The 268,875-nt window shown below is 48.4% G+C and overlaps 35 protein-coding genes, 2 long non-coding RNA genes and 2 pseudogenes across 45 annotated transcripts; 11 read left to right on the top strand and 28 right to left on the bottom strand.

Annotated features, from left to right (window-relative positions):
* Positions 1 to 13,415: 13,415 nt before the first annotated feature.
* On the bottom strand, positions 13,416 to 17,608 carry LOC117845510 (BTB/POZ domain-containing protein At3g22104). 3 transcript variants are annotated; one of them, XM_034726568.2, is made up of 4 exons: positions 16,893 to 17,608; positions 15,659 to 16,344; positions 14,433 to 15,566; positions 13,416 to 14,113 (listed from the first exon to the last, which is right to left on the bottom strand). In XM_034726568.2, exons 3-4 carry the CDS (start codon positions 15,351 to 15,353, stop codon positions 13,631 to 13,633), a joined length of 1,404 nt encoding a protein of 467 aa, XP_034582459.1. In that variant the 5' UTR covers positions 15,354 to 15,566; positions 15,659 to 16,344; positions 16,893 to 17,608; the 3' UTR covers positions 13,416 to 13,630. The 3 variants fall into 3 exon arrangements, with proteins under 3 accessions (XP_034582459.1, XP_034582457.1, XP_034582458.1); XM_034726566.2 differs by lacking the exon at positions 15,659 to 16,344 and having other exon boundaries at positions 16,893 to 17,607; XM_034726567.2 differs by lacking the exon at positions 16,893 to 17,608 and having other exon boundaries at positions 15,659 to 16,886.
* An 18,264-nt stretch (positions 17,609 to 35,872) lies between these two features.
* Positions 35,873 to 37,935, top strand: LOC117844770 (uncharacterized). Its single transcript, XM_034725553.2, has 2 exons — positions 35,873 to 36,291; positions 37,637 to 37,935. Exons 1-2 carry the CDS (start codon positions 35,975 to 35,977, stop codon positions 37,692 to 37,694), a joined length of 375 nt encoding a protein of 124 aa, XP_034581444.1. The 5' UTR covers positions 35,873 to 35,974; the 3' UTR covers positions 37,695 to 37,935.
* A 296-nt stretch (positions 37,936 to 38,231) lies between these two features.
* Positions 38,232 to 42,452, bottom strand: LOC117844769 (uncharacterized). The gene is made up of 6 exons (XM_034725551.2): positions 42,186 to 42,452; positions 41,397 to 42,081; positions 40,895 to 41,094; positions 40,023 to 40,059; positions 39,851 to 39,915; positions 38,232 to 39,269 (listed from the first exon to the last, which is right to left on the bottom strand). Exons 1-6 carry the CDS (start codon positions 42,278 to 42,280, stop codon positions 38,771 to 38,773), a joined length of 1,581 nt encoding a protein of 526 aa, XP_034581442.1. The 5' UTR covers positions 42,281 to 42,452; the 3' UTR covers positions 38,232 to 38,770.
* Positions 42,453 to 48,736: 6,284 nt separating this feature from the next.
* LOC117846466 (isopentenyl-diphosphate Delta-isomerase I) lies at positions 48,737 to 51,870 on the bottom strand. The gene is made up of 6 exons (XM_034727635.2): positions 51,678 to 51,870; positions 50,367 to 50,422; positions 50,162 to 50,253; positions 49,570 to 49,672; positions 49,342 to 49,479; positions 48,737 to 49,184 (listed from the first exon to the last, which is right to left on the bottom strand). Exons 1-6 carry the CDS (start codon positions 51,743 to 51,745, stop codon positions 48,928 to 48,930), a joined length of 714 nt encoding a protein of 237 aa, XP_034583526.1. The 5' UTR covers positions 51,746 to 51,870; the 3' UTR covers positions 48,737 to 48,927.
* Positions 51,871 to 66,838: 14,968 nt separating this feature from the next.
* LOC117843610 (pentatricopeptide repeat-containing protein At4g18975, chloroplastic) lies at positions 66,839 to 70,020 on the bottom strand. The gene is made up of 5 exons (XM_034724260.2): positions 68,903 to 70,020; positions 68,580 to 68,670; positions 68,239 to 68,382; positions 67,888 to 68,100; positions 66,839 to 67,429 (listed from the first exon to the last, which is right to left on the bottom strand). Exons 1-5 carry the CDS (start codon positions 69,007 to 69,009, stop codon positions 67,238 to 67,240), a joined length of 747 nt encoding a protein of 248 aa, XP_034580151.1. The 5' UTR covers positions 69,010 to 70,020; the 3' UTR covers positions 66,839 to 67,237.
* Positions 70,021 to 70,167: 147 nt separating this feature from the next.
* Positions 70,168 to 74,295, bottom strand: LOC117843608 (chitin-inducible gibberellin-responsive protein 1). Of its 2 annotated transcripts, none has more exons than XM_072291570.1 (2): positions 74,116 to 74,295; positions 70,168 to 72,013 (listed from the first exon to the last, which is right to left on the bottom strand). In XM_072291570.1, exon 2 carries the CDS (start codon positions 71,745 to 71,747, stop codon positions 70,368 to 70,370), a length of 1,380 nt encoding a protein of 459 aa, XP_072147671.1. In that variant the 5' UTR covers positions 71,748 to 72,013; positions 74,116 to 74,295; the 3' UTR covers positions 70,168 to 70,367. The 2 variants fall into 2 exon arrangements, with proteins under 2 accessions (XP_072147671.1, XP_034580149.1); XM_034724258.2 differs by having other exon boundaries at positions 70,168 to 72,111; positions 74,116 to 74,294.
* An 8,306-nt stretch (positions 74,296 to 82,601) lies between these two features.
* LOC117844418 (F-box/LRR-repeat protein At3g26922) lies at positions 82,602 to 84,838 on the bottom strand. Its single transcript, XM_072291984.1, has 2 exons — positions 83,531 to 84,838; positions 82,602 to 83,427 (listed from the first exon to the last, which is right to left on the bottom strand). Exons 1-2 carry the CDS (start codon positions 84,605 to 84,607, stop codon positions 83,101 to 83,103), a joined length of 1,404 nt encoding a protein of 467 aa, XP_072148085.1. The 5' UTR covers positions 84,608 to 84,838; the 3' UTR covers positions 82,602 to 83,100.
* Positions 84,839 to 84,890: 52 nt separating this feature from the next.
* LOC117845704 (uncharacterized) lies at positions 84,891 to 87,299 on the top strand. Its single transcript, XM_034726767.2, has 2 exons — positions 84,891 to 85,577; positions 86,378 to 87,299. The coding sequence occupies exons 1-2, from the start codon at positions 84,942 to 84,944 to the stop codon at positions 86,657 to 86,659; spliced, it is 918 nt and encodes a 305-aa protein (XP_034582658.1). The 5' UTR covers positions 84,891 to 84,941; the 3' UTR covers positions 86,660 to 87,299.
* A 1,188-nt stretch (positions 87,300 to 88,487) lies between these two features.
* On the bottom strand, positions 88,488 to 89,205 carry LOC140221951 (uncharacterized). Its single transcript, XM_072291909.1, has 2 exons — positions 89,065 to 89,205; positions 88,488 to 88,646 (listed from the first exon to the last, which is right to left on the bottom strand). The coding sequence occupies exons 1-2, from the start codon at positions 89,203 to 89,205 to the stop codon at positions 88,488 to 88,490; spliced, it is 300 nt and encodes a 99-aa protein (XP_072148010.1).
* Positions 89,206 to 89,428: 223 nt separating this feature from the next.
* LOC117845335 (formin-like protein 11) lies at positions 89,429 to 94,896 on the top strand. 2 transcript variants are annotated; one of them, XM_034726342.2, is made up of 6 exons: positions 89,429 to 90,354; positions 91,032 to 91,665; positions 91,747 to 92,392; positions 92,510 to 92,709; positions 93,169 to 93,386; positions 93,571 to 94,896. In XM_034726342.2, exons 1-6 carry the CDS (start codon positions 90,202 to 90,204, stop codon positions 94,408 to 94,410), a joined length of 2,691 nt encoding a protein of 896 aa, XP_034582233.1. In that variant the 5' UTR covers positions 89,429 to 90,201; the 3' UTR covers positions 94,411 to 94,896. The 2 variants fall into 2 exon arrangements, with proteins under 2 accessions (XP_034582233.1, XP_034582232.1); XM_034726341.2 differs by having other exon boundaries at positions 89,431 to 90,354; positions 93,151 to 93,386.
* A 702-nt stretch (positions 94,897 to 95,598) lies between these two features.
* LOC117845336 (probable histone H2A.2) lies at positions 95,599 to 96,650 on the bottom strand. The gene is made up of 2 exons (XM_034726343.2): positions 96,344 to 96,650; positions 95,599 to 96,068 (listed from the first exon to the last, which is right to left on the bottom strand). The coding sequence occupies exons 1-2, from the start codon at positions 96,530 to 96,532 to the stop codon at positions 95,850 to 95,852; spliced, it is 408 nt and encodes a 135-aa protein (XP_034582234.1). The 5' UTR covers positions 96,533 to 96,650; the 3' UTR covers positions 95,599 to 95,849.
* A 1,838-nt stretch (positions 96,651 to 98,488) lies between these two features.
* Positions 98,489 to 99,579, bottom strand: LOC117841986 (probable histone H2A.1). Its single transcript, XM_034722316.2, has 2 exons — positions 99,286 to 99,579; positions 98,489 to 98,982 (listed from the first exon to the last, which is right to left on the bottom strand). Exons 1-2 carry the CDS (start codon positions 99,472 to 99,474, stop codon positions 98,764 to 98,766), a joined length of 408 nt encoding a protein of 135 aa, XP_034578207.1. The 5' UTR covers positions 99,475 to 99,579; the 3' UTR covers positions 98,489 to 98,763.
* Positions 99,580 to 103,969: 4,390 nt separating this feature from the next.
* Positions 103,970 to 105,082, bottom strand: LOC117843146 (protein VASCULATURE COMPLEXITY AND CONNECTIVITY). Its single transcript, XM_034723707.2, has 3 exons — positions 104,847 to 105,082; positions 104,562 to 104,767; positions 103,970 to 104,452 (listed from the first exon to the last, which is right to left on the bottom strand). Exons 1-3 carry the CDS (start codon positions 104,943 to 104,945, stop codon positions 104,242 to 104,244), a joined length of 516 nt encoding a protein of 171 aa, XP_034579598.1. The 5' UTR covers positions 104,946 to 105,082; the 3' UTR covers positions 103,970 to 104,241.
* Positions 105,083 to 106,266: 1,184 nt separating this feature from the next.
* Positions 106,267 to 109,152, top strand: LOC117841975 (uncharacterized). Of its 2 annotated transcripts, none has more exons than XM_034722306.2 (3): positions 106,267 to 106,587; positions 107,949 to 108,400; positions 108,559 to 108,773. In XM_034722306.2, the coding sequence occupies exons 1-2, from the start codon at positions 106,388 to 106,390 to the stop codon at positions 108,370 to 108,372; spliced, it is 624 nt and encodes a 207-aa protein (XP_034578197.1). In that variant the 5' UTR covers positions 106,267 to 106,387; the 3' UTR covers positions 108,373 to 108,400; positions 108,559 to 108,773. The 2 variants fall into 2 exon arrangements, with proteins under 2 accessions (XP_034578197.1, XP_034578195.1); XM_034722304.2 differs by lacking the exon at positions 108,559 to 108,773 and adding an exon at positions 108,825 to 109,152 and having other exon boundaries at positions 106,268 to 106,587.
* A 282-nt stretch (positions 109,153 to 109,434) lies between these two features.
* LOC140221727 (oxygen-evolving enhancer protein 3-1, chloroplastic) lies at positions 109,435 to 110,739 on the bottom strand. The gene is made up of 3 exons (XM_072291569.1): positions 110,413 to 110,739; positions 109,760 to 110,055; positions 109,435 to 109,650 (listed from the first exon to the last, which is right to left on the bottom strand). Exons 1-3 carry the CDS (start codon positions 110,651 to 110,653, stop codon positions 109,552 to 109,554), a joined length of 636 nt encoding a protein of 211 aa, XP_072147670.1. The 5' UTR covers positions 110,654 to 110,739; the 3' UTR covers positions 109,435 to 109,551.
* Positions 110,740 to 111,385: 646 nt separating this feature from the next.
* Positions 111,386 to 113,715, top strand: LOC117841978 (uncharacterized). Its single transcript, XR_004637435.2, has 2 exons — positions 111,386 to 111,964; positions 113,034 to 113,715. It is a non-coding gene; the product is annotated as an uncharacterized lncRNA (long non-coding RNA).
* On the bottom strand, positions 112,488 to 115,434 carry LOC117841976 (beta-amylase). The gene is made up of 7 exons (XM_034722307.2): positions 115,290 to 115,434; positions 114,729 to 115,127; positions 114,446 to 114,610; positions 113,721 to 113,984; positions 113,333 to 113,542; positions 112,974 to 113,213; positions 112,488 to 112,882 (listed from the first exon to the last, which is right to left on the bottom strand). Exons 1-7 carry the CDS (start codon positions 115,338 to 115,340, stop codon positions 112,745 to 112,747), a joined length of 1,467 nt encoding a protein of 488 aa, XP_034578198.2. The 5' UTR covers positions 115,341 to 115,434; the 3' UTR covers positions 112,488 to 112,744.
* A 7,491-nt stretch (positions 115,435 to 122,925) lies between these two features.
* Positions 122,926 to 125,542, bottom strand: LOC117842592 (beta-amylase). Its single transcript, XM_034723075.2, has 5 exons — positions 125,181 to 125,542; positions 125,026 to 125,097; positions 124,536 to 124,934; positions 123,498 to 124,397; positions 122,926 to 123,424 (listed from the first exon to the last, which is right to left on the bottom strand). Exons 1-5 carry the CDS (start codon positions 125,364 to 125,366, stop codon positions 123,218 to 123,220), a joined length of 1,764 nt encoding a protein of 587 aa, XP_034578966.1. The 5' UTR covers positions 125,367 to 125,542; the 3' UTR covers positions 122,926 to 123,217.
* Positions 125,543 to 126,733: 1,191 nt separating this feature from the next.
* LOC117845338 (transcription factor ILR3) lies at positions 126,734 to 129,793 on the top strand. Of its 2 annotated transcripts, none has more exons than XM_034726347.2 (5): positions 126,734 to 127,074; positions 128,274 to 128,336; positions 128,435 to 128,512; positions 128,629 to 128,791; positions 129,303 to 129,793. In XM_034726347.2, the coding sequence occupies exons 1-5, from the start codon at positions 126,890 to 126,892 to the stop codon at positions 129,579 to 129,581; spliced, it is 768 nt and encodes a 255-aa protein (XP_034582238.1). In that variant the 5' UTR covers positions 126,734 to 126,889; the 3' UTR covers positions 129,582 to 129,793. The 2 variants fall into 2 exon arrangements, with proteins under 2 accessions (XP_034582238.1, XP_034582239.1); XM_034726348.2 differs by having other exon boundaries at positions 126,735 to 127,074; positions 128,277 to 128,336.
* Positions 129,794 to 130,385: 592 nt separating this feature from the next.
* Positions 130,386 to 131,434, bottom strand: LOC117845898 (blue copper protein 1a). The gene is made up of 2 exons (XM_034726974.2): positions 131,103 to 131,434; positions 130,386 to 130,946 (listed from the first exon to the last, which is right to left on the bottom strand). The coding sequence occupies exons 1-2, from the start codon at positions 131,413 to 131,415 to the stop codon at positions 130,573 to 130,575; spliced, it is 687 nt and encodes a 228-aa protein (XP_034582865.1). The 5' UTR covers positions 131,416 to 131,434; the 3' UTR covers positions 130,386 to 130,572.
* Positions 131,435 to 137,124: 5,690 nt separating this feature from the next.
* LOC117845218 (cysteine-rich receptor-like protein kinase 10) lies at positions 137,125 to 141,153 on the top strand. The gene is made up of 7 exons (XM_034726179.2): positions 137,125 to 138,220; positions 139,075 to 139,212; positions 139,328 to 139,455; positions 139,768 to 139,975; positions 140,055 to 140,292; positions 140,393 to 140,543; positions 140,652 to 141,153. The coding sequence occupies exons 1-7, from the start codon at positions 137,386 to 137,388 to the stop codon at positions 140,937 to 140,939; spliced, it is 1,986 nt and encodes a 661-aa protein (XP_034582070.1). The 5' UTR covers positions 137,125 to 137,385; the 3' UTR covers positions 140,940 to 141,153.
* Positions 141,154 to 141,951: 798 nt separating this feature from the next.
* On the top strand, positions 141,952 to 145,435 carry LOC117845217 (cysteine-rich receptor-like protein kinase 10). Of its 2 annotated transcripts, none has more exons than XM_034726178.2 (7): positions 141,952 to 143,051; positions 143,454 to 143,591; positions 143,716 to 143,834; positions 144,102 to 144,309; positions 144,389 to 144,626; positions 144,727 to 144,877; positions 144,986 to 145,435. In XM_034726178.2, the coding sequence occupies exons 1-7, from the start codon at positions 142,196 to 142,198 to the stop codon at positions 145,271 to 145,273; spliced, it is 1,998 nt and encodes a 665-aa protein (XP_034582069.1). In that variant the 5' UTR covers positions 141,952 to 142,195; the 3' UTR covers positions 145,274 to 145,435. The 2 variants fall into 2 exon arrangements, with proteins under 2 accessions (XP_034582069.1, XP_034582068.1); XM_034726177.2 differs by having other exon boundaries at positions 141,954 to 143,051; positions 143,707 to 143,834.
* Positions 145,436 to 152,594: 7,159 nt separating this feature from the next.
* LOC140221726 (cysteine-rich receptor-like protein kinase 6) lies at positions 152,595 to 155,565 on the bottom strand. The gene is made up of 7 exons (XM_072291568.1): positions 154,520 to 155,565; positions 154,307 to 154,441; positions 154,070 to 154,209; positions 153,769 to 153,979; positions 153,446 to 153,683; positions 153,173 to 153,335; positions 152,595 to 153,098 (listed from the first exon to the last, which is right to left on the bottom strand). The coding sequence occupies exons 1-7, from the start codon at positions 155,358 to 155,360 to the stop codon at positions 152,823 to 152,825; spliced, it is 2,004 nt and encodes a 667-aa protein (XP_072147669.1). The 5' UTR covers positions 155,361 to 155,565; the 3' UTR covers positions 152,595 to 152,822.
* A 692-nt stretch (positions 155,566 to 156,257) lies between these two features.
* Positions 156,258 to 159,961, top strand: LOC117844759 (cysteine-rich receptor-like protein kinase 10). The gene is made up of 7 exons (XM_034725540.2): positions 156,258 to 157,212; positions 157,308 to 157,433; positions 157,522 to 157,655; positions 157,752 to 157,965; positions 158,289 to 158,526; positions 158,635 to 158,785; positions 158,877 to 159,961. Exons 1-7 carry the CDS (start codon positions 156,291 to 156,293, stop codon positions 159,198 to 159,200), a joined length of 2,109 nt encoding a protein of 702 aa, XP_034581431.1. The 5' UTR covers positions 156,258 to 156,290; the 3' UTR covers positions 159,201 to 159,961.
* A 920-nt stretch (positions 159,962 to 160,881) lies between these two features.
* On the bottom strand, positions 160,882 to 169,952 carry LOC117844417 (uncharacterized). The gene is made up of 15 exons (XM_034725126.2): positions 169,082 to 169,952; positions 168,804 to 168,932; positions 168,568 to 168,707; positions 168,278 to 168,488; positions 167,959 to 168,196; positions 167,707 to 167,857; positions 167,367 to 167,621; positions 165,297 to 165,793; positions 164,762 to 165,183; positions 164,465 to 164,590; positions 164,267 to 164,388; positions 163,975 to 164,185; positions 161,630 to 161,861; positions 161,392 to 161,539; positions 160,882 to 161,312 (listed from the first exon to the last, which is right to left on the bottom strand). Exons 1-15 carry the CDS (start codon positions 169,929 to 169,931, stop codon positions 160,974 to 160,976), a joined length of 4,071 nt encoding a protein of 1,356 aa, XP_034581017.2. The 5' UTR covers positions 169,932 to 169,952; the 3' UTR covers positions 160,882 to 160,973.
* Positions 169,953 to 170,575: 623 nt separating this feature from the next.
* Positions 170,576 to 173,488, top strand: LOC117844761 (cysteine-rich receptor-like protein kinase 6). Its single transcript, XM_034725544.2, has 7 exons — positions 170,576 to 171,616; positions 171,741 to 171,869; positions 171,955 to 172,094; positions 172,174 to 172,384; positions 172,517 to 172,754; positions 172,846 to 172,996; positions 173,085 to 173,488. Exons 1-7 carry the CDS (start codon positions 170,743 to 170,745, stop codon positions 173,346 to 173,348), a joined length of 2,007 nt encoding a protein of 668 aa, XP_034581435.1. The 5' UTR covers positions 170,576 to 170,742; the 3' UTR covers positions 173,349 to 173,488.
* Positions 173,489 to 174,770: 1,282 nt separating this feature from the next.
* On the bottom strand, positions 174,771 to 177,818 carry LOC117844763 (glucan endo-1,3-beta-glucosidase GII). Its single transcript, XM_034725546.2, has 3 exons — positions 177,275 to 177,818; positions 175,853 to 177,187; positions 174,771 to 175,717 (listed from the first exon to the last, which is right to left on the bottom strand). Exons 1-3 carry the CDS (start codon positions 177,381 to 177,383, stop codon positions 175,638 to 175,640), a joined length of 1,524 nt encoding a protein of 507 aa, XP_034581437.1. The 5' UTR covers positions 177,384 to 177,818; the 3' UTR covers positions 174,771 to 175,637.
* A 3,680-nt stretch (positions 177,819 to 181,498) lies between these two features.
* On the bottom strand, positions 181,499 to 182,507 carry LOC117844416 (glucan endo-1,3-beta-glucosidase 13-like; annotated as a pseudogene).
* Positions 182,508 to 186,517: 4,010 nt separating this feature from the next.
* Positions 186,518 to 190,795, bottom strand: LOC117844760 (cysteine-rich receptor-like protein kinase 6). The gene is made up of 7 exons (XM_034725543.2): positions 189,857 to 190,795; positions 188,355 to 188,489; positions 188,023 to 188,153; positions 187,742 to 187,952; positions 187,415 to 187,652; positions 187,124 to 187,274; positions 186,518 to 187,043 (listed from the first exon to the last, which is right to left on the bottom strand). Exons 1-7 carry the CDS (start codon positions 190,692 to 190,694, stop codon positions 186,702 to 186,704), a joined length of 2,046 nt encoding a protein of 681 aa, XP_034581434.1. The 5' UTR covers positions 190,695 to 190,795; the 3' UTR covers positions 186,518 to 186,701.
* A 6,581-nt stretch (positions 190,796 to 197,376) lies between these two features.
* On the top strand, positions 197,377 to 200,332 carry LOC117843118 (ethylene receptor 4). Its single transcript, XM_072291908.1, has 2 exons — positions 197,377 to 199,311; positions 199,402 to 200,332. The coding sequence occupies exons 1-2, from the start codon at positions 197,437 to 197,439 to the stop codon at positions 200,098 to 200,100; spliced, it is 2,574 nt and encodes an 857-aa protein (XP_072148009.1). The 5' UTR covers positions 197,377 to 197,436; the 3' UTR covers positions 200,101 to 200,332.
* A 535-nt stretch (positions 200,333 to 200,867) lies between these two features.
* On the bottom strand, positions 200,868 to 205,210 carry LOC117843119 (cysteine-rich receptor-like protein kinase 6). The gene is made up of 7 exons (XM_034723682.2): positions 204,254 to 205,210; positions 203,112 to 203,237; positions 202,675 to 202,805; positions 202,385 to 202,595; positions 202,050 to 202,287; positions 201,797 to 201,947; positions 200,868 to 201,704 (listed from the first exon to the last, which is right to left on the bottom strand). Exons 1-7 carry the CDS (start codon positions 205,128 to 205,130, stop codon positions 201,369 to 201,371), a joined length of 2,070 nt encoding a protein of 689 aa, XP_034579573.1. The 5' UTR covers positions 205,131 to 205,210; the 3' UTR covers positions 200,868 to 201,368.
* Positions 205,211 to 210,498: 5,288 nt separating this feature from the next.
* On the bottom strand, positions 210,499 to 212,367 carry LOC117843122 (cysteine-rich repeat secretory protein 1). Of its 2 annotated transcripts, XM_034723685.2 has the most exons (3): positions 211,755 to 212,267; positions 210,973 to 211,081; positions 210,499 to 210,714 (listed from the first exon to the last, which is right to left on the bottom strand). In XM_034723685.2, exons 1-3 carry the CDS (start codon positions 212,149 to 212,151, stop codon positions 210,684 to 210,686), a joined length of 537 nt encoding a protein of 178 aa, XP_034579576.1. In that variant the 5' UTR covers positions 212,152 to 212,267; the 3' UTR covers positions 210,499 to 210,683. The 2 variants fall into 2 exon arrangements, with proteins under 2 accessions (XP_034579576.1, XP_034579577.1); XM_034723686.2 differs by lacking the exon at positions 210,973 to 211,081 and having other exon boundaries at positions 211,755 to 212,367.
* Positions 212,368 to 213,832: 1,465 nt separating this feature from the next.
* LOC117843120 (uncharacterized) lies at positions 213,833 to 217,096 on the bottom strand. The gene is given in 4 exon segments (XM_072291907.1): positions 213,833 to 213,842; positions 214,019 to 214,108; positions 214,371 to 214,488; positions 215,589 to 217,096. Coding segments are annotated over 4 exon segments (741 nt in total). The 5' UTR covers positions 216,112 to 217,096.
* Positions 217,097 to 217,393: 297 nt separating this feature from the next.
* LOC117843121 (uncharacterized) lies at positions 217,394 to 220,459 on the bottom strand. Its single transcript, XM_034723684.2, is given in 6 exon segments — positions 217,394 to 217,713; positions 217,810 to 217,955; positions 218,299 to 218,612; positions 218,615 to 218,839; positions 219,350 to 219,522; positions 219,834 to 220,459. Coding segments are annotated over 6 exon segments (1,371 nt in total). The 5' UTR covers positions 220,306 to 220,459; the 3' UTR covers positions 217,394 to 217,672.
* Positions 220,460 to 221,246: 787 nt separating this feature from the next.
* LOC117843123 (uncharacterized) lies at positions 221,247 to 223,466 on the bottom strand. Its single transcript, XR_004637610.2, has 2 exons — positions 222,914 to 223,466; positions 221,247 to 221,521 (listed from the first exon to the last, which is right to left on the bottom strand). It is a non-coding gene; the product is annotated as an uncharacterized lncRNA (long non-coding RNA).
* Positions 223,467 to 229,031: 5,565 nt separating this feature from the next.
* Positions 229,032 to 237,218, bottom strand: LOC117844414 (cysteine-rich receptor-like protein kinase 10; annotated as a pseudogene).
* Positions 237,219 to 248,390: 11,172 nt separating this feature from the next.
* LOC117845491 (putative cysteine-rich receptor-like protein kinase 20) lies at positions 248,391 to 251,865 on the bottom strand. The gene is made up of 6 exons (XM_034726548.2): positions 250,906 to 251,865; positions 250,604 to 250,714; positions 250,255 to 250,445; positions 249,690 to 250,138; positions 249,434 to 249,587; positions 248,391 to 249,206 (listed from the first exon to the last, which is right to left on the bottom strand). Exons 1-6 carry the CDS (start codon positions 251,732 to 251,734, stop codon positions 248,835 to 248,837), a joined length of 2,106 nt encoding a protein of 701 aa, XP_034582439.1. The 5' UTR covers positions 251,735 to 251,865; the 3' UTR covers positions 248,391 to 248,834.
* Positions 251,866 to 253,566: 1,701 nt separating this feature from the next.
* LOC117845490 (cysteine-rich receptor-like protein kinase 19) lies at positions 253,567 to 256,882 on the bottom strand. Its single transcript, XM_034726547.2, has 7 exons — positions 255,909 to 256,882; positions 255,516 to 255,626; positions 255,232 to 255,422; positions 254,952 to 255,162; positions 254,632 to 254,869; positions 254,351 to 254,501; positions 253,567 to 254,230 (listed from the first exon to the last, which is right to left on the bottom strand). Exons 1-7 carry the CDS (start codon positions 256,771 to 256,773, stop codon positions 253,880 to 253,882), a joined length of 2,118 nt encoding a protein of 705 aa, XP_034582438.1. The 5' UTR covers positions 256,774 to 256,882; the 3' UTR covers positions 253,567 to 253,879.
* Positions 256,883 to 259,602: 2,720 nt separating this feature from the next.
* Positions 259,603 to 266,203, bottom strand: LOC117845492 (cysteine-rich receptor-like protein kinase 25). Its single transcript, XM_034726549.2, has 7 exons — positions 265,296 to 266,203; positions 261,657 to 261,761; positions 261,355 to 261,545; positions 260,997 to 261,207; positions 260,670 to 260,907; positions 260,405 to 260,555; positions 259,603 to 260,293 (listed from the first exon to the last, which is right to left on the bottom strand). The coding sequence occupies exons 1-7, from the start codon at positions 266,119 to 266,121 to the stop codon at positions 259,979 to 259,981; spliced, it is 2,037 nt and encodes a 678-aa protein (XP_034582440.1). The 5' UTR covers positions 266,122 to 266,203; the 3' UTR covers positions 259,603 to 259,978.
* Positions 266,204 to 268,875: the final 2,672 nt, after the last annotated feature.

The raw sequence follows: 268,875 nt of genomic DNA, 5'->3' as shown, positions 1-268,875 counted from the left end.
ATAACCCGTTCCGCCATTCGTTTATTACTGGCTATGGAAAAGAATCACTGGGGCATTGCTTGCCCATAACACAAGCAACAGGTAAATCGATGCGATCCTAATCTTGTTTACTAGCAAGCGCATGCTGCTGTACAGTTTTGACCTGACGAGCAACAGGTACAGACAAAGGTGTTTGCTTCAGTTCAGACACATGGACACCACAGCCAGAGCGACTAGTCGTAGCTGAAAGACATAAGCTAATGCTCCAACACTGCATTGATAGATCTGCCCGCTTTTAAAGGGGTGTTTGGATGCGAGGTACTAAACTTTAGAAGGGGTCATATCGGATGTTCGGATGCTAATTAGGAGGACTAAACATGAGCTAATTATAAAACTAACTGCAGAACCCCTATACTAATTCGCGAGACGAATCTATTAAGCCTAATTAATCCATCATTAGCAAATGGTTACTGTAGCACCACATTGTCAAATCATGGACTAATTAGGTTTAATAGATTTGTCTCGCGAATTAGACTCCATCTGTTTAATTAGTTTTATAATTAGACTATATTTAGTACTCCTAATTAGTATCAAACATTCGATGTGACAGGTACTAAACTTTATGAGCCTGTACCCAAGCAGGTCCTAAATTAGTTTTACGGTCAAGAATCCACTGACGGCGCTTTGGGGGCGCGAATTCCGAGGCCTTCATACATGGGCACGTCACCGATGGGCCACCGTACGTTTCCATCACCTGCAAGTAGCAGATGAACTAGTGGCTTGGCTTAGATGGTCACAAGCCTAGGTGGACCAACGTTGTCGCTGCTGCTGCTACATGCATGGTACTAGTCCACCTGCGCGCGCATGCTTGTTCCTTTCTGCTCCTACTTCAGAGTTCAGAGCCCTGGGCAAGTAATGTTTTGCTAGGCAAATTAAGACCAATCTCACTCTACAATTTTATTGTACAGTTCTCGAGATCGAGAATTAGGTGACTGTACCAGCGGAGTATTACGAGGATGAAACTCCACTCACATTTGATGAAACTTTCCTCATAAATAATCTTACTAAATCAGCAAATTACTAATGTGGCATAAAATTTAACGTACATGAAACTAACTATCTTTGATCCCGTCCCAAGCAACATTAATTGGTCTCTTTTTGGGTCGTTCGGCCACGGAGCCTGCTCTTATCCCCAGGATGCTTTCCTTCACTAGTGACTGCCCTTCATGTGAGCATGACCTTTTTGGGGGCTTTGGGCATTGGGTACCAAGCCAAGCATGGTCGCTTCTTCTTGTTTTATTAGGACTTGCTACTGCTGAACTACCACTAGTGCTTGTGTAATTTTGCAGGGAAATGGTCTCTTGACAGTTCAGTACTACGCCACTGAAGTCGTGCAAGTTTATGTCGGTCAGGTTCATCCATTCGGTATTTGACTATTAAGACGGCATTTGCGTGATATACGTATCCCCATACCGGACAACACGAGTGTGATCTAAGGAATCACACTTATTAATTGGATCATTATAGTTTATACTTCCTTCGTCCAAAATGTAGATTATTTTAACTTTTCTAAATACATAGATTTTACTATGTATCTAGAAATAATATATATTTAGATGCATAGTAAAAATTATGTATCTACAAAACTTAGAACGGCCTATAATTTGAAACGGAATGAGTAACTGATAGAAGTTCTAGTACCTCCATAACTAATTTTCTCTAATCATCTTTATTTGATTTGGTCAAGGCTCGCTACACGTCAGCTGAATAAACTTAGCTTAGGGTTGCAACATACTAAGCGCTAATATGTAGTAGTGCTAAACAAGTAGACCATGGTGGTAATGACGCTACTTCTTGAGTGATCAGTTCAGGAATTGTATATCGCTCGTGCTGGAAATTTCATTAGGATCGAATTGACGATCTGGACCATGCATGGAATCACGGATTAAAGGTGTGGTGGTTCCTAAAAGAAAAGCACGCATGGTATCGTCATTGTCCCTCGGCAATCATGGAGTTTTGATAGGGGTTTTGCGTGCGTTTCCCCAAGCGGAGACCAGGCGAAAGGCAGCGGCAGAGAGCAACATTTCGCCCCACCAGTACTCAACTCGTCGTCTTTCTCTAATTCGTCCCCCTAACACGGTAAGCAGACGTACTCGATGTATATTTTTTCTATACACCTAACTAGATATAATATAGGTTTAGATGCATACTGCTGCCTCCATTTTAAATATAGATCGTTTTGACTATTAGGTATATAGATTTTGATATGTATCTAGACATAACTCTATATTTAGGTGCATAACAAAAACTATAGAAAACTCAAAACGAACTATATTTTGGACTAATTAAAAAAAAAGTAAAACGACCTAAAATTTAAAATTTAAAGTAGATAGAGTACCAACCATTGGAGTGCTGAGTGCAGGACTGGAAGGTGGAAGCACACCGGCAATGCCAAGCGTGGTGCAGACGTGCAGTGCACTGCCCCATGCTGTAGGCACGCCTGGCTGCTATTCCTGTTCTCCTGACCTACAGAGTAGTTTCTACCGGCAGACTCTGCACTTGAGCTAGTGGCCTAGGCTCGAGCCCTACTTGCAGCCTCGGCTGCATCACGCACATCACTACGTCACCTAGACTGCGTGCATGAGGATGTCGCAGGTGCACAGGCCACGCGCGGCAGGCAGCACGTACGATCCGAATCCCGTCTTCAGCGCTGAGCCCCCTACTGCCCTGATCGATCGATCGGGCTCAGGCCGGCCGGGCCTCGTGCCGTCGTGCGCATGTCCCCTGCCCGGCTGCGGACTGCCCCTGCGGACGGCAGGTGAGAATGTGATGGGATCGACCAGGAATCAATGCTCTGCCGTGCCGACGGACATACGGCCGGATATGACTGGGCGCCCCTGTGATTGTGAACGATTGAACGAATGACTGCGAACGCTACGCTTGCCCAGAACACAAGTGACGCAACGAGATTAGGAGCTGCAGTACCATTTGAGGTTTGGCATTGTTGTTACTGTAAACGACGACGACGACAGACAAAGGGTGATTGCTCACTCACTCCTCCAGTTCTCCTTCAGGAAGACAGGAACACGGACACACCACACACATGGTCACGCACGGATGGACAGAAATTGTGAGTGTGAACGACGAGGAATACTGACAAAGACAAGTGTGTTTGGATCACTCAGTTCAGGGTTCAGGCACACTCAGGCAGGCAGTTGGTCACTGCCTCACTGGTGACCAGTTGGCAGCTGCAACCCAAAGACATTGCTACTAGTACATCGGTATAGTAGATTTCTCCCGTTTAGATTGGTTTAGCCGTTAACAATCTCACTGACAGCCCTTTGCGGCGCGGATTCCGGGGCCTAAATACATGGTCATGAAAGGAAGGTCCGCCGTTTACGTCACCTGCTGTCCAAGCTTCTGAGAAACTCAAAGCCACTAGCATTACCGGACCGCTACTGCTGGCCTGCTGCTCCGTTAGTTACTCAGGTGGACCAATGGTGCTGCCGCTACCTGTGTATGTATTGCCGTGCCCATGCTGCTCCTGCCTTTCTGCTCCGGCTTGGGAAACGGGGAAAAGCATTGTTTTCGTTCTGCTCCATTCCCAAGCAAGCAATTTTGGTCTCTTTTGGGGTCCTTCAAAACCTGCCCCTACCCCACCCCTAATATAATAAGATGCTCCTTGACAACAGTAGCACTGTCTTCTGAATCTGGATGAGTAGAGTAGCCAATCACGCAGGCCAGGTCATGCGTGCAATTCATCACTGTTTTCTGTCTTCATTGGGATTCTTGCAGTTCACCATCTAGTTTAAAGCTAGCTGAATCAATATTTTATTTGTTGAACAGTGGGAAAAGAAAGAAACTAGCATAGAGGTAAGAGATAGTTTCAAACGTTTCCCAATGCACTTATCTCTCACAGCACAATAACCAATGCTACATTCTCTCCTGAATATTTAACTTCTTAGAGCTGCTGCTAGCTCGTACCATTGGAGACGCCCTTCAAAGTAGCAACTCTGAATAGCATTTCAAAATGGGAACTTTCCACACCCACTGTCTCCACATGCACTAATTTAACTTGTGGTGTAATGCTTGATTAATGAGGTGGTACAATATAAGATACAGTTGCTTGCTTCCATACACAAGTTGATGATGCTAATTCTTCAGAAAAATTTACAAGTGCTATCTGCTTCAAGTATTGTTTATCTGCACATCCTGATGACGATGATCTAATCTAAGTTTGACTTCCGGCTCCTCACATAAAGTACAGACATGGCGTTGGAAACTGCCGGTACTGAATTATTATCCAGACACGCAGACGCAGGTGCGCCTTCGCAACTTTGTCTGCATTATATTACAGGCAGCAAGGCAATGGAACAGGCATACAGGCATACAGCAGCACAGGTAGCAGGGCAGCTGAATCAGTTGTCGGTCGTGGGGAATCCAACGCGTACGGCACCCTCAACTGGGGCGAGTTTAGGTTAATCGATCACTGCAGTTCCTTGCGATAACTTCTCTGGTCCTTATCTAATTGCGGCCACGGGCTTCTTCCTCGATGCATGGACGGTGGCGAAATCTTTTTTTTCCTTGGATTCGCGACGTAATACGTAGCGATGAGTGCAGTCTAAGTGATCATTTCCGTAGGATCCTAGTCTTTCTGGTGCCTTTGCACGTGTTCCGGTGCTTACCAAGCGTTAACAAATACTCCAGTAATGCAGTCAAACTGACAATAAGCGACTCGCAACGGAAGGGCTTCGAGATGCATGCATGCGTATGCCTGAAACCTTGGATTAGAACAGCTAGCAGCTCCATCCGGTTAAGGTTTCTGATGTGATCGACCCCGTACTGACGACAGTCGTGAAGACGAAGGAAAGCAAGAAGCAAAAACCTACGACTTCGCTTGGGAAGTGCCCACTAGCTAGTGAAGCAACGACGACTGCATTCAGAAATGCACCACGCATGGCTTAAAGGTTTTTAACCCGTTCGTTCGTTTTCTGACGGTTGCCTCTGCAGCACCGATTTGCCTGCATGTAATTAGTATATTGATAGATCTCTCTCCTGTTTAGATTAGTCTAACCGCTAACACTCTCGATCACTGACAGCGCTTTGCGGCGCGGATTCCGGGGCCTACATACAGGGTGATGGTCCACCGTTTACGTCACCTGCAAGCTTTTGACAAGCTCAAAGCCACTACTGCCGTACTGGCACTGCGTCTCCGGTGGACCGATGCTGCCGCCGCTAGCTGTGCCCATGCTTGCCTTTCTTCCCCGGTTTGGGAACACCAACGACAGTGCAGGCAAGCTATGCGAAAAGCAATGTTTTTATTTTGCTCCCTTCCCAAGCAACCAAATTCTGGTCCCTTCTTGGGTCCTTCAAAACCTGCCATTACAAATACACCACCCTAGATGCTCCTTGACGGCTAGCTTGACCGCAAGAGATGAGCTCATGAGCGTGCATGCATGGTCGTAGGAGTAGAGTAGCATTGTCTTTGGAGTATGTGATCAGTAGCCACACACAATGACACAGGTCATGTGTGCGCGATTTCATTGTTTTCTTGGTCCTTTTCGTTGGGATTCTTGCACGGTTACTTTGGCATTTCAAAATGGGAAACTTCCATACTCATTGGCCCACATGTACTAGTACTCGTCGCGCTACTATCCGGACACGCAGCTGCAGTACCAATACAGAATGCAGCCAGTAGTGTTTTTTTTTTACTACGAAATGTCTGGAGAATCCAAGACGACACGGAAGCCGTTGGAGTTTAGCTAGGATAATCACTACGATTACTTAACTAAGATGCCCTTGCTTGCGTGGTGTACTGTGCACATATCCCCGCACTTGACAGCATGAGTATGTCCTAAGCAATAGAAAAATTTTGTATGGCACTCCATCACTAGTGGCGTACGTAATAAATTCTCTGATCATTATCTAACTTTGCCAAATCCAACTAGTATAATCCAACTCCAATCAAATTAATTTAGCTGCAGCCGCTACATCGGCCATCGACGCACGCATGACGCCTGCGTGTTCTTGATGCCTTTTTTTGGAAATAATTGCTGATGCCTTTTGCACTTGCATTGCTCCGATCGATCCAGTGCTTAGATTGAGGGGGTGTTTGGATGCGGAGTACTAAACTTTAGGAGGGGTCATATCAGATGTTCGGACGCTAATTAGGAGGATTAAACATGAGCTAATTATAAAATTAACTGCAGAACCCCATACTAATTCGCGAGACGAATCTATTAAGCCTAATTAGTCCATGATTTGACCATGTGGTGCTACAGTAACCATTTGCTAATGATGGATTAATTAGGCTTAATAGATTCGTCTCGCGAATTAGACTCCATCTGTGTAATTAGTTTTGTAATTAGACTATATTTAATACTTCTAATTAGTATCAAACATCCAAATAGGCCCTAACTACCCGGAGTTAGCAGATGCTGTCAGCTCACGAGTCAATCTGAACTTGACGTTGAGATGAATGCACATGAAGCAGGTAGCATGGAACCTGAACTTTCATTGGGGAGTAGTAGCAGTGTAGCCCACAGAATTGGACCATTCATCGGGTGTCATTCAGACTTGAGAAGTTGTTTTTTTTTTCGATAAAGACTTGAGAAGTTGTTGAGATCGAGCAGGACAGGCGCGCGGCTGTCCTGGAGTGTGGTACTGGTAGGTTTCAGTGCAGTGCCCCATGCTGCCTAGCGCAGTTTGTACGGGCAGATCATCAAGCACGGATACACGCCTGCCGTTGCAGGACACGCGCGGTGCGGAGCAGAGCAATCAATGCCAATTCCGGCTTGTGATTCGTGTGACAGCGCCCGATCCATCCGCGGATCCGCCGGCCTCGCGCGCACGTCCATGCATCCGGATCGATCAGGTTCTGAGGGTCGTTGTGATAATGTGGATAGAGCATTAAATGCTGCCCTGCCCGGATGGAATCTGGTGGTGAGCAGTGAATCCGCGGCCGGATTGTAGCAGACAGACTCATCGGAAGCACGACGCTCTCGCCGCCGGAGAGCATCTCTAACATACGAATCCTGGTCAGGAATCGGGCCAAAATCGAGCGCTCGTTGTGCCATGAACCCTACGCGTTCACATGCAGACCCCCCGGCCCCCGCATCCATCCCCTGCTCACGAACTCTACGCGTTGCCACGCGCCTCTCGCAGGCTCGCTGCCACCCAGGCCATGGCCACGGCCATGGACGCGAGATCTGCCGTCGCTTTCACCACCTTGCTGGCCGCGGCACTGGCGTAGCTCTTCGCCGAGCGGTCGGCGAGGCAGGGGGCGGCAGGAGGCAACCGCCGTGGAGACGCCGAAGTCACAGCAGCTGCACACACTGTTGGGGGGAATGCCAGTGCTGCTGTACTTACTATTACTAATTGGAGGCTCTTTTGAAACCTCCAGGTGAAACCACCTAGGATTCCTAGGTGGTTACTCTAGAAAGAGAGAGAAATCCTAAAACTTCTCACAAAAAAGCAAAACATCCGACCATCAATCAATAGATTCAAATCATCATAGCCATTGAATCTATTATATTTTCTAAAAAATTACCCACCTATGTCATTATGAAAATAGCCTAAAGTAATCTTCTAAATCTATATATAAATTACCCACCTCAGCCATTATATAAAATAAACTAAAGTAACCCCCAATCTTCATCAAAATTACCCACTTAAGCCATTATAAACAATATTTAAAATAATCCCTAATTTGCAACTGAATTGCCTACCACTATTACTTAAAAAACTTAAAAGTAACCCTAAAATTTGCATCTATATTACCCACACATGCCATTATTAAAAATAACATGAGGTAACCCTACATTTGAATCAAATATTCTTAATTAAAAATATACAACAATACATGATTCTAAATCACTATATCTTGCACTATTGGTATATGATATAATAATTAAGGTCTATACGTATGATGTGTCTCACCATTTATAAAGATATAGAGTGATGAGAATATATATTTCTATATTAAAATTGTATCTTAAATTTAGGGTTCATTAAACAAATTCAAGTGCATACATGTGATGCAACGTGAAAAGTTAAAAATTATAAATGTGGATGGAAATATTATAAAGTAATTACTAACTAAAATCCATCACGATTGGATGAAGATATTAAGTATATATATATAAGTATTGTGTTCGAATATTTAACAAACGAGAGGTAGCTTAGGGTAATAGTTTTGTAGCAATGTAGTCTCATTTTTTTCCATTGGAGACTCCGCATTAGTTCCCACGAGACAAGCTAGAAAAAAGAGATAAATTCTCATAAAAATTAAAAATATCAAACACCAATCCTGTAAACTCTAATAATCATAGGCATTGATCTATTATATTTTATAAAAAGTTACCCACCACTATCATTGTGAAAATATTCAAAAATTAGCTCTAAACCTATATCTAAATTACCGAGCTCAAATAATCTAAAGTAACCCCATAATCTTCATCCAGTTTACTAATACATATCATTATAAAGCATAACTTAAAATGTCATTCTAAAATTTTATCTATGTTACCCACGTCGTTATTAAAAATAACCTAAAGTAAACACCTAAATCTTAATCTAATTATCTTCATGTGCATCATACAGAAATATCAAAAGTAAACTAATATATGATTCTAAATTACCTATTTATGTTATTGTTAATATAAAAAATACTAAGTTAAAGTATATACACATGATGAGTGCCACCATTTAGACCATTTATACATGTATGTGAGGAATCGATGAAAAATATTGATTTGTATGCTAAACATAATGTATGGAGGATTGGAGGTGTGATACAAAATGGAAAAAGTATGAATATGGATGAAAAAGTGCATAGAGTAATTATTAATTAAAAATCAATCACAACTGGACAAAGATAGGTACATATCTATATAAGTATTATGTTGAAGTATTGAAAAAAATAAGGGAGTAGTAGGTAAAGAATTTTGATTATTAGCAAGGAGTTTAATTTCTAAATAATTTTGAAATACAATAGCTTCTAAAAACATTAGCATGTGTGGGAGCACGAATTATGGACTAGTATTGATTAACCATGAAGTGAGCATAGATAGTTAAACTGGAAAACGATAGTACTTCCTCCGTTCTTGCCGTTGATTTTTTTTCATTTGACTATTCGTCTTTTCTACAAATATTTTTGCAAATAGATAAACCTACAAGTTAAATCTAAAGTATATTTGATAATAAACATGATGATACATATTTTACTTTAGTTAACTAACTTGTTCAACAGATATTGGTGGTCAAAGTTGAAGTAAAAAGTCAATAATATTATATATTTAAGAATGGAGGGAGTATATGCCAAAAATGGTAATCGGTGATTGAATTCTTTCATATCCAATATTTCTCACTATTCAACCATGAGATCTTTCTCAACATAATGTTTTCTTCTATCCTTGAAAGTGATCACTCAAGCAACTTCACTGGCACGATCAAGTGAGCCGCGGCAACGCCGCGCCAGAATTTCTAGTGGAAACGGCCTGTGCTCCGACGTGGCGTTTCGCGATTCGCACGTGTGGCGGTATGGCGGACGGAGAAATCGCTGCGTCAGTAGGCCGTCGACTCTGGCTGCCGCAGCCCGGTCGCACAGGCGCTCGCTGGTCTGGTCTGGTCGGCGTCGTGGCCCCTGGCGGCCCTTAGGAAGGGGTCTTTTGGCTTTGTCGTGGCTAGGTGACGAGCATCTCTCCCATCCTGAGTTCCTGACCATCATCCCCGAGCACTAATCATGCTTCTTAAAAAGCAAGTTGCAGCCATGCAGGTAGCAGAATAATGCTTTTGATCGATCGATCTTGCCATATCCCCGATTGCAAAAGGAAAAAAGGAGAAGCCAAATAGTCTTGTACCATAATCATCGTAGATAATCATTGCCAAAAAAAATCATCGTACATAGTAAAGCAGTGCAGACGTACTTGACAAATTACTATATTTCTGAAGCAAACAAAGTTCAGTACGAGCAATTACATAATAATCTGCTCTGCCCACAAGCTATACCATTGTCAAGACTCAAGATTCTCCTGGTGGCACTCCAAAGAATTAACCCATCCGCTGACCGATGCCTCCACCGCACTTTAATTTGCTTGCCCATAACACAAGCAACAGCAAGCAGCAGCAGTGGTAACAAAAACGAGGTGATTCCTAAATATTATTTCACATTTTTTAAACGAATCAGCTGCTAATTATATTAAAAAGAAGAATAAACTCAAACTAGGTACAACAACAATGTAACAAAGGTAACCTTCCATGGATCACGTTGAACTCAACTCAACTCAAAACAAAACAAACTCCGTGGCCAGTCAGATTGAGATATCGACACAAGCCGCGCATTGCTAACGCCTTAGCACTGAACCACCACGCGCACCATTGCAACTCGGGAGAAAAGCCGACAAGTAGCCATCATCGCAAGCGCTATCGTCCCTGACAATGTCCCATGCCAAACCAGTTAGGACTGGCTGCCACAGTCTGCTGCAAGCCGGCTACCACGACACCTCCACCATGCTGTCGCTGTTCTCAGGTCACGCACACACGATCCTCGATCTCCCAACACGACCTTGCATCGGTAGAAGTTAAAAGAGGAGCATATTGCACCACACCGAAAGGCCACCGCTATGTAGGACCCAACGCTGAAGCATCGCTGCAGCACCGTACACACCAAACAACCAAAACACCGTACCGGATCCTAGCCCTCCAAGGCAACTCGAACGCGTGGGGACTCGCCACTTCCACTGTTGGACTCCACGCTAAGGATCCGGACTTGCTTTGCAGCTGAGGGTGACACGGTGCCACCAAACTGATCTTCTTTGATGCACCAGGCAAATTCTCATCATGTTTAACCTTCTAAAAATTTAGCTGCCTTTGAAGTGTGCCCCCACTCAAGAGCGCACACTTGTATTAGATGCCCAAACTTGAAGCTGAACATGTCGGACTTGACAGGGTAATGCCCAACCTGTACTAAGAGGACACGTATCCACTACGACAACAACAGTGAATTAGTGTACGCTCATATATCTCAAAGTTAGTGTACGCAAATTAAATGGCTAAAATCATATTGAAATTTCGTGAATTTCGATATTTTTCCGCTACCACCGAAAAAACCAGAAACCGAAATTGTAAACCCTGGTCATGACGCATACCTGACGGCGAAATATTTGTGTTTTTTTTTCTCCCCATAGAAACTCTGGTCATGACTCATGACGCACGCGGCATGCGTGGTGTTGTTGCCAACTGATTAATTTACGCGCCCTCCACGACGGAACAATGTGGGACGGTGAAATATATGTGTGTGTTTTTCTCCCCATGGAAACGTTGTTCTTCGCACGCAATTAAGCGATGATCAATGTGTGTGGTCTAAGTGATCATTTACGTAGGATCTTAGTATACTCCTGCGGTTTCTGAATCTCTCCGCTCGATTGCTTGGTTAGGTTAGGTCGCCCGCAGCAGCAGAGGCTCTGGCTTGATCGCCTATTCAGTAATCAGTATTCACGTCGCCGGCATCATGCATTGCATCGCACACGGCCGTCCCTTGTGGCTTGCCCACGTCGGATCATGTCGCCGCTGCCTGCGCGTGCACGTGAGGAGATGGGCGAACCGGCCGGCCGCGCTGCGAGACTGCGAGCAATTAATGCTTCTACTAGCTCACTGTCACTGCCCGATCGATCAGCCGGCCTGCCCGGTCCCGTCCGTCCGGATCAGGATGACCCACCGATCGAGCAGCCCCGCCCACGCCGACGACAGGTGAGGCCAGGCCAGAAGAATGTGCCGTCGACGAGCAACTAATAAATGCTCGCCTGACGGCGCCGCTGGCGAGCTGCGGAGCTGGAACGGCCGCCGGGCAGAGCAGCAGGGGTGGGAGAGCCAGAGCCTAATGGCATGGAGTTATCAGTTATGGGCTTCGCCATTCAGGTTTCGCGTCCAACCCGGCCGGGCGCGTGCCACCCATCGCGAGTTCGCGACGCCTTAACGGAGAACAGAGCGAATATATTCGTCGCTGGGCCGCCGCCGTGTTCCGCCGCATGCGGTGCACGGAGAGGCCGTTGCCCGTTGCGTCGGCCGGCACGGTCCCCGGCCGCCGGTGCCGCCTGCTGTGCTCTGGCGCTGGCGTGGGTGCGTGGCCTCTGGCCTGTGGCCGCGGAAAAGGGTGAGGGTTCGTCGATGCTCTCAGCTTGTGGACGGACACGAGACCAGCAGCCTTTTTGACCATGAGTGTGTGTGCTTGATGGCCTGCGTAAGGTTGATTGCAGGAGGAAAAGGGAGTTGTTTGTCCTGGCTAGGTGACGAGCATCTCTGCTGCTGCCTGCTGATCTGCCTCCTGACACACTGCTTATCCAACACTCTGTGTGTCACCAGTAGGACTAGTATTTCTTTTTTTCTTCTCAGTAAAAATATCACCAGTATGTAAATAAACAGTTTTTCTCTCCATGTGTCTCCCATTCCAATCCAGGTTTACGACCTGTTTCGAATATCCAGAAAAGTTTCAGCAAGAGCTGGATGTACTCTGAAGTTAAACACAAGTCACCTTGAATTGCTCAGGCCAAAGTTCTTGGAACACCTTCCCTCTCCACATGTTTGGCATAGGGCCATCTGGGTTACTTCTGGGGGCACTAATCACGCGTCCTGGGCTTAAAACCAAGCTCACTAGCATAATGGCTCTAGTTCTTATACTACTGGATACTAACAAAAAGGAAATAAAAAGTTCTGTCAGACACCCACCCAAAGAACAAGACTCTGCTTGGAATCTAACAAAGGTGGACTTGCCTGTGGTAAGATCAGCACCATCATCGCATCATGAACTCACGAAGCAATTGGAAGTGCCACCAGATCACCACGTGGGAAGTAATATTTGTTTAAGGTTGGACACTGCACACTCCTCCTTTTAACCCTTGTTTTACCCTCTCGAAGAGCATCCAAAAAGTTCCCCTGCCTAGAAAGGGACTCGAATGCCCATGATCTTTCTTTGGCCACTAAGCCATGCACATCAGGCTGTTAGAGCTGTCCTTTGCTTTCTAAGCACTGTAACAGTGTAATTATCAGGTTTGGGGGGTTAATTTAGAGTCTACAAGTCAACTGTTCCCCTGAGACCTTACCTGCCATGATGTCATGTTCCTTGCCTGCCTTTATCGTGCCCTTAACACTGCAAGCCTGTGGGGTTAACCAGTAGATTAGCGAGGACGTGCAGCTCATAACCCTTTTTAAATCCTTTTCATCCTTCCTAGTCTTCGACATGAGACTGGCCTAAAGAAAGTGAGAGAATCATGCAGCACAAGGTCATAGAGCACTGCATAATCAGCAGACAATGTACTTATCTATGCTTGGTAAATTATTATATTATCTGTTTCTGAAGCAAAGTTGAAGCAATTATCCTATACACACAAGCTACAGATTCTTCAGGCATGTCACATATATTTTCAGATAAGATTCGCTACTTTAGGACCACTCAAACTGGCTCTCCTTTCCAATCACCACGAACTGATACCACATCATACATGCACAGAGGAAACTTGGCAAAAATGAAGCCAAAAAAGAAGAAATACAGCATGCAGATCTGCTAAGACCTGCATTTGATCAATTCTAGCACTATGTACATCGCTATGGCACAGTGAGGTTATGATAACCACGGATGGCAGCAGAGTGGGGTGGATCAAGAACACATCCTGGGGAGCGACCTGGCGGTGCGGCCGCCGCCCCTCCTGGCCTTCATCTTGATCATCTGCGTCTTCATCCGGCTGCACACCTTCTCCAGCTCCATCACCCGCCAGTGCATCCCGTCCAGGAGCGACCGCAGGTTCTGGTTCTCCAGCGTCAGGTCCATCCGCCCCGCGTACAGGATCACCTGCCCGTCGTTCTCGCCACCACCGCTGCCGACGTCGTCGTCGTGGCAGCATGTCTCGCGGCGCTTTCCCGTGGACGGGGGAGGGGACGGCGACACCGGCTTCAGCTGGGCCGGGTCGCGGAGGACGAGGCTCTTGAGCACCGTGTGCTGTGACGCCAGCGCCTGCACCGCCGCCCTCGTCGGGAACCCGCCGTTCCGGGCCAGGTGCTTGCAGCACTCCGGTGACAGCTTCTCGTAGCTCAGCCCCCTGCAGATCTTCATCTTCTCCTCGTCCGTCAGGCGAGCGTGAACCTGCCACCATCAACAGCGATCAGCATTTAATTGAGCTCCGAATTAACAAGTCGATTGGCGAACAGAGTAACATAATAACATCCAACTACTAACAGGTCAAGTTTTTCTTTTTCCTGACCAATCAGACAATTCAGGGAACATTCAGAAGTTTGAGGCCTGAATTGCATACTCCAAAGGACTTCAGAGGGGGTACTGACACGCTAGCAATTAATGCGAAGTAATTGTTCTCTAGAAGAAAGTTAATGCGCAGTGATGCGAAATGCTGTCCAAATTAGGACGTTGTCGGAAGGGAATCTACTCCACTAGTAGTAGTATGTACCTGGAAATAAACGTCGATGGCGCGATACAGCGCGTCGTGGCAGTCCCTCGCCGGAGCCGGCAGCGCCGTGACGAGCTCGAGGAACTTGGCCGGGCGCAGGGACGGGTCCGGGGCGACCTCGGCCAGGTAGAGGTCGACGAGCCTGCCCAACTTCTTCAGCCTCGCCGGCTCGTCGCGGGCGTCGCCGCGGAGGAAGGCTTCCAAGAACCTCAGCACCAGGCTGACGTCGTACAGGCTGCCCGTCCCGGCCGGCGCCGGGACGAGGAGGTTGTCTAGCGTCGCGTGGTCGAGCTTGCGGCCGATCATGGCGACGAGCCGCTCCTGGCACGCGTCGGTCAGCTTCAGCGGCGCGGCGATCCTGAGGATGCCGAAGAGGCCCTTGCAGGAGACGGCGCTCCGGTCGAGTCCGGACATGACGGCGACCGACGCCTCCAGCATCGCCCTCTTGTCCTCCGCGCTCGCGCCGGCGATGCGGCACTTGAGGTAGTAGAAGAGGAAGCGGGCGACGACGCCGTGGCCAGTGCCCCTGGCCACGAGCGCCGCGGCGACGCGCTCCACCGTGCCGGGGCGGAGCGGCACGAGGTCCTCGAACCACCAGGTGCGGCTGATGCAGGAACCCCGGAGGCTGAGGCTGCTGCTCTTCGTGTCGCACGAGAACCGGAACGCCGAGCTCTCCGGCGAGGAGGTCGTCGGCGTGGCGTCCCCGGCCGGCGGGGGCACTGCCATGTGGGACACCAGCGCGTTCACGGCCGCGTCGAACGCGCCGGTGGTGTCGGCGAGCGGGAGCAGCCGCTGGCACTGCTTCACGGTGTCCACGACGGCGTGCCACGGCCAGTGCGGCATCTCCTCGAGCGCCTTCTCCGTCATCCTCATCAGGCTCGGTGCGGCCGTGGACGCGGCGTCGGGCCCGTCCGCCGCCATATCCAAGAACTCCGCCGCGCAGCGGAGCACACAAGCGTTGGCCGCGGTCACCACTCCGCCGCCGCCGTCGGCGTAACAGAACCTCGCGACGAGCTCGAACGCCTCGGCGCCGCCGGGGAAGCCGTGCAGCACTACCCTCGGAGGCCGCCTCGCGGACGCTGCGCCGGCGACCACCAACCTCCTGATCCTACCACAGAACCGCGCAAGAATGTCCTGCAATTTATAAACGCAAACAGCAATTCAGAACGAGAAACGTCAGCACATTAAAGAATCGCACATCCTCAAGAATGCGAGGCTCCACCCACTTGCAAGAATCCAAATTAACACCGACGCCAGGCGGAAAGGAAGACCAGGTCTTTCTCTTTGCGGAGAAGAATGTATAAAAGCTTTTTCAAAGGGGGGAAGAAGCTAGCAGTCGCCACCAAACGGGCATTAAACCTCGCATAGAAAAAGGGCGAAGAAGATGAGCTGTAGCTGTTACGCCATTAACGCGAGCAGTGGAGGAATGAGGCGGGAGGACGACGAAGCACATTAGCAGGTGCGGGATATGCTCGGTACAGTTACGCCATTAATAAGAGGGGGCAAGGACCAGGCATGGGGAGAGCTCATTGATGATGGTGATGGGGAAACGAACACAGCGTCACTGTGCTCTGCAGTTGAGCACTCTGGAACTGCGCTTAAATGGAAGCGTTGCGACGTGCTCGGCTCCTCTGAACCAGTAACAACCGACAGTAAAATTTCAGACCGCACAGAGGGGGCAAAAGTGCAGGATTAATCCGAGTGATACATGGACAGAAATGATGTGGGAGCAGAGCTGCAGGTGAGGATAATGAGTGGAATCAAGGCGACTCCATTGTCGTGTGGCAAACAAGCCATCTACTACATCCACGGAAGACAGGCTAGAGCTCGGCAGCAAAATTACTGCAGGAAGAAGCGACGAAGCGACAGACAAGCCAAGGATTTTCAGGCCGTGAGGCAGGTGAATCAACCTCTGCAGGGGAAAGGATCAGGAACTATCAGTCGAAGACAGGGAATGGAACCACCTGGATGGTTCACGTCGGCATACGGCCCGAAAACCTGCGGCGGGGTACAAATCAAGGGGAAAACACTGCGGGGGCCTTGGAAGGAAAGAGGATGGAAGAGACCGAATTGGGGAAGAGGATGGCGAGGTGGCGCCAAAAATCCGCGGACTATCTGCTGGAGCTATTTTCAGACAGAGGAAACTCCAAGAGGTAGAACCGAAAACAGGCTCGATTCTTTCCAGCAGGATGCGGCAAGCTTCGCTCATCCCCAAGAACTGGGTGCCCGCTAGAAACAAGCGGCTACACAACAGTGTGTAGCACACTTCGCTGTAGACAGCAAGCTGCCAATCTAGGAAAGAATACAACAACAAAAACTTCGACATCACCATTCATCACCGACGTCTATGGAGGAACACTCACTACAGTCTACAGCAAAGCAGAGCAGAGCAAGAAGAGACCTTGATCCATGGAGGAGAGGAAGCAAGCGAGAAGACGGAGTAGAGGAAAGGGGCAGTACCTTGTCAACAACGAAGAGCTCCTCGCCGTTCACATCCACCTCAAGAAGGACGACACGGCTCATCTTTCCGGCAAAAGACGGGTTCGTCCCCAATCCCACGAGCTTTGAGCTTTAAAGCAACATGGCGGCGATGGAGGGATAAAAAAGGCTGCGATGATGGGGATGGAAGCAGGGGATGGATGGATGGATTGCAAAGGTGTGGGAACGGGACGATGCGGCACCCACGCAGAAAGCCCAAGCCGCCAAACGGCTAGACGCCCAAGCCGCGCATCTGCTCAGAGCAGTCAATGGCTTTGGCTGGCTCCGAGGGGCCAGGCGAAGTTGGTGGATCCTGAGCTGCGCCTGGCGCCCTCCTCTGCCGTTCCCTGCGACTGCGGCGAGTGGAGCTTTTGCAGGGGAGCTTTGGGGAATATGTAAGGCTGGTTCCTGATTTTTCTCTCCTCCCTCTCGTGTTCTTTGCCTCCCCCTTTGCACGTACTATCATATATGGAGTGCTCCGTGCTCGGCCACTTGGGTGCTACGCTGCTGCGGGAGTCCTTTCCTGGACCAAGATATGGGCAGCAAAAAGATGGTGGGAGAGAGAAGGATTTGCTATACGTGGGTGGGTTGGCTGCTGGTGAAGGAGACGGGGGAGAGGGGGTAGCTAGGTAGAGACAGAGGTGCATTGTTTTTGTGTCGACTGAGATTGCAAGCGAACAGCATCTGAGTTGGTCATTTCCATGTGACACTCAGATGTCTGATTCGCCGATGTGAGATTATCTTTGGCCGTTTGCCTATATAGGGGTGAATGATGCGCCCCTTTTATTTTAGCTTCACTTGTTTCTCATGGAACACGATGGTTTGCTTCATAGTAATCCAATCCTATTGGTCCAAGGGAAAAACTTTTAAAATTAATACACATAATGATATGGATAAAACAAACGCTCATTTGGCTTTGAGGCGTGTACTATGGTAATCCCATGTAATGGACTTGTGCGTTAAGGGTGTGTAGGGTGTGTTTGATTCGCAAACTCAATGTGCCAAGCCAGATTTTAGCTATGCATAGGAATTTTGAGCTCGAAATGGTTTGGTCCCAAATCTGGCACCTTTTTCTCACCTATAATAACCAATTTTCCACAAAACAGAAGGATGTGTGCCCAAACCCCTATTCGAACGACACGACACTATGATTTTTCACAACTACTATTCTTCCACATTAGTTTAGGAATATATATAGTTGCAACGGCACATCACATGCGAGATGGTCCTCCCAAAGTACTCCGTAGTATGGATGATGTAAGCAGCGTGAGATTGTCTTTCACGTTTATGGGTATTTTGCCTCTCGCCTCTTTTTAATATAATCAACCGTTCTCCTACCTGGTTCGTTTTAAAAAAAAAATACCGTTACCCGTCGTTATCCCTTCCTCCGCGGGTTGGTGCGCGTCTTCAGTGCCCGCCGGGCTAATTTTTACCTGCTTCAGGCAAAGGCTGAAGAGCTTGGTTGGTAGAACTGTCAAAGGATCATTTAACTGTCCAAGGTTGCAAGGCACCATTGATTATGCATTTTTGCGAGCCTCCTTGGGATCGCTACGGAAATTTGAGCCTGCTGAAACTAATGCCCATTTTGCCCCTGATGAGGAGCAGAACCTGTGAGCTGTGGCTCTGCACTGCTCCTCGCCGCATTCCGTGGAATGGAAACGGGATGGTACAGGGAGGCAAGGAGCATTTCCGCGGTGGCCGCTGTTCGTAGTCCTTTGGATTCGATTCGCCCCTAGCGTACGTAGGAGAAAGATATGGTGCCCGCGGTTGATGATCTCAGGGATCCATTACACACTTAGGACGTGTTTAGCGGCCTGCATCATTTTTGGTCAGACCTAGATGGTGCAGGTAGCTATAATTGGTAGTCTGAACGGGGTCACGGGCCAGTTGCGTGTAAAAGAGCCCTCCCAGCTTGCATCGCGTGGAACGCAAAAAATCAAGCGTTCCACGCGGTGCAGGCTCGAAGCGCTCGTTCGCGTCACCGCCGCTTCGTTTTCCTCACGCCACGCACGTAGAACGGGCAGAGGCCATGACGGCACGCGGTGGCCGCGGAGGGGCGGTGGCACGCGGTCGTGGAGACGCGTTGGGGCCATGGAGGAGCACAGGGTGGGGGGCGAGCTTGCGGCAGCCACGGCGGCACCCGGAAGAGGTGGTTGGCGAGGGTGGCGGTGGCGGCCGCGAAGGCACGCGGGGCTGCAGCGGCCGTGGAGGAGACGGCATGCGGGGGCTGCTACGGCACTGCCCCAACAGCTCTCGAGGGGGCCTTGGTACGGTCCCAACAGCTCTCGAGAGCAGCCTCTGCAGCCCCGTCCTCCTCGTCGACACCCACTGCGAGCGTGGACTGCAGAGGCTATAGCGGTGCGCGGCGATTCGGGAGGCACACGGCCGGCAGGGGTCGTGGCGGGTGGCGTGTGGCAGGTGAGGACCCCGAGGGTGACAGAGGTCGTGGCGATGCGCGGCCCCGGCACACCCTCCACGACGGTGGGAAGAAGGGGAATGGGGAGGCTGGGGCGCGAGGGACGGCAGTGCACCCTCCACGGTCGAAGGAGAGCAAGCAGAGCACAGCCGGAGCCTCAATCAGCAATGAGGAACACAAATTGGGTGGGAGGAATTCAGTTCAAGACTTATAACTCAAATCAGGTGAGAAACAACTTCAATTCCGGGATTTAGAATGGTGGCCATGCGCAAAGAGGACGAAGCCACCGCCGGCAAAGAGGACGATGCCACCATCGCATTGCCTTCTGCCGCGTCCAAGCCTGGCACTATGCTGCTCCTTGCGGCGCACCACCGCACCTATTGTCGCCCGCCTCCCCGGGATGCCGTCCCCGCCGCCGCGACGCCCAACCACATGAGCTGTAGGACGCCACACTAGGTTTGCTGCTCTCGACGCTCATGCAGCACCCCACCACAGCGCCGCTTCCTGCTTGAAAAGGGCATGGCCACCGCCGTGGTGGCTCGAGGCTAGCACGCCCAGGGAGCTGCGCGCGTGGTGCAGGGGTCGAGGAGCGGATGCGGGTGGCACGACGGAGGCTCGGTCGTGTCGGTATATCTACCGCAGACATGATGCAAGGTAAGCTCACCAATTCTAATAAACAAAATCTTAATTGAGACCGGCCCATCAGATGCAAATTTGCCAAATTTGCCAAATATCATCAGTGCCTCCCGTTCCACCATATACAAATTTACCAAAAATCATCTGTGCATCCCGTGAGCCTGGCTGGGCTGGCCAGAGCCTGGCTCATGGGCGTGGCTGAGTGAGAGCACGCTGCCAGACGACCCCGTAGTACAACTGTACAAGCAGCACGAGATATTGCTGCCGTTTCACTGTTTCTGGGCCGTAAAGGAATTTGATTGTTTTGTGGGCTCGGCGGCGGCGGCTACCTCGCTCGTGGGCCGCACGATCCACACAAGAATGGAAAAGATAAAAAGGAATAGCATGACATGGCAGTGCCAGGTAAGGTCTCGGGGCAACAGTTGACTTGTAGAGTGTAAATTAACTCTATGTTAGCAGTAAGCTGTTACAGTGCTTAGAAAGCAAAGACAGCTCCGACGGCCTGATACGCATGGTTTAGTGACCAAAGAAAATGACATGGGCATTCGAGTCCCTTTCTATCTAGGCAGGGGAACCTTTTTACCTCGGTGCTTTTCGGATGCTCTTTGAGAAGGGTAAAACGAAGGGTTAAATTAAGGAGCAAGGGTGCGCAGCACCCAACGCTAAACAATGTTTACCTCCCACCACCTGTGGTGATCTAGTCACGCTCCCAATTGCTTCATGATGGTGTTGATCTTACAGCAGGCAACCAGGAGTAGCTCTCTGTGTGGTGTGTGCTGACGGAACTTTTTATTTCCTTTTTCTGTTGCACATTCGTCCTAATACCCAAAATGAAAGTCGTGATACTAGTGACGGATGTTCACGCCAGAAAATTCCTAAGCAAAAATAAATGCGCAACCCCACATCTAGTTTTGTTTACAAGTTTTTTTTTACTGTTGGTCTTCTCTGTCTTCGCCAGTGAGTGAACAAGCGAAGTTGGATTGCAGCGAGTGGCAGGAGGATCGTTTCAGAGGAGATGCTCGCGACCTAGCCGTGACAAACCCGCTTTAATTTGGTCCTCCCAATCTATCTGTTCGTCCGCACAGGTCACCACCAAGCGCACACCCATCATCATGGTCAAAAAGGCTGCTTGCCCGCTGGCCTCTCCTCCTCCTCCAGAGCCCAGTAGTACCCACACACACATCTCTGCAATCTGCATCAGCCATCAGGGACAGGGACCCGGCCCCCCCGGCTCCACTCCACCACGGGCGACGCGACGCCAACCGGCCTCCGTGCTAGTCCCTGATGGGCGATGGGGGAGGAGGAGGAGGCCGTGGTCCGGGAACGCCGGTTTGGTGGCGGCGGTTGGCGATCGGTGGACGGCACGCAGCGCAGCACCACAGGGCTGCAGGACCAGGCTGTTCCGTGCCCCTGCGGCTGCGGCTGCGGCTCCGGCTCCGGCTGTGCTGTGCTCGTCTCGGCACCTGGCAGGCAGGGTGTGGTAGCATTTATTAATTTTTCCTCGCGCATTCTCGATCTTCTGACCTGATCCAGACGGACGGGACGCCGGCCGGCCAACGATGATCGCTGATCGATCGTGCTGCTGCTGCTGCTGCTGGCATTAATTGCTCGCGGCACGGCAGGCGGGATCGCAGGCCCCAGGCACGCCGCGCGTGGCCTGTTCCGTTCAGTGTTCGGCGCCGGCCTGTCGTCATGGCCTTACCCTCACGTGAGGTGTGGCATCCGACCATCCGTGCGTGCACGCAGGCAGCGCCGATATGATCCGATCCCATCAGAGACGTGGGCATGGCAGCGGCGCTATGGCCGTGTGTGTGCACGATACGGCGGACAGCGCGGAGGGCGGAGGCGATCAAATCAACTGCCATCAGCTGATGAAACAAAACAAATGCAGTAGGCCAGTGTAGTTGAGCTACCTATACTAGCTGCCTACGATCGGGCCTGATGATCGGGCGTGGAGTAGTGCAGTAGCTCTGCTAGATAATACGAGCCGGCAGTCGGACTCGATCGGAGTTTGGGACCGGCCGGCCTCCTATGATCGTATCCCCCGCGCAGTGTAGGGACGTACGGTCACCTGCCTATCAGAATATCTACTACATACCTACACCATTTGAATGCTCCTCCAGCTAACTCTACCTGGAATAGTGTCGTGCTAGTGACGCTCGGGTAGGGTGTCGATTATTGTTCGATTTTATTGGACCACATGTTATTAGGATCGAAGATCGATCGGGCCAAAACAAAAGCTGGATCATCGAGTCGAGAGAAAAAGAAAGGGCGACCGAGATGTTTCGCCTGGTCCTCGGCTCAGCTCAGCTCAGCTGGGAGAAGCAAAACACATCAAGACTCTATGATTGCGGTGCCCAAGGAATCAATAGATTATGACAACGCCAAGCCCTTTTCGATCTGATGAGGATACGTCTTGCCGACGAAACGCATCGCGTGTTGGAGTGCTACTGTGCATGCATTTCCAAGGCTTACCTAGCTTGTGTTTGCCGAGGAAAAATGATCACTTGCACTGCACTCACCGCCAGTTTAGTTATTAACTAATCCAATAAGAAAATGGATTAACTAACCTTCGCCGATCGTGGAGGCCCGGGCGCAAACTCGAAGGACCGAGACGGTGACTGGGGTGAATGGGATGTCTTTAAAATTCTCTCTGAGAACAGGGTCTATATCCCAATTGCTACCCCAAACACACCCCGTTTCTAATTGTTAAGATGACACAAGTCAACTTATGACAAGCTCATCATAGGAACAATTAGAGACGCTCAAAACGCAGCGGAAGCAACACAAAAGAGAGACATCGAAAAGCTCCGCAAAGAGATTAAATCCACACCGACGATATGCTATTGCACTGAACTGAATAGATCAAGATACTAACTAGCTACAGGCCAACGCAAGTCTTTCGCTCCCGCTCTCGGGCTGCCTACTCGACTTGTCTCCATCCTACTTGACTCGACCGACGCCATCTCCATCCCGTTCGTGTACTCTTGCTCTCCCATGCACCATGTGGGTCGTCCATGACTCCGCCCAGACTCCTCAGGTCCCTCGGTCCAAGCCAACTCGTGTCCACCCTTCACAGCCCTAGTTTATCGGCATGAATTTTTCGCTTGACCTTCACCTCGTGCCGTCAACCGCCATGTCGCATCCTACACCTGCACATCACAAGCCCAGAGACACAACACACAAGATATGTATTACACACTACAGCACAACACAACACACCACCTTCGGTTAGCCGTTAACATAATCAAGTACATATGACATATGGACTCAACCAGTAAAACCCTCAAATCATCCAGTCAATCACTCATCATAAATAGACCAAGGCACATGTCTCTCAAAACTATAACAATAAGTTGGCGACAGCCTCACGCATGCGTCATGCTCATGGCGTTGTAGCGGCTGCAGCATTCTTAATTGGGGACTTGGGGTTGGATTATACTAGTATCTCATTTGGCCCAGATAGATGAGGTTATTGTGACACTACCACTAGAGATACAATTGCTCAATTCCTTAGATCACACTCATGTTACGTTCTCAAAGTGTGTGTGGACACATGACCACACCACTCAAACGCCATGTTATATATCTTATACACTGTAGTTAACTAATCGCAGCGATTAACCTAATCTCGCACAACTTCAGTGTCGTACTGGAATCTCCATTGCCATTATATTCTGACCATGCATCGCACTACAGGTTAATTAATCTAGTAGTGAGCCAACGAGTACATGGAAGCTTCCCATTGTGAAATGCCAAAGTTAACTGCAGTATGGAACAGACCAAGAAAAAAAACAATGAATTACACACATAACCAAACCTGTTACTTGTGAGTGACACCACTCCAGGTTAGATTCCAGAGCCAACGCTACCGTCCAAAGGCCACTAGTCATCAGTCAAGGAGCCTCATCACAGGAGTAGTGGGGGTAGGGGCAGGTTTTGAAGGACCCAAAAACAGACCAAAATTGCTTGCTTGGGAAGGGAGCAAACTCAAAACACTGCTCCCCTGCCTGGGGTCCCGAAGCCGGAGCTGCAGAAACAAGAAGCATGGGCCATGCGACAGCAGCGGCGGCGTTGTTTCACCGGAGAATCCTGCCAGTGGCTTTGAGATTCTCACAACAAGCCTAGGTCTAGCTTGCAGGTGACGTAAATGGTGGCCCCGCCCATCCGTGCGTGCCCATGCATGCCGGCCTCGGAATTCCCGCCCCCAAACCGCTGTCAGTGGGATTTTACTGCCGGTTAAACCATTCTTTGCCTTCCAGTTGCGGTTACTGCTGGCTGACTGTCCTGCTGCTCTGTGTGGCGGATGTCCATGCTGTGTCGTCTGAACAAGAGAATCAAACGCATTTGTTTGTACTGTACCGGCTGCTCGTCAGGTCAAACGACACAGCAGCATGCGGCGTGCACTGTGCATGGTTCCCAGTAAACAAATGGTTTGGTATGGAATCGCCACCTCGATTTGTTACCGCGATACTCTTTGTTGTTGCTTGTGTTATGGGCAAGCGTATGACCGGGCAGTAGAAGAGAATGGGTTAGTATGCTTTACCTCTGGAATGTTATGGTTGACCAATCGCAACTGCAACGCGCCAACACAGCTTCTTCTGGGCCCAAACTTCAATTATACATAAAAAAAGCTTTTGGCCCGCATAAGTGATTAGTGTGATCGATGCCCCTTTCGCTTTGGATGGTGGGTCGCCGTTAACCAATAAGCTTTCTCTTCTAATCTTTCCATTCAGGAGATGGCCACTCGCCTTTTACTTTACGATCACTGTTCACGTAACGTAACTGCACTACGTGGGAGCAAGCGGAGCCTGAGTGGAGAGTTGGCCCGCCCATGCTGGATCTGGACCGAGCGTGCCGGAGAGGTAGGAATATCATGCATGACGAAGGCGTACGACAAGTCGGCAATGTCCAACCGCAACCGGCCGGCCGGCCGGCCGGCCAGCGCATCAAAGTGGTCGGGTGATTGGTACCGGCAGCCGGTCGGCGGGACCGAGTTCGAGCCATGGAGAAGTTATCCGGCGACCTCAACGGGGAAGACGGACGAACTTATCAGTTGCGAGCAGCAAGCGAACGAAATGGAACATATGGGATTGACGTCGGGCCTCAGGCCCATATCGTCCGACGAATTGTCATGGGTCAGCCCAGCATCCCCTACCTAACCACAAAAAGTGTCAGCCCAGCCCAGCTACACCGTTCGTCCCCCGAGGCCCCGACCGACCACAGCAACCGTCCCCAAATCCGGCGAACCAAAACCCTCGCACCGCGCGCCCACCGTCGTCGCCGGCGCCACGAAATTCCAACGCGGCCATACGGAACAAGTGCGAGCGACCGAGAAGAGACGCGCGATGGCCGCACGCCTCGACCTCCTATGCCGTTGGCGGCGGCGGCGGCGGCCGGTTCAGCGCCCTCCCCGAAGGAATAATCGACCACATCCTCTCCTTCCTGCCCGCCGAGGACGCCGTGCGCTCGTCCGTTCTCTCCAGGCTGTGGCGGGGCGACTGGGCCCACGCCCCCGCCCTCAACCTCTCCGACGAGCGGCACCAGGGCCGGTTCCTCGCCTTCGCCCGCGCGGTGCTCGCGCGGTACGGCGCGCCCGACATCCCCGCGCTCAACGTGGCGATCGGCTGCGAGTCCAACCTCAGCCCCGGCACCGCCGCGTGGCTCCGCGATGCCATGGAGCGTGCCATCGGATCGATCTCCGTCTCGGTGACGGCGCCGGGTCCCATGGACCGGCTGACTCTCCCCCGCCGCCTGAGAGCCAAGTCAATAAGCCTGACACTCAGCAGCATGTACGAAAACGCCGATCTTGTGCTCCCCGACGAACCCTGCGAGACGGTGGCGTTCGGCAGCTTAGTTGAGCTGAACCTCTCGAGGGCGCGCCTACAGGGTGGCGGTGGCGTCTCGCTCGGTGAATTCCTGTCATCATGCTGCCCCTGCCTGCTGCGCCTTAGCAAGGTGAGCGATGGGAGGCACAGGTATTCCCCCTGGCCATGGTGCTCCGCATGGTATCCAATCCTTTAGCAAGCTGCAGGTTGTGGCCGCTAATCTCCAGGTGCTGGTTGTGCGCTACTGCTGCTTTTATTCTCTGTCACAGTGGGACACAGACAACGTTGTTCAGATCTCGGCTCCGCGGCTGCACAATATCAGCTGGTTGGGCGGCCTCCCGGGGCACCTCAGCTTCCTCACCGACTGTAGATGTGTGCAGCGACTGGCTCTGGGTTTCAAATGGTACGAACTGAAGGATAGAGGGTTCCAGCAGGCCAATGCAATGCAATTGCTGGAAATGTGTCCCGGTGCCAGCCATCTCAATGTTTGCATTGGCACTTCACAAGGAAGTGACGACAGACCTACTCGGTCCGTGCTAGAGGAATTGGTACTGTCACATTTGTTTTAGTTTCAGTTTCAGAATTTCAGTAGCACATCACTTTAGACACGTAGTGCGTGCACATGTTTCTTCTAATGTTAATTTTGTGTGTGCAGGACTTGGAGCAAATATCACGCGCGCCTTGCTAATATCAGGGCACTCTCTTTGCGGATAGCCGGTGCTGGGCGGGTTGTCAATTGTAATATTACCCCAAGCATCTTCTTCTTCCTAAGGCAATGTCTCAACCTAACACGGCTTCACATCGACCTGCCAATGCTGCACCAAGGTTCACGGTCAAATCACGACTACCTTGTGCTTCCAGTAAGTATGCACACCTTCGTACCCATTAATCATGCACAAGTTACTTAAGCAGTCGTCAACTAGTCATTGAAAAATTTCAATCCTAATGATTTTTTCCAGAAATTCCACCGGATAATATCGTTTCTGTTCACCAATCAGCGGTTGTTTTTTCAACATTGCACGCATGATGTGTAGATACACGACTTTTAATTTGTAGCCTAAGCCTATATTAGAAAATATCCTTTCAACGTCTAGTAGTAGTGCAAATCGTTTGATCGATGCAATGTATCAACCCTTTGCTACCAGGATGAATATGAAACTGTGAAGAAGCCACGGCTAAGCGCTTACTGCGATGCGTGGAAAGGATGGAGAAATCAAGTGCAACGACTAGGCTCGCTTCAAGAAATAAGAATCAGCGGGTTCATGGGATCAGACCGTGAGATGGAGCTCGCGGATCTTCTGTTTGGGGTTAGGGCTGCATGGCCTGCACTCGAGAGGATATCTGTATCATTCCCTCCTATCGAGCGACTTCCTGATGGCAGTCTTCTGTGCGGAGTTGACGGCACGCGGCCTGTATCCGTTGGTGAACTGATGCAGCACATGGATGGTTCAATTTATTTGCGGAGATATAGGGGGTGTTTGGAAGAGGGGTGCTAAATTTTAGCATCCCCATTTTAGTCACTTTTAGCCACTAGTGCTCCCAAACACCTAAGCTAAAATGGAGAGGCTAAATTTAGCCCCCCGTAATCCATTAGTCCCTCAAGGGGTGCTAAAATGGACTAAAAGTGCTAAAAGTGGTCCCCTCGTCCATTTTTCCACCCGGTACCCCTTCTCTCTCCTCCCACTCCCGCACGCGTGCCGCACCCCTCCCCTCTCTCTCCTTCCCGCATGCGTCGCCTGGCCCCGTCTCGCCTCGCCGGCCCCGCCACCGCCGCCGGGTATCGCCGCCTCCGCCGGCCTCCCCTCCGCCGCCGCCGGGTCTCGCCGCCTCCGCCGGCCTCCTCTCCGCTGGATCCGGCCAGCCGCCTCCGCCCGCCTTCTCCGGCCCGCCCCGTCGCCCTCCGCCCGGTCACGCCGCCGCTGTTCGGCCTGGTGCCACCTCTCCCCGTGGGCCAGCTCGGCCCGGCCAGCCGCCTCCGCCCGCCTCCTCCGCCTCGCCCACCAGTCCCGCCGCCTCCTGCCGGTCCCGTCGCCTCCACCTCTGGCCGACCCCGCCACCGCCGCTGCGGCCGGATCCGAGCCCAACCGGCCCCGCCACCACCGCCGCCGCCGGATCCTAGCCCGACCGGCCACAGTTCCTTCGCTATCGAGCTCTCGCGGCGGTGCGGCGTAGGCGAGCAGCGGATGAGGGTGAGCAATCGCGCGGCAGTGGCAGGCAGGCATCTCCCTCCACATCTGCTTGATTTCAGCAGCGGTGCAGCACCGTTCCCCAATATCCCGATGCCACCTCGCCGCCACCTTCGCCGCAGCGCTCTTCCTCCTCTGCGCCGCCGACCCCGACGATGAGCGGTGCCTGTCCCACCTCCACCAGTCCCTCTCCGACCCCGCCGGCGGCCTCCGCAACTGGACCAAGGCGTCCTTCTCGGCGCCGTGCGACGGCTTCTTCTCGCACCTCCAGGGCGTCACCTGCAACAACGGCCGCGTCTACAAGCTAGCGCTCCTAGGGCTCTCCCTCGGCGGCACCATCCTGCCGGAGCTCTCCAACTGCACCCTTCTACCCCAGTTCCTTTGCTGGGATCTGAGAGGAAAACGGTGTGAGGGGCAGCACAACAGGAGTAAAAGGGACATTTTACAGAAGAGGTGCTAAACTTTAGCCCTCTTTCCAAACACCCAAGGTGCTAAACTTTAGCCCTTTTATTTGAGGGGGCTAAATTTTAGCCTAAGGCTAAATTTTAGCCCCTCCTCCCAAACAAGGCCATAGTACATGCACGCTAAAAGAGGCTGTTCCAGCGTTACAAGCAAAGGAGAAAGCAAATCAACGGAATGAGGGAGCTAAGCCCGACCGTTCGGAAGCATCCGCATCCTGGCGCATACATGGGCCCTCGATTGTATCATTATTATTATCTCCTCTGCGAGGGAAACAAGCAAACATTTTACTTCAAAAAATATGTTGCATATATTGATGGAGGTAAACACTTAGGGTATCCTCACCGTTACGGATACCAGCCGGCCCGAAGGATAGATGGCCCAGCTCATACTCCAGGCGTGCGGGGCACGGTATATGTAAGACGGTGTGGACTGCAAGGCAGGCATCTTAACATGATGGATTTTAGCCATATATGACGGGATAGAGTTTGTAATCGTATCAGACTTCTTGTTTCCGTGTAAAAATGACTATAATCCGAGATTGCAGGCCAAATATATAAGGTGACTAGGGACTAACCTTTGGACCCTCCAATTGATATCTCGCTATTGCTGCACTAGCTTTGTCAAGCACTTCAATAAAATCCACAAAACACACAACGTAGGGTATTATATCTTGTTGTGGACAGAATCTATCTAATCCTTGGGTTCCCGCATTACCGGATTCTTGGTCTCACCATTTTCTCTCCGAACAAATCAACCACTCAAGCATACCCTAGTGTATATATATACTGGACGCTAAATCTGACATATAAAGCTCGAGTTAATCCTTACCATGGTTTATTAATAATATCAAATATATATTTATCTTGAAGGTTTATTTTTAACCGTATGTTTTATATTATTATGCCATTACTTTTCTAACAACCTATCCATAGTTACATAATAAGTACATGACTCTAAAACTATATAGAATTAGTATTTTATGGAAGCAATGCATATGCATTGTGCTAGCTGTCATATAAATGTATAACGTTGCACCCACGACGTCTAGCTCATGCTTCACGCGGACACAGCTTGGCTTTTATGATTTGGCAAGTTATTCTTAATTCTTGGGGATTAGTGGTAATGGTACTTGTTAGTACTTTTGTCTGTGATTTCTATCCACCATTTGATATGAAAAAATATTTTTTAAAAAAATTAAATTTAAGGATTATTTTTGTGCTTGATCTTTACTTCCTTTGTTTCCACCATTAAATTTGTCGTGATAGACGGCTCTCATTTTCTACGACCATTCCAAAATTTTTCTCAGCTTAATTATAGATGTATTATTAGCACAACGTTGCGCATACGAAGTCCGATAGCATGGTTTTGTATAAAATACATGTGTACCTTAAGTTAGTTTTTATATTAACAATTATTGAAGTGTGTAATTTAAAAGCATATCTAGAAGTACGTTGGGGAATTTTTTTTATAATATTAGAAGTAGGAAATAGATGGAAACACACTGGGCTGTATTGCAAACTCGATGTAGCCGTTTATTAGGCCCTGCACGCATTGAAAACACACTGGCTGGGCTGTATTAGTCATTTCAGCCACATCATGGCCCGTCGTGTTGGTGGGTTCTATACGCTAATACGGGCTCGCCCAAACTTTGCCAGAGCCGGTTTTTGTCTGGTCGTGTCTGTTTTGCCGGAAGCTTAAAGCTTTGCGTGCGTGCGTTTGGCCACGACAAGACTGGCCAGCTGTGCGCCTGTGTGCCCGTGCCCCAACTAGGCAACTAGGACCTGGAGTCATGGAAATCCTGCCGTGACCATGAGGCTGCAGCTAGCTCTCGTCACCGTCCTCTGAATAAGCTCTCTGTACGTGCGGTGATCACTATCACCAGATCCAGGTTCAGGTCCTCCACCGCCTCCTTCCTGTATAGCGTCGTCGCTGTACCCGCCGGCGTAGGGCGGGCGGCTGGATACAGACGAGCCGGCCTCTGCCTCTGCGCCGCGGAGCTAGCAAGCTAGCACGGTCCCCCGGAGATCTCCGAGCCCAATGGCAAACCAGCGATCGAGGCTGCTGGGTCGTGTCTCTTCCTGGGAGCCCATGCCCTCCATAGCTTCCCTCGTTCTCCTGGCACTCGTCTCAACACCAAGTCATCATCATCACACGCTACGCCCCAGTCGTCCCCGATCGTCTCGTCCCAGGCCGGCGTGCTACACATGCTTCTAGGATCGCTCAGTGTCAGTGGCATAGGGCTCGAGGACGATCCATCGAGCTGGTCCTCTCTCCCCCTAGCACCAGGGGCTAATGCTCCCTGTCTCCCTGATCGATCGGTCAATTGCATGGCGCCGTCACGTCCTTCTTCTTCGCCACGCGTGACGCCGGCACCCGCTACGCGTCGGTTTCGATCTCCTTCTCATCAGCAAGCACTGAACTGTCGAACACGTTGCAGAAACAACCTAGCTAGGCCTCCCTATATACCACTTCTATCTGAACGCACACGGCGCTAATGATGGACAGCGGCGTCCACCACTTGAGCTCCTGAGACCGACGGCGCATGGGTCTCCTGCTGGGCGCGCATCGACCTTACTTCCTGGGAAGAAAGAAAGGAAAAGAGGTTCCGAGCCTATCTGAAAAGGGCCCCTGAAAAGGATCCGGCTGCGGAAAGAGGACGCACGCCTTCGTTTTCGCACGGATCTCGCCTCGCCGATCCGATTCTAGGCCTCGTTTTTTGCCATTGGAGCTGGATCGGCCGAGAAAGATCATCGGTTGCTAACGAGCGATTCGCGGTGGTTTAATCCTGGGTTTGCGGTCTTTCACCATCCTTCGAGGGCCATGATAGATGGCACGAAAAGGAGGATAATGACAGTTTGGTCTCGAGCACTCGCTCGTCATGGTCAGTGCCTTCGCTTGAAAGATCGAGCGCACTGAGATGGACTAACAGTCGTCGTTCGTGCTTATCTTGCAAATTAAACGCTTTGCTTGCAGGCAGACAGCTCGATTTGAAACGTGTTCGAATTGTTCCTTTTCTTCTTTGGCATCATTTGGGATTGGGAAGCCAAGTAGAGGACTCGTTTCAGGTTTCTCTAGCTGATTTTGGTTTATCAGCATACCTCCTTTTCGTCAAATGCATAATATATGTATGTATGCTATCTGAGTCCTGCAGCTGTACAAGTTGAGCTCTTAAATTTCACAAGAGGTACACATGTATAGTACTTATATAAAGACCGAAATGAAGAGTTGACAATCTGAAAAAAATAATGAGAAGTACAGGCAATCATGTGCAGTTCTTCAGAACAAAATGCTACTGGCCTTGTTCAGTCCCCCCAAGGGCCAAGGTAACGCATACAAATACAGCAAGGTCAGCCTAGCACATGGAGCTAGTCAGGAACAAAGGCAGCTTCCAATTTGCGGATTTTACTATCCTCACCAGCTCAGAAGGGTATCTGCCATGTTGGTGTCCTCTCACCCTCATTTCAATTTGATTGAACCTGAACTTCCCACTTGTCTGGTGGGCAGAGCCCCCTTTATTCTTTGAATAAAACCAGCAGGTATTTTCCACCCTCCCTGTCATATGATGGCTCAAAGGCCCTTTAGTTGACACCACCAATTCAGGCAGAGCCACATGGAACGGTTTGGAGGTGTACTATGGGATAAAAAGGTTCTCGTCACTTTAAAGTTTTTATTCATTCACTCGATGCCTTGGGGCCTATTTTCTTGATGGTTTCCTCTTAGGTTTCTTTTTTGATCTTCGAGAGTTTTGTGTGAAAAACTGTCATATATCTTTCCTCTCCAGTTCCTTTAGTTAACCAAAAAGTTATACCCAGATGGAGTCTGACTCCCTTTATTGCAGTAAGATTACAATGATACCTTCGTATAGAAACTTTCCATGCAATGGGTGAGTGATATGTAAAGATGACAAAAAAAAAGATTAACCAAGGTGGCCGGAGAAGATCAATCATAGGACATGTGTCCTTGTCATTTAAATTAAGGGGGTGTTTGGGAGGCATGTGCTAAATTTTAGCACATGTCACATCGGATGTTTGGACACTAATTAGGAGTATTAAACATAGTCTAATTACAAAACTAATTGCACAACCCCTAGGCTAAATCGCGAGACGAATCTATTAAGCCTAATTAGTCCATGATTTGACAATGTGGTGCTACAGTAATCATTCGCTAATGATGGATTAATTAGGCTTAATAGATTCGTCTCGCGATTTAGCCTAGGGGTTGTGCAATTAGTTTTATAATTAGACTATGTTTAATACTCCTAATTAGTATCCAAACATCCGATGTGACAGGTGCTAAAATTTAGCACCTGCTATCCAAACACCCCCTAACAATCATTTGCCTCTTTTTGTTCTCTTTTGTTGCTTTCCAATCTTTGCCGCTTTTCTTTATCTTTTCCTCTTCTGGGTTTCCAATCATTAAGGTCGGCTTGCGCAGCCTCTGCCTGAAGTGCCAAGTGACATCGCTCAGATTCAGTGTCGTGTTTCGTTACTATTCCTTCATGCTGCATTGCTGGGGTATCCACATTTTATACAACAGCGAAGTTGGATTCCAGCCAGGCCGGCAATACACATCTTCAACTCCATCAGAAAAAAACTGAATGTGCCCTTCTTCATAGAAATCATCATGCTGATGTCCTGGGCTATCTGGACTGTCAGAAACGACTGACCTTCAACAATACTCCGCCCACAGTGCAAGGTTGCCAAAGAAAATTCAAAGAAGAGCTAACCATCGTCTGCCTCCATAGGGCTAAAGCTGCTTGGGCCCCGGCATTGATGGCCTGGATCGAAGCTCTGTAATTTTTTCCTTTTCATTCAAGCTTTTAATTTTCCCTGTAACTTCAACCGGAACCGCTATTTCATTTTAATGCATTTCAGTAGGAGCCTGCCCCTCCTGTTTCTTCAAAAAAAAACAGCAAAGTTGGATTAATAATTATGTAAAAGGTTCTTTCCATGCTTCACCCTTTGACGAGAGTTACAGAAAGCACACAAGCACTCCAAAGGGTAACAGTGGAGAATCTCCACACAAGTTTCTTCACTGAGTTTGAATAGTTAATTTATAAAGGGCCACCATGTTCTTTTTTTTTAAGTAGAATGTTTACCTCTCTCTTTTTTAAAAAAGGAATCAGCAGGGGAGTCCCATACCTATTTTTTTTTGTTTGCCTCTCTTTATGTGACTAGAATGTGAATTAATAAGCTTGATGTGTTACTTTGAATCATGAAAAGAAGAAAAACCATCACAAATTTAACTTTCAAAACCTAATGTTAGCATGATTGAGATTGACGGTGAATCACTTCTGTGATCTGTCCCAACGTCTCAAGCTATAATTTTAGTACCTCTTGATACAAAAGCGCCGTAAAAAATCTCTAGCACCATAAGGACCTTTGCTGCTATTTTACCCCACCTAACTCTTTAGTTCTTCGAGACCGAATCGATACTGAACTTTGTTGATTAGGTCAAGTTAAGTTTCAGTGCAAGCCATGTCATGGTATCCTCAGTTAACTTTATTAAGTTGATCTGTTAAAGAAAAGCTAGTGATGGGCAGTGCTGACTGTAGTAGTCTTTCTTTTACTTCTCGTATGCATATCCTGCCAGATACTGCTGTGTTGGATTTGTGATCCGAAAGAGATAGAAACATAAACAAATATGCATGCGTCTGTCAAGGTTTTGACTTCATGTTTATTAATAAAAAAAAGATAAGATGGCCAACATTTTAAAACTGTTGGGCATGGATCGTGTCTGATCTTGTAACAGCTCGATAGATAGAAGCATATTTATAAACATACTATATAAATCATTTCATCCAATGGGCAGCTTTGATTTATATTGAAAAGGCCCCTACACATTTCCTGAATGTGACCCTGCCGCATGATTACACGTTTGCGTCGAGATGTCGAGTCGAGGTAGGTTACACCATAAGGAACTTTATCAGCTGCAGTTCGCCTATTATGCTGAAAAGTTGTGTTAAACTTTCTTTGGTAGCTGATTTTCTTCTCTTAGCTCCCTCTCAACTGTTTGGTGCACATGTTAAAAAAAGTGTACTGTGATGAAAATTGTTATAAAATAAGTCCTTAATATACCAGAACATTGGAGTAAGTTTTAGCCGCCCATGTGTACAAATCCAAAGGTCATTGTGCATCACATCATGTCATGGGGTAACACCAAAAATCGATAAACAATGAAATTACCATGTCTGCACAAGTCAAGATACAGCTGACGTGCAGGTGTGATCTCCGGCTGCGACCTTTATCTCAACAACCTGGACTAATGGAAGACTAACACAGCTGCCGGATCAAAGTCACAAAATCACCGAAAAAAGCAGGACCTGTTTCATTTTTATGTGTCCAACTTGCGATAAATTAAAATTGTACCACCCTTGCAAAAAAATTTATCACATATTCCAAATAATTTCTTGTATGTACGCGTTTATCTCGAGAAAAAAAATGCCAAGAAGCGGCATGGCCATCTGATCGCGATTGAACGAATAGTTGCGGCCCTAGTCACAAGCCTTGATGAACAAGTGGTGTCGTGCTGTGGTGGTTGACGTCTCACCGTCAAACCATGCCACGGCACATGGACAACATAGTATCAGAAAATTGACTAAAACTTGCAGCTTATTGCAAGTTGAAACTACGGCTTTGTGCGGCACTTGAAAGTTGAAATAAGAAAAAACTACGTACATCCTGCTAGTGCTACCAAATAAAAAGGGGGCAAATGCAAAAGTCCCTCTTGAAAGTCATTTAATTAATTTTATTTTCTCTACTCTCTCTCCGTCTCAAATTACTATTTATTTTGGATTTTCTAGATACATAGTTTTTGCTTACGTATCTATACATACATACATCTAGATACATATCAAAAGTTTTGTATCTAGAAAACCCAAAATGAATAGTAATTTATAACGGAGGGAGTATTTTACTTGCTTTGCCAATGACCACAACTATTAACGAAAAGCGTGGTCCATTTTCTTTAGTGATTATGCTCCCACTATTGTGGGTTCCTGATGAGCACCATCATTGCCTCATCCTGTAGAAACAGATCCAGCTTTAGCTCCAACAATGTTGTTGTTCTAAGTGGAAAATATCGTTGTTGCGCAAAGGCAAAACCCTTGTGCAGACACGTACTACGTTCATCTTTAACTCATGTAGTATGTCACTACATCCTCTCTGACTCCCCACTCCGAGGGTTTTAACCATATCCTTCCATGATGGTTGGGACGGCATAGAGAAAACCAAACAAAGATACTTTAAAAAACCAAACAAAGATTTAAAGGGTATTTGTAATTTTCCTACAAACTTAGGAGGTGTTTGCAATTTCTAAGCAAAAAAATTCACATACTTATAAGGAGCAAGGGCAGTTTTGTCATTTGGCCCCGCAACTAACAAGTTGTCCAACCCCCCGCTTGTGTGCATATAATAAGCGCCAATCCGCAGCCGCCCACTACAAAACTCCCCCCCGTGATGCAGATTAGCTGAGCTTTCCGTTCAACGGTAAAGGAAAAACCAGGGGAGCTAGAGCTAGCTAGCGACACGTACGCACATGAAGCTGTTCGCGTTCGTGAGGCGCGCGCGCCGGCAGGCGCCGACGTCGCCTGCGCCGGCCGCGGCGGCGCCCGAGGACGCCGCCGCCACCGCCACCACCACCGCCGAGCCCACAGAGAAGCGGCGGCGGAGGCCATCGCGGTCGTCGTCGTCGGGGTCCGCGGCGTGGAAGCCGACGCTGGGCGCCATCTCCGAGGACGCCGCCGTGACCGCCGCGGCGCTGGCGAAAGCGCAGGCGAAGCCGGCCGCCAAGGCCAAGGCGGCGAGGTCGCCCCGTCGCGCCACCCGGGCGGCGGCGAGCTACGACGACTTCCGGTGAGTCCCTCGGGCGCGCGTGCGTGCGTCCTGCGTCGCGTGCGACTGTGCGAGTCGCCGTTGGGTTTGCCGGTTCGGGGAGGGGCGGGGGCTTTAGATCACGACACGCAGGCGTTGACCGGGCGTCACGTGTCACCGCCAAGTTGGGCCCACGATGTGCTTCGCCAGGCTAGTTCTTTGCGGTCACGTTTCTACGTGAACGTGACCTTGGGTTTGGATCGGAAGATGGTGGATAAGCCCTCGAGACAAATGGGTAGCTTTAGCTAGTTGACCAACTCGCGCCACCTAATTTTAGTTGGGCGATCCAAAAGTCCACTCGAGGCCGCCTCACACGAGCAACCCTCTCGATCGGGTCAAAGCTACTCTTCATATTTTTTTTTGGTAGCTTGTGCAGTCAAGTGTAGCTTGCGAATTGTGCGTGCCATCCTCTTCACCTTCAGCGTTTGGAAACACTACGTTCAACCGTAACTGCTCCAGCACGGGCCACACGGAGTAGAGCGCAGTGTTCTTCCGATGGGGTTCATCTCCATGGCGGACAACCTCGTTATCCTTATCAGAGTTCAGGAGCACCCCAAATGCCATTGTTTCCACCTTTTCTTGTCGGTAGTGCATGCGTCAGAACGAGACCTTTTTACCCCGCCCGGGGTGTTTGAATACTAGATGCTAAATTTTAGCAGTGTCACATCGGATGTTCAGATCCTAATTAGAAAGACTAAACATGAGCTAATTACAAAACTAATTGCAGAACTCCTGTGCTACTTCGCGAGATGAATCTATTAAGTCTAATTAATCCATCATTAGCAAATGGTTACTGTAGCACCACATTATCAAATCATAGACTAATTAGGTTTAATAGATTCGTCTCGCGAATTAGACTACATCTGTGTAATTAGTTTTATAATTAATCTATATTTAATACTTCTAATTAGTATCAAACATTCGATGTGACATGTGATAAACTTACGGGTATCCAAACAACCGATGCGTTCGTTGCACTGCCCTGCCGGGTGACCAGGCCACCCCCCACAAGGCTGTACTCCTGTGCATGAGCAGCACATGGCCGAACTGAACCTGCGAGCCTGTGACCATGATGCCTACCACGACCGCCTGTCCCTCGGGATCACCGGTCACCTGAAAAAGATCTTCATATGCAATGACATGCACCGCAGATTGCAAAGACATCCACCAAACCCAACGGTATTTTCAGCTTGCTGTACATGACGTAGATCCACCAAATCAAACAGTTTTTTCACTCGCCTATCTTGTGTTAATCAATCAAATCAGTATTCAGTTATTCACTGTGTGACGCTGACCAAGGTGCATGTACCTTCTCCTCTTCCTGCAGGCACTACGGGCCGCCTACGGTGCTGCCGGCGTTCTCGCCGACGGCGTTCCTGTTCTGAGCTCCGGCGACCTGCGGACCGCGACGGCGGCGGCGCGGAACCGGCGGTGGGGGTAGCTCGTGTTCGTGTGGTTGCGTGTGTGGGTGTCGGTGTGGCTCGACGGACGACGACGGCTCTGCTTTGTGCTCCCAACCTGACGCTCACAAAGCTTGTCCCCCTGTTCCTAGGATGTTTGGATGTGCATACAACTCTGCTGTTTCAGATTCTCCCCCACTTGGATTGTGCTTGTGCCTTTCAGTTACCCCATCGCCTTTTGGGATTCGTCTCGGTGTGCTCTAGGAATCGAGCAGCAACAATCTACGCACTCCTGGAATCTAGACACCAGACTGAGTGCCCCAACGATGCGAGCACTTTCAGCGATTCAACCCGAGTTGCCAGATTCAGACCAATTTAAGGTCATCCGGAAAATACAAAAGTTGGACAGAAACGAAACACAACCAAGTCCCTGTTAAAGGAATGTTAAAGGAACCTTAATGATTCCATCTGGAATCCTAAAAGATAAGGCAATCCAGATGGAGAGGAAGCAGACAAAAAAGATTGAAGAACTATTTATCCTTGGACCATAACATAATTGCACTAGTCCCTTGTGCCAATGATATGTTCCCAAAACCAACACAATGAAACCACAATTTTGCGCCATCAAAAGGGCACATTTCAATACATATGCTGTGTATGCGTAGCACCACAAATCTGGCAACATCGTAGAACCAGGCACGCCAGAAATACATTCGGCACATCAAACTAGCAGAGCAGCATAGCAATTATTCCCCAGCACTTAATCACGGGTAGCATGGCTGAAGAACACAAGCAGAAATAGTTTCATGAATTCACATCTCTTCACCTATCAAGAGGGGACGACCCTGAGTAGTAAATCAACAACCAGAAACTTATGAGAGGAGCCTTTTATGTGCTAATTGAGATTAGCGCTCCTCGTGTGCCACTGTTTGACAGAGCAACAATTGGACATCTCCACGCAGGAACAGTTGAACATCAAGATACAGCAGGGCGCTTCATTGAGGCCATGATACCTTCTTGAGCTGTGTCATCACGGCACATGTAATATGTGTGCCAAGGGATCAGTAGCCGTTTATCTTCCGCTGGGAAGGGCTGGAGTGTAACGCTCTGTTGTCAGTGAGCCTGGAAAACCCAGACTGATCCCTACCACCTGGGCTCGGAGGAACCCTTGGACTAGGAACACTTGTCAATCGGCTCTGTGGCAAGGTATCAGACATGGATGTTGAGAAGGCTTGGGCGAGCTCCAATGCAGTTGCTGCCTTCCCGAAACGAGGTGTTGTAACTTCAGGCTTCGGTGGCTCCACTGGCTTACGCCAGGTTTCAGGTTCTGGGCGTGGTTGCTCCGGCGGCTTCTCCACATCTCTGGCGACCCTCCTGTTGTCCTCTCGACGAGTAGGTCTATATGCATCAGCCCTGTCTGTATCCCGCTTGTATTCTTTCCTATCACCATTCATTGGGTCTCTATGACCAGCTGGAAAACCCTCACCCCTTTGAACAGAAGAAGGGTTAATGGACATAGCTTCAACCTTCTGCTCAACTTTTGCAGATTCACCTTTAGACCTATAAATGACAAAGAGACTATCAGTAAATACTTTCAATTGTATGCTTTCCTCTAGTACTCTCTGCAAGGAAAAAACACATTCAAGGCATTTTTTTTACAAACTGCCATGAAACAAGAAAATCTGGTTCACAGCAAGCATTACAGTTTTTCTCAGTGTCACATTCCATGATTCATCAAATGCAACCTAGTGAGTCTCTGTGACATGAACACAATATCATCTTTTTTTAATAAAAAGTTGAACTCTGTACTTATGTAGTAAAAAAAATCCTGGATTCTTCCACTTCGAATCTGCTAACCCCAACAGATTCTTAAAACAAACTACTCAACTACTACATTAGTCACTTCATTATCAAAAGACCAATTCATTGTTTCTGGTTTCATTCATGTAAGAATGTAACTACCAAATTTAAATACAAACATCCCCTCTGATATCAAATTCCAAGCAATAAATGAACTCATAGCTGCAAAAGTAGTGATAGTTGGAAACAAGATCTCAAACGGCAAAAAGTGCAAAATTTTACCATCACAACTTAACTAAAATACATCTATTAATGTAGCTTAAAGCATCACAGCAACATACCTGCCAACAGGTGAAGTCTTTTCAAGATCACTGGCCAATACATCTACTCCACGTTCTTTGAGAACCTGAGTAAAAGAACAATATCAGATTTTGGTTCATCCAGAAACAGAAGAGATCATAAGATATGATATCACTAAAAAGCACATGAAGAGAGGGTAAGTAGATTACATACTTGTTCCCGGGGGCGAGCACCACCAAAGAGGGATTGCCTAAGGCATTTAGAATGCAACAGAAATAAGTCAATATGGTGAAATTATTTCTTTCTGGGTAGCTTATTGGATATCGAATTGCTTAAAAAATAAGCATCAATAAATAAATTGTTAAAATAAACTACAAAGATTCCAAGTTCTCACATACTAAAAAAATAATGAGGTGCATGTACCAAAATAAAAGAATCTAAACGTCATTCTGCTACAACCAGTCATTCCAACCACCAACATTCTCCATATCCACTATTATTGCAGATCTTATTTACAGAACTATATTTTGGGCGAAATACAAAAATGTTTGCTCCATATACATCACTAAAAAAAATTCACATGTCACGGAGAATGAATCAACACTCTAACTATTTGACGAACTTGAAGGTAAACTTTATTTAATTGTATAAACTTGCTTATGTAGACAACAAAACCTATTTTATGGTATTCAGTTAAGCATTAGTTGTGTATTTATCAGAAAGCAAAAAATATGCAGAAACATTAAACCTAGAGGACATAGTTGGTGTCATTTTAATCTTCAAACCGGATACAATTCAGAGCAATGCAGCAAACTATGCTTAACTGTGGAAAAGCATTAACTGTATATAGGGACAACACTGAGACAGCAGAGTAGTTTGACACTTTTTTCACAGTAACGATGGATTGCTTGCTTAAGCTTAACAGAAACAATTTATGCAAGTTGGAAAAGAATGGAAGCCAAAATATGAGCTTGGACATGTTTGTATTTACTGTACATACGACATGCAACAGATTACAACAACAAATGATCACAACTAAATTAAAAAAATCAGAAAGGAAATTTGAAACCTTAAACATCACATACCTTTCCTTTACAGTAATTTCATCAGACTGTCCTGTCAGATTCGAACGAGGTTTCAGATTCAGCCGTGGTCGTTCTGCTACCCTGCTCTCAGTCTCAGCATCTGCTCCTAACACTCCTGTTTTAGCTGCCATCACATTCTGATTCACATCATGAACAGCCTCAACCTTCATGACATTCACAGTAACCTGGACCTGGTGCACCTATATAATCATGATCCACATTACCAATGAAAAAGTATTAGATTTCAGAGATGTCATTGTGAAAGTCTGCATACCAATTATCCAGTTATCAAAATAACAAAACCATTACAAATACAATAGTATGTAACACAATCCAGTAACATTTGCACGGGACATATCTATTGTTATATTTGCAGCTTTGCAAAAAAGCAACTTAGTTTTCTGGTAGGCTAACACTGCTACAGTACTGTTGCTGTTGGTCAAAAGAGATGACAAATAAATTTGCAACTGGATCAACTAAAACAAGGAACAAAAGTAACAACCTGCTTATCTTCAACATAGGTAGGAGATGGTTCAGGAGCCTCGACTGGCTTGGATCGAGGAAGCAGCTTCAACTTTGGTCTCTCCGGCACCTCCGCGACTCTCCCATCCCCAACCCTTCCTTCATGCGACGCGGGTCTCACTGGTGCTGCGCCCCTCTCGACCCCACCATCCACCTCTCTCACGCCAACAGACCTTGGCCTCTCCATCTGCGGCGGGGCCACGGGCGTCTCCACCACTGGAGCCGACACTGGCGCCGGCGGAGACGAGGGCTTCGACGGGTGCCATCTCCCGGAGATCACCTTCTCCACCGCGCTCGCCTGGGCGATGCGTGTCGCTGACCAGATCTGGCCGCCGGTGGAGGCGGGGGCGGGACCAACCGGGGACGCGACCGGAGCGGCCTCCCTCCTCGGGCCCCAGGCGTTCCCGGGCCCGGATCTGGCAGGGACCACAACGGGGGCGGGGGCGAACGACGTGGGCGACGGCGCCGGGCGGCGCGGCGCGGCGGGCTCGAAGGGTGTGCGCTCGTCCTCGTCGAAGTGGCGCCCGATGCGGGACGGGGTGGTGAGGAAGGAAGGCATCGCGGCCGCCGCGGCGGTAGGGGAAGCGACCGGGACGCGGGGCCGTGCGACCGCGGCCGCGACGGGGGACGCGGAGGCGACGGGGCGGTCCGCCGGGCGCGGGGTGCTGCGATGAGAGAGGTTGAACCCTGTTAGTCCACATCCGAACGAGGGGCCGGAGGAGCGGCCGAAGGCGGGTGAGGAGGGGCTAGGGTTTGGTGGGAAACTTACACTCCTGGGGCGGAGGGGAGCGGGAGCTCGGAGGGGATGGAGCCGCCGTGGAAGTCCTTGAGGGTCATCGTCGTGACCGCCTTCTTCTTCGACATGGCGGCGGCGGGCGCGGTGGCCGTCGAGCTCCGCCGGCGCCGGAAGATGAGCGGCTGCTGCTGCTGCTTCTTCGGCGCGCCTGATCGGTGTGTCGCGCGCCCGCGTGCTTCCGAAGGACTCGAGCGAGGAAGGGGAAGAGTGTGCGTCTTGCGTTGGATGAAAGGCTCGGGAATTTCACAGCGTGGACCTTGCACTATTGGATGGGCTGCGATCGTGCCTCAGGGATGCGGTTTATATTTCACGAGATGCTAGGGATCATTTCATACAGATATCATTTGGATATGGCCTGAATCTAGATCAGGCCCAGTCTAGCCCAAGTCCATAGTCAAGGGCCCAGGCCAATTCGTTACGGGAAAAAAAGGGGCAAGGGCGCAAGGCCAATTTAGGCTGTGTGAAATAAAGAAGACAACAGTTCTTTTGAGCCCATTTGCGCAGGAGGTGCCCCCCGTTTGGTGGCGTACCGGCATGTTGCAGACGATGCTTCGCGTTTCGCGGCGGCGGCGCCTACTAGGAGCCTTGCTGAGCTGTGATGACGTGAATTTGTTGAGCCTTCGGACAAAGATATCGGTTGCAGACTTATAGCACGGAATTGTTTGCGAGCGAGGCTGCATTAAGTCAGGCAAAAGCTTCTCAAGATTCCAATCAAAATGCTGGTTACCTATCCTGTTCACTAGTTGCCTTTGCTCTTGCTCGATGCAATGTTTTCCCTGTAGTTCAGAAACTTCTTGTCTTGTCCTCCTGGCGCGATCAAACTTAATTTTGGCAAACCGACTATTTAGCACTGGTTTGCTGCCAAAATTTGCCAACGTCTCCCATTTACTTTACCAAAATATTGGTAAGTTTTGTGCCCAACTTTTTTGGCATGCCAAAACTTTGGCAACAAACCAATCAGGTTCTGAAATCCTCTGGAACTGAACATCGTTCTAATAGCACGTGCCTAGTACGTATTGTTATGATAAATGATCTCTTCATATGCATAGATTGGTCTCATAAAACGGCCAGCTGATCCTGAACTTGAAGACCCGTTACAAGGACTGTAGAGCTGGAGGCAGTGCGGCGACTCGGCGAGGAGTGAAAAGAGAAAGTTGACCCCTTCCCGCCTTGTGCGCGTTGTGCGTTTGGCTGGGTTGCGCGACACCATTATGGGCCCATCCGACCAGAAATAAAGCGTCGGTTGGTTTAGGGAGTGGGCTGGGCTGCTTCTCGTTTCCCTTCATCCAAGGGCTTTCAATAATCATCGTCGTCATCATCATTAGACTAGACAGCTTCTCCTTTTTTCTCCTTTCACGTCTCTTTTTTTTTAATTGCACAGTGCAAGTAAAGTGCTCGATGTAAGTTGTCTCATACGTCATCTATGCATTACCACGTATGATTTTAGTGACAAGTGGATAAATTATAAGCATATAAAAAATTACTTGGGTGTAATATTTTTTTAATGACATATGTAGGTAATATATGCAAAATTGGAGAGGAAGAAGGATGTCCTACATCCATGCTGCCATGCGTGGGTAAAGGGGAAGCAGTTCCTCCGCAGTACTTTGCAAAGTGTAGTTGGGCTACTGACACTTGGGATGGGGTCCATCTGTCAGTGACCCAAGTTGCAGCTCGTTACTGCATAGGAACCCCGTCTGGTAAAGGAAAAGGGCAGACAACGGCACTGCAGGTGAGTGGCGGGTATAGGCATAGTACACATACGTTTCCAGTAAGACTGTAAGCATAATTATTTATTCTTAAATTAGTTTAGTACCAGACATATCACGGAACTATTGGATATGTTTGTTCAGCTTCCATGCAGTAGTGCCTGTTATCAGGAAATCGATTGTGTGGTGCTATATTACCATGACCCCTCTTTCCCTGCAACAACATTTGTCTAATTAAGGCATGCATAGCTGAATCGTTTCTTGGAATTAAAATTTTGCTACGACCTATCTCTGCTGCATGTAAACTACACTCCCACAATATGTGGTCTAAACCTTTAGCTTTTGTTAGTGTCACCCATGTTCCTACCATTTTGGAAGTGACGGCAGTGTCATTCTTTTTACAATTTGCAACTTTTGTTCATTTTCATTCTAAGTGGATTATATATGTGCACAGGTTCAACCAAGACAAAGGACATACAGGTAAGTTCAATTTGCGTATAAATTTCCTTATTGTTTTACGCATGAATTTGTACAGCATATACACATTCTATAAGGATTTGTAAACAAGCAGTGTAGCAGGAAATAAATTTGCATCTCTATATTTCCCCCTTTTTCCTAACAAATAATCTGCAAACACTCTGTAAGGCTTTTTAGCTTCCAAAAGGCCTCATATGAACGAAATCAGGTGGGGATTCTCTCCCTTCTGTTGACCTCAAAAAAATGTATTGCCAGCCATTATCAATGTTGTGCACTGAAGATAACTATTTGATTCCCCACTCTAAAAATGCAACCCGTGTGTTGATGGACCATGAAGGATTTTTTTTTCAGTTTAATTTGTTACCTTTCTGGTACACTTAGGTTCTCCATGTTGGACAACTCATCTCGGAGTCAGTTTGCAGCAACCCCACAATGGCGGCCATTCTGACTATCAGATGTCCATCTGGAATCTTGCCATTCGTCCCATATAGCATATACAAGGAGCATTTGGTGCCTGTCCGCAGTCCAAACGATTGCATGCTTTTCTACAGTTACATGAGCTATGCTAAATGGCATATAGAGCTCAGTTTTCTTACTCTATACATGTAATGCGCTGTCTCTGAATTGTAACAAATAATCACTTGACCGATTTCTTGGTCAGTACTAATCATGTAGTAGAGTTTATCTATTACCGTACCGTGTTAATACTATAATGATATTGGGACTTTCTTTTGTGAAAACCTGAATTTGCTAGCCATTAGTAGATTTATCTATTATCGACAAGATCATACAAACTATAGTTAGACAATTACAAACATAATCTTTACGGGAGCAGCGATGCGTGTGTATCATATAAGTGCATAACGTGCATCAACGACGTCTGGCTCATGTTCCACACGGGCAGCTTGGCACAAAAACCAACAAGAGCGTACCAAGTTTACACGATTGATGATCATCCGGATGCTCGCCACCTTAACACTGATATTCTCAAACACCAGAAGAGGTTTCCTCCTCCATCTCCAATTCCCCAAACACTGTTCTTGCAGTTTGAACAAGTTAAGGTCTGCCAAACAAAAGCAGCCACTGCTACTGTTCAGGCAAGTCACCGGACAATCTTCAGGGCTCCCACTAGCATTTGCACTCTTAGCATTGTCAGGGAGCCTCACGACCGCCATGGTATGAAACTTATCAGTCTCCAGTTTCACGGTTTCACCAAGCTCAAATTATATTGCCCTGGTAATGCAAAGGTGCATCTCCTGTTGACACAAAAACTGGACTTCGGGTTTCTGCGTTGAACAATAAGGAGGATTTGAGAGATCTGTTTAACTTCAGTGCAGGCTCCAAATCAGCTCGCGAAGATGTGCCAGTCGATTTAACCTGAAAATTGACAAGGTAAACATTAAATTCCTAAGCCAATCGGCGGCGAAGCCTCTCGAACTCATGGATAGGCGTTCTTGGAATAAACACCATGACATATAAATTTTCAATGTAATCATGCAGTGTAAATAAATAAAACATTTAATGGCATATGCTATCGGCTATATGAATCGACGGGCTGAGATTTATTTAATGGCATGTGCTATTGGCTATATGAATCGACGGGCTGAGATAAAGGGGTCGTTTGGTTCCAGGGCTAAACTTTAGCCTCTGTCACATCGAAGTTTAAATACTAATTAGGAGTATTAAACATAGATTATTTACAAAACTCATTGCACAGACAGAGGCTAAACGACGAGACGAATCTATTAAGCCTAATTAGTCCATGATTTGACAATGTGCTGCTATAGTAACCATTTGCTAATGATGGATTAATTAGGCTTAATAGATTTGTCTTGCTGTTTAGCCTCCATCTGTGTAATTAGTTTTATAATTAACTCATATTTAGTCCTCCTAATTAGCCTCCAAATATTTGATGTGACACGGACTAAACTTTAGTTCTAGGATCCAAACACCCCAAAGTAATGTAAAATAACAACCATGGAAGGGAGCCCTTGCTCACCATGCGCACATTAGATAAACTAACAGATCTAGTCAATATCTTGATAAGTGTATTGAACTTAGATAAGGTAACACGAATGAGAGGGCATTGACATCAACCTATTAATCTAAAAGATTAGAGCACAACAACAAAGATCTCTTGCCTACCGCTTACAAGCTGATTAAGCTAACGGATCTAATTAATGTCATGATAAGTGTATTGAACTTAGACAAGGTAATACAAATGAGAGGACATTAACTTCATCCCACTAACTTAATAGACAAGCTTGCGATAACAAGACCTCGTACGCGTGCCTATCGTCTCAATGAAGCCATCACGCTTCTATGAGATATGGATGATACCTAGCCGATACATCTGCTCTCAACAGTAGCGTTCCGACGTTAAGGATCCAACGACTAGCAATACGAGGAGCAATGGTAGAGATCTATCGGATCTAGCATATATAAAGCAAGTAAAGCATGCAAGATCTAACCAGTCGATATGATCAGATAACTGGTGAACGCTTAAATAGGGTTAAAGAGCCGATGGGGTAGAGATCTTCAGATCTAGCATATATAAAGCAAGTAAAGCATGCAAGATCTAACCAGATCTAAGCCGTTCGATAACTGTGAGCGCTTGATAGAACTAAAAGATCAATACCATGCAACTTAATAAAACCAAACAACTCGATAACTGTGAGCAACGTCGAGAACAAGCAAAATATTGAACAAAATCTAGAAAGTTCTGCTTGCAATTCAAGATAACTCGATAACTAGCCACACGACCGAATATCAGAATATAAGACTTAACTTAGAAAGTTCTGATAGAGATCGTAATAATCGGGTGATGGTACTTACAAGCTTGCTTAAGATCGAAGCCGATGCAGCCCTGCACGCAAGAAGGAACTTGTCGAATCTACTTTGCTCCTATTCCGAAGGTTTTGGCAGCGTGACGTCAAAAGATTGTATTGATTGATTGATGATTATTCATTACAAGGCTCATGGGTTTATATTTATACCTGGAGCAAGCTAGAAATCCTCGTCTATTACGACATGATTATTTCAACTATTTAAAAAAAACTACCAAGAATAAATCTTCACGATTTTTCTTATTTGGTGGAGTCGATTTCTAGAATAAAACACTGGCTTCTAGAATCATGGTGAGCCACGGCTAGTCTTGGTCAACACAGCGTCGTCAACAAGCTATTTCTCTCTCCATCATCGGCTATCAGAACCTTATCCACGGAGTGGTTGACTCTTGTCAAAAACCGGTATCAACAAGGACCAAATTAGCTAGTTTTTTTTTTCATGCAAGGTAACACATATGACTATTGGTTGATCAACTGTCTACATGAAAAAGGAGATGCAAACTCCTTCAGAAAGAACAGGAGACTCAGATTTCTCAAGCGGGGTGCAGACGGCAACACAGCATGTTCACAGGTTACTGGTTTCCAGACCATGTGATTGAACTTTGAAGCGCACAAGGGAGAGGACACATCATATTCTTGCATGGTATTCCGGTAGACGAATGGTCACTAAGTATGGCTACCAAATAATCAGCTGCAACTTCAAGAAGGCACTTACCAGACATGTCGAACAAGAGGCCGCACTAGAGGAGGCATTAAAAGAAAAGGAATACTTTGCGAGATCACAGATGTCGCTCAGGTGAGATCAGACAAGGACCAGGCGTCATTCAGAGTGTTTCTCTGTCAGTCGGCTGCGTCTTTTCGGAGGAGTACCTGAAGTCGTAGCTTGTAATAACATGAAGGTCTCCTGTCCTGTTGAAAAGGGTTTACCATGCCCTGGCGTCAATGTGCTGTCTGTTTCTAGTATTTGGGAATTCATGGGATATTGGGATGCAAGTCTTACTTAGGAGGTCATCACACATGTGCCATGGCTACCCGTTTTTCACTAATTGTTCTGTTCCCGGAACAACGTTCCCGGAGACGAGGAACGTAGTCACGTTCCACGTTCCCAGCTGCTAAGTGGCTGCCGTGTGCTACCATGGTTCATGACATCCTCTGCCCCCCGTACGGCTGCTATCTCAAATTTGGACTCATCTGAGTGGAGGCTTGACCTGATAAGAGTCGTCGTGTGGAGGCTTGACCTGGCAAGAGTTCCAGTGCTGCACAGACATCCTCTATCAGAAGCTCATGGTTCAGAAATAATCTTCTACCAGAAGCCAAGAAAGCAACAGGGCTGGCTGCAGTCCACAGGCTAATCGCGCAGGCTGGCGGCGGCCGCCGCCGGCGTGGATCCTCGCAGCTACAGACCACCTGCTACAACAAGCAGCAGCCTATTCAAAATTACAGGAAATCCTATCGAAGCTACAAGTGCGGAATTGGTACCAATGACACCATATGACGGGACGAACAGGTCAAACTTATTGCTGTTTATTCGGCCGAGGTATAAACACTGGTTAAACAAACGATCTGGTTCTCAATAGGGCCAATAGGCACACAGGAGCAAACCCTCTTAGGTACGAGCGACAAGCATGCGGCAGAGCAACGTCGGGCGACGAGGTCACCGGAGCCACGTCTGGCAGTGGCCCCTCAATCCTTCAGCTTGTGGATGGTCTCCATGTCCACGACCTCGCTGAGGGTGCCCTTCTCCACATGATCCCACCAGCGCATCAGGAAGTTGTCGACGATCAGCCGGAACCAGGGGGAGAGCTTCATGCCGTCCTCGCCGGCGTCCGCCTTCTGGATCAGCTCCTTCAGCTGCTCGCGGTTCACATACTTCACGTCCGCGACCTCATCTGGGTTCGGCTGCAGCTTCACGTCCCGGACCATGATCAGGATGGAGTCAACTGCGGGTGAGGAGAAAGGAAACCGGCGTTAGCAACTGAGTGGTTCTGGTGAAACACCTTCCAGCAACAATGATTTGCTTGTACGGAGCATTCTAATGATTTAACTGGCTTTTAATGAACATGAATATGACGAACCAAGGCTGTGAAACCAACTTACGCTCATGCTCGCCCCATTTTCCATCAGATGGAGCCTTGTAGAGCATCCGACCAACAGGGGTGAATTGGTCAACCGGGGCATCTTGAGCTGGGATGCCCAGCTCATCCAGGAGCTTCCTCTGTGCTGCATTTCTCGTACCTGAAGAACAAAAGGTTAAGTCATTATTACAGAGAGAAAATGAGAAACGGAAGCAAACAATTTCAGTTTGCAAGATTTTCTGTAACGTACCAAGGTAGTTCTCCTGGATAAGTTCAGACTCACGGTACAGAGGATGGCTGCAGCAGGTGTTGGTCCAAACTAAAGGAAATGTAACCTTTGTTGCAGACCTTTGCTGCAAAAAGAGTGGAAAGATACTTATAATCAACGTTTTGAAGATTAATAGGATAGTGACAATTTATTATCCCAAACATTGAATCCAGACAATTTTCTGTAGCTACTCGACATGTTTGTCCCAGGGAGAAAGTTGCTTATGTAATATGTAACGATAAGATCTACAGGGAGTCACAGCATCTAATGCAACTTAAGAGCTAACTGCCATATATATGATCAGAGAAATAACATCTACAAGTATTTAATGCATCATCCTAAGCAATGGTTGTTTGTCTTTATTTGTGATTCAAGGCATGAACCCAACTTCCAGCAGATCTAGTGTTATAAGCTACCAGAGTAACTTGGGACTTCATGAGTTTCCATTTCAAACATAACATTAAACCAAAAACTGGAAATTTAAAACCTTTGCCAGGTGTAGATAAAAATTGAGTAGCGCGACAAAATTGAAAAATATATCATACTAAGTCGCAATAAAATGGAAATTCCAAACCTGAAGTAGCAGCTCATATTTTGAGTTGAAAAGGAACACACTGAAAGCCCTGTGGAGCAGATTCTCAGATTCAATCTTTTCCATCAGATGGCCTAGCATACCGTACAAATGAGTAGTCAGGTACAGTTCCAGCAACCAATTGGGATGACATCACATCAACAGGGCATAGAATTTAACCAGAAACGCAGAGCAGAATAGAACTTACAGTTGTACTTTGATTCATGGCCAACAACATTGTCCTGCTCATCCACCAAAATGCACCTGCGAGATAACCAAGCAGCGTGGTCACAAAATAAATTTTGACTTGAATATCACCAAAACAAGTAACTAATAAATAACTACTCCTTCGGTTCCAAATTGTAGGTCGTTTTGGTCTTTTTAGATGCATAGTTTTTACTATGCATCTAGATATACGCCCTGTTTGGGAAGGGGTGTTAAAGTTTAACACCCACTTTTAACACTTTTTAACACTTTCCTATCCAAACACTTATGTTAAAAGTGTGGTGTTAAAGTTTAACACCCCATTTTTCATAAACATATGGAGGGGGTGTTAAAACTTGCTAAAGTTGTTAAAAGTGGTCCCCCTCTCCACTTTTTCCCAGGTTACCCCTTCTCTCTCCTCCCTCTCTCTCCGCCGGCCATAAATGAGGCGGCAATGGAGTCATTTCCCACCAAAGGTGTTAAAGTGTAACACATCATCCAAACACCCCAATGTGTTAAACTTTAGCACTCTATTTGAGGCCCATAGTATCCAAACAGGCCCATAGTATATACCTATATCTAGATGCATAATAATATCTATGAACCTAGAAAAGCCAAAACGACCTGCAATTTGGAACGGATGGAGTATATCAGAAAGACCCCACACGGGAATATAATTGTGTACTAACTTTCATAAAGAACAGACAATAGGTAACTAGGCATAGCATCTCCCTGACAATGAAAAGCACTCAGCCATCCAGGACCCTTCTTCTAGTACCACATTGTAGATCAAATTTTACACTCTAAAATTTTTGAAACTCATCAATTTTTCAGATATTCAGTAGCAAATCATCGTTAAAATACTTGGTGAACCCTGAATTCCACATGCCAAAAAAACAGCACAGTTATCCTTCCTTATCCATTGAAATTCTGTTCCCCCCTCACCTACTGAGCTTAGACTACAGTGCGCACGCACGGCATGCCGGAATTTTGCAGTCCTAGCCGGCTAGCCGACTACACCCACAGCAAGTACAGAACGAGATTGCACATCAAGCACGTGAGACCAAAACACGGTGTTCCAAACTTCTCGAGCACATCCCTACCACGGGCACAAAACCAAACCGCCCCCGCGAGATCCGGCGGGACACACAACTGGGCAACCGAGAAAACGGAACCCCGGCGGCGATAGCAATCGTGCAGACCCAGATGCGCGTCTCGGGACAAGCAGATCGCGGATACGCGAACGCAGACGGGAAGGCACACGACGGGGGAAGGAGGCAGGGGAGGAAAACGGGGGGGAAGAATAGGCGCTCACTCGTCCTCGAACATGAGCCGCCTCTGGACGGCGTCCATCCCGGCGTCGTCGCCCGCCGCACCGGCCATGCCTGCCTCCCTCTCTCGGGTCGCGGCGGAGGAGAGAGATGGAGGAGCGTTTGCGGCTGCCGAGAGCGTGGGCCGTGGGGAGCGTGAGCGCTGCGGGGAGCGGAGCCGGAGTGCCAGGGAACGGGTCCAGCGGGGGACATAAATAACGGCGAGGGATCGGGGTGGCGGCTGGCGGACGGCGTGGCGGGCCCCACATGCCGGTGGGCGTGCGCGCGGGCGGAGATTCCCGGCCGGGTCCAGCCAGGTTTTTCCCCTTCCATGTACTTCCCTCGCCCCCGTCCGGGCAAAGCATTGTGCCGGACCAAATTTGGTACCCAATGTAGCCAGCGATGGAATTGCCAAGTCCTAATGTTAGTCATACACACACTTGAATTTTTCTTTACCTTCTTTAGTTCCAATGAAAATTTCCGTATTTAGAGGAGGGCCAAGGGTGCAGAGGCGGAGCTTGAGGAAGATATCAGGGGCCCATCCAAGAAATTAACCCAAATGTACAGTGAAATTGATGCTTTTGAGTTAATCTCCGATGAAAACTACTCTTTTGTGAAGGAAAGTTTCTAAACAGGGGGGCCACGGCCCCCCTTTGGCCACAATGAAGCTCCGCCGGTGCAAGGATGTTAGAAGAGGTTTACTAAGCGGGCCGATAAGACAGGAAAGGTGAGTCACCATCCGGGATGGTAGAGAATGGTTGATGAAAGGACCACGAGGTTGGAACTCATTCCGACTGGTTAGCGTAGTGGTGAGGAAACCATCGTTGGAGACGATAGGAGGGGTGAGTAGAGGACGCGCTATTCAAGCAGCAATGGCGTTATTGGTGCATTGAAGAAGAAGGTGAGAGGAAGAAGAAAGAACGAGAACAGTTGGATGAAATATTAATGGAGATCTAATGATCTAAAATTTGGCTGTAGAGGGGTGTTAAAATACATAAGTTTTTAATTGGGACGCACACAATCCGACCATAAAGCGACAAAATCCCCCATCCTCCCTTGGCTTTACCTTTTTACTAACTTCTATCTAACCGTTTTACCAAAATTTTCAATACAACTTTCCAACGAAACTTTAAAGTACAAATATGGTTGGAAAGAAACGTCAATTCACAAAGGGACAGTTGGCCATTTACAAGCCTTGCATCCAAGTGCCGAAATGGAACAAGATTTATAGTGGTTTAGACCTAAGCAAATTTAGCCCCCCTCAAGTCTGTCGGACTAAGCCCGTCGATGACTACATTAGGTCAAGGCATGGCATTGGTTTTACTGATCTGAATTTTTATTTTTATGCATGAAAATAACGACCATCTTGAAAACGGCCCAATAGCTCTTCTTGGGTTGTCTTGGACTCTTGGCACGTACTTTGGGTCCGAAACATTTTGAGCTTTTTGTGGGTCCAGCCTAAGCCCAGACCGAGCTTAAATTTGTTTAGGTCTACCTGATAGTGTCATTGTCAAGGCCTCTAGAAGCATAGTTGTTAGGAGCCATGTGTTTAAAGGCACATGAGATATCTCCATATACAAATTTTCAGTAGAACTCTTCAAGAAAACGTTTTAGGATAAGTAATTTCCAAGGGAAGTTCTTCCAAATTTCTTTAAATATCTTTTCATTAAAACTTAATCAAATAAGTTTTCTAGAAACTTCTTCAAACAAGTTATTTGTGAAATTCTTCTAATTTTTTTGAAAAAACTTTGAAGATCCCTTATTTTTAGAAAAAGAATAGGGGAATAAAGTGTTTGTAGATCACTATTGTTTAGCAAGGAGGAAGGAGAAAAAAGGATAAGACGCTCAGCTTGTAAGGTTTCTTGTGGTGAAACATGGCCACCAGGGTTCGAATACTCTACTCGGTGCTGGTGGTCGTATTTTTTATTTAACTGGCTATTCTTTTGGTGGTAGGTGATGTACCCGTTGATAACCAGGCACCAATGGTGATTTCGTTAATCTCGAGAATCCGTCGGCTCAGTCTATCGAAGGTAATCATAGGGGTAGGGTTGTGTGTGTATTCATAGAGCTGAGTGTGTGTATGTTTATATGAGCGTCTGTGTGTAATGTGTTTCGGAAGGAGGGGGAGAGAGATAATAAGGGAGAAGTGGGAAACGGAAAAGGAGAAAGTAATAAAAAGAAATTGAAGTTGCGCATATGCAACATAGAAGTGGGGGGAAGGAAAAGGAGAAAGTAGAAAAGGAAGGAATTGAAGTGGAAGGTGTCACGCATATGTAACCTGATTTTCCCGGTAAAAAAGAAATTATGGTATAAGTTTAGCTATCCATGAGTTGGCAACACTTTGGCTGGAAAAACTTAATTAGCGTTGTTAAGTTTGCGGACAACATATGCTACCCACCGATTTGGAAATCCATGAGCTGGGTACAATTGAACTGGCACTCCGAGATCCTAACAAACTTGGTCACCACACCCAAATTCTGTCATAAGGATCGTCAGAGATTGTCCGCAAACCAAATGACGACCAAACCTGGTCAATGCTGCCAAAAAATTGTTGTAGTAAACACTAGCAAATATTGGTTTGAACTTGTTTATTTTTTTTATGAAAATGGTTCCAAACCAAACTGCCCCTGGTAGGCTGGTACTAAACAACGGGAATGTTTTTTTTTTCTCGTGGAGCATGATCGAGCCGAGTCAGTGTGTGCCCACTGGTCCGGCTCGTGTTCGTTGGTCGGGCAGATCGGTCAGAGTCAGACCCACATGGTCCGCGCGGTCTCATGGTGTGGATCTGGATCATCGTCAGACTCAGGACTAGGCAATTCGGTGGGTATGTGCCCCGTCGGGCATCTTTCTCCTGTGGACACGTATATGGGAGAGAACATGTGGGATGATTTACCAAAGTAATTAGGGGGTGCTTGGTTTTTAAACCTTCTAAAATTTCTGTCGCATCAAATTTTAGATACTAATTTAGAGTATTAAACATAGATTAATTACAAAACTAATTGCACAGATGGAGTCTAATTTGCAAGATGAATCTATTAAGCCTAATTACTCCATGATTTGACAATGTGATGCTACAGTAAACATGTGCTAATGATGGATTAATTAGGCTTAATAGATTCGTCTTGCGAATTAGCCTCCGTAAGTGTAATTAGTTTTATAATTAGCTCATATTTAGTCTTCCTAATTAGCCTCCGAATATTTGATGTGACATGAATTTTAGTTCGAATTAAAGATCAAACGCTCCCTAATAAAATAGTTCAGACACCATCAAACACTGTGCTATATTGAAGAAAGGGACCAAGGCACTTGCTTTGTTTTATATCAAAGTATTTGGTGTTTTCTTTCTCATAAACAACTCAGAGTTAACAATTTTTTTTGCATTTGTCAATTGCAAAAGTTATTTTCATCCTCATCATATTTTCAAGGGAAATATTTTTCTTCTTAGAAATTGTAAGTTCATATTTATATAGAAAAAAATTGATGCGCACGTGAAGTACTCCAAAGAAATATCATGCATCATCAGGCATGTTCATTCACACATTGAAAAATTGCAAGTCACTGCAACAAATCACCAAAAAGTTCATGCACACAAAAAAAATTGCAAATCACTGAAAACATCACCAAAAAGTTCTTGATGATGTTCAAGAAAAGCAACAAAATTTCGTTAACACCCTTGACCTTCCTCCTCCACCGCCGCCGGCGGCGGGAAGCATCACACATCTTGGTGCCGCCATGGAAATTTTCACGAATATGTGGTCCTCCACTCACCGTCACCATTGCTTATTGGTTCCCTGCGCAGCGAGCCAAGTTTGGGAAGGGTGGCTCCACAGATGCTCTGGCTCCGGTGATGAGCTCATGCATCTCCACTCCCGTGCCTCCCCGTGAATGGAACTGGCGAATCTGAGAGAGAATATTAGGTTGCAGTCACCAGCAATCCGGCCAAAAGACGGCCATGGCAAGGCAGGGGAGGGGGATAAGAGATTGGAGAAACCATGTGCTCACCAAGGACGGAAGCACACCGACAAGGTTGGGGTCTTGGGGAACCCGAGCTCCTCTTCCATGGGCAGGTCCGGCGGCGCACCATGGGAAGAGAGACATAAATGGAGATGGTCCAGCCCCTCACGCGTAGCACGGAGCACGCCGACTGGCACACCTGGTTTTAAAGGCAAAACCAAATGAATAAATTACATGTGCGCCAGGATCAAATTTCACACATGCAATGACTTCAGTAAATACCATAGACAATGCCATAACGTAAAGAGAGTATTATATTTATTACATGACCATGATCAAAAGTATTTAATTCAAATAGCAAAACGAGTCTTTATTCTAGCAGTGGAACTCCAACGGATGACGACTCCACAGGCAATTGACTGGGGGCACACATACGCGTAGAACTCCTTGAAGTCTTCAAGAACCTCCTCAACGTTGACTTGGCTTGAGCAGCGGTTTTATCAAGGGTGAGTACACTTATGGTTGGTACTCAGCAACGTGAGGAATGTGTAGGATAAGGCTATGCAAGGATAGGCCATGGTTTAATAGCATTTCAACATTTTAATTAGTTGGTCAAGTTTTATTAGCAATTACTAAGTATAAGTTTATACCACCCACATTAAGCATGAACATAAATAAAGATAACAACAATTTAATTCAACTTCTGATAAATTAATCATGTGAGGGTTCAGGCCGCTCTTGACCGTGAGCACGGCTGTTATAATAGTTTTACACTCTACAGAGGTTGTACATCTTTACCCACAAGTCGCGTAAAAGTTCAAAAGAACTTTAGACCCAATCATATTGTGCGGGCCAAACATAATACCAGACTTTTGAGGTGTGATTGCATAGGGACGCTACGAGACCTTTACAAAGATTCCCTAATAAGAAGTAGCCCACTAAGGTTTCTAGATCAGTAGCAGAGCATAAAACCTCTCTCAAGATTTCGAAGCTACCATAGAGCAGATCAGTCTGAGGGCCGGGTTATACCCCATCTGCCGCCACCCTTCTTGCCCTTTCAGTAAGACCGTTTGAAACTAGAGTCTGTAATTAATTAGCAAAGATCAGAGCCATGTAGTTCTTATGGTTGTACTATTTTCCTAGGTGGTCGCTCCATGTTCCAATTAAGCATGGTGATCTTATATTAATGGAAGGTATTGCATAAATAAAATAAGTTTAAGCATTGGTCCATTAATACCACCATACCCAGTTAGAGTAACTAAGCAAGAACTACCCAACATTAAAGTAAACCTAGGCTGATCAAGGTGTAAGGATAAAACTATACACACCTTAAATAGGACCCATCATGTTTATATACTTAAAGTGCATAGCATATGAGTATTGAACATGAAAGTAAAGGTTGCATAGGATCAAATTGTGATCAAGGGCATGACTTGCCTTCCTGACCTTGGTCTTGTTGCTCAAAGTCTGCAAAGCCTTGCTCTTCAAATCCCTCGAATTGCGATCCTTCTATTCGCATCACACGATCATATACAAGCAAACAAAGGGTTAAAATAAGAAAACATTACATCAAGCAGTAGCAACGGAGCAAAACAAGACCATAAAACTAATCTATGCGTCAACAAGAACTCATAGGCACAATAATCAGTACGAATTTAAAACGCTAAAGATATGAGCTAAACAAGGTTCAGGGGCTTAACTACGAGAAAACCGAACTTCCAGAGGCTAAACTTAAAGAAACCAAGGGCTAAAACCTAATTAAACATATAAACCGAAGGTCTAACGCATAAAATGACCAAACAGGACGGTGGGCGGAATTTTATAAAAGAGTAGGGGCTAAAATAGAAGAAAAAGGAGTTAGATTGAAATACTTTTGAACTAGCTGGATCTCGGGTGCAAATAAGAGAAAGGTAGGGGCCTTTTTGCAAAAGCAGCGCGCACGGCTCGGGTTGACCGGTCTTGACCCAGTCAGATCTGATCTAGGCCGTCGGCGCCCGATCGGATAGCTGCGGTCAGCTGGAAGGAGACGGGCGGCGACGCAGGCAATGGAGGCGGCGGTGGCGAGCAGCTACCTCGCCGGAATCGAGCGTAGCTTGAGCGGCGGTCCACAGTTCTCGATGGGACTGGCTCAGAACGAAGCTGGCGGCGCGGCGAACCGATCTAGGTAGATTCCGCGGCGGCCGAGGTGATGACGGCGCGAGGCGACGTGGCGGAGCGGCTCGGTGCGGCGACGGTAACTCCGGCGAGCTTGTGTGCGCGAAAGAGGGCACGGGAGCGCACGGAATCTACACGGGCGGCTTCCTTACCCCGTTGCGAAGCTCCGGACGATGATCTCGTCGACGAGAAGGTAGCAGCGGTGGTGGAGATCGATGGCGGTGGGTTCGAGCTCGGGCGCGACGGCGCTGGGGCTCAAGGTGGGGGGGCGCTAGGGTTTGGTGGGGACTTTGGGGTGCGGCGGCGGTGTGGTTTTATAGCCCGGGGGCTTGGCCTTGGCGTGCGGGTCCAAGCCGGAGGCGGACGCGGGGTGCGATCGGGACTTGAGCTAGGACTCGAGTTCGAGTCGGGCGTGGGTGCGGTTGCGAGGAGGGGATGACGGGTGGGGTGCACCCGTCAGCGGCCGGGCGAAGGAGCGGCCGGCGCTGCTGGGCTGAGGGGGGGGTCAGCCTGCTAGGTCACTACGCTGCTGCTGCTACGGGCTGAAAGAAGAGGGAGAAAAGGAGAAGGAAAAAGAAAGGATTTTTCTATTGTTTAAAAGGAATTCAATCAATAAATTTAAATACAAATTTGAATTCAAACAACCAAAATTAATGCACCTGCATGAATGCAATAATGAACTCGTATGATTTATTAATTAAATTTTAGAAAAATATTTGAATATCTAGGAAATTAAGTAAAATCTTAGAAAATCCTTAAATCCCTAAACAAGCTCAAATAAATTCTAGAAATTCTAGCAAATTTTATTAATTTGTAAAAGTTTGAAAATTAGGGTGGTACACGTCGCCGAGCGCCACCATCGCCGGCCGCTCACTTCGCACCCTCCGCTTCCTCGTGATGGCGTGAGAGAAAGGAGAGAGAGAAAGTGAGAGGATGAAAGGTGGTGGTGGTGGGGTGGGGGAGGCTCAGCGAGCGCATCAGGGAAGGGGAAGGGTCAGGCTGTGGCAGGTGGCGTTGGGAAAAATTAAATGAGGACAGAATATTCTATTCCCTAATCTGCATCTTTCCACTACTCTCTCCGTTGATTGGAAATCTACGGCAGATGAAATGCCCACCGGAGTACACAACCTCCGGAAGGGATTTTCGCTTTGAAACCTTTGAAAATCTATCTATAAATAACTGAGGCAGCTACCTTTACATGCGAGTACGTGACAGTAGTGTGTAGCGTTTGTCGACGCACAATTTTTTTCCACAACAAATTCAATCCCGTTGTACAAGATATAAAATTTAAGCGAAATGTTGCAACAAGCAATCCTTCCAGATCCGGGGCAAAGTTTCGAAATTCTGGTCCGATGCATATCGATCCGATCTGAGCCTCCCCTGGCACAAAGCTAGCTACCGTCCAAGATCCAGGAGCGTTTTCTAAGGGCAAAGCGAAAAAAGGAGAGTAGTTTGCAGAGGTGCATGATGGGCGAGGAGAGTGACACTCTCTGACGAAAGCAGAAGCAGACGCTGGTGGTTGTCCGAGATCCAAGAGATTTTTAGGGGCCACCTCTCGTCGGAGCCCTTTTCCTTGGCGATGGCGACACGGCTGCCGGCCGCACGAGATGACGCGCGAGAGGGTAGGGGCGTAGGGCTGCATAGATAGCGGCGCGCCACCGCAACTGGGGACATGATGTTTAGTTCACTCCAAAATCCCAACTTTGTCACTATGCAAAAAGAAGATTCTCCATCACATCAAACTTGCGGTACATGCATGGAGTACTGAATGTAGACGAAATCAAAAACTAATTGCACAGTTTTGTTGTACTTTGCGAGACGAATCTTTTAAGCCTAATTAGTTAATATTTGGACAATAATTCACAAATACAAACGAAACGCTACAGTGTTGCTACAGTAATTTTGGCACTCCAAAGTTGGGCAACTAAACCAGGCCTGGAGCCACTTGTGCTCTTCCGGCGATGCAGCGACCGGGCATCACCGCACTTGTCGTCCTCGTCTCCGTCGCGTCGCGATCGTCGCTATCGACGCGGCCATACGTGGGAGTCGCGACGGATGAATGATGGCCGAACACCCACCCACCAACGCTCCCCGATGCCTCATTATTTGCGGACATCCGCAGCCATCCGCGGGCGATCGAAACCGAGAGGCGAGAGGCTCAAGTAGAACTGATGTCTGATGGCACCGGGTCGTCGTTCGCGGGGGGCACGGAAGCGTCTGGAGCGATCGCGGCCCGCTCGGCAGCAGGCCAGCAGCCGCGCCTGTCGCCCTCGCCCGGCGGCAGGCCGGCAGGGTACGGTCCAGATCCCATGACGAAGAACCGGTTGGTGGCCGCTGTCCCGGCACCTGGACTGGCATGCATGGACCAGCTGCTCACACCAGACACATGCGCTTATATCATTATCTGAATCGGAGGAACTTCAGAAGACAGCAGCGTTCTAGCCATACACTGTGGGGGCGTTTGGTTCCCTTTGCTTATTTAAGCCTAATTAATCTATCATTAGCAAATGTTTACTGTAGCAACGCATTATCAAATCATGGACTAATTAGGCTTAATAGATTTGTCTCGCCGTTTAGCCTCCACTTATGTAATCGGTTTTGTAAATAGTCTACGTTTAATACTCCTAATTAGTATCTAAACATTCGATGTGACGGGTGCTTAAAAATAAGCAAACGAACCAAACCCGGCCACAGGCAGCTTCAACTGGCGTTCGGCAATGAAGACATCGTACAGGACAAGAACATCGCACAGATAATGGTTGCTATGTCAGTGGCACATCTGGACGCACCCCTACCTAATTCCTCGTTTCCTCAATGTCAGCATGTTCTTATACCTAAGAACAGAGTACGATTTTCAAGCCCCCCCCCCCGTTTTTGAACAAAAAAGATTTAAGTTTCAACTCTGACCAGCCAGCTAGACCAGCACTACTTGAGAACTGAGTATTAGTCTCGGTTGGTAGGACTCAAAAGTCCTGAAAATCCATCCGGGACTAATTTTTCGAGACAAAATAGGATCCATTAGTCCCGGACTAAAAATTTTGAAAAAAAATTAAAAAAAAGCCACCACGCCCGTCGGCTGGCCGCACGCCGCTCGGCCTCCGCCCCGCGCGCCGCTCCCTCGCGTGCCGCCGCCTGCCCTCGCCCTGCTACTGCTTCTCACTGCTAGTAAGGGGCGAGCAGAGGGGGAAGGGGAGGGGAGCAGAGGGGGATGAGGTGGGAGAGGAAGAGAGGGAGGGTGAGGGCGCCTGCGCGAGAGAGGAGGAGACGGAGGAGATAGGAGGTGCCGGTGGAAGAAAAAGGAGAGAGATAAGGAAAAGGAGAGAGAAAGGAGAAGATATTAATGTGTGGAGAGGGGGGGTGCGCGTGTGGAGGACTTTTTGTCTCGATTGGAGCCACCAACCGAGACTAAAAGTCCCCCATTTGTCCCGGTTGGTAATTCCAACCGGGATAAAAGGGGGACGTCGGTGCCAGATCTTTACGACTGGGATTAAAGCTCCTTCCGTTGATGTTTTTTGGGTGCCTCATTTTTTATCCGGGACTAAAGACACTTTAGCCTCAGGTCTAAAGTTAACCGAGACAAAAAAAAGTTAGAGGTCAGTTTTCTAATAGTGCATTGCAATACAGGCTGCGACTAAAAATACCAGATCAGGAACAGACCAGGAATGCGAAGTCAGTCAACTCACAACCAATCAGGCAGCATAATCGCCCGATTAGCCTGGACCATGGGTGACCAAGATTTTATTTATTTATTTATTTTTAAAAGAGGGCAGGAGAAGCATGCCAAGTCTTACAGAGTTGCGATTACATGAAACAGTTAACTCTCTAACTCTTAAACAATTATGCGTACTCATTTAAGCTAAATTAAACAACAGTGGCCAAGAATACCGGTCAACATTAGTATTTAAGAACACTGAACTGCACGTGATTTGTCTACTTTCCACCCCCTAAAGCATCACTCAACTCATAATTATGGTCTGAATAAATTGACTCATAATTAGTATTGTTACGGAATTATAGTTATTTGGGTCTCCCTCACCTAAATGGAGCTCTTACTTTCATGCATGATGTTCACACTAGTAAAGAATTAGCTTTCGATGCGCCTGCGCCCCCTTTTGTCCCGGTTTAAAGTTGGTCCTGGACAAAAGGTTCACCAACCGGGACTAAAGCTCGGTTACTGGTGGGGGGGCTCACCAACCGGGACCTTTTATCCAGGTTGCAAAGGCTAGTGGAAAAAAAACCCTGAGAGGCCTTTTATCCCGGTTTGAAACACCAACCGGGCCTCCTGGGAGCTTAGGATTTTTTTTTTGCAGCACCTGCCGTTGTGACCTGTTTTTAGTCCCGGTTGAGTGACCTGGGACAAAAGACCCCCCTTTTCTCCCGGTTGGTTTATCCTGGATGGATTTTCGGGAGATTTGCACCCTACCAACCGGGACTAAAGACCAATTCTCTACTAGTGTCATTTGTTCACAACTGCTTCTGAGATTATGATGTGCGCACTCTAACCTGTTCTTCATTAGTTAACAATTTGATTTGCATTTACTATGGTGGTAGGGTGACAAAGAAACCAAACAAGAAGCCCCATTTGTGGATCAGACAGCTGGGTCAGTGAAGAAGGCTCTCCGTCTTCTTGATAGTACAAGGTCATTCTTAGCAGAGAGTTTCGTTACATCGTTTCCAAGAGTGCCACATCATCTTTAAAGATTTAAGTTGATGAATGAAACAATCTCTCACAATGCACAGTTTCATATCACGATTTCATAGGCTACTCATGATATTTAATTATTGTATGTTGTTGAGATCAAATATGCCATATGAATATGTAACCACTTGTAATTGTACATAAATTAAATAGTGACACACTAACCATGGACATATAGGATCGACAGAAGTTACGAAGATGAAACAAATTGCTCTCAATGGGGGTTTCATCAGAGTTTCAAAGTCTAGGTAACCGTGTACACGGGGTTTCATCCCCGTGAAACCCAACTCCTCTCTCTTTTCATAAATTTTATGTCGTATCATCATTTTTACCTATGTGGTATGTTATTTAATGGGTTTGGAATTCTCATGAAACTTGCATTGAGAATGATCTAAGATATGGGAACTCTTTATCACACCTCAATTATCCTCACTTAACATGCAAATATGTTGACCAAATCACTTTTTCTGTTACCATATTTCTCTTTTGCTATGCTCTGGTTAGTTTGAATTAGTTATTCTGACATCGACCTATCATGTCTAAGAAACTGATGTGTTCTCAAATCAGTCTGTTGTTCGAAAGATCTCAAATCATCATGTGGAAACATATCTTTTAGGTTTCAATGTTCCAAATGAAAAGGAAGCTATTTTTTGGGCATTACACAAAGTAGAGTGGTTTCGAGCCTGAATTCCTTATTACAGCAGCACCAACCGTCAGTTTCTTGCTGTTTATTCAGAGATGTATGAGCACAGGAAAGGTCAACATAGCCCTTTCACTCCTTCAGGTTGTGGATGGTCTCCGTGTCCACGGCCTCACTGAGGGTGCCCTTCTCCACATGGTACCACCAGACTTGGTTCACAAGGACAAAATACAAGTCAAAACCATCACAGTACCTAACCCAGCCGCTCTTATTCTGTTCCCAAAGACTAAGACTCTAGAGCAATACAGATCAACCTCTTTGCATTGTCCATCTCATATAGGAGGGATGCACAAAACTGTTTATGGCCATCGTAGCGGCAGTAATGCCATCTTCCTAACCGAAGTGATATTGATGGCTCCAAGCATTTCACTTTCAGATAATGGTTGCTATGTCAGCGGCACATCTGGACGCACTCCTACTTCCTCCATGTCAGCATAGACCTAAGAACAGAGTACGATTTTCAAGCCCCTTTTTCTGAACAAAAAAGCTTTAAGTTTCAACTCTGACCAGCCAACTAGACCAGTGCTATAAAAACAGACAGGCTGCTAGTGCTAGACTAAAAATACCAACCAGATCAGGAACAGAGACCAGGAATGCAAACTCAGTCAACTCACAAGCAGTCAGGCTGCATAATCGCCCGATTAGACTGGGCCAGTACTGGATGGGTGACCAAGATTATATTTTATTTATTTATTTTTATAAGACGGCAGGAGAAGCATGCCAAGTCTTACAAAGTTGCGATTACATGAAGCAATTAATTATGGTCTGAATAAATTGACTCATAATTATTGTTACGGAATTAGTTGGTTGGGTCCCCCTCTCCTAAATTGAGTTGTTACTTTCATGCATGATCTTCATTTATTCAGTATGCAGCGTCTGCTTCTGAGATTATGATCGATGTGTGCACTCTAACCTGTTCTTCATCAATTAGCAAATTGATTTTCATTTACTATGGTCATAAGGGGACAAAGAAACCAAACAACGAGCACCATTTGTGGATCAGACAGCTGGATCAGACAAAGAAGACCCTGCAATGTTGTCGGCGGTGTTGGAGTAGCACTTGTTGAGGCCACGGAGCAGGTTGAGGACGAGGCTGGGCTTGGAGATGGGATGGCCGATATCGCGGAGCGCATCGGCGGCTGTCTTCATCTTGTGGCAGTAGTCATTGATCGACAGGTCTCCCTAAGTCATCGAGTGGAACTCATGGCTCAAGAAGATGGCGCGGGGAGCTTTGTTGGCTTGGAACAGCTCCTCGATGGCGACCCATAGCTGACGAGCGGTTTGGTCGGTGCCATCCATGGCGAGGTTGAGGACGACATCCAAAACTGAGCCGTAGAGCCAGCTGCGGATGCAGCAATCCACCTGCGCGGCCAGGCTAGATCGGTGGCGGGGGCGGGGGCGTGTCGTTGATGTGCGGCATGAGGCCGAACTTGCCGCACATGGCACGGAAGAAGTAGGACCACTTGTTGTAGTTGGAGGCCTGCAGATCGAGCGCCATGTGACGTGGGTCTTGACGGCCACCGTGGCGTAGGGGCTGACGAAGAGGGGCCCGACGAATTCACCGACCAGCAGAAAGGTGGCGGCCGTAGTCGAGGATTAGGTGGAGGTGGTCGACATGGCCGCAGGATCACCGGTGCCGCACATGTCGGGATGGACAAGCGCAGCAGGAGATACCAATGGCCTAGTAGATGCGATCGGGAGGAGGTGTACGCAGCCGAGGGAGATCGGCGGCTCATACGGAATCGTGCGCTTGGAGCAGCGTCGCAAGGGAAGGGGGAGGATCGCGCGCCTGGGAACCAGCGGCGTGAGGTGGTGGGTGGGCACACGGCCGGGGGATGGCGGCGCGAGGGTTTAGATCGCACGTGCCGGGGGGCACGACGAGGAGGCAGCGGAAGGTGGACGAATTGGGGGATTCCGGACTCGTGATACCATGTAGAGAGATAGAATTGGAGGCCTTCCTGATGAGCTCCTTCAGCTGCTCGCGGTTCACGTACTTGACGTCGGCGACCTCGTCCGGGTTCGGATGCAGCTTCACGTCCCGGACGATGAACAGCATGTGGGTAACTGAGGATGGGAGACCAAAGGAACCGGCGTTAACTTGAGTTTGTGCTGAGGATATTCAGTTCAGGTGTGTCTATTTGAAACAAGGCTTGGATATTCAGTCGACCAATAATTCACCCCTCAAAGAATATCTGAATGGATGCAAAGACTCACGCTCATGCTCGCTCCATTTTCCGTCAGACGGGGCCATGTAAAGCATCCGACCGACAGGGGTGAACTGATCGACCGGGGCATCTTCAGCTGGGATGCCCAGCTCATCCAGGACCTTCCTCTGTGCTGCATTTCTGACACCTGGAGAACAAAAGGTAGCTGATTGTTACTGAAGGAGAACGAGAAACGGAAGCAGACAGTTTGAGTTTACAAGCTTCATTATCTGTAACATACCGAGGTCTTTCTCCTGGATGAGCTCAGACTCACGGTACAGAGGATGGCTGCAGCAGGTGTTGCTCCAAACTAAAGGAAATGCAACCTTTGTTGCGGACCTTTGCTGCAGAAAAGGAGTAGAAAGATACTTGAAAGAAACAAACTTGAAGAATAATAGGATAGTGACGTTAGCAAGAATGCAACTTAAGAAGTTACTGCCTTATATATGATCAGAGAAATAGTAACATCTACAAGTATTTAATGCTCATCCACCAAAATGCATCTGCAAAATAACCAAGCAACGTGGTGGGAACATGAATTCAGGGAATGACTGAGGAGTATCACCAGACAGATATCGGTCAGTACGAATAGCAGCATTAGAGAGAAATGCATGATCCATTATGTGTGGCCCGCAGGCCCAAGTTGATGAAGGCCCAACATGAATTTGAAGCCCAAATAGGTAAGTGAAGTAGAGTTGCATAACCTTTTCGAAAGTACTATTATGAATAGAGAACTAAGTTCAAGTTCTAACTTCGCGAAAAAACGGGAGGAGAATGGGAAGGAAGGGGCGCTCACTCGTCCTCGAACATGAGCCGCCTCTGGAAGGCGTCCATCCCGGCGTCGTCGCCCACCGCGCCGGCCATCTCCCTCCCTCTCTCTCTGCGGTCGCGGCGGAGGATCGGAGGAGCGCGACGCGATGGCAAAGGCGTTTGCGGCTGCCGATGGAGTGTGTGCAGCCGTGCGGGGAGATAAATAACGGCAGGGGATCGGCTGGCGGCTGGCAGACGGCATGGCGCGCGGAGATTCCCGGCAGCGCCGGGGCGAAACATGTGCCGGACCAATTTTGGCATGCCAAGTTTCGATACCAATTTTAGCAATGGATCGAATTGCTAAAAGAGAAGTGAAAAGGGAGGGAAGCGTCCGAGCACGCGACAGGCGCGAGCGGCCACCCACCGCTTCGCTTCGTGTGGCTGGCTGGCTGCTCACCCGCCCGCTCTGGAGCACCGGAGCAGAGCGGCCTTGGTTCCCCGGCTGCCAGCCAGAACATACGGGATGCAACTCGCATTATCACTTGCCGAGGAACTATGAGAACGAAAGGTATACACTTTAAGGAGATTTATATGCAAAATATGCGCATGATTGATGATACAGATCATAAGAAGAATACAGCAACTTGACAGCGTATCGTAAAAGAAAACAAAAAAAAATGCTCTGCACGTGCAATATCAAAGACATGAGGCCCAATCGTCAGATATCGTTCTTCAAAAGTAAGCACAGTAAGGGCCACCACAACTTCCAGTTGGTACAGATTTGGTTCACAAAGACAAATTAGACCATAGCATAGCACGGGATTATGACAATGAACTCCCCTACACAAACACTTACAACTTAAAACCATCACAGATAGCGGATGCTACACAATACCAAAATTAGCACAGTATCATGTTAGTAGTTCCACCCAGCGCCTTTCCATTTTTCCCGCAGCCTAGAGCAATACAAATCAACCTCTCGGCATTGTCCGATCTCATATAGGAGCAATGCTCATAACTGTGTATGGCCATCGTAGTGACAGTAATGGGCATCTTCCCAACCGAGGTGATATTGATGGCTCCAAGAATTTCAGATAATGGTTGCTATGCCAGTGGTCCATCCCTCCGCACCCTAACACGCTCACCATTGAAATGGATGTACTTCCACTTTTTCAAGTATCTATCAAGGACGTACTTCTCTTTTTCTTCTTGGCCAAAAGCCACAAATGCTTTTCCAATCCGCCTAGCTGTATCCTCATCTGGACGCACCCCTAATTCCTCCATGTCAGCATATACCTGAAATTGGAAACAAGAACAGAGTAAGATTTCCAAGCATCTTGTTTTGAACCAAATAAAAAACTTTCAAGTTTCAACTCTGACCAGCCAACTAGACCAGTGCAATGGAAACATGTCTGCTAGACCAAAAACCAGACCAGGAATGGGTTCCCATCCTGTTCCCATACAACCAGTCAGCCAGGCTGCATAACTGGCACATTAGGCTGGATAACCAGTACTAGATTGGTGACCAAGAATACTGGTTAACAGTTAACACTATTAAGAACACTGAACTGCACATGATTTGCCTACTTTTCAGCCCTAAAGCATCGATCAACTCATAATTATGGTCTCAATAAAAAAAATTCACTCATAATTGTTGCCAAAGAATCATTCATGAACCGGTCAACAAATACAGTTGGAACTTGGAATAGAAGAAAGCTAGAAACCACATGAAAGTAAAAAAGATTAAGATGTACCTCCAAAACTTTATCTGGATGATGGTGAATGTCATACATCAAGATCATCCGAGAGAACAACCTCTTGGGCACTGAGCGCGTATGAGTCTGTATAACAGTAGTCCAAATAGACTCAGCTTCGTCTACCCTTCCATCCATAAAAAGTGCCAGCAGAAGTGTGTCATACGTTGTCCATGTCAGCACCTGGCCTTTGGTCATCAACCACTTAGTTACCTGTGAAAAGCAGTAAAAATTGATAGGAGTGTGAGAAATCTAGCTTCCTATTGAAAGCAGTGATAACACAATCAAATAAGAAATAGCTATGCCCTTGGCACAATAGTAACTAATAGGTTTTACCAACAGCAACCATACCTGGATGATTCTTAACCATTTTCTTCGCCTTTTCAACATCCCCAGAGCTTTTGCTGCTGCTATAATAGGGAATTCAGGCTCAAAAGCACTCCACTTGTCTAATGCACCATAAATAGCTTCCTTTTCATTTGGTAACTTTGAAACCTAAAAGATATGTTTCCACAGACTGATTTGAGAACACATCAGTTTCTTAAACATGACACATCGATGTCAGAATAACTAATTCTTCCTAATCAGAGCATAGTCAAAGAGAAATGACAACAAAAGCAGTGATTCGGTCAACATATTTCACATGTCAGGTGAGGCTAACTGAAGTGCAATAAAGAGGTCTTATATCTTACAGTATCAATAAGACGGAGAGCCTTCTTCCCTGACCCAGCTGTCTCCTTCCTGATCCACAAATGGTGCTCCTTGTTTGGTTTCTTTGTCACCCTATGACCATAGTAAATGTAAATCAATTTGCTAACTGATGAAGAACAGGTCAGACTGCACATCTGCAACCTGCAAACTGAACAAATGAAGATCATGCATGAAAGTAACAGGTCCCATTAAGAGCAGAAAGCGAGACCTAACCAAATAACCAAGTAACAGGAGCGCGGAGCAAGGCGAGGGCAACCAGCACATACAAGCTATGACCTATGAGAAGGAACCTATCCCCACTTACAGCGCTCTGCTGCCTGCACCGCGGCTGGCTCCTCCACCGCCCTTCCCCCTCCCCGGTGGCACCGCGGCGAGACGCGGCGCGAGGCGGAGAGCGAAGGCTCCCGCCATGGCGCAGCCCTTCCCTCTCGGCCGAGCTCCGGCGAAGCAGGGGACTGGCCGAATCGGATAGCGTTGGACACGGTGGGGTTGGGGGAGGTCGTCGTCAGACGCTGCTGACGGGAGAGTTCAGCACTATGGGCCTGTTGGCTCTGGGGTCCGGGCCGATCGACCCGCGTAGGCCTAGTTGGATTTCGGGCTGTAGCAGGTTCGACTTGGTGTTTGTTTAGCAGATTAGGTTTGGCCCGGTTAAGCGAGAAAGGCGGATGGGCTCGACTGGACCAGACGGCACGAGGATTTTTCATCATGAATTTCGGTAAAGTAAAGTTTCTGTGTTCCAAAGAATACTTGATAGGTTTTAAACTTTGAAGTGCCGTATTACGCCGGGCGCTGACCATGCTAAAGCTCAAATGCCTTGGAGAAGCAACCACGAATCCCATCTTTTTATCATGGAACTACTTTTATCATCTAACCTCTTTCGTTGATTCTTAATACTTATCTGGGAAAAAGAAACATCGTGCCCAACTTTTGTTAATCACCTTTTTCACTTTTCGGAATTCGGATTACGCAAGGGACATGATTGAGTAGTGCTAGAACTTTGGCAGCCATGCAATGTTTGTACCAATGTATCACTATCATACGTGTCTGAGGACAGGGAACATTTCATTCTAGCTCAAACTCTGAAGTTTGGATGAACCGGATGGTTGTCGCTTGTTTTGGATGCTCTGAGCCTCTGACACCGTGCCGCGTGCACCCATGCTGATGCTGTGGAGCATTGCGGCCCTGAATTTCAGACGACAGACTCAGTTTCTTCAGAGATAGTAACATCACCACTTGGTGTCAGCATTGCCGGTTTTGTCGTTTACCCTGTCTCAGCAGTCAGCACCAGTACCCATTGTCTACGCAGAAAGGTAGACCATACATAGTGAATGATGTACCATTCACAAATCAAAACAACATTACATTTGCCTTTACAAAATTCGATCTCGCAGTGACAAACATTCGTATGTGCTAAGACTGAAATTCCATCTTCCTTCCCAGGGGCATGTTACCAAGACACATTGCATACTCAAGACTAAAGAGCATTAAAAGTTAAGCATCTCAGCAGGTTGCCGATCAACAAGAGCAAGCTTCGAGAGGTACATACCATAAGACTGATAGGGGCGGACATAAGAAAATTGTAATTATCATACAGCTACAATCTAATGTCAATGTTTATCCTGGTCTACAATTTAGGGAAAAACTAAGGATACAGCATCCTGTACAAGTACAACAAAGAAAACCTTTTCTGGGAAAACAGACCAGGGAATTCACTATATATATTTATATGTAAGAGAAGGTGCTTACTTATGTTTTTCTGAAACTTATTGTCAGTGCCACGCAGAAGCAGATATCAACTTCCTGCTCTTCCAGCCGAGCAGCATAGCGCCATCCTTCTCCTCCAGGGTGTACTTGTCGGAGTAGCAGGCGAGGAGCTTCCTGATCACCGAGTTCACGTACGAGCTTAGCGGGTACGGCTTGAACCCAGCCATGGTCAGCCTCGACTTCCACTTGCCCAGGAGCTCGTGCCGCTCTACCCGGTCCTTCCCCTCACAGGCGATGATGTTCACGATGTCCTTGGCAAGGCAGTGCTGCTCCACGTTGATCCGCTCCTTGCTGTCCCGTGGCAAGTTCGCGTCAATCGACTCGAACATGGCCGAGTAGTAGTCCATGGTCTCGCTGAACCTCATCAGGAACGGTGTCGTGTTGGTGTGCGACTCCTGCTCCACCAGCGTGGTCACCTTTGGGGACAGCCCTTTCACCATCCGGAGTAGCCCGTCCCGTGGGTTGTTGACGTCCACGCTCTCATCTGGGGTGTGGTGTAGCTGCAGAGTGAAGTTGACAGCAAGTGCTTCGCCTGGCCTGATGTCTAGCATTTCTTTTGTGACTTGGGTGGCATAGACACCGGGTAGAGGGGTAAACTCCAGAGGTATCCTGAATTCTTCGGACATGCTTTTCAACATCTTCCCTACAAGGTCCAGACCTTCACCACGGGCGTACTCTGACACTGGATCATCAATTCCAGTGATCCGCACATGTGGTGGACCCCCAGGCCTTGCAGCTAGTGCTTGGATCAGTGTTATCCATTGTGTCCCTTGAGCAATCTGGAAATCAACTATATGGATTTTGTCCTCATTTCTCAATGCCTCTGCAATTGCCCCATTAGCAGCCATATAGCCAAACTTGAAGTACGGACAGATATTGTATAAAATCTTCATGTAGGACAAAAGTTCATTACTCTCCGGCTCACGGCACTTCAAAGCACGATATATGTTTGTACCCGAGTTTCCATGTCTAGCAACCAAACCCTCAAGAAGGTAAGCACCTAACCGCTGTATTGGTTCCCCAGTAATTGATACAACTCCACGAGCTTGCTGAACAAGCTTAAGGAACTCCTCTATCCTCTCCTCACTTAATGCTTCAGCGCACTTTGTTAACAACTGCTTCACCATGCTCTGCGGATCTTCCCTTAACTCCCTTTGTCGCTTTTCTGGGCGGAATTCATAGCTTGCTGTGGGGTATCCAGATGCAAATTGTGTCCGGACAACTCCTGGTGATGGCTGCCTTAATTCATGACTCCATGTCCTTGACCGCTGCCTCATCAGCGGAGCAGGTTTGTGTTCCTCAAACTCATGCTTGGTGCTAGTGGCAGCATCATCAGCATCAGGTGCCATCAGAACAGTCTCTATTTTCCGTAAAGCGTGTTGCATATTATGCCTTGATGTAGTGTACAAGTGATCAGGTCTCACTTGGGTGTTTTCCCAAAGTATACCTGCCTGTCTGTTGGAGCTGTCAACTTCTAGCGGTGATATTGGTTGTGCTGAAATGGTTTCTGTGGAACTCTGGTTATCTGGAGTGTTGCTAATAGCAGACAAATTGTCACACTCAAGCTGGGCTGAAAGGGGAGTGTACGGGGAGTTGCTGAATTCCGACTTCAGTGGAGTACCTGGCCAGGGATTGTTTGCTAAGTTGTTCTCTGTGGGAAATTCGTAGAAGACGTTAGCACCAGTTAATCTGTACTTTAACAACTGGTGCAAATCCATAATAAATGAATGGGCATTAGCTGTTCATGACCTGTACATAGCAGAAGATAGGAAACTATGAACAACTTATTTGAAGTAAGATGCAGCAAACAACCAGAAGAGAACATGTTGATTTAGATCTAAAGCTCTGAACTAATGAAACAAGCATTATTTAGATCTAAATCTCTGAACTAATGAAAGGAATTTAGCTAAAAAAAGTGGACCTTAATAACTAAAAAAATCCTTCAAGAGGATCACCAGAATATATGAGATGAGCACAATGACACGTTTGCCATTGAATTATCACCAAGGCGTTACGAGAAGTTGAATCAATCAAACTAATAAAAAAAAAGAATGCTAAAAGAGTAAACAGATGCATTCGTACTGGTAGTTCCAGACAGTTACCTACATATCATTTTGCAGTTGTTACTGTGTTACCAAGAAATATAACAGTGGAGATATAGTAGATGTGCTATAAGAGGATGGAAAAACATTAACTGAACATAATTGCAATTTGCATACAGTTATGTACAATTTTAGGAATCTTTATGTTGCAAAAATAGCCAACCTATTTCATTATATCATCAATTTTTTACTGCCACTCCAAGGGTCAGTTAGCCAGGACTATGTTTACAAAGTATCTCGATCATTTTTCCAATAATCCCAGTAGCTACACTGTTCTACCCTCAAAACCAAAGAGTCCTTAGACATTAAGTTTGTGTATTCAGAATGTCAAAATCAAGAAACAGAACATGAAACTAGACTTTACTAGAGGCACACAAGAAACAAAGGATGGTATTCAATTATCAATTTGTCATACTCTCAGAAAAAAGTATCAGCCTATCAAGAAAATACAGCCTCATACACCACCTTCATGCTTCAGCACACCTATGGACAGCTCTAATAATTAAGTAAATCAACCTCCGACATTCTCTAGTTGGTGGAAGTGGATTGGCTACACTATTTGATTGCTGATCGTCCTCTAGACCAACTATCAAGACCAACCTTAAGCAGCCTCTAAGATTCTCTATTTGTTGAAGGACATTGACTGACTCTGTTGTTTGACAAAGAGTCTATTGCTCCCCTCTGAATTCCCAAGAAAAAACTCCCAACAAGAAGTTTGACCAATCAACCGAGTTGAATCAAACGTCAACTTCGTCACTTAAAACAAGAAGCCAAATTGCATAGCCTCTACTCTGAAAGGACTGAAACTTCTAGGATCCTGGACGGTGCTTGACCATCCTAAATCGTAAGTTAAAAGACCCCCTTCTCCAAGAAGAACCTTGATTTGTTCTTCTTCCGATGGGGTACTTTACTCAGAAAAACCAATTCTCGCATCAAGAAGGGTAAGTCAAATTGACTAATCAGGTGTGGGATAGCATTTTCTAAAACACGTCGTCATCAAAGAAACAAATGGATCCTAAGTTTCAGCACCTGCGGTGGAGAACATTTGTTATACAGTATCCACTCCCTGTCACAACTCACAACAGCAGTAAGCTACTGCGTTCTTCATTAACCCCATAAATTTGATTCAATTTCCATCAAGTGAACCGCACGCCAAGCTAAATATAGCAACAAATGAACCCGGCACAGTTAGTTATACCAACTAAAGCCTTAAGGGAAGCATAATTACCCCCAATCCGCCTACTAAGAAGCGGAAAATTAACAGCAAAACGCAACGGTAGCTGCCACTACGGCACACCCATAGAAGATCAAGCCATCAATCTTGAAATGGACGCGCTCTGACGAAGCCAGAGGCGAAATGCTCCAAAGGGGCGGGCCCTGATCCTTACGAACCGATGAAATTGGCTCAAACCAGCATAAAAAATCCCCCAACTAATCGGTGCCCCTGAGCTAGCCAAATCAAACCCAACCATCGAATGAGCACATCCGCTACTCGAATGCTCACGACTCATCCCCAAACAGCGCAAAAGTCCCCATCTCCACCCTCGCAAACCGATCAAACCGCCCCCAAATGAAAAATCAGCAGTAAGCAAAATCAGCAGCGCAGCAGCAGGCACAGAATCAGACGAGGTACGAGGACGAGAGCTCTCACCTCCTCCGATCCGCACAGGCCGACCCAACTCCACCACCTCGGCACGGGCACCACCTCTCTCTCCCTCCCTCCCTAGCTTTTCTTCTCTCTCTTCCGCGAGTTCTCGTGTCCTAATCCTTCTCTTGCTTGCGCCCCCTCTTTTTGTGTGCTGCGAATAATTATATCTGAGGGAAAGAGGGGAAGCCCCAAAGCGCCGCGCTTTATATACCCCCTCCCCCGACGGCGACCGTTACCGCCCCGCCTCACGCCGTCACGGCCACGCTCCCCCCCGCCGGTCAGCGCTCCCGCGTCGCATCGCCCGGTCCCACCCGCCAGCCCCTGGCTGTCCTTCGGACCAGACACCACCGACCACCCGTTCGATCCGTAACGGACGGCCGAGATGCAACCAGGGGACGGACGCGGGGCGGTCACGTGCCTGGCGCGCGGCGCTGGGCCGACGACACGCGTGACGCGCGGCGAGCGGGCACGCGGTCGCGCGTTTGACCTGACGTGGATGGGCTTTGAACCTGCTGTGGGTCGTCCGTTCGGCATCGGAGGGCTCTCATGGGAGGATGGATTCGGCGGTCCGGACGAGTGCGTCCAGGCCGTCTGATCGGGCGCGCGAGGAGAGATAAGATGGTGACGTGGGGCCCTTTGGTGGAAGCGGGGCCCACCACCCAGGAAGCGACAAGGGAGAGTGAGGTGATAGGGGCGATAGCTCTGCCCGGGTGGTGTCCATTTCGATGGTGGAGGAATGCGATGCCATTGCCCGTCTTTCCCTTCGTCAAGAAACTTAGGAGTGGGCAACAGTTTTCTTTTGTGAAAAGATATCGGTAATCAGCTCAAAATTCCTCCAATGGAAAACAAAACTTCAGTAATAACATAACTGGTTCATCTTATATAATTTCAAGCTGCGGTTCATCGTAAATTCGTAATTGTCATGTGTTTCTTTTGGTATTAAAGTATATCTTGTTCCAAAGAGAAAATAAGATATATCTCAAGCATAACACTTTTAGGGAACAGTATGGACGAAAAGCGGGAAAATCATGTAACTTACAGTTAAGGATAAAAGATTCTATCCATAGTTGGTTTTCATGTCACCACGTAAATTTTGAGGAATCTATTTGATTCCCTTTGAGATTGCAATATTTACAGCGAATTGGCTCGAAAAGAGTATACAACGTTTGGGCATTCATAAGTTTCTATCAAAACAAGGAATCGACACTAAGAATATTTCTACATTGTGTCACTGTGGAATAGAAAATGTTGATAAAAAATAACTCTCCGTTTTAAAATGCAAGTCGTTTTGATTTTTCTAGATACAGTTTATCCCAAAGTACAAGCTTTACATAATTTCATTTGTGTGCGTGCGTTCGGCAGCCTCACGTTGTAACTGAACGTTCTATCATTCTTTCTTCTACTTAATATAAAGATACGCAGCTCTGTTGCGTATTCTTGAAAAAAAATACTTTTCTAGATGCATAGGTTTTGTTATGTATCTAGACATAACTCTATATTTAGATGGGTAACATATGCATCTATAAAAGATAAAATGATAACCTATATTTTAGAACGGAGGGGTACGAGTCCTAAAATGCACGAGCCAGCTCAAAGCTTGAGAACTGTTTAGAACACTACAGTGCCCAGTATCTTTAGAAGGTTAGATACGAGCTTGGACATAGTTCCATCAACAAAGATTCAATTGACAGCCAAATGACCGGGTAAGACCGTACACACCAGAGAAAGAAAAAGGGAAATTGGAGCTCGCGAGCTGCCACCCCCTCAACCTGAGGTCTGAACATGGCAAGAAATCGGGCTTCTAGAAGGGCAGCGGCCAGCCACGAGGCCCCGTCGCCACGCGTCCTCAAACTCTCTCGCTCTCTCTGAATCTGAAGAACGAACAGCTGGGAAGTGGGCCGCCACACCCACGCGCACCCGCAGGGCCCACGCAAAATTTGCTCGTTGCCTAGTGGATGGCTTTGCGTTGCCGGACCAGAAGATGAGGAGGCCACTCACTGACGTCGGCCCGGGCTGGCCGATGCCGATTCGACGACGACGCGCCCCCGTGTCTCCCCGTGAGTGCGAACGAGAGGCGCTCAACTCAGCTGATCACCCAAAAAAGAATGTTGATCACCCAAAAAAGGAGGAGGAAAAAAAAGGTAAGGCAAAATAAAACTCGCCTCAAGTGCTCCGCTTTACTTTTCTCGCTGGTTTGTTTATTAAACTGGATCTTTTTGTGAGACGTAGGACTGTATACATTTTTGTATGCAACCATGCCGAATCATTTTTGCCAACCCTGAAAGTGATCCGGTGGTGCATGGCTTTTCGCTAGTGTTGTCAGGGTCACCGGTCACACCAGTGATTGCGCTGGTGGTTCGTAAAAGGAACTCATGTCTTGTATGTTGGAGGGGATGAACGAGTGCGTGAGAAGTTAAGCCATTTAGATTTTATAGCAAAAGGAGACTAATTCGTACAGAAAATTGGTACAAATGATGTTCGTTAGGCTGTGGGCTTGGCGGTATTTAAGCATGCATCTACCAAGAGTTCATTGAATGGCCATTGTAGATGAAACGGGAATGAGACTACTGCTCTGAAAGCCGAGCTTGCAGTTGGTAATTGGTACTGTATGACTACCGTCCAAGTTTGTGTCATGGCTAAGTGCAATGAATGCAATAGCTGGAACATGCTCCCATCGCTCAAATCTACTGTATGAAGCAACTTGCATTGGCAGATTGGCTCATTACGTGGTGGCCATTCCGGTGGTTGGTGCCCACGGGAAACATGTGCTGTTCATTCATGCAACAAAAATAATGCAGGACCTGCGGACACATCACGTCCCTTGAGATTTGAGAAAACCAAACAATAGTACGACTGCTCTGAAAGCACTCGCACGATCTGTCAGAAAACAGCAGCATCTCAACAACTAGTAGTAGTACGAAAAGTAGGAAACTTCCCAAATTCCCAATGCAAGACCCCCATCTGGAAGACGTTAAAAGTTGGGGAAGATTCCCTCGGATCAATCACAGGCACAGCAGCCAAGCAGGGAGCGTACGTGCGCTCGCATGCCATCGTGGGACGGCCATGAATCGGTCGACCAAGGAGGCGAGCCCCGCCTAGCGTGCCATCCACGATCGCGTTGCGCCATTCGGCCTGGCTTAGTTTTGCGGCCGGCCATGTCGATGGGTGGGTGCGATTGCCATCGTATATCATCCGGAGAGTAGTCCCGCTGCTTAGAGCAACTTCAATCCACCTCCTACTTTTAACCTCCTATTCCACCTGGTGGTGTTTGGATACCACCGCTAAAATTTAGCACCTATCACATCGGATGTTTGATACTAATTAAGAATATTAAACATAGGCTAATTACAAAATTAGTTGCACAAGTGGAATCTAATTCGCGAGATGAATCTATTAAGCCTAATTAATTCATGATTTGATAATGTGGTGCTACAGTAACCATTAGCATGGATTAATTAGGATTAATAGATTCGTCTTGCGAATTAGCCCAGGGATTTTGCAATTAGTTTTATAATTAGCTTATGTTTAATCCTCCTGATTAGTATCCGAACATCCGATGTAACACTGCTAAAATTTAGCACCTAGTATCAAACACCCCTAAATAAGAGTCTCTCATTCAGTTTCTCTCTACTACTTCATAGTGATTTCCAACAAACCTCTCATATTTACCCTCCTATATTTAACTTTCCCATATTTTATTCACATCAAGTAACTACCATCATGAGCATGATTTAGAATGAGTCTCATCAAATTTCAGATCATTGCTGCCACCAATAGTTTCCGTTAAACATGTTCACCCAGCTATCCATCGTGCTCCCTGCATTGCAAGATTCATGCATATGCATATGTAAATAAAATTGCAAGACGGATAAGCAATCCGGAGCTGCAAAATTGATGGTATCCTCTCCCAATTCTTCTGCCGCACGTGCTGCAGCCCTGCAGGCTGTAGCTGCCGCACGCAAGCAGCTGCCGGCCAGCACAGGCAGGCTCCCGCCGAGCTTCCTCCCCTTCCCAACCTCCTTCCCTTCCCGGCCTCCCTCTCCATTCAGCCCTCATGCACCCTGGGCAGCGAGCCTCTCTCTCCCCGACACACGCACGAAGATCTGCATGTGGGCCGGCACTTGAGCTGCAGGCCTGCAAGGTGCGGCACGTGGGGGCGGCGCAGCTCGGCCAGCACGAAGCTATCCAGCCTGTTCGCTTCAGCTTATCAACCACCAAACACTATTTTTCTCTCACAACAAATCGGCCGTTTCAGCTTTTCAGCCGGCATATAAGTCCAGCCGAACAGGCTCATGAGTCGCCGCAAATAGCTACGATGCAAGCGGCGCTCCTCCCTCTCCGGTACTCCCCTCTCTCCCTAGCGCGAGCGGTGTCCGTGGCGGCGTGAAGACTGGTGGTTGCTCCTCTCGTTTGGATGAGAGTCTGGATCGGGCCTAGATGCGGGAGGTCTGGACTGCCGGATGAGAGTTCTCTCAAACTTTGGAATCGGATGAGAGGTCCGTTTGGGGATGTTTTTTATGTTTCTTTCTCCTAAATGCGGAGTAGGATGTGGGATGAGGGTGGGGTCGGAGTACCTAAAAACTTCTTCCTCAAAATAATATATAGAGGGCTATGCTAAAATTTTCATTCCCCAAAAACGTATCAACCCACATCAGAACGCCAATAACTGCCCCAAAATTTGCCACGTCATCGCAATTGGACCTGCCTCCAGAACAGAGCCCCTCTCTATCTCCAGAACAGAGCTCCATCGCTCCTTCGAGTAGAGCTTGCAGCCGGCCAAATTCGTCGTATCCCGACCACCTCCATTCGATTTCTCGCACCAACAGTTTCCCCTCACCGTCCCGCACCCATTTCACCCATCACCGACCTCTCTTGTCCACTGTCCAGGGTTTTTCGCAGCTCCACTGTACACACGAGTTTTGCATCGAGTGCGTCGTCCGCTACATCGAGGGCCACGTCGTATTCTCCCTCCCTCCCTACCTAGTTGGTCGGTGCGGGGCGAGCGATGCGGGCCGAGCAGGCGACGGCCGGCGTGCTACGGGCGGTGCGCGCGCGAGGCAAAAAAAACGAGCTCGGGAAGCATCTAGCGTGCGCGGGAAGGAGCAGCAACCGCCGTTGCCACTGCTGCCCGGGAAAGGAGCCGCCGCCATCGCTCGGGAAAGAAGCTGTCGTCGCCGCTCGGGAAAGGTAGGCACGGGCGCGCGGAAAAAAAGCGGGAATGGCAGGTGTAGTCGGATTGGAGGAGGAAAAGCGCTGCGCAAATTTGCGGGAGGTTTGGGACCTGTTGGAGAAACTTTTTCCTATTTTCTCTAATTAAGGTTTTAGAGTAATTTAAAAAAAACTCTTGAAGTTGCTCTTATCCCACAACCTTGGCGCACGGTTTTCTCCCATGCTATCATGGTGTGTCCATATTTTGCAGGTTTTTTATCACTATATATTATTTTTTTCGAGACTGAAAAGAGCACGTAACTGGTAACCTCCTTTTTTTTCCTTTTCAGGCTGCATTATGATTAAAAAAATATAACCAAACTCCCTACTCCCTAGGATTCTATATACGTACTTATATGTGTACATCAAAGTTTATTATTCGTATTCATAGAACTTTTAATATTCATTTTGTACCGATTGATGGTATATTTCAAGATAAAAAAATATCAAAATTATGGAGCAACCGCTGGTTCTATTTTTATTTTCTTTTTAGTGTCAACTGGGTCTCGTCGGTACCTTACCTCGTGATTGGGCTCTTGCTTCGTCCCTTCGATGAAGGAAAAGGACAAACGGAAGAGAAATGAGGTGGAATGGAAGTTGAGCAAAGATAAAATATTCCAAATGCCGATCTACAACTTATGAGAGAGGTTCGCATGCTCCCGCACCTTCCCATGCACCCATGCTCCCGAACGATGTGCATTGTTGGATGCACATCGGATGACCAGATCCAATTGACAGAATGCTAATATTGAACATGAATGACCTAACTGTTTATGCGGCAACGACAGAATGTTAATATTATACTACCAGATAATGTTATGAACCGGTATTTTCAAAATAAATCGGATCAAAATGCAGCCGGTAAAAAAGAAGGGGACCAAATGTCATATTTCGAGTAGCTAAAACCTGCGGAGATTCGCTCTGGATCCGGCACCAAGTTCAGAAGATTCCCTCGATCAGAGCTGCACGGGTGTGTGTTTGCATTTATCGTGGGACGGCGCCGCACCGCAGGCACTCGATCGTCTTATGCGGCGGGCCTTTGCAGGAAGATGAGCAAGATCGCCGATCGCCTTGCAGGCGTGAACCTTGATCCTCTTCCCCGTGTGCGCTAGCGGTTTCTCTGATTTCTCTCGCAGGCCACCGCAGCACACCACACCCACCGCCACCGCTGCGCCTGCGGGGTCCGTGCCGTACGGCGCACGGCCATTCGACGAATCGACCTGGCGGCTTGCTTTTCTAACTTGTGGCCCCCGGCCATATATGTCGATCGATCGATCCCATGATTCCCATCAGATTTTCAGATCCCGAAAAATAGCGTCGGAGGCTGGAGTGTGGAGTGGATCATGGCCTCGCACCTCCACTCGTGTGGGTACGATTGGCCATCATTTCTGCTTATCCGTCGCGCCGCTCTCTTTCCAGCACGTTTTTCCTCCAGTGCCATCATGGGTGGGTGTCTACACTGTACAACATTTTTTTTTCCCAATTTTGTTGGGACCAGACGTGCATATAAGATTTTCCCCCCAGATTTGTTGGGGCCATGCATGGCGTGCGTACACAAATTTTATTATAATGTTTTTAGCGCCATGGCTTGCGTTTAAAATTGTATTTAATTTGGTGCCCACGAGCACTCCACTCTGGTGCTGTTTTCGTGCTCCTCCTTGCTTCATTCTAGGTGAAGGTCCAATTGGGAGAGGAAAAAAAATGTGACCAAACTGTTACTCCCTCCGTCCCAAATTGTAAGTCATTCTAAAAATCTTGGAGAGTCAAAGCATCTCAAATTTGACCAAAATTATAGAGAAAAATATAAAGATTTATGACATCAAATAGATATACTATGAAAATATAATTGATAAAGAATCTAATGATACTTAGTTAACATCATAAATGTTATTATATTATCATATAAATTTGGTCAAACTTAAGATATTTTGACTCTCCAAGATTCTTGAAATGACTTACAATTTGGAACGGAGGGAGTAGTACTTAACTTCGGCTAGCTGGCTGCCGGTGCTTTGGTGACCTAATTTCCAGTAAATCGAAAACGTTGCCTTAAAGTTACTGTGTTCCAGTCACCAGACACACGCACAAGTCAGTTCCCTACTTGTAGATCGACAGCGACGTCGCATATCCGTAGGCCCCGATCCATCTTGCGCTCCGCACCGCACTGCAGCAATATCTATCTGCACATGCACGCGATGACGCGAGAGCCCCAGTATCTATCTACATTCAGCTCGCTTACGCGAAAGCGACTGTGCAGATAGCAAATCTATTCAAATCAACAATCCACGGGAGCAGCACTAGTGAACAGGAACCCTGCCGGCGACGCGGCGCCGTCAGCCGCGGCGACCTTTTCTCTCCCCACCCCCGTCGGGCCGGCCAGCCGTCGCCTGCTTGGTGCCCAGCTGTTGTGTTTACCGGCGCGTGTGACGTACGTACGGATGTTGTGTGAACGGGCCCCCCCGTGTGAACGCCTCAACGGCCCATCGATCGATCAGCCAGCAGGAGCGGCCTGGTAAGTGGTGGTAAAGCTGATCCACCACCACCTGCGTTGGACTCGGGTCAAGATGGATCATCTCAGCCAGGATAGGGATGGAGCTAGCTAGCGTGTGGTGATCCCGTCAGACAAGAGAGGAGCTCAACGGTGGGTGATTAGCTGGAACGTTGAAGGGGTCGATGTCTACCGGTCCGGTTCATACACGTACACATACACACATACATCGCATTCGCATGTGCGCAGTCGGCACGGGCAGATGGCGCATGCTAAACATGCCAACTTTGGGATATACTTTTTTTTTGTTTTTTTTTTATAAAAAGAGCTTCCAGGTTGCACCTGTGGTAGTGAGTTAGTGATGTGATACGGGACAGTAGTTTGACGTTTTCTACGGCACGGAACTGTACGATACGAGTGCAGCGCACGAGCGCGCGCTTGCTTGGTCGGAGCTCGGAGGAACTTTCTTCCCGAGCGGAGCTGCTCCCTGGCCGCCTGCAGAGAAGGGAGCACGGGACACGAGACCGGATCAGGTCGGAGGAAACGGCTCGAGGTCGACAAGCATCGGATCTTCCCGTCGGTGTGCACGTGCGCCTCTGTTTCGTCAAGCCCAATCACCGATGCAGATGATATATTTTTTTTCTTATACTGATGTGTGTGAGTACGAGTAGATTTTATTTTATTTTTTGAAATAAGCACGAGTAGACACCAAATCTTTTTCCCGGGCTGCTGCATGGCGGCGGCCAGATGCTACCGGGCCGATTTCAGAGGCCCACGTTCCCTATTGGGCTGAGCTTATATACTATCCATATAATCCGCATTAGCGACAAAGTCAGGGACTGATACAGTGATTTCAATCACTCACTCCCACACAGTGATATCATATCTATCATCTGGAGGAACAAAGCTGCGGATCTTCCCGCGCGTGTGAGCGCCTCCTCGTACGGAGAAGGAGACCTTTTTCTTGAACGCCGCATGGCATTCGCACAACATCCTCACGAGTTCAGCTTTGTGGTCTGCTTCTCCGCCACCCTTTACTCGTACTTCTTCGAGTGAATGCAGCACGATGCGGTCTGTCTTGGTATTCTCCAGCCGCTTGCAGGGGCACCGCGATAGCTTGCAAGGATAATCACCCTGAAAACAACAAAGATGATGCAATTTATAGTTAACAAATACCGCCGTATACTGGAGCATTAGACAACCTACTAGATGTGCAGCATTCGATTCATCAGGAACCGTATGCTAGAGCTCGCCTCGTGTGTTAGACAATCTATCTAAGAACTCATGATTTTTTAACCAATAGATGTATACAAGCATGCTCTTGTTTGATGAACGGTATTTGTGTGGCATTGTTTCATGTCTTTCCGACTTGCCGTTGTAGAACAACAAATTAAGTAATCCAATGGACATCTAATAGAAATTGAATTGTTGTTTAGATATGCACGTGCCATCTTGAAAGGGAATTCCACCACAAGCTCTCTTATGCCAGCACATTGCTGGAGAAGATGCACCATTATTGGCTTCAAGTCATGCTTTACCGCCTCAAATTTCAGCACCAAAACCTCACACTTGGAAAGTCTATTCGTGTCCTCCAGGAGCTTCTCGTACTGGCGTGCGCCCTGAAAAACACACACAAATTAACAGGATTTTTTTTTAAAGGCGAAGTTTTCTCTTTAAACAAGGTGCCTTTTTTATTTTATTTTGCAAGCAGGAGCACAGTACCTGTGGTACGGAGAGAGTCACTTTTAGTTCGTCGACGATGTTGAACCGGTTCATCAGCGCCATGGATGGAGAGCCCGTGGTGACCTCCGTCCGCCGTAGATGGCGTCCGGCCTCCGCAAAACGGTGACGGCTCGGAACGTAGAACAGCGGGAACCAGTACAGCTCCGAAAGCTTTGGGGCAGCGATGTAAGCGTCGTTGCAGGAGATGCGCCGTAGTGTCAACACCCGGAGCTCTGGCGTGTCAACCCGGAGCACGCCGCCGAGTTCGCGGCCGCTGGCCATCTGGAGCCGCTGCAGCGAGCCGGAGCGGATGGAGAGGACAGCAGCCGCATCGTCGTCTCCGTCCCGCAGGCTGAAGCTGACCCACTCCAGGACGACCTCCTTCAAGCGTGGGCAGCGTGAGGACAGGACGTGTTCCAGCTCGCGGCCGTCCACGCGGGCGTCCGTGATCCTCAGTGTGGCCAGCGCCGCGAACGCCGAGCCGCCGGCGGGGAGCGGCTGGAACCGCAGGGCGCGGCCCACGTACTCCATGTCGATCGCCGTGACCCGCTCGCAGACGGGGAGCAGGATCTCCGCCTCCTTGTCCGGCGCTAGGTCGGGGTGGGGCAGCGAGAGCTTGAGCCGACCCGCAAGGCGCCGCGAGGCGAACCGCAGCCACGACGAGGCGCGCTCCGCGGTGACGTCGCGCGAGCCGAAGGGCGTCGCGATCTCCAGGCGGCGGACGGTCGGCGCGGAGTACGCGCCCATGGCGGCGTCGATGAGCTCGTGCGCGCGGAGCCGGTCCACGCGGTTGCCGTAGCGGAGGGCGAGCTCGGGCAGGTGGGCCCAGACGTGGCGCCAGCGGCGGGAGAGGACGCTGGTGCGCGCGGCGTCGGCGGTGGACGGGAGCCCGACGAGGATGCAGCGGAGGATGTCGTCGGGGAGGCCGCTGATGCGATCCACCCCGCCGCCGACGTCGTCGCTCTGGTCCGGGGCCATGATTCTGCTGCTCACGGTCGTTTCAACTGGCTGCTCGATCTCCGACGACTCTGGAACTTCAGCACCAGATGATACTTCGAACCGATCTAATTCTGGCATTGCGTGGCATATATGGCAGCGAGATTCACGAAATTCTGTCGGTTTCCAATTCGACAGCGCAATACCAACTACGAGTCGGAGGAGGGCGGCGTCAAATACACCCACACGCGCGGACACGCCTCGTTGCCCACCGGCCACCGCCCCCTCTCTCCGAGGAAGCGAAGCGCCGGCGCGATGGATCTTCTGAAGCGGGAGCTGCAGTAGAAGCGGAAGGCGGTGGGAGAGGGGACTTTGCGGGGGGGGGGGGGGGGGGGGGGGGGGGGGGGGGGGGGGGGGGGGGGAAGCTTCGTGCGGCGGTCGGAGCTGGAGCAGAATCGGCTCCAGAAGCGCCGCGATGAGCATCCCAAGGCCGGCGCGCTGGCGGCCTCCCTCGAATCCGCAGCAGCCTCCGATCCCCAGCAGCAACCCGTACGCCGCAGCGCGAAATCATAACCCTACCTCCTGCTCCGACTCCGAGCCCAGCCTCCCGCGGAACGAGGTGATCCGGCGCCTCCGCGTGCTGCGTGAGCCCGTCACGCTGTTCGGGGAGGACGCCGCCGCCCGCGTCGAGCGCCTCAGGCTTGCGCTTAAGTCCAGCGTCATCGACGACATCGACGATCTGGACATGGCCCGTGGGCAGACCAACGACTTCCTTGGGGACATGATCGAGATGGGCAAGCGGCAAAAGTTCGGAAGGGACGCCTACGCCAAGAGTGTCGGCGGGGGTGCTGGTGATGGGAACGGCAGCAGGAGCGGGATTGACGATGCGGATGCCGACAAGGATTCGAAGAGGATGAAGGCCAAGTTTGATGAGCTTTGCAAGGAAGACAAGATTTTGGTGTTCTTCAACGCGCTGCTTAACGAGTGGAAGCAGGAGGTGGATGGCATGTCAGAGCTGGAGAAGCGGACAGCAAACGGGAAGACGAAGGTTGCGAGGTTCAACCAGTCCGCAAGATATCTCGGTCCCCTGTTCGAGTTCTGCAGGAAGAAGGTGAGTGTTCTTGGGTTTTTCTAGTTGGTTCGATTTAAAAAATTGGCCAAAATTTATAAACTTTTACGCATTGCTTTTGCACAATTTGTTCAATTGTCTGTAAATTTGATTAAAATTCAGAAACTAGTTATGCAATATCTTTTTTTTGCGGTTCACCAGTTATGTAATATCTAATCCATGCATAATATAACATTTAAAAGTACACTATATCTGTTTCCTAAGGTAGCAACTTTAACATTTTTGGGAGGATTGGCAGATAATTCATCCCCTATATTTAGTCTTGTATTTGCTGTCTAATTGTACCGTTTATTTTTTTTTGGGATGCCAAACTCAATGCAAAAAATTTAAAGCCCTAATATGAACAATTCTTTCTGATGATGTAAAATTTTAACTACGCACGGCTTGTTTGGATAGAAATGGATTGGAATGGAACGAAGAGGATTGAGTTCAAAATGAACTAATTTCCCCTCCAATCCCTCCTATTACACTTCAATCCACTACTATCAAACAAGCTCTTGGAGTTTTCATGGTTCATGCATTCTAACTTGTTTCCTCTTCAGGATATACCATACAAATTAATTGTTTACTGCAATTCAGTTGAACTTTCTGCATAATTAATTACTGCCTTGGCACATTTGTTTAGCTTTTTTATGGCACACCACTATGCTTGTCCTTAATTCTGCTTACACTTGAATATTGCCTAAGTTTAAGGGTACTGCTAAAGTTCTGACTGTCTTGTCTTGTGCCTTCTCGCTGTATTTTCGAGAGTTCTTGAATTAATTATTGTTTTATATGTTAAGATTCTCCCTGATGACATCCGTCAAGCATTGCTTGATATAATCGAATGCTGCATGAGGCATGACTATCTACTAGCGATGGAGCAATACATCAAACTGACCATTGGCAATGCCCCATGGCCTATTGGGGTCACTACGGTCGGTATCCATGAGTGTTCTGCCCGAGAGAAGATATGCACAAATAGTGTCGCCCACATCATGAACGATGAGACCGCTCGTAGGTACCTTCAGTCAATCAAGAGGCTTATGACCCTTTGCGAGCCGCGTTATCTCACACTACCCTGAAAATTGTGGAGATGAGCAGCCAGGCCAAATGGAAGTGACCTGCATGAACTTTTATAAGAGGAGAATGGTTAGGGTAAAGCCTCCAAGGAATGGCTCTGCTTGATACCAACAATATAAAAAAGGGATGCTTTATTACATTAGATTGGATCATAAATAGAGTTTGGGATCTTTGTGTAATATCAAGCCTCTGTTTCCCTGCCTCCTTTTTGTGACAGACACTAGCAAAGTATTGTCTTATTGTCTCCATAAATTAGAGCCTCTTTGGTCGGGCTCTGGGGTGCTCCGGCTCCAATATGTACCATCCCGAGAGCCAGAGCCGATAGGAGGGAGATGAGAGAGAAAACAGCCTGCGCGAGCAATAATAGCGCTACAATGCTCATGTCAGGTGGAGTCAGAACCCCACCAAAGAAGGTCGGAGAACACTTTATTGAACTGCTTGAGCAAGCAGCCACTTGTCCTTCCTGCAGAGAGCGCAAAAAACTTACCTATTGATTATAGCAAAATGCTTCCTACCTCGTTAAGGAGAGATGTGGCTCAAGAACCTCCGAGCACGTGTGACAACTTCGTTAATTTCAAAATGTGCCGGTTCAATCTCTTAAAGATGTTTATAAGGTGAGTATATGTTTTGCAAAAAAAAGTTAATAGTTAATAGAGTATTGGTACCGTCAAGTATTGACGTTGTATCTCTGTTAATGTCTTTATATGTAAGCGAGTTTGATATGGTATAAACAAAATGTGGACATTAAACGGTGGTGTGGATAAAATTATTGCTTAATACTTCCTCCGTTCCAAATTGTAGGTCATTTTGATTTTTCTAGGTTCCTAAATATTATTATGCATCTAGACATACACTATATTTAGGTACACACAAAAATCCATAAACTTAGAAAAGCTAAAATTACCTACAATTTGGAAAAATGATAAGAAGGCCTGCACGTCCACGTGATCGGGGGCTCGGGGCTGCTGGAAACAAACCCGCCGCTAACACAATTACGTTCACCCGGCGGATCGGAATCATGGCAGCGGGCAAGGGCGACGTCGAAGGCGGCTGCCCCGGAGGCGGCGGGGCGGATCGCATCAGCGGCCTCCCCGACCACCTCCTCCACAGCATCCTGTTACTCGTCCCGGGCGGCACCGCCGCTGGCGCCGCGTCTGGGCCAGCCTCCCCGAACTCGCCCTCCGCTACCGACTCAAAACGGCCCTGTACGAGGGATCGCACGAGCGCATCGACGCCGCCCTGGCCGCGTACTCCGCGCCGACCCTCCGCCGCCTGGAGATCACCATGCCCTACGGGTCGTCCGACCTCACCTCGGACCGCGTCTCCTCGTGGCTACGGTTCGCCGCGCGGCGCCTCGCCGGCGACCTCCTGCTCTCGCTGCCGCACCGCGTGCCGGACGGCGACCGGGAAGAGCTCGTGGTTCCCCCGTGCGAGCGGGTCACGGCCATGCACATCGAATACGTGCGCCGCACGCTGCGGTTCCCTGCAAGTCATCAGGGTACCCCTGCAGTCGGCTGGAGGATGGCAAGACAAACCTCATCGTATTGCATTCACTTGAAGAGGTAGAAGTAAAGGGTGGTGGAGATGAAGCAGACCACAAAGCTGAACTCGTGAGAATGTTGTGCAAATGCCATGCGACATTCAATAAGGTCTCCATTTCTGTGCGAGGAGGTGCTCATACACGCAGGAAGATCCATAGCATTGTTCCTCCAAATGACATGTACGAAATCACCGTGCGGGGGTGAGTCGCACTAGGGGCATCGATCAAGGCGTGGTGTTCATAGTTGTTTGCAGCTCCGCTAGCTTAGGAAGCAGCGGGTACCCGTAAGGCTACAACTTGTCATGCATGCCAACCATGGTGACTCCCGTAGGCCATGGCGCATTACCGATGCTCAGCTTGATGTGCTGCTCCACCGCTGCTAAATAGTCACGCTTCATGCAGCATTCAACGATGACGAGCAATGCTTCACGGATGTCATCAGGGAGAACCTGAACACATTAAAACAACAGTTAATTCCAGAATGTCCAAGCAATGTACGTAAGGTCATCATAATAGTAGCAGTATCATTATACTAAAATACATGAACAATATTCAGATGTTAGCAGAATTTAGCACGACCATAGTGTTGTCAAGAGAAGCTGAAACAACTTATGAAAACTATGCTGCAGGTCCAACTCGAGAATCTAAAACTGACAGCAATGCTGCAATAAGCTTCGTTTCAGTTTCCAAACCGAACAGTTGAATTTATCTGTTAGTTTTGCACATCCGCTTCAGTTTGAAATGCAATCAACCTGACGACACAATTTAAGCGAGCCACTGGTGGAAAACCCCAAGAACCCTCACCTTCTTCCTGCAGATCTCGAACAGGGGTTAGAGATATCTTGCGCACTGATTGAATCCTGTAACCGTCGCCTTCCCCTTTGCCGTCTGCTTCTCCAGCTCCGGCATGCGATCCACCTCCTGTTTCCACTCGTTGAGCAGCCTCTTGAAGAACACCCAGATCCGGTCCTCCTTGCAAAGCTCCTCGAAGCCGTCGAGTAGATCCATTGTCGCGCCGGCTTGGCTTTCTCGAAAAGAGGCGGTGGTTCGTGCGGCGCGGCTAGCCGGCTACGGAAGCGACCCCGTGTCCGGCCGTCTGTATTTGAAGCCGCCATGGGAGCCGTGAAGAGCTCGACGGGTTTGAGGATCCGACTTCGACTCCTTCAAAACTACAGCCCACCAGGCAGGCATACGACGACAGTTGGGCCAGGATTAGGTCCACGAAACGTTTTACTGGGCTGTGCGGTGGTCACGCTGAACTGGGTTGGGCCTATGGGCTAGTATCATTTTAACCCCACATTTCAACTCCAGCCCAAATCGCTCCTCTTCCTTTTGACTCTCCACGTCTCCGCTTCTTCCACCCTCTCCCTCTTCCATTCTTCTCCCCGTTTCGGGGAGGCGCCACGAGAAAAGAGGGAGAAAACAAGAGGGGAGCGGAACAAATCGATTGCCCGTCCCGCTGCCTCCAGATCGCGCGCCAAATTCCTTGTTTTGCCGCGGATTTGGTGCTGCATTCTTATTTTTATTTTGTCAGGGGGCATTGGCGCAGTTTCCAGGCTTGGATTTTCCCACTTTTTTGCTTCTTTTTCCGCCCCCCAAGTTCTTCGTTTAGATTTCTTGGTGGGTTGGGGAATCCCAGATAAGGGAAACTGCTTCTGTTGGACTTTCTCCGGCCGCGTCCGCCGATTTCAGCTGCATTCTGGGGACTGGGGGGCATTGCGGCTTTGCATGCCGATGTTTGCCGTGGCGCCCCCTAATTTTATTTCCCCCAGCTTCAGTGATTCTTTCTGAGCTTCCTCGCCTTTGTTTCTCCTTGCCTGTAATCCTTGGAGGAGGCGCCATTCTGGAAATCGTTACCTTGGTGAAATCGATGGGTTTGGTCGAGCAATCGGTTCTACGGTGCTGAGGAATCGTTCTCTATCCCGAGACTGTTTTTTTTTACGGAGAAAACGAATTCCTGGTGCATTTCCCATGGTTGCATTGGTGTAGAAGGAGGCAGCAACGATGAGGTGCTGCAGGAGGGAATGGCTCCTATCCTTGTGCCTCATCTCTATTCAGCTCCTCGCGCCACCGGTATTCGAGGGATTACTCGTTGGCGCACAGGGCTTGTCGCCGCCGGCCTTGACACCACCCCTTGTCAAACAAGTAGATGAAATGGTAAGTATATTTCGGGTTATTTTGCTGCACTTTTCTAGGTTTATGACAACAGCGCCAAGAAATGTTGACGGTAGCACATAGTTAGAAATCTAGCATAAAGTATTTCTGCTCTTTGATAGGAATGCAGAGGGTGTAGAGGCTGCTCAATGGAACCTAGATTTTCTTGATCTGGGACATGCATAGCATCTGAAAGTTTGATAGGGATTTTTAAAACTGTCCATGATTGTATTGCTTTCTTATTTGATATTTTTCATTGAACACCTGCATCGCATTGGCTACACTTGTCAGGAAGCTGAACTTTTGACCCAAAAAAAAATCAGTGTTTATTTATTGCTGTGATGTGCTGATAGTGCGCACCACTGTACTGCTTGAGCAGAATATGACGCTTCCAGTGTTTTCATTTGCTAATGTTATCATGATTTTGTAACTGTTGTTTCTTAGAAAAACTGTGATTTTTGTTAGTTTTTGTAGTGATGTTTGATTCACTTAGTAATGTTTTCCAACAGGGCAAACTTTCCACCAAAAACTTAAAGGTATAAATATTTGTTAGTTTCTTACTGCTGATACTTAGGAAATTCATGCTACCTCTGTGAATTTGGCTGCATGCCTGTTGTATCATCAGATCTTGTATTGGTTAATTCGCATACACTCACATGATTGGCATATTTCACATACAGGTGGAACATGTATGGCTCACATGTGGCCTAGACAGGGGATCTCTTGAAGACGTTAGAAAACATTTCAATTATAACCATGTATTTGACATTCTCCGTATGGTCTCTGGAAAAGATACCAAGGACAACTCTGAAGACAACAGCAAAGCATTGTCTCCAGAAATTAAGAACACTTTGCTGAACTGCTTAAGCAAGCAGCCACTTGTCATTGCTGCACAGGAGAGCGCAAAAAACTTGCCTATTGATTATATCAAAATGCTTCTTGCCTCACTAAGAAGAGATGTGGCTCAGGGACCTCCAGGTGCAGCGGCAACTCCTGCTCCACCAGAAGCTGTGAAAACAACTCCATCACCTTCTCTAGGGGAACCTTCCTCACCAATACCAGACCAAAAACAAGATCCTTCGTCGGAAACATCACCTAAAGAAAAGACAGTGCCTCCAACAAAAATTTCAGTGGCCAAAAAGGAGGACAGTAGTGGCATGCCAACCACAGCTATCGTTGGTCTGACTGTGTCTGCTATAGCGTTGCTAGCTCTTCTCTGCTTATGCTGCTGTATGTACCGTGCAAACAAGGCCTTTTCATCCAATGTAAGGGATGATAAACCGCTTCTGGGTCTGAACCACAGTGATTCATCTGGTATGAAATACACCCATTCAACATTCGCCAATGTAATGAAACAGTGTCTTCTAGCGCTGATTTCCATGCTTTATTTTGTAGCTGCTTCTCATAAGTTTTCGGAAGGAAATCCAATTGATATCAACAAGCTGGGAGCACTGCCAGTGAAGTCAGAGGCTGTCCAAAATGGCAATGTCAAACTAAGCTCATCTGAAGTCCCTAACACCGATGTTCACCCAGCAGTCTACAGCAGTTTGACTGAGACAATGGCTTCTTCTACTGGTTCTGCCCCAGTATCGAAGCCATCACCTCCACCAGTTATGCCACCTGCAGCCTCTACACCTCCAAAGGCTCCTTCATCAACTCCTCAAGCACCTGCACCACCTTCAAAACCTGCTCCAGTTCTTCATGCAGAATCCTCACCACTACCTTCTCCAAAAACTGCACCTCCACCAAAAAATGCACCTCCGCCAAACACTGCACCTCCGCCGAGCGCTGCACCTCCACCAAAAGCTGCACCTCCACCGCCACTGCCAAAATCTACTGGCCCAGCTGGCCCACCACCTCCAGCAATGCCTAGTTCGTCAAAAACACGTCCACCGCCACCCATGAAGAAGTCAGGCAAGGTGGATGATGGTGCAGATTTTCATGAAGCTAAAACAAAACTCAAGCCCTTCTTTTGGGATAAAGTAACAGCAAATGCTAATCAATCCATGGTGTGGGATCACATAAAATCTGGATCATTCCAGTAAGTGTCTTGATGCCTTTACAGCTATTTACCTCAGCTTACTCACTGTTACAAGATCACACCAGTTAGCTAGCTCACTGTTGCAAGATCACACCAGTTACCTATAATGGTCTGCAGGTTCAATGAGGATATGATTGAAACCCTTTTTGGTTATAACTCTGCGGACAAAACAGGCAGCGATGGCAAAAAAGATTTATCATCAAAGGATGTTCCTCAGTTTGTGAGGATACTTGACCCTAAAAAGGCACAGAATCTGGCAATATCGTTGAGGGCTCTGAGTGTCTCACCTGTGGAAGTATGTAGTGCAGTTAAGGAAGGTAAAATTGATTCTACCATTACTGATCTTTTACGTGCATAGGTCTTCCTTTCTGCAATGTTTCTTCTATTTACTGTTATTAGTGCAGTCTTGTAATTGCGTATTTATCCTACAGTTGTTGTTTTTTTGAAAAAAAGTAACATGACTCATTTATGCTGCAATGCTATGGAAAGTTATATTCATGTTTAAATTTCTCCAGCTTCTGGTCGACCTCACTTGTAATAATGGATATAATATACATTGTTATATGACAATTGACAAGGCCTTCAAAACCTGAAGATAAAGATTAGAGACTAATATTTTTTTCTGAGCTAAGTTGTTAACACCTTTTCCACATATATCAAACATCAATCTTTTCATATAGAACCATTTTGATTACTCTGAGGTATACTGCTTCCTGTCATCTTATTTCAATTCATCCACTATCCTTGCTAATTATTAGGGAATGAACTTCCATCAGACTTGATAGACACCCTACTAAAGTGGATCCCAAGTAACGATGAGGAGCTTAGGCTTCGACTATACACTGGGGAACTCACTCAACTTGGTCCTGCGGAGCAATTCCTAAAAGCAATTATTGACATTCCATATGTTTTCCAACGCCTGGATGCATTACTTTTCATGTCCAATCTTCCAGAGGAAGCTTCAAATGTGAAGCAATCTTTTGCTACTTTAGAGGTAATAACCTCTAAACTTCTAGGTTTTATATCTGACCTTTTTTATCATTATCTGTGCACTGCTGTAGCATTGGATCTTGAATTTTCCTTAGTTAACATGCACAACTTGCACAAGCCCCTGAAAATTTCTTCCCTTTATATTGATCATTATTCATAACGTTTCTTTCTCGTTACTTCCTGATCAGGTAGCTTGCCAAGAGCTTACAAAGAGCCGCCTTTTTTTGAAGCTACTGGAAGCGGTCCTTAAGACAGGAAATCGGATGAATGTTGGCACTTTCCGTGGAGGAGCTCAGGCTTTTAAACTTGACACGCTCCTTAAGCTTTCTGATGTCAAAGGAACTGATGGGAAGACAACACTGTTGCATTTTGTTGTTCAAGAAATCATTCGTTCTGAAGGGGTTCGTGCTACACGGGCTGCAAAAGAGCAGAGCACCAGTGTATCAAGTATGGACACCAATGATGTTACTGATGGCAATGATCAGCAAACTGAAGATGATTACAAACAACTTGGACTGAAAGTGGTGTCCAATTTAGGTGATGAACTCCAAAATGTCAGGAAGGCAGCAATCCTAGATGCAGATCAATTGGCTATGTCGGTAGCAAGCCTTGGCCACAAGCTTGTCAAAACCAAAGAATTCCTGAACACGGGCATGAAAAGTTTGGATGAAGACAGCGGGTTTCACCACAAGCTTAAGCATTTCACTGAGCAGTCTCAGACTGATGTTACTTTCTTGCTAGAGGAAGAGAAGAAAATACGGTCAATGGTCCGAAGCACAGTTGATTATTTTCACGGGAGTACAGGGAAGGACGAAGGCCTACGGTTATTTGTGGTGGTGCGAGATTTCCTCACAATGCTGGACAAGGTATGCAAAGAGGTGAAAGAAGCATCAAAAGTAGCTCCAAAGAAAACGAAGACCCATCAGCCATCCCAATCATCTTTCAATGATCCAAGGCGCAACCTATTCCCTGCAATTCAAGACCGGAGGGCAGACAGCTCAAGCTCAATTTCTGATGAGGACGACTAGCTGTATATCAAATCAAGGAACCCATCGTTTTCCCCTTCGAAGTGTGCTGCATTGACCCTTCCAAACAATAGTCAGTGATACGAGGCATGAAAATCGATGGGGGGTACGATAACATGGACGCTGTTTTGTCCATTCATTGTACCAACAGAATCAAATTGCTAAACGGCCTAAACCTGGCATGCTGTACACTTGTGCTGTTGGGAAGAATTGGCAAGTAATGGGACCCGGCTTGGCCTTCCGAGGTGGTTCTTTGGCACTCTCCTATGGAGGAAAAAAGATGTTCATGGTCGGAGGCAGTGTCCATCCGAAAGATGCAACCAAAGGCACATTGGGCGATTCAAAGGAAGAAAACTGACCTAGTTTAGGGCATAACATGCACGATGAGGTAGGCTGACTCTGATACTGTTCTTTTGCTCATTATACACATGTACCAAACACACAGAAATGCATTGCAGGGACTTGTGAATCTGATGCTTTTGTTTGCAATTTCACAACATATTCGCAAACAGACCAAAACAAAGGACAGTTAGTACAAGTTTGTCCATTACTCATGCTCTTGCTACAGCTGAATGGCCCTCAGATACCTCATCAAACCAAGAATTGTGATAATTCTTCAAATTTCTTGTTCCCTGTCTCTGTAAACTCGATGTTTTTTATGTATTTTAAGGGAGAGATAGTGGGGTGAACTTGAGCATTCAGGCTAGCTGTGTTCTGTTAACTGTCGGCTGCCGCAGTGTTGGCTTGCCGCTTGCCGCCGTTGCTCAACTGCCATTTTTCATGAAAATCCTGTACCAGCCGGAGCCTTTCCAGCTTTCCCGCATGGCACTGTTTCAAATTCTGGGGGAAAGTGAAATCCAATTTCAGAACTGCCCGCCAAAACCTTCATTTCGCATCCCAAAACCTTGCACTTGATCCAATGACAGCAAGTACACATTTGACCATCACGAGGATGTCAGAATGCAATAATTTAGCAGATCTTGTTCAAAACGCAGCTCTCATTCTCAAGCATTTTAACCTCCACATTTCAAGTAAGAACTGCTTTGCTGTGCATTTCTGAAATTCATGCCTAAAATTGGCATCCCATTCAGATGGCTCATTCAGAATCTAAGTGGATTAACCGCACAGCACTGCAACAATTCAACAATTCAAATCGACTGTCCAGAAGTTCAAATCCATTCTGACTCAAACTGAGATAAGAACACCAGATGTGATTAATAAGTCATCAGAAAGATGCACCTTTTATAGAGACATAGCAACAAATAGAGAGAACTAATCCTTAGCGAACGAGTAAACTAGCTTTAGCATCGGTACAGGCACACACAACCTCCCTACTAGAAGGCAAAACCTAGGCGAGTCTAGAACGCACTACTACACAAGCACAAGTGATACATCATCCACAAGAAACGGCCACCACCACCGGAAGCACGGTAGTCAGGGATCTAGTCCTCGTCGCCGGCCGCGGCCTTGGCGCTGCCTCCGCCAGCCTTCTTGGGGAGCAGCAGGTTGTGGATGTTGGGCATGACGCCACCGCTGGCGATGGTCACCGTGCCCAGCAGGCGGGAGAGCTCCTCGTCGTTGCGGACGGCCAGCTGGATGTGGCGCGGCACGATACGGGTCTTCTTGTTGTCCCTCGCGGCGTTCCCGGCCAGCTCAAGAACCTGCGCGAAACAGGAGGGGGATATTCACATGATTAGTCAAAATTCTCTCTAATTCGACTGAAATTAGCAAATCGAACAACACCCGCCGCTCAAATTCGAATCATTTCCCAGAACCCCCAATTATTCCAATCGAATTGCATAGAATTCGCCCGAATTTTGTTACCAACCCCAATTATCAAGAAATGGAAACCCCAGAACCCAATTTTCGTACTAGTAGCACTATTCAAAACCAAATCGAAGACTCCAACAGTAAAATTCCAAGTCGCCTCTCTTACCTCAGCAGCCAGATACTCGAGCACAGCGGCGAGGTAGACGGGTGCGCCGGCGCCGACCCTCTCGGCGTACTTGCCGGCCTTGAGGAACCTGGCGATCCTGCCGACGGGAAACTGGAGCCCAGCCTTGGAGCTCCTGGACATGGACTTCTTGGCGGCGCCAGAGCCGATCGCCTTCCCTCTCCCGGCCATGGCTAGCTGCTAGGGTTGCGAAGAAGAATCCGGCAGCGAGAGGCAGCGACGGGAAGGCGGAGAAGACGGGAGAAAGCGAAGCGCTGTGGGAGGGGGCAGAGGACAGGTTCGCAAGGTAGGGAAGCGGTGGGTGGGCGGGTTATATAGCTATATAGGGGGGGCGGACCAATGGGGGGAGAGGACGCGGATCACTGACGTGGCGGGGTGGGGGTTGCGATGCGGGGTCGATCCTGGCCGTCGGATAGGGAGGGGAGAGGGTGCCGTGCGGGAGGGGGTTGGTTTTTGGTTTGCCGCCACAGGGTTTCGTCCGGATCGCGGGTCCCACGTGGAACCACCGATCGTGGGCCGTGGGATATTTTCTTGCTCGTTAATTTCGGCCCGCTGGGTCCGCGTAAAGATGTGGTTTAGTTGCGGCCTCTCACACACAAACAGATTGTACTACTATCTTATTTTCCTTTTTCGATATGATTAAGAAATAAAAAAGTTACAAATTCTGTGGTTACATTTGGCTTGTTACGTACTACTCCCTCTGTTTCAAAATATAGCTATGTTTAGACTTTTTTAAAGTCAAATAGGCACTAATAACATAAAAATCTATATTTAGACTTTTTTAAAGTCAAATAGGCACTAATAACATAAAAATGATGTTAGTCTATCCTAATATGTAATCTTTTCTATTCAAAATAAAATACTTTTAGAGATATTGTTGGTCAAAGTTAAAGAAGTTTAACTTTGAAAAAACCTAAACGTAGTTATATTCTGGGATGGACGAGGTAGTTATGGTCCCTCCGTTCCTACTTCACATAATATTTTGATCAAACTAGATTCGTCTTAAACAAGTATTCCGTTAATGTATAACTTAATGATTCGTCTTAAATGGTCCCTCCGTAAATGTATTGCCATTTGTATGACTCGTTTCATTTTGTAAACATATGTTGCTTTAGAGATTGACATGGTGTCCAACGTGTAAAATTGAATATAATTTTCTATATGAAGGTGATACTGAAAAAAATGTAAATTCATTATGCTGTGAATATTTTTTTTCACAATTTGAAGCGATATTATTTCCATACGATCAGTTTAAATACCATTACTTAAATCGACTGTCAAAGTTAGAGAATTTGGCAACTACAAAATGGAGGTGGTGCTACTCAAAATGTCATGCTGAGACTGTCTCCGTGTTCTCCAAATGGAGCAGTGCACTTCAATATTTAGGCCTGGTTTAGTTGCCCAACTTTGAGGTGCCAAAAATATTGTAGCAACACTGTAGCGTTTCGTTTGTATTTGTGAATTATTGTCCAAATATTGACTAATTAGGTTTAAAAAATTCTTCTCGCAAAGTACAACATGCATGTACCGCAAGTTTGATGTGATGGGGAATCTTCTTTTTGCATAGTACCAAAGTTGCATAGATGGATTAGACGACCAATTGGTGGCATGTGTACTGGACAGTGAACATCTGTAAGGCGCCTTTTACCGAAGACATCAACCTTCAAGACAGGACTATGCTAGCAACACTGAACATTACCGAAGACGTCAACCTTTCAAGACAGGACTATGCTAGCAGCACTGAACAATTACAAATTGCCCAAGCCTGCACGGCAATGGCCACTGCTACGAGTACGGTGCTACTACTGTGAAACGAAAGCGCAGCTGCCGATCGTCAATGCCTGACCTCACCCAAAGTCCCAAACTAATCTTCCTGGTATCCCAGTGTTCTTCCGCAACTAGCTAGATGGCCACTTTCTTACAACACCAATTGACTTATAGACCAAATTCGTTCTAATCATCGAGCAAACTGCAACCACAATTAATTCGAGTTTTGTTGTCTAGCAAAAGAAAGGCCACGCCGCTTCACATTTGCAGGATTCAGTTAACGTATCCCGTCAAATCAATTTCAGCACGTATACAACAAGATAGCAAGTGCGATTGACAACAGGAATGTAAACATCAAAGTTGCTCAAAAGTTTCAACTTCTTCCCATTTCTTCTTCAACGATTAAAACATCATTATCTGGCTTACATCCCTGAGTTTCACAACCCAAAAACTTAGCCGTATTCACATCCCATTCAAAGAACCTAACAAACCAACCCAAGAACCTATCGAAATCATCTCCTACTTCCCCTGCCAACCACATCGAGGCCTCCCCAGGTATCACCAAGACACCAAACTGCTACTCCTACGAAATCAGCAACCATAGGCGGTCGGATCCCGGCTGGGAGCAGGCCGACTCAGTTGTCGTCGTCGTCGTGGCTGGAGGCCTTGGACGAGCCGGCCTTCTTGGGGAGCAAGTGCTGGTGGATGTTGGGCATCACACCACCGCTCGCGATGGTGGCACCGCCGAGTAGCTTCGTCAGCTCCTCGTCGTTACGGACCGCCAGCTGGATGTGGCGAGGCACGATGCGGGTCTTCTTGTTGTCGCGAGCAGCGTTCCCAGCAAGCTCCAGGACCTGGTGGATTGGGGGAAAACAAACAGCGAGGTCAGCAAGATCTTGACTTCCAAGTTAGGGAAGTTTTAGAGCAAACATTATTGAATGCCACAAATCGTTCATTATTGAATGCTAGGAGTTTCCGTTCGAGTAATTCATCGAGGTTAGAAATTTACCCGGCATTTTAAAATTCCAGGGCGACTAATCCAAAAGGCGGCTCGATTCAGATCTAGGAACAGCCGTACTAGTACATCTAGAAGAACGCGAAAACTAGATCGAGGAAAGAAAAGCGCAATCAGAGGAGGAAAGGGGCGGGGCACGAACCTCAGCGGCGAGGTACTCGAGGACGGCGGCGAGGTAGACGGGGGCGCCGGCGCCGACCCTCTCGGCGTACTTGCCGGCCTTGAGGAACCTGGCGATCCTGCCGACGGGGAACTGGAGCCCGGCCTTGGAGCTCCTGGACGTCGCCTTCTTCGCCGCGCCCGCGCCGATCGCCTTGCCACGGCCCGCCATCTCACCACCCGACGACGACGACGACGACGAAACGGCTTCGCGAGGCAGGAGCGAGGGGAAACGGATGCGGGAGGCTTGGGTGCGAGTCGCGAGACGGGTAGATGAGGGAGAGGACGGGCGCGGGGGGAAGGATATATAGGGGCGAGGGGACGGGGCGGCAGCCAATGGGAGGCGATCACGCGGATCGTGGCGCGCGAGCCGTCGGATGCGTCCGAGCGGACGGCGGATGCGCGCGGTGGGCTGGGTCCGCGATCCGGAAGCGGCGGGAGGCGGTGGAGGAGGGGAGGGCGGGGCGCGCGAGGGTTTTCGTTTGGGCGGTTTCGCGTCGGGGAACGCGCGCCAAGCGGAATTCCCCGGATCGGTGACGTGTCAACCGTGCGGGACCGCTGGTCAGTGTCTAGCGGCTTGACACCCGTGATCCACCGTCCGTTTCGTCCGAAACGGCTTTGCCTCGTCCCCCCTCGTCTTTTTTAAAGCCACGCACAAAAGCATTCGACTTTTTTTGATCTACCAATTTGAGTTTTTTCAGCTCTTATATGTTATTTAGGATGAAGAAAAACCCATTTTTAGAAAGAGAGCTTTCATTAACTGGGTGACATAAGATTACGACTAGACTTGCAATACACGTAGGTGCACATCCTAACCAAACTGCAGAATGGCATGTTGGTCTAGCTAACTGAGCTAAATCATTTGCTACCATGTTACACTCTCTTTTAACCAGAACTATCTCTAAGTTGGCTATACTATCTCTAAGTTGGCTAGCAAGTGCTTAAGGTCATTGGCTTCTTGCACCATGAAGCTAACCTCCGATCTATCCTCTCTACTCCTCAAAGCTCGATTTATTTGGGCACAATCCATCTCCAAAATCACCGAGCCTAGAGCCCACTCGGCTGCTAATCGGATTCCTTCAACACAAGTTCTAACCTCAGCTTCAACCGCGCTTTGCACAGTGGAAGAGAGCTCTCCATGCCGTAAAGATTATCTCTCCCTTGTGATTTCGTGCTATAACGCCCACCCTTGCCTCACCTGTTTGGGGCACAAAGGCCGTCAACATTCACCTTAACCCAATCTCTTGGCGGAGGACTCCACGTGAACATCGATAAGAAAAAACCAACTAGCATGATGAATCCAAAGCGTTTTCGATTTTCACCACTTCAGTTTAAATGAGTACTATACATACAGGTAGAAACATATAAACAACTTTGGCTTTGAGGGTTGAAATAATGATGGTTGTTAATTCTTGCTTTTGAATCTAGTGTTCATAAATGGTCGACTGAAAGTTTTGCAAAAACCAAAATCAATCACAAACAAATTTAACAAGCATAGATGTTAGATCAGATTAGCCTTGCTTCAACAAAAGTATAAGGAATTATTAGACCCCTTGACATTTGTTTGCAGCTGAGTTCTCTATGATTATGTATCCCTAAGGCCCCTTGGCACTTCGTTCAAATATTTCAAAACACTAGGGATGGTTCTTTTTTCTCATCAATATTTCTTAGCTCCAGCATCTCCATCACTCTCGCTTTGCCAATAAGTTAAATCATTGCCATTCCTTTATACGAATTTACTTATTAATAGACTTTGAGATGTTGTTTCAAATGTGATGCAATTCATTGAACTTGATTGTAGCCTAAATGGATGGGTGATTCTTTCCTAAGCCAAACCTATGCAACTAGAGTTGAGTTTATGCGCAGGTAGTGACTTCTTCTAATAAGTAGCTCATCAACGCATGGCTTGAGTGCAACAAAAGTCTTGCTAAAAGTGTACGTTCTTCTCCTATTCAATAATGTAGTTAATGTTAATAATAGTTCGTGGATATATGTTCTATTTACCTCTATTTTCGAACTAAACAAGAAGTAGAAACTCTCACTCTAAGATGCGGGTCCCACCTAAATGCTATATTTTTCACCTCAGCCATTGTGAGCTAGGCAGTAACAAAGGACATCTTACTGCTAGTTTCAACCTTTACCACTGCCCTTGTCCTTATACGATGGCATCTTGTTCTGTGGAAAAGTTGTTGAAACAAAAGTACGTGTTTTCTGTCCGCATACAAATATAAAAGTATATTGCTCCCTATATTCAAATATGTATGGTGTTTTGTTTTTTGGTACAAGAACTAAGAACATAGCTAGAAATACTACACTATGGGCCTATTTGGTAGAGCTCCATCCGATTCTATTCTCTGAGAGAAGTAGGTTTTTTGCTGAAAGTGATTTTTTTTAATTCTCTAGCATAAACTTTTAAAATTAGAATGGATAACCACTTCACAGAATCAGGAGAAGCTACTTTTCCGGCTCTCAGCCTCTTAGGGAGTGTTTGGATATGTGGCGCTAAACTTTAGGAGTGTCACATCGGATGTTCGAATGCTAATTAGAACGACTAAACATGAGCTAATTATAAAACTAATTGCAGAACCCCTATCTAATTCGCGAGATGAATTTATTGAGCCTAATTAATTCATGATTAGCACATGTTTACTGTAGCAGCACATTGTCAAATCATGGACTAATTAGGCTTAATAGATTTGTCTCGCGAATTATACTCCATCTGTGCAATTAGTTTTGTAAATTAATTAGTATCCAAACATCCGATGTGACAGGTACTAAACTTTAGGAGGTGTTTCCCAAACACCCCCTTAGTTCATTTCAAAGCACAAAATCACTTCTCTCTGAAAAACTGTTTGGCAGAGCTCCTACTAGATTCAGCAGAGAATCAGCTCTAGGAGCTCTGCCAAACAGAACCTAACTCTTCAGAAAAATACTTCTGTGCTAGGTACTGAGGTCTTCACACAAAAGAACGCGTGCATAATAAAAGCAAACCTCCTATTGATACATATAAGTGCGCACTCAAGATTAGGTTATCTCTGGCATTGCTTGGTGAAAAGCAAGGGAATTTTGTATGCATGCTAACAAGGACAGAGGTAACAACAGTAGGGGCCTTTGTTTCATCAAAAAGAAAGGATGGAGGTAACAATAGATGTCAAGGGTATTATAGGGAAAACCATGCATCATTCTACTCGAAGCTAGGGAATGTGATGCATTCTTGATGCTATAAGCCTAAATCAACACAAATTTATGAACAGGGGTAGAAGTTACCATGAAAATACTAAAAATAAGAGACTCCTAACCTCAAAAGAGGGTTCATCATGTACCCTAGAAGCTTTGGGGTTATCCATTCATATTCATGCAACTAGCTCCATATTTAGGTATGTCACTAAAGTCAACACCAAATTCAAACTCAGCGAACATTGCATAATGCCTACTAGCCATCTTAAAAGAAACCTTATCAAGATAGATAGTACCAACTTTTGTTGTTGGATTTTCACTATCAATAGTGGAACAAGGCTTACATACAACTCTATATTGTCATTCTTGGTGCCCTCATCTATAGGATTGTGCTCAGATCTTCAATTGCAACCTTACTAGGTTGGGGGCTCTTATGCATCGAAGACTCCATATATCCCTTCATCGTCATTCGTCAATAAGCATTTAGTCCTCAATCGTTGCCAATAAACACACCTCATTTCAAAAGTGAAATATATGTTATGGGCTGTACAATGTACAATCATTATACCACTTATCTTGTGCTGGTTCATTTCATTCAATGTTTTGAAATAATCCGCTAATTGTATTATAAAACTTCAAACAGATGGACATCACTTCTTCTTAGTAGCACAAGGTCCTATGCCATCCTATTCTCAGGACTCAAGGCCCCTTTAGAATTGAGAAAAATATAGGAATTTTAGAGGGGATTCAATTCCTTTGGGGGAAAAAATACCAATGATGCCATATGGAACAAAGGAACGCTATGGAATGGGCTATTCCAAAGTAATCTTGGAGGATGAGATCCAACCTCATCATCTTGTTTTCCTCTTTGTCATAGCATATTGTATTCCTATGTTTTTTCCACGTTGCATCCAAAAGCTTCTGTCCGAACTTTTATACGTACCATATTTTTTGCAGGATTTCAAGTACCATGCCATCCCAATCTAATGTTTTTTTCAATTACTATACTATGTGAATCCTACGTTTTAAATGTGGCTTCATTGATTTCTTTCTTTGCATAATCTGGATCCACGGTGAATGGTCTGATGACCGAGAAGTTAGTCTCCATGAGGATATGGCCGAATGACTGAACTTTGGCACACATGTGCCAATTGAGGTGATCCACGATAAGACCCATTGGCGTTCAGTGTGGCCGAGGAGCTTGTTGTTTTTCCGTCATTCAGCGAGGCTCCCAAATATTGTGCACCACTCAAATGGATGGCACCGGCTCGGCTGAAGATCGACCGGCCAGCTGATTCATCCTCCCCAGATCAAGGTGAACCGACGACTCCTCCAATTCCACCAGTCATCGAGCTCTGTCGGACGACGGTGGCGATCCCGAACGGGAAAGGTTACTCTCATGAATGCCGTGTCAACTCGCCGGTTATAAGCCATTCTCGAGCTCCCTGATCGAGACTACTGAAACTAGCCGAACAGATTGCTAGGACAACTATTCAAGCATTGTGCGATCGAGTTCCTGCAAGATTCCATTGCGACACGGCAAGTCGGCGAGCCTGCCAGTTCGCGAACACGATGGCAATATGTTCATACACTGCAAGAAGAGCTACCATCCATGCATGATCGTTCGAGAAACCAAGCAAAACTACAACCCGTCTCACGGTGGGGAGGAAGAGGAAGGTACTAGCCGAGCAATACAGGGGTATGTATCTTCCGTGCTAGCAACGAGAGGACGACGCTGCCATGGAAGCGTCAGCGTCAGCGGCTACGCGTGTGGCGGTGGGCGGCGTTCCTCCCGCGCCGCGGCGCTGGCGGAGGCGTAGTAGACGACGCAGAAGAGCGCGTGCACGAAGCAGAGGACGCCGCCGATGGAGAGGAACCGGTGGCGCGGCACCACTCCGCACTCCGCCAGCTTGTGCTTCCTGTTGGGCAGCGCGCCGAGGACCAGCAGCGCGAGGCCGACGACGAGGATCATCCTGCCCAACATCATCAGCCGACACGGCAAGAATATAAATCGCTTGTCACCAAAGCAAGCCGAGGTTTTATTTCCAGAGCAAGATTTACAATTGCTGGAGTGACGCGTACCATGTGAGGACGAGGGCGAAGGACGCCATCTGGCGGTTGGGTGACGAACGGCGGAGCTTGTCGCCGGAGCAGGAGCACGCGCAGCCGCCGGCGGCGTTGGCGATGGCGTGCGACGCCGCCAGCACCGCGGCCGCCGCGACGCCGAGCTCGTAGGCCCGACGCACCGGCTGCCGGCACTCGACGAACAGGATCCGAAGATGCCGCCCCTGCAACCACAGCCAGGTGAGCCGGCCAGCCACAGGTACAGACACGCGCTCAAAAAAGACCCCGAGAAAGACGACTCGCCTGGCTCTGAGCCTTCTCCGCGTGGATCCCGAGCACGCCGGCGGTGACGTCCATGGCGAGGACCAGGAGGCAGACGATCACGGCTTCCACTCTCGCCATGGCTCAGCTTCTCCGTCCTCCTGACCTCCTCTCCCTGTGCCTTGGGATGCTGGCGTGCAGTGTCACAGTGAAATGGACTGGAGTGCGAGAGAGGCAGAGATGCCTGCCGTCGGTCTCTGCTTTCCATGTTCTTTATCCCCCTCGGCTTTGGCTTTCTTTACTCATTCCGCGTCACGAGCACTGCGGAAAGGCACCAGGTGTCCGCGCGCGCCGGCCGAGTGCAAAAGAGAGACGTTGAGGCTAAGCTCGGCCGACATCCTCCATGGCGTATCATCAACAATCCACAGACAGGCGGGCAGTACAGTGCATCGGGTGACATCGGTAGGCACACGCTTGTTTGAAGCCGTGTCCGGCGGCGTGCTCATCTGCGATCTGTGTATTCCACAAAAGCCATGCCATCCATTCTCCAGAAAATTGCTTTGGAAAATCCTGCGTACTAACCACTAGGTTTTCCTTTGCCCGAACTAGAACTCCAGATGCGTGGTATCCTCATCGATTGCTGTATAATGATGGGTTGATTTGGTATGAAAGATGAATGAGACGTGGCGAAGAGCCCACTAATTTTGCTCGCAAAAGCAACATAAGTACATAACCCTGCCTGATGAGAGCGGCCAAGTCCCCATAGCCGTATTATCAAGTCTCCGTGACTTCATGTTCCAATTATTTTTTTTTCCGAGAGAACATGAGGATTTGAGGATCTACTGGTTATATATACATAAGAGTAAAGTATATGCCCACTCTTTAAACTTGTTCTGCTGCGTCGCTTAGATTCCCGTACTCTCAAAATGTAGATCTAGCTTCCCAAACTTGGCTTGGAGGTCATTTAGGTTCCTATACCCTCAAACACGCTTTCAAAATACAGAATTTTTTACATAATTTATATCTGCTCACCAAATTTGTACTCAAAATTCAACTCATACATCGAGAAAACTAAAAGGAGAGATCTGATAGATTGGACCAAATGAAACAGTTAGGGGAGAAACAGTTAGGGGAGTCAGGTGAGTCTAAATTTTGTTTCGAGGTTAAGCGAATAAGGTGGATAGGCGGTGGGGGAGTAAAATGGATTTTTTCTTGGGTAATACCGCGTTCTTGACAGCTGGTAGCCTGGTATAGTTGGGATTGGGAATTTTACACCCGAGCCAAAATTAGGAAACGTATAAAAAATTTAAAAAGTATTGACCGAAAAGAATTTCGCGGGGAACCAATCAGGCCCAGATAGACGGGGTCTGTAGACATGATGCACCAGTGGCCCAGCCACCACACGGCCGAAAGGCCCAAAGCCCAATTCTGCAGCCCTCCTAGCTGCGCCAGCCGAGCGGAAGCCCCTTCTCGTCCAGCACTGCAGCGCCCTAGGCACCAAAACCTCGCGACGCAACCGGCCGCCGGCGCCGCCGTCTGAAGCAAGAGGGCGAGGGCCGGAGGAGGAGGAGGAGGGGGGCAAGATGTCGTTCCGTGCGCAGGAGATGTACAAGAAGGTGGTGCGGCGCGTGGGCGCCGAGGGGAAGCTGCCGGCGGAGCTGATGAAGTCGGTGAAGGACATGCTCCCCGACAGCAAGGTCGTCATGGGACGGGCCAAGCGCGGAATCTTCGCCGGCCGCCACATCCAGTTCGGGAACAAGGTCTCCGAGGACGGCGGCAACAAGTGAGCCATCTCGCCTCTCCACCTCTGCGATCCATTTCCCTCCCCCATGTCCCTGATCCGTGCGCGTAGATGTTGTCTGGAGCAATTCAGTTTTCGAAATGGGCATTAATGTTTCGTAATTGAGTGTAGTCTGTTCGTATATACTTGGTGGGTTGAATGGTAAAGAGTGTGATTTCAGCCTGCAATGAGAAATTAGGATATATCGACCTGGATGCAAGGCTGAAGCAAATAGCTCAAGAATTGGTCTCCGGAAAAAATGCGCAAATTTCATAGAACTAGAGAGTAAAATTGTGTAGGTTGAGCTCTACCTGGAAGAGCAAGGCTGAACTGTTCAGTTGCCGCCTCCCATCTGGTCCTGCGTGGTACCATCTTGGTAGTTTTACTTGTCTAGCCAGACAGATTTCCTTATTGCTTCCTGTTTCATTAGAAGAACTGATGGTTGAATCGGACACTTTTGGGAACATTTGCCATTGATAGTTTGGATCATATTTCTTTGGTGATTGGAATGTCCAAACCAACAAAATTTCTGGTCTGTGCAAAGCAATAAATTTGCTAGTCTATTATATTTATGCATACCATATGGTGCTAATGCGGTCAGGCCTCCTTTGTACTCCCTTTTGTTAGAGTGATTTGTTGAAATGGTGGTTGAGGACTTGAGGTGCCAGCATGTTGCTGCATCCGTCTAATGCAGCACCACTTGATTCTTTCATGATGCACTCAAATTAAGTTAAAGTCATCAGCGATGTTGTGAATTATAATCCCATAGGCGTGCAATCCCATTATGTCATGATCTTAGAATCACTGTTTTAACACAGCCAATGGTACCGTATGATTCATCTGCTTTTCATTATGCAATGATAATATGCCAATCTTTTTTTTTGCATTTTGTCTCCACCTTTTTAAATAATTTTTCGGAGGAACCTATCTCGATGGGATTTGTGAAGTCAATGTCTATTCTCATCCGCTTGACGAACTCAAATCACTGAATTGCATTGATTTGGGTCTTTGGTGCCATTCACATAACCTCTACGCTTGGAATACTATATCTGCTAAATCAACTATAAATTTGTGGGAATTACTATGGACTCTACACTTCCATCTCTTGAAAGAGATAATGTTAAGATCTGCACCATATTACCTTTTCTTACTATAGTGGTAGATTTCTAAATCTTAACATTGGGAGTATGTGCTTCTGAAGTAGCACATTAAAATGATGCCCTTGTAATTAACTTCCCACAGGGCAATAACATTTCCGAAGAATATGTTGGTAGTGATGGAAATATCTTTTTGTAGCATGCAAATCTGAACATACAATTTTATTTTTATAACCTTCTGATTGAATTGCCTTTTTTCTTATTTAGATCAAGGCGAACATGGAAGCCAAATGTTCAGGACAAGCGTCTTTTCAGCTATATTCATGATCGTCACATTAGAGTCAAGGTTACCACACATGCACTTCGGTGCATTGACAAAGCTGGTGGTATAGATGAATACCTCCTGAAGACACCTTACAACAAAATGGATACTGAGATGGGGATAGTGTGGAAAGCAAAGATTGAAAAGATGTATTCAGAAATGGCTGAAATGGAAGTAGGCTTCTTCCCTCCTGAGGAAGAGGCTAAGATTGAACAGGGCTTTGACGAGGTTCGTGCTGCCAAGAGAGACTTCCGTAGGGAGGCAAGGAGAGCTTTGGCAAAGCAAAGGCAGTTAGAAGTAGGTAAAGATCAAACAACTGAAGTCACAGACACAAAGGAAGAGGTATCTGACGCTGCTGCTAAAGTCTGAGCCTGAACCTTTGCACCTGTCTTGAATGGTAAGTATGATTCTGAACTTTTCTATCTGCAATAATCATCACTTAAAGCTTTTGAAAGTTTGTTTGTCTGTACCCAAGATGTGGATTTTCTCGAAGACAACCTTAATTATGAAGTTCAAAGTCCATTAATTTATAATTAGCAAAACGGCTGTTTTCAGGTTCCTTGTTGATCCAGATAGGATGTACCTGCAGCATTATTTCGTCTCTCAGATAGATGAAGCCTTTCTTATTTGATAGTAAATCACACAGATGAAATTGAGTCTTCGTGGTTACTGTTTCTGCAGATATCATATACTTTGAATTTTGCTCTGCTGCATTAGATGCCTTATCTGTCAAACATCAGAGTTCATGCCTCCTATATGCATGTGGCAGTCCTTTTGTAGTCCAAAGTAACAATGGAGCTGAAATGCTTCTTTTCTTACAGCTAAAAGGAGGCAACGACACATTGGTTGATCCTGGGAAAATAATGGAAGGCTTACTCTTGATATAAACTGGGGAAAATTTCTTGTGTGGTAACTATACCCCTTTTTCGGGAGTAGCAGTGTATGTTAAGCCAATTTCTCTTAGATATCAACATCTTGGTGTTGCAAGCACTCATTATTTTGGTGGAAATTTTGTACAATCATTGGATACTTAAGACTCGAAAGCCTGATCGGGGTAGTTTATCATGTAGAATTTTCTATTTTCTGCAGCTGCCGCACCAACTGATTTGTCGAAATAATAACGCTTGACATCCTAGCTCATTTCTGTTACATTCCTATTCTTTATTGCTTGCAAGTAAGCAAAATGAATGCTTTGCTAGTTTAGCTTGTAGTGCCAAAAGATCTGGTGCAGCTTATTTTTGGGGGATCAATTATTATGAACTTGCATGCTTGTTGTTATGCTGCTACTTATCTCATGGCCAATATTTGCTTCCTTAGACAGAAAATACAAATTGACGCATTTTCTGATGTACGTGGATCACGAATTATTGTTGTTAGAATTGGTTTCTGATTTTTGCATCTGCTTGGAATTGTACGGTCAAGGACTCAGGATAGCATCATAGTTAAGTGCATGTTGATAAATATCAACAGGAAATGGTACATTGCCGGCTCCATATGAACAAACACAAAAGTCTGAAATTACATGGCCATCAGCCCATCATATTCCATCTAGCCTAGCTTGGCGAAAACATCATCGAGCGCGGATTTGGTCGCCGCGAAGGATTTCTCAGCCTCCGGGGTGCTCTTGATCTTTGCCGCATGGTCAAGCTGCCAAAATGAGAAGAGAAGCTTACATGTTATTTCCATAGCTATGGTGAAAAAGTGAGAAAAAAAGTTATTGGCCAATTGTTCTCAGTTCAATGGCAGCATGGCTTACATCGTCGATGGTGCTGAAGAGCTTGCCGGTGAGCTCCTTGAGGCTCTTCTTCTCATCCTTGGGTTTGGAGGCGATGACGGTGTTGAGGTCGTAGCGCAGGTAGGAGGCTCGGAGGCGGAGGTCGTTCATGACGTACGGCCACGCCTTCTTGTCGATGAGCGGCTTGAGGTTGAGGATGTCCTGCGCCGACGACTTGGCCCTCGCCGCGGCTTCCGCCGGCGGCAGCGGCTGCAGGTAGAACCGCTCCTTCAAGGCGAGGTCGAAGTCCCTGGCCTGGTCAGAGTTCAAGGTCCCGGCTGCGCCATGGTAAATTAGAAGCAGATGCGTTAGACGGATTTGTTCCACAATCACGCGGTGCTCCGAGAGTTATAGCGCTAATTTTGCACAAAATAATCTGCTTGTACATCTGGTTTTTTCACTCTGGATCAGTGGCTATGCTTTACTATCAATGATCGTTAAGGGTCGACACCATTTTTAATTTGTTCAAGAAATGCAGAGGTTGATGCCTTTTTTTTTTTGAGGAAATACAGATCTTGAAAAAATAATCAAAATCTTATAATCTTATACTATATGGTACCTAGAAGATGCGGACGCAAGTTTATGGAATTGAAGCTACACATCAATTCTGAGGTGCAGGCAAGGCAGGCACTCACGAAGTCCACCGGAGGGCGGCGGCGGGGGGCCGATCTTGATGGTCTTGACGGCCTCGGCGTGCGCCGCCTGGGAGAAGACGCTGCCGACGATGCCGGTGGCCACCAGCCCGAGCACGGCGCGGCGGCCGGCCTCGCCGTCGGCGGACGCCCTGACGACGGCCGTCCTAGCCCTGCTGGCGGCGCGCCTGCTGGGCAGCACGCCCTGCGAGAGGCCGGTCATGGACGCCATGGCTTGTGCCATCTCAGCTGCCTTGGCTTCGCTTCCACGCTTCTTCGGTGGAGCAGTCAGGAGGGAGCTTTTTCGGTGGAGCAGTCTCGGGCTCCAGTGGCAGCGTGGCAAAAAATATATGAGACGGACGTGGTGGCGTCGCTTGCCGCCGCGGCCTTATCTGACTGGATAAGTTGGCGGCCAGTGTGTGCACGCCATGTGGCCGCGTGAATCACTTGAGGCCTCCATTTGGATTGCGCCACTGCCAATGGAGGGATGCCACGTGTCCGGAAGTGTTCGTGACCACTCTCCGCCCTGGGTTGATCTGTACTCTGTAGTCTGTAGTAGCAGACTAGCAGTCAAGATCCATTGAGCACAAAGGAATGCCTCGTCAATAAAACCAATTGTACCGAAAATTTTCTGGCACTAAAACCACTTGTACACCTTCCAAAAAAGTACCCAATTGAATGGCTCAAAAGTCAAAACAATCCTTTCTCAATCGGCACTTTCGAGGTCGTAGTTTTTTTTTTTGAGACTTTCAGTTGGAGAATAAGACCATATCTTTTTAGGACATGTTTGGCCTTGCAAACCTCATAGAAGTAGAAGGCGCTATCCATTCTCTTTGAAATCCTTATACCTTTCAAACGGTCATTTTACACAAAGCCTAAAATGGAACTAACATTAACCATATCGCTCAGCTGGATTGCTAGCCATCATGATATAGTGGATGCTTAGCGCATGCTCGGTTGCGTAGCAGTTGGAATTGTAGGAAAATGTAGTTTAATTTTTTACCACCCTCTCAAAACAATGATAATTCACGTCAAAGCGAACAGGCTCAAATGGCATAATCCTGCCAGGCCAAAGCATAGGATCAACCGCAAAACCAAGCCTTCTTCCCGTTTTTTAAAATACGGAGGGGCTATTTCGAAAAACGAACTACAACTGCGTGCGTAGACAAACAACGAAATTTGCATTGCCGCTTGGGCCATTCGCTGCTGATCCCTTTGGGCTTTTCAGCTTTTGGGCTTTGGTGTTCCGAACCGTCGTCGTCGTCGTCGTTGGATGGGAATATACCCCGGGCCAGGCAGGGGGGAGTGGCGCGTGGCGAGAGCCGCCCGCTGACGACACCAACGGTCCAACCCATCCCAAATCCTCCAGACCACTCACGGTGGTGGGTTGCGGTGGCGCCGCCGCCGCCTCCGCTGCTTGGCTCGCCTGGGCTCGACGGCGAGCTCTGGGCACGCAGCTCGCAGAGAGAAGGGGCATGCGTGCTGCTCGTCAAATCGTCGGTCCCGGCAGCGCGCCGGGTCCTCCTCCCGACCCCGAGCCCACGGCATCAGGCAGGTTAGTCGGCCGCGCTGCTCCCAGGTTCAGAGTTCAGACCACACCTTTGTTGAGACGACGCAGTTCATGATCTGAATCGTGGCTCCTGAGCACCACGTATGTCATCATCGTTCAATCGAGCATATATGCGTGGCTAAAAATTGATAATCAAGGACCGCCCTACCTTGTCAGTAGCAAACTAGCAGTAAGAAATCTGGCACGGATAGATATGTGAGAATTTCAGTAAAACTAGCAGTAGGAATCCGGCGCGTATTTTTCCCCCATGTGGGAGTATTTCTGTGATTTGCTAAACATGATGGTTACAAAATATGATAACTCCAACAAACAGCTTCCAGATTGCGTTAGATAGATGGAGGTACTGATGAGCGTTCTATGCACTAATGGTAGGTTTGTATTGATTCCTTTTCGTGAATCAATGGTGTTTTCCACGATGTTGTCTAATGATTTATTTTTATAGTGACGATATTGGCCATGTGTTTGAAACACGTCTGAACCATTCATACTCTCCAAATGGCACAACAAATAAGCCACACTGCAACGTTTTTATTCATTATCTCAAATACATGAAGAAACGGGAGGGCCAAGGGTATTACAGCTTATTAGAAAAGCATCCAACCTCAGGTTTGACAGCACAATTTTGGCGCAATACATGATTGTAGTCTGCTGAGCATAGCAGTTTATTTAGTTTATAGCCAATTGTTCGACAATAGGCTTATTTCATACTTTTATTGATTTTAAAAGTTCCCCGTACTCCTTCCTGTATATTGTACCATAGGATGTTTAAACGGGTAGGTCCGTGTTCTTGTTGAAGGGAAATGGCTCCAATCTTGGCTGTGCTACTTCTAGGATTTCTTCAATTGGTATCTCTGGTTTTGATCTTTTCAAAGGTGGAACTGGATCAACCTGTGGGTTATAATCCTGAAACCATTTTTGTATATTTGTCAGTGTGTTGCTGCAAACATAAATGTGTCCAATTATGGATGTCTTGATTTTCAAGGGTGTTACTCACCAGGTTAGCATGCATTCTCCTGACAAAAGTTTTGAAAGTGGTGTAGTTTTGTCCCTGCAGCAGCTCATCTGATACTCGGAGGTAGGTGAACCCATACAGCTTGTGCTCAGGAGGGCCATTCTTGTTGATGCCTTGCGGCCTTGCATTCCTGAGGATGGTGTTGTAAGCTGTTGCATCATACCGACCAAGTGCATTTTCACACGCAACATTTCGGCCCTCTCTCCACCCAGCACTCAGCACCTGCCAGTTTTTATGGTTTGCACCATAATATTTTTTGTGAGGACTGACAAGCGCCTTTGTATTTATTAATAGGAGAAAAATTCATCAAATTATGAAGCAACAATTAATGGTCTTGGTACCTGCTGAACCAGTTCCTCAGGTGCGCTCTTTGCCTCTGAGCTCTGCTCATTGTCCCTCATCTCTGCACAAGTGAAGTTCATGCAAGCATAGTGCCTTGTGAGCATGTGTGCTATGGTTCTGTAGCCATCTCTGTCATCTAAGTTGTAGTATCCGGCAGTGAGCTCAGCTGCGTGATTGGGAACTCTATACCACCAGTGTATGCCAGAGATCTGCAAAAGATATATTGGAGCATGTCATATTTTGTGTTTCAGATTCACCCATATATGTGTAGATATCTCTTACTTTGTGTTCACCTGAAAGGCTGAAACTTATGCGTATGTTATTATTAAGCAAACACATTGAAATCAATGGAAAATTCTAGGCTGGTTTGTTCTCCATTGTACTTACTTTGATTGCCAGCTGCACTGTGCATCCCAGGAAGACCTTGTTTGCTTCATCCAAGATATTGTCACCGTGCTTGATCAGTTTGTTGGAGTACCATGTGAGGAAGAACTTTCCCTTCTCGGTCTGGTATGTTCCATTTTCTGCAAAGAACTGGGTGTTCTCGGGAGTGTCATTGTACTCCCCAGCATCATCTGGCAATTCCCACTCAGGATGCCCAGCCTCTGCTGCTGCTGCTTTGAAGTCTGCTTCCAGGTACTTATCATAGCACTGCATATTTTATTTGTTTTTTTGCTTTATTAGTGACAGTTATATTGTTGCTATTAAAGTGCAGTCCTATGTCTGCTTGTAATGGCATATCGATAAAATTTGGTAGTAGTTGTTTTATTCCATTCCTTGAATTGTCAGTTTAGCAAGCATTTGATTTCTCTGGTTTTGTCCTTAACTGCGGTCTTGGGTTTGCTTCTGACACTTTTCTCAAAAGAACAGTACGTTTTCAAGGCCGTTCTGGCCTAGTAAGTTGAAATTGTTATTTTATACAACCATTTCTTTTGATTGCAATCGCTGCAACATTTGCTTATTTTGAACAGTTTCCAGCGGAGATCAACCCTTGGGGCCAAGATTAGAGTACTAGACATCTCTGCCTGGGAAAGGCGCATCACAGGGACATATCTCCTTCATTTTATTAAAGTAAAGGTGGAAGAATATTTATTTCTGGAAAGAGTACTCACTATGAACTCTCCGATTCCTGGGAACACCCATCCCTGGCTCTGTGGATAGGAGGGGTACCTCATCTCTCCAGCAGGGCCAAGTCCAACCTCAATGTCCACGATGACACCAGCATCCAGGAACTCTGCCATGTTCTCCCTGAAGCTCTTCATGTAATCAGCATACAACTGTCACAGACAGAGATGCCCCAAGATAGCACATCAGGATCACAAGAAAACTTGATTTTGCCAAGGATAAATGGTTCTGCCGCATGTGCTAGACTGAAGAGAGTTCAACTCAGCTAACCTGAATTGCAGTTCTCCCCTGGAAGATAGGCTGATCGTCCACTCCAAGAGTGAGATACTCAATGTTCCTCGTCCCCCTCCGGTTGGTGTAGAAGATGTCGGGGTTGGCCTCGCCGATGTCCCGCACCCACTGCGGGATCGGGATGTTGACGACGTCACCGACGTTGCCGCCGCACTGGTGGCACGACATGATGGCCTGCAGCTTCAGCCCGGCCTCCTGCACCAGTTTGAACACCTGCTTGTAGGCGCTCCAGTCGTAGACCCCGGGCGCCTTCCGTTCCACCAGCCCCCACCAGACGTCGATCATGACCCCGTCGACGCCCGCCTCCGTCAGCTTCTTCAGCTGCGCCCTCGTCTCGTCGGCCTTCTCGAACGTGTTGTCGACGGTGATGATATCCAGCTATACGTTCCTCAAACGAAGAGCGGAAGAAACAAGAAAGGTTAGTTGAGAAATCATCCAGCTTCATGTTTCCTTTCTGGGAATGGCAGGCCCGTTTCATTCTCTTCGTTTGTTCGTTACTGGTAGTGGCATGCTAATAATTGCACGATGCTTTGAGCTTACCGGGAGCATGACGTAGACCTGGACATAGTTAGCTAGGAGGTTCCCCGCCATTGTGGCTGGCTGGCTATGCTCTAGTCGGAACACCCACTGGCTTGCTCTCTGCTTGGTGGTCACTGAGCTCGGGCTGATGAATGTTGCAGGGAGCCTGGGGGGCTATTTATACAGGGGAGCTAGGGAGAGGACTGGAGGAGGGAGCGGCGCACTTTCGGTTCAGCCGGTACAAGCTGCTGTCCCCCAGGAAGAGGGTGCAGGTGCGCTGTTACTGTGTGAACTGTGAACTGATGATTTTGGCTACCACCCCGAGCTGGGAACCTCTCATTAATGGTGCTATAATCGGATTACCATCGTGATTCGCCGGCCTGAAGAGCCTGCCAATAATTGCACTGAACTTCTGAAGGCCGGTTAGAATTTATATTTTCCGGTTACTGAAGGCCGAGCACAGCAGATGCTGTTGTCAGATGTGCATGCTGTCTGATGTTAATGTTACAGCAGACAGTTGCAGGCCTCGCACGTTCCATGGTAAAAGTATGTTTCCAGAAGAGTGAAAATGGCACTAGAAAAGTGGGGTTACAAAAATATCTGCATGATTCAAATCAAGGATCACGTGGATACCTGCTATACCATGTAGGTATGTGGCATGTTCATATGCTAGTACTGGATAGCATATGAACATGCCACGTACCTATACGTAGGTACGTACCTGCATGATATAGCACATGTAGAGCATATGAACATGCCACGTACCTGCATGGTATTTGGGGTGGTAAAAGTATTTGAACCCACCGCCGTGAGTGGTCCGGAGGATTTGGGGCGGATGCCTAGGTACGTACCTACATGGTATATTTCATTTCATGCTTTTTATTTTATTTATTTTTGGTAAGGATTCATGCCTGTTAGTTTCCCATGTCCTTTATGAATTTATTCAGCTATATGTCTACTGGTTTGCCGTGTTCAGTCTGAAATTGGTATCCGCAAAATAAACAACCATGCGTGCACTCTTTGTGTTTCATGGCCCGATCTATTGCTTTGGCTCACAGCTGGCAGCCCGACGATGATATTCCTTTCTTGCGGCTGGCCATGGAACGGATTCCGTTGTAGGTACCTGCCGTGTGAGGGCGCGTAACAGAAATTTGTTGCGGCCTGGATGCTCGTTCACTGCCGCAACCTGTTCCAGGTTCAAACCGAGCCTCAAATGATTCAGTCCTTCATACGTTTATCCGTGTTTCAGCTCAAAAGATTTCCATCTGTTGCACAATATTTGTGCGGCAAGTGCATGCTAATCTATGTAAGAAAGGCGCAACATGTTTAACACAGCGGTATGCTTATAGTATATCATATAACAAGTATGAGCACACACATATGTTTTCCAACGGCAAATTAATGGTACTATTTTTCTCAGGAAATACTACAAATGTTTTTATATTTTGATGAAGAAAATAGTAAGGCTTTGATATCTTTTGGGCCTTTTGGGCTTCCGGTTGAGCCTGCCGTCTTCTCGACCAGCCCAGCCAGAGTGGCGGCCTGTCGAGATCCCGGCCGGCCGGCCGGTCGGTGGTTTTCCCGTCACCTGAAGAGGTGAGAGTGAAACCCTACCGACCTCCGAAACGATATCATTTCCCGCTGGTGGATCATGGATGCTCGTCGGGTCGCCTCGTCACGTCAGCGAGGCCCCGCGCCATTAACGGCCGAAAGCGAGGTCGCCGGTAGTCTGGAAGGTCAGTGCTTTCCCCGCCACGATCAAGCGCAAACACGTAACTCCCTCGATCGGTATCCCCGGGCGTTCGGATTGCGTCTTGATGCCATGATAGTAACGATCCGGGGGACAGGGACCGTAACCCCCCCATCAGGTCCCGTGCCTATCCGGCTCCAGTGGCCTGTACGAATCGGACTCGGCTCCTTGGCATGTTAACACAGAGGCACACGATTAAAGATGGGGATGGTTGCTCCATGGAGCGAACCGCACTCGCCCCATCGATCCATATGCAGTATCTTGGATCGAACCGCACCATCCCCATCTTTACACACGATGGATTCTCGCGCGTACGTGTTCAGTGTTCCAACACAAAGCGGAACCGAATTTGAGGTGAAAGTGTGAAATGACCATTGAAACGCGAGAACTTGTTGGGAGAAACCATTCGGTTTGGGCGTCTCAAACGGCCAGCCCCTGCGGGTTGCACAGTCCACGTCCTTGAACACGGGGCATAAATTATGACGAATACGAAACGTTTGATTTCGGCACGTTCGCAATAGCCGTTCCCCAATCATGCCGTGGTGCCGTTCAATTCGTGCCGTCCCGACAGCTTGTCTTGGTCGAGTAATCAATGGGAAAAACTGCAATGCAAGCGTACCACACACAGTCCAGTGAACACACTCGCTAGTTGTTCAGTCACGTCTCCCTGACGCAGCACGTACAGTTTCTCATCAGCGTCGTGACAGTCGCATTATTTTCTGTTGCTCCGGTGCACCGGGCCGGAATGCGTGCACGTCTCCATTAGATGCTCCTACAGTCCTACTAGGCTACAATCTACTCGCGCACCTGCGTGCGTCACTGGCCATGTCTTGTGTGTTGCGAGCTCGCAGCTGAAGGAACGAAACCAAACGCTGCTTCTACCCGAATATCCACTCGATCTTGCCGATCACCCCGTCGGTGACAGCCGGAGGTACGTCGCCGCCGGCAGCCGGGGCATCCGACGCCGTTGGGCCGCGTGTTGCGGAGCATCTGGTTGTACCGGACCGGTCGTGCACTCGTACCTGCTTAGCGCGATCTCGCACGCCACCTCTCGATCCCCTCCCTCCCTCCATTCACAACTAGAAAACTAATCTTCCATCCAACTTCTTTTATTCCGGTTGACTTTGAACTCAGGATTAAAATACCTTTAGTCCCAGGTCAAAAATGAGGTACCAAAATGACATCGATGGGAGGGACTTTAGTCCCAGTTATAAAGATCTGGCACTGACGCCCTCCCTTTTGTCCCGATTGGAAATTCCAACCGGGACAAAAGACAACCGGGGCAAAAGGGGCCTTTAGTCCCTGTTGGTGGCTCCAATCGGGACAAAAGGCCCTCCCACACGCCCCTCCCTCTCCACATTAATATCTCTCCTCTCTCCCCTTTTCCTTCCATCGGCGCCTCCTATCTCCTCCTTCTCCTCCTCTCGCGCATGCGCCCCCTCCCCTTCCCCCTCTGCTCGCCCCTCACTGGCAGTGAGGAGCGGCAGCGGGGCGAGGGCGGGTGGTGGCGCAGAGCGGGCGGAGGCGTGTGGCGGCGGGCGCGGGTGAAACGGGGCGGAGCGGAGGCGGGTGGCGGCACGGGTGACGGAGTTGAGGACGGGCAGCCGGCAAGCGTGGGGCGCATGCGGCTTTTTTTAATTTTTTTCAAAATTTTTTAGTCCCGATTAGTAACACCAACCGAAACTAAAGGGGGTCTTTAGTCCCTAGTGGATGACCCAGGACTAAAGGACCCCCCTTTTGTCTCAAAATTTAATCCTGGTTGGGCATTAGAGAGATATGGCCCTTACCAACCGGGACTAATGCTCAGTTCTCTAGCAGTGACCCGGTGCTCAGCGCCTGCCTCACGAGCTCCTCGAGTGCGCTCATGGCCACCTCGGGCTCCGTATGAGGAAAAGCTGCGGCTGCTCGCTCATCTTGGCTCGAACGCCGAGAATCGCGCCTCCTGTTCTGTGCTGGGTGGTCAAGAGGAGCGGATTGGATACCTTGCGCTAGGACTGAAGATGGGGAAGGAGCTTCGCGATTCAGGTCGGAAGCATGGCGGCGGCAGTGGCGGATGACGGCAGGAAGTAAGGAAGGCATACCAAATCAAGACTCATTTTGAAATATTCGGATCGCGATCCAGAAGAAGAGGGTTCTTTGGAAAACAACGGGGGCTATATGCAAATAATCGGATTGCGATTTTAATGACGGGTTATATGTATAGTTTAGGGATCCATTTGTAAATATTCGGATTGCGATTATTATTCGTGATCCAAACCAGGGGGCTATTTGAAACTATCAGGGGCTGTTCTGCAAAAGCTTCGGTGCCGGTGGCAGTGGCATCCGGCGATGCTGTTATGCCACCCCCCGAGCTCTGCTAGCCTTGCCACCGCGCGTCTCGCGCTCCCCAACTTCGATTTCGCGCTCCCAGACGCTTCCTCCGGCCCACAGCGCGCCCCACCTCCGGCGGGCATATCTCCCACGGCAGCGCCGGCGATGGCGCGTGCTGGTGTCTATAGCTCGCCAGTAGCCAGATACAGTTAGGGTCGCATCCATGGAGCTCTCCGAGGTGACGCTCGTGCCACGGACGGCGATAGCGTGGGCTGGCGACGTCTGTTCCACAAGAAAGAGAAGAGGTACTGCACCAATCTTCCTCCATCAACTACTTGACTCCATTTTTTTAAATGAACCAGCTAGGAGAGCTGATGATTATATTAAAAAGAAAGGAGTTTCAGACCGGAAAGATACAAGAAAAGAAAAAGGAAAGAAAAATAAAATAGACTCGTCCGGTTGGATTGGGACATCAACGCGGATAGCCACACAACTAAAAACTGCCACACCTGACCGGTTAGATTGGGACATCAATGAGGCCTCACCACTCCGCTCGCCATGGCGGCACCCACCAACATCCACGCTCATAATTCGCTGAAACCTCTCGGCGTGGTCCGGCCTCAATAGGATAGAAGCGAACTGCACCGCACCGAGAAAGCCACCGCCATGCAGGACCCTCTGCTGTAGTGCAGCTGCAACACCACACTCCACCTGATAGAGTGATACCACCGAATTCGGACCTCTCGCAAGCTGTCTCGCAGTCGCCACGACGATAACACAACGCGCAGGGGCCTCGCCACATCCGCCGTTGAACTCCACTCATTCTCGTCGCCTCAAAGAAACACCACGCGTGGGGGTCTCGCCACGCCCACCTTAGTACTCGACATCACGGATCCGTTTCTTTTGTCACTGTCAAAGTGGTGAGCAATGTTGCCCCGTTCCACAAGATCTCCGTCGATCAGACAAGCCAGCACCGCAGGTCGACTTCGCCTTGTTCCTTCACCCACGCAAAAGCCTCCGCCGCCATATCAGCAAGCTAGAGAAGTTGCTTGCACCATCTTCCGACGATGTACCGCACCGGGTAGCCCATCCAAGCTGAGCAACCCGCCGCGGTCCGCTGCAAGCCTAGTTGTCCCACGATGCTGTTGCCGCAAGCGCCGTCCTCCGATGCAGTCCCATGCTGCATTGACTGTTGCCAAGCAACGCCAGCCACCATGGTCCGCTGCAAGCGGCCAAGACTGACAACCATGCGACAACCCCTGGCCGCCACCATAAATGCGATCGCCTCCACATGGCCTCGGCAACACCTGTTCAGCTTGCCATGTGGTGGAATTGTCGCCACTGGCTACGGCTGTCCATGACTAATGGACCAGGAATGCCATCGATCGAGATGGGTCTCTAGAGACGACGCTTCCAAGGAGAGAACGACGCCAATGGCGCCGCCGTCGCTCATCCAGAATTTGAACATGATTTTCACCTAGGGGATCCCGTGCAGCAGGGTTGTTGCCCAGAAATGACACCCCCAATGGGGAGAACAATGCCCTAGGACATCGCCGTCATCTCCATCAGCAAGAAATGCCAGCGAAAGCTTTTGCCAGGAGCATCCCAACCCCTACACGCTCATGGTTCGGCACTCTCGACCACATTCACGGCAGACCATCCGGGGCGACGTAGCCGCCACACCTCCTCGCACCATGCCGCCGTACCTCCACCTCCGCTCACTCGCTGGAAGTCATCCTCCTCGCACCGCGCCCTGCGCCGCCCCGCGCGCGGCCTGCGTGTAGTGCCTCCTCCGCGCCGCTGTCCTCCGCACTGGAGCCACCTCCGCCCCGTGCAGCGCCTCCTCCACATAGGTGCCATCTCCGCGCCGTCGTCGTCCGCACTGGCGCCCCTCCACGCTGCTATTCTCCACGAGCCTTCGCCAGCCGCCGCACCTCCTCCGTGTCTCCTCCTCCGGCGCTTCCTTCGCATCTCCTCCATGTCTCCTCCTCCTGGCGCCCCCTTCGCGTCCCCTTCCCCGTCGGGCCGCCGTCGCCGTGCGCGGTCTATTTGCCCCTCGTTGGGGCCGTCGCTACGCCTGCCGTCCTACACCCGGACCGTCGCTGTCCTCCACCCGGACAGTTGCCCGGGGTGCCCGTCCAGCCGCAGGTCGCTAGCGCCGCAAACCGCAGCTTGGACCCAGCGCCGGCGGCATCGACCGCGGACCGCACCGCCTCCACCACGGTCTTCCGCATCTCTGACTCCGTGTACCCAGGCCCTTCTCGTCGGCCCTGTACTGCCACTTCTTCGGGCACGTGCCGACCTTGTCCCAGTCCCCCTCGAAGTCTCACCACGCTGCCTGTCGCTTGCCTAAAGGGTCGGGGGCGGTGGATCCGGTGGCGGGAAGGCCGGATCCGTCCATAGCAGGGCCGGATTCGAGCCGCTGCCGCTCCGGTGCACCGCCCGGCCAAGGCCACCTAGCGCCGTCCTGCCCCGGCGCAGAAGGCCCATACCGGCTGGTCTGCCCCACCGCCGTCGTCCTCGGGAGCCGGACAGGCTTCCGACGACCCCTCCGACGGCGGCGAGGTGGGCACGAGAGGCGGGGGGGGGGGGGGGGGTTGACGGCGGCGACTGGGGCGCTGCCCGTGTCGCTCCCCCCGGGAGCGACACGGGGGCGGGGTGATCATACCAATATTCCATGATGCCAATGTCATCCAATTTGGATGCCAATCTTTGAATTTCAATTGTCATCCGGGCAGCTCTTGTTTGATCCTTTTATCTCTGAACTTTCTTATGCTTGTTCATGGACCATTGGTGGATCAGTGATAGCAGTAATCCTGCATGGGTTACTTTTGCTACGGTAGGCATGAACGCAGATGCCATGTTGACAAAGTCATGGTAATTCTCAGCGACAACTTGAGATTTTGTTTTTGTAAACAAGTAGCAGTTGAATTGTTGAAATGTTTTCATGGGAAATATCAGTTTTTGTTCCTGTTAAAGTTAGCAGCTGAACCATTGAAATCCTACTTTTGGATTCGAAGTGATTTGGCTATGTGGCAAAAAAATTCAGTAAGCAACAATACATTCAGCACAGCATCAGAGATTGCCACCTCGACCTGTAATTCCGTTTGTATCTCTTGTTGGAGGAGAGTACTCTTGAGATACACAACTGACAACTACGGATAACCAACGAATCTTCAGAAAATATTTCAGACAGCCTATCTGCCTATACTAAATTTGGACAGCGAACCCCTATAGAAAATTTTCTATATCTTTGATTTTCTTTTGAGGAATTTATGTCTTTGATGATTGATCAAAGTCATGGTTGACTCAGAAGATGACGCCCATGTTAAAAAGACCAGTCTGTTTGCTGAAATGGGCTTGAACGGGATGGTAATAAGCCCAAGGTCGAATGACTTGCGATCAGGTCGGAGTTCATTTTCCTGACGCTCTCGCCAGGAGCTCGTCCGACAGCCGGAGGCACGTCACCGCGCCGGCGCCGGAGCGATCGACGCCGTTGGGACGCCGGTTTGTTTGCACCTGCTAGGTTGAGCTTTCCGTGAATTTTGTTATAACCTGCTGAGCATCATGGCCTCACGGGGGCAAGAAAGCATAATCTTTCCAAAACATAGTTTCCGTGAATTATCTGCGATGGAAAATCACCATCTCATCCTTTCTCCCAGTTGTACTTCTTTTTTCGAGACCATGGAATTTTGTTTCCAAAACACAGTTCTCGTCAGTATCACATTTCTGGTCTTCCGATGCATCGATCGAACAGGAAGCGTGTACAATCTGCGTCACCGGCTGTCCGGCCATGTCATGCTGGGGACAAGTTCAACGGACCGTGCCCAACAGTGCTGACAAGAGGGATGGAGGAGGCGGCCTCTGAGTTTAATCTGATCCTAGTATCCTACCCGAATATCCACTCGATCTTGCCGAGCACCCAGTCGATGGCCTCCGCGAGCCCGCCGCCGACGCTCATGTCGGTCTCCGGGTCGAACGGGAGAGCCGGCGCCGGCGCCGTGGCCTCCAGCAGCCGCTCCATGGGTATCTCCGGCGACGACCGCTCCAGAGGCCTCATGGGCCTGCCGTACCGGGCCGGATCCGGACAGTAATCCTGCACCACAGACGACGGGGTCAGCGACGGCTCGGCCCAGTTTTCTTAGCTAAATGGGCCCGAATGCCTTTACCAGGTCGGCGTGCATCTTCCTGACGAAGGTCCTGAAGACCCGGAAGTTGTTGCCCGCCAGGAGCTCGTCCGACAGCCGGAGGTACGTCACCGCCGCGACCCTTCGCGTCGGCGGCTCGCCGGCGCCGGCACCGGGGCGCCGGACGCCGTTGGGCCGCGCGTTGCGGAGCATCTGGTTGTACCCGCTCCGGTCGTACCGGGTCAGCGCGTTCTCGCACGCCACCTCGATCCCCTCCCTCCACCCGGCGCTCAGCGCCTGCCGCACGAGCTCCTCGGGCGCGCTCATGGCCGCCTTGGGCTGCTCCGAGTCCCGCATCTCCGCGCAGGTGAAGTTCAGTATCGCGCCGTCGTGCCGTGCGAGGACGCGCGCGATCGGGCCGTACCCGTCGCGGCCGGGGAGGTTGTAGTAGCCGGCGGCGAGCTCCGCGGCGTGGCTCGGGTGCCTGTACCACCAGTGGATCCCCGACACCTTGGCGGCGAGCTTGACCTCGCACCCCAGGAAGGCCCTGTTGGCCTCGTCCAGGACCCTGTCCCCGTGCTCGAGCAGCCGGCTGGAGTACCACGTCAGGAAGAACCTCCCCTGCTCGGTAAGGTAGGTGCCTACCTCCGCCGCGAAGAACCCCGTGTCCTCCGGCGTGTCGTTGACCTCCCCGGCGTTGACGGGGAGCTCCCATTCGGGGTGCCCGGCCGCCGTCGCCGCCGCCTTGAAATCCGCCGCCAGGTACTTGTCGTAGCACTGGAACTGCCCGATGCCGGGGAACACCCAGCCCTGGATCTCCGGGTAGGACGGGTACCTGAGCTCCCCTGCAGGGCCGAGCCCGACCTCGATGTCGACGATCAGGCCAGAGTCCAGGAAGTCCACCATGTTCACCCTGAAGCTCTTCATGAAATCGGCGTACAGCTGGTGCCATCAAACAATGCACGCATTGATTGATTATTAGTAACCTGAATTTCCTTTCATTCAGCAATGTTTCGCCATCTGCAAATTGGTGTTCGTGGAAGCAGCTGACATGATCAGAGAAGTTGCACGCGCACATACTTGGATGGCCGTCCTGCCATGGAACAGGGGCTGGTCGTCGACGCCGATGGTGAGGTACTCCCGGTTCCTCTCCCCGATCGGGCTCGTGTAGAACACGTCGGGGTCTTCCTCGCCGACCTCCCGCACCCACCGCGGGATCGGGATGCTGACGGCGTCGCCGACGTTGCCGCCGCACGCGTGGAACGACATAATGGCCTGCAGCTTGAGCCCCTCGGCCTGCACGATCCCGAACAGCTCCCGGTATGCGCGCCACTCGTAGCGCGCCGGGCCGGCGCCCTCCACGATGCCCCACCACACGTCCACCATGACGCCGTCGACGCCGGCGGCCCGCAGCCGCCGCAGCTGTGCCCGGAGCCCCGCCGCGTCCTCCAGCTCGTTCTCGGTGGTCACCACCTCCAGCTGCCACGCATAGTTCGTCGTGTTCATGGGCATGTATACATGCGATCAATCAAGCTTGAAAAATGGCACGAGCATTGATGCGTGTGCTTACAGGGAGCATGACGTAGACCGGGACGTAGTTGGCGAGCATCGTCGTCTCATCGTCGTCGAACAATGGCGGAGGCTGCCATGAGCAACGGCAACCAATGTCAGCGAACAAGCTCGAGCCGAACTGTACACGTTGCGCGTGCATGCTAGTAGAGGTACCTGTTGCACCGGAGACGTTTCCGCGGACTCAGCGGTAATGGCGCGGAGAGGAGCGGAGGCAACCGTCCTCCGTGCGACGGCGACCACCGGTGGCGGAGGAAGCGCAGGGGATGACGCCGCCACGCAGCTCCGGCATGCCGTCCATTGCTGGGGCTTGACCTGCGACGACGGCGAGCTCCCGAGCATGATGTCTGACTCTGCGGTTCTCGATCGACGTTTGGTGGCTTTGGCGTGCCGGACTATATGCGTGGCCGTCGTTGGCGCGCAATCCAATCTGTTCCGTTTCGGCAAGGTGGAGCAGGGGAAGAAGAGCCCTGGCCTGCTGCTGGTGTCCGGGAAGGGTGTGGTTCGTGTGAGCCGCAGGTTTCTCAGGAGGATTTTCGCCTTGTTTTCTTTTTCGTGGTTAATGTTGGGTCCGGCGACCGGGAACGTGCCAGATGAGATGAGAGACTTGCGGTTGTCTGTTCTTTCGTTTTTGGCTCCGTGCGGACAGCGCCAGCAACGGTGTGGATTCAACGGGAAACCAAAATCTACACTTTATCAAAGATTGCTTTATTCGCGAGCAAGGAAATGCAACGGGAAACCAAAAGCAGATAGTTCGATTGCCAGTACTAGATACATGTAGTGACTTTGCCAAACTTCAAGTTTGCCATCCTAGTCTTCTGTACGAATTCATAGGAGGTGTGAGTGTGAGCGTTTGCATTTATATTGTGTGTTTATGTGTTTTTTTTAAAAAAATATCAGCATCCCAGCAACTTACTAAGTACCCATGTAGGTGCAGCCTTTTAGCCGATCAAGATCAACAGATGTAATATCTTGGACAGTTGCAAACAAGTAAATATAAAATATATTTTCCTCCGTTGTTTTCACAATGATTATTCTCTTTTAGCGAAGACGAAAGATGTAACTTGCCAGCTATATAGTTGGAACTTGGAAGCAAACACTTCAGAAATGCTTAGACCGGATTGTCTTCATGCTTCGTTTCTTAGATGCAAGTTGGATACAAGATGCTAAACTTTAGCAGGGTTATATCGGATATTCGAATGCTAATTGAAGGACTAAACATGAGCTAATTACAAAACTAATTACATAGATGGAGTCTAATTCGCGAGACGAATCTATTAAGACTAATTAATCCATCATTAGCAAATGGTTATTGTAGCACCACATTGTCAAATCACGGACTAATTAGATTTAATAGATTCGTATCGTGAATTAGACTCCATCTGTGCAATTAGTGTTGTAATTAGACTATGTTTAATACTCCTAATTAGTATCAAATATCCGATGTGACAGGTGCTAAAGTTTATCCTAAGATGAAAAATGTTACCTGATATATTTCCATTGTGCTCGACGGTTTGGACTTTAGACTAGACTAGAGGAAAAAAGAAGTTTAAGTTCAGCACATTAGGCCCATAAGTATTGCCGCACCCTTCCAACAAGTTCCAAGCCTCCTACCACATACATTCGGCCCACCAGCCTACGGCCCATAAAATCCGTACTCGTGAACCTCGTGCTCACTCGTCGTCCCACTCCGCTGAGCTCACAATCCTTATCTCGGCGGCCGAGCCCACGACCGCTTCCTCCCCCCAGTCGGCCAGTCCCCACCGCCCACCGCCTCTGACTCCGAATCCCCCCAATTCCGGACGCGACCGCGGAACCCTAGCCTCCTCCGGCCATCTGCCGCCCGGCCCCGGCGATCCCCCGCCATGGCCTCCCCGGAGGGTACCACGTGGGTCTTCGACTGCCCCCTCATGGACGACCTCGCCGTCGCCGCCGACTTCGCCGCCGCTCCCGCGGGGGGATTCTTCTGGTCGGCCGCGCCACCGATGCAGCCGCTGGCGGTGCAGGCGCCGATGCAGGCCGTCGCCGCCGCGCCAGCTCCCAACCCCTGGTAATTGCCGGCGTACGGTCTCGATTCGGGCTCGGGCGTGGCGGGGGCTGGATGGATGGATGCCCGGGTTTGGTTACATTTGGTGCGATTTGTTGCCGTGGCGTCTATAGATTGTCTTTTCTTTAGTACATTTACATCATTACATGGATCGTGGTGTAATTGTTGCCACCAGCAGTTCGGTCGGAATTGGGTGAAGCGCCTGAGCGGTGGGATTTGGACCATGTACTAGGGATCTTGCACGCGCAACAGGACATGTACAAGTAGTTACACGGGGCCTTTCGTGCTCGCAATTTACTATCTGTGTGGGATGGGTGGCCTCCATGTTGGTTCTTCTGGTGCGGTTTGTTAGAGGACTGAAGAAATGGTTAATGCAGGACCTTTAAGTAGTATACAGTGGAAAGTAGTATTCACATCTTATGGTGTTTAGATGGTGAGAAGGGTGTGTCTAGGATATAGATAGTGTTAGGGCTCTTCATCTATCCTAGATGCATATGTATTTACCTTTGATCACCCGTTGGTGTCAGCTTGCAGTATGCAAAATCAATTTATGAAACGTACAGACCCCAATTCTGCAATGAACTTGTGGCTGCTCCTCTATTGTTGGACCTTTATGTGACTACTGACTAGGTGCTGCTGCTACCCCTGTTCACTGGGAAGAGTAGATAAAACTTTGTTTGGTCAAATTTTTTTGGATTGAAAACGTACGACTCTCTATGTTCATCTGGCAGTCTACAGAAAAGGCTTGCAAACATGGAATCTGCACTTAACTTTTCCAAATTGAATCCCTCATATATGTGTACAGAGGAAATGTAAGCTGATTGGTGCTGAGGATTATTATTTTGTGAGTGACTTTTGACAGCTCTGTTTCTTTTGTGGATGTCATTCTGTCTGATTGTAGTTTGGTCTTTAGTAGATAAGCTAAAAAGATATGATGTTTAGTTGTGATTTTTTGAGGTATCAGGTTGCCTGCATGAAACAGCTATTGTGTGTTGTCTGAGATAGATTCTTCTTTTTTCCAAGGTATTTCATCTGATATAGTTGTGGTGTTAATGTCCCAATTTGTGAACTTTTATTATTAAATATTGTTGTAAATCTGCCTAAGTATTTTATTTCCAATGGTAATATTGTTTGTTTTGTGCTTCTTATTCTGGTGCATTATCTGGATATTCGGCATCCTAACTGCAGCTTTTCAATCTTAGCAGTGTGGAAATCAGTGGCTCTGTGGACTGTGATCAGGGAAAAGAACAGCCAACAAATAAGCGGTTTGTATCTTTGTTCTTTGTATTCTGTATTTCAGCCATACGTTTTTAGTTTTTTGTTCCTATTATCGTTGAATGTTTCTATGGAAAAAATATTCCAGTCCTAGGTCAGAAAGTACTGCACAACCAAGCACAAAAGCATGCAGGGAGAAAATTAGAAGGGACAAGCTGAATGAGAGGTATATTCCATGGATATGAGACGTATTGTATTTCAATATATAGTTTAGTCTGCTTTTCTCAGTCACATAATTGTATTTGTTAACTATAATTGTACTTATGGTATTCTTTTTGTTAGATTCCTTGAATTGGGTGCTATCTTGGAGCCAGGGAAGACTCCTAAAATGGACAAATCAGCTATATTGAATGATGCTATTCGTGCGGTAGGAGAATTGCGTAGCGAAGCACAAAAGCTGAAGGATTCAAATGAGAGTCTTCAAGAGAAGATCAAAGAGTTGAAGGTCTGTCCCGTTTCATATGGCCAAGTTATTTATGGTGCTGATCAGATGGGAGATGGCTTGTTGTGTGATGCTATGTGTTGTTTAGGCACTTCATATTGTTTCATTTTCTTGATTTATGATCCCCTTTTCCATTTGGTCAAACTTTTATCTAGATTTAACTCATCCAGTCAAATAACAACGGAATATTTCTGACGAAATTATTTGTACACTTGTTACTCTCTCTGCAGTCTTTTTGCGGTCTTACATGTTTCCTGTTGCTGGCAGTAGCAAGTTTATATCCGCATAATACATTTTTCTTTAATGGCTAAAACTCTGGGATTCATAGGCTTCTAAACTTGTCCGTTAACTCTTTACTTTGTGGTGTACACTTATTTGCTTGGATACATGTTTTTTTTATAAATTATCCAGAGGTGTATGATTAAGCATGTCGTTTACTGCAAAAGGTTTTGGCATTTTATTTTGAAGGCAATTACCTGAAAAAATTTCACCCTCAATTACCTTGATTTTGCAGGCTGAGAAGAATGAGCTGCGGGATGAGAAGCAAAGGCTGAAGGCTGAGAAAGAGAGCCTGGAGCAGCAGATCAAGTTCCTGAACTCCCGCCCAAGCCTGGTACCACACCCTCCTGTGATCCCAGCCTCTGCCTTCAACACTCCCAAAGGGCCGCCGGCTGCCGGTCACAAGCTGATGATGCCTGTGATCGGCTACCCTGGGTTCCCGATGTGGCAGTTCATGCCACCTTCTGATGTGGACACCTCGAATGACCCTAAGTCTTGCCCTCCTGTCGCATAAGCAAGCTAAATCTTAGTGGAAAGAGGTGATACCGCCCTCCATCGATTCAAAGTCTAGCTCGGTCCGCAGTGCTGTCGGTGTAGTTGACTCGAGGGAAGATTATGTGTGTGTCAGGTGGACAGGTGGTGACATGGGTGATCTGATGACACCGTTGTATATTATATGGTAAATAAACTCCGTGACTTCAAGTAAATGAGAATTATGTCATAGAAGTATCGCCTTGTTTGCCGTATAACCCCGCGATTGGTTAGGTTATTGCTATTGCCCGGTGCCTCTTGGTTCTTGGATAGAGGTCGTCCCGTGTTACTCACACGTGTAAACTAATGGCTCATGTAGGCTGTAGTGGAAAGCATGATGGATGTGCATTGCATGCTTGGCGCTTGCCGTGTTAGTTACAACGTGCTCACCTCTTATCAAGACGTGCTCACCGTTCCTCCATGTTCCTGTGGCTGAAATATATTGGCTGTCAATCTTCCGTCTCTCTGATTAAGAAAGATAATTGTATTTGTACAAGAAATGGAAGCTATTCAACTTGTATTTTTTGAGGAATCACTCTGCCATTAATGTCGCCAATTCTATGAAAAATAGTACTCCCTCCGTTCCAAATTATAGGTCGTTTTAACTTTTTTAGATTCATAGATATTATTATGCATCTATACACACACTATATCTAGATGCATAATAATATCTATGAACCTAGAAAAGCCAAAACGACTTACAATATGGAACGGAGGGAGTACATGATATTGTGTGCTGTACTGTTGTACGATAGTTGAGGTAAAATACCTATTTACACCCTGTCACTGAAGAAACAACCAATGCCAGCCTCAAAATGGAATTATGAAGAAATAAATGTCACAATTTACACCCATGTATCGAATATAAATACACAGAAATAAGTAAAAAAAGAAGCAGCAGAAAGGAATAGTTAAACACAACCCCAGAATACGCAAAACTACACAACGTGCATGCAACTACGCACGTCGCTAGCTTAGGCGACCAAGGCGACGAAAGCAGCAATCGCCAGGCCGGCCACCGCCGCCGCGGGCTGCTGATACCGCGGCGCGCCGCTCGGCGCGCCCACCAGAGAATTCCCGGCGGCCGGCCCCGGCGCGAAGGCGTCGGCCGGGGGCGCGTTGAGCGGAGCCTGCGCGGCGCCGTAGGGCACGGTGGTGATCTTGACGTGCATGGTGCCGTTGAGGCAGTGGCGCGGGATGCCGCAGATGAAGTAGCGGGTCCCCGCGGCGGTGAGCTCGAAGGCGGTGTCGCCGCCGGAGTGGGTGGAGATGGGGCTCCCCGGGTTGCATGCGGCGTAGTCCTCCTCCGTCACCTCCAGCACGTTGTGGTACGGCATGTACTTGAACTCTGCCATATGTTAACGCACGCACGCGTGCAATCTTGTTAGCAAGCTATGGGATGCAATTGTTCATTGATTCTTCACCGAGCTGGTGATCTATTGGTCGATTGATTGGCATGCATGGATGGAGAATAGAAGTAGCTAGCTAGGCAGCAGGCACGCACCTATGGTGTCGCCGACCACGAACGTCTTGTCGGTGGTCCACTTGTCGTAGTCGATGTAGGTGTCCCACAGGTCGGAGCCACCCACCGTGTAGTTCGTCGCCACCGCCGTCGCGGCCAACGCCGCGAACGCCACGGCGGCGAGCAGAGCTCCGGAGCTGGCCTTCTTCATGTCCGCAAGTCGTGGAGCGAATAACGTCACTGCTTCAGGTCGCGATATACCTTTTCGCACTGCGATCGGAGGTCTGAATATGCGATATACTCCGTATTGCCACAGCAAGGTAGGAGTGTATATATAAGAGGAGCTATAGAACATGCGCGCGCAAAGAGTTTTTTCTCTCTCTCGCTTTGTTAAACTGGAAATTGGAAAAGTGTTTGTGGCCGACCATGAAACAGAAACGCACGCATGTGTAGCAGAGCAGGGAGAAGAGACCGACTGGTTCGTAGAGAATCTGGCGGGTGCTTTCAGTTGAATTTTCGAATTAATCTGGAACCGATCGCCATGATTAAATGTACATTGCACCTGAGGCGTAAGCGTAAGCTAGCTTTCGATCGGGTGGCAAGGTCAATGCAAGGCTTAGATATTGTTTATGGTTTGACCTACGAGAACCACAAGTGTGATCTCCGTTTCCCCTCGATTCGGTGCCGGCGATTTGATTAACCGGGGGAGCATCGTGCACTACGTGAGCACGACTACAGAAGGTCCACTGATCGCATCTGTCCGGACCGGCAGATGGAGTTCGTGCCTCGCATGATCTTTAACTGCCTTTTTCTTTTTTTTTTCAGATTAATTTCGGTTCTGTTGCGCGCATAATGCATGGAATGTCCTGCTGGCCGACGTCAGCCTCAAACTGACACTCTGGATTTGTGGTATCGTTCGCCCTCGTTCTTCTAGAACCACCGGTACATCTCGAGCTGGTTGGCAACTTGCTGCTAAACTCGAGGAGGGCAGTGAGCAGGAGCAGCAGTCGCCACGGCATAGGCCTCCTAGTGGGGCGGGAGCCAATAGGGATTTCGGGTCGGGTTCTTGCATGGAGGTTCGTTTGTATAGGTAGTTGCGGGTTTAGAGGTCAGCAGGTCGGGACGGGGTGGTACGGGGTGGGTTAGAACACCCACGCCTGCAAACAGGGCACCTAGACGGTCACGGGGGCAGAGGCTCACGGTCACGAGGGCGTTCAGGACGGGCGCAAGGATGGGGGAGCAAGAAGAAGCAACCCCGCCGCTGGCCGCCGGCACCACCGCCCCTCCTGTGCGAGGTCCTCCTCCGGCAGTCACGGATCCAGGTACGCATCTCCCCTTCCAATCCCCTCCTCAATCTTCTTTGCATCACCCCTTCACCTTCTTCTTCTTACCAGATGCCCAGATCTGCGGGGAAGTGCCGCCGCCGCTACCGCTCCTGCCGCCGTCGCTCCTGCCGACGCCGTCGGCGAGAGATTCCTTTGAAAGATCAAGGTGCTCTTCCCTTTCCTCTCCGAGAGATCCCTTCTTGCGTGCTTTGGAGCAGACCCAAAAGGGGCTCCCGTGCTAGTGGCGGCATCTTCAGAATGTTAGCTGCTTCACACGATTAGAGAAGTAATCTTCAAAAGAAGGATATTAGATGGCACCTAAAATGAGCACCCTTCCTAGTAGTCCTATAGGTTTCGTGATACATTCAACATAATTAGTTAAACTTTGAATAAGGAAAGATGGCATGACACTGACCAAAACAAACAAAGAATGGTTGAATTCACAAAATAACAAACAAAATGGGGAGATAAATCATACTTCAGTCTTGCCCAGGTTATGCAATCTTCAAATCTTTCACAGTGCTCCCTGTGCATGGTTGTGTTGCTAATAGTGTTCGACACTATTAGCAAGATCATTGCTGCTGAATGGTGCCATAACCTTCTGGTACTAGTGAGATGCCAAATGAATGGTGTCGTAGCCTTCTGCTTACAAGGTTATTTTGGACTACCAATTCGTGTGTGATGCCAGGAAAGAGGGAAGCTATTTGCCTTCATGCTGTTCATACCTGTTTGTATCTTCTTTTTCTTCAATGTATTGTTATTCATATGTATGATATTGCTACTGATTATCATTCATGCCTTTTTGAAACAGATGTCTTCTCATCGGTTAGAGGCCTCTGGAACTAGTGAGAGCACCAGCAATAGTTCCTCGCAAACACCAAATAGAAGGGCACCAGTCTGAGAGTATTATGAGCCAAATTTGGTCGAGAAAGATGGTGTCCTAAAAGTAAATTGCAAGTACTGTGGAACAAAGTTGACCGCGAACAGGAAATCAGGTACAAACAACCTTCGAACTCACATTGCAGAGCATTGCCCCACAGTTCCTAGTGATGATAGGAACAAATTTGTTGCTACAATGAAGAAAAAGCCTGTAGATGGTTCATTCACCTTTAATTAGCACAGAAGTCATGACTTGATGATTGCATGGTGTGTTAGAGCTGATGTAGCATTCAATAAGTTTGATGATGAAGGCTTTGAGTCTTGGATGGAGTCATTGCAACCCGCATTTAGATGCATAGGGCGACAAATGATTCGTAATGAATATGTTGCTAAGTTTGAGAGAGCAAAGATAGAATTACAAAGTAAACTTCAGAGTCTTAACTCTCGCATATGCTTCACATCTGATCTTTGGACATCAAACCAAAAGTTGGGGTATATTTGTGTCACAGCTCACTATATTGGCCCTGATTTTGTTTTGAAGAAAAAAGATAATTGCATTTAAAGATATGAAGTATCCACATGCGGGTGTAGCTATTGAGGAAGCCATTACAACTATTCTGGCAGATTATGGTATCAAAGAGAAGATATTTACCATCACACTCAACAATGCAGCAAATAAAAAGGCAGCTTGTGATCTTTTGCAAGAAAGCGGAAAGTCTGACATGTTATTTGATGGTGAGCATCTTCTTGTTAGATGTTGTGCTCATATACTCAATATTTTTGTCCAATATGGTATGAACATTGTTAGTGATGTGTTAGAGTTGATAAGAGACCTAATTAGGCACATTAACTCATCACCATGGCGTATCTAGGATTTCAATGAGATAGCTCAAAGGGAATGTGTTGCTGCAAAGGCTGGTTTAGTCCTTGATGTTCCCAACCATTGGAACTCAATCAATGCCATGATTATGGAGGCAGTAAAGTACAAGATTGTCTTGAAGCGATATGCCCAAACAAATCAGCAATCATTTCCAACTGAAGATGAGTTTAGCAAAGTTGAGTGCATTGGTGAGTTCCTTGGAGTTTTTGAAGAAACTACCAGGGCATTCTTAGCTGATAGATACGCTACTTTGTATCCATCAAATTCTAAATAGTCCAGAATGGTACAAGGATGAGGTTATTGTAGATTTGGCAAAAGCAATGGAGAGGAAATTTGATTAGTAGTGGAATGGAAATTACAATATAGTCCTTGTTATTTGCAGCATACTTGATCCAAGAACAAAAGTTGACTTCTTAGACTTCTTTTATGAGAAGGTATGCAAGAACTTTATTGACATTGACTTGAGCAAAAATCTGGCTAAAGAGTGGCTTTGCAAGTATTTCAGAAAGTATGAAGAGGTTATTAGACAAAATGATACAAATGTAGTATCACAAACCGGTGCGTCCAGGAGCATGGTGACCCGTTCTCCAGTGCTAGTTCTTGGAAAAAGAAGACTAGAACAAGAATTTGCTGAATATAGGTATCAGAGGAGAGGGACTTGGATTGAAAAATCAGAACTTGATGCATGTCTAGATGAACCACCAGTGAGAACAGATGAAAATTTTGAAATTCTGACTTAGTGAAAGACAAACTCCAACAAGTACCCTGTGCTGTCAGCGATGGCACGTGATTTCTTAGCAATTCCACTCATCATCGTTTCTTCTAAATCAGCATTCAGCTTGAGTGGTCAGATCCTTAGTGACAATCAAAGCTCAATGACGCCAGAAACTCTTGAAGCTTTGGTCTGTTGCAAAGATTGGCTGTACAAGTATCCCGCCAATGAAGGTAATTTTTACTAACTGAGGTTTCTGAGCTGAGCTGCATCCAGATTTTTTTTCTTTTCAACATGTTAGTATGTTACTGTCACCTGACATAATGATGTTTCTATCATTGTGTACATTTCAGGAGGGGGAGTTCGAAGAAGCTCAAATGGTTCTTAAAGGTACACAAACAATGTCCTGTGCTGTCTTTAAGATAACTTTTTTTGCATATCATGGTTTACTATTGCATATGTAACTGACAACAATATGTAACTTCAGTAGCTCAAGATTTGATGATATATTCGGCCTATTGGTACTTCCCATCCATTTATTGAACTGAACATGTAAGCATTCAGATTGCTAATTGCTAACTGACAGCAATATTTTCCTTCCATTTTTTCAGATTGCTGATTGAAGATTGCACAAATTTGGATGTTTACTTATGTGTGTGCTATGCCGTACTGTCATGTGTCTTCCAAGCATGTTAACCTGATGGGATCATCTTTGTGCATGCGTGTTTGTTTCCAGCACCATTGTTTACTGCCTTCAGCTGGAAAGATGTTGCTGCATGCCAAGCAACCATCTTGGCATAACCGTGACTTGCCATGGACCCATGCATCAAGCAAGCAAGGAAGGAGGCAGGAAGATGCATGCAGCAGCATCATCTCCATGCAGCAATGCTGTACTGTCATCATGACAAATTCAGTCCAATGGCTCTGTTTGTGCATGCGTTGCATCGTGCCTCTGCATGCGTTGCTGACTCTGTAACCCACCGCATACGGTGGGGCGGGACGGGTTGGGTAGACAAGTTAGGGGATGTTTGAATCCCAGCTAAACTTTAGCCCCTATCACATCGAATGTTTGAACACTAATTAGGAGTATTAAACATAGGTTAATTACAAAACTAATTTCACAACCCCTAGGCTAAATCACGAGACGAATCTATTAAACCTAATTAGTCCATGATTTGATAATATGGTGCTACAGTAAACATTTGCTAATGATGGATTAATTAGGTTTAATAGATTCGTCTTGCGATTTAGTCCAGGGGTTCTGCAATTAGTTTTGTAATTAGCTCATATTTAGTCCTTCTAATTAGGACCCGAATATCCGATATGACACGGACTAACTTTAGCTTAGGATCCAAACACCCCCTCGGATACATGGAGCCGGATGTGTCAGAATTGCCTATTGTGGGTAGGGGCGGGCGTGGGGCGGGTAATCCCCCCACCTACACGGCAAGTTGGCATTTCGCAACACGGCAATGGCTGCTGACAGGTTCATCGCCCCGATGCAGACGCCTTGTTGACCCAGGCCGGCCGGCAACGCCTGCAGGTCGGCCCCGGCGGGCAGTTGAGGTGTGGATGTGGAGCTGTGGACCTACGACCTTGAACATCGAACGCACATACAGAAACAACACTTTACAAGTAAGTACGCGCTACGTGTAAAATACTACCGGCCCTTACTACGACCTGACTGATGACCTTTCTTTTATCTTGTGTCAACTTGCAGCTGCAGTAGTCCCCGCGACTGAAACTGAACAAACCACCAGCTGCATGCGCCGTGGTCTTTCCAAGTCACAAGCTGTACGATGTCGACGGGTCTGGGGCCTCTGGGCTTGTTTAATCGATATCCAGCGACCCTCAGTCAACGCGGGGCCGATTGAGTCCATTTGCTTATTTTCAGCACATGTAATATTTAGATACTAATTAGCAGTATTAAACATAGATTATTTATAAAATCTATTATACAAATGGAGGCTAAACGGTAGGACGAATCTATTAAGCCTAATTAATTCATCATTAGAAAATATTTACTGTAGCAACACATTATCAAATCATGAACTAATTAGATTTAATAGATTCTAGATTTAATAGATTCGTCTCGTCGTTTAACCTCCACTTATGTAATAGGTTTTGTAAATAATCTACGTTTAATATTCCTAATTAATATCTAAACATTACCGGTACTAAAAATAAGCAAAAATAACCCAACGTCTCCTCCGGTCAGGTTTAATTTCTGCGAAACCTGCCGCGGCGCAACTCGCATTATGCTCTTTCCGTCGTCGTCCTCTTTTGGAATTCGCGTGTTCCCTGTCGTCCAAAGGAAACGCATCGATTGGCCATGTCGCGAGCCACTTGCCATGGCCACCCACCCACCTGCTATGCAATGATACAATCGTACCACCATGCAATATCCTGTTGAGCTCCTCTGATTCGTCAAGTTTCCATCTGCTGCATGCAACAAGTAGCTTGCTGCAATAATCTCACAAATTCTTCCGCCCGCGCCGCGCCGGCTGCTCCGCTCGCGGGCGCCGCGCCATGCCGCGCGTTCCTGTAGTCGACCTAGCGGCGCTCGCGCTGGTGATGGTCATCCCCTACGCCGCAGCGCAACCATGGGCGGTCTGCGACGGCCAGAGCGGCAACTACTCGGCGGGCAGCACCTACGCCGACAACCTCCTCCGCCTCGTCTCCGTGCTCCGCGCCAACGCCTCCACCTCGCCCGCCCTCTTCGCGACCGGCTCCACCACCGCCAACGCCGCCGCCGCCGTGTACGGCCTCATGCTCTGCCGCGGCGACCTCAGCTCGTCCGACTGCTTAGACTGCGGCACCCGCGCCTGGCAGGACGTGCAGAGTGTCTGCAACCGCACCCGCGACGCCGCGCTCGTCTACAACCAGTGCTACGTCCGCGTCGCCGGCACCGACTTCCTCGCCTCCGCCGACAACACCGGCCAGAATTACCTCATCAGCGGCCAGAGCATCAGCCGCGGCGTCGACGTCTCCGCCTACGACGCCGCGGTCACGCGCCTGCTCAACGCGACGGCGCGGTACGCTATGGGGCAGTCGCCGAAGCTCTTCGCGACGGGGCAGCTGGTGGGGCTGGACCCGAAGGTCCCCAACATCTGGTCCATGGCGCAGTGCGCGTCAGACCTGTCGCCGGAGCTGTGCCGGAGGTGCCTGGACGACCTGGTGGCACGCTGGTGGAAGGTGTTCCCGCTCAACGGGACTGGCGCCAGGATCGCCGGGTCGCGGTGCAACCTGAGGTTCGAGCTGGGACGTCCGTTCTACACTGGCAGCCCGATGGTGAAGCTGCAGATGAACGGCGAGGCGGCCGCTCCAGCGCCGTCAACGGATGTTGTGCCGGCCACTGCTGGAGGTCACTACCAAATCCTTACTTTCAAATCCCGTTTGAAGCACCAGCTAAATTTTAGCTCGCTAGATCCAAATAGGATCCAGCTAAACACAGCTAAATTGGCTAAAAGATCAAATTGTCCCTCACCTTTCTCGGAAGAGAAAGTTTTAAAGTGGGAGGGAAGGATAGAATATGAAAAAAATCTCTTCAACTAGCATTTAGCTAGTGGATCTAAGTACCCTTAGCTAAACTTTATTAGTTGGGTGGATCCAACGTGGTCTTATATATCTACTTGGTTAATTTGTTTATAAAAAAACAGATTTATACGCATAAAAAAAAGAGAGAAGAGAGTGCCTGTACGGGAGTGAGTGCTTTAATCCTCTTGGTTTTTCCTAAAAAAGAAGAGACAAACTCACAAAAGAAAAACAAAATAGTAACAAATCTCACTTTATAGAGAGAGAAATCTACCTCAAGCACACGTAAGTTGCATTTATCAGCCAGTTCAAACAAAAAGTTTATATTAATAGGGAAAGATGAACAATTCATTTGTATTTCGACAAATCCTGCTGTCCAGCGAATGTTTTCAACACCGCTTGTAATTAAAAAATCCCTTAAATTGGGCAAATTGCACTACTGTGTGCCTACTACTGTACCACACACCACTGCATCTGGGAATTTCTGAGGTAAACAATCATTTCATTTTATTCACTGAGCAACATCATCACAATCATGAGCTAAGATACATAGCAACAACCCCCCCCCCCCCCAAAAAAAAAAAATTAATAAAATAAAATAAAATAAAATAAAATAAAATAAAAGATTGACACATGTAGTGCCGGAGGAATAACTTGAACTATTTTTTTTTGACAAAATCCCAGGTAAAAACAATTCAGCTGGCAAACTTCTTGGAATTATATTGCCAATAGTGTTTGTCGCTGTAGTAGCTGCGATAACCCTTTATATCTGGAATGTGAGTAAGAAGAGAAGGTCCCTAGGAACAAAGCTTCCCCACCGAAGTAAGTCCTCTGTATAGTCTGGCATGAAGCTATATACTTTTCATTCTTTAGCATTACCATTTCCTTTGGGGTAAATTTGGCACTATCAGTAATTGAATCGATGGAAAATTACCAGCACATACAGTTGAGGACTTAGAGAGCATCAAGTCAACATTGTTATCTCTGTCATCACTGCAAGTAGCAACAAATTACTTTGATGAAAGCAGCAAACTTGGCGAAGGGGGATTTGGTGCAGTTTATAAGGTAATGATGACAGTGTGACACCCTTTTCAATAAATAATAGCTCCTTTGCAAAATTGCAGCAATTTTTTATGTAAAAAAATCGACGTTATTGTTGTACAATGTACATCATACAGTTGATCTAAACCAACAAGGATGATCAAAATATGACGTAAAACATAAATAGCGACAGCATGGATTTAGTACTCAAGTTCGTTTTTTAAAGGCAGTACTCAATTATTGTGAATTATAATATGTGAAGCTTTTAAAACTTTTCAGCGCTGTATATTCCATTAATTGAATTAACATCATGGAAGAGATAATAACTTTATGCAGGGAGATCTTTCTGGACAAGAAGTAGCCGTGAAGAGGCTGTCAAAGGGTTCAAATCAGGGGCTAGAAGAACTAAGAAATGAGCTAGTTTTGGTGGCCAAACTTCATCACAAGAATCTCGTCCGATTGGAGGGTTTCTGCTTAGAAGAGGGAGAGAGATTGCTCGTCTACGAGTACATGGCAAACAAAAGCCTTGACACCATTCTTTTTGGTACTAGAAATCTTCCAAGAATCTACATACTAACATCTCTGAATTTTCATTAACCTTGAAATTCTGATTCGTCTGTTAGACCCTGAAGAAAAAAGACGGCTCGATTGGAGGAAACGATTCAACATAATAGAAGGAATTGCTCGAGGACTACAGTATCTTCATGAAGACTCTCAGAAGAAAATTGTCCACCGTGACATGAAAGCAAGCAATGTCTTGCTGGATGCGGACATGAACCCTAAGATTGGTGACTTCGGCCTAGCCAGGCTCTTCGAGCAAGACCAGACACGAGATGTGACGAACCGCATCGTCGGGACATTGTAATCAATTATTGTCAATCTGTTAATCATTCAGTTTAGTCTTCCATTCAGACACATAATGGCCTCTAACTGAACATGGTGCTGATTCTTCTCATTGCAGTGGCTACATGTCTCCTGAGTACGTGATGCGTGGACAGTACTCCACGAAATCGGATGTGTTCAGTTTCGGTATCCTTGTTATAGAGATCATAACGGGGCAGAGAAACACCGGACATTACTTCCATGAGCAAAACGAAGACATTATAAGCATCGTGAGTACTCGGCAATAAACACTCTCTCTTGCATGTAACAGTAACTGCATATTGCTAGATTGTATAGTTGTTTAATTTATTCTGAACAACCCATGAAACCGATGCTAGGTATGGAGGCATTGGTCTGAGGGAACAATTGCAGAGATGATAGATGATTCCCTAGGGAGGAACTACTCAGAGACTGAGGTGCTAAAATGCGTCAATATTGGTCTGTTGTGCCTTCAGCAGAATCCCGTGGACCGGCCTACGATGTCGGATGTCATGGTGATGCTCAACGGTGATGCTACCAGTTCACTGCCTCCTGCTGCGAGACCAACATTTTTCTTGGATCCAAGCTCAGGTACCTCAGGTTACTCTTATGCTTCCGGTACCGTTTCATATCCTTCCGCCAGCTAAGGCTTAAGACACGGCCTTTGTGGAGAGAGACATATTGTTGCCTGTTTGTTTCTTGTTGTATAGTAGTTCAGACTTCAGAGAAACTGGTGCAGTTCGTTCACCGCGAAGTGTAGTTTGTGCTTCTTTTTACCGAGTTCTCAAAAAGAAAGTTTCTTGTTACTGGTGCTGCTTCAAGCTTTTAGAAAAGTATATGAAAAATCCTTGTTTTGGGTCATTGCTGTACAGTGTAATAAGATGACGTATTGTTGGGCGGCCCACGATGCCATGAGGCTCCAGATCTCCTAGTTTATATCTGCATTCTGCCATTGGCGGTCTCCATAGTACACCAGATATGGGGCAGCTTGGGTTGTGGTGCCACCCCGGCAAGTTGGCAACAAGGCAATGGCTGTTGACAGGTTCATCACCCCGATGCTGCGGGACACGACTATCGCTCCCGTTCACCCGCCGCGGGCCCCGCCCGCCCAAGCAGACGGGGCAAGAGACGAAGCCGACGCCCAAAAGGAGCCCGTCTTGAACGAGGCCGCGCGTCGCCGCCTCGCCGGGGTTCGCAGGCGTCGCGTCGCCGGAATGCATGTGCGCCCGGATGCCCACAGGATTCAAGGCAACGATTTCCGACGACGACGGTGCTGCACGGATCGATCGGAGCAACCGCGCGTGGGCAGCTGAGGTGTGGCTGTGGACCTACGACCTTGAACATTTTGAACGTGCGTACATACAGCAGCAGCACTTGGAAGTAGTTGCTGCGTGTAAATTACTACCAGCCCTTGCTAGTAGCTAGCGACCTGGCCACTCGCAGCCTCCGCGGCTGAACAAAGTAAACCACCAGCGGCATGCGCCGCGGTCTTTCCAAGTCAAAAGCTGTATCTCGCCGCGGCATGTCCGGTGACGATGTCGACGGCTCTGGGCTTGTTTACTCCATCCAGCGACCACGTGCACCCGCTCCGGTCACGTTTCTGCGAAACCTGCCGCGGCGCAACTTGCATTATCCTCCTTTCCGTCGTCGTCCTCTTTTGGAATTCGCGTGTTCCCTGTCGTCCAAAGGAAACGCATCGATTGGCCATGTCGCGAGCCACTTGCCATGGCCACCCACCCACCTGCTATGCAATGATACAATCGTACCACCATGCAATATCCTGTTGAGCTCCTCTGATCCGTCAAGTTTCCATCTGCTGCATGCAACAAGTAGCTTGCTGCAATAATCTCACAAATTCTTCCACCCGCGCCGCGCCGGCTGCTGCGCTCGCGGGCGCCGCGCCATGCCGCGCGTTCCTGTAGTCGACCTAGCGGCGCTCGCGCTGGTGATGGTCATCCCCTACGCCGCAGCGCAGCCGTGGGCGGTCTGCGACGGCCAGAGAGGCAACTACTCGGCGGGCAGCACCTACGCCGACAACCTCCTCCGCCTCGTCTCCGTGCTCCGCGCCAACGCCTCCAACTCGCCCGCCCTCTTCGCGTCGGGCTCCGCCGGCGCCGGCGCGGACGCCGTCTACGGCCTCGTGCTCTGCCGCGGCGACGTCAGCGCGTCCGACTGCTTCGACTGCGGCACCCGCACCGGCGAGGACGTGCAGCGTGTCTGCAACCGCACCCGGGACGCCGCCCTCGTCTACAACCAGTGCTACGTCCGCGTCGCCGTCACGGACTTCCTCTCCTCGCCAAACAACACCGGCATGGTGCCGCTCATCAGCGGCACCAGCAACCCCGCCGGCGTCAACGTCTCGGCCTACGACGGCGCCGTCACGCGGCTGCTCAACGCCACCGCGGCGCACGCGGTGGACAGGTCGTCGCCGTCGTCGCCGAGGCTGTACTTCGCCACGGGGCAGCTGGTGGGGCTCGACCCGCGGGTCCCCAACATCTGGTCCATGGCGCAGTGCGCCGGGGACCTGTCGCCGGCGCAGTGCCGGGGATGCCTCCACGATCTGGTGACGCTGTGGTGGAACGGGAGTGGGTTCAAGCCTAACGGGGAGGGAGCGAGGCTCGCCGGCTCGCGGTGCAACCTGAGGTCCGAGCTCGGGGACAAGTTCTACACCGGCGCTCCGATGGTGAAGCTGCAGATGAACGGCGAAGCGGCCGTTCCAGCGCCGGCGCCTTCGGTGACTGTACCGGGCACCACGGGAGGTCAGTGCGTTATTCCTCTTGGCTTTCCTAAAAAAGAAGAGAAGAAAAGAAACACGAGTAACAACAACAATAACAAATCTACCTCACTTCCAAAAAAAGAAGAAGAGACAAATCTACTTCAGGCCCATTTAAGTAGTAAATTAGCCAGGCCCACATGAGAAATGAGCAACCAGAGCGGCCGGCTTGTATCCATTTGTGTATAGTATCATAGTACGCGTGACCCACTGCACACCACCACTGCATCATCTGGGAGTTTCTGAGATAAACAATAACTTCATGTTGTTCATTGAGCAACATCGTTACAATCATGAGCTAATATAGCAAAAAAACAAAAAAAGCAAACAAACAAACATATGCAGTACTGGACAAACTTGAACTGATTTTTTGGGGGCAAAATCACAGGTAAAAACAATTCAGCTGGCAAACTTCTTGGAATTATATTGCCAATAGTGCTTATCGCTGTAGTAGCTGCCATAACCTTGTATATCTGCAATATGCGTAAGAAGAGAAGATCCCGAGGAACAAAGCTTCCCCGCCGAAGTAAGTCCTCTACTCCTCTGCACAGTTTGGCATGAAGCTAGAAACTTTTCGTTCTTTAGCATTATCATTTCATTAGGGGTAATTTTGCACTATCACTATTGAATCAATTTACCAGCACATACAGTTGAGGACTTCGAAAGCATCAAGTCAACATTGTTGTCTCTGTCGTCACTGCAAGTAGCAACAAATAACTTTGATGAAAGCAATAAGCTCGGTGAAGGGGGATTTGGTTCAGTTTATAAGGTATGATGGCACCCTTTTCAATAAAAAATAGCTCCTTTGCAAATTTTCACCAAGCTTTTATGTAAATCAAATTCACATTGTTGCTGTACAATGTAAACCAGTTAGTTGAACCAACTAGGATGATCAAAATATTAAGTAAACATGTATAGAAAACATTAGTTTTGTACTCAAGATCGTTGTTAAAAAAACTTGAATATTTTAAAACTTCCCAGTGCTGTATATTCTATTCATTGAATTAACATCATGGAAAATAATAAATTTATATAGGGAGATCTTTCTGGACAAGAAGTAGCCGTGAAGAGGCTGTCAAAGGGTTCAAATCAGGGGCTAGAAGAACTAAGAAATGAGCTAGTTTTGGTGGCCAAACTTCATCACAAGAATCTCGTCCGATTGGAGGGTTTCTGCTTAGAAGAGGGAGAGAGATTGCTCGTCTACGAGTACATGGCCAACAAAAGCCTTGACACCATTCTTTTTGGTACTAGAAATCTTCCAAGAATCTTCATACTAACATCTCTGAATTTCCATTAACCTTAAAATTCTGATTCGTCTATTAGACCCTGAAGAAAAAAGACGGCTCGAATGGAAGAAACGATTCAACATAATAGAAGGAATTGCTCGAGGACTACAGTATCTTCATGAAGACTCTCAGAAGAAAATTGTCCACCGTGACATGAAAGCAAGCAATGTCTTGCTGGATGCGGACATGAACCCTAAGATTGGTGACTTCGGCCTAGCCAGGCTCTTCGAGCAAGACCAGACACGAGATGTGACGAACCGCATCGTCGGGACATTGTAATCAATTATTGTCAATCTGTTAATCATTCAGTTTAGTCTTCCATTCAGACACATAATGGCCTCTAACTGAACATGGTGCTGATTCTTCTCATTGCAGTGGCTACATGTCTCCTGAGTACGTGATGCGTGGACAGTACTCCACGAAATCGGATGTGTTCAGTTTCGGTATCCTTGTTATAGAGATCATAACGGGGCAGAGAAACACCGGACATTACTTCCATGAGCAAAACGAAGACATTATAAGCATCGTGAGTACTCGGCAATAAACACACTCTCTTGCATGTAACAGTACCTGCATATTGCTAGATTGTATAGTTGTTTAATTTATTCTGAACAACCCATGAAACCGATGCTAGGTATGGAGGCATTGGTCTGAGGGAACAATTGCAGAGATGATAGATGATTCCCTAGGGAGGAACTACTCAGAGACTGAGGTGCTAAAATGCGTCAACATTGGTCTGTTGTGCGTTCAGCAGAATCCCATGGACCGGCCTACGATGTCGGATGTCATGGTGATGCTCAACGGTGATGCTACCAGTTCACTGCCTCCTGCTGCGAGACCAACATTTTTCTTGGATCCAAGCTCAGGTAGCTCAGGTTACTCTAACGCTTCCTGTACTGTTTCATATCCTTCCGCCAGGTAGCGGAGGCTAAGGCCTAAGGCACGCCCATTTGTGGACGGAGACATATTGATTCCTGTTTGTTTCTTGTTGTATAGTAGTTCAGAGAAACTGGTGCAATTAGTTCACCGCGAAGTGTAATTTGTGCTTCTTTTGCTGAATTCTCATAAAGAAAGTTTCTTGTTACTGTTGCTGCTTCAAGCTTTAAGAAAAGTATGAAAATCTTTGTTTTGAGTAATTGCTGTACAATGTAATAAGATGAAGGATTCAAAGGCAGTTTGTATAAAATCTAGGATACCGAAAAATATGAAGTAAATGCAGATGCAAAGTATGAATCTAGCAGTCTTTTGTAATGAAGACCATTTTAGATGTACACTGGGAGTTCTTTCCGGACAAGAAGTCGCTGCACAAAGTGTTCGAATCAGGGGCTAGTAGAACTATAAGAAACGAGCCATTACAGCTTTTCATAACATACTTAAACAAGAACAGGGAGCATAATAGTAACCCTGACATGATCTGATAATCAAGCTAGCTAACGACGAAGTCCAACCCTCGGGAACAGGACATTATAAGTTTCCATCCCTTTGCCTTCGATCCTTGTTGACGTACGCAGCTGCAGAAACTGACTAGCTCTTCTCCCCAAGCTCGAGTGCTCTGGATGGCCAGGGCGCGGACACGAGGCCTCGCAGGTCAGCGCGGCACACCGGGCATGTGTGCCCCTTGAACAGCCACACGGTGATGCATCGCGTGTCGGCGTGTGGAAAGGATGGGAACAAGGCAGGTTCACAGGGGACATGAACCACCAGTGAAACCCTCCATGCATATGGAGCACCGGCCCGCATCAGAACCCCGCTCGACGACGGTCTGCATGGCGGTCTCGGCGCAGGCTCGCACTACCGCCTTCGGCTCGCTGAACACGAAGCCGATCTCCATCGTCATCACCACAGAAAAGTGGTAGTGGCCGCCGGCGAGGCCGTTGTCGTCGTCCAGCCGCGCCCACTTGACCATGGCGTCCGGGATCCCCTCGAAGGCGAAGTGGGAGATCCAGTTGTCCGTCGAGATGTTGACGCCGTGCAGGAGCGGCATGGACGCCAACATGCCGTGGACGGCGCGCCGCGCGTCCTCGTAGCGGAGGAAGACGGAGGGGTCGTGCACGATGAACACCCGCTCGTCCGTTGAGGGTTCCTCGTCGCTGTGATCCTCCACGGCGGCCTGCCTGCCGCCGCCGAGCCTGCGCGACGAGTATGTCCGCGACAGGGCGCAGCGGGTGCGCACCGACGACGGGCCCCGGCACGGCGGCGGCTCGCGGCGTTGCAGGAACGTTTCGCAATTGGGGACGAAGATTCTGGTCGCCACCACCATACAAGGCAAGGGCCGCGACTTGGTGGAGAAGGGCGCGCGGGTGGGACGGAGGGGCCGCGCCTTATATCTTTCGGCCGTCAATCCGAAGGCCGGGAGATCAAGTAGCGTAGTACTACAGCTCAAGGGCTCAGATCAGTTGCGTTCGGATTCAGATTTGCGAGGGAAACATGAAACTTGCCACAGTTGCCACCGATCGGCGAGCTAGTTAATTGGAAACGAGCTCTGTTTTTAGAACTCCCTCTTACTTAATGGAAAGGCAGAGCTCCTGCCATCTGCTTCAAATAAAAAAAAACCCTAACAAACTAGTTTTGGTGGTCAAACTTCATCACAAGAATCTATTAAGGTGGAGTGTTTTTCTTAGAAGAGGGTATAAATTATGGATTATTACATAATTTTCTAACACTTATGTCTCTTCAAACAAATGGCATGTGTAGATGGACCGGTCGACCCCAAACACGTTTTCAACTCCGATAACCTTCGGTGACGGTAGCGTGGCCCCATTGGACCGTAGTTTGTGATTTTGGTAATTGGATGCCAACATAGTTATTGGGACTAATAGCTTGTCAAGTATGTGCCTTGTAGGTTTTCTAGATCCCAAGAATGCAAATCAAATCATGGCAAGATCCAAATCATGGTATTTAAGTATCCAAGTTATGATATTCTTGATATCCAAATCATGGTATTCAAGCACCCAAGTTATGATATTCAAGTGACCAAGTCATATTATTTATGATTATTCTATGGTATTCAAGCATCCAAATGACAGAGAAAATTCAGAGTGACGGTATCTTCGGTGTGCAAGTGACGGTATTCAACTCAGAAAATTCAGTACCATCGGATGATCCGATAGTCCATTGGAGCAACCATCGGACTAATACGTACAATGGGAAAATAGTGAAAAACTTCAAGTGCACCGGATGATCTGACGGGGGTCCTTTTCACAAGCGTCGGAGTAATTCGTAGAGGAGGCCGACAAAACTCTATAGCACTGGATGTTCCGATGGCTAGAAGATGGAGGCGTCGGACGAAGCATATTTACGTTTTGAAGTTCCAGAGAGATTTTGGCCAAAAAATCATTAGCACCGGATGATCCGATGGGGGCATCGGATGAAGCGTTGGATTAATTCTTGAAGAAGTTGGGCGCAAGGGAGCCAACAGCTAGTTGCACCGGATGTTCTGATGCTACCCAGAAATAGACCATCGGAACATCCGATGGTATACTTTAACTAGCCATTGGAGCAATAGCTCCTTGAGTCCTTGGGCTATTTATACCCCTTCCACTCACCCATTTGATGTAGCTGGAGTGTGCAGGAATCTATTGGAGATCAAGACTCATCAAGAACACATTCAAGCCACCAAAAGTGCCTAAGTGATTTATTAAAAGCTTAGCACAAGCATAGAAGAGTGATTAGTACTAGGATAGGCCTAGAGAAAGAGAGAGTGCAAGGTGTGCCTACCTTGTGATTGGTTCAAGGAGTGAACCACAGTTGTATAAGATGCGTCGGCACCTTAGAGGCTCGCCAGCAAGTCTTCGACCCTACTGCTTGGTGTGGAGCGGCGTTGATGACCGTGTGTGGGGACGTGGAGACCCCCTTCCTTCATGGAGAAACTCCTTAGTGGAGATGGCATCAAGGTGATCGGGAAATTTGGCGTCAGCCTTAGTGGCCAAGCCTTTGTGGCAAGTCAAGGGGTGTCTTGGAAGAGACTCGGTGACCGGGAAGTAATACTCTTGTGTGAGTACTTCAACAACATGGACTAATGGTGGCATAGTGCCTACCGATACCACTGGATAAATCCTCGTGTCAGGAGTTTGTTTCCCCTCATCCCATTCTCTTATGTTTCCGCATTTCATACTTGTAACTTATGTACCTTTACTTTCTTAGTGTAGTATCTTGCTAGAATTGGTTGTAGGTTGCAAAACTTATTTTGGGATGAGGGTTCCACACTAGATCAACCATAGAATGCACGTCTTGGATAAAATGATCATGCAATGTAGTGGAAGCTATAGGTTAAGGTTTTAGTTTGCCTAATTGTCACACCCTAAAATTTTTGAATTTCAGGATGTGATTAAAAAGAATAAATAAAAAATAATTTTCTTAAAATTTTAAAATTTTCCCAACATTTATTTTTTCCGCAAGAAATTTAGTATAGGAAAAATAATTATTTGTTTTTCTAAATTAAATAAGGGTGTTCTGTGTGTTACATTCGTACCGATGCATCTTAGTGTTTCATGAGTGCAAAAGTTTCAAAAATACGTTTAGACAATGTCCAGACCTTTCTGAGAATTTTCCAGCTTTTTCTAAAATTTATTCTCCTTTTCCTAGAGCTAAATCTATTTATAGAATGCTCTAGATTCTTTTTCATGGGTCACAAGTATTTTATTTGGACTCCCCATGTTCCAATCTATCTCTAGGAATTTTACTGTATTTTTTGGGATTTTCATAGTATTTTCTATGAATTAAATGAATTATTTTTGTTTTCTCTGGATTTTCTTTCACGGGAATTATTTCTGAAAAAAAAGAGATCCCTTTTTCCCGGGCCGAGCCCGCGAGCCTGACCCGCTCTGGCCCAGCAATCGGCCCGCAAAGGCCCATCTGGGCCCGTGCACCGCCGGAGCTCCCTGGCCGCCGCCGGCCTTGGCTTCCGCGCCAGCCTCGGTCCGCGCACCTATTTAAGGCGAGGCTCCGCAGCCCTTTCGCCCCTGCACGCCCCTCCGCGCCGCTAGCGCCGCCGCCTAGCGCGTGGTCCGCGTCGCCTAGGGCTCCGCACGCCTGGCCACCGCTGCCACCGTCCTGTGCGCCGCCCGAACCCCGCACACCCCTGCCGTCCTCGCCCACGCCGCCGTCCGCGCCCTTTCCCCTAGCCCCGTGCATCGCCTTCGCCCCTTCCATACGCCGCACCGCTGCCGCCGCCCGCGCCTCCCGCGCCCGCGCCCCACGCCGCCTCCGCATCGCTGCCCGCGTCGCAGCCGCGCCCCGGCCGCGGCCACCGCGGGGAACCCATCCGGTCGGAGCCGCCGCAAGCCAGGAGGAAGAAGAATCCCCGCCGCTTTTGCATTTTGGCCCCTGAAGACCTCGGTAATTTCTTCAAAGATATTTGTGTCTTGGAAAATATGCAGATAACCCCCTAAAGGGATTAGATCTTTCCAACCGAACCCAAGCTGTGAACTTGTGCAGATCTAACCCTGATCATAGATCTATTCATGAGTACTGTTCATATGTCTTGTGAGTCTTCCTTGCTAGCCCCTGAAGTCTATAGTTAATCACATCAAGATCCTTCCAATCTTGTTTAGATCATAGAATCTATGTTTTAGCTCCATTTTAATCCGTTCAAGTTGTGTTAGGTCCGTGATAACATAAATTATATGATAGTGGTGATGTTGTCCATCATTGCATATCTTTAAAAATAAATTTAGTATTAATTTGATTAATGCCTATTTGAATGTCTTTTCTTAATAAGAATTTAAGTAGGGTTTTTCATAATCAATATTATAGGTTGACTAATACTATTTAATTGAGTTTTCTAAATAAAATCAAAATAGAGTGTGTCTCGGATTTTCATAATCACACTTAATTTGATTAAGGTTCAAATCAACTTTCTTAAATAAAAGTTGATTAGGTTTTTACACCGACTTTTATAAATAAATCTTAACATGATTAATACCAATGTGAATATATTTTCAATAACAATTTGACCAACTTGAATCATAAAATATACGTTTAGATGTTTCACATAGTTTAGCTTTTCTAAAGTTAAGTGAGTAATTGGTGTAATTTATACATGAACATTTATAAATAAAACTTGTCTAGGTTTTTACCTCGGTCTTTGCAAATAAAGTATGATTTGCATTTTCCAACTGAGGGTATTTCCTTTCTGAAATGTCCTTTACATATGTTTTTCTAATTAAAATAAACCTAGCATCTAGTCTTTTGTGTTCTCGTAAATATAAATCGTTCGATAGCTGTTCTTAGTCAGCTTTAGCTCCATATCTCTTCTGAAGATCTAGTCTTTTGTAAAGCTTTAGATCTTTCCATTTCCAGTTCTAGCTCAAATCCAGTTTCTTTTATAAATCTAACCAAGCTTTCCTTTCTAGCACAATTTAAGTGCTTTAGTGATCCAAATAGTTTATCTTAGAGTTTCTGTTATGCCTAGTAGTCTGATCATGCTTGTCCCTATTTTTCTTATAATCTTATATCCAGTTCATAGCTGTCCTATATCTTGGTTGTCTCTTTGTGAGTCAGCTATGTTCTTTTTGGTCGAACCTTTCGCAACCATCTCTTTAGAGCCAATCTTGTTAGTTGTTTCTTTGCCGACTAGTTCAATTTAGCTTTGACTAGTTTGTTATCCCTGCAACAACTCTCTTTGTAGACTCGTCTTTCCTAAACCATAGTTTCCGCTTTTCTTATACGCTCTAGAATAGTCTGTTTTTATTGTTCTCGTTCGTTTCATCTTAACTTATGCGTTAGCAGTGTGTATTACTTGTTGCTTACTTTTAACATCAAAGTTAAATGTGAACTTGACTAATTCTTATTCAATTAGTTTTCCTAAATAAAAGTTAATTAGGTTATATCTGGGTTTTCATAAATTAAGGTTTAATTGATTATTTCCTATTTATATCGAGCTCTTCTAAATAAAAGATATCTAGTGTTTTACATCGATTTTCATAAATAAAGTTAATATACTTAATGATATTATAAATGCCTTTTTCACATTAACATGTTTAGTTGAACACTAAATACTAAGTTGTTCGATTAGATGTCTTATATACATGCTCTGTGTTTCTAAAATTAATTGTTAAATTGGCACAACTTATACTTGAATATTTACAAATAAAATATGATTAAGTTTATCACGTTTTCAATGATTAAATATAACTTTCTTAATTCCAAATAGGGTATTTCTCTGAAATAACATATGTGCACATTTTATTTAATTAAAATGGATCAAGCATATAGTCTTTTTTATTTCTTTTATAAATCAAACCTCTCGATAGTTTTGCCTTGTCGACCATAGTTTTGTTCTGAGCATTTCCTGCGTTTGCGTGATCTTAGAATCGAGCTCTATCTTTTAGTACGCTTTTAAAAAAAATTCTTTTGTTTTGGTGTATTATTCTTTGTTGTACTTGTTTATTTGCTTTGTATGTTTGTGCCGGTGATTGCTTCGAGTAGAAGGATCGTTGTTGAAGCTTTGAAGATTAAGAGTTTGAAGAGAACAAGAGCTGAAGAGTAGTAAGAGTAACTTTTCATTGAAGAAAGATAAGTGTCCCTAACCATCCTTCTACCTATACTTTGTTTATAATACCATGATAATGTTAATTGGAACATGAAGCGACCACCCAGGAAAACAGTGCAACCACAGGGACTATATAGCTCTAGTCTTGGCTAATTAATTAGAGACTCTAGTTTGTGGTAGCTTTACCCGAAAGGGGCAAGAGGGGGAGACATAGTTGGTGTATAACCCGGTCCTCTTGGAAAGGGAGCTTTGCTAAGACCCTATGCCCACTAGAGAGGTTTATACATTGCGCTGATCATGAAACCTTAACAAGCTATCCTTACTAGGGAATCTTTGTAAAGGCCTTGTAGCGTCCTTATGCAGTCACGCCTCGGTAGTGTGATGAGTACCTGATCAACACAGCATGGTTGGGTCTAAAGTTTTTCTGAACTTTTACACGACTTGTGGTGAAAGTGTACAACCTCTGCAGAGGACAAAACTGATATATCAGCCGTGCTCACGTTCAAGAGCGTTCTAGACCCTCTAATTAATCAAACTTGAAGATGGACTTAAATTGTTATTCTGGTTATTTCTTGTGGTCTTGCTGAGTAACAATCATAAGTGTACTCACCCTTGCTTACTGCTGCTTAGAAAAGGAAGGTGTGTGAAGTTTTCAGAAGATAATGCTGAGTTCTAGGTGTACGCAGCTCCAGTCGATTGCCTGTAAAGTTTGGAGCCTCCGTTTCCAAGATTAAGCTATATATCTCTGATAGACTTGTAAATCTTTATTTATATTTCTTTACGTGATACTGTTGCTGTTATTTACTTATGATGTCACTGACATATATAGATAGATAGCACTTGGTTTTATTTTAAAACCGAAGGTGACACTCCTCCCCTCTTAGGCTACAAGCACCAATTCTCTTTAAGTGACGCTAAGCACTCTTTCTGACGTAAAGACAGCTGAAACGGTTGAGCACTTCTAGGACCGACACTACGCTCATCCCGCGGTGTACTCGCCAGACGATGTGCTCGAGGTGGGAGAGATCCTGTTCCTTCCATAGAACGCCGGGCTGGACGGGTTCCGGAGGGAGACCGTGTCGCTACCGAGCATCATCACGACCGACGACATCACCGGCCGGTCCGCCGGGTCTTCCTGGACGCACAGCAGGCCAATGTGGACGCACCGTAGCACGTCGCTCCGGGAGAAGCCGGTGCCCATGCGCGGGTCGACAATCGCCTCCGGCACCGCCCCGGCCGTCCAGTGCTCCCATACCTGGCATCACCATGCATGGATGTATCAACAAGAGAAACGGATCGAACAACTGAGCAAGCAGCATCATCACTTACGAAGCTCAAGATATCTTGAGCCGGCGATCGCCGGCCGTCGTCGTCGTGGCGGCCGTTGTGCTTCTTTCCCGTCACGATCTCGAGGACCATGACGCCGAAGCTGAACACGTCCGACTTGACCGAGTAGCTCCCGCGCGTCAGGTACTCCGGCGCCATGTACCCGCTGGAATGGAACAATACGCACACGCATCGAAATCTAGTCAACATCTCTGGGGTCGCTAACTAGCTAGCTACAGAGTCCTTGTTAATTTAGGCGGCGGGCGGGGCACTCACTAGGTGCCGACGACATGATTGGTGACGCCCTGCGTCTGGTCTCGCCCGAAAAGCCTCGCGAGGCCGAAGTCCGAAATCTTGGGGTTCATGTTCATGTCCAGCAAGATGTTGCTGGTTTTGAGATCGCGGTGGACTACTCTGAGCTGAGAGTCCTCGTGGAGGTATTGCAGGCCCCGGGCGATCCCGTGTATGATGCTCCACCTCTTGGCCCAGTCCAGCTGCTCACGCCTCTCACCGTCTGCCATTGGAAAAGCAGGAGCGAATCACATCATGTTTTGGTGCCAAATCTTGCAGAGAAAATGCAGGAATTCAAATGGTGGTACCGAAGAGGATCTGATCGAGGCTCCGGTTGGGAACGAACTCGTAGACGAGCAGCCTCTCCTGCCGCTCCAAGCAAACGCCGACTAGACTGACGAGATTCTTGTGCTGAAGCTTCGCGACCAGGGCGAGCTCGTTCTTCAGCTCTCCTACCCCTTGCGCCGAACACCTTGACAGCCTCTTCACTGCTATTTCATCGCCGTCCGGGAGAGTACCCTACACCGATCAAAATGATGGGTGCTTAGTTTGTCGGCAAATTCCAAAGCCATCCTTAAATATGCAATCAAAGTTCTGATTGCTCAGTACTTTGTACACCGCACCAAACCCGCCTTCGCCAAGCTTGTTGCTCTCTGCAAAGTCCCCTGTTGCGGCTCGCAAAGTGGAGATGTCAATGATCATAGATTCTATGATCTCAATGTTCTCCGTTCCAGCGGCAGGGGTGGGATCTGTTCAAACATGTAAGCGCGAGCAAGTAAATGCCTTTTACACATAATGTTCCATCAGGTTGCTTGAAGCTCAACCAGGGGGGGAACGAGGGATTACTTTGGCAAGCTAGACATGGTTGCGATCTCCTTGTCCTCCAGAAACAGAGCCAGACGAGGAGGTTAATGACCAGCAACGCCGCTATGGTCGGCAGCACAATGGCAAGAACAGTGCCGGGGACGCTATGATTCCGTCCTGTCAACCATTAATTATTGTATCATGTAAAAATGTCTCCACATGTGCAAGCTGGTAGGCGGTCAGTACAGTACCCACCTCCTCCGGTGACTGCCGGCGTCACGGTCGTGGGCTCCATCGCCGGTGCCGGCGCTCCCGCGCTCCCTGACTCGGCGAGCTGCACCGTCACCGGACTGTGGAGGAAGGAGTTTACCTCGTACCGGTAGCTGCACCTGATCCCGAGGAACCTGCCGCCGACGCGGTCGGTGAACAGGCTCGGCATCCTGGCGATGATGCCGGCGAGGCACCCCCTGCACTGCGCCGGCGTCAGGTCCGGCGTGCACTGTGCCCAGCTGTACACCTTGGGGTACTCCTGGTCGAAGCTGGCCTCCCCGGCCGCGTACCGCCGCGTCGAGTTGTACGCGGCGTAGTCGGCGGTGGCGTTCACAAGCGCGCCGACGAGGCGGTTGAACCGGGCCGGTTCCGACGTCACGTTCCGGAGGTTGATGCGGTCCGTCGACGCCGCCGGGACGTTGTCGTCGGAGGAGAGGAAGTGGAGGTTGGAGTAGTAGAGGATGCAGGGGTCGTAGTATATGGCGGCGCTTCTGTCGTAGGCGCACATGTTCTGCACGTCCATGAAGGCCGTGACGAGGCAGGCGGAGCAGGCCGTGGCGTTGGTGTCCCCGCGGCAGAGCGCCAGCGCCGAGACCTGGTCCGGGACGGCGCCGACGACGGCCGTCGCGAAGAGGTCCGGGGACGACGAGGCGTTCGTGGGCAGGGCGGCGGCGAGGACGGCGAGGTTGGCCTGGTACGTGCTGTTGGCCGTGAAGCTCCCCGTCGTGCCGCATACCTGCCACGGGTAAGCCGCGGCAAGCGGCACGACGAGCAGTATGGCGGCGGCGGTAAGGGCCAGGTGCAGGTAGCAGTGAGCTTGAGGCATGGTGCGTGGTACTGTGTGCGACCGGGTTTGTGGGCTCCTGCGGTGGCTTAATAATGCTGACGAGACGGTGGACTTGACCGCCGGGATGTGGCGAATGTCCGATGCAGTCAGACTGAGTCTAGAGACACGACGACTGACCGGACCGCTTGTTCGTGGAATTTCCGGATTCTCACGGCAGCGGCGGTCGTGGCCTCGTGGCCTCGTCGACGACGAAACTTTCCTGACCTTGAAGAGAGGCACGGCCCAACGCGAATGGTTTTCTCTCTCGATACTATTAGGTTACAATTAAAACTTAAGTTGTCTAATATATATAAAGATATAATAATTCCATAATCTCTTAGTTTGTGCATGGAACAAATAATATTTGTTGTGTGTTGCATAGCCATGACAACTCATATAAACAAATAAATAGTCTAAAAATATAAATAAATAAGTTCAGGTTTTCAGACTTGTTTTCCGAGATGAAACTTAATTTGGCGTGTCAAAAACCCCGCTGCTTGTTTTGTTTCCTTTTGTCTGCTTTCCAGTGACTTTAGTTTCGTTTTCTCCTTTTCGTTTCAAATCAATGACCATCCTGTTTGTTAGAAAAAGGGTATGGTCATACAGTCAAACATGGCCATAACCGGCATGGCAACTCTGCCAAACTAATGACGAATCTCTTCTGAGCAATTTCATGGAACATTCGAACCATGACTCCTGTCCACTAAATACCAAATAACCATTTTTTTCATTTGTCTCGTCGATGTCATTATTTCATCACTGGTTTGTTGTCAGCAAACCTGCGTCTTTGTGATTTTTTTAAAAAATCTATATTGTGTGTGAACGTGGAATCTATATATTGTGTTAAAAAAACTCTCATTGGACAATGACCATGCAATGGCAGGCGATGGCCTTTGAGCCTTTGACTCGTCGACCCCATGGCGAAATGGCATGGTCGTTAAGAAGATGGTAACTCATAGGCTCATAGCAAAGTGTCCGATCCTTTGTGCAGCGACCATGGTTGGTATCCACTCCATTGTAGCCGTCGCCGTGGCCATCATCATGCTGCCGCTCACCGCGGCCCAGCCGTTCCGGTACTCGACGTGTGCAGGCGGCACCTACGACGACGCTGCCACCAGCACGTTCAAAGGCAACCTCGAGCTCCTCGCGGCGGCGCTCCCCGGCAACGCCTCAGCCACGCCGGCCGGCTTCGCCGCGGGCACTGTCGGCGCGGTGCCCAACCAGGTCTCCGCTCTGGCGCTCTGCCGCGGCGACACGGACGCGCCAACCTGCCGCGAGTGCGTCGCCGCGTCGTTGCCCGGCGCGCGGCGAGACTGCCCCGGCAGCAAGGACGTCACCGTCTACCAGGACGCCTGCGTCGTCCGATTCTCCGACCAGAGGTTCCTCGATTTCGTCGGCGTGAACTCGCCGTACGCCGTGTCCTACTGGGACGCGGACAGCCTTGCGGTCCCCGAGGCCCGGTTCGACGCCGCCGTCGCGGCGCTCATGAGCGCGGCGGCGGACCGCGCCGTGGCCGCGGCCGCGGCAAGCAGCTCCGCCAGGAAGAAGTACTTCGCCACGGCCGTGATGGACTTCGACGCGCCCTACCCGAGAATCTACGGGCTGGAGCAGTGCGTGCCGGACATGTCGGCGGCGCAGTGCCGGAGCTGCCTCCGAAACCTCGTGGCGTCGATCCCGGGGTTCCTGAACGGGAAGCCCGGGGGGAGATCGCTTGGTATCTGGTGCAACCTGAGGTACAGCGTGCGCCCGTTCTTCAATGGCAGCGCGATGCTGCACCTCTCGGCACCGGCGTCGGCGCCGGCGCCCACGGTTGTGCCATCAGTTGATACTCCGAAGGCCGGAGCCGGAGCAGGTAACCTGTGGCCCTGTTTTTCCGGCGGAAAATCTCCGACTGCTACGTGTTCCTCGAACAAGTGCCTGAAGTTAATCTTCTTCTGGTGCATTCAGGGAGGAAAAGGAGAGCAGCGGTAGGAGTCTCCGCTGGCGTGGCTTGTTTGGTCGTGTTCATATTGATATTTTCAGCTGTCGCTGTGATTCGCTTCAAGGGAAAGGTTGCCACAAAGAATGATCTCTGTGAGTGCTATCATACTATCTCTATCTGTTCAAAAATTGGGATTTCTTCCGTATACTTACTTCCTCTCCTATATGCATGCCTTAATAGTTAATACAGCAGCATTGGAGAAGATGGCCAGAGCAAAGTGCATGATATTTGACTTTCTTACACTGCAAGAGGCAACTGAAAACTTCTCAGAGGAGCGTAAGCTCGGTCAAGGCGGTTTCGGTATTGTATACAAGGTTTTGCATTTTTTTTGTTTTTATGAAAAAAATGGCTTGTATGAGTGAACTGCTAGTATTACTCTCCTCCTTTTCTGACGAAAGAATCTGTGGTAGGGAAAGCTCCCCGATGGGCAAGAAATAGCAGTAAAGAAGCTTTTAGACAGTGCTACTGGACATGGGCTGCTCCAGCTACAGAATGAAGTGCAGGTATTGGCAACGCTTCAGCACAAGAACCTCGTCAGGTTACACGGGTTCTGCGTGCACCGGAAGGAGATGATGCTTGTTTATGAATTCATCAAGAACGGGAGTCTCGACACCTTTCTGTTTGGTATTTTCCTGAATTCGTCGACACCTAATACTTTGCACTGTGCATGGTCAAAACTCAGCACTAAAGGATTCTATTGAGGTTAAAAACTAGTACACATCAGCAATAATCCAACTTCCAAAGAACCTGTACAACATTTACATTAGGAAGGCCGTGTTCAGTGAAAGAGTATGTTCACTACTTCACTTCAGAACTTCCTGCTAACAAATTACAACAGGTCCATACATAAGACTAGTAAATAAAATAGGCATGTATATTGCAGGCTTGAGTTCTTTGTTTTATCTTTCAGCAAAAACCTTCTAACATAGCTTGATCATTTTGTCCAGAAGACACTAGAACCGGAAATAAACTAAGCTGGGATCAACAGTACAACATCATAGTTGGAATTGCCAAGGGAATAATGTACCTTCACCATGATTCAAGAATCAGGATCATCCATCGTGATCTAAAAACCAACAACATTCTTCTTGATGAGAACGCGGACCCGAAAATTGCAGACTTCGGACTAGCAAGGCTGCTGGGAGATCATACTCAGACCAAGACGGCTACGGTTGCTGGAACATAGTATTCTCTCTCATCTCTTCATTTAGTCCATTCAAGTATTTGATTTCCAAATATCCCAGATGTATTTGGTTCAAATGCGCCTAACTGATCATCACCTCATCTGAACAGTGGTTATATGGCTCCGGAGTACGCAATGCATGGGAGTGTGTCACCCAAGGTCGACGTTTTCAGCTTTGGTGTGCTGGTACTCGAAATTGTAGCTCGAAGAAGGAACACTAGTTTTGACGATTGCGATAACGTGAAAAATCTACTCAGTGATGTAAGCTCATTTATGCACTGCAGAATCCACATCATCTCATCACTGAAAGTCAAGTTTCAACTGACAAACCGGTGGAGAACACATCTTGCAGGTTTGGAATTGCTGGACAAAAGGGATGATGTCGCAGATGATGGACCAAAACCTCGAGGGATACTCTCGAACCCAAGCGCTAAGATGCATCCAGATCGGGCTGCTGTGCGCCCAGCCTGACCCTGATGACAGGCCTGATATTTCATCAGTTGTTTTCATGTTGACCAGGGACAACATGGAGCTGCAGGCACCGGCACAGCCTGCGTTCTTCTTCGGGCGAGACTCAACTGTTGTTTCTCAGCCGTACGAGCAACGAGTTTATGTTTATGACCGGTCTGATGTGACCGTGAATGAGGTCACGCTCACTGATCCACATCCTAGATAAGCTCATGTGTCGTGCCTGGGTTATTCAGAACCTAATTGAATACGGTAACCGAGTTAAGTGTGTTGAGTTGTGTGTAGATTGTAGAACTCTGAAACTAGGCTTTGAGCCGGTCTTGGGCCATGTCATGTGCAGTTAGGTGAGTGTGACCAGGTTGCTGAATGAGGAAAGGTGAGTGCGTTTTCGTCGTGAACTTTGTCAAATTCTTTTTTTTTAAAGTAACTTTGTCAAATTCGTCCATTAACTTTCGCATGTACCAATTTAGATCCTATTTGGTAGGGTCTTAAGCGCTCATTGCTACTCCTACAATATTGCGAGGAGTGGGGCTGGTGGAGCAAAAATTAGTGACTCTATCTCTACCCTAATATTAAAGTACCGTGTTTTCTGCCCAATTATGTTACTTTTCGACCGTTGCCTCCTCTCAATTTTCGTCCGTCAACTTGCCGGTCCCACTTGGTCCATCTTCAACCCCTTTGTATCGTTACCTTCCATAAACCCGTGATGGAGCCGCACACGGCAACGTCCGTTGCTGGGGAGACTCCACTTCCATTAGCGTGATCTGAGATCCCACACATAAATCTACAAAGGGCCGAGCATGAGAAGCCTCGGAGCCTAACAACGGTTGTGTCGTCATCGTCAACTCGACATGCATCTTGACGCTGCTCCTGTCGCAGAGCGGTATGCCACTCAAAGCTGTGTCGCAAGTCTCCACTGCTGCCCAACCCCGGCCTGCTTCCATCGGAACGCACGAGCTGCCTCTTGCACACCTCACCGCTCAACCCCTAGCCCGCTTGCCTCCATGTGGGCTACTACCGTCCACCAGTGACGGAACCGTCGAATTGCAGAACGAGAAAAAGAAGCGAACCCGGCACTGACATCACTCAGCAGATTCACGGTGCCGTACGTGGTCATCAGAGCTGCAGTTGCTTCTCCTGGTCACGATCTCAAGGGCCAACACGCAGAAGCTGAAGACGTCGATCTTGGGCGAGATGTTCCCGTGCATCGCGTACTCTGGCGCCATGTAGCCGCTGCAGAGGATGTGTGACAGTTCAGTTCGGCCTAGAAACTCACTCACACAATCGGGCGCGGAGGCCTAGATGAGAGGGAATGCGGTGGCAATATGCAGTCGACGTTGATGATGAGACACACCCGTAGGGCATGGTTAAGAAGAAGAAGGCCTCCCCGAGTAGAGACGATAGTGATCCTCACGGAGGACGGTGCAAGAGCATGATGGCTAGTGCACGGTCGGCACCAGCAAATTCAAGAACAAGGGGGCACATAGCATAGCGGCGATGGCCCAAGGTGGGCGCATGCCACCGCCAGCACCCTGCACGGGGGAGAAGGGGGGCAGTCATCCCCCTCCATGACCCACACCGGCGAGAACAGGTGGCCCACAGTTGGAACCGATCCAGGAGGAGATGGATGTAGCGAGCGATGACCGTGGCGACGGAAGGGGTGGGCCGTGGGGGGAGGGGGGTTGCCATCGCCAATCAGTGGTGGGAGCACTGGTGTTGAGATGGGGTGAAGGGAGGATGGAGGGGTGCTGGATGGGAAGCCCCGAGTTGCCCTTGGGCGAGAGTGGGGTTTGCAATAACCAAAGGGGTTATCTCTGGTTGTGATGTCAACTAGCTAAATTGCCAGTGCTACTTTGAAGGTAAATATGAAAACATCAGACCAGATAGAATTTAACAAGTCAACCTACTAAGTGATAAATCCCTAGCTGCATTATGCATTTATATTCGCGGTCGACTCACAACTAGTTCACATACTTTGGACCTACCTTGGATACGGTTCAGTAAGTGTAATGCCATTCACAGAGAAACTCTGTTGCAATACGAAATCTGACTGGTCATATAAGTAGCTGCTTTGCCCATTTGACCTTGAAGCTGGAGGTGGTTCTCTCCCGAAGAAGAATGCAGGTTGCGACGGAGGCCGGAGCTCCATGCTATCCCTGGTTAGCATGAACACCACGGCTGATATGTCCGGCCTGTGGCCAGGGTCCTGCTGGACGCACAGCAGACCGATGTGGATGCATCGTAGCGCCTGGTTTCGAGCATACCCGTCCAGTCGGTGCAGCATCTGCGATATGGTCCCTTTGGTCCAGTGATCCCAGACCTGTCAGATGGTCAACATCAGTTTAGTTCTTCGGAAAACGAATTGCAGAACGAGAAAACGAAGCGAACCCGGCACTGACATCACTCAGGAGATTCACGGTGCTGTGGTCATTAGAGCTGCAGTTGCTTCTCCTGGTCACGATCTCAAGGGCCAACACGCCGAAGCTGAAGACGTCGATCTTGGGCGAGACGTTCCCGTGCATCGCATACTCTGGCGCCATGTAGCCGCTGCAGAGGATGTGTGGCAGTTCAGTTAGTCAGGCCTAGAAACTCACTCCCTTTCAGTATGTGCGAGTTTGACACACGAGCTTAGCTTACAGTGTCCCAACAACTCTGGCTGTCCGACTTTGGGTGTGACCTTCCTCTAGCAGCCTTGCGAGCCCAAAGTCTGCGATTTTCGGTTCCATGTCGTCGTCGAGAAGAATGTTGTTTGCCTTCAGGTCCCGGTGGATGATCCTCATGCTTGAGTCCTCATGGAGATACAATATTCCCTTGGCAATTCCAAGAATGATGTTGTACTGTTGCTCCCAGTTAAGTCCCCTACTATCATCTGTGGGGGAAAAAGGTTCAGCATTTAAGTGTAAGTGTTGCTATATCATTATGCCTCACTTACCACACGAGGTTCAGAAAGAAAAGGCAAACTGCAACTATCTTACTATTACTAATTGGAGGTTTCTTTTGAAGCCTCTAGATGAAGCCACCTAGGATTCCTAGGTGGACACTCTAGAAAAAGAGAGAAATCCTAGAAATTCTCACAAAAAAGCAAAACATCCGACCATCAATCGACAGATTCAAATCATCATAGCCATTGGATCTATTATGTTTTCTAAAAAATTACCCACCTATGCTATTATGAAAATAGCCTAAAGCAACCCCTAAATCTATATATAAATTACTCACCTCTGCCATTATATAAAATAAACTAAAGTAACCCCCTAATGTTCATCAAAATTACCCACTTATGCCATTATAAACAATATTTAAAATAACTCCCTAATTTGCAACTGAATTGCCTACCACTATTACTTTAAAAAACTTAAAGTAACCCCTTAAATTTGCATCTATATTACCCACACATGCTATTATTAAAAATAACATGAGGTAACCTACGTTTGAATCAAATAACCTTAATTAAAAATATACAACAATATATGATTCTAAATCGTCTATATCTTACACTATTGGTATACGATATAATAATTAAGATCTATACGCATGATGTGTGATGTGTCTCACCATTTATAAGGATATAAAGTTATGGGAATAGACATTTCTATGCTAAAATTATATTTAGCATTATGGATAGTTCTATTAAATTTATGAGCACTCAAACTTAGGGTTCATTAAATAAATTCATGCCCATACATGCGGTCCAAAGTGGAAAGTTAAAGATTATAAATGTGGATGAAAATATTGTAGAGTAATTACTAACTGAAATCTATCACAATTGGATGAAGATATTAAGTATAATATCTACATAAGTATTGTGTTCGAATATTTAACAAACAAGAGGTAGCTTATAGTAATAGTTTTGTAGCAATGTAGTCTCATTTTTTCCATTGGAGACTCCGCATTAGTTCCCATGAGACAAGCAAGAAAAAAAGAGATTCTCATAAAAATTAAAAACATCAAACACCAATCCTGTAAACTCTAATAATCATAGCCATTGATTTATTATATTTTCTAAAAAGTTATCCACCACTATCATTGTGGAAATATTCAAAAATGAGCTCTAAACCTATATCTAAATTACCGAGTTCAGCTATTATAAAACATAATCTAAAGTAACCCCGTAATCTTCATCCAATTTACTAATACACATCATTATAAAGCATAACTTAAAATGTCATTCTAAAATTTTATCTATGTTACCCACGTATGTCGTTATTAAAAATAACCTAAAGTAAATACCTAAATCTTAATCTAATTATCTTCATGTGCATCATATAGAAATGTGAAAAATAAAGTAATATATGATTCTAAATTACCTATTTATGTTATTGTTAATATAAAAATACTACATTAAAGTATATACACATGATGAGTGCCACCATTAGACCATGTATACATGTATGTGCGGAATCGATGAAAAATATTGATTTGTATGCTAAACATAATGTATAGAGGATTGGAGGTGCGATACAAAATGGAAAAAGTATGAATATAAATGAAAAAGTGCATAGAATAATTATTAATTAAAAATCAATCACAACTGGATAAAGATAGATACATATCTATATAAGTATTATGTTGAAGTACTGGAAAAATAAGAGAGTAGTAGGTAAACAATTTTGATTATTAGCTAAGAGTTTAATTTCTAAATAATTTTCAAATCCAATAGCTTATAAAAACATTAGCCCGTGCGGGAGCACGGGTTGATGGACTAGTGAAACTTAATTTGCCGGGAATGCCACAGTTTTGGTGTTGTGGTATGGCGATGCACAATGTTATGTATAGCTACACGTTACTAGTGATTCTTCCCTTTTCTTTTGATACTTTTGTATTGATAATAGTCAACTGTGATTATCATCACACTTGTCTAGTACTGCTATCTCTGAATTCCAAAACATATTGACGCAAAGAGCACAAGAACTGCCATGGGGACTCCTGAAAAGGAGCGACAACAGACCGTTCATGATATGTAAAATGAAGAGGAAACATACCGAATAGAAAGTTGTCGAGGCTCCCATTCTTGATGTACTCATAAACGAGCAGTGTGTCATTCTGATGTGGGCAAAACCCCTGTAACCTAACAAGGTTCTTGTGCTGAAGCTCTGCCAGTAATACAACCTCATTGTGTAGCTGCTGCAACCCATGCCCTGTTGTTCCTAGGAGTGTCTTGACTGCTATCACTTGCCCGTCAGACAGTATCCCCTGAAACAGATTATCTTTCAGAGAAGGCACGATGTGCTACAATTTCCTTCCCTCATCGCCTCACTCAGATCGATTGCTTACCTTGTATACGGTACCAAAACCACCTTCTCCGAGCTTATTCCTCTCTGAGAAGTGTTCAGTGGCCTGTTGCAATGTCGGCAAATCAAAGATCGTGCAATGCGCTCTCCCTATCTTCTCCAGTGCTGATGCCATATGACAAGAATTTATGTAAGGAAATGGAAAATTCAGGCTCATAAAAAGGACCGCATTGCTACTCACAGTGGTCGTTCTCTGTCGCCTTAATTCTTCGCCTGAAGCGAAAGCATAAACAAACTGAAAGAAGAAACATTAGCACGACGGAACAGGCAACGCCTGCAAAGATTCCGGCTGCAGTCCTCTTCCTCCCTGCATATATCAAACATGAACTTGAAGTGGTACTACAACTTTGAAGTTGCTACATTTGGAGGAAGTCAGGATGATATTTTTGGCGTATTTTGACAACACGATGTTTGGACAGTAGCATGATGTTTGGAAGAAATGTTCCAATCAGAGGAGTACATCTGAATAAGAATCTACCTGCTCCCGATTCTGGAATAGGAGGCGTGATCGTGGCCTCCGGTGATGGTGCTGGCGGGGCGGCGAGCTGCAGCATGGCCCGGCCCTCGTAGAACGGTGACACGCCGTACCTCAGGGAGCACCACACCACGAAAGCGCTGGTCCACAGGGACAGGGGCCGAGCGCTCAGGTACCGCAGCTCGGTTACCCGGAAGAGCTGCCCTAGGCAGCCCTGGCACTGCGCCGGCGTTAGGTCCGGCGCGCACTGCGCGAGTCCGTAGAGCTTGGGATCGAAGTCCATCTCCCCCGTGGCGAAGTACTTCCTCGTCTCGTTGGTCGCCGCCACCGCGCGGTCGACCAGGGCGGTGAAGATCGCGGTGACGGCAGCCCTGAACCAGGCATCCGAGGCGTTGACGCTCCCCGTGGCGGTGTCAACGACAGGACTGATCACGAGTTCCCATATATAGTACAGTAGTATGTAAGACGACGCGCCTCTGAAGCTGGAGAAAAATGGATGCACAAGAATAATAGAAAACCATGGAGTTCATTGCCATACACCAATTCCGAGACGAGCCACTGGTCCCCTTGGAGAAAGTCGAGGAACCGGATGCCGGCGAAGCGGAGGACGCACGCGTCGCTGTAGACCGCGACGCCCTTGTCCTGCGGGCAGGCCTGCTGCGCGTCCTGGAACGCCGCCGCGACGCAGGCGGCGCAGGCGGAGGCGTTGGTGTCCCCGCGGCAGAGCGCCAGGGCGTTGGCCTGGTCGGGCGCCGCGCCGACGGAGGCGGTGACGAAGCCCGACGGCGAGGCGGAGGCGTTGGCTGGGAGCGCCGCGGCGAGGAGGTCCAGGTTCGCCTGGAACGTGCCGTTGGCCGCGTAGACGGAGCCGTCGCAGGAAATCTTCAGGGTCACCGCCGCCGGCAGTGGCAGCAGCACGAGGGCAAGGACGACGGCGGTGGCATAGCGGGCAGCAATCATCGCTAGCGGCAGTGGAGGGGCTTCTCCTGAGTTGCTACCAACGGAGGGCAGTGGAGGACGCCATTGTGGCATTATTAGTCAGATCACATCACTCAGTACAAGGGAGTGGCAAACCATGGTTGACGAGTCAAAAATGGTTGACCGACCGGACCCCATATGGTCACTGTATTGGTTATATAAAATTTAAAAGCCAGCAACTAGGGTCATGCCCGAGTCTGACGTCTGACGTGGACAAATCCGCGTTCCTCGCGTCCGCGGCCTTGCCACCAGTGCCGCCGCCTGCTTCTCTGCGTGGCCGCTCGCTGCACTGGCGCACTGCCGCAGCTGGGGCACCCGGGTGCCGCCCTCCGCCGACCACGGAAGCGAGGCAGGCCACCGTCGGCCACCACAATCGAACCGAACCATGGGCATGGTTGCACTTTTGCGCTTAGGCCCCCAAAAGATTCAGTAACGTTTAGGTCCTGTCCGCAAAATACTTTTAGATTTACGGATTCTCCTCGAAAAATTTCAGATCCTGCACCTCTGAATCTTGTTTCCATCCTTATTTCTTACTCGTTCTTACTTTCATTGGCTTTTATAAAGTTCATAAAGTTACTCGTTCTTACGGATTACTCGTTCTTACGGATTTACTCGTTCTTACTATTGTAGCATTTTGTTCATAAAGTTAGTAGAGGTCTGTCGTGAGCTGTGACTATTGTAGCCTGAATTTTGTCATTAAAAGCAGGCACTGAATTTTTTTGTCATTAAAGAGCCATTTTCAATGATAGTTTCATAAGCAATAAATGAGCTATCATGTAGCCAATTCTGATGACATGTCACACTATTTATGAGGTGAGATAAGTGATGAAACCAGGTGTAGGGTATTTTCAAAACAGCTTGTGTCTTGCATGTGCTTTTGAAACGACAGAAGATGAAACAATGCATTGTGCGAGTTATTTCATCTATGAACTAAATGCACTCTTACTTATGTGGTATTTTTAAAAATATAAATATGAAATCTTGCATTGGAAATGGCCTTATGTATACTTATGGTCATGGGCAACCTAACACCAAAACCGTTTATCAGGGTTCAAAATTTCACTAAACTAAATATAATATTTAGTTTGTTGTAGGATGCCCAATGGAGAGATGTCTTGCGGTGTCAAAAAGCTGGAGGCTGCTTGGTGGAGTTCTTCTTCTCCTGGTCACGGCGCTCCTTCCTCGACTCTAGCGAATCATGAAGCGGCGCTCCAACTAGGAGCAACGACGGAGGATCCAAGGATGAGGACTGCCACATCAAATTTGTTTTTCTTCTAGGTCCTTTGTGTAAGATTATGCACTTGGAGTTTTTGTGCTTAGGCGTGTGTTGTAATTTTGATCTTCTCCAGAGTGCTTTCTATAAACTTCATGGCAATCTAAATATCTGGGCTACAGCCCCTTCCGCAAAAAAAAAGGATGTTATTGTCTCACATTTCCTTTTCAAAGGGTGCCTTATAGCTAGCTACTCTTTGCATGAATATATATGCATAATCATGTTAAGTATTTATTAAGGCTTAAAATACGAAAAAATGGCACGTTGTACAATCTAAAATAAGCGCAAAATTCGCCTTCGCAGATTTTGATGAATTCGTCCATGGCTGAAAAAAAAACCTATTCCGGAATCTTAAACCCTGCCGTCGATAAGGCCGTGGTCGCCGGCCGTGTTCCAGGACAGAAATGCCGGTTTGGATGGGGCCTGGAGGGTGACCGTATCGCTTCCGAGCATCGTCACGACTGATGACATCATTGGTCGGGCCGCCGGGTTTCCCTGCACACACAGGAGACCTACGTGGAAGCATTTCAGCACGTCGCCCTCATGAAAACTTCCGCCCATGCACGGGTCCACTATCTCCGTCACCATCCCGGCCTCCCAGTGCTCCCATACCTGCATGTCAGTTTGAAGCCTTGAGCCAGAGCGCATCATCGCTACGCTTAGCAACAATGATGAGCAGATCGTGGTTCGTGCTTACCATGGTCAAGAGATCTTCAGACCTCTCGGAGTTGCTGCAGCCGTTGTTCTTCCTCCCTGTTATGATCTCCAGCACAATTACGCCAAAGCTGAACGCGTCCGATTTCACCGAGTAGTTGCCGCGCGTCACGTACTCGGGCGCCATGTATCCACTGAAACAAGAAATTAGGCATACTTCTTTGACTCAGTAGCCAAAATGAAAGGTTATAGAACTTTGAAACACAGTTAAGCTGAGTTTTGCAGGAGTACAGACTAGGTGCCGACGACGCGGTTGGTGACGGCCTGCGTCTGGTCGCGCCCAAAGATCCTCGCAAGGCCGAAGTCCGAGATCTTGGGGTTCATGTTCGCGTCTAGCAGGATATTGCTGGCCTTGAGGTCACGGTGGACAACTTTGAGCTGAGAATCTTCGTGGAGGTACTGCAGGCCCCGAGCAACGCCGTTTATGATCTTGTACCTCTGCTCCCAGTCCAGCTGCTCACGCTTCTCAATGTCTTAAAGTAGAAACGGTCATTCATGGATGTGATGATATTATGCTTGCCATGGAAAATGTGTCAGCACAGTGGATAGAGTACCAAAAAGAATCAGGTCGAGGCTCCGATTGGGGACGAACTCATAGACGAGTAGCCGCTCCTGCTGCTCCAGGCAGACGCCGACCAGCCTGGCGAGATTCTTGTGCTTCAGCTTGGCCACCAACGCGAGCTCGTTCTTGAGCTCCTCCCCTCCCTGCGTCGAGCCCTGCGACAGTCGCTTCACCGCTATCTCGTCGCCGTTGGGCAGGACGCCCTGAGCAAATAAAACCAATGATCCGTGAGCATTTTTCAGTAGAGAGACCCCAGGACGATATGCTTGCTCTCCTGGCAACCTTGTACACCGTGCCGAACCCCCCTTGTCCGAGCTTGTTGCTCTCGGCGAAATTAACCGTGGCGGCTCGCAGGGTGGAGACGTCGATCAGGATCGAATCCACCATTTCGATGTCCTCTGTTTCAGTAGAATACCTTGGATCTGTTCAAGTATCAGATAGACAAGGAGAAGTCATATCTTCTATTTGAACTTCAGGAAAAAGTGCCGAGTTGCTGAATCTTGAAGGAACATATATACATGGCTTCTTCACTTGTGCTGCTGACCGCCGGCGCCTCCAGAAACAGAAGCAAACCACAAGGTTCAAGGCTGATATAATAGGGAGCAAGATTGCAGGAACCACGACGGGAACGCTCAACTTTCTCTCTCCTATGAGTGAAATAAAGATTGCGTGAGCAAAACATCGTGTAAAACAGATTCAATCGGATTGATGGTCACATGTTTCTGATTTTTTTCTTAAAAAAATAGGATTTATTTATCTTTTTTTTATTTAGTAGCGTCAAGATGCTTTAACATACCTCCTCCTGCCACTCCTGGCGTCCCAACCGTTGGCTGCACAGCCGGCGCCGGCGCCGGCGCTCCCCTGCTCCGTGAAGCCAGATGCACCATCGCCGGTCCATTGTAGAAGGGTGATGTCTCGAACCTGTAGGTGCAGTTGAACCATAGGGTCCTGCCTCCGATGTGGTTCAAGAAGGCAGGCAGCGATGTCATTATGAGCCCGGCAAGGCACCTCCGGCACTCAGCCGGCGTCTGGTCCGGCGTGCACTGCGCCACGGTGTACACCTTGTGGGGCTGCAGGTCGAAGTCGGCCTCCCCGGTGGCGAACCGCCGCGTGGAGTTGTACGCGGCGTAGTCGGCGGTGGCGTTGACGAGCGCGGCCAGGAGGCGGTTGTAACGGGCCGGGTCTGACGTAACGTTCCCGAGGTTGTAGATGTTGCTCATGTCAAACTGCGGGCCGTTGTCGTCGGAGGAGAGGACGTGCACGTCGGAGTAGTGGAGGATGCAGGCGTCGTAGTAGACGCTGGCGTCTTTTTGGTAGGAGCAGTAGTTGGGCAGGTCCAGGAAGGCCTGGGTGAGGCAGGTGAAGCAGGTGGTGGCGTTAACGTCGCCGCGGCAGAGCCCCATGGCCCAGAGCTGCTCCGGGACGGCGCCGACGACCGCCGCGGCGAAGAGGTCCGGGGACGCCGAGGCGTTCCTGGGCACCGTGGCGGCAGCGAGGTCGAGGTGGGCCTGGTACGTGCTGTTGGGCTTGTAGAAGCTGCTGGCGCCGCACACTGTGAACGGGTACGTGGGGTAACCCGCGGCGCGGAGCGCGAGCAGCGCGACGGCGACGACGGCGGCCACGGGCAGCAGGTGGTGGTTATCCATGGTGCGAGGTGAATGGGTAGGAACGAGGATGAGGTTATGTTATAGGTTATGTTATGTAGACCCTAGACCGTACTAGGGAAAATTAGGATGTGTTTGGTTGCATGCACCACATGATGTATGCTTGGATGATCCTGGATGTGGTGGTTCAACTAATTTGCTTGTACCATATCGTTAAGTGGGATGGCCTCATCCTGGATGAGTTGGTCCAATTCACCCAACCAAACAAAAGGATCATTATTATTTTGAATCATTTCATACATGAATCAAATGATACAACCAACCAAACACACCCTTAGTCACCATCGTCTATGTCCCCGCGCTTGCTCTCTATCTCAATTCTCAAGCAGTCAATGCGTCAACGACGACCTCATACTGACGAGGGCATAACGACTGGCAATGCCTTTGTTTCCTGTCCGGTCTTGGGTCAACCATGGCAGCAGCGCCACGTGGAAGAAGACGGCCGTCCGCGTGCCAAGTTGCTTCTGATCATCTGATGATGGGGGCACCACTTGATTATTGGGTCCCCGGAGCCCGGAGCGAGGGCGAGTGCGCGACAACCGAACCAACAACGCACCAAGCCGCCTTCTGCGACCACCACCAACTGAAAATCAGGTGTTCCAGTCGTTAACTGGTCCAGTGCAACACTGACCGTGTCTAGGTAGCAACACTGACCGTGGCCTTCCATGCATACACGCAGGCGCAGGTTGCATCGCCAGTTAGGTAGTTACTGCCACTGCTGCGTACATTAGCTAGCTGCCTTACGAGTCCTGAGACTTGCTCGTTCCTTCCACCGTGTGCCGTGCACAACACAATGGCTCGCCACCTCCTCCTGGTCGTTACCGCCATGGTGGCCGTCGCCCAGCTCGTGCCCCGCGCCACTGGCTACCCGTGGCCCGAGTGCGGCGGCAACAAGACGTTCAAGGCCAACAGCAAGTACCAGGCCAACCTCAACCACGTCGCCGCCATGCTGCCCAAGAAGGCCTCCGCGTCCGAGAACCTCTTCGCCACCGCGGCCGCCGGCGTCGCCCCGGACCGGGTCTGGGCCATGGGGCTCTGCCGCGGCGACTCCGACGCCGCGTCCTGCTTCGCCTGCCTCACCCAGGGGTTCCAGGACCTGCCCAACGACTGCTCCTACGACAAGGAAGCCACCATCTACTACGACGCCTGCATCCTCCACTACTCCGACGCCCGCGTCCTCTCCGCCGCCGACACCGGCCTGTCGGCCGACACGTATGCCCGGCCATTCCTAGTGAATATCACGTCGGACCAGGCGCGGTTCAACCGCATAGTGGCCGACCTCATGAACGCCACCGCGGAGTACGCCGCGTACAACTCCACGCGACGGTTCGCCACCGGGGAGGCCGACTTCGACCAGGAGTTTCCCAAGGTGTACAGCCTGGCGCAGTGCACGCCGGACCAGACGCCGGCGCAGTGCCGGGAGTGCCTCGCCGGGATCATAGCGTCGACCCTGGCGGATTTCTTCCAGAACGACCTCGCTCCCAGGGCGCTTTGGGTCAATTGCAACTACCGGTACGAGGTCGGAGGACTCGGAGTCGGCGGGCCCTTCTACAATGGACCGGCGATGGTCCGGCTCGCATCATCGCCCCCTGCAGTGCCGGCGCCGGCGTCAGCTCCAGCTCCAGCTGTGCATCCAGAGATTGAGCCGCCGCCGCCGACGGCCGGAGGTGAGCTCAAAGACTTTTATCTCCCTTCCGTAAATCAAATCAATGTGCCAACGTATCTTGGACCGCGTGCGCACTTTTGACGTGATGTTTGCTCACGTACGTAGTACATTCGTTATTCTAACAGGGGGAAGAAAGTACAGTGTGTCCGGTCTGGTTCTTGTAGTCATGCTGCCTACTCTAGCAGGCTTGAACCTTGTCGCTTGCCTCTGTTTCCGGAGGCTTCAGCGGCCAGCAGCACAAGCGAAACAGCAATGTACGCTCTTGCGAATTCAGTGATTTTACTGCATCAAACCCTTCTGAAATTCAAGGACCTATATATGCCACTGAAATTTGAACAGATCCTATGCATTCCGGCAAAGCAGAGGACATCGAAATGGTGGACTCGATGCTGATCGACCTGTCCACACTGCGAGCCGCCACTGGGGACTTCGCCGAGAGCAACAAGCTCGGCGAAGGCGGCTTCGGCACGGTGTACAAGGTTGTGACGAGCAATCATGCAATGTCCAGGCAGTTTCTGTACTGAAAATGCTCACGCATCACTGGTTTGAGCTGTTCAGGGCGTCCTCCCCAACGGCGACGAAATAGCGGTGAAGCGGCTGTCGCAGAACTCGACGCAGGGAGTGGAGGAGCTCAAGAACGAGCTCGCTTTGGTAGCCAAGCTGAAGCACAAGAACCTCGTCAGGCTCGTTGGCGTCTGCCTGGAGCAGCAGGAGCGGCTGCTCGTCTACGAGTTCGTCCCCAACCGGAGCCTCGACCTGATCCTTTTCGGTACTGCTTGAATCAAGTTCAACTCTGATACACATTTTCTGCTGCATTCTAATTTCTCTAAAAAGCGTGAAATCATCATATCGACCAGTGGCCAGTCCTTACTTAATTTCGTTTACGATCGATTTTCATCAGATGCCGAGCAGCGTGAGCTGCTGGACTGGGGCCGGAGGCACAAGATCATAGACGGCATCGCCCGGGGCCTGCAGTACCTGCACGAAGACTCCGAGCTCAAAGTTGTCCACCGTGATCTCAAGGCCAGCAACATCCTGCTGGACGCGGAAATGAGACCCAAGATTTCTGACTTCGGCCTCGCCAGGATTTTCGAGCGTGACCAGACCCAGGCCGTCACGAACCGCGTCATCGGCACCCAGTCAGTACTCCGCACAGCACTAGTAATACCCAACCATAAGCATGTCCAGTTTCCGCGTTAGTAAAATTTCTCTCTTCATCACATGTTTCAGTGGGTACATGGCGCCAGAGTATGCGATGCGGGGTAACTACTCCGTGAAGTCGGACGCGTTCAGCTTCGGCGTCATGGTTCTGGAGATCGTCACGGGGAGGAAGAACAACCACAGCTACGACTCCCAGAAGAATGGAGACCTCGTGACCACCGTAAGTGCAATCTGTTGCCCATTGTCTCTCTAACTCTTGCAAGTTCTGGTGTATAGTTTGGCTCACAGTGTTGCAAACCGCCGTGCAGGTATGGGAGCACTGGGAGGCCGGGACGGTGACCGAGTTGGTGGACCCGTGCATGGGCGGCAGCTTCCCGGTGGGCGACGTGCTGAGATGCATCCAAGTTGGGCTGCTGTGCGTCCAGGGAGACCCGGTGGCCCGGCCGATCATGTCGTCGGTTGTGATGATGCTCGGCAGCGACACGGTCATCCTCCAGGCCCCGTCCAAGCCGGTGTTTTTCACCAGAAACGCCGCTGCTTGCACAACCACGGCGATGTCGGTGCTGGGTTAGCCACGGGTCTCTCCAGAACAATTTTCCGGATTGAGATATAAATACACAATATACCAAGGCATCCACGCAGCAGAACAATAAATTTTCACATGTGACTGGGTCCGAATCTTTGGTATATCAATATGTATTTTATTTGCTTATGTTTGCTGTATTTTTTTCAAACTAGGCATGTGTTCAAGACCCCTCGTGTAGTTTAAGTGTGTCACCAATCACCATGCATGCATCCACAGCAGGTGACGATAATATAACTCAAACCAAGGATCCTATTGCAGACATGTCAAACACATCAAACGTGTGGAACGTCTTTTCGTTTTTAAAGAGTTTATTCCTCAAGATAAGCAACACGAACGTCCATACTACAAACGGCTGGCATTCGCAAAGAAGCTAGTCATCAAACCAAGCAGGTACCGCCATTCCTTCCCTTGTCTTCGCACGCTGCCAGCTCCCCTGCGGCGCAAGCTAACAACGACTTGAGTCCGCGACCTCTGTTTGTTGCTAATCGTGTGGTAACACATAGCAGCACCTAGCCGGTCTCGTCTCCAACTTAACTCTCTTTTCAGTGAACCCTTGCAGTGCTCGTATCTTGGACGAGCCTCCCACGAGACCACGACCATGCATCCCAGTGAGTCGCTGCGGTTTGACTGATGTGACAAGCAAGCGACGGCCGAACAAGTGAACAGGGCACATTTGTGCTCCGCCTGGCTTATCCCGTGATTGACTCGGTAGCAGGTCGCGGTGCAGTTGTGGTGGACCACCTGGGAGGCCGGGACGGTGACGACGGACCTGTATGAGCGGCGGCAGTTCCCCCGAGGCCCGAGGGCAACGTCGGGAGATCCGGCACCGGCAGCCCGGCCGGTGATGTCGTCGGTCGTGATGATGCTCGCCGGCAGTGACACCGTCACCCCCCCAGGCATCGTCAAAGTCGCCAAGTCGGGGTTCTTCGGCTCTTCGCCAGTGGCGCCAACGCGACCGTGTGTTCTAGTGGCGGATCCACGACTTGAAACACCTCACTAGCCAAAACCTGGCCCGGTTAGGCCCAGCCCAGTAGCTACATAATGGGCTGAGTCTAAGCCACGAGCACAGCTGGCCGAAGACTGTTGACTTGTTTGATACAGTAAAACACGAGAATATGGGAAGATTTAGAAACGTGACAAGTGGCAACTAGTGAGACCCAAGTCCATGAGTACCTCAATAAGGAAAGATGGAGTGAGTATTAGGGCTGGATAACGAGCCAGCTCGGCTCGACTCGCTGCAGCTCATTAAGATAACGAGCTAGCTCGGCTCGCCTCGTTATCTCAACGAGCTGAAAATGCTGCTCGGCTCGGTAGCTGCTCGAGCTGGCTCGTTAAAGCTCGCGAGCCAGGGCTATAGACATGAGTTCAGATAAAATCAAAAGGCAAATAAGATTGAAAATTGCAATCGTAACCAAAGTAATAGCACTGGATCATGCAAAATCATTTCATCTGAAACCTTAAATCAAACAAAAGATAGAGCAACGGATGCATCAAGCAAGATCTAGTTTCTAAAAGAACTAAAGAATCAAGCAAAATTGATTCCCTGCATGCCGAGGGATAGCAGCAGAAGTTATTGCTCCTCATCAGCCTCCACCATGAACTAGCAGCTCGTGGTGTGTGGAAACCATACCAGCACCACGCTCTCGATCTGCTTGTTGCCCCCTTGGTTTTGCGAAGCCTAAGCCCTCGACCGCGGCCACCAACCAGACTTGCTCAGTTGCTCGGCGCCAGAGGACGGGCAAGGACCGAGGGATTGAATGAGCGAGGAAGCAAGCGAGAGCCGAGCAGAGACAGAGGTGACGGCGCGTGAGGGAGGCGGGGCGAGAAACGAGAGGCCGAGCGTGCGTGACGCGAATGGATAAGCCAGAGACGACGGAGTGAGCGCTGGAGGGAGCCTGGAGTCCAGGATGGATTGTTGGCTGATGTTGGGCTTGCTCGATGGGCCGGTCGCTGGCTTGCTACTGAATTGCTTGGCCTGCTTGCCTGCTCAGCTCGCGAGCCAGCTCGAACTCGCGCGTTATACTAATGAGCTGAAAAGCTAGCTCGAGCTGGCTCGTTAGCGTAACGAGCCGAGCCGAGCTAGCTGCGAGCCGAACGAGCTGACGAGCCACGAGCTTTCCGTCCAGCCCTACTGAGTATAGTATTGCCGGCTAGCTAAGTAGCTCAAGAGTGCGCGAAAGCAAAGAAGAAGCATCAGATGTGCAGGTGCCGAGGTTTACATCTTTCTAGTTTTCTACAGTAAAGGCTAAACTGAACTTTTCTTGAAACCGGAACATCAGATGGCAGCGTATCCTTCAGACTTCGCTGTTGTTTCTTGAATCCAAGCCTTCGATGGGAGCACGCAGTTTCCAATCTCTGCAGTAAAGAGAGCAGCAAACAACGGTGAGACTGGAGCCCCCGTGGCCCGCGCATGGCGGCATGGGAGAACATGTTTCAGAGGAGGATAAGGTGGAGTCACGGCGACAGAAAAAATGCGAAGCTTGGACTCACTTGGTTGGTGGCAGACGACGGACGCGGCGCCGCCGAAGTTGCACGCCGCCTTGGCCCGGTGATTGCGCTGGTAGTAGCTATTGAACGCGTGCGAGGCGTGTGCAACCACGGTGTTGGGCTCGAAGCACGGCGCGCCGGGCTGGATGTCGCTGCAGTCCGCGCCGTGGCCGCACGCGTAGTCCAGCGCCGCCTGCAGCCGCGCGTCCCTGACGCCGGCGTTCGCCACGCACCAGCTCGGTAGCGCGCCGCCGTGGAAGTCGAACTCGTACACCTTCGTCTGGTTCGGGTAGAACAGGCCGAAGTGCCGCTCGATGTCGTCGGCTCCCCAACCCTTCTGGTTCTCGTTGAACAGGGCGAAGATGTACACGTCCATGTCGACGTCGGGACGGTACGGCGTGCCCGTGTCGCCGGACAGCACGCGGTTGATGAGGTAGTTGTTGTACGCCTTGGCGTTGGCTATCGTGGCCGCCGCCGCCGGGGCCGGCGCCGGGGCTCCATCCCCATCCGCTTCCAAACGCCTCCCGGGCCTGCGTCTCCCGCGGGAAGCCCACCCGCTCTCCGAAACATACGCGCGCACACGGGGTCGCCCGCCTCGCCCCAGAGAAGAGTTTCCTTCGTCCCGCACACCTGCTGATGACCCCAGCTTCTCCATGGCGAAGTACGTGGCGTCGAGCTGGGCGTCCAGGAGGCTGTGGTACACGAGCCCGGTCACGGGGTCGCGCACGCCGGTCATGGAGCTCCCCAGGGCGTAGTCGAGGGAGATCTTGTCGGGCTGCTCGAGGTACGCGAAGAAGGGGTAGGCGTTGATGGTGAGGTAGGATCCCGTCCGCTCCAGGAAGTCGAGCATGGGCTTCATCACCGGCCGCGCGATGTCGCGCCGGAACCTTCCCGCGGACGGCGGCCACGACGCCTCGAGCGCGGTGAACGCGATCGGCGTGGACACCTTCACGGCCTCGTCCAGGCGCTGCTTCACCAGCGCGGCGTGCACGTTGGCCATGGCCGGGACGAGCTGCCGCGTCAGGCTCCTGGCCTCCTCGAACACCTCGTTCCCCACGGCGACGCCGTGGATCCGCGTGGCGGGGTAGTGCGCCGCCACGTTCCTGAGCACCCACCGGAGCGCGCTCGACGGGTCCGCGGCCGCGGCGGCGAGGTCGTCGTTGGGGAGCATCACCATCACCTTGATGCCGGTGTTGGCCAGGGCCCCGAGCACCGTTGGGTTGGCGTCGTACAGCCTCACCGTGGTGATGCCGCTCTTGTTCAGCAGCTTTACCACCGACGCCGTGTCCAGGAGGTCGTTCCCCAACCTGCCGTAGCTCACCCCCACCTCGCCGGCATCTGCAATGTACATGATGAATAACAGTTAGCACTGGATTGCACCTGCGACAATAACAAACGGCAGTTTTTGTGAGCCAAACGCATCACCCGCAGGGGAGAAGAAGAGTAGAGGCAATGCGGTGCCGAGGAGGACGACGAAGAGGCGAGTCAGTGCCATGGCCCCCTGCATTGCCGAGGAGCGGACAGAGGAAGACATGGTGAGCAACTATGGTGCGTGGTGGAATTTAAATAGTCGGCAACGAAGTCAAGGGGGAGATGCTGCTTGGTGTTGGTTCGTCGCCGGTGTAATGGAAGGAGGTCAAACCCACAAACATCCGTTTTTCTTCCCCGAGCCCCCAAAAGGAAAATCAAAAGTATTATCTATGGTGTCGTTCCAAATTTGTGGGAGAAGTTCCTACCCTTTGGAAGATAAGAAATGCATCTTGTATGAAATAGTTGAATCGATATGAATATTGGAGAAGATTTAAAATGTGGTTATTAGACCTCATGAAAACATTCCTTTCTGCATATATCTCTGTTAAAATTCTTGCGATCTGCATTAAAAAATTATTGTACCAGTGAATAATAATGATTGAAGTTATCAGACTTGTCATTGTTGCCGGAGCCTTTTGGGGAGGGTAGGAGCGAGGTGTTGCGAGGTGCAGTGGGCTTCTATAACTCTGCTTGTCGAACGGTGTTCGGTCATGAAAATCTGGAGTCGTCCAAATATTTTAAAATGAACTTTTTTTTTTCATATCTGCTGGAACATGTGTTTTCTTTCTCGATGCATGGGAAGGTTAGATCGCTCATAAACTTAGTCTTTGACTTGCACAGCCTGTTGACATTGGATTGGGTCCACAATATAAGCCCTGAAACCAGGAACCATCACCATTCCTTGTCTTGTACCTTTACAGACACATTGCACGGGTTACATGTGCTAAATTGGCACCTTCCTGCTCAAAAAATAAAATAAAAAATGGGACCATCCCACTGCAGTTTGAACAAGGTACCCAACGAGGACTTGACGACTCTAGAACCTGCCTCCATATCCAAATGCAGGCCGCGTGTGATCATCGACAGAAATTCGAGTGCTGCTCGTATCACTCGGCTCATCTCTTGCCGCATTGTGCCCATACATAAAAAAAATAACAATAGTGTAAGGTTAGGTGACGGTCTCGTGGAGAGAAAACTATACACCTTTAATTTTTCAGGTCACTTGAACTGGCGCTCTGGATCAGCTGCTGACGAGGGTGGAAGCAGGGTAATGATGAAGCAACCATTATTATATTCTTAATGCTGGTAACCATAGAGAAAGATACACGGCCCACACTTTCGGTGCACGATCCATGAGTTGTCCACTAGAATCATGTCATGTCATGTCATGTCATGTCATGTCAAAAAAGAAAAGGTTAATCGCTAGAATAATCAAGGCCATGTGCTAATCTGCAAGAAGGCGGGCAGAGCTTTATTTGTTACACAAAAGTGAACCGTTGGGCCCGCGTGATTTAGAACTAGATCTTCAAAAGGCACAATTTGGATCAGTTCCTTTTACTGGTTTTTCCGATGAAGGGCGGCATATATATTGACACTTTTACTAGAGTGCTTATGATTTTGGTAAACTGATAGCTCGATAGAGAAACTTAACATAAAAGGTGGTGACTTGTGATTTTGAGAATCTTTTGTTCAAGTTTTATCACTCAGCCTTCAGCCTTCAGCCTTCTCGTAGGCTTAATGCATTATCTTCTATATGTAGGATTATAATGACTCAAAATACAGTCTAGCATATATGATGTGCTACTACGATATCTCAAGATGTTCCTATTCATGTGATCCTACATGTTTCTAATAAACTGGCAGGTGGGACTTGCCGGTACAAAACATTTTCTGAGGGAACTCGTTTCTTCCTAACATATCGAATAAGTTTTGCTCTATGCATTTTTAGATAATAAAGACGTTAGTTGATTGGGATAGAGATAGATTATGGCATCCCACCACAAGATAATATAATGCTCCCGCAAATTATAGATCGTTTTGATTTTCTAGATTCATAAATATTATTATGCATCTAGACATAAGGTATATATCTAAGTGTATAATAAAATTTATGAATCTAGTAAAGCTAAAATGATATATGATTTGAGATGGAATGCCACCACTCTGTCTTGTACGGGCACCTTGCTTGCTCCAGATCATGTATATCATCCACCTGTGTCTTTTTCTTCATCCTCCTGTTCATCTTTTTACCAACATTGATAGTTGTTCACTTTTATCGATAGTTTCATAAGGCAAGCGCGATGTGTACAGTAAAAATGACCTTAAGGTGGGCCATAGGTAAAATGAGCATTAGTTATTTCCACGGTCACAATGGTAAAAAGGAGGTATGATGGGTCCCATCGAAACAAATAAAAAACTGATCACCCCGATAGATCCGTCCCATGATAGACCCGGATGGTAAGGGCGTCCACAATGTGCTTCAAAACCAGTCTACAGGTACTAAAAATATTCCAATTCACCTACTTGAATCATTACGAGGGTAGTTCATATAGTGATCCGTTGTAAAAGTCATCCATAAGCTTATGGACTGCCCATAAGAGATAAAATACAATTTATCTCTCTCATTCCACCCACTTTCTCTCCCTCTCTCTCCATGTATGATCGCTTTACAGATCATTGTAAAGTTTGCAATAGCTATGGTCTACTTTCATAGGGCCCACCACTAAGTACTACTTGGTCCAAATACATGGGAGTCACCCTTAGAAGAGAGAGAAATTATTTTTTTATTGCTTATTGCTTCACCTTAAGCTTAAGGTGGACTTTAGGGAATCTTTTCTTATGGTGCTATTCCACAATGTTTGTTGCTAACAATAAGGGGGTGTTTGGATCCTGGAGCTAAAGTTTAGTCCGTGTCACATTGAATATTCGGAGGCTAATTAGGAGGACTAAATATGAGTTAATTATAAAACTAATTACATAGATGGAGGCTAAACGGCAAGATGAATCTATTAAGCCTAATTAATCTATCATTAGCAAATGGTTACTGTAGCACCATACTGTCAAATCATGAACTAGTTAGGCTTAATAGATTCGTCTCGCTGTTTAGCCTCCATCTGTGCAATGGGTTTTGTAAATAGTTTATGTTTAATACTTCTAATTAGTATCTAAACATTCGATGTGGCAGAGACTAAAGTTTAGCTCGGGGATCCAAACACCCCCTAATACTTCATCTATTGCTTAAGGTTACCTTTTCATGCACATTGTGGATGCCCTAAGCCCGTTGTTTTCTAAAAAAACATTTTAACAAAACTATATTGATATTGGTAACGACATGACATGTCACCTCCGCCGCCGGACTGCCGGAGTGCTTTCTGTCACAGAGATCACAAATAAATCAGTGATCGCAAGGAATAATTCATAATTGGAATACCAGTTCTTATGCAGCTCATTGTGAACCTGGAATTTACGCATGGATTGACACTGACAGCACCAAGTCACCAAACTGTCCGAACGATGACGGCGACGCGCCAATGACCGAACAACAAGGGAATGGACATATAGCCCAGTGGACAGTGGTTAACGCCAGCGCTCTGATCCCGGCTGACTGCTGCATGCTCCCAGGTCCCAGCTTGGGCTGGGCCTTTGGTGGTGGGAAACTGGGAGCAAGAGTGGCTGTTCAGAGAAAACTTGCAAAAAAAATAAAAAATACAAGTAGAAGAAAACCTGCAGCTAATACAACGATGACCTGGCTTCGCAATGGTTCAGCCTCTATGGATATTTAAGTTTGTTTTTTGTGTCTAATAATCCTAGAGCAGGCACGAACGAGGTGTTTTGCAATAGCGCATCCAGCTTACTTCAAGCTCTATAGGGATACATTTGGCTCTTACATGTGCGGTTTGTGTGCTAACGTAAACCTTAGAACTTTAGAAAGTTGCTTCATTCACATTTAAATATGCAGTACAATAACATTTTCTGTAAAACATATATATTAGCTATTAATTTTTTTTGTAAGAAGTACGGTACATCTTTTCAAACTTTGTGTACATGTATATCCGTTGGAAATACCAAACTTTAAAGTGTCTGATACAGACATCTTCGATCGGTTGCAGTACGCCGCATGTGGCTAGTTTTTTAAAGAAGACAAAAAAACAGACTCTCCAAAAAGAAATACAAAGTGGGAGCTAAAGCATTTTTGCCCGCTGACTCTAACTCTCTGATGGTGTGGCCAGCAGATCCAGTCAAACGATTTGCAGTTGCTGGGCTTTTGTGTGTCACTGTCACATCTTGTTCCGTACAAGACAACGGTAACACTGGACTGCTTTTCTTAACAGAAGAGGATCAGATGGCAGCATAGCCTTCCGACTTCGCTGTTATTGTCTCTTGGATCCAAGTCTTTGATGGGAGCACGCAGTTCCCGTACTCTGCAGCAAACACAGTGGATCGGAAACGGACAACAGTGAGATTACCATCCACTTAAACAAGTGCCATGGATAAGATCATGATGGACGAGAGTGCAGTGTAAACTCACTTGGTGCGTGGTAGACGACAAAAGCGGCGCCGGCGAAGTCGCACGTCCCGCTGGCCCGGTGATTCGGTGATTGCGCTGGTAGTAGCTGTTGAACGCGTAGGAGGCGTGCGCGACCATATGGTGTTGGGCTCGAAGCACGGCGCGGCGGGCTGGATGGCGCCGCAGTCCGCGCCGTGGCTGCACGCGTAGTCCAGCGCCGCCTGCAGCCGCGCGTCCCCGACGGCCGCGTTCGCCACGCACCAGCTCGACGTCGGCGGCGCCGGCGCCGGCGAGACGCCGTGGAAGTCGAACTCGTACACCTTCTGCATGTTCGGGTAGAACAGGCCGAAGTGCTGCTCGATGTCGTCCGGCCCGGTGCCCTTCTGGTTCTCGTTGAAGAGGGCGAAGATGTACAGGGATGACGCTGTTGTTGTACGCCTGCGCGTTCTCTTTTGACGCCGCCGGCGGGTCGCCATTCTTGGCCGTCAATACGTGACCGAACCGCCCGTGTATGGGGTGTCCGCCGGACGGCGACCCGGTCTCCCCAGTGAACGCTCTCAAACTGGTGAACCCCAGCCTATCCATGGCGAAGTACGTGGCGTCGAGCTGGGCATCCAGGAGGCTGTAGTACATGAGGCCGGTCTTGGGGTCGCGGACGCCCGGGGTTGGGGTTCCCCGAATAGTCGCGCACTACGCCAGAAAGCATTCGTGGCATTTATGTTGACGGCTAGAACATGTTTGTACTTGCAGGTATCGTACCCACGAGCAATCTTGAGCCAACACAAATGTTATCTGTATTGGCGGGCGCCGCTCTCTGCTGGCGGGCAACGTTAGCCACATGCCAGCACAGATGATTTCTGTGCTGGTGGTGTGGTTACATCACCCGCCAGCACAGATGGTTTCTGTGCTGGCGGGTGCTTATGTCGTTCATCAGGAATATGTATTTTCCCATTCAATATACTATTTCCCGTGAGTTATTTATAATTTTTATTTCTTGCCAGTTTTTAGCCGTCAAAATGAAATATGTATCTCCAACCACATAACAACAAACTTAAATAATAAATAATTCATATTATTAAAAACTGCATTGGACATAATATATAATTCACATTATTAAAATACAACATTTAGAATAGAGCTATTCTTTGCCACATTAATATTAAAACTATTACACCCATCTACAAAGATTTGTGCACTCGTCCGCCATCTAACACGCCATCTTTATCAAAGAATGCTCCATCCTCATGACAAATCTCGTGTAGGATGAACCTCGCCATGTTCGTATAAATATTGTCGATTTGTTTGTCTTCGATCTTGCTATAGTTAGTGTTGATAGTAGTGTCGGTGTTTTATACCCGTTAACTTACCACGGGAGTACCCGGGGTAGTAGATTGGTTGATGGGGAATCGTCGGACCTGGAACTCGAAGGTAAAAGCGAGGACACAAGACACGGATTTATACAGGTTCGGGCCGCTAGAGTAATGTAATAACCTACGTCCTGTTTGGGAGTTGTATATTGCGTCCTGCGCTTGGGTATTGCATAGCCTGATTGTCTATTGATGATGATTTTGAGCTATGCCCATCTAGGTACCCCTGCCCTCCTTTATATACTACAGGGGGTAGGATTACAAGTCGGTTACAAGGAGGAGTCCTAATAGAATTACGTGGTATGAGTCCTAGTAGGATTATGGTGGAATCCTAGTAGGAGTCCGTCTTCTTTCTTTCTTGCGGGTACTGGGAATCTATCCCCGACAAGCCTCCGAGCGCTTCATAGCCAAATGTAGTAGTCTTCGAGTACTTTTAAGATCCTTGCCAAGTAGTTTTGGTGCTCTCGAGTACTTTGTCTAGCTGAATCTTCAAAATTTCTTAAAGCTGCCATGAGGCTATGGTGTGCTCAAAGCCTTGATCAACTTGATATTATAGTCTTCATATATGGAGGGCGGTCGCCGCCCATATGGAGTAGCCCCCAAACCTTAGGTTGAATCGAAGAATCAGGCTGAGGGTCAATAAAATCTTGAAATTTTCTTCCTTTGTCTTGAAAAAATCAATTGTTGGGTGTAGCTTATCAGCCCTCGAGCCTTGGATTGATTGAATAATCAATTCAAGGGGCTTGAATCTTCACGCAAGTCATCATCCGAGTAGTTTTGCGGCGTCTAGCCCCCGAGCTTATGTGCCAGGTGAGTCGTAGGAGCCACGTCGAGTAGTTATTGGTGCTTAGCCCCCGAGCTTGGAAACTAACTGAGCCACTTGAAGTATTTTCGAGTAGTAATTGACGTTTAGCCTCCGAGTTTGGGAACTAGCTGTGCCTTTAGAGGTACGCTTAGCACCTTGGAGCGTCGTCGCCGAAGTTTGACCCGAAAGAAGAAATGCATACATTATGTAGCATATTTATGGAATATTGAAACTACTGAAATTTATTCAGTGATCAATATAAACGTTTTGTGTCATACTCTTATTTTGGTCATATTTCTCCTGAATAGTTAGCTTGTTACGTTTAGGCTCTCAGTCTCCGTTAGCCGCAGCCACTACGTGGTGAGACCTTTGTCTCTTGTACGCGTATGGGCACTGCCATTTGCACAACTGAGATTTTTATCTCATGTATGTGTGCTGACACTTAGGCATGACAGATGCTCCTGAGGCTTTTACAAATTAAGACGTATTTTTCTCAAGGAGATTAGTGACCTTAAGAGAAGGCAAAAATGAGTAGTCATCGTTGCGACAAAAAGAGAGCGCGATTGCGCTCAAGAGTTTGCTGCCCTCCGACGAGTAGAGTGCGTGTTGTGCGCATGAGTTTGCTGCCCTCCGGCGAGTAGTTGGCAAAGTGTAGCTTTGTAGAGTAATTCCCGTTGAGAGGCGTACACAAATAAGTAGTTGGCGCGTTGCACCACATACGGGAAACAAGCCGAAAAATAATTAGAAAAGTGACTTAGCTTGATTCGTGGACGATTGTCGACGAAGTTGTGGTGGTCGTCGATGAAGCCGCGACGATTGTTGATGAAGTCTACTAATCGGAGTCGATTCTGATTGTGCCTCGACTAATTTTCTAGTCAAGATGAGTAGTCGCCAGCGAGCGTCACGGCGTAGTCGAAGTAGTCGTCGGTGAGTTGCCCGTCGAAGTAGTCGAGATTATCGCTGGCGCGATGGTTGTTGGTCAAGCCGGCTAGTCGGAGTCGATTCCGACTAGTTATTGATGGTGCAAGACCTGTCCCGACTAGTTTCTAGTCGAGACTAGTAGTCGAGGTAGTCGTTGGCGGATCGCCGAGCGCCCTCGCGAAGTTGAAGTAGCCATTGACGAGGTAGTATGCGGTCGGATGTTGATATTGCCGCGAAGCACTTGAAGTTTTCTTGTACTCCTTTGTGTGTGCATAGCAATTTCAGGCTGAATTTTTATCTTCTTCACGCACCATGGCAGCATGTTTTCTCGGTCCCGATGATGTTTTGCTTTCAGATTTGAGTTCTAGCTTTGATAGGAAGGAACTAGCTTTGTGATCTTCTTTTTGCCTTAGGAACAGCAACCACGCGGCGATAGCCTGGCAGTCCGCTGATTGGTTTGTGGGGTGTAGTAGGCGAACTTTGCTTCGAACTCGAAGATGCCTGCTTTGGTTTCGGACTCAATTACCGAACCCAATTCCTACTTGATCCCTGCTTGCCGCGGCAGGAGATGCGTGTCGTCGAGTACTAAATCCGTCGTGAATTGTGTGAAAACAGATGAGTAGCCCTCGATAGTAGTCAAGGTTGTCGCTGGCGCGTCGGCTTGCCGATTGTAGGTGTTGCCGCGCGAGCTATAATCTTGATCAGTGTGATCCTTGGCATTACCTAGTCAGATTCAACTTGGGCAGGGACTTGCGGCTTTCTGTGGATGGAATCGCCCGTGATCCAATTGTTTTCCCAAGCTTATCGACTTTGCTTCGAATTTGAACTCGGCGACTTGCTTCTCGTTGAGTAAATTGATTTTGAAGATGAGGTCCTTCAAGCTCGCCTGATGATCTCGACGATCGCCCTTACCTGGCGCGCCAGCTGTCGGTGTTTAACCTGGCAACCTACCAGGGGGTACCCGAGGTAGAGTTTTGGTTGGTGGGTGTCTTTGAAATCAGGAGCTTGATGGTGTACGTAGGCACGTGATTTAGACAGGTTCGGACCGCTAGATCGCGTAAACACTACGTCATGTGTGTTGTTTGCATGTATTAGATTGAACTTGTTTTGAGGGGCCCTGCCCGCCCTTATATACTGGGGGAGCAGGGTTACAGGGTAGTTGTTTTTACAAGAGTACTAGTCAGATACGATTGCAGAGTGCTACTCTAACTCGGAAGAGTAGTTTCCTTGTCTATGACTAGTCTCCTGGTAGTCCATGTAGACTACGCCACCCTGTATCGTAGTCTCCATGTCCTGGTATGCCTCGGTGTACTTCTCCTCATATGGATCCGTACAAGCCTTCTGGTGAACCCATGGATGTATGCCTCACAATGCCCGTGAATAGTGGTAGGGTCGTGGTGGCCGAGCACACAAGTGCATGGGCGCAGTGGAACACGTGGTCGGTGGCGGCAATGGGGCAGGGGTGACGGCACGCTAGGGCACGCGGGCTCAAACAACGGGAGTTAGGGTCTGGGGGATGAGGTGCATACGATGGACGATATTCTCAACACGAATCTCAAACACCGGAACACCGGAAGTTATATAGGATCTTCGGGTGCATCAGGTCAGGGAAGCCCAACTAGGAGGCCACCAAACTCAGTTCTTGATTTATTTCTTACAGACCATCAATATTTTCCTCACCAAGTATTTCGTGAAACCATCTACATAAAAGAAAAAATGTGACCTCAGAGAGTAATGATAATTGAAACAACCATATCTACACGCAAGTGACCTAGATTTGCCAATTGATTATTGAAAGATAGATTTGTAATGCTAGGGGCAAGTGGAGACATATAGGTGAAAACTTAGTAACACAGACTGTGGAACTAGAAGATTGCCCCTATGTTAAGATTATTCATACAACAATAATCCAATCGCTCTGGCAACATGTTGCTTCAGGGTTCATCTTGGTTCCAGTTCTGTGATCGACACTTCATTCGGTGACATCACCCCTGTTTTACCGTTGCCGGTGGACTGGGAAGCTGTAGGATATGATTCTGAATAAACAGTTGAGTAGCCGCTCTTGGGAATGAAAAATACTGGCTTCAATGGAGCCTGAAGAGAGACAGTGCCGCTGCTGAGCATGACATTTACTGTTGACATCATCGGTCTGTCAACCGGGTTATCCTGAACACATAGTAACCCTATGTGGACACACTTCAGCATCTGTTCTGCAGGAGCTTTGCCTCTCAGAGATGGATCCATAATCTCCACAATTGTCCCCGTGGTCCAGTGCTCCCAAACCTGTGTCAAATGTGAATTCCATTAGTGTCTTTGAGGCAAATTACTTGTGTAGAGAGTTTTGGAGTACTAGAATGTCTTACAAGACTTAAGAGATCAACAGATTGCTCGAAATTAAATGAGCTGCTGCTTCTTCTTCCGGTTAAGATTTCTAGAATCAGGACCCCAAAGCTGAATACATCAGACTTTATAGAGTAGTGGCCACGCATGGCATACTCGGGTGACATATATCCACTGCAACATGAAGAGAAATTCTTTCTAGTCAAAGACAGAGCTAGAACTATTTACCAAGGGGACCAAAGTGCAAATAAATGATGCTAAATAGTGCCTTTTTCTTCTCTTTGCATGCAAATTTGAAGTGGTGGGGGACGTACTATGTTCCGACAACTCGACTAGTGATCTCCCGTGATTGATCCCCTCCAAATAATCTAGCCAAGCCAAAATCTGAAATCTTAGGAGTATAATCAGAGTCCAAAAGGACATTGCTCGCTTTAAGATCCCGGTGAATAATCTTCAACTGAGAATCTTCATGGAGATACTGTAATCCTCGAGCAATTCCATTTATTATCTTGACTCTCTTTTCCCAATCAAGCTCCTTGCTTTTCTCAGGATCTGGATGTTTAACAAGAAATGTCATGTGAGCAACGTCATTGTTTTAGTTGTTATGCTACTGAAGAAAACAGATTATTATAAAGTAGTACCGAAAAGAATAGTGTCAATGCTTCTATTGGGCATGTATTCATACACAAGCAGTTTCTCATGTTCTTGCAAGCAAACACCGAGAAGCCTAACAAGATTCTTTTGTTGCAGTTTGGCAACCAGAACAAGCTCATTTTTCAGCTCTTGTATTCCTTGGCCTGAACTCTGTGAGAGCCTCTTCACTGCAATTTCTTGGCCATCAGGAAGGACACCCTGTATAAATGTGAACCTTCAGTTGCCGAAACTGAAAACGCCTTATGAATTGAAGTGATATGAGTCTCACCTTATAGACCGCACCAAAACCTCCTTCACCAAGCCTATTGCTCTCAGCAAAGTGATCGGTCGCAGCACGTAAAGTTGATATGTCAAGAAGAAGTGAATCGATGCTTTCGATGTCCGCATCATTAGTTGAGTCTGTCAGAATATAGTGACAACACAATTTATAAACATCGACTAGTATCTATGATAATATAACCTCCTTTTAATTCCACAAAAAGAATTAAAATAGTCAAATATAATGGTAATATTATCCCTTAATAAGTCAAGTACTGCATTGCTGCACATATTATTCTATTGCAAATCTGTTCACAGTTCCAAATTGTCAAGACAACTTACAAGATGGTGTCTGTTCTCTTGCTGGTCTTCTCCTCCTCCACAGGAAACAGAGACAAACCGTACTGATAGCTAGCACCGCAGCAACTATAGGCATTGCAATTGCTGCAACAATTCCTGCTTTGTTTCTGCGTCTCCCTGTAAACAAGTACCACAAACTTCAGTAAACAGCATGCTGCAATCTTACTAATGATTCAACCACAATCTGAACCACTAAGCATGACAAAACATATTTTACTGCAATCGAGCTTCTTTTCAAAAGATACATAGACTCAAGCCCTCGTAGAGAACTTTGGGGTCCAAGCACTAAGAACCTTAGTGCAGCTAGGCCCATACATTCAGGAAATCAACTACTAGCAGAGTAGCAGTGTGGCGCTTTGCAATATGTTATCTGGAATAAGACCCAACTGACAGAAAACAAAGATAACTTTACGTCACAGTTTCATCTTTTGCTGACCTTTCCTAATTAGTAGATGATCGGGTGGACCATTAGAGGGTTTAATCACTTAACTTTGAGTACTAGTGCCTACTTATGCCTACTGGAAACCCAACTAACCACATTGCATTGTAGATTAGTCTGTCCGACTCCAGTACTCCACCATGCTTAATAAAAAATAAAAAACACAAGCACGCTTGAAATGTAATGGGAAAAGGCCAGTGGCCAATCTTTTTCCTACATGATTCATACAAGAGTTGGGGATCCTTGTGGTATACAAGGTTTTTATTTTATTTTTATTCTTTTGTGTGGAACAAGCCTGCGGTTGTTGAGGCTTCCTTGTAGGTTTTTTAAAAAAGATACAACTCTTATCCCTTGGATGCCAAGATGTGTGTTTCTTTAGAACTATTCAGCATACTGTAAGACTGGAGTAGTAGGGTCCCTTTGGTTCCCTTTGCTTATTTTTAAGCAAGTGTCACATCAATGTTTAGATACTAGTTAGGAGTATTAAACGTAGACTATTTACAAAACTCATTACATAAGTGGAGGCTAAACAGCGAGACGAATCTATTAAGCCTAATTAATCCATCATTAGCAAATGTTTACTGTAGCAACACATTATCAAATCATGGACTAATTAGGCTTAATAGATTCGTCTCGCCGTTTAGCCTCCACTTATGTAATCGGTTTTGTAAATAGTCTACGTTTAATACTTCTAATTAGTATCTAAACATTCGATGTGACGGATGCTTAAATTTAAGCAAGTGAACCAATCCAGACCGTAGACGATAGCGACAGGACTGCAGAGGTGTCGAGATCATCAAAGAAACCGGCGTACGCGGTCACTAGTCCTGTACCGAAATCTGTTGACGGATTGCAGTTCATAAATAATTGGAGATAATTTTTTGTTGTCTTTTGTGGAGAACAAGACTGCGGTTGTTGAGGCTTCCTTTTCGTGTTCTTGAGACGCACGTCCCTGTTCTAGAATCTGATTTGAAGGATACATCTAGCGCTAAAATCAAAGCAAAAAACTGCGAACTTATTGGTGAATTTGTGTCTGGCATCTCACCTGGCGGGGTTGCCGTCGGCGTCACGTTAACTGGCGTAGGAGATGGCGCCGGCGCCGGCGTGGACGGCGCGGGCAGCCGCAGCGACGGTCCCCCGGAGAAGAAAGAATACACCTCGTACCTGAAATTGCACCGCAATCCGATGACCCTCCCGCCCCGGCTCCCTCCGAACTGCGGCACCATCGCGATTATGCTCCCAAGGCAGCTCCGGCAGTCGGCGGGCGACATGTCCGGCGTGCACTGCGTGAGCCCGTAGATGGTGGGGTTGCTGGTATCGAAGCCCTCCTCCCCCGTAGCGAACCTCCTGGACGAATTCGCCGCCGCGTAGTCGCCGGTGGCGTTGAGAAGCACGCCGACTGCGGCCTCGAAAGCCCGCACCGGCGAGTTCACGTTCTGGGTGTTGCTGAGCATGGCGGGGTTGCCGTTGCTGGTGGAGGCGAGGAAGTTCTGGTTGGAGAAGCGCAGGTAGCAGAGGTCGTACAGCACCGTCGCGACCTTGTAGTAGGGGCACAGCTGCTGCGCGTCCTGGAACGCCGTGGTCACGCAGTCCCCGCAGGAGGAGGCGTTGGTGTCGCCGCGGCAGAGGGCCAGAGCGTAGACGATGTCCGGGACGGCGCCGACGCTGCCCGTGGCGAAGAGGTTCCCCGACCGGGACGCGTTCGCGCGGATCGCCGCGGCGAGCTGTGCGAGGTTGGACTGGTAGGTGCTGTTGGCCGTGTAGTTGCCGCCGGTGCTCCCGCAGAGGGGCCACGGCTGCGCGGCGGCCAGCGGCGCGAGGGCGAGCAGAAGGCCCGTGACGAGGAGTGGGAGGACGCCGCGGCGCCGCGCGGCCGTGTCCATGTTGCCACGGCGGCCCTTGACTGGTGAGCGGCGAGCCGGCGAACGAGGAGAGAGGTACGTGTATGCGCGCTGCAGGGGCTTTGGGCACGGAAATGTCCCCGGGCAGGCAGGTGCCCTGACCAGATAAGGGCCCCGCAGGTTTGACTGGCGATTCAGCGAAGACTAGAGTACTCGGTGGGCCCGCATGGGCAGCCGTCAAGCACTTTGCTGCTGCTGTTCGCTTCAGTTTATTCAGCCGGCTTATCAGCCACCAAACAGTATTTTCCTCTCACAACAAATCAGCCATTTTAGCTTTTCAGCCGGCTTATAAGCTGAAGCGAACAGGTGATTTGGAGTGCCGTTTGAAAGGGTACGGGTGAAGTAGTAATAACCAATGAAATAAAAATATATGATTTTAATAGATTTGTAACATATTTTTTCTCATGTTTGCGGAACAGCTTCACGCTACGACATCTCAAATTATGTAAAGTAGATGAACCTGAAGCCATTAGGTGATTTGCCGACCTCCCGGATTACCTTCTTCATTCTACCTGATCATATAGCCTCAGGCTCCACACTCCAATCTATACTGCCTATGTCCATTCCACTCCTCACACCTTCTGGTTAAATTTGGTTGTAATTTTTCCTATTCGTGGTTGCAGCAGATATAGTACTCCCACTGTTTCAAATCATAGATTGTTTTAGCTTTTTTTTAATTTATAGATATATTATGCACTTAGATATATCTTATGTCTAGATGTATAATAATATGTATGTATAATTTGGAACGGAGGGAGTAGAAGAGAAGACTTTGTGAATCTAATTGTAGCTTTCTTCGTTGACATGCCGGGAAGGATATGGCCTCGTTCGGCTGGCTGCTTTGCAGCTGGCTGCTGCTGCTCGGCTCTCTGCCGCAGCAGCTGCAGCACGCAGCAGCTCTCTGCCGCAGCAGCCAGAAGCCGAACGCAGCAGCCAAGCGAACGAGCTCTATATCTAAAGGAAAAAAAACGAAATACACAAGGAATACGAGGGAGATCAGCTGGCACTCATCTCAAGGCGCCAGGTGGGATACGGATAAGCCAGTGTGCATCTGTAAGGGATTTTCGCAATATTTCCTCTTCAGGCAAGACCAAGGCAGCAGCCAAAACAACCAAAACAGACAGAAGGAACATGCAACACTCGCAGAGAGACTCTTGCTGCTCTGTTTTCCCTAATCCCTCCCTGCACACACGAACCAAAGGAAACTTCGTTTGGTAAACAGAAAGAAACGGTCAAGCATGGACTTGGTCACCGCTCGCGTACGTCTCGTTTTACCTGGTTAATGAAGCAACTGATTGTGACGGGACTGGACAAGTCAGGATGGATCGAATAAAGATTAGGGGGATCATGTTTACGTGTAGGTGATACGCACGTGCGGCTTGCAAAATGCGATGACCATGGTAAGACAAGTACGCGGGATATTCATTTTTAAGCAGACTATAGAGCATGATCAGAAGCGCCTTCTTTTTTCAAGAGAACCATCCGTTATCCAAAGCACATAGTTTTCTGAAAGGACTCACCTCCTCCGGGTTGCCCGAGGCGAACCGCCTGGAGGCCGGAGTCCTTACCTAGTTGTTGCTTTACGCGCACAGCTGCCTGCTGTGCTGCGCGTCCTGGAACGCGGCCGCGGCGCGGGCGGAGGCGTTCGCGTCGCCGCGGCGGAGCGCGAGGGCGTAGACCATGTCCGGCGTGGCGCCGACCCTGCAGCCTTTGGCGAAGAGGGAACGCCGAGGAGGAAGCGTTCCGGGCGGGTTTCGGTGGAGACGAGCCCTTCGCCGTGTAGTTGCCGGTGTCCCCGCAGACTGGTCATGGCAGATGAGGTGAAGGTGTGAACAGTCGACACCTCAACCTTGACTCTGTTGAACGGATGGAATAGCAACGTTGACTGATTAGAGAGGGACGGCCTGACTTTCATTACCTCCAGTAGGAAGGGTGATTTGATTAGACCTTTGTTAGATTTTTGCAGGGAATGCTTTGAATTTGGCTGGACCTGGACATATCTCCCCGTCCACACTCCCAACTTTTCTCTCATATCTCCCCGTCCACACTCCCAACTTTTCTCTCACCTCCCTCTTCATCTTCTCAAGCTTCTTCAACGTCATAAGCCAGCCTGTGACCACGCCATCAGAAGGAAATGAGGAGCTGGGCCGCACAAAGAGAACCAAGAAGCCCACAAAGAAGCTGGACATGTGAAACGATATGACAGTAGGTTAATCCTTTGCCTCGGATCAGCAGGCGGCCGGCGCGAAACGCAACGTCGTCGCCAGGCGCCTCGAGCGAGCAGGTCCTCGTCCGCCGACGTCGCGCGCGACTCTCGGGAGGCCTCGACGCTGGCGACATCGAGGGAACCAGGGACGCTCGTCGGAGCCTCACTGGCAGGTAGCCGGCGCCAGGGTTCTTCTGCCTTCACCTCGTCCTGCTGGCGTTTCAAGCCATGTGCTGCAGTGAATGGGGCGAGCAGTAGCCGCCGAGACGTGGCGGCGCTCCGGCGGGCGGCGGCGAGGCGAGGCGCGGAGCGGAGTGTCGGGGCCTCGGGGGTGGACGGTATTTCATTTACCGTCCAACCCTGGGACCCTGCGAGCCGTCAGATCGAGCACATATGGCCCGGACTCGAACAGGTTGCGCTTTGACCCGGTCGTTTCCCTGCCTCGACGGCATGGATTGCGTGGCGCGGCGACGGCGCTGCCGGAGGGTGCCGGCGGTCTCTCTGCTGGCTTCTGGGTCATCGGCGGCGTCAGGCGCGCTTCCAACTAAATAGGCCGTTGCTCCGCCGGCCGGCGTTCGGAGGACCATATCGTTCTCGCCCCGTTGATGTCGCCCTGGAAGCCGAGGAGCGCCGGGGTGCCAGGGGCCCAGCGCGCGGCGCATGCTCCCAACACGGAACGCACGCATCTGACGGGGCTGTTCCATTCCGGTGCTCGAGCTGCCGGAGCGGCGCGGCTCAACGTCAACGGGGAGACGGCGGGAATCTACGGGGAGATGGGACGGCCGGGCCATGGAGATGTGCGACGTTGACGGGGCATCGTCGGCGGCAGGCGATATAGCATCCCACGAGCCCAGCAGAGAGTGTCGTTTCATCGATCCGTGCCGGGCGTCGAAGCTCTGGAGGCGGCAGAGTCCGAGAACACCATCACCGGCGCGCCGCAAGCGTTCTATTGGCGATCATCATCAGGTTAGTTGCGGCCATGCTCAGTGGTCAGCGGGAAGAAGGATCGAGCGCGGCTAACGAACAACGATTGTCTTCGGCAACAATTCTGCCGCCGCCCAACTTTATTTCCTGTTGGCTGTTGCTGCAGTTTGCTACCGCACGCACGCTATACGGAGAGGCAGAGCAAGTTTTAGTTCGTTCAGAGGGTTCGTGTTGGAGACTGACTGCTCCATGAACAGCGTTCAGCCGTCAGTCAGCGGATCAGCCAACCTCCAAGTTAACAACCTGCAGCACGCATCTTGCATCGGGATCATCAGCCATATCTGATAAGAACGCAAACCACAGCTGCTGCTATACGGCCGGAAATGTTAGAAACGAGCAACAGCGATGGCAGCCCCAAAAGAAATAAGCAGCAAACATTAATCTTTAATCTCTCGGTCTCCTCACTAACTACCTCTTCCCATGATGCACAAATATTAGCTTGTGGGCTAACTTTTACTCAATCGTGGACCTCACCTTGCTACCTTCTTTTACTTTTAATATTGTGCAAATGGCAATAATTAAAGACCACCCTGTAGAAGGCAGCTTAATAAGTGAAGACGATGTCTTTTGGGCCGGAATGTTTTGCGGCGTTGCGTTTCAACTGGGCCAAGCCCAGTAAGCACTAGCGTGTCTGACAGCTTGAAGACGATGGGCCAACTGGGCCCTGCCTGCTTCTTCTTCGACTTCTTCGCCTGCGCCTGTCCGAGCCACGGGAGACGCCGCCGCCCGCAACGCCTTCAAGCTGACCGCTTCGGTCCGTAGTGCCGCACCGCCCAAAGAAGCCACGGGCACGCAAGCGCGCACGAAGGAACCGTTCCGAGGCCCCGTCCCGTCCGTGGTCGGCGAGCCGCCCGCCGTCTGTACTCCGTGCCGATGGGCGCCCGCCACCACTGTCCACACGGCACCGCAGCCGCCCACCCGCGCTGGCGCCGGGAGCCCAGGATGGCCGGGCGGCCGGGCTAGTTCCTTCAGGGCCGCCCGGTCACAGCATACGGTGCGTGCGCGTGCCCTCGGTCGTGGCCGGAGGAGGAGGAAGAGGAGGTTGTGCAAGGCTCTTCGCGGCGGCGCGCAAACAAGAGATGTGCGCGAGGGAGCCGTGGCCGTCGGCACTCGACGCGGCCCCCGCGCCGCCGAGCAAGCTGGGCCGCGCGTGAATGTGGAACGAGGATGTCGTCGGGAGGTCCCCCGGAAACTTCTGAACGCTTATTCCCCGTTGGAGAACTCGACCCTCGATGCGTACCCCCAAGATCCGCCGCTTGGCCGCTGCCGACCGCCGACGGATGGCGACAGGGAAGAAACTCGGATTTTTCATTTCACCCCCTCATTCGGATCGCGACTGTTAACCGTGATCCGATATTTTCTGCGTTTTGCACTTTACCCCCTAACTTATACAGATTAGCCCCCCTCCTCCGTATTGCTCGCTGCTCGGCCGCTAGCTGACCGTCCGCCGCCGCCGCCCTCCGGGGCGCTCGTCCATCGGCCATTCGAGCTACCAGGAGCCGCCGCCGTCCATCGGTGAAGGAGAATTCGAACCGCAGATTAGGTCTCAGTGTAACATTGGGCGAATTTGCCTCAATTCCCCTGCTCACTGCCGCCCGGTGGCTTAGCTCGCCGTCGCCGTTGAAGAAGCAAGCCGCACGATGCCCCTGGTGATGGGTACGCCGTACGCGATATGGCAGCGAAAGGTCGAGCTGGAGGCGAAGAGGTTGACACGCACAGGGCCACAGGCTGTTCGGATTGAAACGGCCAACGAGGCGGACGCCTGAAGCTTGTAGATCTCATTTTCACTTAAAATGAGATTTATCGTGAGAGAAAAATACCGTTCGGTTTGGCTGAAAAGCTGAAACGGCTGAATTGTTGTGAGAGAAAAATATTATTCAGTAGCCGATAAACCGATTGATAAGCTGAAGCGAACAAATTATTTTTATCCCCTTCCTCTCGACTTTTGAATTTGTCTACTTTTATACGGTTTTAGCTTCAGCAGATCGTATTAATAGGGTAGATGTTCAACATAAGTTTATACAAATATTTTCTTTGAAAAAGCTACCCAAATAATATATTTTTAAAAAATACCTAAATATCTTTTCCCATATACTACTTTATACCGAAGGAAAAAAAACGAAACTTGGGAGCTCTATCCAAACTCTTTCATGAGATGAGATGAAGGACGTAGAAGCTTGGCATAGAACTCCGCGAGACCACGGCCTCGGAGAGGAGGAAAGAGCTAGCGGTGGCATGCAGCCATGCACGGCCGGCGACGTGTCGCGCCGGCGCGGCCACGGCCGACTGACCGCGGCGGCCGCCGGGACAGGAGCCTCTGAACCTGGCCCCCCGCGACCGCGGGCCGCACTGACACGATCCAGCGTTTTGCACACTTGCGTGGCGTTTCACTGCACTCTACTGCGATGCTGAACCTCGGTGCCGTCATGGGAGGAACCATGCACCCAGCTCGCTTCAGCCTTTTGCCTTCGTCCTCTTCCTTCGCAGGCTCGCAGATAGAGCGGTGCATCGCAGGCTCGCAGCACGCGCATGGCCGTATGGCTGTATCTGGAATTCTGAATCCCCATGGAATCCTGAGCAGCTACAGCAATGGGCTGCAGGCAAAGCTAATCACATGGCTCGCTAGCTCTGCATGCCTGCCGTGCAGCGGCAGCCTCCAGCTCGGCTCGATGCTAGGCTGCCAACACTTGTCTCGCTCTCGCCTCTCGGCCTCTTCCTTCCTTACTTGTTTAGACCTCGCTTCTCTTCTTCTTCTTCTTCCCCTTGCAGCATGCTGTTCCCCTCCGTCTCTTCTCCTCCCGTACAAAGAATGAGAGACTGAACATATCCACCGGTGCCCGACACCCGCCCCCCCCCCCCCCCCCCCCCCCCCCACACACACACACACACCCACACCCACACACACCCACACCCACACACCCAAATGGTTTGAAAGAGAGCATTTCACCTCTGTTTTCATCAATGGTTGCAACATTGCTCTCTAGATCTGACTAGCTGCTTAGATCCCACTTGTCGATCGATTCCCTGTGCATGCATGAGATGGCATTATTCCATTGTTGAGAAGAAACTGCATCGGTAATATATCCATGTCCCCTGCTTGGCTGCTTCTTGCCTCTCTTCTTGTTTTAGATTCCTCTGTTTCTCTGCTGCCGTACAGCCAGTGATTGTGTATGCTGATATGCACTTTGAACAGCTTGTGCTTGGAGAAAAGAAAAGAGTTTTTCTTTTAAATCTTAAACGGATACTTCTTACCTCACTGATTCCATGATTCCATCTCCACCCATCTTGCTTTTCTTGCATATAGTTGTAGTTAGTTGCTTGCTTGCATGCAGATGCAGCTGCAACCTGCAAGGCGAACCAGGAGCAGGAAGAACAGACCAAGATTCAGGAACTGCATGCATCCAATGATGCAAATGCATGGTTGCATGTTCATGAAATCGCATTCCAAGCCGAATTAGGAGTGCTAGCTGCTGCTACCTTTGATTAATCCGTGCGTTTCTGCGCTTGCGCAGCTGCTAGCTCCGCCGGACACCAATGGCGGCGCCGTGCGGCGGCGGCTGCGACGGGCGCGAGGACGGCGCGGTGGAGGCGCTGCTGCAGTGGCAGAAGGTGAGCGACTTCCTCATCGGCGCGTCCTACATGTCCATCCCGCTCCTGCTGCTGCACTTCGCGACGTGCGCCGACCTGGCGCCGCTCCGGTGGGTGCTCCTCCAGTTCGGCGCCTTCATCGTCCTCTGCGGCCTCGTCCACCTGGCCGCCGTCTTCACCTACGCCCGCCCGGACTCGCGCCGCCTCCTCCTTGCCTTCACCGCCGCCAAGGCGCTCGCCGCCCTCGCCGCCTCCGCCGCCGCCGTCTCCCTGCCCACCTTCATCCCGCAGCTGCTCCGCCTCAAGACCCGCGAAGCGCTGCTGCGGGACAAGGCGCGCCAGCTCGACCGCGACGTCTCCCTCGTCAGGCGCCGCCAGGAGACCGCCGCGCGCGTCGTCCGCGCCATCACGCAGCACGTCCGCGGCGGCGGCGGCTCCCTCCCGCACGATGACGCGCTCGCCGTCCTGCGCGCCGCCGTGCTCGAACTCTCCGACGCACTGGCCCTCCGCAGCTGCGCCGTCTGGATGCCCGCCGCGGCCAGCGACGGCTCCGGCGTGCTCCACCTGGTCCATCAGCTTCCTGAAGAAGACCACCGTGGCACGACGTCGACGAGTAGGCAGGCCATTTGCGTCAGTGACCCCGACGTGGCCGCCGTCACGGCTAGCAAGAACGCCAAGGTGCTGAGGCCGGGTTCGGCGCTCGGGACGACGTCGGGCCATGGAGCTGCGGCCGCCATACGGATGCCGATGCTGAGGGCGTCCAACTTCGTCGATGCGTCATTGTCAGGATCAGATGAGCAGGGAGGAGGAACTGCCGTGAGCTACGCGATCATTGTCTTGGTTCTTCCGGCTCCACCTCCTACTCCTAAGAATCACAGGAATAGAAGGCCTAGAGGAGGAGGAGGTGGAGGGGGGCGAGATTGGAGCAGGCAGGAGCTGGAGATCGTGGAGGTGGTGGCGGACCACTTGGCCGTGGCCCTGTCGCATGCGGCGGTGCTGGAGGAGTGGCAGCTGACGCGGTACAAGCTGGCCCAGCGGCAGAGGGCCCTGGCGCAGGCCCGGCACGACGCCGAGGTGGCCGCCAGGGCCAGGGACGCCGCGCAGGTCGCCATGCGCGACGGCGTGCTGAGGCCGATGCACTCCGTCGTGGGGCTGCTCTCCCTGATGCAGGCGCAGCAGCAGGACGAAGCCCTGCCCTGCGCTGAGCGGAGGCTCGCCGTGGGCGCCATGGCCAGGATCGGCGCCCTCTCCTCCACGCTGATCGACGACGTCATGGCGGCGGTGCTGACGCCGACGACGCCCCGCGGTGGCGAGCCGGCGTCGGCCGCCGGCCTTACCCTGGCGAGGAGGCCGTTCGACCTCCGCGCGCTGGTGCGGGACGCGGCCGCCGTGTCCGGGTGCCTCGCCCACTGCAGGGGGCTCGGCTTCTCGCACCGGGCGGAGATGAGCTCCCTGCCTGGCGAGTGCTGGGTGGTCGGCGACGAGAGGAGGGTGTTCCACCTCCTGCTGCACATGCTTGGCGTCCTGCTGGACCGGTGCGAGTGCCACTGCCATGGCCTCTGCTTTTGTGTGGAGACTGTGACGGCGGGCGAACAAGATCCGGCCATGTCTGATCACCGGGACTGGATCATCCCAAACTTCTCCGGCTGCAACATGGTGTGCGTCAGGTTCCGGTTTGGGATCGCAAGAATCTTGAGAGATAGCTTGCTGCGTTCGTCCAGCCCACGACCCCATGATATGATCAGAAGAAAGGGAACCGGTACCAGCTCCGTCTGCTCCGAGACGCGGCTAAGCACCGCTACGTGCAACAAGATCGTGCATGTGAGCTCTGTTCTCTGTACAAGTAAATGAGTAATTGATTGACGTCAGATTGATTACTAATTTTGACTACTATAATTGATTGGCTGATCTCGTCAGATGATGAATGGCAAGATGTGGCGGGAATCCCCATCAGATTTCGGAGCTCAGCAGGGAGGAGAATCCATGAGCCTCGTCCTGCACTTCCAGCTTGGGTACGGAGTGGCGTCGCCCTCTACCGCCACCTCCCCATCAGGCGGCGGCTTGTACCGCACCGGTGGCGGATTCGGGATCCCCTCGCCGTCGTCGTCCACAATGCCTCCTCAATACCACTTCGACGGGCTGAGGGTCCTGCTCGCGGACGGCGACGACACCAGCCGGGAGGTGACGCGGAAGCTCCTGGAGCGGCTCGGCTGCCAGGTGCTGCCGGTGCCATCGGCGGCGCACTGCCTCAGCCTTCTCCTGGGGAGCGACGCCGCCGCCGGCGGCGGCACTGACCAGCCGCCGTTCGAGTTCCCGTACCTGCAACTCCAGGTGGTGCTGCTTGACCTCCACACGCCTGCCGCTGCCGGCGCTGGCGCCGCCGGCGCGACGGAGGATGGGTTCGAGGTGGCCTGCCGGATCCGGGAGCTCACCAGCGACAGCTTCAACTGGCTGCTCATCCTCGTCGCGCTGCCACTGCCGCCGAGGGCGAGCAGCATCGACGTCCGCGACGCGTGCCAACGGACGGGGGTAAACGGCGTCATCCCCAAGCCCATCACGCTGCCGGCGCTGGGAGCTCAGCTCTACAGGGTCCTCCACAATCCACAATGATAACTGACGACCGCCCGGGTGACACTGTCACGGCTCAAGCGCTTAAAAGTTTTCTTTTGATAAAATAAAGTGCTTGGAGTTGGTAGTTTCTTGCGAGCTTGCTTTCCTTCCTTCCTTAGCTTCTTGACCTCCATGCACACCATGGAGGTGTACAAGAGTACAAGGGCCAATCATAGTACTGCATTGAAATGTTTCGAAAAAAAATAGTACTGCATTGAATTAGTCTCGTTGGAACCCATACTCCAATATCCTATCCTAATCCTAAGTTCCTAACCTAGAACTTAACATCTTGTCCTCGCCGGAGTTTGCTGGGGACGAAGGTGACATGGTCGGATATTCTGTTGGAAATGAGTAATCGCAGCACGTAGCGTGGGAAGGAAAATTCTAGTTCTTAAAGCTTAAGCTGGCGAAAAAAAAAACAATGATTCAATTGCACTTCAGCATCAAGAATCATGGATACATTCTGTCATCAACGTTTTATTTCACTCGCCTCAGCTCTGGTTATACAAAAATAATCGGAGAAATAAAATACATTGCATCTCATCAAAATGGCACTTTCTCTGATCACAGCTATAAGTTCATATAGGTTTGTGTTTTAGGTATTTTTTTTTACTTTGACTATCATTATCTTAAAATTTTCTAAAGATTGACACTAATGCTACATTCATTATGAAAAATGCTTTCATAATATATAACTCTTTTTTGTGTAAGATAATAAATAGTGTACTTCAACATCAAGAATCATTGACACATGATTGTAGTTTGAGTTTGCACAAATCTAAAGCATTATATTTCTGACAAGAGGAAGTAAGTTACTAACATCACGTATACACCAATATAGTACTAGTTATTATTACTCCGTCCTCAAACTTTTTACGTACCCACAGTTTAGAAATTACTCACCTTTGGTTGCAAAGTAGAACTGCAAATGTAAACTAGAAAATGTGCACACATCCCCTTCCTTTTGTCTAATGAACTTCTTAGTATACTAGTAACAATTGTGTCGTATAGCCTAATTGGCCCTCAATAAAAAATCCTGGCTGCTCCCCTGACCTTCCTAGCACCAAACTTTGTTTTTGTTGCAACAACAGTGCTGCAAGCTGCAAGTTCACCCATCACTTCGCAAGGTGGATCACAACTTATGTTGCATAGCCTATTTGGCCCTCAATCGAAAATTCTGGCTGCTCCCCTGACCCCTCCCAGTATACCAAACTTTGTTTTTGTTGCAACTACAGTGCAACAAGTTCACCATCACTTCTCAAGGTGGATCACCTTGGATCAAGTTCAGTAATTGAAACGTCGTTCAGCGACATAGGTGATCTACTCGCAGAATATAAACCTCCTGGGTACCCTTCCGAGTACATTTCAGAATTGAAGCCACTCTTTGGGATGCAAAATGCCGGCCTGGATGGAGCTTGGAGGGTCACGGTGCTGCTGCTGAGCATGACATTTACCGTTGACATCATCGGCCGTTCTGTGGGGTTGTCTTGAACGCAGAGGAGTCCGATGTGGATGCACTTCAACATCTGGTCTCGTGGAGCGAGGCTGCTCAAGGATGAATCCATGATCTCCACCAGCGTTCCCGTTGTCCAGTGCTCCCACACCTGCGTCACATGTAGGAATTGCTTCAATATTGTTACTCTAAACTTGTAAAGTGTGACTGGGGCACAGAGTTTTGCGTAGGCTATCAACTCACCAAACTAAGGAGATCAGCAGATTCATCGGTGCTGTACGAGCCACCATTTCTCCTTCCCGTGACGATCTCTAGGATTAAAACTCCGAAGCTGAACACATCGGACTTGATAGAGTAATGCCCACGCATAGCGTATTCAGGGGCCATGTATCCACTGCGACAAGTAAATTTTATTATGGGTTAGTGTACGCACATATATCTTCCAAGGGCAACATTATCAACACTTATTTATCTAAGAAATGCCATGGATACTTACTAGGTTCCGACAACACGATTTGTGACATCTTGTGTTTGGTCATTTTCGAATAGCCTTGCTAAGCCGAAATCTGAGATCTTAGGATTGAAGTCATAGTCTAACAGAACATTGCTTGCTTTGAGGTCACGGTGGATAATCTTCACTTGAGAATCTTCATGAAGATACTGCAGTCCACGAGCAATCCCATTAACTATCTTAAATCTCTTCCCCCAATCAAGCTCACCACATCTCTCGGAATCTGTCAGACAGAAAGATAAAACTCATAAATGTACAGTACAAATATAAAATTTCCAGTTGTTGTTCCACTGTTGCTAGAATATGATGAGTAACAGTACCGAAAAGAATAGTGTCGAGGCTTTTGTTGGGCATGTATTCATAGACAAGCAATCTTTCATGATCCTCCAAGCAAACACCAACAAGCCTAACTAAATTCTTGTGTTGCAGCTTAGCAACCAAAACAAGCTCATTTTTCAGCTCCTCTATTCCTTGTCTAGAACTCTGTGAGAGCCTTTTCACTGCAATTTCCTGATTATCAGGGAGGATTCCCTGTACAAATGGATATATTTGAATGTCAAAACTGTAAAATATGAACAAAAAGGTCTATATGATAATGTATGATTAGCACCTTATAAACTGCACCAAAACCACCTTCACCGAGTTTATTGGCTTCATCAAAGTTTTCCGTTGCAGCTCGCAGAGTTGAAAGATCAATAATGAGCGAATCAATACTATGTATGTCCTCTGGGTTAGTTGTATCTGTCATAAGAGACCAAGTAATTAGAACTGGTGTGTAATACGTCAGTTCATTTCCTATGTTCATACGAGAATTATGTCTAGGCCAGTAAAAATGTTAGTTTTGATTGTTTGTATCTGTCATAAGAGACCAAGTTAATTAGAACTGGTGTGTAATACACCAGTGAATTCCTATGTTCATATCAGAATGATGTCTAGGCCAGTCAAAAATGTTAGTTTTGATTGTATAATATTTTGAAAAGTGACGCTGGTTCTAATCATATGAAAAAGGCAAGGAATTTGAGCTAACTGAATCACATAGGGATTTACCTGGTAGTAATGACTTTCCTGATGTTTTCTTCTTGCTCCTCCAAAGACAAGAACAAATAACTACAATAGCTAGTACCCCGGCGAATATAGGAAGTGCAATGGCTAAAATTCTACCAGTTTTGTTTCCTGTAAATGGCAGGCATTAATTAATTTGATGCACATTAAAAGAGAATATAACAAGAATCTTAAAAAAAATGCATCTTTCTCATACTATATCAAACTTTTCTTTTGAAAAATTGATAGACTACAAAAGGTAGAAAATTATTAACAGGTTTGATGTTTATATTGCTACAAGTTATATATACTGCTGCTTTATCATAAGTCCTGAGCAAGACAAGAGCAACTAAGCTTTGACATGTAAAACGAGTAGCAAAGATACCTGTTGCTATGCTATTTTCATTCAGGTCAAAAGGAAAAACTCGATACCTCAATTTCCTTTTGTCCATTGTTGTACAAATTAATTGCTTCAGAGTACTTTAAAATCGAAAGAAAACAAACAGAAGAAAACTCTTCAGTGATGTTGACATCAATTTGGTGCAAGCATACTTGCTTAATCGACACAATTCATTCCAAGTTCATAGAAAAAGTCAAAAGTTAGTCTTGGGCATCGAATCAAATCTCAAGGGAACTGTCAGATTTATGTTGTGCAAGTGGATCGGACTTGGTCCTTCTTTAGAGTTCTTCAGGGATCCTCACTGTTCCCTCCCCCCCTATCATGAATTGCTAAATGCCTAAACTCCTCTGTTGCAGAAAACTATGAATGCAAAAGAAGGCATCATCGTATGAACCAATTGTTTCGGAGTTCCTTTTAATCAAATGTAAAACAGACAGAAGAAAGCTCTTGAGTGATGGTGACACTCGTCAGTTATTTTATCACTATGATTTGGTGGAAGCATACTTGCAGAATCGACACAATTCATACCAAGTTCATAAAAGAAGTACTTAAAAAATTAGTCTTGGGTTCCTTTTAATCAGATATGTTGTGCAAGTGGATCGGACTTGGTCCTTTTTAAAGAGTTCTTCAGGGATCCTCACTGTTCTGTCCCCCCTACCATGAATTGCTAAATGCCTAAATTCCCCTGTTGCAGAAAACGAACCATGCGCATGAATGCAAAAGAAGACATTTTAACCCTCAAACTTACTTCTTCCTCCTCCAGTCGTCGGCGGCGTCCCGTTCACCGGCGGTGGGGAAGGCGCGGGCGGTGGGGCCCCCACGGCAGGCTCCGGCAGCTGAAGCAGCGGGGTGCTGGTGAAGAACGAGTACTGCTCATACCTGTAGTTGCAGCGCAGGCCAAGAATCCTACCACCCTGCTTCCCGCTGAAATACTTTGGCCCTCTCTGAACTATACCGGAGAGGCAGGTCCGGCAGTCGGCCGGCGTCGTGTCCGGCGTGCACTGCGCCAGCCCGTAGATCCTCGGGTTGTTGCTGTCGAATGTCCGGAACCCCTCCACCCCCGTGCCGAACCTCTTGGTCGAGTTGTCGGCCGCGTAGTTGGCGATGGCGTTGAGGAGCACGGCCACGGCGTTGTCGAACACACTGAACGGCGCGGTGACGTTCTGCGTGTTCATGAGGATGAGGGCGGTCCCGCGGCCGTCGCCGGCGGTTGAGGCGAGGAAGTTCTGGTTGGAGTAGCGGAGGAGGCAGGGGTCGTAGAAGACGGTGGCGTCCTTGTTGTAGGGGCACGCCTGCTGCGCGTCCGTGAACGCCGTCGCGACGCAGTCCCCGCAGGCGGAGGCGTTGGTGTCGCCGCGGCAGAGCGCGAGCGCGTAGACGATGTCCGGGACGTCGCCGGTGGAGTCCTTCGCGAAGAGCGTTGGGGAGGAGGAGGTGTTCTTGGGGAGCGTGGCGGCGAGGCGCCGGATGTTGCCCTGGTAGGTGCCGTTCAAGGTATAGTTGCTGCTGTTCCCGCAGAGCTGGCCCAGGGGGTCCCCGGCGGCGAGCGGCGCGAGGGCGAAGGCGAGGAAGAGGGCCGCGGCGAGGTAGGCGGGCAGGTGGTGGTGGTGCGCATCCATGGCCATGGTGTGCGCCCGATGGCCGGAGCCGTGGCGTGGTGCTGGTCCGGGTCTGGCCGGAGGCGTGTAGCGATGGAATGGAGGAAGCCGATGCGGTGAAATGAATGAAGAGGAGGGAGGGGGACGGGTAGATGGGGCCGCGAGGGTTGACTCGTGCGGGACCCTTTTGACTTGACTGGGTAGGCGACACTGACACAGTGGGACCAGCATAAATACTTCCGGCCCTGCGCCAGCTCACGCGATGGCCGCCCACCGTCCCAGAAGGCGAGGCGACGTCACTCACATGCGAGCAGCGACGAGCGGCAGGAGACTCCAGGTTCACCGTGAAGTGACTCGTCGTGGCACCGTTCCAAGCGCGAAGTCGTTCTCGTACGCCACCAAGCTCCAATGCGGCAATGGCGATCCAGGCACGTTCCTGTTGATTTCTACCTTACCCTTGCCGTGCTGGTAGATGCAGGCATCAATGAATGGTAGGCTGCCTGCACAGTAGATCGACGGGAGGGCTAATGGAGACAGCCAAGACTTCGTCCTCCATCTTTACGTTGTTTTCATTTCGTTTCGTGGTCCGTCGTGATGTTAGGTCAATTCTTTTCGGCCTGTGCAAAGAGGTTAATATGTAAAGATAGCAGGGATATCCACAAGCTTAGTGAACAGTGTGGAACAGAAAAAGGGTGACAAGATCATGTTAGCTAGCGAAATCGTTACATAGTTTGGTTATCTAGCCTTAGACGAGTCGAATACAAAATCCATTTGCCGAAAATTTTTATGACCTGCAACGTCGTGACAGTTTGAAAAGTATGGCTGCAAAAACTTTAGTAAATTCTTTGAAAATTTATGTAGCATCTTTTAGAGGGATTATATCAGGTGATGGCTATTCAATTTAATTTGCTTATATGAGATAAAAAGAAAAAAGAAAAAAACAGAGAGGGAAAAAATCATTCTTGGGCCAGCAGAGCGATGCGTTCTCGGCCAGTAGCATCGCTCTTTCGGGCCTTTGGGGGCTGGCTTGTTCGTTTTCCTTATCTTCCTGCGCGCGCTAACTGTTTGTATTTCGGCTCAAGGTCTGCTAGCATTCGGCCCAATTATTCTCAGAAAGAGAACCAGCCCAACACACCCATCGCAGCAGCTAGCCCACTAGTTAGTAATAATTTTCTCCTCTAAAAAAAAAGGTTAGTAATAATTTTCAAATTTCTTTTCCGCTCATACCAGCCCACGATCGCAACTACACCCATCGGCGGCGGCCGAGGGCCGAGCACCGCCGCAAACTCGCCGGATACGGGACATCATAGTCGCCGGCGATGATCACGCGCACGTCCCACGCTGGAGATCTACGCGACGGCGTTCGGATCGCGCAGCCGCCTGCCATGTGACGCGGTTTGTCCTCGAGGCTACGGTACGTAATGATTCCAAGATCAATGTTTTGGCATTTATTACATGCTACTCGTAGTTTTTATCCCGTCTAGCTTCGTAGCTGGTTCATTGTTTCTTCTTCGCGTTCGGGGATCTGTCTTCATTTTCGTAATATGGCGTGACGATTATGTTGGCTGATTAGATCATCAGCTTCAGGTTGCACGCAAGTTGTTCGACGTATGGTTTGAACTAGATAGAGCACGATGCTGTTCGTACGATGCAAATCGAATTTTAGATATGCTCACAGGGTTCGGTTGGATCCCTCTCGTTTCCCAAATTATCACACCCGTTTGGACACAAATCCATTACATCCAATCAGCCTTTACAATCTCAATTGTTCATAGTTTGTTTAATGCCAATGCATGATGACTTGAGGCTGTATAGATACCAGGATTACATACCCCAACCAGAGTTTAAAAATATAATGGCGAAGTTCATATAGGAAATTGTTTATACGGGAAAGCATCCATTTCAGCGGAGCTGATTATGAAAATTGTGTAGATGGCTGATGGCTAGATGCTTGTCTCCAGATGGCTGAGAGCATGAACACCCGCGTAACAATGCTAAGTGTTATTCCTTTTTTTTCCTGATGGAAGAGAGGTGAATGGACGTATGAGAACCGAATTGTTTCCAACACATTGCTTAAACCGGTAATGCTAATGTGTTATTCATTTTTTTGCATTTGCGAATTGATAGATCTGGATGATTCAAAGAACGATTATTAAAATATAGTTAATTTTAAATAATTTGAACACACAATGTTGCACCTCACAATCTATAGTCTGTTCCACATTGTTAGGTAGTTTAACAAATGTATACCTTGTATTGTTCGAAAAACTTACATGGGAGAGCCTGTTTTCTTTTCACGGCAGTCCTGCAGAAGCAAGAAGAAAAGCCTGCGAATCCAATTGCTTGAAATACCATAGCCAAGGACAAATTCCTCATCACAACATTTCCTTCTGAATTGAAAAGAAAAAGGGAAACTTGAATTTATGAGTTTTTAGAAAAAAGGATAAAATTTTGACCTTTTGCACCATGCAATGCATACAGCCATTGTTGATTATTACATCATCATGTCAATTACTTGAATTTATGAGTGGCTGGCCATTTAACATTATCATCCCTTCAGAATACGTTTGTGGGTAATCATCTGGAGATACAGTCATACAGACAATAGTATCTGAGGCATGCACTGCCTACAATACTGGAATGAGGAAGTACACCATCACACTCCATGAATATGTGGGTTTGTGGAGGGTCAGGGAATTGCTCGAGTATAGAGATTTATGAGTAGCAATTTACAGGGTACAGGGATGACGGAGGCAGCATTAGGTGATTAACTAAACACAGGCTTATCGTTCCTAATTTGACAGTAGAGAAATGAATTAAAGTTACAAGTTCACAGGTCATCACCCATTTTTAAGTATTTTATCTTGGCAAGCTTCTTAAAGGCTATGTTGTTGTTATTGTTGTATCTTGGCAAGCTTCATCAGAATAGCCCACTCATTTGGTAGATAATACTAAATTTGAAACAATTTGTCAAACAGTTCTATAAGCAAGTATGGCAACAAGTTTTCAGTTGATGGAATGTAAAAGGCTCATTCTACAAATGTCTCTAAATTCAATAAGTCTCTATGAGGCACCCTTTTTCAGCATGTTCAACTGAAGCGATCCAGCAAATATGGTTCAAGATTCTTGTGCCTGTACTAGAATGTACATTGATGGAATGTTCAAGCAAGACCCCCTGCTTGATCAGGGCTCTGGTTTTCAAGCTTCTCGAAGACATTTGTTGAGCACCTATCAGACTTCCTTGCCCTTAGTCAAGAGTATGTATTTTACTTCTCAATATGGTCTTTATTGCTCCCTTTGCTTAGTGTTTTTATGTAGACAAATTTGTCACAGAACAATGAACTTTGCTGTAATTTGCTATTTCACGCCAAACTTTCATAATTTGACAAGCGTAATTACAAATTGGTGAACCTTAGCTGTAAGATTGTGTATAATGTGTGGATTGTATTGCATTGAGCCTCGAGGGCGAATGTATAGGGGGGCAAGAAGCCTCCTGAGATATTTCCTATACTACCAAATATAGTCTTACATTAGCTACGGCACGCCGCAGCCATTAGAATATATTATCTGTGATTTCAGTTAGAGAAAATACTTTAAATGACACTTACACCCTTGGCATAAGCTGCACCTCACTAACCAAAGCCACTTGTTCCCTCCTTTAGCCTCTTCCCTCGTCTCCTTCCTCCTACTAGGGAAATTAACTATATATTCGCCATCAGATTCTCAAATTCCATCTTTCATCCTTCAGAGAGACCATCTTTTGCTGAGCTAACAACTGAGGCTTATGGTTTCTCTTGACTTGTAATGGGAAGTTAGGAGGCTCCCTCTCTATGATATTATGATTGAGACAGCTATGCTTCAAAGAAGCAGATGCTCACAAGGATGTTGATGCTACCAAGGCTGCAGATGCTACCAAGGATTTGATGCTAACAAAGCTGCAGATGCTAACAAGGATGTTGATGCTACCAAGGCTGCAGTTGCTAACAAGGAAGTGTCGTTTACAATATTTTCTCTCGCCTGAAATCAAATGAAACAATTCTAAGGCTTGTGGTGTCTTGTGGCAAAGATTATGATTTTTTGGTGGTGCATGGCTACTTATTGAAGTTTTGGTGTGAAATGGTAAATGCCATCAACATGCAGTCATGCGGCAAATTTGTGCCATGTATTTCTGGGCTTTTTATCTTATGATATTTGCTTACTTAAGACATTTCTTGACCTCATTTTACTGTTCAGTCCCTGTTATTTTATTATAAAAAGGAGCTCCATGTTTATCTGCACTACAAGACATATCCCTGAGTACTATGGAGCTACAAACTTTTACAAACTAGCATTTTGGTCTAATTTTCTTCCGTTGATTGAGAACAGGAACCAGCAAGTATTAACACATGTTGCAGTGAAAGTAGCTCCAAGAAGTACGGACTGCATAAGGGAAAAACAGGAAGAAAGAACTCACTTTCTGTGGCAGTAAATACAATCGCACATCCATGTTGTTTAGGTAGAAATGGACACCATAGAGTCGAAGAGAGCAGTTGCCGTTGAAGAACACAGACTCCTTGTGGTCCGGACATGCTCGTCGCGCTTCTTGCAGGGCCAAGATGATGCAGGCTCTGCATGATGTGGAGTCCGTGCCGTTGTGGCACCGTGAGAAGGCGTACACAGTGTCAGGGTATTCCCCGACCTCATGATCAGTGGAGAGGCTGGGCAAGGAAGACGTTTTGGATTGAACCATGGCTGCTAAGCGGTGGATGTTTGGCTAAATAGTTTCTGTTTATCGATGTGCGGTCATGTTGGCCGAGGCAGACAACGTCCCGGAGGTGGGCATTGGCGGCAAGAGGCAAGACTATGAGGAATAAGAGGGGGAGATACCGCATGGTTCTAAGGTGTTTGTGCTTTACTTTGGAGTTTGGACTCAGTGCCGGGGAGCCGAGCGAGTAAAAATTATGAGGATTAGTCACACATTTTTCTAGAAAAAGGGCGGGTGACTTGTTGACTTTGATTGCTCTAGTGTCTGGACAGTGGTGGAGGCGTGGAGCAGGTCAGCACCAGCCTTGATCGCATCGGCTCCTGCTTGACATGCTGCTACTGCTAGCACCCCAGGTATGTTTTTTTTTCCTTTAACTCAGCATTCTATTTCAACGGAAAAAGCAAAGCAATTCTATTTTAATCTGGAGAGTTAAAATAAGAAGCGGAAGTGCTTAAGAACTGTGCATATCATTTTTAAGTGTGTTTAATCGTAGGGACTAGGGAGAGAAATCAATGATCCCACTCATTTGATGATTTTGATGATTCAGTGCTGAGCACTGAATATCTTCACCTTGGAGTTGCATATATATTTTGAGATATGGACTGTGGGACGGCCAATAAGAAATCTTCATGAAAATAACAGATTATTAGGTGCAATGAAGATTGCTGCTTCTTTATAAGGATCAAACTAAAGTTCATTCGCTGAAGAATCAATATTGTTTCATTATTTGCCTAGGAGAATACTATATACACATTCATTCATTTCATTTGCTATTGTGCCTCGGTATTCATTCATTTCATTTCGCTGATGCACAAAACTGTAGCCAAGCCGCTCATCTATTGATCTCCAGATAGAGGGGTGTGGTGCCTGCATTATGTAAGAGGAATTTATATGGTTCCATGCTATAGAATGAAGATAATTTTTTAAGAGTATAATAGTTAGACCCACAAAAATTAAAAATATTTGAACAATAATTCTGAGAGTTTGAAATCACTAAACATGTTATGTATTGTTAGCCCAAGATTTTTAACATGTTGGCAGGAGTTTCCTAGAAATTTTGTTTGGATTTTATACAGGAAGCAGTTCAACCTATGTAAATATTTGGGAAATCAAACGGTTCCTTACGTGATTGTGCCTTTTTTAATATCATGCCGCCAAGCCCTTAGAAACAAGAGGAAAAGACATGCAAGCCCAAATGCTTGAAATATCATCCCCATAGCCAGAGGGTTCATCGCTGAAATGTGATGCAGAAAACCTGATGTTAAGTATTTAAACAATATTTCTTGAATAAATGAGTTAAAATGTCTAAACATAAATATCGATAAAATTTAGACCCATGGAAGGAAAGGAATAAATGTCATCATGATATATTTGAATAAAAGTTTGGTAATTTACTCTTTTAAATTGCACATTTGCCCTTTTTCTTTCTGTAAGAGTTCAGAAACTTTAACCTAATATTATGTTATACAAGGCGAAATTTTTCACGAACTTATAGCAATGTGTTACCATGTGTGTCATCAATTTTTACAAAAAACACAATTGTTGACCATTCAGTTGCTATAAACTTGACAGGCAAGAATCACTAATTATACGAATTTGGCCATGTATATATATGTTACTGAATACTTGATATTGATGATATCCTTATGGCACTGGCTAACACTGGCTAACACGATTACGAATCAGGGAAGAAAATCCGTCACTAATAGTAAGCTGAATATGGGTGAGAATCTGAAACGGCTTATTGTCAGGCAACTGATTCTTTATTATGTCAATACCTTCTATCTTGTGGCTAATTCGTCACTAATAGTAATGCTAATATTTTGTAAAACACAATTATTTTGAAAAAAATGGTTAAAATTGTTTTCTTTTCTCAGTAGCGAGACAAGAGATGATGGCTAACGTACCGAAGACATCGTCGTCGAGAATACGGTACTCGGTAAGACGGAGAGTGCAGTTGCCACCGAAGAAGAAGGCCTCCCTGTGGAACGGGCACTCGAGCTCCACCTGCTTGAAGGCGTCAGCGATGCAGGCGGCGCAGTCGCTGCCGCTGCTCTGGCAGCTCCAGTCTGCTTGCAACCGGTTGGGCCAGTACCCGAAGATATGGTACGTGTCAAAGCGGTGTGCGGCGGCTGCCTCGGCCGGGACGACGGCCGCCAGGTGGTGGAGGTTGGCTTCGTAGGTGCTGTTGGCCGTGTAGCTGCCGTCGCTGCCGCATGATACGCTAGACCACACGGCGGCGGCGGCGGCGAGCGGCGCAGTGGCAACGAGGACGAAGAGCGAAAGTATGGAGGAATTCTTCATGGTGGGCGACTGGTGAGTGGTGGAGCAGCAGCTACAGCCTACAGGTTTGCAGAGCCTAGCTAGATCTAGATGGCGACATACTTGAGTGGTATTGTTAGCAAATGGAGCGCGTGGACGACGACTTTGACCGTTGACTGCTACATAGCAGTGAGCCTGGCGGCAACAACCTTGAGCCTTTTTTTTGTTTTTTCTTTGCGAGGAACAACCTACTTTGGCACACACGCTGCTGGCGCGGAGGTATGTTTTCTTTTCATTAAAAACTCACATTCTGCTCCAAGGAAAAGTTTCAGAGTAATTTTGTCTTAATCTTGATAGTGAGAACAAAGACCAGGACGTAATCGACCAGTTGAGCACATTTCTTATGGTTGATGATGTAAGCTCCATTTGGAACAAGGAAAATCAAAGGAATTTTGAAGAATTTCAATTTTATAGAAAAATTTCATGTGTGCCCCTTTAGAATAATGTATTGCGCCCAAAGAAATTCCTTAGGATTTTCATGGGAAGTATGAATAAGTAGGAATTTTGGAGGAAAACTAACACGAGGTTGGACCTTAAGAAAAATTTTCTGTCTCCCTCTTTCAATTCCTGTGTTTTTCCTATTTTGTATCCAAAGGCTATGTTATAAAATTTTCTGCATTTTGAATTTCTACAGGACTGCAAGTTTCATGCAACTCAAATCCTATATTTTCCTATTTCTCGTATTGAGAATCATGTGTTCCACGGAGACCCGCAGTCGGAGAAACCAACGAGCCCATCCAAATAAGTTGTAAGAGTTCACTGATGATTCAGTGCCGATTGCTCAACCACAAAGCCTGGGGTTTCGTGAATAGTTATCAGAATTCATATACACATTTCGGAACAAGGACGGTCAAATCACCAATATGAATGCCGGTGAAAACAACATAGTAGTTTATATGAACAATAGAACTTATTTGAAATGATGTGAAAGCCTATGAGCGAATAGACTGTAGCCTGATTGATCAGGTTTTTTTTATGGAACCTCCCCATCCAGGTTTGATTCATCACTTAGCACAGATGCTCACATTTTCTAAGATTTTAGGAATAAATGACACTATTTTTTTGAACAATAGGCGACGGCAACGAGACATCTTCATCTGCCGGTCTTATCTTTCAGAGATGATCGGATATAGGACGTGCGTACTTACTTTCATTATATTAGAGGTGCATGGATGCTGCCTATATAAACATGTGCGTTTTGTACTCTGTTTAAAAAAATGAAGCCCTATGATATGGACAACCTATATCCATCCATTAATTATTCGCGTGAGAGTACATCCATTTTCAAAGACGCGTGGAGTGCATGCATCATGTAAGAGAGATTTTTTTTTGAATGTACAGCAAGATAATTTTTTTCCCTCTTGCTGCACATTCAAAAAAAAAAAAGATCTCTTGCTGTACATTCAAAAGATAAAAAAAAACAGCAACCAGAGGAGCCAGTGGCCAATCCCAACACAACTAAACCCTGATTCAAACAAAGGAGAAGAGGGAAAATGTATAGTTGTTATTCTTCCATGTACAGGTCAGAGTGGACATCAGTTTTCCATGCATTCTTCTTCCATGGGAGAATATGAAGTAAAAGTAGTCGACCAGTCGAGCACATTGTGATATATGATAAATCAATGAACCCACTGAAACAAGCCGTAAGAGTTTAAATGATGATTCAGTGCAAGCTGGATTTCGTATTCGCATTCATAATTTAAGGTAATGATAGTGGGAATGGAAGTTCGATGAAGACTGCAGAGTAGGTCGCATCAACATTGGAGCTAATTTAAAATGAGCAAAGTGAAGCCCTACGATCTGGACAGAAGGTATCCCGTACGTATGGCCGTATCCATTCATTATTTGCCTGACAGAAGTCCTATGATCAAAGTGAAGCTCAGAAGCATCGTCCGAATTGCAAACATTTTAATCTCCAGATAAGAGAGAGGTGGAATGCCTGCATTATGTGTATAAGAGGAACAAAGTAAATACATCGGTTCACGCACTCCAAGTTAGAGAATTTTGTTAAGGTGCCGCAGTTAGACAAAAAAAAAACTCAATAAATTATTTTGACTATTACACTTGGGTTAAAATATTTAGCATTTGGTATTGTGACCATCTAGAACCTGAACTATCTACTTCTAGAAGATAATGACTTGTATTCCAGAAATTCAGGATGACATATGGGAAAATTTCTTGTGTTTTAAGTGGGGCCTTACATCATAGTGCCTCTTTTCCGGCTGCGCCATTCCTGCAGTAGCAAGAAGAAAAGCCAAGCAAATCCAATTGCTTGAAATATTAATCCCGAAGCCATGGCTTGTTTCAGTATGTTTCCTTCTGAAATGCGAGACACAAAGAAAACTCAGTTGAAAGCATATAGGTGAACACATTTTCTTAAATTACTGGTTTTGGAGTTAAAACACTTGAATACAATGTACAAAATGGAAAACTTGAGGCACTGAGCTAGAAAGAAAGCAAACTCATGTTTTGTAGGAGTCCCGACCTTTTGCATTCGAGAATACACATATATAGCTTAGTACTCATCCATCCCAAATTATAAGTCATTCCAAGAATCTTGGAGAGTCAAAGTATCTTAAGTTTGACCAAATTTATATGATAATATAATAACATTTATAATGTCATCTAAGTAAGATTCTTCATCAATTATATTTTCATAGTATACCTATTTGATGTCATAAATCTTTATAATTTTCTCTATAATTTTGATCAAATTTGAGATGCTTTGACTCTCCAAGATTCTTGGAATGACTTGTAATTTGGGATGGAGGGAGTATTAGTTACGACAAAGTTTCTGCACACGGGTGAGTAGCACAAAGCTATTAGATCTTTATAACACCCAAAAGAAGTCTGAACACATCACCCAAACATTAGCTAGCCTGCTCCTGTGGTTCTAATTTAAATATCTAGCCACATTTCACTAACTTATTATATTAGGCTTTTTGTGTGATCATACAAATTTGCAAATTTGTAGTAGACATTATGGGAATTCTAAGGTTGTCTTCCCTACCAGCAAAGCTGTTAAAATTGAAAAACCGGCAAGGTAATTTTGTAGATGAGACGGGGTGTTTGGGAGGAGGGGGCTAAATTTTAGCCCTATCACATTGGATACTAATTAGGAGGACTAAATATAAGCTAATTACAAAACTAATTGCAGAACCACTAGGCTAAATCGCGAGACGAATCTATTAAGCCTAATTAATCCATCATTAGTGAATGGTTACTGTAGCACCACATTATTAAATCATGGACTAATTAGGTTTAATAGATTCGTCTCGTGACTTAGCTTAGGGGTTGTGTAATTAGTTTTGTAATTAGTCTAGATTTAATACTCCTAATTAGTATCAAATATTCGATGTAACGGGGGCTAAAATTTAGCACCCTCCTCCCAGACACCCCCGAAGCTTGGCAGAACTCACCGTAGACGACAGCAGTCCCGAAGACTCGGTACTCGCCAAGTTCGAGCGTGCAGTTGCGACCGTAAAAGGAGGCCTCCTTGTGGTACGGGCACTCTCTCTCCAACTCGAGCAAGGCACCGGCGAGGCAGGCGGCGCAGAAGCCGGTGCCGTCAACGCCGCGGCGCCTGCAGAAGAAGGAGGCCTCTGCGCGGAAAGGCCAGTACCCGACGGCGCGCTTCGTGTAGTAAGGGCCGCGGGCGGCTGCCTCGGCCTGGAGGAGGCCGGCGACGCGGCGGCGGTTGGCTTCGAAGGTGCTGTTAGCCGCGTAGACGATGCCATGGAGGCACTCAACATGCGACGACGTGGTCCCGACGCTGACGCTGACGAGGCGCATCGCCACGTCGGCGGCGGCGGGAGGCAGGGACACGGCCAGGAGGAAGACGAGGAGGAGGGAGAGGAGCGAGGGATTGTTCATGGTGGAGCGGCTGGTGACGACGGTGATGACGGAGATTATTGTAAAGATTGGATCGGAGCATTTGGTCATATGGAGCTGAAACAAAAAATTGCTGATTGCCACCGCGGGAGGTGTAGGGTAGCAAGTGGCGTGGTGGACTTCGGCGACTTTGACTACCAGGTCCGGTCGTCATTGGCGGCATGCCAGCTCCGTAACAACCAGAGCATCTCCAGCATATCTTTTAACATTTTTCCTTTTTTCCATCGCAGAACTTCAGCACATTCCCTTTTCATTCCTTTTTTCTATTTATTTTTTTCAATTACCTTTATCCCCATCACTCTACCCGTTACAGAGAGAATTGCCCCTTTCCTCTCACTTTCATTCCTTCTCTCTCCAACCGCAGGCCACACCGTTTCTTGGTGAATATTCGCCGTCTGCCTGCCCGCCAACCCGCCCTACCCACCGTGGCGCCACAACTACGCCGATCAACCCTGCATCGGCCGTCGCCGTGCCCCATCCGCTAGCACGGCGACCACTCCTACCAGGCCGCCCGTCCATCCCTATGCCCCTCCAGCATGATGTCCGCCCGGTTGCCGCAGAAGAGGGTCGGCGAGCCATGTGGCCGTGCGCTGCCTTCTTGTCCTAGCCTTGCACGCCACGCCGTTGAGCACATCCTCCCCATCCTGGCCTTGTGAAGGGCCATGCGCGCCGATCGTATGCTCGCCGTTGCCCGGCCATGGAGAAGAAAGAGATATGGAGGAGGAAAACGAAAAAAAAGAGAATGAACGATTGAGTGATTGACGGTGGATCCCACGTACCGGGGAGATAAAAAGGGGAGCCTGTCGATGACCGACTCATCCGAGTGCGGCTTCGAGCCCAGCGCGTCGACCTTGGACATCACGGCGACGGGAAGGCGCACGCGGGCAAGGAGGCAGCGGCGCTACAAGGCGGTCGACGCGGGCGAGGGTCGCTGCTCGGTGGGGCGCCTGTTTTTTCAGTGGAGTGGGGAAGCAATGCGAACGCGGTGCGTGAGTGTTTTTTAGCGTCGTGAAAAGATTAGGGGAGGTTTGAGGGAACTGTTGGAGTTCCTTTCTTTTCATTTTCTTCTAAAAAAGATATTAGGGGTAAGATTAGCAGTCTTTTGAAGTTGCTCTAATACGTTGAAATTGTGAAAAGAAATTCCTGTAAGGTGACAAAGAAAAGACTGATATTCTAACGTATAAGGTTATACGTAGCCGTATAGTATTTTTTCCTCAACAACATGCTCAATAATTGTACATGATTCTTAGACTACATATTTTTTTTTCACAAATCATGTACCGCAACAACTTAGGGTATCAATATAAATATCCAGGCCAGTTTCTTAAAATAATTACGGTCAATACTTCATTAATCTAACTTGTAAGGTTTGATTGGTAGGGTAATCGAAATAAAATGTTCTTCCTTTGGCACATGCTTCTCTCTGAACCTTATATTTTTTTGGATGTACATGGTCTTGGCAATATCATACATAGATGTATCTTCAGGTATTGGTTTGTCCACCGGGACGATCAATCACCACTGTTTGAATCAAAGAGCAACTAAGTAACCCATTGGCTATGGCAAGCGAGAAATTGGAGCATGTTGACCGAGCGTCGGTCATCACCAAATTTCACCAGCTACTGATCTCCAATGACAGGAAGGTAATCGTTGCTGCAAATACATGTTAGCCAACAATTTTTATCAAGGTAATTATACTGCAGCAACCTAGGAAGGACTAAACCAAAATGATATCAGCAGGCGCGATACCTGTCGATTGCAGGGTCTCTACTTCTGGTGTTGGAGGAACTTGAACACAACACAACCGAGCCCAGCTGCTTGAAACAGCAATATCAGGAGGACATCTGGGTTCAGAAGGCTCCAACCGTAGCTGATCCAACAACAAAACCACGCATCTGAAGGCGACATTAATTGTTTGGGATCAATGAGGCAGTAAGGTGAACAGTAATAAGATTCAGGGATGTCTGCACTCTGCACAAAGTAGTGTTACTTGCCAACGCACATAATTGCCGGAATCTGACCCGAATTCGAGTTCCGTTTCAGCAAAATCATTGTGGACATGGGTGTCAACATTTAATTCGAAATTTCTGGTGTCGATCCAGCAAATTTAAAATTTTGAACGCAGTACACTGTACACAGTAACATTCTGCATTCATTTGAGTTATTTGGTGGCAAATTTCACTAATCGTTCTGCTCATCGGATCTGGATCGAATGGGATTTATAGAAACGTCGCTTACACCCGGAGTGGATGATGCAAGTGGCGTCGCCGTGGCGGACCTTGCTCCCTTCGCTGCACGTCGAGGAAGCTGACGCTGCACGCGCCGCCGTCGACCACGGCCACGGCCTGCCTGTGGTACGGGCACAACCGCTGCGCCTCCCGGAAGGCCAGCGCGACGCAGGCGCCGCAGTCCTTGGACCTCGCGCCTGGCCGCCAGTAGCAGTAGGCCGACGCTGTGACCTGGTCGTGGCGGCGGCCGGCGACGCTGCCAACGGAGCAGTTGCAGGAGTTCGCGTTTACCTCGGCGGCAACGGTGGCGGCGAGGCGCCGGAGGTTGTGGCCTCGTAGGCGCTGCCGGGAGCGTACCTGCCCTGCGTGCCGCACATGTGACCGGGCGTGAGGACCAGGCGGCGGTCAACGACGGTGGCGGCGGCCAGCGCCGGGAGGACCGCCGCGAGCGCGACGAGCGCCGCGGCGAGACGCATGGCCGGAGGAAGATGAACGCTTTTGTTTGATGATAATTGTGCTCTAATCCGGGCGATTAAACAAAGTACGGTGGACTAGTTGAGATCAGGGAGTGGTTGTTGACCATTGACTACTAAAGTGTTTGATGACGAGTCAACATTGGCCAACTGCACCAAATTAACACACACTTCCTTCCCTTACTTCCTTCTCCAGGAGCATTTTCAAGAGATCATTTGATAAACACGTGTCATTGTGTTGTGTATAATTGTCAACACGTCACCTATCACTATCACTAAACAAATAACGCCCGTTAATTTCTAAAATAAAAGGAAAACTGGTTTTATCACGACTTCTGAAAAATACCACTGAAAGAATTCGCACTTTCGCACTTGTAAAATACCACCGGCAAACGTTAACTAAAACTACTTTTATTCACCGAAAACCTATTTTCCTTTTCGTTTAGCCAGGTAACATGATATGAATTGACGCTTATACCCCTGAGCTCAAGGCCAACAAAAATCGCAGGGAGTTGCTCTTATTACATGGACCAAACCGTTTACATGATTGCAAATTGAGAGCAGCAACTGAAACCATAATTGTCATAGATAGATCCTTTGCATAGTGAGACATTCTGGTGACTTCGAAGCTTGAGTAGCACGCTCTGTAAAGTTCTTCAACTCCATCAGTTCGTCCTCCGACATATAGCGTGTCAGTTCCTTATTCATGTTTTGGAGCAAGTCAAGATATGATGCATGATCCGCATCTGCGGCTACAGATTCTGAAAACATATATCATTTGTAAGTGTCCATCTCTCGCCCACCACAGGATAAACAAGTAATAACATGCATCATCCACTTTTTTGTTCTACCGTGATGGATTTGTTCAAGTTCTACCTCACTGGATGGTATGAGCAAATTAAACTATATTATTATTCCATTATTGCATCAACCTCACAACACATACACTATACTAGGAATATGTAAGATGTCTACCATCCCAATTATCAGGAGTTGCTGCTATCTGCCCATTCACATTTGAACAGCAAGGACCTAATGGGGGCTTGTATTGCGAGGGAGAAAGATCACTTACCCCCGGCGCTGCCAAGGCCCATGCTCTGCTCCCTCTGCTGGACGTCGTGGAAGCTGACGCTGCACTCGCCGCCGTCAACCACGACCATGGCCTGCCTGTGGTATGGGCACAGCCGCTGCGCCTCCTCGAAGGCCCGCGCGATGCAGGCGGCGCAGTCCGATGGCCAGCCGGCGTCCGGACGCCAGTAGCAGTAGGCCGAAGCGGCGACGTTGTCGGGGCGTTCGCCGGCGTGGTTGCCGGGAGAGCACCTGCAGCCGGACGCATTTGCTTCGGCAGGGATGGCGGCCGCAAGAAGCCGCAGGTTGGCTTCGTAGGCGCTACCGGGAGCGTACGTGCCCTGCGCCCCGCACTTGTGGCCGGGCGAGGGGGCCGGCCGGCGGTACTCAGTGCCGGGGGCGGCGGCGGCCGTGGTCAATGGCACCGCTGGGAGGAGCGTGAGCGCGAAGAGGGTAATGGCGCGAGCGCAAGCCATGGTGATAGGACAGCGACTGAGAATACTGAATAGCGTGTAGGGGATTAACTAGTATACAGTAAGCCCCCAAGGCCCTAGCCCCTAGCGTGATTGTCTGACCGCTGACTGTTTCAGTAACGTTCGTTGAAGAGTCGACATCTGCCAACTGCAAGACATTTTGATTGGTTCACAAGTAACCCATTCTATATAGCTGCTCTGCGCTCCACGGTCCTGTTGGAGTTGACCATCCGCAATGTGTTTACACGAGGCACTATGTTGAACTACGGGTTGATTAGTACGTTGGAGCACGACCTGGGCCTTGTTTAGTTCCCAATTTGGGAGTGGTCAAATTGGCATTTTGACATAAATGCGCAACTGTAGCATTTCGTTTGTATTTGTGAATTATTGTCCAAATATTGACTAATTAGGCTCAAAAGATTCGTCTCGCAAAGTACAACAAAACTGTGCAATTAGTTTTTGATTTCATCTACATTTAGTATTCCATACATGTACCGCAAGTTTGATGTGATGGGGAATCTTCTTTTTGCATAGTGCCAAAGTTGGGAATTTAGGGTAACTAAACATTCCCGTACAAGTTTTAAAGTCGCCACAGTGCCTGCCTCACTGTGTGAAGGATGATATCTATGACATGTAAAAAATTGCATCGATGTAAATGGTTTGATCCATGAAATAAAAAAGCAGCTCAGCATACATACTCCCTAAAACTCGATGGGAATTTAAAAGCAAAGGCGAGGGGAGGGGGGATGCGACCTAGTTCGCGTCGACACCACGGCATGTGAGGTGGTGGGGATTATAGGTGGGATTATAGGCCTGCTAATGGGCGCTGTTACCTTGCCCCGAAATTTATGGGAGTCAATTACAAACCCACTCCGTCCCGCTCCATTTAGCGTGGGTGTAACCAAAGCACGTAGCAGTAGGTTAAACCCAAGAATGCCTTCAAGTTGTGCATCTCAACTGAGCGTTGCTCACTTTGCTTGTAGCTAAACATAATAAATACATGTTCCTACCTCATAGCATAAACTTTCTGTACGAATTAGAGTTGCGAATTATACAACCAGTCAAGATGATCATGGCAAGAATTTATCATCCAAATTATACGCACACCCATCCATCTTGACAAAAGAACCTTTGGTAACCAGGATGTGTCACTTCTGGAGCTCGAAGCTGAGAATGGTTGTTTTCTCCATAGAGCGAAAAGCTGAGAATTCTCCCCTCCCTGATAGCATTAAGAATGAAATCGTTATCACAAGTTCACAACCATGACTAAGCCAGCGTTAACTGGGAAGCTGCAGTTTTTTAGCATTAAGAACGAAATAAGAATACAATTATTATCAAGCCTGGGCATGCTTTTTGACAGGTACCTTTTTAGCTGCAGAAGCTGATCCTAGCTACATGATTAGTTCATCAGACTATACAGATTAGTTCATCAGACTATAACCAGTACAGATGCTCAAGAACAAGGAGAAATCATATTCAATAAAGGACACCAACCTCCAAAAGCTAATCAGAGAGGCAAAAGCAAAAATACCCAAAACTAAGTATTGGGTTGACTGCAAAACCAGATAAGAACACTTGTAGTTAACTACAAGCAACTAAATTTGTTTACACTACGCCAAGCACACACAGGGCTCACAGATTCTCTACTTTCCTCATGGCATGCTACTCAATCACACATTCACATTTCTCTTTATTTTTTTAGATGCACAGATGCAGCAAACTCCAATTTTCAGGTACACATAGCATATTGTTCAAAAGAACTAAGAACTGACATAAATCTGAGAAAGAACAAACTGCAGCATACTGGAAAAGCTTGAGAAATAACATACTGCAGCACATTATATACTGACCTAGTAAAATTGCTGACTGAAATTTTCAGAGATGATTGAAATATTACAAAAAGATTCAGAAATGGAACTGAAACACCATGTCAGTGCACTACTGCAGTAGATATGGATTCTAAAACACAAACAACGAAAATCTGACCTAACCGCAATAATCAATCCAGTAACAGGTGAGAAATCATTTTTTGTCCAGCACCGGTTCATTGAGAGCAAGAGACACAACCAATTGCAAGCAGATGAAAAATCATAAAAAATCCATTGGCTTCAATTTTCAGTGACTACAAAATTTAGCTAGGTTGCCACTGGAATTGACTACAGTTAAAGGATGGTGTGTCAGATCTCCCAAGCGCATAACCAAGACATATGTGACTGCTGCAGAAAATCATGTTCCAGTTTGCATTCCATTGTGTGTATAAACAAGTGTGGCATGCTATACTTGCCAACTTGACTGAAAGAATTGGAGAAATATGGCTGCACAGTCAACGAAAGAAGTGGGCCTGTTAACAGCCTAATACTGATGATCATGCAACTACAGCACCCATGATGCTTCTCAGTCTACGGAGAATGAGGCCCTTCTGCTCTTTAACACATTATAGGATAAGGGTACTTGCGAAATTTGATAGGAAACATATCTTCTTTGAATTGCTTCCAGACTCAGATTAATTAGAAATTTAGCTGTGGATTTGTCCAATTATCCTGACTCCAAACCAAACACTTGGTGCCAGTGAATCTAAATTAAAGAATCCCTATGTATTAGGAACACTCACCGATGGACCAGGCAAGAACGGAGCTGCTCACGGGCTACCGTTAATCTGGACCTCCTTGGCGAGCCGCACAGATCAAGAACCTTCTCCCGCAGACTAGCGAGGCCACCGTCATAGGACTCGAGGCCGGCGCTGGAGCAGCTAATAGCCAAGTCAATCCTTAGCAAGAAGGGAAAGGGGGATGAGGAGAAGGGGAACAGGATGATGTGGAGGAGGAGATGGTGGAGGGCAGCTAAGGATGCGCATGACCTTTTTTTGCGGGAGAGGTGGCAACGGTACTGGTTGGGTTTGGCGGCGGCGGTAGTGGCTGGGGCCGGCGGCAGCAGTAGGCCGTCTTGCTGCGCGAGCAAAAAGATGCGGCTTTCCTCCGAAATAAACTAAGGCCTTGGGCCGAATTTGCTTTTGTACAGTATTTGGGTCTTCTTTTTGGACTTTTGAACTAAACGGCCTGCCAAACTTCAATCCAAAATCGGCCTTTAGGATGTCCCGATTTCGGCCCAAACTTCACAACCTTATCCAGCGGCAGAGCACCGGCCGCACTCCCAACCCTAGCACTGCCCGCAGTCACGCTCCCTCTCCCCCGCGCCGCTCGCCTCTCCCCCACCGCTCTCCCCCTCCCCGCCGCTCTCCTCCTCCCCCGCGCCGCTCGCCCTCTCCCCCGCCGGTGTCCTCTCCACCGCCGCTATCCCCCTCGCCCGCGCCGCTGTCGTCTCCCCCGCCAGTCTCCCCCTTCCCTGCCGATCTCCCCCTCGCCCGCGCCGCTCGCCCTCTTCCCCGCCGGTGTCCTCTCCCCCGCCGCTCTCCCCCTCGCCCGCGCCGCTCGCCTCTCCCCCGCCGCTCTCGTGTCCCCCGCCGCTCTCCCCCTCCCCCACCGCTCTAGGAATCCCCCGCCCCGCTGGCCCTCTCCCCCGCCGCTCCTATCGTCGCATCCGCTCCAATCGACCTTTCCACCACTAGATCCAGGACCTACTCGATCCGCTGCACCGCGTCCGGTACCGGGTGCATCGTTGTTGACGCCGACGGCGGCGATGGACCACTTCAACGACAAAGGGGACGGCGCGGAGTTCAACACCGACGGATCCAGACTCCCCGCGGGCTTCACCGCCGGCGGATCCGGCAACCCCGCGGCCTTCAACGCCGGCGGATACGGAGATGGCTCTTCGGGGTTGGACTTCGGCAACATCCCCGACTACGACGCCGGCCACCACACCAGGAACTTGTTCTCCCTAGCGCCGCCGGGCTCAGGAACCGGTGCGTACAACCCCTTCACCTCCGTGCCGTATCAGAGCTCGTCGTCCACCTTGCCCACCCCAAGCCAGATGGGCATGTCCGGCCTCAACCTCAATGCAACCTCCGGGTGGCCGAACATCAACGACTACGAAGGCATCCTTCGCTCCGACGACCAAGTGGGAGGAGGCGGCAGCAGTCGAGTCGGCCCTCCCGGCAGAGAGCCTTCCGGCAGCGGTGGCCAGGCCGCGGCTCCCTTGCCTCATCAGCGGTGTCCTACGGCCAGGGCCCGCGGTTCCCGGTGTCGTGGCGCGGCTCAAGCAGTGGACGCCGACAACAATCCGGTACTTGTTCCCACTCCCACTCCCCCTTTTTACTTCCATGATATGGATATGTGGGTACGCGTACATTTATCCCTAGTGTGCATGAAATGTATTACTTAGTCATGGTTACTGTCAATAGGAGTTCATGCATTGCTTGTTCAATTACATTGTGCACAGAATGAGCCAAGCAGGGCCAAGTGGACCAAAGAGGATACACAGGTGTTTTGTGAGCTTTACTGCCAACAAATTGAGTTGGGTAACTGCAAGAATGGCAACATGAGCAAGTGGGGCTGGAAAGATGTTCAGGAAAAGTTCCTAGCGGCGACTGGCAAGTTTCGGAACAGTGAGCAGTTTGGTTACAAGTACAAGCAGTTGAAGTTGCTTTGGCAGTTCATCCAAGATCTGCGGACAAAGTGCACAGGCTTGGGGTACAGAGAAGATGGCTCTGTGATTGCTAGTGATAAGTGGTGGCAGACCAATTGCAAGGTTAGTGATATGTGAACACCTCATATGTACTCGTTTCCTTTTTGTCGTAGCTACTGAATGTTTGTGTGTTGTTATTTGCAATGCAGGGGCACGCCGACTGGTATGATCTGAAGGATGGATGGCCACAATACATTGATGAACTGGACCACATGTTCTGTGGAGTAGCAGTGACTGGAGATACCTCCTTTGTTCCTGGGGTCAGTCGGCAGATCAACTTCATCAGCAGCGGCGAAGAAGATATTGCTGATGCTGACTGTGGCACCCCTCGCAGTTGTGCGACCCCAGTCAGCAGTGGGAGCAAGAGGAGCTCAAGCAGCATCCGCAGCACAGCCACAAGCCCCAGCAAGAAGAACAAGGGCGGTGTTGTTCGGAACATGAACAGCAACATGACAAGGTTCAACTCCAGTTACGATCATAGGACATCAGTGATCCAAAGGGCCTTGGAGGATAAGATGAAGGAGGTTGAAGATGTGATGGACAAGAAGAAGCAGCGACGAGATGCTAGGAAACAAGAACAGAAACTAGTTACAGATTCAGCGACAGAGCTTGGAGTGCACCTGATGGAAGAACAACTCTGGAATGGTGTCATCAAGATCTGCATGCATGATGACCTACGCAATACCTTCCTGTGCACACCTGTTGAAGCAAGGCTGTCAATGATCAAGCAATATGCCTCTATGGTGTAAACCAGATCCTATGTCTTTTGTGTGTGCTTGGCATGTCTTTTGTGTGCTTGTCATGACTTGTAGTTGAATTAAGTTGTGTTGGTATTGTTTATGTTGTGATGATGAACATATGATGAACTATGTTGGCAAATGCTATATTAACAGCATGGTTGTTCAATTTAGAGCAGTTTGGTTATTATTTGTTAAAGTTATTGCCTCTGTCTTCGAACACGTGTTGTTTCACTGAAGGTAGCAGCATTTAGTACTGTGGCTACCAATTGAATTCTACTAACTGTTGCTGTGTTATTTTGGAATGCGCAGGATGTTGATGCTCATTTTGGTGCCCAAGTTGAAGCTTCAGTGGACGAGGAGGACCAGGAGGACGACGAGGACCAGGAGGAGGAGGAGAAGTTGCTGGACGAGTGGTGGGAACTATTCTGGACATTGGTGGTAGAAGACGATGATGAAGCACCATTTATCTATGGTACGTATGGATATGCTATTCATATGGACAAGTATTGCAATAGAGGACCGTATAGGAATCCACCATTAACTGGGGAGCAATGGGTAGTTAACAAGCTTGCCAATGAAACATCCTGCTACACCATGTTTAGGGTGACCCCACACATGTTTTATAGGCTGCATGACTTATTGACATCTGAGTATGGACTGACAGCATCAAATAAATCTAGCACTATTGAGGCTCTAGGAATGTTCCTTTGGATATGTGGGGCACCACAATCTGTTAGGCAAGCAGAGGACAGATTTGAGAGATCACTATACCACTGTGCATAGCCTATTCTACAAAGTCCTCAATTGTCTGGTAGACCTATCTGCCGACATCATTAAACCTAGGGACCCAGAGTTTAGAACAATGAATCCTAGGCTGCAAAACAATCGGTTCTACCCTAAATTCAAGGGTTGCATAGGAGCAATAGATGGCACTCACATTCATGTAGTTGTGCCAAGTGCAAAGTTTATGCAGCACATGTGTAGGAAGGGCAAGACAACCCATAATGTCATGGCCGCTTGTGACTTGGATATGGTCTTCACATTTGTGCTTGCTGGGTGGCCTGGTTCAGTGCATGCCATGAGGGTGTTTGACGATGCAATGACAACTTACAGCGACAAGTTCCCAAAGCCACCTAGAGGTACACACAACTGTTTGTAGGTCAGTAGTGTTTTCTAATACAACCATTGTAAACTTACAGGTACTTACTGCTGGTGTAGAGAAATACTACTTGGTGGACTCGGGGTATGCAAACCGCACCGGCTTCCTGGCTCCTTACCGCCAGACCAAGTATCACATCCAAGACTTTCAAAACGCGCTCGAACCACAAGGTATGAAGAAGATATTCAACTTTGCACATTCATCTCTTAGAAATGTGATCGAAAGGGCGTATGGAGTGTTGAAAATAAAGTGGCGCATATTGTTGGACATCCCGGCCTATCCATCAGAAACGTAGACACGGATTATATGTGCATGCATGGCGTTGCACAACTTCATTAGGATTAATGGTGACTTTGATAGTCACTTTGGTATAGTGGACAACAACATTAACTATGTGCCTGTTGAAGGCACTTAGGATCAGCCGGAAACAGTGCCTGCGCCGGAGAGTGCGGACATGGCAAGCATGGATGCATTCCGAGACATGCTTGCTGAACATTTGTTTGCTAGGTCTTGAATAATTTGTGTTTGAGGACATGTAATTGTTTATGTACCTTGTGATTAGGTGTAACAATTTTTGGTGTTGTGAATCTATAATAATTTGCGGTGCACTTGAGAATATTTTCCTTGAAGTTTTGTTGTTGAAACAGTAATGAATTGTGTTGTCATTTGGCCTGGTTCAGTGCATTTTTTTGGAGGACAACAAGTCACGCTGAATTGCTGGATGATAAAACAGTGCATTGCAAACTTTGTGAAGTCCTAAGTTGGGACCTCCAAAATTTGGCCTGAGGGCCCAATTTCGGCTGAACAGTAACTCCCAAGTTGGGAGGTCCCAACTTGGGCAACTAAACATGGCCTAATCCAACCCGCGCCCAACCCACCTTTGCAGTAAACCCGCCCCGCCCTGCAAGCAACTACAACCCATTCATACCCATCCCAGTAAGCCGCATCTCAGACTCCGCTCCGAAATCCCCATTTCCACCTGCCCCGTTAGCAGGCCTAGTGGGGAAGGTGATACATGAGATTTGAGCAGGAGTAAAGAATGAATGAGAGAGATGGAGCCAGCCCTACATGTTAGGTCTTAGGTCTATGTCATTGCACAGTTAGCATGCTGTGTAGACGGTTTAACTCAAGCTATAATGATTAGATAATCATATGGTACAATTATCATGTTTGGAAATTTGATTGTGCGTTTTGCAAGTTTGGGAATTGAGATGACATAGCGTTACAAGTTTGAGATATACGATGTGCTTCACTCTTATTTTTTAAATATATTTTTGGGAGTAAGCACGGCCCCATTTATAACTGGATCCAAACTGATTACATAATTTAGTAAATTCAGAGCAAGAAAACATTGCATAAAGTGAAACGAGAAGCACACATAAATAGGCTATCTATTTTTCCTTGATATCAAGTCCACAAATTTAGCCTACCTCCATAGCATGGTCGCTCTTCTATGTTGTCCCTCTATCCTAGCTATATCTCTCTACCCAAGTGCCGTTTCTAAGAGGACGTTTGGTTTGATGCCAATATTAACCCTACCAATGTTTCGGAAGTTGACTGAAAAATCTCAATACGTTTGGTTTGACGCTACTTGTTGCCAAATAATTGGCTCGCCGATAGAAAGACGGCCTGCTGTGGGCAAAATCCAAACAGCCCCCTAAGAGCACCCACAGCGTGGGCGTCGATGCCCACAACAAATTGACTGCGCACGACAGGGAATTGGGCCTCGATCTCCAAAGGCTGCAGCGTGAGAGCACTGGTGTGGAACCCATGCGGTGAATAATAAATAAAAGCGAGAAACGCTGCTTCAGCAGTACGAGATGACCCTGAACAGTGGTGGCCCATGCTTCACCTGCGTAACTGCGTTCACGAAATTATTTTTAACGAATGAAGCATCGAGGAAACAACATTCACCTGGTTTTTCTGTTGAAGCATCGCCCCATGTAGTGTGTATTTGGATGCCCCATCCTTCTCTTTCCTAACCGGGCATCGACTTTTTGGCACACTGCGGGTGCTCTAAGTACGAGGTATACATGCATGATGTGCGATAATATGCAGACCGCGTATATATATGCAGAAAGCGATGAACATGTCTATTTTCATGTCAAACATACAGTCCAAGCTAACGTTTTAACCAAACATATCTGGACATGTGATTCAAAAGGAAAAACGACAATAAAGAGGGACGGAAATCATAATGAGTACGTAATTGGTAGTAAAATTGTATTACATTAGATAAATAATTTTGATTTGTCGCTGGTCCAAAATTTATTCACGAATTTCTAACAATGATATCTCCTAAAATTACTAGACTGCTAATATATATAATTATTATACAGAACAGTAATTATTCAAGATACTTTAATTTGTAATCAACTTAAGTTCCAGTACAAGAAATTCTCAGACTACCATATAACTTCAATATTCTTCATGATTTCTCTATTCTAAGGAAGCTCTCTTTATCTTGGCTCAGGTTCTATGAATGACACCTCAGTTGCTGACACGACTGCTGGCTTGAGGGTGGGTCCGGAAACGGTTTCACGTGTCTCTAAATCACTGCTGATATCCTGTATGCAAAATGCTGGCTTGGATGGAATTTGGAGAAAGGGAGTATCAGTACCAAGAATGGCATTTACCGTTGACATCCTTGGTCTATCTATTGGGCTCTGTTGAACACATAGCAGTCCGACGTGAACACATGTCAGTATCTGATCTTCAGAGAAACTGCCCAGAAATGGATCAACTATCTCTAGAGTTCTTCGATTGGTCCAGTGCTCCCATATCTGCATTAGATGGGTGAGTTCTTACTGCACGGAATTAGCTGTCGATGGAGATCAAAAATGGTGTTGAGTACTTACAAGAGCTAAGAGGTCAACAGACTGCTCGGAATTGTAGAAGCCACAATTTCTTCTCCCTGTTACGATTTGCCCACGCATGGCATATTCTGGTGCCATGTATCCGCTGCAGGAAGATTTAATGTACTGTTACTAATAGGTGCATTCTATGGTACTTAATTAAGCCATGGTTGAATACATGAATTCACTTACAATGTTCCGACGATGCGGCTGGTAACGTCCTTTGTTTGGTCTTGTTCAAATAGTCTCGCCAAACTGAAGTCTGAAATTTTTGGATTCAAATCCATGTCTAACAGAACATTGCTTGCCTTCAGGTCTCGGTGGATTATCTTCAGTTGTGAATCTTCGTGGACATATTGTAATCCTCGGGCAATTCCACTTATTATTCTGAACCTCATTCCCCAGTCAAGCTTCTTGCTCTTCTCAGGATCTAAACATGGAAACAAATAATACTGGCTCATTGATCTGAGTGGAATTTGACTAGCAGCAGATACTCTAATACAAATATGAAAGTTAAACTTTACCAAAAAGAAATGTGTCGAGGCTTCTGTTGGGCATGTATTCATAGACAAGAAGTTTCTCATGTTCTTCCAAGCAAACTCCGACAAGCCTTACAAGATTTTTGTGGTGAAGCTTAGCAACCAAAACAAGCTCATTCTTTAGCTCCCCCTATTCGTTGTTTTGAACCTTGTGAGAGTCTCTTTACTGCTATTTGTTCACCATCAGGAAGTTTTCCCTGTGGAAGTGGACATAATATCTATAGCTGAAACAAATATAGGTTTGAAGGCATAAAGCCATACCTCTTATGAGAAAATTGCACCACAATTCCCTAAATTATTTGAATTTTAGTTTCATTTAGGTCCCTAGCTAACATTATAAATTATTATTTTGGATTCATAAACAAGAATATATCTAACTTTCTCCTTATGTTACCCAAACGGAATATATTGCTGATATGGCCAATTAGGATCTGTTGGCTTGAGTTGCTCCACACAAGTTGGATGCAATGCGCTGCTAGAAATCCTGCACGTCATCACTTGTGAAAAGTTCACAATGACTTGCCAAATGGGTTTCATATATTACAGGCCTGGGTGAACAAATAACCACTGTTTTGCATGTGCACTATCAAGTTCACCCAAGTCCCAAAATGCTTAAGCTGAGAAAATATGATCAACATACTCATAGGCATAGAGATGGGCGCCTGCAACGTTTTCTTTTCTAAATCGTACCGACCAAGACTTAAAGTCAAGATTAGTTTTTGAGAATGTGTGTGAAAAGACTAGTCGAATGTAAGGTGATATTTCAAGAGTAACGTTGGTGCAATTTTCTCTTCCTCCTAGTACAGACATTAGTTGAAATAACTATAATCCATCCAAGTCAGGAAGTTTGGATGAGAGATCTAAGTATAAGATGATGCGCACCTTGTAGACAGCACCAAACCCTCCTTCCCCAAGCTTATTTCTTTCAGCAAAGTTCTCCGTTGCAACTTTCAGTGTTGGGAGATCAAGCATGGGTAAACTAACGCTTTCCGTGCTTTCCATGTAAGACAAATCTGTGAAATGACAATAAGTACCATAACAATGAGCAACATGAAGAAACAAATGAATCTCCTTGGTTTTCATGAAATCAATAGAAACTTTTATCGTAAGAGACAATAATATCCAACTTAATCAGTTGCGAAGTTCATTTGGTTCGCTTAATTTTTGTACAATTGACTTCAATTGACATCCATGTTGCTGTTTTCTTTGTTTCTTCGAGTAAACAAGAACAAGTATATAACCGCATTACTGTGATTTTGGCTAGTAACGTTTTGTGACTACTTGGATTGGTTGTGGGAATGCTATGAAAAAAAATAAAAATGGTTTCATAGTAATGCAATTTTATAAAGTGACGTTTCTAAAATACATAATAATAGGTACATAAGTCAAAATAATTTCTTGGGCACTCCCTATTTATGCATCCAAAACATAAGGAATCAAGAGGACTTACACGGTAGTGACACTTGTGGTTTTCTCCTTCTCCACATGCCAATAATGAAGACTAATGTGGCAACCAAAGCTGAAGAAACTATTCCCAGTGCAATGGACAAGACGGTGCTTGATTTATTTCTCTTTCCTCCTGTACAATAATGGCTGACCAGTATAAGTATGTAACTAATCTGGTCATATATATGGTGATACAAATCAATCATTATGTGTAGTACTCCCTCCGTTCCAAATTACTATTCGTTTTGCCTTTTCTAGGTATATGACTTTTGCTACGTATCTAGACATAGCATATATCTAGGTGCATAGCAAAAGCTACGAATCTAGAGCCGTAATGAATAGTAATTTGGGACGGAGGGAGTACGTGTTTGCTGCAGTCTGCAACAACTGGAGTAAATTGGAAAAAAAATCTACTTCTTAAACTTCAAATCCTTCCTTTTCTTCAGTAAAAATCTTGGAATTGGAACTCACCTTCGTCGACGGATGGTGTGACAGCCGGGCCGGGGCTGGGGCTGGGAGGTGCAGAAGGGGCCTGCCGGAGAAGAGGGGATAGAGTTCAAACCGGTAGTTGCATCGCAATCCCAGAATCCTCTCTCCCTGCCTGCCGCTAAAAAACTTCATCTGCACGTTCAGTATCTGATCGAGGCAGGCACGGCAGTCGTCGGGCGACAAGTCCGGCGTGCATTGCGCCAGCGCATAGATGTTGAGGTTGCTCTTATCGAAATCCTCCACTCCGGTGCCTAACCGTGACGAAGAGTTTACCGCGTAATCCACGAAGGCGTTGAGTAGAACACCCACGGCGGTGTCAAACGCCACCGCAGGTGAGGTCACGTTCTCCCCGTTGGCATTTATGCACTGGTTGTTGTTGTCTATGGAGGTCAGGATTCAGGAAGTTCTGGTCGGAGAAGCGGAGGTAGCAGGGGTCGTAGTAGATGGTCACAGGTCACGTCCTTCTTGAACGCGCATACCTGCTGCGCATCCTTGAAGGCGTTGGCGACGCACACAGCGCAGGCTGAGGCGTTGGTGTCACCATGGCAGAGTGTGAGGACGTAGACGGTTTCCGGGACACTGCCAGCGGTGTCTGTGGCGAAGAGATGGGTGGGAGACGAGGAGGCCTTGTCGGGGAGTGTGGTGGAGAGAAGCTTTAGGTTGGATTGGTAGGTGCTGTTGGCTGTGTAGTTGGAGTCATTATTTAGAAACGAACTGCCTAGAGCTGCCGATTATATTAATAAAGAAGATGAAATCCAGACTGAACGATAACATGAAAAAGGAAAAAACGGAAAAAATGATGCAAACACCAACATGTTAGATTAGGTCCTCAACGCATGCCGCAGCACGCTCTCACACGCAACTCAACTCTACAATACATCAGCCGATTGGATTGGGACATCAACCGTCGGCGAACTCCACTCCTCTCAACATCTCAGTGACAGAAATGAAGCCTTACCACAGCCCGTACCACCATACACACGGTCTAGAAGTCGCCAAAACCTTCCAGCGTAACCTAGCGTCGACGTTGAACCAAGAAGCAGACTGCACCGCACCGAAAAAGCCACCGCCATGCAGGACCTTCTGCCGTAGTGCCGCTGTAACATCACTCTCCACCTGACAGGGTGATAGCACCGAATCCGGACCTCTCACAGGCTGCCTCGCAGTCGCCGGCACGATAACACAACGCGTGGGGGCCTCGCCACATCCGACGTTGGACGCCCGCCGCAGTACTCCACGTCACAGATTCGTTTCTTTTGTCGCTGTCAGAGTGTTCAGTGATATTGCCCCGCTTCCCAAGATCTTCATTGATCAGCCAAGCTGCCGCAGTGTGTCGACCACGCCTCGTAGCTTCACCCTCGTACATAGCCTTCTCCGCCGTGTCAGCAAGCCAAAGAAGTCGCTTGCGCCATTTTCCGATGATGTACCGCACCGGATAGCCCAACTAAGCTAATCAACCCGCCGCGGTCCGCTGCAAGCCTAGTCGTTCCACGCTGCTGTTGCCGCAAGCGCCGTCCTCCGACGCAGTCCCACATCGGACTAATCGCTGCCAAGCAACGTCAGCAGCCGCGGTCCACTGCAAGCAGCCAAACGACAACCATGCAATAACTCCTAACCGCCACCATAACTTTGAATGCTTGCACATGGGCTCGGCAACACCCATTCAGCTCACCACGCAATGGAGTTGCCACCCTTGGCTGTGACCTCCTATGACAATGGTTTAGCAATGCCACGAACCAAGTTGGATATTTAGAGACGATGCCTCCAAGGAGGGCACAACACCAATGGCGCCGCCATCGCTCATCCAGAATCTGGATAGGGTTTTCACCCAGAGAACCCCGTGCAGTAGGGTCGTAGTTCCAACCTGACACCCCCAACGGGGAAGACGACGTCCTAGGATGCCACCATCATGTCCACTAGCACGAAGGCCGGTGAGGGCTTCCGCCCGGAGCAATACAACCCCTCGCTGCACGTACATGGTTCGGCACTCCCGGACTACTACTACGGTAACCTAGCCGAGGTGCCGCCGCCGCCACGCCTCAACTCACCATGCCATCATACCTTCACCTCCGTTTCTATCGCCACCCTCCATCCCTGCCCACGCGTAGCGTCCTCCACCACCTGCACCTCCCTGCCAACGCCACGCGGCCGCTTGCCGTGCTCCTTCCGGCCACCGTACTCCTCCCCACCACCACGCGCTCTCTCGACCGCGCTCCTCTCGGCCGCGCGCTCCTCCCGACCGCGCGCTCCTCCCAGCGGCGGCACGAGCTCTTCCTGGCTGCGCGCACTTCCCGACCGCGCTCCTCCCAGCCACCGCACTTCTCCTAGCCGCCGCGCTTCTCTCCCGGCCGACGCTCCTCCGTTGCCCACGCCGGCTGCCCGGCCTTCATCCGCGAGCGACCGCCACCCACCGAGAGTCCGCCGGCAGCTAGGGTGCGCCTAGAGGATGAGCTTGTCGGCGATGCGCGCGAGGAAGACGTTCGCAGTGAGCTGCCGCTCATTGATAGATGGCCGCAAACCGCCGCCGCCTGGGTCCGTTGGTCCCCCCGCTGAGCAGCGAGGCAGAACCACCGCCTAGCACACCGGCCCCCACCAGGCCTATCCCCGCAACGCCCTCGGCTGCCCACGCCACCCTCCCTTCTCGCTCCGCCGCCCGCTCCCCTCCGGCGCCACCGGTGAGGCGTCGTTCTTGGCATCCCGGGCGTGGTCACCCTCCTCCTCGTCGGCGGGCTGTCACCGGCCGCCACCCTAGTCTTCAACGGATCCACCCTCGGGACCACCGGATCCACACCTGCCAGTGCCGGATCCGGCCGCCCACGCCGGCCCCGCCATGGCCGTCCTCTCCATTGACTAGGCATCCGTGTCTGCCTGGACCCGAAGGGGGGAGAGCCGCCCCGTCGCCGTCTCCAAGCAATTGTATTCGAACTAGTTGAGTATTGAAAAGAAAGGATAATCAACAACTGTGCAATAGCCAACATTATAAAGATGGGCCCTTATTATGTAGAATATGGATTATACTTCCAAATTTTCTAGATACACTCTATGCGCTTTACGGATGCTATGCTACCATTAGTATACTAGTATAACCTTAATACGACCCCATCATTCTCGAAATGATCCCAACACTGTGTCTAATCTAATTCATCAGCTACTGAAGCTGTGATAGTAATGTTCAGCGCAAGCCAACTAAATAAGTAAATGGACACTACAATAACTAATACAACTAATCGAAATCTGAAGCAAAATAGGCGGAAAGTGGAATTGGACCAGACATAATCCCACGAGAATTAAATGTAGAAAAAATGGTTACCGGCTTCACCGCCCATCAAGGACTAGAAGTCAAATGCAAAATGGCCGGTCCCGGCTGGATCGCCCTTTCACTGACTTCAAGCACCAGCGCCGACTGGATTACGGAGAAGCGCGGCAAGCCGAGAGTGACGGTGGCTGGAGAGGAAGAATAGTCACACAAGCCGAGAGGCTAGTTAGGGTTTAGCCCCGTCACCAGTACAGGCGGCATCGGCGCAATGCTATGTCTGGTCACGGACTTACGGGACGAGAAGCAGGATGCTCCAGCGGACGGCATTATGGGCCGCCGGGGACGGCGACCGGCCGACGTGCGGCGAGGCAGGAGCGCAAGATGGCCCACGGGGACGAGGTGAGTGAAAAAATAAGCGAGCAGTGCCAAGCCCAGCTCGGTGTCGGCGCGGTTCGGTTTCGGCCCAAGGTATCACGGGCCTCTTTCTTTCTAGGCCGCGTAGCCCAAGTGGACTATGGGGGAATGGGAGATTCCTCTGAAGGATACTGATATGAGATACTTCTTTGACTTTACGCAACAAAAATTCAATTATGATAATTGATGATAACATGTGAAAAAAGATGTACGTACTTGTATAAGATATACGAAACTATAGAACATCTACCTTTTTCATACCCGTTGATAGATTTTTCATGGGCTATATCAAGCAGATTGATGCTGATGTAATGATACAACCTATACTTTCTGAATATTTGTTCCTTTTCCCCTTAGCTTGGAGGCCTTCTCCATTTGCCAGAATAAACTATGTACATGCCAAACTCTTGAGTTGGTGAACTGTAATCACTAGTTCATTTCCCGAGTACAGATTCCTTTCCCTTACCGTAATGTAATGCGAGCTCATTGATTTTAGTAAGATTGATCAAGCATCGTGGTCACATGTATATATCAGTGTTTCCTCAGATGATAATCTTTTTTGCAAGAAAACTTAGAAATTTTAGCAAGAAAAACCATCCGTTTTTAGTTACATTCTATTTTGGCAAGTGTCCGTTTTTAAATGACATGATTGTTTGTCTTGCACTCTGCATTTTTAACACAATTTCCCTTGCCAACCAACCAATGACGTTTTTCATTGTTCCGGTTTGAATAATTTCCCAATATGTATTGTTCTTTTCCGGCGATTTGAATGAGAATTTCTATTCTTAATGCACATCTTATCCATCTTAGCATGAGCAGGATCGAACATGCAATTACCACGAGTAGTAAAACAAACTGGTGGAATGAAACAATCAAATTTATATCATAGAGGGGCCCGGGTTCATAACAATGTAAGTTACAAACACAATAATAATCAACTCAAACTAGCAAGCTGAATAGTCCAACAAACAAACACCACACCATTTGAAACCGCAAATAAATTAAACAAGGAAGCAATTATAAAAAAAAGGAAAGGAAGGAAGTATCCGCCTTTGCCTTCTCGGCATCCTCCTTAGCCTGGCACTTTTCTTTGGTCATACGAAGCTGCTTGCATACTCTAGCGACGTCGATCTTCTCCTGCGCAAATGCCTTCAGAAGACTGCAAGCGCAGTCTTGCTTTCCGCTGGATAGAAAAATGACACCTAGTAGCATGTCACAGCACTTTCCAACATCTTCCTCAGAGGTGCCATCAATTAAACCGAAGCGATTCAATACGGGTTTGGTACATGATGGGCCCTTGGTGATGAAATCAACCTGCTCAAGACCCCTGGAACAAGCGACCTCCACCGGGGCTGCGCTGCCTGGCACTGGCAGCGAGAGCCCCAGGAGCAGCGCCGCCACCAGAATCAGGGCCTGCTGCTTCCAGGGCTTGGCCATCTTTGAATTTTGTGCGTGTGTTGCTACTGTACGTATGGCGATAATAATGCTAGTGTGTTGTGTATGTTGGGAAGCTGGATGTGCGATCGATGCTAGGTGAGTACGTGGGTGGGCCTCTTATAGGCTCAGATTTGCCGAATTACATATAAACTAATTATAAGCACGCGCTTGCTTGCTTCAGGCGTGCTCCTTTTATAGGTTATATATCAAAGTCCACTCTTCGAGTCCCATCCCATGTGCCTCGAGTTGCAATTGCAATTATGCCTAGCACATGGTATACATAGTTTAGCAAAAGACGTACGAATCGCATGGGATTGAAGCGACCGAGGTAGCTGGAGGCCGGCCTTTTCTACTCCATCCGTTCCTTTGCAACAAGATTGGCAATAATCGTCACAATAAAAATGAAACACGAGGTAGCCAGCTATGCCGGCCTGCTCGATCGGACACCTATAGCTGGAGCCAAAATGCAAAATCTCAAGTGTTGACAAAAGGTTAGCCAAGCTAATCAATATTTTGGTCCATTCTGGATTTCTGGGCTAACTTAGCACGTAGTGGTAGTGGAACGCATTTCCTTGACGCCAGCAACCAATATTGCTTCAAATCCGCATTGATAAGCTCATTGGAATTAAAACTTACAGGTGTCTGAATGTGTGCATGTTGTAAGCAAGCCCTGCTCCATGGGCCATCTACCGTGAAATGAGCCGCTGCTCTTGGACGAGATGTACGAATACAGCACCTTTCCAGTTAAGTTGAGGTGGAGACTTGTTCATAAATTTAACCACAAGCCAGAAGAGAACCAAAATCAGACCTCAACAAAATATGTGACCACAGGGGCTAGATACCTATACAAGTTCTAACAAAATATCATGCATAATTTTGGTGTCTAGCTAGAAGAGAACAAAATCAGACCTGTACCCTTCAACCTTATCCCAATGTTCAGTTGTACCAGATAACTCAGGTGTGGCAGGCTAATCAGCTAGGAGAAGAAGAGGATCCTTTACTTCAGAAGCATGATGCTTTAGTGAAATCTTTATAGAATAGACTACAGCAAGGGTACAGAGTTCCTTGTGCAGATTGAAGATTCCTTTGAAGAATAACGCTATCTCTTACAGAAAAAATAAGACATTTGTTTTTTCCACCCAATTTCCAGTGGCAGAATTGATAGTTCAGTCAGATGCCACGTCTCAAAAATTCTTCTAAAAATACCGAACCCAATCGTTGCATAAAAGTTCTTACCCTACTTTTATGTTTACGAGCTAAAGTTCTAGCACATGAAAGTCAAAGTATATATTTTAGTCGATACAAAGTATATGTTCCCTATGCTAATTGGGTTCATTAGTTATGGTCAACAAACAATACGCACCCAAGGGCTAGGTAAACGCCCCGTAGTAAGAGGCGCAGTTATGAACCCTGTGGACCACCCCCGTGGGGGCGGTGAAGGGAAAGCTGCCATTGGTAGAAAAAAACCCACAACCCAATACCGTGAAAGAGAAACTTCCCAGATCCAGGGAAGCTTATCATAAAGGGCTTCAACAAGGGGTTTTATTTGTTCTTTGAGCAAAAAGATAAAGATCGGATAGATTCAAACCGCAATTGCAAAGGTAATAACTACAATGCCAGCCCAAATCATGATCTTCACCAACTTGGATTTGGTTCTCTTGCAAAAATCCGTCTTATTCAAAACCTCAATCATCACATCCCCTCTCCCACTTCTAGTTCCTATGATGCACTGGGAGCTTATAGACAGAAACGAATCAGTTTAAACAGTCCCTTGTGGCTCCGATGGAAACTAGATCAACGTGTCGTTGGGTCAAGAGAAGTTCCGATTGAAGTCAAAAAGATAGACCTTGGTTCTATTTCATCTCTTCAACAAGTTTAGTAATAAGCATAACGGCCCTATTGTTCCGATGGAGAGAACAACCTATAATTAGCTTTTCGGGAAACTTCCAAACGAACAATTTCAACGAACAGAATAATTATAGCCTGCACAATTGCTGCAAATAAAGCTAGCTGGAGGCCGGCCTTTTCTACTCCATCCGTTCCTTTGCTACAAGATTGGCAATAATCGTCACAATAAAAATGAAACACGAGGTGGCCAGCTATGCCGGCCTGCTCGATCGGACACCTATAGCTGGTGGCTGCCGTGGAGCTGGAGCCAAAATGCAAAATCTCAAGTGTTGACAGAATTGATTGATCGTTTTTTTTAGATCGATTGATCGTTAAAGGTTAGCCAAGCTAATTAATGTTTTGGTCCATTCTGGATTTCTGGGCTAACTTAGCACGTAGTGGTAGTGGAACGCATTTCCTTGATGCCAGCAACCAATATTGCTTCAAATCCGCATTGATAAGCTCATTGGAATTAAAACTTACAGGTGTCTGAATGTGTGCATGTTGTAAGTAAGCCCTGGTCCATGGGCCATCTACCGTGAAATGAGCCGTGTGTAATTCTGCTCTTGGACGAGATGTACGAATACAGCATCTTTCGTGTGATACAAGCCAGAAGAGAACCAAAATCAGACCTCAACAAAATATGTGACCACAGGGGCTAGATACCACTACAAGTTGTAACAAAATATCATGCATAATTTTGGTGTCTAGCTAGAAGAGAACAAAATCAGACCTGTACCCTTCAGCCTTATCCCAATGTTCAGTTGTACCAGATAACTCAGGTATCTTATCTTACTATTACTAATTGGAGGCTGTTTTAAAGTCTCCACATGAAGCCACCTAGAAATCCTAGGTGGACATTCTAAAAAAGAGAGAATTCTAAAAAAACAAAAAAATAATAACAATAAGATTTTTTTTGCAGTCAGTTACATATATTTTTTTGAGACACCGTGCTGCTAGCTCCTGCCAATGCAACCAGCAAAGCAAGCAGATAGTAAGATGACATGCATGTGGATTCATTGAAACAGATTCACTTAGTTGATTCTAAATCGTATCTATCCTAAAAGGATCTTTAGCTAATACAACTAACAAACAAGATATGTGCGTGCATAGTCCCTAGCGATGACATGTAGACATGTATTGCAATTTCTTTTTTTAAAAATATGTCTATCTCTAAACCAACAAATAGAAAAAATATCTATCTAAATCTAAATCTCTTCCATTCTCACACGCCTATTAAAGAGAACACAACCAATCCAATCCACGTTCCATAGAATCCATCTAAAAGCTTGCTCACTGCGGACGGCATTTGACGGCAAATCAACGAAGGATCATCCTCTCCAAATAGCTGGACGGCATCACCATCTTTATCTCACCAACCTACAGAGCTACAACGATGTTGTAGAGATCAACTAGGTAACCTACCAATCACCCTCCCCTTTTCTATATGCTCTAAAGAACACGTGGAGTAATTATAGGCCTATAGGAGCTGACTAACCTAGATTAATATGAAAAATATTCCAATATTAAAAGCAAGCAGATAGTAATACTTGCCTTTGAGCATTTTTCTAGAACTGTTATTCCTATTGAATGTTCAAGTGCTACGGCCGGGTTTGGCCGCACTAAGCACAACTGTCGCTGATTGGAAAAGAGCCCACCAGAAGAGGCCCAGTGGCCCATGCATAGCCTCTGTAGCCCTCAGCATGATCTTTGAGAATTTTGTTCTTTTTTTATATTGGAATGAGATAGACTAATTTTTCGCCCTACCCTCAGTACTGTAGTTACGAAGATTATGTCCTGTGTCGTGCTATGGGTCCTCGATCTGACCGCATGCATGCAAGCATATTCAGATTGTATTTTTTTTTAAACGAGCTGACAGGAGAGCTGCCACTATATAAATAAAGGGGAATGCCCGAGGGCGAAACACACTAGAAAACTTTACATGCTGCGCGCTGCAAGCTTAGCTCGCGGACAGAAGAGATAAAAGGAACAGGCACCCCTATATACACTCAACTGCGCCTTGCAGCGTCAAGAAACCGCTCCAGGTGCACAGCACCTGCCGTCACCCACGTGGTTGCCTCGTCCCTTATTCGAGCCACTAAGCGGGGGATGGATTGTTCCTGATGATGGAAAACCCGCGCGTTGCGCTCTTTCCAAACCTCCCACAGGACTAAGATGATGAGAGATCTCAAGCCTTTTTTGTCAGCGACCTGCGCGCCTGCTAATGCCATCCACCAGTCATGCAGAGCGTCATGTGGAGTCCAGCATTCCGGTTCAATGGTCGGGCACCTCGTCCACGCGCTTAGTTGAGCCCAGACATTCCTTGTGTAATTGCATGCGGTGAACATGTGTAGCCCCGTCTCTTGAGTTGCTTCACAGAGAGCACAATTTGGGTTGCACGGCCATCCCCGGCGTTGCAACCGGTCCGCTGTCCAAATTCTGTCCTGAATCGCCAGCCAGCTGAAGAACTTACACTTTGGGGGTGCCCACGGCTTCCAGATGATGGCTTCGAAGTTGGTGTTTGTGGACCCGAAGAACTGCGCTCGGTATGCTGAATTCATGCTATAGTGACCGTCGGCCGTCAATTTCCATCGAATGGTGTCCGGGACCCCTAGTCGAAGTTGCAGACGGCTCGCCGCATTCCAGAGTTTCTGCAGCTCAATGAAGTGTGTGACCGAGAAGCTCTGGTGCTGGAGGTCGATATCTGCGACCCAAGCATTGTCTGTGATGGCTTCGCGCAGCGATCTGTTCTTCCTTTTTGAAATGCTGAAGAGGTTGGGCGCCATGTCCCGGGGCCTTTGGCCATCGATCCAGCCACTGTCCCAAAATGAAATTTTGTTGCCATCACCGATTGTTATAGTGGTGGCTGCCGCGAATAGCTTACGGTCAGCCTGTGTGCAGGGGACATCACAATCATCCCATAAAGCGTTCTCATTCATCCATTGTTGCCATAGCCAACGCAGACGTAACGCTCTGGAGAATTTGCCCAGGTGTAGAATCCCGAGACCACCCCCTTTCTTGTGTCTGGCAGACCGCGTCCAATTCACCTTACATTTCCCACCAGTGACATTCTCATTTCCGGCCCAAATAAACTGCTTTCTTTTGGCATCAATGGTCTTCATGATTTGCTTTGGAGCCTGTAAAGCTGTGAGTAAATATACCGGTTGGGCTGTCAGCACCGATTTGACAAGTGTCAAACGCCCAGCTGCAGTCATGTTTCGTGCATTCCAGCTGTTAAGTTTCCCTATTGCCTTGTCGACCAGAGGCTGGAAGTCTACCGTTTTAAGACGTGATGTAGATAGCGGTAGGCCAAGGTATTTGGTTGGGAAAGTTCCGAGCTTGGCTGGCATGTTCTGTAGTATATCTGTTAGCGCTATCCCTTGACAACGAATAGGTAAAGCTGTTGACTTTTGAAAATTTGATTTGAGCCCAGTCGCCTTGCCGAACATATTCAGTATGTTCACTAGCGCATCTATCTCCGCTTTTCTTGGCGCAATGAATAGAGCCGCATCATCCGCATACATTGAGATCCGACATGAAGGCCCACGGCCTCGTAGTTTGGAGAATATACCCATTTCCGTTGCCAGATGTAGTAGCCTTTGTAACGGGTCAATTGCTATGACGAAGAGGAGCGGTGAGAGGGGGTCGCCTTGACGTAGCCCCCTCCTGTGTTTTAGAGGTGGATTTGGGACCCCATTTAGTATGACCCTAGAAGAAGACGTTGACAATATCGCCGCTATCCAATCCCTCCAGCGTGTCAGAAAACCAAGTCGTTGCATTAGTGTAAGCAGATAATCCCACCTAACGGAGTCGAAAGCCTTTGCAATGTCCAGTTTAAGGAAGATGGCCTGCACTCCGTTGCGATGGAGACGTCTCACTGTATTGTGTACCGACATAAAGTTGTCATGTATACTCCTCTTCTTGATAAAAGCGCTCTGACATGTAGAAACAATGGCGTTCATGTGTGGTTGGAGCCTTAGCGCCAGCGTTTTGGTGATTATTTTAATGAAGGAGTGTATCAAGCTAATTGGTCTGAAATCCTGGACCGAGTCAGCCTCCTCTCTCTTTGGTAGTAGTATGATGTTCGCCGAATTAATGAGGCCAAGGCTGTTACATCGAAGTGAGTAAAAGGCGTTGACGGCCGTCATTACATCTTGTTTGATAATATCCCAGCATGATTTGAGGAAAAGACCCGTGAAACCGTCCGGTCCCGGAGCTTTGTCTGCCGGCAATTTGTCAATAGCCCTTTTGATTTCATCCTCGGAGAATGTTGCATCAAGTGAGGAGAGGTCATGATTGTTGATCCCCAGGATGTCCCAATTTAAGTCTGCCCGTCGTGGTTGTGGCTGTTGCATGGTTCGTGTAAAGAAGTTTTGTATCTCTGCTACTTTTTCTGCATGTGTACATGCCCAGCCGATGTCCTTCTTTAACTTGTGGATGAAGTTCCTACGACGCCTAGCGTTTACCCGTCGATGGAAAAAACGCGTGTTTGCGTCGCCCAGCTTTATATTTTTTGTTCTACTGGCCTGATTCCTACGTACTCGTTCAATGATAGCCAGCCCCATGGCTCGAGATTTTAGTCGGCTGCGCAGCAGCCGTTCACCGTCAGATAGGGGGCGATGTTCCTGAGCTATGTCCAATCTCAATATGACCTCTAGGGCCATGTATAACTGCATTTTCACGTCAGGTATCAGATGGTTAGACCATTCCCGTAGTGCGACGGCCGTGTGATGAAGCTTATAATATAGGCGGTGGAAAGGCTCGACGTGTGCTGTCGGAGCGGCCCAAGCTCGTGTGACCGTGTCCCTAAAACTTGGCAGCTTCGTCCAGTAATTCTCGAATCTGAACGACTTTGGTCGTCTAGGACCACCTTGATTGTAAAGAAGCAGCGGACAATGGTCGGAAAGTGAAGTTGACAGCGCTTGAAGTGCATGGTTGCTGAAAGCCTCTTCCCATTGTACATTTGCGAAAACTCTGTCAAGCCGAACCAGAGTGGGGTTTCTCCTCTCATTACTCCACGTAAATTTTCTGTTGTTGAGTCGGATCTCACGGAGGTCACATGCATCCAAGGCTTCTCTAAACATGTTCATATGTCGCCGGTTTATTCTGTTATTGTTTTTGTCGCTCGCTTTGTAGATGAGGTTGAAGTCGCCAAGGACAAGCCATTGGGAGTTATTTTGCGGTTTTGTAGATTGCAACTCGGCAAGGAATTCGGCTTTCCTACTAGCGCTGGTCGGACCATACACTACCGTCAAGACAAAGGTGTTTAAAGATTCTAACATGGTGACTGTCGCCGTAATGTGGTGTTGTCCTATGAGCACGTTTGATAGTTTGACGAAATTAGCATTCCATAAAAGGAGAATGCCTCCTCGCGTGCCTGAAATGCCCCCCGCTGGCTTGTAGCAGTAGTTGTCGAGCCTATGCCCTCCCAAGAAAGCCGCTGTGAATTGGTCAATGTCAGCAAGCTTGGTTTCTTGAAGACACGCAATATGGCATAAGGTGCCCGTAATCGTTTCTCGGACTGTGTCTCTTCGTGCTCTTCTATTTAGTCCCCTCACATTCCAGCATAGGATCTCAATATTCATTTGCACCATATTGGAACAGACGTAGATCGCGTTCGGTTATGGCTATGGCGTACGTGCTTTGGCTCCATGGTGAGCGCCGGCCGATCAATTTGAGGGGTGAGCGTTGCCTCGTCCCCGTTAGCTCGCACAAGTGTGGCCGAAAGAGCCACTGTATCGTCGCGGCCGCTTGGGAATAAAGTGCTGAACTTGACTGAAGTAGCAGACTCACACGTGAATGAAGTAACATAGAAGCTAAATGGATCAACAACAGTTCAGTAGATGAAGCCCAACCATGACGTAGCTGTGGCTTTAAAATTACAACCCGGGCGAAGACATAGTCTCTAGCGTTAACAAAAGAAGTGCAGCAACAACACACGCTGCCCATAAAAACTGAACTTGCAACTGACATAGTGAAGTAGCCGACACTAATTGATACAAGGCAGGGCTGCTAAGCTGCCGCCTGAGGACCTTCTATTTGTAGGGCCTCCACAGCTTCTTGGATATCCTGTATTGCTTCTCCGGCCACCATTGCCATGGCTGCATCAAGGGCTTCAGCTTGCTCATCTTCCAGGTTAAAAGCCGTCGTAAGCGCCGCAATGACTTCTGGTGGAAGGGGGCCCTGGAACATGGCGAGGTATTCCTGTAGCGCGGCCTCCATAGGCTGCAGGTCGTCGTTCAGAAGACCAAGCTTGCGGCATAAGTTGTGCTGTGCACGTTGCATAACTGGCATCGGACGTCTAGTAGAAAGACGCGCACTACGACGTACCGTTGACATGTCGAAGACACGGCGAGAGCGGCGATGCTTTGTTGACCCCGGTTGTGCCTGCGGGGCTGGTTCTTGCCGCGGCATCGGCGCGCTATGGAGGGGCGGTTCCGGCCTGGTGAAGAGAGCCCCGAAGGAGGATGCATCTTGGTGCTCTGGTACAGGAATGACAGGTTCCTCGTCGTTGATGTGGCCACTGTCTTGAATCCCAGATGACCGCTGACCAGCTGCACCTCCCGCCGCCGGTGCATGAACAGCACGGCCGGGTTCTGCCCCAGGCAGGGCGCGGCCTTCCTGCCCAGAAGTTGGCATGCCTTGGCTGGCCACCTCCAGACGCACAGACATCCTGCGGAGTTCCTCATCCACCTCCTGGATGGATGGGTTATAGAGGGGAGGCAGTGCAGAAGTAATCCTATGAAAAACTTGCTGGAGGGGCACGTCCGGCTGGACGTTATGCACTGATACCTTTGAAGGGTTGTTCATGTTGTCGCTGTAGTCGAACCAGACTTCTTCCCCAATGGCGTCGATGATGCTTGACGTCTTTCGGAAGATGTCCATAATCGGTCGTGGCGTCGTTGCCGGAGAATGGCGTCACTGCAAGTTGAACATCTTCTGCGCCGCCTCCGCCATGGACTCAACCTGCAGATCGTACAACAGCTTGAAGTCCGTCGCCTTGCGGGTGTCCGCGCCTAGCGGGGCTTCACCGTCCAGGTTCCGCCGCCTGCCACCTTGGTTGCCGTGGCCGGCGTGTCAACGTCGCGGCGAGCGGGAGCGCTCTCGGCGCTGCCCGCCATGCGCCGCCCCTCTGGGGGGCCTGGGATCAGCGTGTCCACGCCTCTCACAGTGCCAGTCGTCGTAGTCCTCGTCGTCGTCATCCCGCCGACCGTGCCAGTCGTGGAAGTCGGGGTGGTCGTCGGGCCGCTCCCGCCGGCCACCGCCCCGGCGGTCGTGGCCCCTGCGCTCGTCGCGTCGTGGAGGAGGGGGGTGCTGGAACGGGGGGAAGGCCGGCGTCGGCTCCTAGTCGCCGTCGCGGACCCCCCAGTACCAGGACAGGCGCCGTTTCTCCGGCTCTCCCACCGCCACGTCGGGATCATGCGGGTCAGTGGTGACGGCGGAGTAGTCGTGGATTTCCCACAAATGCACCAGGACCCGATGCTTAATCCCACGTTGCCAGCGCTCAGGAGGGACCTCATTGATCTGCACGGAGGAGGACGAGCCATCCATAGAACGTGTGGTGAAGACAAGCCACATTACCTTTGCAATCTTGCTCGGGTCAGACGTCCATGCCCAGAGCTCGATGCCGCGCGTGTCTGACGGATGGAGCAAGTTGGTGTCGATGCATTGGAGAGCGCAGTGCCGGTCGACGAGACGCTCGATGATGTCCGGCAGCCAGGCGTGCCTCGGTGCCCCATCGAGACAGATGCGGACGCGGTAGAAGAGCGCCGCGCCAAGAGCACCAGTGAGGCTCCGCCATGGCCTGACACATACTTCATTGCCACGGAAGTTGATGTTACCTTTGGCGTTGACTTCTTCGCAGTGCCGGCGGTGCTGGAAGCGCAGCAGGAACGCCTCCGGGCGATGCCTGGTGACCGAGACCTCGCCGGGGCGCAGCCGGAACTCCTCCAGGATGGCGTCTTCAATGTTTCTTGCGGTGGTGCTTGGCGGAACACGCATGGCCCAGGTGACCAGCGCGTTCCCCTCCCAGTCCTGCAGCTCGTGGTCGATCTTGAAGGAGGTGGGGATGTGGAGCGTGTCGTCGCTCGGCCGCAGGGCCGGGTCGCCAACCCGTGCAGCCGCCATCTTGAGGCAGGTCGGTGGTGGGCGCAGCTCCGGTCGACGTGGCTGGCGTCACGACGGGGGAGCAGCCTGTGAGCGCAGGACCGCTCGGCAGGAACGTTGCTTGTGTCCCGAGCGGAAGCAGCGCAGACACCGGATGGGGTCTCTGCACGCGGTAGCCTTGTGGTCACGGCCGAGACACCTGAAGCAACACCCTTTTGTCTTCTGAAGGAAAGCAGAGTTCGCAGCAGTGGAGGATTGGTGGTTGGCAATGGGTGAGGAGAGCTTTGAATGTCTGGCAGCACGGCCGCGGCTGGGGGTCGCAGGAAGAAGTTGCTGCTCACGCTCTCTCCGCTTACGCCGGTTGACGCGGGTCCATCCAGGCTCAGAGCCAGAGTGGATGTCGCGTCGGAGACGCTGGTGCTCGGGGCTCGAGGACGGGGGCCGGGGGGGAGGCCATTACTCCTCTGGTTGGCTGAACGACGAGGTGTGGCGCCAGAGGGAGATCCCTGGCGGATCCTGTAGGAGTGAGTCCGCTGCTCAGGCCGCGTAGAGGCATGGTGACGCAGACGGCCATAACTGCTCGGGTTGACGCCCGGAGGACGACGGGGTTGGCGAGGGTAGTAACTGCTCCTTGGCGGGATGGAGATGGTGGATTTGAGCTGGCGCGGCCCTGGTTGTTGTGAGGTAGACGGCGAGGTGAAGGCGGTCGCCCCCCGCCGTACCACTTCCGCGTAGGTTGGGGCCGGATCTGGCGTGTCAGGGACGACGAGATCCTCCCAAGATCCGGCCCGGCAGGTGCGCGGCGGCGGGGGAGGAGGGGTTTCCCTAGGGGCGGAGGGGATCGGGCACCAGGTGCAGCAGGACGAAGATCCAGATCTGGATCAGACGAGCGCGATTGGGAGAGGGGGCTGGACGCGAGGGGCAGCGGGGGTGGAGTGGCTGTAGCGGTGTTTGGGGTCTGCCCGAGGACGCGTGCTGGCTGGCGGCAGAGGAGCTTGGGCGGCGCCGCCGGGGCTGGCGACGCCGGCGAAGGGTGGCGGAGCAGCGCGCTAGGGGGGTGGGGGCGGGTCATAGCTTCTCGTGTCGTAATGTTCGTCTCGGTGGAGTTTTCCTCGTTCGGCTTTTGAAAGCCACGTTCATATTCAGATTGTATAACAAAAATTGTATATTATAGAAAAGTGAAACAACCTGCTGCAACTTGAAACGGCTAGAATTGTCAGCGGCACACAGAGTCACCCAACAACGCTCCTGTATCCTACGTGCCAACTGCCAAGTGCTAGCTCGGCCAACTCAACGACCCCGATTCCGAAAGCGACCCCTTTTGAATGAACCCGGCCGACCACAGATCACCGACTCTTCACCGTCAAAAGCAGCAGTACCACAACATGTCCCTAATCAATGCTAGCATTTGTGTGTACAGCGGTGCGCAATCACACGTACGTAGAACAATCGCCATGTGACATGTCACGGTCTCACAGCAACAGACGTACGTACTCTCAAGAACACGTCCCGTCTCATCCCCAACGGACAACCGCCAACCCATCGTGTCTAACACCCTCACACGGAGATCGATCGATCCCCATCACCAAATAAAAGATGTTTCTGCTAGAGATCGAAGTCATCTCATCTTCCCTCCTGGATGCAGGAGCTGATGGTGAGGTCGTTGGTGCTGAAGCACGACGTGGTGCCGCCGTGCGTCTGCGTCCGCATCCCCGACCCGCCGCCGTCCTCGTCGCTGCCGGCGGCGACCACCCTGAGCGAGAAGTGCGGTGGCTGCCTCGGGTCCGGGAGGGGCCCGGACGCGCCGCCGTCGCTGCTGCCGGCGGCGGCCAGCATCGCCGTCACGTCCGCCATGGTCGGCCGGTCCGCGGCGCTGTCCTGCACGCACAGCAGCGCCACCCTGAGGCACCGCGCGATGGCCGCCGCGTCGCCGCGCTCGCCCAGCGTCGGGTCGATCAGCTCGTACACCCTCCCGTCCTTCCACAGCTGCCATGCCTGTGACAGTTCATCAATTCAACGCGCCACTTTTAATACGATTTGCAGTGTTAGCTGCTGATGTGAATGGCGTTTACTATTGTACAGTTGTGATCCAAAACACTATCAGATGTGAAATCATTGACCTAATGACAGCGGATAAGCTGCGAATAGTGTATGCGAAAGCAAAACGACAAGTTAATGGTGGTTGTGTTTCGTCTCACTGCTGTATAGTGGCGGCAACTTACGTATCCGAGCAGGTTGACGAAGTCGCCGTAGTGGCGGTGGTGGCCGCTGTTCCTCTTGCCGCTGACGATTTCGAGTAGTAGCACGCCGAAGCTGTACACGTCGGATTTCACCGAGAAGATGCCCTCCGAAGCATACTCAGGAGCCATGTAGCCACTGGAACAGTAGTACAAAGAAAAGAAAATGCATGTCACAACGACACTAACATTTTTGCCAATAGCACAAAGAACAGAAAGTTTTGCTACTATGTAGTCTTACTATGTGCCGACAACCCTTTTGGTGTTGGCCTCCGTCATGTTGGAGCCGAAGATCCTGGCCATGCCGAAGTCGGAGATCTTGGGGTTCAGGTCCTTGTCCAGCAAAATGTTACTGGCCTTGAGATCACGGTGGATGATGCGCACCCGGGAGTGCTTGTGCAGGTAGAGAAGCCCCTGCGCGATCCCCTCGATTATGCGCCGCCGTTTCTCCCAGTCCAGCAACGTCCCCCGCTGCTGGTCGAAGATGAAGCAGTCGAGGCTGCGGTTGCGCATGTACTCGTAGACGAGCAGCTTCTCCTCGTCCTGGACGCAGCAGCCGACGAGGCGGACAAGGTTGGTGTGCTGCAGCTTGGCGATCAGCTGGATCTCGTTCTTGAACTCCTCCAGCCCCTGACCCGAATGCGCCGCCAGACGCTTCACCGCGATCTCGGTGCCGTCCGCAAGCTTCCCCTGTAGGATGAATTATTGACACGCCAAGAACAGAGTCAGCCATGGCTGCTCAGCTCAGCTTAACGAAGCACTCGAACGTGTGACGCCAGAAAACACAGGACGTGTCCAAAACTCGCCTTGTAGACTGGGCCGAAGCCTCCTCTGCCGAGCAGGTTCTCGTCGGAGAAGTCGCCCGTCGCGGCGGCCAGCTCGGCGAAGTCGTAGAGCGTGAACTCCGTGCTGCTCTCCTCGACCCGCCACAGCTTCAGCGCCTCCTCTGTCGCGGAGCTGTTCCGGGACTGTGCCTGCAGCTGCTGCTTCCTCTTCTCTGCATTTTAGTTTTTCGATCAGCTACTTGATCATCTGTTCCAAAATTTGACCCCCAATGCAACGATTTGGATCGTTGCACAGAACCCCATTCCCCAATAGTCATGGCAGTGCAGAGAAAGTATATTCTTTTTCTTGCAGTGGTCACTGTCTGCTTACCGGCTCGTTGCCTATGTGTTCTGATTATGAAAAGGCCGGCAGCCAGTATTGCGCAGAACGCCGTGATTGATACGATGAGGGCGACAATTACGACCTTCTTGTGGTTGCTTCCTGCATCATCCACTCAAAAAATAAAAAGAACAGACTTGAAAATGTACAACACACTACTGACGGCATAATATTCTTTGACATAACAACTTTTAGAAACATGTACGTAACATAAGCAGTAATATGTTTTTTATAGGTTCAAAGAGAGGAGAGAAAGAGAGAAAACATAGAGAAAGTTTATTTTTGGTGATTACCATTACTTCGCGGAGTTGATGAAGTAGAAGGGTCGCCCTCCAGGCCGATCCTGACCTCCGGCATGCCGGCGAAGAAATGGTAGGCCTCGTACCGGAAGCTGCAGCGGACGCCGAGGATGCGCCCGCCCTCGCGGCCGTCGTACCACCGCCGGTTCAGGTTCTGCAGGTCCTGGAAGCAGTCCCAGCACTGGCCCCTCGAGAGGTCCGGTGTACACTGCACGAAGCCGTACACCGTCGGCAGCTGCGGGTTGACGTACATGGCGGCGCTGGCGAACATGCGCGCCGCCGAGGAGTTGTAGGCGGCGTACATGGCCATCTCCCCGAACAGCGTGCCCACCAGCGACAGGAACAGCGTCCGGCTCGTCGCGTTCCGGGCGTCCCACCCGTAGTAGGTCGACGCGTTCACGTCGAGCGCGTTGATCACCGGCGAGTTGTCGCCGGGCCGCGCCAGGAAGTCGCCGCCGGAGTACCGCGCCGTGCAGAGGTCGGCGTAGAAGGTGGCGTCCCTGTCCGCGCGGCAGAGGCGGCGCAGCCTGGAGAAGGCGTCGGCGAGGCACGCCGAGCAGACCCGGGGGTCCGTGACGTCGCCGCGGCAGAGCGCGAGGCCGTACGCCGTGTCCGGGACGGCGCCGACGGTCGCCGAGGCGAAGAGCGACGGGGAGGAGGAGGCGTTGGCGGGCAGCGCCGCGACGAGGCGTCCCAGGTTGGCGGAGAAGGCGCTGCCGGACGTGAAGTTGCCCGTGGTGCCATTGCACGAGTACTCCGAGTACGCGGCGGCGCCGGCGAGAAGGAGCGCAGAGGATAGGAGGAGGGAGGGTGGGACCACCATGTCGAGCTCTAGTCTTTCCGTTGTGCAAGGATGGGAACAAAGAGGATCAGCGGTAGCAGTTCGTCATTTGTTGCTCTGGCGTCAGTGGGTGCTCGGCGCTTTCCCACACAAGTCAAGGGGCGGCGGATGGTGTTTAATTTGGCTGACAACTTAACAGATGGCAAAATAGAAATTGTTAGTTGTAACGGCAGCTGAGCTGGATGTGTCACGTTGACAATTGGGTCTCGATCCGGCACTATCACCAACACTTCCTTCCTTCCCTATGCGTGATGCCACCCGACACTTGGCAAGCAATGCAAATCGCCAACACTGTTGCCACGATCCCTGAAACGACATCACGGACAAATCATCAACCTTGTTGCTGAGATTGTTAGATCCGCACCCTTCCTCTTGCGTGTCAACGCCGCTGTCAACACTCCACATCCCTCTTTGACCCTTGCACTCATCGTCCATGTGCTTGGCGCCCTTCTCTGTGCTACTCGTTCAGGTTGTGCGCCAAACACGACCACCAGCCCACAAGTTGCTCATGAGTCGTGACTCTACATGTGCACAACATTGCTAGACTCCCTCTCAGCATAATGCATGCTGCCTATACATATAAACTCTACCATCCACAAAAGGGTGGACCCTTAGGCATCATAGCACACCGTCCTCTTCGCCTGACCTCACGTACCACATGGCCCTATTGACCACACCGATCGGAGCAACCACGGCGGCTACTCCTCTCGATCAAATTGGCAGCGAGGTAGATGTCTACACGGTCCAGTTCCATTCCCTTCTAAGAGTTGAATCTCCAGCATCCCGTACAATTGATCTAGTGCGGATCTATACCATTGCAGGAAGCATTGTCGCTCTATCACTATCACACTATCCCATCGTGTCACCACCATCAAGTAGACAAGTGTGTATCGACCATGAATGACTTTGCGCACCCCACCCACAACACATTAGCACATAACAGATTTTCTTTTATCAATTTCCAACCAATATCAAGGTGTTTTCACATGATAGTTTTGTTTTCAAATTTTCCATAATATAAATACCACATTCTTCTCATATCCCAAATATATAGCTACTTAAGTCAAATTATCTCATGTTTGACAAAATTTGAATGAGAATATGCCAATATATGTGGAAACAAATTAATATCATAAAATTAATCATGAAATATATTTTTATGGAATGCTTATTTTGGTTATAGATACGAAATTAATTTCATGGTAATTTTGATCAAACTTTAAATAGTTTAACTTTGGATGAGTCTAAAATTAGCTATATATTGCTGGACGGGTGAGTTTATTTTTCCTTTTTATGAAAAAAGTGAAACTCAAAATAATTTAAGCTTTTTCTTATTGTTTATTCCCTCCGTTCCAAATTACTATTCGTTTTGACTTTTCTAGGTACACGATTTTTGCTATGCATTTAGACATAGTATATATCTAGGTGCATAGCAAAAGATATGAATCTAGAAAAGCTAAAACGAATAGTAATTTGAGACGGAGGAAGTATTTCACGCCTAAATTGCCGGCACCACACGTTCACCTAATGCGTGACAAATACTCAACGGTCCAGATCATTAGGGAAATGTTTTCTCCGAGTGACCGGGCAGAAACTGGCAGAGCGAACCTTTCTGAGGTCAGTCTCAGTAGGAGTTTTATGGAGAGTTTTATGAGCATTAATTTTCATGCCACATCACCAATTTTACAAACTTGGAAGGGTATTTATGAGGAGAGAGAATTAGAGGTTTCATCATTTGTGAGAGGAGTTTCATCCTCATGACATTTAATTTACCTAATTTTCAATCTTGATAACTGTGCAATAAAAAACTGACCTAAATAAACCCGGTCCCGCGTCTATCCAACTTTTCGCCGTCAAAGCAGGGCTGCCACGACCGCGACCCTTGCCCATCGTCAATTCTAGCATCCGCCTGCACCGCGGTGCGCGTATGTACAATTGCCACGTGACACGTCGCGGTCTAACAGCTACAAACGCAAGAAAACGCCTCATCTACTACTCATTACACAGCTCTTTCTTGTGTCATTTTCTTTCCCTAAACCACTTCGTCCACACTGCTCCGTTCCATCACCTGAAGATTATGCAGCACAATGGTGTATGGACGACCAAGACGTCGTTGTCAGCCGGGCATCACCGGCCCTCTTGGATGGTGGTGACGGTGAGGTCGTTGGTGCTGCACGACGTGGTGGCGTGCGACGACGACCGCGTCCGGCCGGCCTCCGACCCGTCCTCGCTGCTGCTCACCCTGAGCGAGAAGTGCGGCGGCCGCTTCGGGTCCGGCAGCGACGACGAGCCGCCGCCGTCGCAGCCGGCGGCGAGCATCGCCGTGACGTCCGCCATGGTGGGCCGGTCGGCGGCGCTGTCCTGCACGCACAGCAGCGCCACCTTGACGCACCGCATGATGGTAGCCACCTCGCCGCACTCGCCCAGCGTCGGGTCGATCAGCTCGAACGCCCGACCTTCCCTCCACAGCTGCCACGCCTGCAGATGATCGATCATCCATCGTCAAAAACGGCACGTTGACAAGGCGTTTTCAGGCTACACGCGTGCGCCCGTTTTGTCATCAGCAATGTTGTATTTTTGCCAACAGTTAACACTCACGTATCCGAGCAGGTTGATGAAGTCGCCGTACTGATGGTGGCTGCTGTTCCTCTTGCCGCTGACGATCTCGAGTAGCAACACGCCGAAGCTGTACACGTCGGATTTGATCGAGAAGATGCCCTCGGAAGCGTACTCGGGAGACATGTAGCCACTATATAAGCACCGGAAGCTAATGTCAACTATAGTAACAAAGAAGCACTACAAGTGAAATGGACATTTCGAAAAATTGTAGTTACACGTAAGTAATTAAGCTCATCATCAGTATTGTCATGTACTCTTACTATGTTCCGACGACTCTGTTGGTGTTGGCTTCAGTCATGTTGGAGCCGAAGATCCTAGCAATGCCGAAGTCCGAGATCTTGGGGTTCAACTCCTTGTCTAGCAAAATGTTGCTAGCTTTCAAATCCCGATGGATTATACGCACCCGTGAGTGCTTGTGCAAATATAGCAGCCCTTGCGCAATGCCCTCAATTATGTGTAGCCGTTTCTTCCAATCCAGTAATGGACCCCGTTGCTGATCTGCATATTCGCGCGGAGACAATATCAGAATTAGCTAAAATTGGTCAACTGGGATCACTGAAAACGAATGTGAGAATGGTACCGAAGATGAAGCAATCGAGGCTGCGGTTGGGCATGAACTCGTAGACGAGCATCTTCTCCTCGTCCTGGACGCAGCAACCGACAAGGCGCACCAGGTTGGTGTGCTGCAGCTTGGCGATCAGCTGGATCTCGTTCTTGAACTCCTCCAGCCCCTGCCCGGAATGCGCCGCCAGCCGTTTCACCGCGATCTCCGAACCGTCCGCGAGCTTGCCCTGGAGCAGAGTCAGAGTCAGTCATGGCTGCATGGCACTCTTCAGACCTGGTACGAAACGCCAGCTCACCTTGTAGACGGGTCCGAAGCCGCCTTTGCCGAGCCGGTTCTCGTCGGAGAAGCCCCCGGTGGCGGCGGCCAGCTCGGAGAAGTCGTAGAGCGTGAACTCCGAGCCGCTCTCCTCGATCCGCCACAGCTTCAGCGCCTCCTCCGTCTTGGAGCTGTTCCGGGAATGAGCCTGCATCGGCAGCCTCGTCTTTCCTGAATCATTGCAGGTTTGCAGCTCGTTAGTTCACCGGTTTTTAATTGCTGATGAAATATACACAAGAACTGTAGTGCCTGTCGTTTTCTTACCGGCTCTGTTTCTTTGTGTTCTGATTATCAGGAGGCCTGCAAGCAGCAAGCCGCAGACAACCGTGATTGATACGACCAGGGCGATGATTAAGACCTTTTTGTGGCTGCTTCCTACATTATTGTTTGTAAGAAAAAAAAATAAGCAGCCATAATTTAGTGACAACACACACTACTAATTGAAGTGGTTGCAACTTATTAGTACTCTACAACTGAAGAACAAACAAAAACATGTAGATAAAGGATACACTAGTAACACTAACATAATGTGTTTGGAATTACAAGTTGGAGACAGAAAAATGTATGCTTGCATGCGACAATTGACATAAGCAGTCGTATTGTTCGTCGCCGAATGGTACAACAATAAAGAAAGAAAATTGAAGGTTGCGGCTTTACCATTGGTTGATCCATTGGGCGAGGACTCATCGCCGTGCTGTCCTCCGATCCTGACGTCCGGCCTGCCCTGGTAGAACTTGTACCCCTCGTACCGGAAGCTGCACCGCACGCCGGAGATCCGCCCCCCCTCGCGGCCGTCGTACCACTGGCGGTTGAGATCGGCGACGCCCTGGAAGCAGTGCCAGCACTGGGCCGGCGCGAGGTCCGGCGTGCACTGGGCGAAGCCGTACACGGTGGGCAGCTGCGCGTTGATGAACATGACGGCGCTGGCGAGGCGGCGGGACGAGTTGTAGGCGCCGTACATGGCCATCTCCCCGAACAGCGTGCCGACCAGGGACAGGAAGAAGCTCCGGCTCGTGGCGTTCCGGGCGTCCCACCCGGGGTACGTCGACGCGTTGAAGTCCATGCCGTTGATCACCGGCGAGTTGTCGACTTCGCCGGCGCCGCCGCGGGAGAGGAAGTCGGCGCCGGAGTACCGCGCCGTGCACAGGTCGGCGTAGAAGGTGGCGTCGCGGTCGGCGCCGCAGAGGCGGCGCAGGCTGGAGAAGGCGTCGGCGAGGCAGGACGAGCAGGCGCGCCGGTCCGTTACGTCGCCGCGGCAGAGCGCGAGGCCGTAAGCCATGTCCGGGGCGGAGCCGCCGCCGACGGTGGCCGAAGCGAAGAGGGACGGGGAGGAGGAGGCGTTCCCGGGGAGCTCCGCGATGAGGCGGTCCAGGCTGGCGGCGAAGGCGCTGCCGGAGGTGAAGTTGCCCCCGGTGCCATTGCACGAGTACTCCGCGTACTGCGCGACGGCGAGGAAGAGTGAGGGCGAGGACAGGAGGAGGAGGAGAAAAAGGAGGCGGCTGGGGAGGACGGCGGCGGCCATGCCGATCGAGCGAGCGAGCTCTTGCTTTCGCGATGGGAAAGCAGGGGAAAAAGGGAGGATAGCCGGTGGCAGTTTTCAATTGCTGCTCGTGCGTAAGCAAGGGGATTATGCGGTGAAGACGAGGTCAAAGGCGCGGGGGGAATAGTAGAGATTGAAGGGTGTTTGGTTACGGCTAGTTTAGTCCCGTCACATTAAATATACTAATTAGAAATATTAAATATGAGTTAATTATAAAACTAATTGTATAAATTGCGATCTATTAAACTTAATTAGTTCATGATTTGACTATGTGATGATGCAATAAATATGTGCAAATCATGAATTAATTAGGCTTAATAGATTCGTCTCACGAATTAGCCGTGGCTAATGTAATAAGTTTTATAATTAGTTCACATTTAGTCTTCTAATTGGTATTCAAACCTCCAATATAATTCGAATTAAAAATTAGTCCATGGATCTGAACATCCCAGTTGATTGGCCGACGACTGGACGGAGCACAACGGAATGGAATTTGTGTTTGCTTTGAGTAAGGGTGCTCGTGCGGTCGTATATGCCGGGGTTGTTGGCCAGTCATCAGGCTGATTTGTCTGCCGTGTTTGACGACTGCCTGGCTCGCCGTGGAGACGAAAAAAGAAGTTGAATCCTGCTGCTGGAGCTGGACGCGGACACGGCGAAGTTTCAGTGCTCCACAACCGGCGGCTCTGCATGCCAAGACTGCCGTGTACATGTCCGCGTGCGCGGACGCGACAGCGCTGTGCAAGGGGAGCGATTGGGACACCATGACTAGTGCTGCAGAAACAGAGCAAAGCCGGGCGTACAAGTGCTAGTGTATGCTACGATTGTACCGTTAACGGTTAGCCGTAGGTACCACCAGCTCGACGAAAGCGGCCGCACGTGCCGGCCGGCTTGTACGGATACTGTGGCCGTTCGTAATCCCCAAGCTGATTGAGAGCGTGACGATGATGTATTTGCAGGGAGACAGGGAGTAATAGCAGTTATCTGCAGGAGCGTAATCCGTGTGTGGGAACGCGGGGAGCTTCGCGAACCGGAACCGTTTCCAGTGGTGAGATGGTAGCATCAGTCCGCCGTGCGGTCGATGACCATGGCCACGGTCCACCGGAGAGGGGGGGAATTGTTGGGGTTCTGTCAAATAAAAAAAAAGAACTCATTTATCAAAGTTAGATAAGTTTGAAATCTAGGGTAAAGTACAATTTAAAATGAAGGATGTAGCAGCACGTGTGTACACCATTGAGTAGTTGACTTGTGTTGCGCCCGCTCTAGTACAGTGCTGATGCTGGGCACTGTGCAAGGAAAGGGAATAGTCAAATTGCTCGTGCTTGCCAGGTAGGATCCGGTGTAGGGTGCGAGGAAAAAAACCCCCGGAAGATAATGTTATATGATAGTGTCCTTCGCTGACCAAAATAATTGCAAAAACTAGACCTTATCAAAAAAAATTGCGAAAAGTGGCCTTGAGCTTAAAAAACGATGCAAACATTAATGGTTGACCACAGCTGACGTGAGTTGAGGCGGGACACGGCCATAAAATAGGTGCAGATGCCAGAAGATGATACTTGATACATGATGCCAACTAAGGAAGCGCCACACTGGACCTGCCCCGGGAGGGTACGGGAAAACCTATTCTTGATCTCCTTACCCTCCAATTCCATCCATATTCAATACACCACCTTCTCCATTTCTAATGGATTTATAATTTTCTACTCATAACTTCCCCATTTAAAGTGGGTGTAGCTTTGGAGGAGGGTATAAATACCCAGTGGCAAGCCGCACTCTCAATTTTTTTTAGAAACATGGTTCGGACGTACAAGCTGACTCGCACCACCGATATGGATGTACGCATATATAAGTAAATCCCAACGCATGTCTAAATTGACTAAGGCCCCGTTTAGATCCTTGGAATTGAATTCCATTCTAATAATTATAATTTAGACACAAATTAATTAAGCTAATATAATTGTATGTGGAATATATTTGTATATTATTGTTGGCCATATGAGAGAGATACTTATGTGCTGCACTTCTACTACATGGAAGCGAGTCGAATATCGTGCTATAAGAATTGAATTACATTCTAATAATCATAATCTACAGAATCAATTTCCATCTCCCACCCTATGAATTTAAGATCTAAACTTTGGAAAGTTGTGGAATACCACATTTCAAGATAAATTAACCTATCCTATTAAGTAGATTCCAATTCTTTCAAAATGAAGGGATCCAGGCCTAAACGAAATCAACATAGCGTCTATAAAATTTATCCATCTATAAAAAAACCTCCATAAATATAAATTTAAACATGTGGATGAACTTGAAATACTTATGTCTCCTAATAAGATTTTTAGCTCGTGTAGGAGTACAGGTTCTCGGAAGAACGGCCCAGCAGTCCCCGCTTTTTTTCGATCGTTATAATACAGGCAGTCCTGGGTACTGATGGATCATTATATGGGCTCGTCATGTGAACTTTGATGGGCCCATCAAGCACCCCCGATCTTTTGACCGCACCATGACATCTCTCATGACTTTTCACCCACGACTTTGGGAGTGACATCGCACCGGCGGGAGGGAAAGAAGACGGTCCACTCCCAATAAAAGTCCCAACTCCCAAAGCAGCAGCTAGGCCGTGATGGGCCCCACAGTAGGCCGCCCGTGGTCCGTCCGTCTGTTCACATAAGGCCAGTGGTTAGGGCAGGCTTACGGCCCATGATCTATGGCCACGAGCCCACAAGCCATCGGCGGAGCAACTAAACCTTCCATAATCAACACTGTTATTCAGACAGTTAGAAAAACACCGTTATTCAGAGGTTCAGAATATGTACAGAGATTCAGAATATTAATTCCATCCTATAAGAGTAGCACTGTAAGGACTTACACGTGTACAGCTACAGTCACATTTTAAAGTGTACAAATACAAACATCGCAAGTTTACATATCAGCTAACCACTGAAGTCACTCCAAAATGGACCAAAAATTGCTGGAGCTGATCAAGAAGAAATTAAAGGGTTGGTTAACACGTTTATGGGCATGGTCAGATCTTGCATCAACTATGTTAACCTATATCCTGATCCTTTCTGCCTTTCCATGTCCCTGAATTCTGAATTTCTCATCATATAACTAACAGTCCTGTACAGTTACCGACCTAGAACAACTGAAACGCCGAGAAGATGCAATGCATGTGTTCCTACTGCTACTACCTGCCTTCCTCGTGATCCGTCAGGGTGATGCTGCTGATCCTGCACGAAGACTCGCCGAAGGAGCCCGACGACACGGTGAGGTTGCTGATCCGGACGTTGTAGTAGGCCGGCTGCCGGGGCTCCGGCATAGTGATCCCCTCGCTGCCCAGCATCGCCACCACCTCCGACATGTTGGGCCGGTCGTCGGCGCTGTCCTGCACGCACAGCAGCGCCACCTGCAGGCACTTCATCACCTCCGGCACCGGCAGGTCGTCGCCCAGCGCCGGGTCCACCAGCTCGTGCCATCTCCCGTCCTGCCACAGCTGGTAGGCCTGCAGGAGCAATTCAGATAATGAACATTTCTTCAGTGCTCTGACAGCAGGTTATTTGCTGAACTCTGAATTCTCGTTGCAGGTGAGAGCTAGGCGCTGAACTGTACTTACATATCCTGTGAGATTGAAGAATTTGCCGTACTGGTAGAACCCGGCAGTCCTCTTCCCGGTGATGATCTCGAGGAGCAAAACGCCGAAGCTGAACACATCGGATTTGATGGAGAAGAGGCCCTCGGAAGCGTACTCCGGAGCGATGTAACCACTGACCACAAGGAATGCAGAAGCTATCAGCATCGCGTAACAAGATCACTAGCTAACAAAGGCTACTACTAGTTCTGAATTTGATCACTAGTTCACTACTACGGCTACTACTTACTGCGTGCCGACGACCCTGGTGGTATTGGCCTCGGTGACGTTGGAGCAGAAGATCCTGGCCATGCCGAAGTCGGAGATCTTGGGGTTCATGTCGCGGTCCAGGAGGATGTTGCTGGCCTTGAGGTCCCGGTGGATGACCCGCAGGCGCGAGTGCTTGTGCAGGTAGAGCAGGCCCTGCGCGACGCCGTCGATGATGCGGAACCGCCGCTCCCAGGTCAGGATCTTCCCTTTCTTGTCGTCTGCAAGTAGTAAGCCGGTCGCAGCATACCTTGGCATCAGAAACCAAGTAGTTGCAGGAACGGTGTGAAGCGTTGAGACGGTCAGGTACCGAAGATGAAGAAGTCGAGGCTCCTGTTGTGCATGTACTCGTAGATGAGCATCTTCTCCTCGGCCTGCACGCAGCAGCCCAGCAGGCGGACAAGGTTGGTGTGTTGCAGCTTGGCGATCAGCTGGATCTCGTTCTTGAACTCCATCAGCCCCTGCACCGAGCACGACGACAGGCGCTTGATCGCGATCTCTAAACCTCCCGGCAGCTCGCCCTGAACGAAGCACAGAGTTATTACTAGTTACTACACTAGTATTTCACAAACCACAGCCGCATCATAGTAAGTACTGAAGATCAATGTGGTGGCTTATCTGAATGCGTGTGTGCATGGAAATTTCTGACGAAAGTAGATTAAACATACCTTGTAAACGGGTCCGAAGCCGCCCTGGCCGAGCTTGTGTTCGTCAGAGAAGTTGTCGGTGGCGTCGGCGATCTGGTCGAAGTCGTAGATCGAGAACTCGGAGTCGCTCTCCTCGATCCGCCAGAGCTTGAGCACCTGCTCCATCTCCATGGACATGGTGGGCACGCTCACCGTCCCCGACATGCTGGTCACTGTGCATGGTTGTTCAAAATTAACCACGCACGCCGTCAGTGACACAGCATATATAATAACGCAAGCGCACGTGCGTAGTAACGCTAGCTGACTGAATCCTCGGTACGTACCTCTCCTCCTCCGCTTCCTGATCCACAGGAAGCAGGCCAGGAAGCAGGCCAGGAGCAGCGACACCGGGACGACGGTCGCGACGACCCACAGCGTAGTGTTGTTCCCTGGAAACATGACGCGCGCGGATTAATCGAGTGGTCGTGTCATTAGAACCAGACTGTGTTAGCAGTGATCAAATAAAAGCACTCCTAATTGAGATGACGGGAAAAAAAACTAGGTACTGCAGGTAGTAGCGGCGGTTAACTGGTCAGCCTACCAGTACCAGGATCGATCTCTCTCTCTCAAGGCAGCCCGAAGACCCAACATGATGTCCATAGGTAATTTCTATGGTGCCATATCAGCAAAACACTCCACTAGAAAACATAAATTTCAATGCATAGTTTGTTCACACGAGTCCTCTCATCCTCTGTCATTCCCGTCCTCTCCTTTGTGCTCCTCCTCCTCCAGTGTGCAAAGTGCAAGCACGCGGTCCGGTCAAAATCTGCTGCGAGGATCACTAGTCGGCAATCGCCATGGTTGGGCTTGGGCAGCTAGACCAGACCAGATTAGACCATATGCCTTTGTAACCGCTCGATCGGAAGCACAACAACTTGTATCGAGCATGGATCCATCACCACCCAGATGATGATGATTGATGAATCAAAAGCGCAGGCACTTTATTCCGGTGCTGCATCGCTTGGTATTGGTGCCTAAGTTTGGTTGGATACTGTCATGTGTATACGCACTTGCTTGGCAGCGACTACCACTGGATGACTGTAGAGATGGATCGATCAATCGTAGTCGCCCGCAGCAAGCAGTGCAAAGGGACAGTATCGGTCTCGGTGTGGGGCCACAGGCAGCGACTGATCCTGATGCGAGCATCACGTCACCCAGGCGGTCGCGTTTGCCATCGCACGACGAGGAATCTTCCGTCACAGCACGCACGAACATGATGAAGCCGCCCGGAGCTGATCGGGTAGGGGGGCTCAGCTCACCGGGCAGACCGTCGAGATCGAGGCCGCAGCCACCAAGGACGACCCGAGGCCGGGCCGGGGGAGTCAAAAAAACAGGCGGCCGCGTCGTCTGCACACATTATTCAGGACGACGCGTCGTTGCATGTGAGCCTGTGACCCAGACCGACTGGGAGCTACAGCAACGTAGCACGTCGGTGCCGGTGCCAGTCGCAGAACAAAGGCGGCGGCCCGGCCGGCCGGTGTGGCCGGGACCGGAGATATTAAAACCAGATCGATCAGGAAACAGTTCTGCTAATATTCTACTGCGAGATGGAGCTAGGGCCTGCAGCTGCAGGGACCAACACCCGATTGATCAACGGGGGGGCGGCCGAGATCACGGCACGGCAGCGAGCACACCGACCTGTCCAGGCATGGCGAGCGGAAATCTAGCGCGCCCGGTCTCGTGCCGCACGTGCCGCCTGCTCCCGGGGTCTCGTCGCCCTCTCCCTCCATCCCCATCACTGCTAGCTACAGACCAACGCTGCGAAAAGGCAGGCATCGACTCTTTTTTGAAACAAAAGGCAGGCATCGACTACTCATGAGCTAGGCCGCGTGTGAAGAGAATAAACCCGTCTAAAAGCTCGGGGCAAGTAGGAGCGAGACTTACTAGCTAGGTTAACCCCTAAGTCTGACACGGCGGTCGCCTCGCTTTGTGCCGGCCACAAGGACGTGTACGTCGTCACAGGCTCAAAGCAGCAGGGAGTTTAGGCTTAATTTCTAACAAATCGAGACGATTGATTGAACAAGTGATCGATCGATCATCTCGGTAGGTGTTGGGCTGCCAGCTACTATGTGCGTACGGAAACGCGGCTACTGCAGCACTGCACCGCTACCCATGCCAAAGGCCAGCCAATCCAGTGCAAAACAAAGACACCATGCATCACATGATCTATCGAGATGGGGATGGTGAGAAGATCGATGTGAGATACTACTTTTGTTTCCCCCCCAAATTAAACAACCCACCAAATTTTCTACCACTTCACATGGCGAGCTTGGCAAGATACCGAGTTTAAAATTGCCAACATGCATGGCCGGGACAGGGCCCCTACCGGGTGTTTGTGCTGCTAGGATTTGTTTATTGACATAATAAAGGCGAAAAGTAGTTTGGAACTTTGGATTGGGGAGAAATATGTGTGGATCAAAGTCTGATTTGATCTTGATTCCAAAGGCAACAAAGACCTCAACAAGCCGGCCGGACCGATAAAAGCTCGCACTCGTGCCGCACGAATCTGTCATATTCGCTGCCCAAGCAATGTTTGTGTTTCTGTAGGCTGATGTGTGCACCGGCCGGGGTGGTCTAGCATAGCTACCGCGCGGGCCCTACTTTAAGATAAGAATGTAGACGTAACTAGTAGATATTAGCATTTGTAGTTTAATCAACTTCAACACGTACGTCATGCAATGGAGTAAAAAAGTTTAATTAGGATTGTTCCTTGTGTATGTATACATGTTGGTCGTTCTTGGAAACCAGATGGATCAACGCTCCGGACAGCAAATCCAGTGGTATCTGTGTTGTTGAAATTCTCAACATATTTTTTATCATCTTGCTATCTCGATAGCGTTTCCTTATTATATCTACAATCTAGTATCTCAGTGGCCTACAATTGAATTTCTATGCACATAAATATTCAGTTTTATACTGAGAAAGATGCTGCCCATTCACCTAAATACGCTTACTTTATTTTTGTCCTTGGTAGAGTATTGTCGTGTTTGTATTTTATATAGGACTTCATGCAACATGATTGTTTTTTTTTTCTTTTTCTTAGGGATGACGGGTTGGGTTTATCTATGATGGAATGGAGGGACGGACCACGGACGTTGTTACATGTTCATTTCTAAAGGATGGAAAAAAATGTACAACTTGAATAAAATTTCATTTGCTTGGCCAAAAGATATACATGACGACTTCATACATGACAAAAAATAAGCATTCTAACCCAAAAACAATGATGTGGTATGAGGACCTATAGAAAAACGCATGTTGGCGAAAAGATGGTTTCCTCATCTATACATTTGTTAATTTTACATTTCATTTCTTTCCATCCAATTTTTTTTAAACAACGCAAGAAGGTTCTAGACACATAAAAATACTACAAATGAATGGACTCCAATTCAGCGAATAAACTGGTTTCAAGAGGAAAGGTGCTACATACTTATGGGTTTTATTTTGCAGGTAAAATTTTGGCTGTGTCCAAAAATTAGGTACAATTTAATTCAGTAGTGGTTTCAAAACATATGATGACTTCCAAACTCTTAAAAAAAAGCTCTTATGATTCAAATACTTTTACTAAGTACCTTTAAACAACTCAATTCACGGAAACATTGATAATGCAGGAAAGACACAGAAATTATTCGATCAAAGTATCGACATCTATTAACAAAAAAAAATCGCATATTCATATGCATATATAGCATGCAGGAGACTTGTTTTGTGAAGCATAGCAATACTAAGTTGCCATCGCGGAGTATAAAATTATTTTACCAGCATCAAACCAATCAAGACTAAATGGAAATGTTTATCAAGTTTACGAATGCGTAGAAAAAAAACTAACACTACTATTAAGACAATCAATGGATTCCGTTCTAGATCAAATTTATGAATATGTACCAATTTCAAGGAAAAAAAAAGTTTGAATTGGGGCTAACCTTTGGAAGAATTCACGAGGGGCGTGAGCTTCACCATGTCGGCGCCTGTGGCCATGAAGACAGTGTCCTCGTACCTGATGTTGCAGCGCACCCCAAGAATCCTCCCGCCTATTCTCCCCGTGAACCACGAGGGCATCTCGCGGATGATGCCGGCGAGGCACCCCCGGCACTGCGCCGTCGTCAGGTCCGGCGTGCACTGCGCGAGGGCGTAGACGTTCATCTTCTGCGGCGGGAACCCGGCCTGCCCCGTGGCGTACCTCCTGCTCGCGTTGCTGGCCTTGTCGGCGACCGCGGCCACGAGCTGCGCCACCAGGGCGTCGAACGCGGCGACGTTCCCGTCGGACACGTTGTTCATGTTGGTCGCGGCGCTCTCCGGCGCGTTGCCGCCGCCGGCGAGGAAGTCCTGGTCGGAGAACCGGAGCTGGCACTGGTCGTAGTACACCGCGACGTCGCTGCTGGAGAAGCAGTTCTGCTCCGCGTAGCGGAACCCGGCCTCGAGGCACGACGCGCAGGTGGTGCCCGTGAAGTCCCCGCGGCAGAGCACGAGCCCGTACGCCGTACCGGGGGCGGCGGCGCCGAAGGCCCCCGCCGAGAAGCCCGACGCCGAGGCGTTCCTCGGGAGCGCGCGGGAGAGGTCGGCGAGGTTGGTCGCGAAGGCGCTGCCGGGCTGGTAGGTCCGCCGGACGCTGGTGGAGTTGCAGAGGCAGGAGATGGGGTTGATCACTGGCAGCGCCCCGGCCCCGCCGTCGCCCGCCGCCGGTGCTGGCGTGGACGCGACGGCGGCGAGGAGGAGGAGGAGGAGGAGGGGGGGCAAGGGGACAAGCATGGCAGGTAGGTGGTGAGAGAGGACACGTTGGGGGGATGGCGCTAATGGTGCCGTCTCAGAGTGACACAAAAACTAGCTGCGCTTGGCTATACTAATAGGCATCGGGGGATAGGAGTAACCAAGTGCTTAAGCTAGATTTTAATATGAGTACTTAACTTAAGTATACTAGATATACTTCTGATACGGGTTGGGGTTTGGTTAACGGCTTGTTTATCAAGCTAGCTGCGAGCCTGCGAGTGAGTGACAGTGACAGTATGCTTATTTTAAGCTGGGGAGGGTTGACCTGGAACACCAGCTGCGATCGCTGATGGAGACTATTGTAGGCCATGAAATGTGAGACAGTCTTGTGTCTCATTCTCTGGACCGTACCTGTGGCTGTAGCTGCATTGCTGATGGTTTTATTTCCATGCAGCAGCTTAATTACATTTTCACCATGGACGATGCTCTGACGGATGGGTGACTCTGACGTGTCACGGCTTTTCTAAAGGATTTGGTGGGCCCGCGCGTAGCTTATCAGATCTGGGTTCAGCTAGACAGACAGTTTGTTTGCCGTTTCATTAGCTGCACTTGGCCTTTGTTTAGCAGCTGCCCCTGCAGATAATCAAACTGCCATGCCTCACTGACTCCGGTGGTGATGAGTGGGTCGACGATGCAGGCAGGTAGCAGACTAGCAGAGGCATCACATTCATCTCATCTCACCGGTGGCGTGCATCCCCGGGAGACAAATATACAAATCAGCCAGATTTGGAAGCTTTGGCAGCTCCAACGTGCGGATGCTGGCCATGTGGAAGACCACTTTCTTTTCGCATTTTGGTTTCTTGTAACGTGCGCCCCCCAAAAACATTTTCTTTTATGCACAAACCCTCTGTTTTGTTTTAAAACTCGTTATATAATTTGACTATCTGATTAGTAGCCCCATTTTTATTAGAAATACTTATGACATCAGGCCTTTTTTCTACAAGTTTTACTAGTTAAGTAGTGAGCGCCCACCAAATTTATGGCAAAATCTAGGTTTAGGATTAAGAGCTTAATATAAGTAGATGTAGATCGGGCCGGCTTAGAGCGAGGTGGGCGCTGGCTGATGGGAGGTGTGGTAGTGACAGACAACACCCATCGGCCACGGGCTTGCTGGTGGGTAGGGCGCAAAATTGCTAAAGTGGCAGATTTCACATTAGATCATATGTATGCGTGTAAGATCATAGTAGAATTGTAACTATCAGTCCTAAAATCATAAATCCTTTGTCTGCAATAATAGAATTAGGCTATTCGAACTAGATTGTAAGGTTATAGAACCACATGACAAGAATCGAAATTTTGACAACCATCTTATCTTACTATTACTAATTGGAGGCTTCTTTTGAAACCTCCACATCATACCACATAGGAATCCTAGGTGGACATTTTAGAAAAAGAGAGAAATCTTGGAAATTCTCTCAAAAAAGCAATCATCATAGCCATTGGATCTAGTATGTTTTCGAAAAAATTACCCACCTATACCATTATGAAAATAGCCTAAAATAACCCCCTAAATTTATATTAAAATTACCCACCTCTGCCATTATATAAAATAAAATAACCCCCTCATCTTCATCTAAGTTACCCATTTATGCCATTATAAAATAATAATTTAAAATAACCCCTAAATTTGAATTTAAAGTGCCCACCACTAGCATTAACAAAATATTTAAAGTAACCCCTTAAATTTGCGTCTAAATTATGTACATATGTCATTATTAAAAATAACATGTGATAATCCTAAATTTGAATCTAAATCATCTTCACTAAAAATATACCCCAATGTACACCAATATATAATTTTAAACTATTTATTTCTTATATTGTTTGTATAGAAAACAATAATTAAGGTACAAATTCTTGATGTGCATCCATTTATAAATATATAGAGTAAGTGAGGAGAATATAGATTTCCATGTTAAAAATATAGCTCAAATTTAATGTCTATTAAACAAATTCAAGTGCGTATCCACGATGCAAAGTGAAAGAAAGAAAGATTATAAATGTAGATGAAAATATTATAAAGTAATTACTAACTAAAATGTATCACAATTGTATGAAGATAATAATTATATATCTATATAAGTATTGTGTTAACATATTTAACAAATGAGAGAGAGAGAGAGTTCAAGTAATAGTTTTGATTGTTAGCTATGTACCCTCATTTTTTTCAATTGGAGACTCTGCATTAGCGAGGCACGCTAGGAAAAAAAAGATAATATAAACATCCGTGTACCAATCATGTAGACTCTAATAATCATAATCATTGGTGTATTATATTTTAAAAAATTACCTACCATTATCATTATAAAAATATTATAAATAAACTTCTAAACTTCTATCTAATTATCCAGCTTTGCTGTTATAAAAATAATTTAAAGTAACCCCATAATTTTCACCTAAAAATTTTACCCATGCATGTTATTATAAAAATTAACTAAAAATACCATTCTAAATTTATATCTAAATTACCCACGTATGTTGTTATTAAAATAACCTAAACAAACACCTAAATCTTAATATAATTATCTTAATGTTCATTATACATAAATATCTAAAAAATAAATATATGATTCTAAATGTCTCAATTAAAATTTTGATTATTAGCTAGCGATGTAATTGTTAAACAACTTTCTAATACAATAGCTCTTAGAACTATTAGTATGTGCAGAGCACGGGTTAATGGACTAGTTAATATAACAGGCTAAAATGATGGCACGGAACGAGAGTCGAAGGCAG

This window comes from Setaria viridis, chromosome 2 (genome assembly GCF_005286985.2).
Source record: "Setaria viridis chromosome 2, Setaria_viridis_v4.0, whole genome shotgun sequence".
In the NCBI taxonomy this organism is placed as follows: domain Eukaryota; kingdom Viridiplantae; phylum Streptophyta; class Magnoliopsida; order Poales; family Poaceae; genus Setaria; species Setaria viridis.
This window is presented reverse-complemented; position numbering and strand designations above follow the sequence as displayed.

What these genes read in the sequence shown, in the direction of transcription:
- LOC117845491 (XM_034726548.2), bottom strand. Translation starts at nt 251,734, where the DNA reads ATGGTGGTCCCACCCTCCCTCCTCCTATCCTCTGCGCTCCTTCTCGCC. An exon ending in AACACATAGGCAACGAGCCG is followed by an intron (nt 250,446 to 250,603) that starts GTAAGCAGACAG and finishes ACTAAAATGCAG; the next exon opens with AGAAGAGGAAGCAGCAGCTG. An exon ending in GCTTCGGCCCAGTCTACAAG is followed by an intron (nt 250,139 to 250,254) that starts GCGAGTTTTGGA and finishes TTCATCCTACAG; the next exon opens with GGGAAGCTTGCGGACGGCAC.
- LOC117842592 (XM_034723075.2), bottom strand. Translation starts at nt 125,366, where the DNA reads ATGCTCGGGAGCTCGCCGTCGTCGCAGGTCAAGCCCCAGCAATGGACG. An exon ending in CGGTCTACGTCATGCTCCCT is followed by an intron (nt 124,935 to 125,025) that starts GTAAGCACACGC and finishes TATGCGTGGCAG; the next exon opens with CTGGAGGTGGTGACCACCGA. An exon ending in GGAAGATGCACGCCGACCTG is followed by an intron (nt 123,425 to 123,497) that starts GTAAAGGCATTC and finishes TCTGTGGTGCAG; the next exon opens with GATTACTGTCCGGATCCGGC.
- LOC117845898 (XM_034726974.2), bottom strand. Translation starts at nt 131,415, where the DNA reads ATGTTCTATAGCTCCTCTTATATATACACTCCTACCTTGCTGTGGCAA. An exon ending in CGTGGTCGGCGACACCATAG is followed by an intron (nt 130,947 to 131,102) that starts GTGCGTGCCTGC and finishes AACATATGGCAG; the next exon opens with AGTTCAAGTACATGCCGTAC.
- LOC140221726 (XM_072291568.1), bottom strand. Translation starts at nt 155,360, where the DNA reads ATGCCTCAAGCTCACTGCTACCTGCACCTGGCCCTTACCGCCGCCGCC. An exon ending in GCCGGCAGTCACCGGAGGAG is followed by an intron (nt 154,442 to 154,519) that starts GTGGGTACTGTA and finishes AATGGTTGACAG; the next exon opens with GACGGAATCATAGCGTCCCC. An exon ending in ACCATGTCTAGCTTGCCAAA is followed by an intron (nt 154,210 to 154,306) that starts GTAATCCCTCGT and finishes ATGTTTGAACAG; the next exon opens with ATCCCACCCCTGCCGCTGGA.
- LOC117845704 (XM_034726767.2), top strand. Translation starts at nt 84,942, where the DNA reads ATGAGCATCCCAAGGCCGGCGCGCTGGCGGCCTCCCTCGAATCCGCAG. An exon ending in TCGAGTTCTGCAGGAAGAAG is followed by an intron (nt 85,578 to 86,377) that starts GTGAGTGTTCTT and finishes TTATATGTTAAG; the next exon opens with ATTCTCCCTGATGACATCCG.
- LOC117843610 (XM_034724260.2), bottom strand. Translation starts at nt 69,009, where the DNA reads ATGGCGGGAGCCTTCGCTCTCCGCCTCGCGCCGCGTCTCGCCGCGGTG. An exon ending in CTCTCCGTCTTATTGATACT is followed by an intron (nt 68,383 to 68,579) that starts GTAAGATATAAG and finishes CATATCTTTTAG; the next exon opens with GTTTCAAAGTTACCAAATGA. An exon ending in ATCCAGATAAAGTTTTGGAG is followed by an intron (nt 67,430 to 67,887) that starts GTACATCTTAAT and finishes TTCCAATTTCAG; the next exon opens with GTATATGCTGACATGGAGGA.
- LOC117844769 (XM_034725551.2), bottom strand. Translation starts at nt 42,280, where the DNA reads ATGTCGAAGAAGAAGGCGGTCACGACGATGACCCTCAAGGACTTCCAC. An exon ending in GTGCTCGCCCCCGGGAACAA is followed by an intron (nt 39,916 to 40,022) that starts GTATGTAATCTA and finishes TCTTTTACTCAG; the next exon opens with GTTCTCAAAGAACGTGGAGT. An exon ending in AAGACTTCACCTGTTGGCAG is followed by an intron (nt 39,270 to 39,850) that starts GTATGTTGCTGT and finishes TGTCATTTATAG; the next exon opens with GTCTAAAGGTGAATCTGCAA.
- LOC117843118 (XM_072291908.1), top strand. Translation starts at nt 197,437, where the DNA reads ATGGCGGCGCCGTGCGGCGGCGGCTGCGACGGGCGCGAGGACGGCGCG. An exon ending in CGTGCAACAAGATCGTGCAT is followed by an intron (nt 199,312 to 199,401) that starts GTGAGCTCTGTT and finishes ATTGGCTGATCT; the next exon opens with CGTCAGATGATGAATGGCAA.
- LOC117846466 (XM_034727635.2), bottom strand. Translation starts at nt 51,745, where the DNA reads ATGGCCGGTGCGGCGGGCGACGACGCCGGGATGGACGCCGTCCAGAGG. An exon ending in TATCCAGGAGAACTACCTTG is followed by an intron (nt 49,480 to 49,569) that starts GTACGTTACAGA and finishes TTTGTTCTTCAG; the next exon opens with GTACGAGAAATGCAGCACAG. An exon ending in AAAATGGGGCGAGCATGAGC is followed by an intron (nt 49,185 to 49,341) that starts GTAAGTTGGTTT and finishes CCTCACCCGCAG; the next exon opens with TTGACTCCATCCTGATCATG.
- LOC117844763 (XM_034725546.2), bottom strand. Translation starts at nt 177,383, where the DNA reads ATGTCTTCCTCTGTCCGCTCCTCGGCAATGCAGGGGGCCATGGCACTG. An exon ending in ACTCTTCTTCTCCCCTGCGG is followed by an intron (nt 177,188 to 177,274) that starts GTGATGCGTTTG and finishes TGTACATTGCAG; the next exon opens with ATGCCGGCGAGGTGGGGGTG. An exon ending in CGTCGTCTGCCACCAACCAA is followed by an intron (nt 175,718 to 175,852) that starts GTGAGTCCAAGC and finishes TCTTTACTGCAG; the next exon opens with AGATTGGAAACTGCGTGCTC.
- LOC117844759 (XM_034725540.2), top strand. Translation starts at nt 156,291, where the DNA reads ATGGTCGTTAAGAAGATGGTAACTCATAGGCTCATAGCAAAGTGTCCG. An exon ending in GAAGGCCGGAGCCGGAGCAG is followed by an intron (nt 157,213 to 157,307) that starts GTAACCTGTGGC and finishes TGGTGCATTCAG; the next exon opens with GGAGGAAAAGGAGAGCAGCG. An exon ending in GTTTCGGTATTGTATACAAG is followed by an intron (nt 157,656 to 157,751) that starts GTTTTGCATTTT and finishes AATCTGTGGTAG; the next exon opens with GGAAAGCTCCCCGATGGGCA.
- LOC117844417 (XM_034725126.2), bottom strand. Translation starts at nt 169,931, where the DNA reads ATGGATAACCACCACCTGCTGCCCGTGGCCGCCGTCGTCGCCGTCGCG. An exon ending in AACCGCGTCGTCGGCACCTA is followed by an intron (nt 167,858 to 167,958) that starts GTCTGTACTCCT and finishes TTCTTGTTTCAG; the next exon opens with TGGATACATGGCGCCCGAGT. An exon ending in CCTCGACAACTTTCTATTCG is followed by an intron (nt 161,862 to 163,974) that starts GTATGTTTCCTC and finishes TTTCCCCCACAG; the next exon opens with ATGATAGTAGGGGACTTAAC.
- LOC117845218 (XM_034726179.2), top strand. Translation starts at nt 137,386, where the DNA reads ATGCCGCGCGTTCCTGTAGTCGACCTAGCGGCGCTCGCGCTGGTGATG. An exon ending in CCTTGACACCATTCTTTTTG is followed by an intron (nt 139,976 to 140,054) that starts GTACTAGAAATC and finishes TTCGTCTGTTAG; the next exon opens with ACCCTGAAGAAAAAAGACGG. An exon ending in AACCGCATCGTCGGGACATT is followed by an intron (nt 140,293 to 140,392) that starts GTAATCAATTAT and finishes TTCTCATTGCAG; the next exon opens with TGGCTACATGTCTCCTGAGT.
- LOC117843146 (XM_034723707.2), bottom strand. Translation starts at nt 104,945, where the DNA reads ATGGCGAGAGTGGAAGCCGTGATCGTCTGCCTCCTGGTCCTCGCCATG. An exon ending in CGGAGAAGGCTCAGAGCCAG is followed by an intron (nt 104,768 to 104,846) that starts GCGAGTCGTCTT and finishes CTGTGGTTGCAG; the next exon opens with GGGCGGCATCTTCGGATCCT. An exon ending in TTCGCCCTCGTCCTCACATG is followed by an intron (nt 104,453 to 104,561) that starts GTACGCGTCACT and finishes GATGTTGGGCAG; the next exon opens with GATGATCCTCGTCGTCGGCC.
- LOC117845335 (XM_034726341.2), top strand. Translation starts at nt 90,202, where the DNA reads ATGAGGTGCTGCAGGAGGGAATGGCTCCTATCCTTGTGCCTCATCTCT. An exon ending in GAACCACAGTGATTCATCTG is followed by an intron (nt 91,666 to 91,746) that starts GTATGAAATACA and finishes TTTATTTTGTAG; the next exon opens with CTGCTTCTCATAAGTTTTCG. An exon ending in AATCTTTTGCTACTTTAGAG is followed by an intron (nt 93,387 to 93,570) that starts GTAATAACCTCT and finishes CTTCCTGATCAG; the next exon opens with GTAGCTTGCCAAGAGCTTAC.
- LOC117844418 (XM_072291984.1), bottom strand. Translation starts at nt 84,607, where the DNA reads ATGCCAGAATTAGATCGGTTCGAAGTATCATCTGGTGCTGAAGTTCCA. An exon ending in TGACTCTCTCCGTACCACAG is followed by an intron (nt 83,428 to 83,530) that starts GTACTGTGCTCC and finishes TGTGTTTTTCAG; the next exon opens with GGCGCACGCCAGTACGAGAA.
- LOC117844761 (XM_034725544.2), top strand. Translation starts at nt 170,743, where the DNA reads ATGGCTCGCCACCTCCTCCTGGTCGTTACCGCCATGGTGGCCGTCGCC. An exon ending in GCTTCGGCACGGTGTACAAG is followed by an intron (nt 172,095 to 172,173) that starts GTTGTGACGAGC and finishes TGAGCTGTTCAG; the next exon opens with GGCGTCCTCCCCAACGGCGA. An exon ending in ATGGAGACCTCGTGACCACC is followed by an intron (nt 172,997 to 173,084) that starts GTAAGTGCAATC and finishes ACCGCCGTGCAG; the next exon opens with GTATGGGAGCACTGGGAGGC.
- LOC117841975 (XM_034722304.2), top strand. Translation starts at nt 106,388, where the DNA reads ATGTCGTTCCGTGCGCAGGAGATGTACAAGAAGGTGGTGCGGCGCGTG. An exon ending in TCCGAGGACGGCGGCAACAA is followed by an intron (nt 106,588 to 107,948) that starts GTGAGCCATCTC and finishes TTTCTTATTTAG; the next exon opens with ATCAAGGCGAACATGGAAGC.
- LOC117843119 (XM_034723682.2), bottom strand. Translation starts at nt 205,130, where the DNA reads ATGGCCATGGATGCGCACCACCACCACCTGCCCGCCTACCTCGCCGCG. An exon ending in AGGAAAGTCATTACTACCAG is followed by an intron (nt 202,806 to 203,111) that starts GTAAATCCCTAT and finishes CTCTTATGACAG; the next exon opens with ATACAACTAACCCAGAGGAC. An exon ending in GTTTTGGTGCAGTTTATAAG is followed by an intron (nt 202,596 to 202,674) that starts GTGCTAATCATA and finishes CCATTTGTACAG; the next exon opens with GGAATCCTCCCTGATAATCA.
- LOC117845490 (XM_034726547.2), bottom strand. Translation starts at nt 256,773, where the DNA reads ATGGCCGCCGCCGTCCTCCCCAGCCGCCTCCTTTTTCTCCTCCTCCTC. An exon ending in GCCCAATGGATCAACCAATG is followed by an intron (nt 255,627 to 255,908) that starts GTAAAGCCGCAA and finishes ACAATAATGTAG; the next exon opens with GAAGCAGCCACAAAAAGGTC. An exon ending in AACACAAAGAAACAGAGCCG is followed by an intron (nt 255,423 to 255,515) that starts GTAAGAAAACGA and finishes GCAATGATTCAG; the next exon opens with GAAAGACGAGGCTGCCGATG.
- LOC117844770 (XM_034725553.2), top strand. Translation starts at nt 35,975, where the DNA reads ATGAAGCTGTTCGCGTTCGTGAGGCGCGCGCGCCGGCAGGCGCCGACG. An exon ending in GCGAGCTACGACGACTTCCG is followed by an intron (nt 36,292 to 37,636) that starts GTGAGTCCCTCG and finishes CTCTTCCTGCAG; the next exon opens with GCACTACGGGCCGCCTACGG.
- LOC117845217 (XM_034726177.2), top strand. Translation starts at nt 142,196, where the DNA reads ATGCCGCGCGTTCCTGTAGTCGACCTAGCGGCGCTCGCGCTGGTGATG. An exon ending in TGTACCGGGCACCACGGGAG is followed by an intron (nt 143,052 to 143,453) that starts GTCAGTGCGTTA and finishes GCAAAATCACAG; the next exon opens with GTAAAAACAATTCAGCTGGC. An exon ending in GATTTGGTTCAGTTTATAAG is followed by an intron (nt 143,835 to 144,101) that starts GTATGATGGCAC and finishes AAATTTATATAG; the next exon opens with GGAGATCTTTCTGGACAAGA.
- LOC117844760 (XM_034725543.2), bottom strand. Translation starts at nt 190,694, where the DNA reads ATGGACACGGCCGCGCGGCGCCGCGGCGTCCTCCCACTCCTCGTCACG. An exon ending in AGTCGAGTTGTCGGAACATA is followed by an intron (nt 187,275 to 187,414) that starts GTACGTCCCCCA and finishes TTCATGTTGCAG; the next exon opens with TGGATATATGTCACCCGAGT. An exon ending in CTGTTGATCTCTTAAGTCTT is followed by an intron (nt 187,044 to 187,123) that starts GTAAGACATTCT and finishes CATTTGACACAG; the next exon opens with GTTTGGGAGCACTGGACCAC.
- LOC140221727 (XM_072291569.1), bottom strand. Translation starts at nt 110,653, where the DNA reads ATGGCACAAGCCATGGCGTCCATGACCGGCCTCTCGCAGGGCGTGCTG. An exon ending in GCCGCCCTCCGGTGGACTTC is followed by an intron (nt 110,056 to 110,412) that starts GTGAGTGCCTGC and finishes ACCATGGCGCAG; the next exon opens with CCGGGACCTTGAACTCTGAC. An exon ending in TCTTCAGCACCATCGACGAT is followed by an intron (nt 109,651 to 109,759) that starts GTAAGCCATGCT and finishes TCATTTTGGCAG; the next exon opens with CTTGACCATGCGGCAAAGAT.
- LOC117841976 (XM_034722307.2), bottom strand. Translation starts at nt 115,340, where the DNA reads ATGGCGGGGAACCTCCTAGCTAACTATGTCCAGGTCTACGTCATGCTC. An exon ending in AGGGGAGAACTGCAATTCAG is followed by an intron (nt 114,611 to 114,728) that starts GTTAGCTGAGTT and finishes TGTCTGTGACAG; the next exon opens with TTGTATGCTGATTACATGAA. An exon ending in CAGTGCAGCTGGCAATCAAA is followed by an intron (nt 113,543 to 113,720) that starts GTAAGTACAATG and finishes TATCTTTTGCAG; the next exon opens with ATCTCTGGCATACACTGGTG.
- LOC117845510 (XM_034726566.2), bottom strand. Translation starts at nt 16,955, where the DNA reads ATGAGCCGTGTCGTCCTTCTTGAGGTGGATGTGAACGGCGAGGAGCTC. An exon ending in AGCTCTTCGTTGTTGACAAG is followed by an intron (nt 15,567 to 16,892) that starts GTACTGCCCCTT and finishes TATAAATTGCAG; the next exon opens with GACATTCTTGCGCGGTTCTG. An exon ending in CCATCGACGTTTATTTCCAG is followed by an intron (nt 14,114 to 14,432) that starts GTACATACTACT and finishes TGATGGTGGCAG; the next exon opens with GTTCACGCTCGCCTGACGGA.
- LOC117841986 (XM_034722316.2), bottom strand. Translation starts at nt 99,474, where the DNA reads ATGGCGGGCCGTGGCAAGGCGATCGGCGCGGGCGCGGCGAAGAAGGCG. An exon ending in TCGAGTACCTCGCCGCTGAG is followed by an intron (nt 98,983 to 99,285) that starts GTTCGTGCCCCG and finishes CCAATCCACCAG; the next exon opens with GTCCTGGAGCTTGCTGGGAA.
- LOC117845336 (XM_034726343.2), bottom strand. Translation starts at nt 96,532, where the DNA reads ATGGCCGGGAGAGGGAAGGCGATCGGCTCTGGCGCCGCCAAGAAGTCC. An exon ending in TCGAGTATCTGGCTGCTGAG is followed by an intron (nt 96,069 to 96,343) that starts GTAAGAGAGGCG and finishes TGTTTCGCGCAG; the next exon opens with GTTCTTGAGCTGGCCGGGAA.
- LOC117845492 (XM_034726549.2), bottom strand. Translation starts at nt 266,121, where the DNA reads ATGCTTGTCCCCTTGCCCCCCCTCCTCCTCCTCCTCCTCCTCGCCGCC. An exon ending in GCTTCGGACCCGTTTACAAG is followed by an intron (nt 261,208 to 261,354) that starts GTATGTTTAATC and finishes TGCTTCGTTCAG; the next exon opens with GGCGAGCTGCCGGGAGGTTT. An exon ending in TCTTCAATCTCACAGGATAT is followed by an intron (nt 260,294 to 260,404) that starts GTAAGTACAGTT and finishes TTGCTCCTGCAG; the next exon opens with GCCTACCAGCTGTGGCAGGA.
- LOC140221951 (XM_072291909.1), bottom strand. Translation starts at nt 89,205, where the DNA reads ATGGATCTACTCGACGGCTTCGAGGAGCTTTGCAAGGAGGACCGGATC. An exon ending in CGGCAAAGGGGAAGGCGACG is followed by an intron (nt 88,647 to 89,064) that starts GTTACAGGATTC and finishes TAATGTGTTCAG; the next exon opens with GTTCTCCCTGATGACATCCG.
- LOC117845338 (XM_034726347.2), top strand. Translation starts at nt 126,890, where the DNA reads ATGGCCTCCCCGGAGGGTACCACGTGGGTCTTCGACTGCCCCCTCATG. An exon ending in AGGGACAAGCTGAATGAGAG is followed by an intron (nt 128,513 to 128,628) that starts GTATATTCCATG and finishes TCTTTTTGTTAG; the next exon opens with ATTCCTTGAATTGGGTGCTA. An exon ending in AGAAGATCAAAGAGTTGAAG is followed by an intron (nt 128,792 to 129,302) that starts GTCTGTCCCGTT and finishes TTGATTTTGCAG; the next exon opens with GCTGAGAAGAATGAGCTGCG.
- LOC117843122 (XM_034723685.2), bottom strand. Translation starts at nt 212,151, where the DNA reads ATGAAGAATTCCTCCATACTTTCGCTCTTCGTCCTCGTTGCCACTGCG. An exon ending in TCTCGACGACGATGTCTTCG is followed by an intron (nt 211,082 to 211,754) that starts GTACGTTAGCCA and finishes ATCACATTTCAG; the next exon opens with CGATGAACCCTCTGGCTATG. An exon ending in ATTAAAAAAGGCACAATCAC is followed by an intron (nt 210,715 to 210,972) that starts GTAAGGAACCGT and finishes TACATAATGCAG; the next exon opens with GCACCACACCCCTCTATCTG.
- LOC117843608 (XM_034724258.2), bottom strand. Translation starts at nt 72,080, where the DNA reads ATGGATTTGCACCAGTTGTTAAAGTACAGATTAACTGGTGCTAACGTC.